Source organism: Ambystoma mexicanum, chromosome 12 (assembly GCF_040938575.1).
Source record: "Ambystoma mexicanum isolate Mex_15411 chromosome 12, UKY_AmexF1_1, whole genome shotgun sequence".
Lineage (NCBI taxonomy): Eukaryota > Metazoa > Chordata > Amphibia > Caudata > Ambystomatidae > Ambystoma > Ambystoma mexicanum.
The window spans coordinates 238,077,940-238,366,297 of NC_090936.1; positions in this window are offsets into that span (position 1 = coordinate 238,077,940).

The following is a 288,358-nucleotide window of genomic DNA, read 5'->3' on the forward strand; positions in this document are numbered from 1 at the left end:
GCCTGCACTAAAGTTTTACAATTCTTCTCATCTAACAGATGATTACATCTACTTAAATTATATAATTTTAAATGAGCCATCTTTACCACAGCTAGAAGTGTTGAGCTGGTAAAACACGCTCAGCCACTACTAAATTCTTTTGTTAGATAAGATGAGTAAAATGATGCCAAAAGTTCATTGAATTGTGCTCGATGATTTAATTTTCATGTGCTCATTCGACACGTGTTTCAACACTTGGGTCGTTCTCAAGGCCTTGAATTTGTATTGCCAATGTTTATGGGTCCCAGTAGTGCTAGACTTCTTCTCTTCTTTTATTTAAAAAGTTCCTTCCTGTTAGTTAAGTTCATGGATATAATATCCTCTAAGCCCATGGCCATCCATAGGGTCTGTTCCAAGGCTCCGCGTATGGAACCTTTACCACAGCCTCCACCCGGGGACAGAAAGAAAGACAGCTACCAAACAGGACACTGACGTTCCTAACTGATTTCACTCCTTTAACCAAAAGATCTGAGCAATGCTGGCCTTTTGAATTGAAAAGATGAGCTAGAAAAATATCCAGTCATCATAACTTCAGTCTTTTCTCCATTAAAGCACAAGCGATTATCTTGCATCCTGTGTTGAACTATCCCAAGACAGTCTTCCACCCTTAAAACATCTGCTGAGTCTCCATTAAGAACCAGAATTTGTGTTTCATCGGCATATATCAGACACTCAATCTGAAAAACATCCCCCACCTGGGCTAATGGGCATATATAACTATTAAACAGGAGAGGGGATAACCATGGACCTTGTGGAACACTGCAGGGTGTCAAATCACTGAGTGAGATGAAATCGCCCATCTTCGCACTCTGATATTTATCCTTCAAGAAGGAGGCAATAATAAATACCATCTTCCACCGCATCAAATGTTACAGAGAGATCCAATAAGATTAAGGTGGGCGATTTCCCTGAATCAACAAGTTGGAGCAGTTTTTCCAGAGTTAATAGATTAGCAGTTTCAGTGCCCCTTGTCGAGTAGGAAACCTGGCTAGTTATCTGCAAGAAGGTGGTTTATATCTTTATATGCCGATAGTTGGGTTGTGAGCTCACTTTTTAGAATTTTACTAACAAAAGGGAGATTTGAGATAAAACTAAAATTTGCAGGGATCGGGTTATCTAAATTAGTCTTTTCAAAAGAGGAATGACTAAGGCTTCCTTTAATTGGCTTAGGAAAATGCCTTTTTGTGGCGAGAGAGTTACAATGGCATTTAGGTCGTCTGCCAAAGTAAAAATAAGATATTTTATTAATTTAAGAGGATAGAGGTCTAAAGAGAATGAAGAAACTTTTAACACTAGGACCAATGTTATAAATAACAGGTTATTATGCCATGTTCTTTCTGGGCAGGAGCGCCTGCTACCTTTTTTTAAATATTTGCAAGGAACTTGGGGTTGGTCACCCTGAGTTACCTGGGGGCAACCAGACGTGGACTCCCTGCTCACTGTGTTGAGAGAGGCAAAGCTTCACCTCACTGATGAGGCCCAACAAGGCTGAAACACGTGTATGGGGTTGCTTTTGGTACTCTTGTTCAGAGAGGAATTGCCATAGCATTTTGGTGCTGGACTGCCCATGTGGGCGGGACAAAGACTGATATGCAAATGAATATATTTCCCATCTGTGAAAGGTACAGTGAGCAAAAAGCGTGTGCTGCAAACTCTCATCTCAGAACAGTTTATAATGCCATGCTCAGAACAGGTTATCATGCCATGTTCTTTCTGGAGAGGAGCGCCTGCTACCTTTTTTGAAATATTTGCAAGGAACTTGGGGTTGTTCACCCTGAGTTACCTGGGGGCAACCAGACGTGGACTCCCTGCTCACTGTGCTCATAGAGGCAAAGCTTCACCTCATTGATGAGGCCCAACATGGCTGAAACACGTGTATGAGGTTGCTTTTGGTACTCTTGTTCAGAGAGGAATTGCCATGGTATTTCGGTGCTGGACTGCCCATGTGGCCGGGACAAAGACCAGTATTCCTATGCTTGTATTTTGTATAGCGTGGCTAGTTGTACCACTGCATTGAGTGCAGAAAGGTAAAGCTACAGGTGATCCAGAACATGTGTCCGCGAGTATCACCCAGCATACCAAGACACAAACAAATCTCTGCCGCCAGGAAAAATGTCCACTGGTTCCCTATCAGAGAGCACATTATCTTCAATACTCTATCCATCATGCACCGATGCCTATCCAACACTGCCCCCCAACCTACCAGACCCAGAAATACATCTGACATCAGTCCAACAGACCCAGCAGAGCTACCCAGAATAACAAAATACTGCAACCAAAATACAAACAAGTTAAAGCTGGTGGTGGCAGCATTTCAACTTTTGCAGCAAAGCAGTGGAACTTGCCCCCATGCCCTGTTCCCTGAGAGTGAAAAACTCTTACTGGGCCTTCAGGAAAGCTCTAAAAACGTGGCTATTTGCATAACCACACATGATGGCTGCATAATTGCCCCTTGATTTTTTTCATCCTGATGATTGTTTTTGTCCTGTGAGTGTAACTGGTTTTGTAACAGCACATAGATGCCCTCCGGCTTAGAGCGCTTTATAAATGAAATAAATTAATACATAAATGTGAGTTCTTATACTAATGAGTGGCCACCTTCGCCTTGCCAACATCATGTAATTTCTGCCCAATCGCAAAGGCGGCCTCAATGAAGGTATTTTACCTTAACACACACTGACATGCAATAAAAACATTATTGACAGCTGCAAGATGGCGATTGGCTTGGACGATGACAAATAGCATCAGGTGACTTCATTCATTTATTACTACTCTTTACCCACATATCCAGGAATGTCATGAGTAGAGAAAAAGAAAACAAATTCAAAGGCATGATAAATCTGAGCAGGTGTAGCCTCTATTCTTCCCCTCCTGTGTGACTATCTGTCTATACAGTGTTTATACAGCTGGCACACAGAATATGTTATTGTATGGACAAGAGTTATACATTATATTTCAGTTTTTAGTAATGTATTAACCAATATGTTTAGAAAAATAGTTATGCAACTAAGAAACCCCCTTTACATTCATATATATGATACATTATGAAATTATAGTTTCTCTACTGCAATGCTTATATTGACACCATGTGCTTACTACTTATTTTTTCTTCTGTTTGGAAATTAGTTTTTAAACAGAATGTTAATTTCATTTCTGGCGGAGGCACCTCAAAATCGTTTCTGGAATAGGTATATTGGCAGTAGACCCCTTTACCAAGTCAATCCACCAATTTAAGATTATTTTAAGTGTTCGTCTCAATCAATTACAAACATGCCTGTTAAGGTTATTCATGCTGATACCCTTCAGCGGCAGACAGATCGTGCAATACATTGCACCCAAATGGCTTGGATCGCTTTTCAAAAGTTTATTGATCTAAGAACAAAGGAATCTGAGCTCATGACAAGATTGCGACATGAGGTAGCCGATATGCGTGAAAAAGTCCTTCAATCAGAGTGCGAAACAGGGTGAGATTTGTGTGCAGTTACAGGCCAAGTATGATAATGCAAACGTGCACTTGGCACAGAGTGAAAGACAGCTGGCTGAGAGTGAAGGAGTGGTTGCGCATTTGAAAACTATTTTGGAGTGTGTTTGAAAGAATGGAGACCTTTCCTCATCAGAAATGCAGGCACTCTCCAGATGTGGTAGTCAGTCCTCTAGAGAATTACAGGCACTGGAGGAGGAGATTTTTAAATTAATGTCAGAGAATGATAGAAAGCTGGAAGCAATTGACCATTTTAAAATGCAAATTACCGAAATTAATGAGATAATGGCCAAGCTATGAAAAGAAAATGCTGCACTCTATAGTGAAACAGAGAGACTCCATGCACAGTGGCGCAAATGAGGTGACAGTAGCAGAGCATTACTTTCACTGAAGCTAGGTCCAGCCACAGTCTTGGAACTCTGGCAGCTGATGTTCATGCTGAAAGAGCTGGCTACACTCCAATGCTCAAGGCCAAGCCTGCTTACCCAGAGCAGAGAAAGGGGGGGTCAAAATCATGAAGAATATAAAGAATTTGATCAAACCGTTCAAAAAAGATTCAGGTATAAGTATTGAGGAATACCTTGAATCAGTTATTGAGCTATTTGAAACATTGGGCATCCCAAGGATCAGTTTGCCAGATTCTTTCACCTCACTATGGACCCCAGTTCTGCTAACTTCTTACAGAGTTTGAATGAACAGGGGAATTTACCATGGGGTGACTTTGAAAGAGAAATTAGAAAACAATTCTCACCATCTCACTCCCTCTCAGATGCCAAAAAAGCAGCATATAGCATGATAGCTAATGTAGATGATTTGCCACGCCAGCTCTTGCAAAATCTGAAAAGAGCCTTTTCATGTTTTAATGTGGCCTGGGACATACATTCAGCAGAGTTCAAAACCACTATTTTTAACGGATTGCAATAAGCGATACTCTTCCAACTCGCATGTGAGTTCACGAGAGACTGAAGCTTAGAGTGGATTCTCGAGCAGGTAACTACAATCTATGTAGTAATCTTTCATGACAAAAATGAGGGTAGGAATAAAGAATCAAAGCAAAAAGCTAAATAATCTACCCCTACAAAGTTAGAGATACAATCTGGCAAAACGCCTTTGGAGACTGCTCAAATACAGAATAGCACACCACATAGCCTTAGGGGTGAAGCCATGCAAGGGAAGGCAGCTCCATCCCAGGTAAATGTGTTTCAATCCACTGAGCCCAGCAACAGAAGCTCATACATTAGTTCTAGGTATCGTGGAAAATTGCCAAAAGGTGGGGTTTAGCTATGATATGATTGGGCCAAATAACTCCCAGAAACAGATGTATAATGGGCCATACCAGGCACTGGGGGCCCAGAGTAGGTTTGACCCTGCCACAATGGTATATGGCAATCACGCAAGTTCAAGGTATGTAGATCCATTAACAATGGAAGTCAACAAAGGGAACACTATCAGTCAAATTAAAGGCAGAATGCAACCCATGTCCTGCGCCCTTATGGTCAGTCCTCTCCACAGGTAGACCATGGACAGAGAGCGGTCACCCCATGTTCCCTGCCCCATCTGTCCTGGGATTTAGGGGAAACACAAACAGAAATCAGTCTCCAGAAAGGAGACAAAACAGGCTTGATTAATTTTAATTTATCCAGTACTGGCCCAGTAGACATAGGGATGTGTTTACAGATTTGGAAAGATTCCAGTGCTTAGAGACACAAGTAAAAATGTTGTCTGAACAGATAGGAAAACTGTGTGCAGTGCAGATGAGCAAGACTGCATAATGTCACAAGAGTGACATTGTACAGAATAGCAACACGTGACTACTCAGTCAGGTTTCCCACAATAAAAGCACAAACAGCAATGATCCACCATCAAATCATCAAACTGAGTTGCCTAGCGATTTTAAACCAAGAAAATAAGTGAATAATAATGTTTTTGGAAATGAAAACACACACAAGAAGGGAGTTGAACTAAACCATTCATGTGTGTGAAGATGAGAAAGAGAAGAAGAGAAATACACAGGAAGAACACAAAGAGAAAAGGGTCAGAAGACAATTTAAAAAGAACATGCAACATGAAATGAATGAACTAGTAGGTGAAAATAGAAAAACAAATTAAAGTTTAAAATAAAAAAATGTATAAAGCGCACAAAGCAGCCTCGGGCATTGTGGCGCTGTTACAGTAGTGCCTGCTTAGTTACACAGAGAGAAACAAAAACATAAACACCTGTCTGTGGTCCTTGGTTACATTGAAATTGTTGCCAGGTGGGTGACAGATTGACAAAAAACAGCAAGTAAAATGACAAAGTACGTCATGTAAGGGATTTTAATCAGGCACACACCCAAGTCTCGCCCAGCATGTAGTGCACAAAGGAAACCCTTATTTATTTTTGTCTATAAGTTCAATATTCTGAATGATATACCACTCAAATTACACCCTTCTCAAAATACCCCCCTGGTCAGATTGAACCAGTAATCAGGCTAGTTTGTAACAGTAAATGTTTATTTATGGATTGAGAATTTAAAACACAATATATTTTTAAAAGGTAACAACAATCACCAATAAGTGACAAGGAAAATGAATCATATATATTTAATGCACTGGGAATTAGGTAATGCACACAAAAAGAATGCAGCAAATAAAAGAATACTTTAATTGGTTTGGAACAGATAGCACTGTGGTTAGAGGTTCCCCCTGCGACACCCCTCGACCCACCAATAGGCAATTTAAATAGATGTGAGGAGAGAGCAGGTACTCAGGAATAATACAGACCAAACAGAATATCACCCCCATACTCCCCCCTTAAACACAAGAGAAAAACGGATTTGACTTTTCAACTGTCAGATGGCTTTGAAACTGGCTGAGCGAAAACACTAAATGTGGTCAAAAATGCTTAAATTATTATAAATTCAATGGGAGCCGCTTTGAACAGATGCAAGCAATCAAAAGCAACGATTTAATCAAAAGGAAACAATTGGAATCTCAAAGGCAAAGTGGGAAATAATTTAAAGACAATTCACACGTGTAAAATGACAATGAAAAATTCCTCCTAAAAACTTTGTCACTCACCCACAAATCCCTCAACAATGCCGCCCCCCATTTACCTGGTCGACAGATTCCATAAACAGATCCCCCTGAGACCATCTAGAACAGTTTACAAAGATCACCTCTCCATTCCTAGTTCCAATCGTTCTACAATCGGAGGCAACAGCTTCCTGGTGAAAGCAGCCAAACTATGGAACTCCCTATCTCCCACACTGAGAACTGACCAACCTTACCAAAATTTAAGGACCAACACTATCCTGTGGCTGAAATCGAATGATCATTAAATGTAGCTAGCAGCGGAGATTTACTGCTGTTAGTAGTCACAACTACCCCCCTACCAAACGTACACTTGTACTCCACAAACTACTATACCTGCATATACTGTTGATGTAAGCTGAATGTATCATTTGTATATTTGCTCCTGTACCACCCACCTGTAAATAGGTACCATTTGTATATACCATATGTATTTTAATACATGTATGTACATTTTGACTCTATTGTAACTAAGCTTTGCATATGCATGTAACTGCTGCGCCTTGTTACCTTAGGGTATGTTGCGCATTATAAATAATAAAACAAAACAAACAAACAAACAAAACTTTTGCAAAATGTACATTCGTGGCAAACGTTTACTACGTGATTTTTGATAAAAACGGGTCAACTACACTGTTTCGCAATCCGGTTTTGGGTTGTGGATGTTGCTAAGGATGTTAGGTATCAGTGGGAGTTGACATTGCATTTCTATTTTTAAAACTGAAGGAGTTATGGAGGTTTTAGTGGGATGTGTTTTTCAAAATAAAGACACAAATTTGGACAAAAACTTCAGTTTAAAACCAGAAATTATGGATTATGCTTTTACTCAAGACTAGAGCATGCAGGCTAGACAACCAGGTTGGGACAAAGTAAGCTATGAGACTGATTCATGACTTCAGTGACATATCCCCAAAGCCAGTCCAAACACTCAAAGAGGGATTTTTGGATCAGAGTTACATAAATAAAAATGATTATGAAAATTACGCTTTAGCAAATAGACAAAATAAGATAACACTAAAGATTTTTACACTGTCACTGGTTATGAAAGTAAGGATAGTTCAGATATTAGGGTGGAACAAGATAAGGCAAGGTATACAATAGTTCTCTAGCATCCTGTTAATACTCACAATCCACTGGGATTTAAAATGTTTGGCCTGTCAAGATTCTGGTTAATGGATTGGGTATATCAGAGAAGGGCAGCACATCAGCTAGGATCAGCTAGGTCGGTCACCAGAACTGCACAGGATCTGCCCTTCTTGTTTCTGGATATTCCAGATCAGCAGGATGGCGAGTTCATCAGGCAAGCATTATGGTAGCAAGCCAGCGCTTCACTGGGTTGTAAGGATTAGTTCAGGATTAATTGAGGATTGAGGCCTAGCCAAAAATGGTTCAGCTACTTCCAGATCCAGATGCCAAAGGCTGGATGTTGAATGCTGGATCAGAGTGCTTTGCTAGAATCAGAAGAGAGAGTGTATATGTGTTGTCAGATGTCTCTATTTATCTTTTCAAATGACATCACAAAAATGGGTGTATGGGCCGGCTTAACTAAACTTGCCCCTGTGAACTGGGATTGGATCAGAGCCTCATCTCCACCTTGCATCCGAGTGATTGGATCAAGGACAGATGATGACAAGTTTATGGTTCAGTTTTTACAATCCTTAGAAACCTCCCCTAGCCACTAATATCAAAATCGAATTTTGTCCTAAATACATATTTATACATTTGTAACCTTTAAGAAAATCACATACAAGGATTACATATTTTATGGAGTATCTTTTTATCAAAATACCACAGCTGTGAGACCTTGTTTCGCCTTTTTGCAGCATTTTGTCCATTTTGCCACGAACATATTTTCCAAACTTTCTCCAAAATTTCCACAAATATGCGTGTTGTTTACCATAGGAATGTGTGTGCAAAGTTTAACAATTCTAGCATAAATACAGTTCCCATAAAACCACATATATTGCCATTCCTGTTCAGAATATGCTACACAGTTCCACCACGTTTTGAAATATAGGGCTAAAAATTTGATTAACAAATCTGCCCTTTTTATATTTTTCACCATTTCTGATAGCAGTTTATAAGTCTCTAAAAAATGTTAATTACATATTCTTAGCAGCAAATGGTTAGCCTTTTGTCTGTCTATGGAGGCAAGGAGCAGCCCCCACCTTTGGGATTTCCTTCTGCAAGCCTAGTTTACAACCTCTTCACACGTCCATTTCCTGCCTGGAGACTTTGCCTTTGTTCGGTCCTTGGTAGCAGACAAAAGCGTGGCCTACCCCACAATTATCATGTGTCAGTGAGCATCTGCTGAGATCAATGTCCTCCCCTTGGGTGGAAACCTTTTTTTCAACCTCTTGCAGGCCCAGCCGGCCTATGTTAATTTTTAATTTCTTGACTTGAAATCCAGCATAAAACAAACTTGTTGCATCAGATGACATACATAAATTACATTCTTAGGTTTAAACCTGTGGGGCCAAAACAACTGAGATCCGTGTTCCTTTCAGCAACAGTCCTTTTATAGTTGCTAATCCGGCAGATCTTTAGTTTTAGACAACTTTAAAGTTTAATCAAGAGAGCCCATTTGACAGGGGCTGTCACTCACAGATAGCCCAGTGTGGCTGCACACAGATGTTTTACAGGAATTGTCATTCACAGGCAATCCAGTTTTGCTGATAAAATGTTTTGCTCGTAACATTTCAGGACTTTGTAAATTCGCAGTGCTTCATTAGATTAACTGAATTTTAGCACCAAGCAAGATTTTGAGTGTTGAAAAGTATTATGTACAGCCATTTCGAAGTTTCAGCAGCAAAGTAAATGTCATTTACAGGCACATTTTGGAATTTCACTTGCAAAGCGCTGCTTCTACCTCTGTACTCCATGTTTACTTGTCAAGGAGCCTATTGGCAATTTTTCTGCAGCGTGTGTTCTGTTCCACCACACATGCACCATGGGTGGCAAGTTGTGCAGCCATCTTTTTGTGTGTTGAAAAAATGCGGTTTTGGAGGTTTTGGAGCGCACAAGGGTTTTGCCGCCATTTTGCTGTTTCTCGCACCATAGATAGCAGAGTGAGGCCACATAGTATAGCAGAGTGGGTCAATACATCCCACAGGCAAGACGTGCTGATATATGGGCAGTGGGATTGTGGTAACATACAGAGAACTAGCAAGGATAGGGGGCCCCCTAATGGATGCAGCGAGAGTGACTAAGCTACGTCTCGCAGAGGCGGCAGCCACCAGTACCACCAGTATGGGCTGAGAGTGCTGGGGGTGTTGGTCTAGGGTGAGCTAGTTGAATAGTCCAGTTTTTAGTGATTTGCGGAATGCCATGTAGGATGTCTAATTTCGAAGGGTTGTTGGGAGGGCGTTCCAATTCTTGGGAACAAGGAACATGAAGCAAGCCCCTCCTGCTTTGGCCCTTTTGAAGGTTGGGATTTTTAGCTGGTTGGTGTGGAGTGACCCTATGGGTCTGGATGATGTTGCTCTGGTGATTTCTTTCTGTCAGATAGGGTTGGGCTGTGAGTGAGAGGCATTTGTGAGTTAAAGACAAGGGGCCTCATTACAGGTCGGGTGGTCCGGAAATAACAGTGGCGGTAAACCCGCCGCCACTGTTAATTCTGGACCGCCCGATCCTGACTCCTGCAAGTGGGAGGTGATGTTCCTGCCAGGTCTGACCTGGCGGGTTTAACACCGCCCGCCTGCAGGCGGACGTGGAAACACCAGCACCATCACGAGATGGTGCCAGTTTTTCCACTTCCCCATTCCTATGGGACTCAATGGGAATGGGGATTTACCGAATTCCGCCTCCGGAATTCCTGGGACACCAGGGTCGTAATGCCCTGGTATTTCCGGGAGTCATGGAGGCGGAATGGTAATACGAGTCCGGCGGTAACCAAGCAGTTTTACTGCGTTGGTTACCGCTGGACTCGTAATGAGGCTCAAGGTCTTGCAGAGTATCCTTTCTTTGACTGGCAACCAGTGTGCTTTTTGTCTGGCGCCAGCAATGTGATCTCTTTTGGGAATGTTGAAGGCAGCCCTCAAAGCATTATTTTGAATCACTTGGAGACGGTTCAGGTTTTTGGAAGAAGTGCCATCAAATAAGACGTTACAATAGTCGAATTTAGCTCCAATCATGGCTCTGGCAATGGAGAGGCAATTTGGCGTGGATAAGTATGGATTGACTGCATTTATTAGTTTGGTAGTGGAAGCTGACTTGGCAAGTCATTGAGAGCATGGAAACCCAAGGGTTTTGACTGCTACCAAAAGCGGGATTATGGAATTGTCAATGCTGAAGGACTTGTGCTGTTTGTCCAGCTTGTTGAGCGTTTCCTTGGGGCCAACTATGAGGAGCTTGGTTTTATCGCCATTGAGTGAGGCAAAATTCATTGGCTGCCATCCAGGCTTGAATGGTGGTGTATATTTTGCATAGTGCATATCTGTTTCATAAGAGCCTGTGAGGGGAAGGAGCACTTGGGTATCGTTGGCATAGTTTTTGTATGCAATGCCGAGATTGTCCAAGCCTTTGAAGAGCGTTAGAGTAAAGAGATTGTACAGGGAGATGTGCATGAGCCTTGTGGGACTCCACAATGAATGGTGGTAGGATCCGCAGAGGCCTGCTCTGAAAATACCTTCATGGCTCTCCCTTCAAGGAAGGAGGTAACCCATGCCGTAGCCTCCTGGGAGAATTGTGCTGAATTGCTGAGTTGTCTGCAGAGTGTGGGGTGGTCCACCAAGAAGTCAAATGCTGCAGACATGTCGAGCAGGAGGAGAAGCGCAGGCTTTCCTTCCTCCATTATTTTACCTAGTTGGTTCTTAAGGTCCAAAAGGGCAGTTTCGGTCTTGTGACAGGGCAGAACCCTGATTGCCTCTTATTCAAGGATATTCTTACATTCAAGGAAGTGTTGGATCTGATTTTTACACAGCTTTGTCCAGGATTTTCAATAGAAAGGGAACAGTGGTGATGGGTCTGTAGTTGTTTGGTGATGCTGGGTCTAAGGAGGGTTTCTTAAGGAGGTGGCGGACCCACGCTTCCTTGAGGCATGAGGGACTTCATTCCCTGACTTGATTGCCTGACAATTCTAACAGTGATCATATCTTCACAGAAATGAAAAATGTGCAAAGGACAAATATGAATGAGTCACCTGAGGAGTATTTCAAGCCACAGATGTTCTATGAGACAGTGCTGACAGGTATGGTGCCAGAATTAGGTAAGCATCACACACAAGATGCTAATGTTCTGCCACACAATGCTAATGGGGACACAAAACAGTTGTACTCTAGAGTGGAGGTAAGTGAAAGAAATCCATGGGGAAAAAGCAGAAGAGGAATGGGGTGACAATACTTGTGGCCCTGAGAAAGAAGGGGGAAATCCGTGGAATATATCCAAATGAATTCTCAGGATAGAAAAATAATCAGAGAAACTGAAAAAGAAATTAGCAAAAAGGGGAGTAGGATGTCATTTCATATGCCCCTTTGCTTAGCAAGAAGCAAGGCAGGCCTAAATAAAATAAGTCCAGAGATTAGCATTAATTCACACTTCCTTTGTATACTTGAAGAATGTGAGGACAGGCATTATGCTCCTGTTACCATTGAAGAGATATGAAATGATTTTGCAATGGTGGACACAGGCGCGCAGGCAACCGTGATGTCAATCAAACTATTGGACAGCCTAAATGTAGGGAGACCCCTACAGGATATGCTGGGACTGAGACAGATTGAAGGCCCTGTGTACAATTTGAATGGAGAAGAAATACGTGTGGAAGGTGCCAATGAAGTTGACATCAAGGTAGGGAAGCACAGACTGAGATAGGAGGTGGTGGTGGTGGTCGCACCCACTGAAGAGACCCCATTTCCTCTAGGAACACACTGCCTTAAGAGACTGTCACCACTCGTTGATGGTGTAAATGGGGTGTTGTGGCATTTGGCTGAAAAGCCCTTAAGACTAAAGAAAGGGACAAGCCAAAATAGCAATGTAAAAGAATGCAACACTATTGCTAGATCAGAGAAAGCATTGGAAGTGTATCTTCAGAATGGCTGTGTACCTAGTGTCACTGTCAATCTTTTGTGGCAATATGGAAAGGCAGTCATTAGAGATTCACTTGGACCCCAAGAAAAACTGGTAGACACTGATCAATGAAGACACATTGTATTTTTATCTAAGAAATGAGGATTGTGAACAAAATACTGTTGCAGAGTCAGATCAGGAAAAATATATTTCAACAGTTGCAGAAATACACATGAAGGAAAGTAAGGCCTGGATACCGGTGCAAGTGAATGAATGTCCAGAAATGATTGTGGTGGGTTTGGCCTAGGAACAGGAAAGACGTTTTATTAATGCGAATGTGTTCAAACAAATGCTTGACAGAGAAGAGATACCAAGTTTTAAAATAAAAAAAAACAACACATGTTTCCTTAGATGCCCCTGATTTGGGACAATGAATTGTAGGGAGATGCATGTTGAAAATCACAGTAGGTTACAAACGCATTCATCACAACGTATGGCTTGTAAGTGGAACCAAAGCTAAATTCTCTTTGGGAAATGACATCATGCATGTACATGTGTATGGTTTTAGATTTGTTGAATCAAAAGGTTTGGTCTACGCTGGGTGGAGCAGCACCTGCATTTGAGAACAGAAGGCAAGCTTACCATTGTGCACAAATAATTCCATATCCAATTGGGCTACATGTAATGAAGGATGCTTTCATTCCTGCTTTTACAAGGCAATTCGCAAAAGCATTAAATTACATAAATGGACAAAAGTTAAAAGGACCAATTGCATTTGTGTGTCTCAATGAATTCATGAGGCAGCAGGGGCTAGAATGCAAATATACCCCTACGGTGGAAGTTGGAGATGGTCCCATTTGGATTCTGGTGAGTAACACAATATGTCAGGATGTTCATTTGGAAGAAGGAAAACATTTGGGATGGCCATGCAAGAATCACACTATACTGCAGATTTGAACAACCCAGTTATTGGTAATATTCCTGGAAGTTTTGTCACCTCACATGCCTGAGTCTTTAAATTCAGAAAGTATACCTGTATGAATGTATGTGATTTGTTGTCATGAGGATGATCGCATCCTATTTCAATTGAATGAACATAAGGACGAAGAACAGCAAATTGAAATAGAGGCTGAAATGCCTAAACACTTGAGAATGGCATCTCTAAAAAGGGATACTGTCACGCATTTAGTTGAAAGTACTGAAGTTCCTCCGTTAGATGATTTCCCAGAGTTCTCTAAGATGGTAGACGAGGTAATTCAAGCTGCAGATGCATTAATGAAGAGGAGAAAGATTAGTTGAGAAAAATATTCATGGAATTCTAAGAGGTATTTGCCAACAATGCCTACGATTGGGGTGCATTAATTTGCATGTTGCTTCACTGCCAGAAGGGTATTGGAGAGATACTGTATTTGCATGACAATATAGCCTGCCCATGGCCTGTTTAAAGTCCCTGGCAGAAATAATTAATAATTTAGAGTCCAGAGGAATCATTAGACCTATCCACAGTACCACAAACACCCCTATATTAGGTGTGCTAAAGCCCAATGGCCAATGACATTTGTGTTTAGACTTGAGAAAACTAAATAACAGGGTACCTGTGTCAAGGTGGCCTCTTCCATTTATTGATCAGAACCTTGCGCAGATTCAAGGATCAAAGGTATTTACCAGTTTGGATCTTAAAGCAGGCTATTGCTGTGTGCCCCTGGCCAAAGATAAACAAAATCTGGTTCCCTTTTCTTTTGGTCAACTACAATATGCATGGAATTGTACTCCTTTCGGGTATATCAATAGTGTGAGTGAGTTTGGGATATTTCTGAACAAAGCACTCCCAGACGCAGCTGAGAGAGGAACTGTGATCTATGTGGATGATGTCCTAATAAAAAAATTAAGGCAAAAAAAAACACTTCAATGAAATTATACACAAGTGCTCAGCCGGTTGCAAAAGGCTGGGGCAAAGGTGTCATTGCAGAAAGCGTAGTGGGGTAGAAAAAGGGTACACTTCCTGGCACATGAAGTGACAGAACAAGGGTTAAATCAACAAAAGAAAAAGGCTGAAGCTATCGAAAAATTAAAAGATCCAACACATCTGAGAGGCCTGAATGGTTTATTAAAAATGACAAGTTACAACAGGAAATGTATTGAAATTATGCAGGAATCACACAACCATTGACTAAATTACTGAGGAAGGGAGTGCCCTGGAAATAGCGAAAGGAAAAATGTGATGCAGTAGCCAAGTTGAAAGATTGTCTAATAAAAGCCCCATGTTTAGCTTATCCAAGGAAGAACCAAGATTTCTTTATAGAGATAGGATTCAAAGATCAGTGTATGTTAGCACTCTTATATCAAAAAACATGAATCAAATAATAAAACCATTGCATATGCCAACAAAGCATTGTCACAGGTAGAAACAAAATTTAGTGAATGTGAAAAGCCACTGTTGACCACAGTCTGGGCACTGCAACATTTCCACCCCATTATTCTAGGGCAGCGGGTAATTGTTGAAACAAATTACCAGGCCCTGCAATTTTTGCAGAGTAAAAGAATATGATCTAGGAACTTTGCTGCTCAGTCAAGAATCACATCATGGACATTGGCATTGCAGGGATTCCCAGTGGAAGTGAGATATGGACTGAACAAAGAGGGTTCAGATGCTCAAGGGCTGGCAGACTTACATGATTGCACAGCTGTGAGTGCCACATATGATGCAGAATTAGAAACTCAATTGGTGAATTTGAACAGTCCACATACAAGGCATTTAATGAAAAGGCATGTAGGGATCTCCCAACCATGAATGTGGATGGATGGGCATACCACATGGGAGGTGATTCTGAAATAGAATTGGTGGCAGGAATGGGGAATGTGCGGGTCAAACGTAATGGTATCCCAATAGTAAGCATGAGGTTAGGTTCCAAAAGCAGTCAAGTTGCAGAATATGCTGCCATCTATAAGGCAATATCCACAGCATTAGAAAATAAATGTGATTAAATAGTTTAAGTTACTTGTTCTGATTATGCCTAAAACAGTTTTGTGGGATATTTACAGGGGTGGAAATTGAGAGGAATCGTCACATGTAACAAAATGCCACTCAAACATGGAAAACTGATTCAAGCCATCGATAATCTCGTCTCTGAGAATATATGCTCATTCACTGGAGAAAGATACAAGGCCTTTTAAAAAAAACAGCAGAAGACAAAGAGGGAAATGACGAAGCAAAGCAGTGATGGGGGAATTACTTCCCATTGAGCATCTGCTCAGTGAAATCCAGGTAGATGTGATAACATGCTCCACATCTCAGCGAACTATTGATCAGCCTGCGGTGCAGTGGAGTTTTGATACACCTGGCCAGGATTTAATCAAGGCCCACAAAGAAGACCCCATTTTAGGTCTGCTGTACAATCATTTGTTAGATGCATAGCAAAATCCTTTAACAGGGGAGGACTGCAAAGGGAGAGAGGAATTGAGGGTGTTGTTAAAGAAAAAAAAGAGAATTCAATTACAAGATGGACTTATAGTTTCAAAGTCCATATCAGACCAAATCCAGTGGGTGGTCCCTTTGTCATTTTGGGGGTTAACGTTACATCATGCCAATGATGCAATAACCGGGGGACACAGAAATTCACCAAAAACATTGGAAATATTGAACGAATATGCTTATTGGCCACACATGTCTCAGGATGTAGAGTTGTATACTCAGGGATGTTTGGTGTGTGCACAGTTGCAGCCTGCCTACCCAACACATAGGGCAGTGCTTAGGAAGAGAGGTCTGACACTACCATGATCAGATTTGCAAATGCATTTCATTGGCCCAGTCCAAAGATCAGCACAGGGAAATAGACATATGCTGACAATGACAGGTTTACTGCTGAAATGGTTGGAGTGCATTCGAGCACCTGACTGCAGAGTGCAAACAACAGCCACATTGCTAGTGAGTCATATTGTCTCTAGGTTTGGTTTGCCCCAAAGAATAGAGTCAGACCGTGGAAGTCATTTTACTAGTGCAGTAATGACTAAGAGTATATTTGGGAGTGGAATGGAAAGTGCATATTTTCTATTGCCCATCTTCTTCTTGTGGTGTGGAATGTTGTAATAGATCAATCATTGACATTGTGAAAAATTTGTGGCTGAAGCAGGGTCCATTTGGGATTTGCAACTTTGTTTGGTCCTGATGGACATTAGGGTGACACCTGTCACGACCCACACTCTGAAGACCCCCTGGCCAACCTGTGGGCCAGGGAGAGTCTTGATTCCAGTCCCCACTAAACCCAAGAAATTGCAGCTTAGGACTTCTTGGGGCCAGTCCTGGCGCCTTTGGTGCCAGGCTCATGTTTGAATATGGACTTGTGCTTGGGAACTACTTTTCATTAATGCCAGTCATGTGGAGGCATCCTCATAACCTTGCTCCTTGAAACCAGGCATGCAGTGTAGTGTTTTTGGGTGTGGTACCATGTGGACTATTTTACCTGGACTTCTTTCTTGAAGCTATTTAAACCATACCCGAATAGACTGACACTCTTCGCGTTAGTTTGCATTTCTGCAACGTAACGCTCACCGTGTTCAGCTTCAGCCACGAACCTCGGATGACAGCACCTGCAAAGGAAAGGAGAAGACATTGTGAGAAAAGTCAACAGCTTACCTGAACTTCATCGCCAATGGTCTGCAGCTCTCCTGACCATCATCCTGGAACCAGCGCTCCTTTGGATCGACGGACCTGTAAAAGAGAAGAAACAAGGCATTAGACTTTGTACAATTAACAAACTGTGCCGAAAAGCTTACCTCGCCAGCCGCTCCTCAATCAGCATCACTACTGAATTCCAACTCCGGCCGAGTACCGCGACCTTTGGAGAGGAAAAGATAGCAGGTTAGCAAAGGCAATGCATCTTAAGCGCAGCGCATAGAGCCTACTCACTGCATCAAGGCGCTCCAAAAACCCCCATACTTACCGGCGAAACACAGATTCCGCCTTGCCACATAATGGACTTCCGCATACCTAGGAAGAAAAAGACATTGTTTAAAAGGCATGCAAGAACAGCAATATTCACAGCAATAAGACCTACCTGAAAGACTCAAGACAGGCCAGCATCAGTGAAGCAACTCGATCGCCATTGCCCACCAAGCACAACGCGCCCCTGCCAAGACAGCAGGACGGAGAACCCGCCAACATCTAAAACAAGGCAGAACTCTTCCGCTGGCCACATCTGGGCATCGCAAGGAGGGACATCGGAACCCCAACTGCTGGGTGGCGCCCCCGGGGAACCAGGTGAGCGTAACAACACCATCAAAATCCAGAAGCCTCAGCCCACACAAAATTATGACAGAAAGGAAAATTGTTTTACCACATCACTTATAGTACAGGACTAATGAACTTGTCACAGTAAATGCATCCACAATTCATGAATAAGCAGATTTTAGAAAGCACTGGCAGCATGCATTTGAATTTGCACAGCAGAATTTGGAAAAAAAGCAGACGAGAGCGCAAAATCACACTATGACAAGAAAACATCTTTGAGGGAATATGTAGTGAGCGACCAAGTGTTCAAATTCAATTTTGCAAAAGGCAAAAATAAGAATGCCAAATTTCTAGCATCCTGCCATGGCCTGTACAAAATTGTGGACATGGTTTCACCTATTGTTTACAGGATCATGGTGAAGGAAGGAGATCTGGCTGTGGAAGAATTTGTCCATGTGAATCAGATAAAGCTGCAAACTGAAACATCAGGTTAAAAGGCTGGACCAGACTAGAGAAACCAGTAGGGAGTGAAAGGTGCAGTTGTTCGATGAGAATCAAGGTGAGTAGAGCAATAAGTAAGTAGTTCCTGCAAGCTAGCATTTTTATTGTGAAGGGGTTCATCAGAGCAGCTAAGTAGCTGTGCATGAAAGTATGATTGTAAATTTAGGGGGATGTAAAAAAAAAGAATAAATAGTAAATGTTGTACTGAGATGTTGTATAGTACAAATATTTGTTTCCAGGTAGTGCCAAAGAGAGATGCGGTTGTAAATATTGTATATTTATATGCTGTATAATGCACATATTTGTTTCCCGGTGGTGGCAAAGGGAGATGTTGTAAATGTATTTGCATGTTGTTTAATGCACATATTTGTCCACCTATAAATGAATATGTCACATTCCATTATATTTTGTGTCATCTGATATCACTCATCAAATGATGACACGATCACACATAGAGACGCGAAAATAATCCAAGAGAAGATTGCATTTGAAATGGAGAGTGCAATTCCATTACATGTAGATGTAGAAAGAATGGAGATAGGCTTTCTGTTGTGTATCCCATATATCACTCCAGAGTGGATTTATCAAACTAAATTGGTACACAATGACTGTTTCTGGCAGGGGGACAAACATATACAAATTATGACTCCTAAAATGGTGGCTTTTCAAACTTGCGAACCCGACTTTTATTTAGTCCCAAAATTGGATGTTTGTGTGACATTTAAGGAGCAGAACTACATATGTCCCTGGAAGCCGTTTGTACATGATGCAGCAAGCGCAATTTGTGGGTTGCGGGTAGATCATGGTATTGCTGAAGGATGTGAAGTGTGCATTAGTAACCCAAAACATGATGAGTTGGCATTTGCCAAGTTAATTTAGCACAGGTGGTTGGCCAGTACTTGCGCATCAAATTTGACAGTGTCCCACTTCAATCATGGTTAATTTCTTGTCAAGTCATTGCGATAGTGCTGACGTGAGGAATGATTTGGGAGTCAGCTCAGCACAGAGTAGTGTAAGGTTAAACAAAGCTAATATGACTAAGTACTAATACATTAGCATCTAACCTTAACAAAATTAATTAGACTGGGGTTTGCTTAGGCCACAGCCCAGTTGCAGGCTGGGGGTGCATGACCTCACACTGCAATGTTGGTTTTGAAAATCACAAATAAAACATTGTTCTGCAGTGTCATGAATGAGAAGCCGAGCACAACGAGACAGCAGAATGCATTTGCAAGAACAGCCCTTTGCTCATAGAGGAAGCACAGAGGATGAAATGTTGCAGATTCGTCCAGGCTGCAGAAAGAGTGTGGTATAAAGGTTACTGTTTGTAAGTAGAAAGGGTTTTGGAAAGTTTCTCTGGGATTGGCTAGGAAGGAGAGGTGATGATTTAATAATAGCATGGGAGTGGCATCCGAGAATAGAGGCTGAAAGAAGTAAAGAACCCATACGGGATATTGGAGAAGGGGGAAGTGAACAGAAGGAGGCTTGTAAGCTAGAGAAGGAGGAGTGTCTGGGGTGGGTCAGAAAAAGATTCAATGGGAGAAGAAAGAACAAAAAAAGGAAAGATTGCACACGATTGGGCTGGATGACTGTGGCTGGTAGGTGCAGTCTGTGTGGGGAGCGGTAGCTGAGCCAGTGACAGTGCACGAAGGAGGGAGATGGTCCAGTGCTGGCATTGGAGACTGGGAGAGAGATGGGCTGTTTTACAGAAGACATTTCTCTGCTGCCAGCCATGCAGACAAAGGACCTCCTGCTGTGTTTCCCGGTCCGTTCCAGAAATAAGGGTGCCGGTAACCCTTGTTTCCACACCAGCAAAGTACGGGTTTTCCTGCTGGAGCCGCTGTGCCCGACACGCCTGACCCTACCAGGCAGAGCAGACACAGAAGGCAAAGCCATCATGGACGCACCGGCACCATTAACTCTATAGGTAGCACCGGCGGGGTTACTGCTGGAACCGCAATGAGGCCCAAAGTGTTGCTGAAATCTTGGTAAGCATAAGTGACAAATAAAAGAGAAATATCTATTTAGAGGTATTATTATTCACTCATTAGTGATGAGATTTGTGATGCCATCTTTGATGTCCTGGGTGTTAGTCTTAGCAGTGCATGGTGGTGGCGCGAGTTAGGGTTGCTTAGCTTACCATAACTTGCAAATTCCAGTTTTTTTCCGGTTTTACTTGTAACCATAATGTCCCTGTAACAACATGTGTCCATTGAATTGTATAGGTTTTTGCTAGTGCAACTTAGCCATAATGTTCCTTTAACAATGTTTTTTTCCAGTGAATTTTATTGGTTTTTAGCAGGGTATGCTTATTTTGTAAAGAAGAACTCTCCAACATAGTGAACCTGCCAGCAGCATGGTAACGCAGACAGCAGTCGCAAACTCTGCGGCTGGTTGCACACATTGGGTGGCATGCAACCTGCTCAGGAAGGCACCTGCTCTCTAACATAATGGTGTCAATCACCAAACACAAACAATATATGAAAACAGCAGCATGGCAAAAAATGGCAAGACAAAATGGAGTAGGTGTTGAAAATGTGTACGTACAAAGCAAACCAGAGAAAGACATTGGGAGAACAGCATAAGGGAATGCATCAACAACAGAATTAACGTCTCCCTTGACCAAGCGAACCGCACTGCTACTGTACATGGCAACAAAGAAGTAAGGGGCAGAGTAACGACTGGCAAGAGCTTACAGCAAAACGTCAGTACAATGTAGTAAAGAAGAAGAACGGTCTCTAATGATTGCACAGTTGTTGCAGTACGCAATAGTACATATGTGTAACGTGTGTTTTTGAAACGTGGCAATGCCAAGCACCTGCGAGTTGCAGGAAAGAAATGTCCCTCATAACAGAATGACTTTGTACAGTAACCCCATTGGTACGCACCTTAGTTTGAAGCGGACATTATGTACTATATATTCCTACATGTACACCAAGCACATTCCGTTTTCCATAAGAAAACATATTGGAAAGGAAAGCAGGGGAAAGCAAGGCAGTGGAATCTGCAATCCTTCTGGACCTGAAAATCCAACTAGACACTATCAGAGACTCAGGCAAATTAGCCAACCTACTGTTGCTGGACCTATCAGCAGCATTCGACGTGGTAGACCATGACAAACTATGTGACACTCTAAAAAAAGACTTTAATTTCTCAAACAACGCCACTCATTGGATCAAATCCTTTTAAACGGGCCATACATCCAGAGTTGCCATCGGAAACTATGCAGCTGACCCTATAGCAGTACCCATAGGAGTTCCCCAGGGATCCTGCCTCTCCCCTACCCTCTACAATGAATATACTAAAATCCTATTCTCGGTCCTTGACGACATGGGTGTCATTTACACAAATTTCGCAGATGACACCCAGATCCTCATCCCCACTACAGGTGACTACACCCAAGACACCTACACCATCAATAGAGTATACTCTATAATTCAAAATTGGATGGCCCTAAACAGCCTTTTCCTTAATGACGTGAAAATGGAGGTTCTTATCGTAGGCTCCCAAAAAAGAATAAGCACCCTCCATCCTGACTACTCTCACATCAACATTGACGGTACACAGATCCCAGTACTCAAACAAGTCAAAACTCTTGGAGTATATTTAGATGCCAACCTCACTATGCACAAACAAATAGCAGCCCTCTCCTCGTCTACAGCCTACACAGCTAAACTTATTGCACTCAGCCGCCAATTTCTTACTCCCACAAATTGTTTTACTTTGGTCACAGCGCTGATCTTAACGAAAATGGACTATTGTAACATCCTCTATCTAGGAACCTCCCGAACTAACTTAAATAAAATTCAATTACTACAGAACAAAGCCCTTAGAGCGGCTCTAGGTATAAAGAAATCTGAACACATATCCAGCATCAGGAGAGAAAACCACTGGCTGCCAATTGTAGCTAGAATAATTTTCAAAACACTTAGCATCATCCATAAATGCATCACAAACAAAGCGCCTATCTACCTCAACAACACCATCAAGAAAAAAATCTCCTGCAGGACACTTAGATCAAATAAACTGGCCCTCTTGGAAGTACCTCAATACAAATATAGTAGAGCAGGAGGAAGTTGCTTCAAAGTCCTAGCCCCGTCGCACTGGAACGCACTACCTCTCAGCATCAAAAATGAGGACTCGCTACACAGATTGAAAAAAGCGCTGAAAACTTGGTTATTCAACAAATATTAACCTCAACTAGTCCCATTCCACTTCAGTACTAGAACGTTCTGGCTAACCTCTTTTTCTTTGAACCGAAACACTAAATGCAGTTCCCATGGCCCACATGTATGTCCAGTGGTCACCTTTAGACCTGCAACTAGTGTTTTAAACGAACTGTGATTCACTACCTTGACCGATTGTGACATAGTATAAGAAATCTGATTATATGACTTTAATTGTAACATAGTATAAAATGTGTTTTATATGACTGCAACTGTAACACTGTATAAAAATGTGATAATTCGCCTGTAATTTCGCCGTGATACCTTCGGGTCTGGGCGAGTAACAAAATGTAATAAATAAACAATATTTGCACATAGCAAAGGAAAGAAACTGTGCAAATATCAAAAAGAAGAGGCTGGAAGGCAAAGTAAAAAAAATGGGGAACAATTGTGCCCCCTTACAAGGTGCGCAACTGAAAAGTGAACAGGTGAAATCAACTAGCCCTTTCTGAATCCGCTCAATTACAGGCCAACAGGTATGGCGCTTACTCTGTCTCAAACCACTTAAAATAGAAAGCATGGCTTCACCAAATGTTTTGCATGTCGCATATATTATTCATGAAGCAGTACAAAAATAGTTAAGAACAATAGTTTGCCTTCATAGGTTTAGCACTGTAATTTAATGTCATATAAGCACTTAGTGCAATCTGTGAGGTTAGTACATGACAAATCTGCTGTTCATGTACAAATAGTATCTGCTTTTTTATAAGTTATTCAAATATAAAGCCTTAAGATAAGTTGCAAAGGTTTTGGACAAAATTAAATGGATGTGGCACACCTGGACGTAAACTCCTTCCCTATGTCGCAGGCCACCATCCCCTCAAAACTCGTGTCATGGGAGACGTGAGGGTGACACAGCAATCTCTTCCTTCCCTAACAACCAAGTTCTAGAAATCCACATTTCCCCACAGTAAGATGGAATCGGGCTACCCCTTCCGTTCCCTAATGGGTTGTAGGAATGTGCAAAAGTGAACATTAATAAGGATAGTGTTGCTAAATGTTTGGGTGATATACTTTTTTCCTGAAATTGCACTCATACTCAGCAGCACACAGTCCTCCTTGCAATGCTTGCAATTAAGCTAAACTTAAGTGTCCTACGGAATATCCACAATCACAATGGACGCATCTGCACGAAGGCAGCAGGCTCTGCATGGCTGCATGTTCTCCACCACCCAGCATTGCGTGTGGGAATGAACGCTTGTGCATACTGCAAGTTCAGGCATGTGTATGTGTGCCTCTGTGTCCTGCTAACATCAGCACTCTGCAGCATATGCGAAGAAATGTTAATGTGGTCGGGGCATGCTCCCACATCCTACAGATAGGTATGCAAATAAGCATCCAAGCTGGTGCACCCTACAAGTAGCCAGCATCTTCTCAAAATGGTCGGCGCACGTGTTGCGCACTTTTAGTGTGTAGAAAATTGGCAACAGTGTGCATAGTGCCCCCAGGCACATGCACACAATGCAGTGCACTCAAAACGCGTCTAGCGGACAGTCGTCCAAAATAATACATGCCAACAATCTGTGCCCAAAAATATGTTGGGATGTTAACATTTCAACAATCATACCTACCATTTTGATGACATAAACGGAAATGATGCACATCAACTTCACAAAATAAAATGACAGTACATAGCATCACAGGAAATAATTTCACATTACTTTTACCTTATGACATCACAGGAAATGACCTAACAGGAAATGACCTCAGTTAGCATATGGCCTTCAAGAGATCACAGGAGCGAGTGCCTGGTGGGCTCCATCCCATATCCTCTGACTCATTGTGATAAAGAGAATTACCAAATGAGTGACTTGTACATAGTGTCAACAGTTTCTTCCTTAGCACAACACAATTTCCTCTTGGATATAATTCATCTTTCACTTTTGATTTTTAGAACTCGATGAAACCTAGTGAATACTGTATGCGATCAAGACACATGTGCTACTTCTGCTCCTCCTCCTGTACGTACTGAACATCAACACTTCTCGTACAGTTCTACAGGATTGTATGCAATATTGCATGCAAAGCGGCAAACAATGCCAATGGAGGGCACAAAAAATCAATTTCCTTGCACCCAGTGCAGATCTTGCTCCTTAATGCTGTCATAGTTGGTGCTGAACATCCCAGCACTGCACACATGCTTCTGTTTATCAAACACCTCTCGACCTGTAGCTGTTGGCAAATTACAGCCTAATATGCAGCACGTGCTATTACATACAGCATGTGCCTGCGAACGCATAGCACCTCACTGTGGTTGTTCCACCAACAGTGAAATGCACTCCACACCCATTAATCAATGGTCACCATCCTCCAAGACAAACAGAGGCAACTGTACATGGCTGCAGTATGGTAGGCTGGCTGTCATCAAGAGATAGTCTCTTGGGTGCATAACCAACAGCATTCAGCCCTTGCCCATGTACCCAATACTGTAGGCCTTACCTACACCCAGCACAACATAGTGGCCTCATGAAACAGAACATTGCCCACATACCACAATTCAGAAACATAACATATGACTGGTGATGCTAAAGGCAACTGATATCAACCTCAAGTAGCGCCATGTAGCTCCCTAAGGCGCATTTCAGGTCACTTGTGCTGTTCAACCACGTCTGCCAGGTCCTGCACAACCATTTTTTTCAACGTCGCCACAAGCGGAGACATGCATACTTAACAGAGCATGTCAGCGTTATGGTGGCACACTGTTGCACAAGCCTAGTCTCTTCGGAGACTACCCTACGCGCTACAGGCTTTTTGGCATACACCCAACAGTGCTGCCCTTGTCCACACCCAGCTCACCATAACAGATTTATGCAGGTGAACAAGTGGCCAGGTAAATGCATGTCACCCCTAGCAACTTCTAAGCATCCAGTACTTCAACAATTCTCCGACAGGACACACTGGAGGAGTCGGCACTCCATCAGGTCCAAGCATATGTTACTCAGTGTAATAATTGCAACCACTCCGCACAACCATAAAAGCAACATTTTATGCAATGATCACAATGCGCACATCGAGGACAGGATTGTAAAACCAACTGCGCCCCACATCACTTTTTTGCCAGTGCAATGTGGCCACTCATGCATGGACGGGTCTACAAGCTTAGCACATGCAACACACTGTATTGCAGTGTAGGTTCCACGTTTCATGTGTTCTCCAGGTTTTCCCCTTCTGCCATTTCTGTACCATCATTGACTGCTGTGCCTCACCACACACTGAACATCCTAGTGCAACCTATGTTTTACTTCGTATTCCATGTGTAATGTAGGTCCGATCTGCAAATGGGCCTGCCAACTTTCACCGCGCCCACATCTGTACATACGTTGCTCAATTACATTGTGTTGCCAGTGCATAGCGGTATGTCAGTGGCTGTGAACATTATGCAATTCGCAACTTTCTGATGACTTCCTTTTGTGGTGCAACGTGGTAAAAGGCTTTGTCAAGGAAGGGTCTTTTAAGGGCCTACCCATAGCAAATGCAGATGGTGAGATGTGGCTCCCTATAGTGCAATAGGGGCAATCATATGTACCGTATTGTAATGTACGCATAGCAGCTCACTTCTGCTGTTTCACCAGGTGCACAGTGTCCTGCGCAACCCTTTTGTGCTATTCGCCAACTCCAAATGCATGCACAGTAAAAAAAAGTGCATTGCTGCGTTATATTGTGCAGGCTGTAATGAAGGCATAGCAGCTCCCTTCTGCTGTTCCACCAAGCGCACAATGTCCTCCGCGTCCATTGTGTGCTACTCACCAACTCCAGAAGCATGCAGAGTAACAGCTGCATTCCTGTATTATATTGTGGAGGCTGTGATGGAGGCCACAGATGCCACATCATAACAGAGCCATACAGGTGACCAGTTACGCATGTGCCAAATATCACAAAGCCAACGTACGCATCAGCACTTCCATAAAGCAGAGACGCAACAACACGTGTTCCACTTACAATCATGCAGCAACATACCAGTGTGTTCTGCACTGCTACATACTTCCAATCAGAAACCATTACAAGCATGCCAACCAAACAAGTCAACCTTCACAACTTTCAGCCTGCTCCCACCATTCTAGTACATGCATAGAAGCAATGGTACATACTGCGTAGCAGCAGTTACTAATCTGCGCAATGGACACTACAAAATCATAGACATAGACAAGAAACATTTGCACCGGAACCTCTTACATGCGTACACTATTCCGTTAATACACCCAGTGGACACACTGCGTAACTACTCACTGCACCATCTCTACCCATACAGCAACAACTGTAGGTTGGTGTACCCATCACCACATACATGCAACTAACATTATGTGCACTGCAGCCAAATGAGACACAATAAGCAACAATGTGGCACCTACTTTGATTTTAAAATCCTTTTGCTGCTGCATTGTCTTCCGATAGAACAGGCCACCGGCATGGAACACTGTTCACATATCCTGTCAACAACAACAGTTTGGCAACTATCCACCTCCACCACTGCCCCCTTTTTTAGGCAGAGGAGGGCTAGGAGCACCATACTGGCAGCAACCATGTTTCCCCCGTATGTCCCGCTGTGACGCCAATCGCGGGGCAGGAGACGCCGGACCCAATGAGCCAGAACGAACAAAAAATTCCAATTTTCTATTTAGCGAAGTTCGATCTGACATCTTCACAAATTTAGGTGCTAACCAAAGAACTATCATTTGTACCTACACAAAACACAGACTGGTTTGAAACCGAAATTGAAATCTGTCGTTTTTTCAAAACTGTTCATTTGAAAGCATTCTTTGAGGATGTTCTAGAAGCAAATTTAGAAACAGACACAGACTTACATATCTCGTCGACCTTTAGACCACAAGACAATGAAGTCCCCAAAGAAATTATTACCTTTGAGAAATGCATCTTAATGGAACTTGGAAATCAGAGGAACATTTTTTCAAACATAACCTCTCCAGAGATTAACAGAATGCTCTGGATGAACTCTCAAAAAACCCAAGAATCGTGATCAAACCTGCAGACTAAGGCAGAGACATAGTTATCATGACTAATGATCACAATCTCACTACGATGAATGACCTACTATAAGATCAGGAGAGTTACAAAAAACTCAAAAAAGACCCCGTCGGCGAAATTTGATCTGAAATATAAAGTGTGGTTAACTATGCTCACGACCGAGAATGGATTAGTGATAAGGAATCCAAATTTCGAACCATGAGTCAAGGCAATACACCTTCACTGTACGCATCATCCAAGATACACAAGAACTTAGAGAATCCCCCAGGGAAACCAATTGTCTCAGGATGCGGGTCCATCCTTGAGCCATTGTGCAAATTTATTGACACATTTCTAAAACCCTTAAGTTTCAAACTGAAACATATCTACGGGACACCACACACAATCCAAATAATTGAGAATCACCTCTTCAATCCCAACGCCCACAAATTGGTGACAATGGACATAAAGTCACTTTATACTAGCATACCACAAGATCAAGCCATTGAATGTGTGCACCAATTACTTACCAATTTGACCAACAAGATTGGGTTCCACACACATTTATTTTAGAATTAATGACATTGGCCCTATGCAAAAACTTTTTTGAATTCAATGGCCAATTTTACTTACAGACTAAGGGGACCGCAATGGGTGCTACATTTGCCCCAAGCCTTGCGATTCTCTATATGTCCAATTTTGAATCTCAAAACATTCTATGTGACAATAACCCCTACAAGAATTGCATTATAAATTGGAGACGATACATAGATGACATCATCTTCATATGGAATGGTTCTGAACATGAACTGGTTTTATTCCTGGCTTGGCTCAACAACATTGATAGGAACGTTCAATTCACGATGGAACAAAGCAATGATGAAATTGCATACTTAGACCTTAAAATTAAACATGAGGAGGGAAGGCTGAAATGCTGCCTCCACAAGAATCAAAGATTTCAAAATTGGAACCAGAACTTGGGTCCTGAAGTCTCTCACTAATTGCAAAACCAAACAAGTTAGTTATCTACTGCATTGAATGTGCATGTAGACAACGATATGTAGGGCAGACCAGCCGGACAGTTAACATCAGAATTTCCAAGCATCGCTCACGGATCAGGTGCAAAACTGTATCGGCACTCTTCGTAAATCATTTTATTGAAGCACACCACACCCCAAATTATATTAAAGGGTGGATTTTAAATGTGGTTAAGGAATCCTCAAATACCTCTATTTGGCTCCAGCAAAAAGAGGCCAGGTGGATTGATAGATTATAGAGCCACACTCATGGCCTTAATGAAGAATGCTAGCCTTTAACGTGATCATACAACAAGACCAGCAATCTTTCCTCACGTCTTTTGTATTGTGCCTATCACAGATCAGTCAATTCATCTTTATGGTAACTCTTGAAGCGCAGTGCCAACTAAGTCCAGCATTTTTCTCCTCATCCATGTGATCACAAACAAGATCAGCACCCTTGCCATAGATCGCTCAAACCTGTTCTGCATTTCTAACAACTTTCTCAATCTTATGGCATCCCAAAAGTGCATTACCACACAGTTTTAGCATTGCACAATGAGGAGGTTTTTTTTTTTCCCGTGTCTGTACCATGCTGACTCGGCAGCTTGCCCACAATATGCACACACATTAGTCCCTGTGAACTTTAAACTTCTTTGGTCTTAGTAAGTTGCCAAGATCCCAGTAAATACCCCACTCGGATTACTTTGAATATCCAGTACAGGCATTCTAGCCACACCCACCTGTGAAAGCAGATATTTTTTTTTAAAAACTGCTGGTGCACCAGAAAATATGCAGTATGGCAGGTGTACTTAAAGAAATCAATGCCAAGATGACTGCCTGGGAATATATACATTATCTGCTTCTGTGACTAAGAGCTCGCTCGCAACTCAGGCTGCCACTTGTTTATGGGACGATGAGGCTCGTCTCTGTGTGAGTTTTCTAAACATTGACATGCATGGTTGGTTTGACGGCAAGCACGAAAAGATGCTGCCGGTTTTTTGTCCAATGAACTGTGAGGCCTTGGGCTTCCGGGTACATGGTCATTTGGCCTATTGAGGCACACACAGCCAGCACACCGCCGTCAGGCAACCAGTCCCAACGTGCTGCCTTTCGAGTTATTTGACACTACCATGACTCAGGGTTTTTAGAGACGGTTCGCCATTAGTGCGTTACTGTTCATGGTAGGGCCGCTGCGTTAATCGACACAAGCTGTACTTTTGCCATTTGTGTGCAAGCGAGTTTGCAAGGTGAGTAAATGCGTATTTTAAATTTCGAATTATCACACCTCAGCAGCAAGTCGCCTCTGCACAAGCACACGTGTTTGTGTACATAGCCACACATTTTTGGAAATATTTTTTGCAAACCCTCGAATATGAAATTCATAGGACATCGATCGTTTATCTATCCACTAGGAAACGCATAAATTAGATGACCTTGTGATTTGTATGGGAACTGTGAGACTGGAGCCATTATCAAATACGCCCATCTTTACAGTTCTACAACTTCGCCATCTAAGCTCTCCGCTTAAGGTACTGTTCCCTTTGGTCCTTATGCTGATTTATGGGCCTTCTTTCTTTTCAAACTTTTTTGAGTACAGGATATGAAACACTAATTTACTTCGGTTTCTCAATGTACCATATGGCTTTGTTTAATTTAAACGTAATAATATGGAACACCAGACCGACCAATGGTTAATTACCATTTCTGACTTACATCGCGGCTCTTGCGAGACTTGAGCCTGTTTGTCCTCTTGCCCGTGGCGTGTGCCTCGAACCACAGAGACCATAGCCAGTTTCCAGTGAACACGTATATTATCCTTGTTCTCCACTAGGATAAGAATTTTCCTTTACGGTTATTGGACTGCAATCTTAAAAGATTTATTCACATCCTGCCCAAAAAGACTCTGAAAACAATCACCTAAAATCTTTTTTTAATGTGTCTGCCTCCACACAGGGTCCAGCTCCTTTTTTTTGCCCTGATGAAGGCTACTATCAGACTGTTTTGCCCAGCAGGTTGCAGTCTCACCGAAACGTGATTTGGATGTTGTCCTAAATACCTTTTGAAGTTAATTTGGACTCTTTTTGGACATCTAACCATCCAGTCCTTGGATGTTATACTTGAACATTGCCGTAGTCCAGTTCAATTGAACTTTTTCTGACACTAGCACGTCGGTAGACCTGCATTTGATATACAATAATTTGTCTAACCAAATAAGTGGATATATGAGTGGCACCCTAAGTATTATTATATATGCCACCCATCTTTACTTTTTTCAATTCAAAACAATTTCATGTTTTATACTTTGGATTGATTCATGTTTACTTCTTTCTTAACTTTTTTCGACTTAAAAACAAGTTTATGTTTTGCACTTTGGATTGATTCGTGTTTACTTTTTTCTTTCCGTTTTGCTGATTGAAATTGACAATTGGACTATTTACTTTCTCTCTTTAGAAAAATGTTGTATTTTTATTTCATGTTTAAAAACTGTTTTCCTTGGCTAATTTTAAATGTGATGTTTTTTGCTGATTTCAAACATAATTAAAATATGGTCAACTAAATTACTTTTTGGATTGTTTTCAGTATCTATACAGGCTCGAATTAATTATGATATCCGTTTTGGATACATAATCTAAAATCAATTTAAACTAATTTTTAAACAAAAATTTCCAGCTCAGTGGATACCAATAGTTGGTTTTTCTCCCTTTATGTCCCAATCCACTGGTGCATTAAGGGATTCTTCCTAATTTCTATTGTATGAAGCACACATCCTGTCACCACACACAGCATTGCAAGCATACTTTCCCGGGCGCTGCGCCCAGGGAAATAGGACGGCAGAGTGGTTCCACATATGACTATTGTGAGAATGCACATTGCTACGTACAAAAGGCCCAGCCATGCACACAGTACTGTAGACCCTTGCCACACACACCACAACACTGTCCTCCGATACACCATGGCAGCGTTTCCCAAAAACTTTGATGCACAGCACGCTTCCCTCCAGCCAACCACCAGCTGTGTCCAGTGTTCGACGACAGCACGACGTACCGCATGGGCAATGAGACATCGGTCCGCTGAGCGAACAGGGAAATGGGACGCCGAGCGGACCCAGATGCCACACATTTTTTCGGACATACATTTCAGTGTTTTCCACAAAGAATACCAGTCTGATTGCAACCAAACACACAAAAGCATGCTTTCTGGGCCAATCCCCCGCTCCTGGTGCAAATTCGGTGAAAATAGATCCAGCCATATGTGCTGCAGCCGTCTGCAAAGTTTTTCCCCATTGAGCCTGGAGAAAAAAAATGTGGGACCCCCCTAAAACTTCCCCCCCACACGAAACTTCGCCCAACTTGGCAAAAAAATTCAGAGCGCCCCATATAGTTTTTATGCAAATTTTGGTGAGGATTCGTCCAGGGGGAGTTAAGTAAGCTGCCGAAAAAGTGCTCTTCCTATGAGTTTAGCAAATTAACCATAACTACACGGTCGCTACAGCGGGCCACGTAATAAGGGGATTCAGTAAGGGGTTGCAGGGGTTTTGGATTGGGTGGAGGGTTTTGGGGGTTTTCCCCTGCATATTTGTCCTAATTGATCTTTTAAATTAGGTCAATTCTCCCGAGGTCAATTCTCCAGAGGTCAATTGTGAAAAGGTCAATTAGTATACATTTTTCTTCTGAATCGCATCCACTTTTTTCTATTGTGGGTTTAATCCATGCTCTGTCACTTCAAGGCCTAGGAAGTTTACTCTTTTTCTGCACCACTGTGCTATTTGTAAAGATACTTTTGCCCAAGCCTCCTGTAGCTGACTGAGTAAATGTCTAATCACATTGAAATGGCTTTTCAAATCTTTATTTTTGATTAGCACATCATCCACATAAACTGTTGTTCCCCTTTCAGCTGCATCCGGTAGTGCCTTGCTCAGGAATATCCCAAAAGTCAATCCCACTATTGACATACCCAAAAGGGGTTCAGGACCATGCATATTGTAATTTGTCAAATGAAAATGCAAATAAATGTTGATTGTCTTCAGCTAAGGGAACACACCAGTATCTATCTGTGAGATCTAAGGTGGTAAGTACCGTTGACACATGAACCTGTGCAAGGCCCTGATCAATAATTGCAAGGGGCCACCTTGAAACAGGTTCCTTTTTGTTCAATCAATGGGTTTTAGCACACTTATTATAGGAGTACTTGATGTACTATGAATAGGGCTAATGAGTCCTCTAGTTTTTACATTTTTGATTATTTCCGCTCGTTATTCCAAACATGCCAGGGGAACCTATATTGACGCACATATACTGGCTCCCTACCATCTCCTTCTGGTAGTGTGGCCACATGCAAATCGATCAGCCCACAGTCATAGGCATCTTTGGCAAAACCTATTTGAACTCCATGAATATTTTCCTCAATTGGTCCTTTTCATCTTCATCTGATGAAGCATCTGCAGCTTGAATCTGCTCCTCGACCATTTTAGAAAACTCTGGGAAATCCTCCAAAGGAGGAACCTCTGTACTTTCCCTCTAACCGTGTGCCAGTGTCTCTTTGCAGAGTCGCTATCCTCAAATATTTTGGAATACTGATCTCCACTTCCATATGCTGCTTCTATCTTTTAGATTCACCTAATTTGAATAGGATACAATCATCATGATGACAGCATACCATTTCATTTGGCTCATAAGGGTACACAAATTGAACTTTCAAGATTCCTTTGAGCTTAGACTCCAATGATTCTGATAATTCACGCTGTGACGTAATATAGCTTTCAGGGATGTTCACGGTCACTGGGTTACTGAAATCAGCAGTGTAATAAGACTTCTGTACTGCCATTCCTAATGTTGTATCCTCTTCCAAATTAATGTCTTCACACCCTTTATTGTCCACCAGGTTTTGAATGGGCCCATCCCCAATTTCTAAAAGTTGCATATATTCCAATTCTAACTCTTGTTGTTTTATGGATTCATACAAATGCATCAGCATCTGTTGTCCCTTCCTGTAATTTAAGGTTACTGTAAATTGTCAGGTAAATGCGGGAATGGTAACATCCTTTTTCAACTGAAGCTCAGTTGCATATGGTGTTATTTGGGCACAATGATAAGCTTGTCTTTTGTCTTCAAATTCAGGTGCAGCTCCACTCAACCTGGACCAGACTTTTTGATTTAGAAAGTCGAATAGCATACACATTCTTTGCATGATGTCATTTCCCAAATATAATTTACTCTGTGTCCCGCTCACGATCCACACATTGTGATAAATGCTCTTAGGGCCAATTGTAATCTTTAAGATGCATCTTCCTACAATTCTTTGTCCCAACTCGGGCTCATCTAGACCAAAGATATGTTGGTTATTTATTTTAAACTTTGGGATCTCCTCTCTGTCAAATATTTGCCAGAGTACCTTTTCACTAAGGAAACTCCTTTCATGCTCAAGCGCCAAAGTGGCTTCGATAATTTCTGAATGCCCATTCACATGGATAGGGATCCATGGCTGCCCTTCTCCGATGTGTATTTCTGGGATTGTTCAAGTGTGCTTTTTCTGATTTAACTCTGGAATAATAAATGGTTTGCATTTTTCTTCAGTTAGATAAAAATGCAATATGTTTTCATCTATTTCTGTTTGCCAGTTTTTCTTAGGGTCCAAATAAATCTCCAAAGACTGCTTCTCTTTTTCTCCTTGCATTTGATCTTGACACATGAGAATGAGAATGACAGTGACACATTCTGAAGATATACTTCCATTGCACTCTCTGATTTAGCAACGGTGTTGCCTTCTTTTACACTGTTGCTTTGGATCATTATTTTCTTAGGTCTCAATGGCTTTTTAGCTAAGGACCACAATACCCCATGTACCCCATCAATGAGGGGGGATAACCTCCTCAGGCAATTTGACCCTATGAGGGATGGTATTTCATTAATCGGTGTGATCTACACTTCCTGTCTCATCCGATGCTTCCCTATCTTTATATGAACTTCAGTGACACCTTCAATCGGTATCTTGTCCCCTTTGAAATTGTGCACAGGGCCTTTATTTTGTCTCAACTTTACATGAATTTGTCGGGATCTCCCTTCATTGATACTTTCCACCAGTTCTTTTGACATTATTGTTGTTTGGGTACCTGTGTCAATCATTGCAAATGCATTACATTTTTCTTCAATACTGATAGGAACATAGTACCTATCCTCAACCTCTTCTAGTACTGTGGGATATATTTACCCACTCAGCAGTTCTCCCATCCATAACAAGCTGCACTTCCGCTGAAGCAGCAAAATGGCTGCGCTGGCTCCTGTGAGCACCACTGCCTCACGGCAAAACTGCATTTTGCAACTAGAAAAAGAGGGCTGCACCATCTTGCCAGGCACATATTGGGCAGGATAAAACAACGGTGCACACTGAGAAAGTTTGCCAGTGTGTTCTTACTTGAACAAAAGAAGGGGAGTGAAAAAGCCACGCTGCTTTGTTGCAAGCCTAAAGTTCCTGTTGAAAAGGGGAAATATTTACATATAAAAATGATGCCGCTCTGATGCTTTTTTCCTCTATTCCTCATTACAATACTGTTATTAATGAGACCCTGCTCTGCCCATCCACGTTCACATTGTGCTTCAGCAGACAAGAACAGTATCGCTGAATGACAGGCTGTTATACAGCTCTGAAAAGATCAAAAGAAGCCTTACTACAGCTACACTGGAAACGCTTTACTTTTGGGGCTATAAAATGACAAGGATCAATGCGTCAAAAAGGCCCTGGCTCTCTGGGCCTATGTCCAATTCAGTGCATCTATAGTTAAACAAAGTGCTGCATACAAGAAACTAACTATGGCTACAAAACAATGTGGGAATTCAGAGGGAAGAGGAAAAATAAAAGTACAATTAGACAGGCAGTGGCTGCTGACATTTTCCTTGCAAATTTGTTATTATTATTATTATTATTATTTATGTGCTTGTAGCGCGCCGGTAGCCCGTAGGCATCAGGGCCTGTAAAACATGAAACATGAGACAGACATACAGGAGAATGGTATAAGCAAGAGTTAACAGAAAATTCTGGATAACTGCAATTTTTGCAATGAAAGGAAATACTTGTTTAAAAGTGTATGTTGGATAAGGCCCTGCCCTTATCTAGCAATGGGAAGGGGTTTTGTGCAGCGAAACATAAATGGGATATCTTAGTCAACAGGCTTTATTCTGATTTATAACAAAAATAAATAAAATAAGGAATTACATTGCATTGGCTACATGGGGGGAAAATCAGCCCCAAACAGGTTTCTGCTTGGGGTTGCCAGCAACAGAAGGCCCCTCACAGTAGATGCTAGAACACACAAGTGTTAATTGCCACCTTGGCAGACTTTCGTCTGGGCTGACACCTCTTACAATGGAACTTCTGGGATACGCTCCTGTGAAGTGGAAGGGGCCATAAACATTCAATCAAACTGGGAAATCCCCTCCCCACACTGGGCTGAATTGACAGTTGGTGGTAGCTGAAGAGAATAAAATGGTTCCAGTGAAGGACAAAATATGCCCATTTGTTTCAAAAGACTATTTTATTAAGAAACTTTTAAAGACGGTTATTTTTGCAACAGAAATTTGCAGGAATGTAAAAAGGTGACAGTTTTAATGTAATTGTTTGGGTTTTAATTTGAGAAGTTGTAGCCTTCACTGCCACCTTGGGAACAGAAATGGCAGAGAATTGGGTATTCTGAGGAAAGTGTACTTGATGCCAATGTTAAATTCAATACTGACATGCCTGATGATAATCCATAGACACGTGTAAAGTTATAGAATTTTAGGCCGAATATCTCACAGTAAAAATGACTAAAAATTATTAGAACGGGGAAACAATGTCTTACAAATTGTAGAGTTGGACTGAAATGTTCTGCATAAAATATGTAACCTGCTTATGTAATTTGTTAAAAGGCCCAAACTGTACAAATGTGCCATTTATGGCAAAACTGGATTTTAGCTAAAGTAACTGTGGGAGGTTCTGGACATTGTAAAACTCACATCATAAATCTGACATCATGCCCTAGAAACCCAACCAGCTGAGAGGAAGGCAGTAACTATCACCCTGACCAATCCATTTGTTTAGAGGCGTGCTTAGCTAAGCCTGCCATACCATATAATTCTGTGATGTCAATCAGCTTTATAAAAAGGGTGGCTGACAGAACTCTGGACACTCTTTCCTGAATTTCCTGTACCTGCATGCCTGATCTTCTACATTCATCTTGCCAGATTCCAGATCCCACTGCAAAGCCAAAGCATAGCTGATTGCAGATTCCACTGCAAAGGCAAAGCATAGCTTATCCTATCAACAGCAAGGCCAAAGCACTGCTGACCATCCCAGCAAGGCCTCAATCCAGAAATCCCACTAAAAATCCCAATAACCAAAGGGAAAAGCTGTGGTATTCTTTTGGGAAGCATCCTGAGACCAGCCTGGCTTTTTGCCCACTAACTGCAAGCCCGCTGCAACCCTGCCATCCAGCTGTCCTTGTATCCGGTGATCAGACAGGCCCAGCTGTTATTCTGCTAGGAGAGTCTGCCGCTACTTGGTGAACCAGCCCTGGTGTCCAGAACACGGTTGACTGTTCCTAATCCCAAATCTAAGAGCGGACTGTGAGTATTTCCCATCCCATAACACATAGTCTACCCCATCTTGACTTTTGTCATTGTGCCACTCTCTAGGCAACCCTATCCATACTCTCATAACTTGTATAGACTGTTCCAATTTTCTGTGCACCCTGTTATTGTTTCTTAGTGTTAGCACAATTCTTTCCTTCATCTCATCTTGTAACTTATTAGTAATGCCGGTCAAGTGGCACAGCGAGTAGAGCGCCCACTTTGACACCCGTGCAGAGCCTGTTAACGCAGGTTCGAATCCCGGCGGGGCCAAACTCAGCCTTTCATCCTTCCGAGGTCGATAAATGAGCACCACACACCGTGGGTAATAATAAGCAGCGCTCAGATACCTGAGGGTTTGTAGCGCTATATAAAAGCCTAATTATTATTATTATTATTATTAGTAATATTTGGAGTAATTTAAATTAATTCCCAAATAGATCAGAACACGGCGGGAAAAGGTTGACGGCGTGAATCATTCTTTGAACGTACCATGGCTTTCTTTAACAATATATTCTAAATAAGTTTGTTTAGGTAAAATGTGCCTTTTCTTTTTAAAACCGATGTTCTCTTTTGAACTGATCTATTTTCCTAAAAACAAACCTCATTCTACCTTCCAAATCTCTCTCAATTCACCAGCTATAGCCCTCTTTTCACTTCTGTATTGTCCCTGTGCAGTGCACCTATCACCCTGCCCAAAAACCGCATTTCGAATCAGTGTTTTTCAGACATTTTTGAAAACAACGTGTTGGCATTTAAAACTGCAAACTAGAAAAAATTCAACTTTTCCATGTGTGAATTCCGCTGCACTGGGTTTTCATTTTCAATCGGTTTTGTGAACTGTATGCTTTTGTGATACCTTAAATTATGGTTGATAGTGAGATAACATCCCTAATACTGTGATGAAAGATATCTATATCATTATTTAAACACACATATAACTAATTATTTGTCAAGGTCTGAGTGTCATTTCAGGCCTTTGCAAAGGGTTTAAAATTGTGAGGGAAGGTCGGATTTTGATGCTGTTTGATGCCTTGTATCCCTGACTACCTGCTGCATGTTTCTATTCACTCAGAATTCGATTATGTGTGGGTTGAGGGAACATTGAAGGGGGAAACCTTACCTTGGGTGCTATGTATCCTAGTTCAAAAAGTGCTCCTATTCATTTGTGCTTTTGATATGTTCTACTAGAAAGTTAACCAAGTGCCTTGCTTCCATTTCCATTATCATTATCACCCCATTGGCGATTTCTGCCCAATATTAAAATGTGTGTGATTTTTGTGAATTTCAAAAATAAATAAATATTATATTTTCCCCAACCGCCTGGTTCATGGTCCATTGCGACCCAGGGTATTTGTAAAAGGCGGTGTGAAATGGGTCGGGTACTGGCTCAATTTGAATTTGTTGACATTAAAAAAAGCATTCCTATTGAGCACCACATCCCAGGCTAAGACCAAGTGTCCTGGTCCAGTGGGTGACGCCCGATTGGAATCCTTAACAGTATGCATAAAAAATATGACTTTTTACAAATTTCATGACTTACTTTTCTTAACTCGTTTTTACTTTTTGTTAAGCAAATGTGCATATGAAATGACATTTTACCCACCTCTTTGCCCACTTCCTTTTGAATTTCTTTGTCTATTCTCCTGGGCCCACAACCCATTTGGAGTGTAGCCACTGACTGCCCCTCTGACTTGGGACCACTAGTGTTTACACCCCAATTTCTCATTGTACCTTTCCCATTGCATGGGCTTTGTATTTTCACAAGTGTCACGTGACATCGTTTCCGTTTTTGGTGTGGAACACTTATCTGCATTTTATACAGCGCCTGCCAATTCTGTCCACTGAAACATCTGTGGCACAAAATACTCTTCAGGTGACTGACCCGCAGCGCCTTTTGTGCAATTGTTTCCTCTGTGTGGGTATTAACAGTATTTTGATTATCAAAGTAAGGATAATCTGTTTATCCTAATCCTTCATTTTGTGTTTCATTTTCACATTGGATATTCGTTTTAAATCTGCTTCTCTGTTCTTTGAGTTTTTTTTGTTCATTTTCCCTATTTTTGTTCTACATCTTCACACAACTGCATGGTCTGATTCAACTCTAAACTGAACCACACTCCCTTTCTGTGTGTGCTATAGTTCCCTGTCTAACTTTCATTTGTTTGTTTTCTAATTTTTAAATCAGCAAGCAATTCCGTATTTTTATTCAAAGGCGATTCATGGGCATCTCTGTTTTCTTCTGGACAGAGGTGATTAGCTAGTCACTTGTCTCTGTGCAGAAAATCACTCCTATGACTTTCTGCACCTTAACTTGGCAGTTGTTTTGAACTGCACATAATTTTCCTATCTGTTCAGCCAACATTTTGACTTGGGCCTCTAGGCATTGAAACCTGTCCATGTCTCTGAATTGCCTCTTTGTGGTCTGGGTCGGTAATGATTAAACTCACCCTGATTAGGTCTGTTCTGATATCTTTCAGGAGATTGATTTCTATTTGTGTCACCTCTGAATTCATGCAACACAGGAGGAGGAGAACATGGCGGGACTATACTTTGTCCATGGTAGACCAGTGGTGGAGACTAATTATATTGGTGAGGTACATCATTTATATTTGTTCTTACATTTGGTGGGAACTGCTCCCTATCTGGGTTTCATTTTCAATGAATCTATTCACATATCTTGGTGGCCATGTATCATTGTATTAGGGTCAAATCTACTCTGAGTCCCTAGTGTCTGGTATGGGCCATTGTACATTTGGTTTTGATTGTTATTGCATATATGACAAAATTCCACTCTGGTAGAACTACCAAGATTTCTAGGACTAATGTAGACCTTCTATCGCCAAGAGACTGGAACATAGGATTTTCGGGTGATGTCCTCTGTGAAGGCACGCCCCTTTGATTAGGTGTCATGTTGTTCTTTGCCAGAGTTTGGGCTGATTCTAGCTGCATCTTTACAGACTTTACCTCCAAAATAGCTGGTGTGGATTCCTTAGACTTTGGTTTTGTCTCTTTATTTTTAGGCCCCTCCTCTTTCTGACCAAATATCACTTCTTACAGTTTGGTCCTCTGTTCTATTATCCATTCTATTGGTTTTTCCCTATCAAATTCACTGATTAATTTGGAGACAATTTCTTTTTGGAGACTATAAACGTATGCAGTTTTAAATTCTACTGAGTTAAGGTTAAAGGTCACATCAAAACATGAAAAAGCTCTTTTTAAGTTTTGAACCAAACTGGTGAGGAGACTTGTTTTGCTTTGCCGTCGTAGTATAAGTGGCTTTCTTGGCATCCTGTATAGAGGTGAGAATTGGTGTCTAATCTTCTTCTCAAAGTCTGCACATTACAATGTTCCTGTTTATTAAGAACACAAATGATACTAGCAGATTCTGCATCTAGAGTGAGATGAAAGTACCGCCTACATTGTTCCCTAGGAATCTGAAATGCTTGGAATATATTGTGAACGTCCTCTAAATGGTCTTCCATACAACAAACCCCTCCCCTTTTGAATCGTTTAATCAAACTTTTGATAGATTTCATCATTTTTAAAGGACTACACGGTGCATTCCTGTATGCATCATTTTGTCGCCCATTCCTGTTCTCTTGTGGGTGAGGATGTGTGTGAATATTTGCAGGTGATTCAGACCCTAACATTGGGTTATAACCAGGTCTTGTCGTGTGGACAGCGTCTGCTATGTTTCTTTGGCTAGGGCTGTGATTGAGTTCAGCTCCAGTGAATGTGGTACCCTGTCACTTTTTATGAGACTTGAGATTAAATATTTGCTGTTCCAGGTTCTTGCACTGTCCACAAAGCTGTTCTGCTTCATGACAGAGAGTAGAATTCTCATTCCTGACCTTATTGATTGCTTCTTGCAATTCATTGATCTGTGTCTAACAATGATCAAGTTTTTGGGCTTTTTTTCATTTTCATCCAGGAATTTAAATATCTCCTGTTCCATAGAATGGGATTTGTTATCTTTCTCACTGTTAACTTCTCTAAGGGTTTGCATTTCGAAAACTGCAACATCTTTACATTGCTTTATATCATACAATATTGTTTTTAAAAGGGTTAAATCTTGCTCACTCATAAAGTTGTTTTTCTCTCTCTCTCTCAGCCAATTGAGTAGCAAAGTCACTACATTTGGCTTGCAGTTCTGTGTCTAGCTCCCTCTGCTTTAATTCTGCTTTCAATTGCTGCACCGGATCGCATTGATTGTCTAAACTGCACTATAATTTGCTGATGACTTCATTGTCTTTCCCTTGCATCTTTATGGATCTGTATAGCAGAAAACAAAGTTTTGTGCACAGTCAGATGATGCAATTCTTCTCCTCCATGTGTGCTGGTGCTCAGAATAGTCTAAGGAGACACACCTGCACAATACTTCCTTCACCAAAAATACCTTCAAGGGCCTCTTTTTCTACTTCTGTACTAATCCTACTTTTCCATGTTGTCAGATTTTCTGAGGACCAGTTTGCAGTGACATAAAGCATCACCGCGAGGTAATCTGACAATTCAGATAATTCATTCTGAATCTGGGACATGGTGGTACTATAGACACTATAAGAGTCAAGTGAACACATAGTACTGCGCTACCTCACAGCTCGAATTCAGAGAATGAATACACAATATGGTTATGCTTTATGATGCAAGGCCACGTCCAGTAATTATTTCACCTTTTATCGGCAAAAGCACCAAAATGTTGAAGACCTTTTTGGACTATATTTTTAGTATCTTGTGTTATTTTGTGGTATTTCTTTAGCTCTTGGTAACATATTGTGGTACATTAATTGGGGTATCTTTTTAGTGGTGAGGCTAACTTCAGAACAGTGCTTAATAATTATTTTACCAGATTCACTAACGGTAAACAAATACTGAACTTAGTAAACTCTGAATATTTCACTCATCTGGGTGCCCCCTCCTGTGGTATCCTATCTACAATACCACATTATGCCCTTGTGGCTTGCATTCCAGAATACATTGATCATGTAAATGAACATGAAATATTCATTTAGAACCTCTCAGAGTAAAACAATTTATAGTGACTAACTTTACTTTGATATTTTTTACTGCACGTTCTGCATCTCGCTGCATGCCAGCCCAATAACTCTGAGTGCAGAATAAATACACTGATGCTAAATCACCTTTTCAAATTGTTATTCTTTATGAGAAACTGGAAATATGCAATTTACACACAATGGCCCTCATTACAACCTTGACGGAGGACCATGGCGCTATTAGCACCATGGTCCATGCCGCTAAGGTTACGATTCCGCCATGGTGGATGGCGGAATTACTGCCCCATTACAAGGTGAGTGGGGCGGTAATTCCCCATTCACCAATGGCCCCTTCCCCATTCCCATTTTTGCCCCATAGGGCATAATGGGAATGGGGAAGGCGATAATTACGGCACCGTAAATTACGGTTGCCGTAATTATCGCCAAGGTCCCTTAGCGGGTTGGTTTTTAACGCCTGCAAAAAGCAGGCGTTAAAGTCACCATCCCGCTAAGGGACCTTGTAATCAGGCGGTAAGTGTTTAACGGCGCTGACGCTCTTTACGGCGCCGTAAAACACTTACCGCCTGGGTTGTAATGAGGGCCAATGACATGTGCATCCACATTGTAATTCAAACATAAGCAAAGTCTTTCCTGCAATGGGTTTCAACACGCTATCTGCGATAGTGCCTGTCATTGGCCTTAAACTTCACAACAAATTTGCAGAGTACAGATCTGACACTCTCAGCTTTATCGTAGCAAACTTGGAGAAATAGGAACACGATTTTACATGCAGGTATAAAATGTTATTATTCAGTGCCTTAAAATGAAATGACTTATTTAACCCTTACGCTAAACACCTACTTTAACACGCTCCTCAATTACAGCATTATTACCTGGATTCAGCTGGCGATATTCCCTGATTCAGCCCTTCTGGTTGCCGTGCCCAGGGTCAACCACAGATACGGGTGCTCGAGACTGCAGCTCTTCTGATGACTGCCAACCCAGGAAAGAGACAGACAGCCCACAAGACAGTCAGCCTGCAGCACTGCCGGCAAGAACACAGGAGACTTAGCTCTTTCTGCTTCAAGGCTTTATTTCAAAAACCTCATGTGTCATTCAAAACACCTCCCTTTTTGTCAGTCAGCAAATCCAAGAATGTTCTGACCGTGTTGAGAGCGCTTAGGAGCGGAAATAATGGCTTCATCTCATCATCAGGATGCCGGTGCCATTAACCCCCTACCGCCGCATTCCGAGGTCCCTTAGCGGGTCCCACTAAGGCCGGCTGTTTTTTCCAGCCACCCTTAGCGGGACTCACTAAGGGACCATGGAGCTAATAACGGGCCCGTTATTAGCTCCTTCCCCATTCCCATAGAGCCCTATAGGGGCTCAAATGGGAATGGGGAATGGTTTTCAGAATGGGGACTTACCGGGTCCTCCAAGGTTGGAATGACCTGGTAAGTCCCCATTCTGACTACCCGGACTCGGACACGGGTTTGGAGGCAGCCATGGTGCTAATTGCTAATAGCACCATGGCTGCCTCCAACCTCGTAATGAGACCCAATGTCTTCAGCAGAAAAGATCTCACATTCCACACTTTAAGACACAGTTCAGCTTTACGCCTGCACATTTAGTTTATTTCAGTTCCTGACCACCATCCATTTCCATCAATCTGCACCGAGTTTATATGATCGACTGGTTTGCACTAAATGTTAGTATGGGAATCTGTTATATGTTAAATGGGTAAGGTAAATTAGTTAGTTTCATGTTAGTCATATGTTTTAATGCAGCTCACCCCACAACTGTGGCATCATGGAGCAAAGTGATTATTTTCTAGCATTTGTTCTGTTCATTCCCAACATTGGCATCTATTTAGATTTGGCCTGAGTCTCAACCCTTGAATCATACATATGAGTCTCACAACCTCGGCCCTAGTTAAAATTCAGACCTTTAATAACATGTGGATGACTAAATGTGGAGCTACCTTGTTGAAATTCAGAATAGGGAAAGTATTTCGCTACACCCCACAACACCTCTTTGCACACATGACCCTGCAGCACATTGATGCAAAGTATACCTTACAGCACCCCAATGCAGACATGACTCTGCAGACTCTAACTGCACCCATGGTATACGCAGCATGTGCACTGCATCCTGCACAGGACAAACACAAAACAATGAATGGCCCATCTTTAAACCTCCCACCCTAATCCTAAGCAAGACCAAGAGCCCAGGGGTAGGAATGAGTCCAACAAGTCCAGTACCTGAAAATAAAAATGGTAAAGCATAATAATATCCATCATTGTACCAATTATGCACCCATAGTATGCACCAGAACAGACCCTGCAGCCCATGAGTTCTAAACCCACACCCTGAAGTCCAAGAGCCTTCAGGTCCCCAAAACCCAGAAGCAAAACCCTGCACCCTCATGTCCAAGAAACCCAGGAGTAGGGCAGCCACCCCAAAAAACATGTCCCAAGGAAAGCTCAAAACAAATGTGAGGTAAAGCAATATTACTAACGTGAGGCCACAACACCAAATGTTGAAATCAGAACACGCACACATGCAAGAAAAATACAGGCCTCAAAACCAAAACCTAGACATGAAACCCCTCCTTTCCCGGAAAGTCCAAATAACCCCTAAACCCCAAAGACCACACACACACAACAGGACAATAAAACAATAAAGATGCAAAAACACAAGTCTCCAACAAACAAACATCTAAATAACCCCATGTCCTCACTCCTTTTGTCCTCCAGTGTACATTTCCTTAAACATCCTCCTAAATTCAAGCTCCCACAAGCTGAAACTCACCAAAATAGTCCAAACACGTCTCACACAGGTAATCACCACTGTAATAATGTAACTTCAGGGGTCTTCTTGGGCTTCACACCCCCTTCCTTTCCAATGACGCACAACCACACAACATTCACCAACAAGCATTTCACAACACACCTCCTTCCTTTCCCACACCACACCAACTAACACATCACAACACATCCCTTTCCTTTTTACAACCACCACTGGCCTGGGAAACACAACACAATACAGGGCACTCATACAGGACATCCACAACATGCATCTTTTTATAGATCTATAGAGAGATGCAGCTCTAAAGAAAATATCTCAGGGACGCTATCCCCATATTGTTGCGGGACGCTATCCCTACACTGTTCAGGAACTTTATCCCTACTCTGATGCGGGATGCTATCCCTATACTGGTGCGGGGCGCTACCCCTACTCTGATGAGGGACACTATCCCCACTCTACTTAGGGACGCTATCCCTATACCGGTCCGGGGCGCTACCCCTACTCTGATAAGGGACGCTATCCCTTTTCTGATGTGGGACGCTATCCCTAATCTGACGTGGGACGCTATCCCTAATCTGCTGCAGGATGCTATCCCTACTCTGACATGGGACGCTATCCCTAATCTGCTGCGGGACGCTAATCCTACTCTGCTGCAGGACGCTATCCCTACTCTGCTGCGGGGCACTATGCCTACTCTGCTGCAGGACGCTATCCCTACTCTGCTGTGGGACGCTATCCCTACACTGCTGCGGTACGCTATCCCTAATCATCACTTTACTTCATGTTGAAAGGGATGCTATCCCTACACTTCACTTCAGGTTGAAAGGGAAAGTATGCGTACACTTCACTTTTCATAGAAGGCGCTACCTTCCTATATTGGGAATGCTATCCCTACAATTCACTTAGGATTGGGGCGCTACCTTCCTATATTGGGAACGCTATCCCTATACTTCACTGCTGATTGGAGGCAATACCCTCCTCCATTGGGGACGCTATCCCTACTCTTCACTTCACACTTCACTAAAAAGGGAAAACGCTACCTTCCTCTATTGGGAACGTTATCCCTACACTTTACTTCAACTATCACACTTCTGGTATATTTGCACTTCATACCAACCTTCAACAATGGTGACCCACTTCTAAAATAGGACATTTTGAATTTCAATATCTTATTACAGTAAAATCTGCAAATCTATGAATCTCTAAAAGTCCATGCCACCTTCATGCAGCCTACTTTTGCTTTATATGCATACCTCTAAACTTCTATAACCATGTTGCACTAGATAACATAACCCTGAAATGCCTCAAAAGGTTACTTCTAGCCCACTCAAGCGCTCTTTCTTGCAACTCCAGGCATGCATCATGCACCACCAACTTTCTCACTTAAGACAATAACTGTACTCTATAAAGTACATGAAAGTCTATTTATAGCTGAAAACCCTCAAAAGGTTAGGCATGGGGCTCGCCACATCACGTCACGATGTGACACGTATTTAACGTACTATTTCACGTACATCACGTTTCGGGTGCTCAAGTTTTGTCCAATTCATTTTGGCCCACATATGCAGCTGTCCAGCAGCGTCAATACATCTTATGCAATAGGCTTGCTAGGCTATCTTATTGTTTAAATGCATCTTCATAATCAATAAAATAACCAGCAGGCGCTTCTGGGTGTCCTTTTCAATGTATTCATCTATCCCAATATTCATATAAGAGGTCAATTCCCCAAATGTACACCCAAGGAGTGATACCAGTGCTAAACAAAGGCATGTTTGTGGAGTTATAGAAAGACCACAGTCTGTTCTTGTATCTCTAGAGTGGGTATTCAGTGAATGCATAGCGTAACTCATATCAAAAGATGGCTACCCATAACTGCCATTTTACTGTCGCCATCACGTTTAAGGGAGTATCTTAAGGAATAGGAACATTAAACTGTGATTACTGCTTCAGGCAGTCCTGCACGTGCATTTCCTGGGCCTTCATAAGTGAAAGGGCTGGAAGAAGATACCAGTCTTACATATGACTTCCTGTGCCAATGTATTGTTTCCTCTTAACTGTCATTCTCTCGCTGTCACCAGGGAATCTGCGTCCACACCTTGTCCTTCTGTAGAGAGCCATTGCCCCTTACCGCTCCACAGATGCCCCTCTTGAACAATCTTCTTCTCTTCCAACTTACTGTCTCCTCTCCAGAACCTTCTTCTGACCTCGTGCAGGGGCACACCAACCCCCATCAACCACACTCTCTGCCTTGTTAATCTCCATCCACTCTGGTATTTTCTTCAAAATAGAATGTACTTCAGCAGCTCTATATGTTGGTTATGTTTGTATTGCAGGTTACAGGCATTCCAGAAACCTAGGATGGGCTGGTATCATTTGGATATGTTGAGTTGCCTTTCCAGCGCCATTTGTGGCACACCTGCCATCCTCCTGGGCTTTATTTTAAGGACTCACTTAATAGCATGTCTCCTTGGAGGGTTGTGGGGGTGATTATGATGATATCCCTTTGGTGTCTTTGTTAATCTCCAGTTAATCTTCAGACCCACTTGCTATGATCACCCAACATGTTCTCCACAGCATTGCACATCAAATGAAGCTGCTTTTGAAAATCAAAAACAGGTGTGCACATGTCGTGCTTCTTCTGCACACACAATGCTTAAAACAGCAAACATGATTTTGTGTAATAAACTGTTATTTTACGCTTACAAATAAAGTTGATATCTTAGTTCCCAGTAAGACATTACTTTAGCAACATCAGGCATGTTTTCATATTGCACCTAAAGAAACCACCAACTTTCTTCTACATTGTGTCAATGCCACCATCATTTATTGGTCCCCCCCTGGAACTTTAGAACATGCCCTCTGCATTAGAAAAACATGTATTAAGGACCACATTATGAGTGAGGTAGCAATGGTAAAGAAACACGTGTGGTAGGATGAATACCACATGTTTGTACAGAGGCACCTCATTGTATGTTGGGATGGACTGGGATACTTACCACACTGGGACCATGGAAAGTATTGCCTAGGCTATTTACCCCTTGAGGTACTTTCTATGTACCACGGGCAGTACATATTCCAAGCAATCCCAACGCATAATTAGATTGTATATAAAAAAGATATAATGCTTTTGAGAGTATGTTTTTACTGTTACCACAACACTTATAATACAGCCCTAGGTGTGCATTCTCTACTATTCTTGTTCCGCATCCGCAAGAACTTAAAATCACATCATCAGTCATGGCCAAGGGATCAAAAGACAACTTGAATTCAAGATATAAGGTTACACTCTTTTAATTTTAACCAACCGATAAATAAGGGATTAGGTTTGAAACGAATTGAAACACATTTGGTTCCCACTTCAGGTGTACACAGAATAGCTTATGAGCATGTCACGATGACAGTACCTCACTCTGAAAGGTAATGGAGAGAAGCACCTGGACTGGACTTCTCTGTCTATACACAAAGGCATTAACGAGAAAACAATACTCACAAGACCAAAGCCTGTATGGGTCCAGCTTGAAGAAAATAGTGACTATTTTATGAAATAGGAAACATCACATCAGTAACACATGTGCCACAATGAACAATGCAGGATGAGGTCAAAGGACTAGGTTGCAGGATTGCCTGCTGCAAACGCAGCAGCCAACCTCTGGCCAAAAGACTTACCTAAGCCTATGTGATAACCAGAACAATAACAAAAAATTCATAGGAAATATCCAGGGAAAGAACAGAAGGTCTAAACAAATGCAGCTTAAGAAAGAAAAAATGGCAAGAAGAACATAAACGAGAGAACTGCAGTCCAAGAATAATGGCACATAGGACTCAAACTGCGGCCTAGCAACTGTGGACTGGAATCGAGGAACTATGAATTGAACTACAATCTGGAAAGAAGGAAACTACAAACTTAAACTTTGCAATGGAGTCAAGGAAAGCATGGACAGAAACTCTGACCAAGAATCACAGAAACCACAGAATGAGGGCAGGAGACTGTATGAAAGGAACAAGGGAACTGTAGGGGGACAGCAGTAGGCTGCAGATATAAATCATAAGGACCCCCCGCCAGGTGTCTGTCAACAACTGGATATTTTTATTAAATGTTTTCTTGAATACTCAAGGCACAACTTCTTCACAAATAGTACGATGTCTGAGACCCACAAGAAAGGTGATGGACTGGGGAGCCTCCCTAGTGCCATTCCTTAGCCTCCATTATGGCAATTCCTTACTCCTCCCTGTTGGCAAACATATACTAGAGGATGTTCAGTACATCTCTTCTTCCTTGTGGGGGTTGTTCTCTTTTCTTGAGCTTGCCAGCAGAGTCTTCGTTTTCCCACAGTTTATAACCTGAGAGCAAAAGGCTGGCATCATGTGAAGAGTTAAATATTTGTAACCAACATGTGAAGCCTATCTTTCAATGCATTTTTGTTAAGCCAGTGTGATCAGTTAAAATGTCTCCGACCCATATTCAAGGCTGCCCGCAGATTCATAAAGTCAATCTATTTATCTCTTCTCTAAATTTGATTCATATGAAACAGAGCAGTGTGAGTCACTCGGAGCAATAATATTGATGGGAGCATTCTGCACATGCATCTCTTAATATTTCATGAGAGTGCACCAGCCCTGGGAATACAGACATCTTTGCCAGTGTCACAAAATAAACCCTCCACTATAACAAAGTCTCCGCCGGGAGACTTTATTCTGAAATAAAGCCTCCCAGGAAAAATGAATTCTGAAAAGGAATCTCTACGTGTGAAATAAATTCACCCCCATGACAAGAAATTAATTTCCTCTAATTTTGAACCCTTCACCATGCTGCATTTTTTTTAATTGCGTCTCTACTGTTCTAGGGAGGGTTTTGGAAAAGAATACTCAGATTAGGGAAGTCTCTGTTATGAAATATTGTTGAGCCTTCACCTAGATGGGGAGACACTCTGTAGCATAATAACTTCCCCCCCTTGAAAGGGGGGACTCTGTAGCAGAGTAAACACTCCCCCTTGATGGGGGAGACTCTGTATCAGAATAAACGTTCCCCCTTGAAGGGGGAAACTCTGTATCAGAATATACTCTCCCCCTTTTAGGGGACACTCTACAGCTGAAAAACTCTCCCCTTTGAAGGGGGAGACTCTGTAACAAACCGACTCTACCCTTTAAAGGGATAGTCCAGTAAAAAAAAGTTATTTAAAAAATTGATAGGCAATATAAAAAAAATAATACTAGCACTATTTTTTTTTAAACTTCCTATGGAAATTTTTGAGCTATTCAAGCTCACAATTCGCAAAAGCAAGCACATGGGCGCATCCATTTTGTGAAATGGATGCCCGCCTGTGCTGGCTTTTGCTTTTGCGGCACTAATGTAGGAAAAGCCAGCCAGCTCTAGTAAACAAAAGCTACCGCTGGGTGGCTTTTCCTTCATTGGTGCCAGGACTCGGAGGACGCGGACCGGAGACCAGAACAGGAAAGCTGCAGCTGAATCTTGGTAAGTGCCATTTATTTAAAAAAAAAATAAGCACTAGCTGCGTTTTTTTTTCTAAGTTTTCCGGGCGGAGGAGCCCGGAAAACTTAGAAATAAAACCGCAGCTTTAAAAACGTTGTATTTATGTTTGCGGTCACTTTTGAAGCAACCGCGAACATAAATACAACGTTGTATTTGAAAACGCTGCGGTTTTTCTTTCCAAGTATCTCAGGCTCCTCCGGCTCGGAGGAGCCTGAGAAACTCGGAAAGAAAAACCACAGCGTTTTCAAACACAACCGCGTTGTGTTTATGCCTGCTGTGGCTATCACTTTGGGTCTCCGGTTATCCCCCAGGGGAGCACCGGAGACCCAAAGTGAAAGCCAAGGCAGGCAGAAACACAACACGGTTGTGTTTCTGCCTAAATCTGCTTCCCCATTTCGGGCTCTCGGGCTCCCCACCGGGGGCCAGAGAGACCCAAATGGGAAGGCAGATTTAGGCAGAAACAATGCAGCATTAAGCATTTCCCATTTGGGGCTCTCAGGCCCCCCGTGGGGAGCCCGAGAGCCCCAAATGGGAAATCAGCTGTAGGGAGAAACACTGCGGCATGTAAACACAACCGTGTTGTGTTTCTGCCTGCCTTGGCTTTCACTTTGGGTCTCCCAAAGTGACCCAAAGTGATAGCCACAGCAGGCAGAAACACAACACGGTTGTGTTTGAAAACGCTGCGGTTTTTCTTTCCGAGTTTCTCAGGCTCCTCCGAGCCGGAGGAGCCTGAGAAACTCGGAAAGAAAAACCGCAGCGTTTTCAAACACAACGTTGTATTTATGTTTGCGGTCGCTTCAAAAGCGACCGCAAACATAAATACAACGTTTTTAAAGCGGCGGTTTTATTTCTAAGTTTTCCGGGCTCCTCCAGCCTGGAAAACTTAGAAAAAAACCCACAGCTAGTGCTTATTTTATTTTTTAAATAAATAGCACTTACCGAGATTCAGCTGCAGCTTTCCTGCTCTGGTCTCCGGTCCGCGTCCTCCGAGTCCCGCCACCAATGAAGGAAAAGCCACCCAGCGGTAGCTTTTGTTTACTACAGCTGGCTGGCTTTTCCTTCATTAGTGCCACAAAAGCAAAAGCCAGTACAGGCGGGCATCCATTTCACAAAATGGATGCGCCCATGTGCTTGCTTTTGGGAATTTTGAGCTTGAATAGCTCAAAATTTTCCATAGGAAGTTTAAAAAAAAATAGTGCTAGTATTATTTTTTTTATTTTGCCTACCTATTTTTTAAATGCAATTTTTTACTGGACTATCCCTTTAATGGAACACTCTGTTTCAGAATACAATCCCCCCTTGAGGGGTAATTCTGTAGCAGAATAACATTCCTTGTTGGGGGGATAGTCTACATCAGAATAAACTCTCCTCCTTGAAGGGGAGACTCTGTATCAGAATGAACGCTCCCCCTTGAATGGGAGACTCTGTCATAGAATAAACTCTCCTCCTTGATGGGGAGATGCTGTATCAGAACAAACGCTCCCCCTTGTGGGGTGAGACTATAGCTGAATACATTCTCCTGTTTGATGGGGGAGAATCTGCATCAGAGTACACTCTCCCCCTTGTAGGGGAGTCTATATAGCTGAATACACTCTCCCCCTTTGAAGGGGACACCTTGTAGCAGAATAAACTCTCCCCACTGATGAGGGACACTACAGCTGAAAAACTCTCCCCCTTGAAGGGGGAGACTCTGTAACAGAACCGACTCTACCCTTTATTGGAACACTCTGTTTCAGAATACAATCCCCCCCCCTTGAAGGGGAAATTCTGTAGCAGAATAACACCCCTTGTTGGGGGGAGAGTCTACATCAGAAAAAACTCTCCTCCTTGAAGGGGAGACGCTGTATCAGAATACACTCTCCCCCTTGATGAGGGAGGGACTCTGTATCAGAAAATACCCCCCGCCCATTGTAGGGGGACTCTGTAGCTGCATAAACTCGCCCCCTTGAATGGGGAGGCTCTGTTGCAGAATATATGTTCCATTTTGAAGGGGCAGGCTCTGTATCAGAATCAACTCTACCCCTTTAAGGGCAAACTCTTTAGCAGAATACACTCTCCACCTTAATGGGGGAGAGTTTGTCTCATAATAAACTCTCCTTGAAGTGTGAGACTCTGTACCAGAATCAAGCCTACCCTTTAAGGGGAGACCCATCATCATAATACATGCTCCCCCTTGCATGGGAGACGCTATAGCTGAATAGACTCTCCCCCTTTAAGGGGGAGAGTCTGTATCAGAATAAACTCTCCCCCTTAGAAGGTAAACTCTGTCGCAGAAAAAAACCTCTCCCTCAATGGAGGAGGCTCTGTATCAGAATAAACCCTCCCCCTTGAATGGGAGACTCCATAGCAGGATAAACTGAACCCCTTAAATGGGAGACTCTGTAGAAAAATAAACTCTCCCTCTTGTGGGGGGAAACCCTGTATCAGAAGAAACTCTCCCCATCTGAAGGGGAGACTTTGTATAAGTATACACTCTCACCCTTGAATGGGAGACTCTAGCATAATACACTCTCGCCCTTGTAGGGGAGACTCCATAGATGAATAAACTCCCCCCTTGAAGAGGGAGACTCTGTATCGGAATAAACTCTCCCCCTTGAAATGGAGACTCTGTATCAGAATAAACTCTCCCCCATTGCAGGGGGGGACTCTAGAGCTGAATAAACTCTCCCCCCATTGAAGGGGAGACTCTGTAACAGAATGAACTCTACCTCTTTAAGAGAAGACTCTGTATCAGAATACACTATCCCCTTAGTGGGGGAGAGTCTGTATCAGAATACACTCTCCCCTTTGAATGAGAGACTCCCCAACAGACTACTGTCTCCCCTTTGAAGGGTAGGGTCTATAGCAGAATACAATCTCTCCCTTGAAGTGGAAAATATGTCTCTGAATAATCTCCCATTTGTTAAAACCCATGTTGCAAGGCTTTTTTCTTGTTACCGAGGCAAGCACATTGCCCCTGAGCTATCGGCTATGATATTCTCACTACTTCACAAGTGGTATAATAGTTTTAAGTTTTCCATTTGCCCTAATTTTGTGTTGTCTGCAGACAATTTGGCACAATTTTATTTGAGCTATGCAGTATATTAAAGTGAACTCAATTATACTCTGTATGGTTTATTTTGTGTACTTATCATAATAAGGTGTTGCCCACACAGAGAGTGATCTATTCTGATTTAAACTGCTGGATATGATTGCTTTGTTCCATTGTGCACAGTGATTATACTTTCTCTGGGGCTACCGAGCTGACAAGAGAACATCTTAAATTTCATTTAGTAACAAGGCCAGTGACATGTAATGACTAGGTTTGCAAGATCCTCATGGAGGCAGTGCTAGTTCCAGACACCTCAATCTATTCAATAATGTGGTTGTTTAACTGCCCGTTCCTTCCAGTTTTCTAGGCAATTGGTGACAACCTTTCAAGATGTCCTCAGAATCCTTCTTCAGCTTTTGTTTGGTGGCCCTTGTGTTGCCAATGCATTCTTTTCAGTTAAATATTAGATAGTGAATTCTTTCAGATGTTCTTTCTTTTGAGATATCAATCTAAGCAACAATACAAAGAATCAGATTTGGTACCTGCGAAGGTCACAAAGAAAATGGGACTATGTACTGCCATGAAAACTATTGAAGCTATATTGCAAAAGTAAAACATGGTTTATGCAGTCATAGTACGCTACTCGCCCAGAGTCTGTAGAGGTATGTCTTTTCCTTGAGCATGCACCCTGCAAGTAATGTCTAGCCCAGTTTACGAAAATGTGAAAAGCAGCTATCTTTCCCTTTGATGCTTTGACATCTTTAATCCAACCAGAAGGATATTCATTGTTTATATTCTTTATGCAGCAACTTCTAGCTGTGCTTGAACTTTAGCATTGCTAGCAACACATTGTAAGTTCCCACTGTGTGAAATCTAGTTGCATTCTGAGTGTATCCATAGCATTGAATCTCACTGTAGCCACAGGCTTGATTGTAGGGGACCCTCGAACTCTGTCTCCTTCTCTAATCTAGATTTCTTTGAGTGCACTGATAGTTTGCCAGGCCCCTCTATTGACCAATGTAGCCACCAGAGCAGACACAATAGCCTATCCATCATACCAACCAACTCCCAGATCAGAAGGGCACTTTGGTGCACCAGAAACACTGCCAACCTCCTTGCCTACCTCCTCCTTCCCTCACAACCTCCACACATCCAGCGTCAGGGTACAAGGTAAGCCCTCCCCCCTCGGGCACCACACTCAGCCAACCACAGACCTTGCCCGTAACATTCCCACACCAACCTATCCTACCCTTGTGCCCACCTTCCCTCCCAACCCCATTCTGCCTCAGTCTTTACCTCCTTAGGTGCCGCTCTGACTTCAGTTGCCAACACCCCTTCCTTGACTGCCCCGCCAACTCTCACACACACGCTACAGGCACCCAAGATTCCCCTCAAACACTGAAACTACAACATCCGGAGCCTCGTATCTCTGCACCCTTCTTCCCTATATCCCTACTTGCCCACCTCACTCACACTATTACTTCCCCCACCTCTCCAGACCCAGTGAAATTTTGCTTCAACACTACCTTCAACATCCCTGGCACTAACCACCACCACCCCCTGCACCCCAGCACTCTCAACACTCTCATGGAAGTCAGCAACCCAGCGCCATCTCCAACCTTACACCCTTCCTTTCTTTCCACCTCCATTCATCATCAACCCCTCTTGGCTACCCTAGTGAACGTCCTGCACCTTCTCTGGTCTCCCCTTCCCTCCCCTGACTCCACACCTGCAATTCCCTTTTTCACATTCCCTCTGCTCCCACCACTACTGCAGTCCTCCCCCTATGAACCATACATCACAAGCACTCTTTTCAGACACTCAAAGAACACCTAGGGGCTCCCAAACCCACCATAACATCAGAGTCACTGCCTCCTCCCTACTTTCCCTTCACACTCCCCTCTCAAGCCCTCCTTCAACACACTCACTGGCCCTCCACTGCTCCCCTCTACAGGGGCCACCAACCCCCACCCTCCATCCTACTCTCATGCATCCTCATTAATGCCAGATTTGTCACCAAAAAACCGACACAACAAATACAACTGTATTTCCTCGGAAAGCCCAGATGTCCTTTTCATCACAGAAACCTGGTTCTCTGATGGCTTCTGGCCCATCGAACATGAGGCATTCCCCCAGGCTACACACTCATCACTCACAACAGAACTAGCAGAGCAGACGGGATCACCATCCCCCACAAATCACACCCAATCTCACAATCCGAGGAACAAGCCTGCAACTCAAACTGCAAATCCCTCCTAATGAAATTTCTCATCAATCCATGCTAGGAGAGCTCAACATATGGTTCCATGCCTGGCACAACCCCATGTCACAACCACTCCTAGACACCCTAGAATCCCTCAACATGTCTCAACTGGTATCAGGCACGACACACACTGCAGTAACATACCTCAAAAGCAATATTGCATTATCTCCATGCTCCGCCCAAGCACTCATATGGACGCATCTTGCAGCCATCTTCTCCTTGCTTTTGATTCCGATCCTTCCTAGTCGCTTGACTAACACCGGACCATCCACCCGCTTCCCACTATGGAATAAGATCATAATCACTCTGAACTTGGCAGACTCCCTGCTTTTCACCCTTGCAAATCTACCAGTCCAGGGAGCTCTGCCCTCTACCAGCCTTTTAGACCAATGGCTTTCCAATGCCCTCAAACCTCTTACCCTTCCAGATTAGCCTCCTAAAAACAAGGCCCTTCCCTAGATGTTCCACCAAATCCATGTCTACAAGGCAGAAATCTGGAAGGCCAAAAAATCCTTCAACTGAAACATAAACTCCAATGCCAGTAATAGCAGCAAGGAACTCCACAAAATCATCTCAGAATTCAAGGCCCTGTATTCATCCCCCCTCCCAACTCCCAAGCACTCTGTGATGCCCTCTCAGGCCATTTTAACAACATTTTGGTAGAAAGAAACAGCACCATGGATCTGAATCTACCATATATAAGAAATCCACCGTAGGTTAATTGGCATGCATCAGAGTGGTAAAGTGTTTTTATTTTATCACTAAGCATTGGCAAAGTCAACAGTTACGCTGGTGCTAAATAATGGTACTCCGCCAGTTGCACAGGCCTCCTCCCAGGTCCCAGACAAAGCAACCGAGAGGTGGTGGACATTGCAGAATGAACACTGGCACAGGAGAGGAGTTTATCATGCAGCCTCTGAATGTGAACTGCCTGCTGATTGTCACAAACTATATACATTTAATAATAATCTTAGTGTCCTCTAATTGATGCTGAAGAGACACTCACTAATGTCATTGCCACATTGGCACTACTGGTCAAATTAATGTTTACACTAAATGACACCCTGTGAGCCAAAACTGTTCAGCCTCTCTATGTGGAGCTAACATGCCACATATGAACCAAAACAAATGATGTTGTCAAAGAGTTTACTGTTATCCAAAATTATGCAGCCTCACTAAGTGATGCTGAAGTGGCACCCACTACTCAAATCTACTAGGGGTGCCAAGGTGCCAAACAGGAGCCAAAATTAATAATGCTAAAAAAGCAGCACCTAAGCCAAAACTAATGTTGGAACTACAGTGTCACATTTGAGTCAAAACTGATTCTGTTTCTAAACCACCATCTAGGAGGAACACCTAATTGTGGTGCTTTACTGATGTGGAAGTATGACTACATAGCCCGGCAGTTAATTGGTTAAACTGAGCATGGACAATGCTCCTGAATGGTTCGAGCTGTCTCCCAGAGAAAAGGCAGACGTGGCTGGTTGGATCCTGTCCTATCTCCCAGAATTAAGCTACTTGTCTGGATTGGATGCTGCGTGCTCAGGTGGTCTTGAGCATACATCTAGACAGCTATTTCGAGCATTGTGGTTTCCTTTTAGATAGGCAGCACGCCAGGAGCCGACTAGGGTTATGGTCCCAGACAGGTAGGGATAGATAGAAACGTCTCTATCCCCTTTACTCTCTGTCCTAAATAGCTGTTTAGATGTATGCTGAAGACAACCTCAGCACGCGGCATCCAATCCAGATACCAAGCTTAATTCTGGGAGATAGGACAGGGTCCAACCAGCAACATCTGCCTTCTCTCTCCTAGGAGACAAATCATTCAGGAGCTGTATATATGCTCAGCTGAACCAATTAACTACCAGGGTATGTAGCCCTACTTCCTATGTCATGTTGCAAAATATTGCCCAGACACAACCCTCACTTAACAACTGTTAACCAATTCCACCCCTCCTTTGTTTTTCTCAGTGCTTTACTGACGGGCCAACCGAACAGTGCCAGTAAAGCTCCGCCTGTGCTGCACGACATGATGGTGGAAAAGTGCCATCTATGGGCCAAAACGTATGATGGCACTCATGAGCCAAAACAAACAGTGTCCCGAAGTGCCACCTGAGCCAGAACTAAGCAGCGTACATACACCTGAACATGTGTTTCTGTCTTCTCAATGCTATCTCTCCCTATGCTCGCTAGGGCAATATAATTGCTTCAACAGCCGAAACAAAAGCACAGCCGTCCAGTCAACATTTGAACTATGTTAAAGTACATGTGGTGATTTAGTTTTAAATTTAGTGTGTTTCAGTTAAATTACAAACTTTTCACACAATAATATTAGAATACAATACTTAGAATTTCATATTACAATGTTGATATGAAAAAAGGCGTTTCTTTTACTATTACAATTATATTGCAAAAAAATGTTGTATTAATGAATGACTCGTAATCTCTTCCATATAAAAACATCTTTAAATCTATTTCCCACTTAAATACCTAATGGCTTTTGAAAAAAACGAACCGTACTTTACAGTCACATATTATTTGTATGAGTAGTACATTCATTTTGAAATTAATCATAAACACCACGGGAAAAGTAGATGTTTTGACCACTTAATAGCCATCGATATTAAGAATTCCCTTGCAGCCATTACCACCCTCTGATCTTAATAGCATTGTTATTCAAAGAAAGCTCCATTGGACTAAATGATGATGTTATTCACAGCTAGTAGGGCCTGTGTTTTGTAACAGCTCATCAATCTTATGCCAGAGCGTCACAATTGTAAGGGTCAGCGAACTGCTAGAACCAGACAGACACCAATGCCATCACCTGATGTATACCCTAAACCATGAACGTATTTACCCTTGTACACCATATACACAGTTACCATTGATCGATAGGAGGTTAGCACATGCCGGTTAGTTTCTAAACCATCCTGGCAATTTCAAAGCCTACAGATAGAGCTGGTTCTGCTCTCCCTCTTCCATGAGCCCTTTCCTTCTAGGGTGGGAAATTTCCCCATTCTGAGAAGCATAAATGTGCCTCTAAACTTAGGTGAAGGAAACTGCAATAAGTACTGCTGCGTCTTAATAAAAGTGTGCTCCCGTCTCGTGAATTGTGTCTATGTTTTTTAGGTCAGCTAGATGTTGGCAGCTTCTCAGTCAATCGTATATATTTATTGGCTTTGAGAGTAAATTCCCGGTTAAGAAGATGTGTTTCAATCCCCCAGTCTAGGGTCCAATCGATTTCTTCGAAATATGTTGTATTGAGGTCACAAATGACCACTGTGTCTCCTAATAGCACTTCCCATTATGTTCAACAATGAGCATGCATCCTTGTCAGCATTTCTTATTAACAATAATCCCCTTCTAATACAAACATGCGTGTGTAGAAATGAATCCCAATTCTAGCCGTAATGTTTGGACTGGGATGCATTGTGCTACGCCCAATATACGTCTCCAGATGTTACCCTCAATAGAATGTGCCCACCTCAACGATAACTAGTAGCAGGCTTCAAGGCCGTACAATGTAATTGAGATAAACATTGCTTATAGGCCTAAGTGATACCTTTCAGACTGTATGCTGTCGTCTTGATGGCAACGTATTTTAATATACTCATGAGATTATTTGCCTTCCTGCAGTTAGAGTCAATAAGCTGTTTACACCCTTTTTTGGTAGAAATTTCAATACCCAAGTACGTATCATGACTAACTCGTTCTATGTTTCCCCCTTTTGTGAAAATGTGCTGTTAGTCTTTAACTAAACCAATTCGCATTATTTAATTTTTCTTGGCGCGCACCGGAGCAAAGTCCCGGTCAAGTCCCGCTTACCCGCAGCTCCCTGCTGATTGCTCTGGACTTCCCTTGATGAACTTTCTAATTTTGGACGGCGTATGCTACAACGCCCAGAAGGTGAATAAATGCTGAACCTATCATCTTGAACACGAGCATATACGAGCATATTTTGGACTTTAATTAACACGCCTTTCCTTTTTTAGGCTTTGTTTCTCTTTGTGTGGGCGGTGCTATAAAGCACGTTGAGCGCGCGCACCGCGCGCGCGCACCGGAACAAAGTCCCAGTCAAGTCCCGCTTACCCGCTTTGCCGCGCTTGTCATAGCGTCTGGCGAAATTATTTAACTTGATTATTTGGGTGAGGATTATTTATTTTGTTTAGCACTGTTACTTTGGAATTAAAATGAAACGCAGCATTGCTTCCTTAAAAGCAGGTATGCCCCCAGCATCAGTCTCACATTTCTCAAATGATGAAAACCCTGCTGAAAAACTGTCAGCCGCAAAATCCAAGAAACCAGGTTTGAGTTCCACTCCTCGTGTGAGTAACCTGAGTTCAAAATTTAAAACAAAAGCGGAAATATTGGCAGGCATGGACATTCGCCCCTTCTGTTGTGACTCAACTCTTCCGACCCCGTTACTACATGTTAAAGCTAACAACGAACCCCCATTACCCGACCCCATGTCTGTTCTGTCGCTGGATCATAAAATGGACTCAGTGGCACCTGGAATCAAGATGGTAGTGGAAGAAGGCACAACAAAAAAGGCGGTGGAAGCCGCCTTTGTTGCAGTTGGCTCTGTGACCTTTGCCAAAGAAAACGTGTCCCTCACAGATAGCATTTTGTTAAAAAATGTGTTGACAGGCACCATTGCTCCACCTGTTGAAACATCTGAGCCTGCTATTTTGTCCATAAGTGATTCTTCGAAGTCAAAAATATTTCATAGTCCAAATTCCACTCCAAATACCGGGGCTGTGCCTGTCATTGATTTGGACTATAATGCTACAGCTTTTTCTTCTTACACCCGTTCAGAAAATTTGTCCAAATCTCCTATTTTGTTTACAAATGTCAGTGTGGCTCAGTCGGTTGCTAATCTGTCCTTTATAGCCCCTACCCCGCGCAAAATTCCCACCCAGAACATCAAAGAAGCAGGGCTGATTGATCCTCCTAGTGTAAACACAGGAATTGCCCTCATGTCTATGAACACAGCCATCTTAGCCCTAGCTAAGTTGTTTGAGGCTCTAGTAACAAAGGCAGATTTGCATTCCACTCAATTGAATCAACTACTGGCAGAGCATCTCACACTTGCCAACAAATTGGAAAACGTGTCGAAAGCCGATACTCTTTCAAATAGCAGAAGGTCAATAGCATCCCAGACCTATTTTCCAGCTCCTGCTTCTTCACACGTTTACCAGACTATTCCTTGTTTCTTCAATCCCATAATTGATCATTCGTGTGGCCCAATTGACACTGCTGTGGAACACCCTCAAAAAGCTATATATCCCTTGTTTGATTCAAATCCAAACCCCGTTGATAACAGCAAATTAGGATTCAAAAAGCCTCCTTCTTTAAAAAAATCTAAAAACATCAAAGCTATTGCCAAACGTCCCTCTCAAACTAAACTCTTTGTTAAAAACATTTCCATTCCGGCTGTTAACTCTGTAGTTGCGGCTAAAGCGATTGCTAAAAAATATTCTTCTCAATCGCAAAGCCGGAAAGCTAGCGCCCTCCCAGTATCGGCAACTCCAGCTCCTGATCATAGTCCATTAAATGACTTGATTCGTGTTGCTTCTGACATGTCTAAAAATGCTCAACAAAAACAGGTTTCCAACACATCTCCATTTAATGCGGCACTATCAATGCCTTGCGTGAACAAAGAAACACGACTCATGGAATTGAGGCATGCCATTGATGAGTATGTGGCACTTAAACCAGCCCCTAGAAGCTTAGCTTTTAGCACAAATGACATAACAACAGCTCCAAAAACTGCTACATCTGATGTATATCGATCGCAAACAGTTTCACAGAATGCCTCGAACACTGTATCTGGAAAACCTGACCCCCAAGTGCCCGCACAAGTGCCTTCTCTAACCATTCCAACTACATCCCCTTGTGAATCTGTTGTTGCGGGAGACATGGATTTGCTGATTCAGTCTTCTTTGGTTGAGAACTTCGGCTTTTCCCAAACTAAAGCTTGTCCAGAAAATCAACAAAACCCTAAATCTTTGCCACCAACAGGAAATAAGAAGAAAACATCCGTAGGATTTAAGCGTCCAGGGGTTCATCCCTTGACACTTACCTGTTTGCCCGCACCAGCAAAACAATACAATCTTAATCGAGGCTCTGTCCTCGCTATCTTTGGGGAAATTACAGAGTTAGATGACATTGGAACGATTGACATTGAACTTGTTGAATTTGTTAATCAATCAAACCGCACATCTGCCAATCATTGGTTTAATTCGAGGATAGTGGTAAACACCATATGGGCTGTGAAAACTCAATTGTTTGAGTTGGGCTTTAAGCTCCAGACCATGGCGGACCCCACAGACTCAACCAAATTGTACCCAGAGTTTTAGTTAAATTCATACTTCAAAACAAAACCAACTATTAACTCCTAAAACATGTAAGTGTAATGCCAAAACAAATCAATGTTAGAATAAGGTTTTGGGAAAATCGGCTGTGTCTTGCATTAGTTGGAATTCTAGAGGTCATAGTCACTTGTTAAATAATAAGAATGTGTGTTTGATCGATCACGATGTCATCATGTTGCAAGAAACATGGTTCACTGATGTGCCCTCATGGAACAATTTTGATGTTCTTTTAATTCCAGCAGTAAAAGGTCCGAGGGGTCGGCCCACATCGGGTTTGTTGACAGCGGTTAAGCAGTCCTCAGCATTAAAAATTGAACCATGGTATTCTCCTAATCCGTTCTTACAAATGACAAGAATTTGTGGGGGAATGTTCTCATGTGCCATTATAAATGTTTATTGGAACCCCGCTGGTATCTTGGATGACTGCTTCTTGGATTGTATGGATAAGGCCCTTGATACTGTCACAATTGAAGGACTCACGGAACAAATACTTGTAGCTGGTGACCTAAATCTTCATTGTTTGGGTCCTCCACGCAAATCTGAAAGGGTTCGACTTGATAAATGGTCTTCCTTTGTGAAGTCAAGGAGTTTGCTTATGCTGAATGGAGTTCTGCCACAGGATGTTCCTCCGAGGCCAACTTGGCATCGAAACGGGTCCATGGGAATCATAGACTTTATGTATGCCACTGCTCGCATGCTAAATAATGTTACAGCCTTTCAAGTCATTCAAACAGAAGTAAGTGATCATAACATTCTACATATGATTTGGACTTCAACTTTTGATACAAATCAGTCTACTTCTGTATTCTTTCCGGGCTTCTGTAATGTAAATTCTACTCGGAATAGATCGACATGGACTGAGTCTTCCCTGGCAACTTTTAGAAATCATTATCAATCCGAGTTGAGAACTAGAAATGGGGGCTTTCGCCATGATAATCTAATCTATTATGATCTAATGCAACTTTTTCAACCTGGGTCAACTGCACATAAGCACAGGCAGACTCCTCACTTTCACACTTATGACCATGAAATAAGAACGAGAAAAGCCAAATTCCGGGCTGACAAAAGAATTATTGCCAAGCTGCCACCATCTTTGTGCACCCTTGCCGTAACTAACATTAAAACCAAATACACAAATTGGATAAGAGGTTTAAGAGCCAAGCTTTACCAAATTGATGGGAACAACATGCTGAAAGCCTTGGCTACTATGAACTCTGCGCAAGCATGGAACATCATAAATTAAGCCACAATAGGACATCAAGTGGCTTTTCAGATGAATGATGTAACGGAGGACAGGTGGATTCAATACTATTCTGCCTCATTCCCTGCTCCGCCCGATCGGTTGGATATAGCTAGCCCTGGTCCTTTACTACCTTTTCACATTGCATTTGATAGAGATGACATCCTCCTATGTATATCGGAAGCAAGTAAGTCGGGAGCCCCTGGCCCGGACGGTCTTTCGAACAAACATCTTAAATGTTTCCCGGACATTTGGGCAGACATTCTTTTCATCATATTTGAAACCATTAATGTCACACAGAAGATACCTTTGTCCTGGAAACAGTCGATTGTTGTTCCCATCTACAAAAAGGGTGAGCGAGCTAATCCAGCAAGCTATCGCCCCATCTCACTCCTTGACGTGCCTGGGAAGATTTACTCTCGAATAATATTAAAGAAGTTGAAAGATTGGGCACTCCGAGACTCCAAAGTAGATGCCCTGCAATCAGGCTTTGTCAGTGGCTTAGACATCCTCCCCAACATCATAACACTAAATATGCTTAAGTCTAAATATGCTATCAGGAATCAAGTTTTATACTTTGCCTTTATTGATTTCCGTTCAGCGTTTGACTCCATAAATCGTCACTTATTATTTCTTAAGTTAAAGATTCTTGGTTGTCCCTCTTCCTTGTTGGCAATTATTATCCAGGTACACACTGAGACCTCTATGCGTGTAAGACTCTCTATTGAGGGTCTTCTCTCTGCAGCATTTACTACCTTTCTCGGATTAAAACAGAGTTGTATCTTGGCATCGTTTCTGTTTAATTTGTTTATTTTTGATATGGGTTTTTCTTTCCTTCAAATACTTTCAGATGCCCCTGAAATAGGTGGTCAACGTATTCCGTGGTTGCTTTACGCTGACGACTTGGTATTAATTTCTCAAACCCCTATGGGCCTGCAGAATTTGTTATCTGCTTTATCCAAATATGCCTTGGAGAATCATTTAACTATAAACACTGAGAAGTCGCAAATTATGGTCTGTAGGCCCCCGGGGAGAGCCAAATTACAAAATGCTGTATGGCACCTGCAACAAAAACCGATGGACATAGTCTCAGAATACAAGTATTTGGGTTTGTTCATCCAAAATAGTGCGGGTGATTCATGTTACCCAAACAAACTGCGAATAAAACTTATGTCTCTCACATCTCAGGCCAAAATTCTAGTTTACAAGTACGGCAAATTTTCTCTAAATCATTTGCTCCTTTTTTACGAGCAAAAAGTCATTCCCATACTTACGTATGGTGCTGAATCAAAATTATACATTAATGATCAGATGTGGGACAAGCTAGAGGCGACTTTTTGGAGAAAGGTGCTCCACTTGCCAAACTGTGTGCCCATGCCGCTCCTACGTCTCGAACTGGGCATTAAACCTTTATCCAGCAGAGTCAAATGGAGTATGTTTGCATTCTTTCGTAAGTGTCTGCTTGGGGTCACCAATAACAACATATTAAGCACGGTTGCCAGCTATCTGATCTCCTCCAATCTGTACTTTCCCGTCAAATGGCGTAGTTCAGTTTTGAACACTCTATTAGAAGCTGATATTTCTCTACAGTATTTAATAGAGAATCCAGCTAGAGCCAAAATTAAATACTATCAATGGGCGTGGATCCACAACTATGAAAATTGTGCAAAGTACAGAGACTTCAATATAAAGATCTTTGGCACTAATCGTCTGGGGCAAATGGCCGGCTATCTTGTAAAGTGTCCTTCGGCAAAAAATAGGAATCAGTTCTTACGCGTAAGATTGAATTTATGGCCCACGAGGGAAGTCCTGGTGAGGCGAAAAATTATACCCGCTGATCAAAATTACTGTCGATTTTGTGAATCTGCCACTGTCATAGAAACACTGCAGCATTTGATAGTAACATGTCCTTATTTAAATGCCTTAATCTTCAAACAATTCACTAAGCTAACAAATTTGCATTTGGCACGGGATGAAGGTGAGACATGGAGTATTTTAGTAAATAGTCCTAGATTCTCGATCTTAAAGTCCATGGTACACTTCTTGGAAACCATTTTACCAACGGAAATTCATTTTTAAAATGTGTTATTGTTATATTACAAGTCCATATATGTATGTTTGTTTCCCACTTGGTATGTGCTTTTATTTAACATTTTTATTTAACATGGATGAATCGTTTTTTGGTTTCCCCTGAAAAGATTTTATATGCACATGTGTTTTTGTGTATCTTACGCATATATGTAATTTTACGTTGCTCTCATGTCCCTCTTTGTCCTTCAACATTGTTGGTCCCAATGTGAAGCTAGAATTGTTTATTGAAGTTTGAATTGTTTATTGATTTATTTTGTATTAACATGTAAGTTTGAAAAGTTGATTGATTTCAGCTAAATCAAATAAATAAAAAAAAAAGATTTTTCTTGATATTTATTTGAAGTCTGTTTAATTCAGACTACTCGCAGCGTCTCCTGATGCTTTGTTTAATGTAGACCAAAGTATGGTCTAGCAACACCACGTCGTCTGCGTAAGTCATTAATGGGAAGTGTCTCTCACCGATTTTGGGGGGAAACGATTGGCATCTGTCATAAATGCCAAGTACCGGTTAAATAGTACTGAAGCTAATACGCACCCTTGTCTTAAACCTTTATGGGTCTGTATCTCTCCTGACATATTACCCAAACTGTTCATCCTGACAGTATGTAACTGTTCTATTATTGCAAATAGACCTTTGGGGAGCCCCATCTTCCTCATTCAGGCCTCATTACAACTTTGCCGGTCCAGAATTAACATGCCGGCACAGGTTTGCCGATGTGGTGGCTTAATTTATAATTATAATCATTCTTTTATAACACACTTAATACCTGGCACCAGTTTCTAATCGCAAGCCCGGGATTCAAACCTGTACTGCTATGCATTGTCTTGCTTCCAAGACAAATGTGTTGCCCCTGAGCTATCCTCTCAGTCAACACCTGGAGGTAACTCTGTCACCCCACTGGCAAAAACAGCCAGTATTACTATGGACTCTACGGAATGGGAATTTACATTCTATTGCCAGCACCTGTAATATGCCAGTAATTCCAGCATATCACGGTACATGCGTTTGCTGGTATCCCACCTGAATTACGGGCAGCATACTGGAAAACTTATAATGAGGGCCTTTGCCTTATAACGGTGTCAAATGCAGAAGAACAATCCATGTGGAGAATATATAAAGGTGGCAGTGTCTTTGTTCTCACATTTAGAGTGAGCATCTTCGATATCAGTATATTATGAGTAGTAGCAGATCCCCTCTGATCTCAATTTGGTAATCGCTTAAGACTCCTTTGATTTGAATCCAATTTGCCAGCACCTTCTCTATGGTAAACGCAAAGGTTTTGCTAGGGACGTCAAGAAGGGCTACTTATATATCATTTCTGGAATCCTCACAATCACCCTTTTTAAAAACCACGATCAGAAGGGCCTTCTTCCAAGACTCGGGTGTACAATATGTATTCATGACCTTATTAAATATCAGGTGAAATAAAGTCACCCAAAATGCCGGGTTTCATTTTATTACAATGTTTGCAGGCCATCTGGGCACGTGAAGTTTTCAATTTGGAGATTAGTTATCTTATGGAATTTGGCTCTATTTGCAACCCAGACAAGGGAACAGATAATAAGCCTGTCAAACCCGCCATATTGCCATCTAATTTGAGGGATATATGCCTTTTCCAGTCTTCCTGGCTTGTGGGATTGCACATATGATAGCGTTTTGTATTTCTAGCTCATTCAAGTTACTCTTAAACCTCAGACTGTCACCTGTTCTAAGTGTATGGTACATATTCTGCCATAAGTGCATGGTACATATTAAGCCGGTCAAGTGGCACAACGTCGCTTTGACATCCGTGCAGAGCCTGCTAACGCAGGTTCGAATCCCGGAAGGGCCAAACTCAGCCTTTCATCCTTCCAAGCTCGATAAATGAGCACCACACACCGTGGGTAATAATAAGCAGCGCTCAGATACCTGAGGGTTCGTAGCACTATATAAATGCCACATTATTATTATGAGGCATTCAATGTGTTAAATTGATAGCGCTTTACCCAATTGTTATATGCATTTTACGCTGAAATGATCTTCTTCCTGGCTGTCTCCGGAGAATGTCCTGCGTTTATGAAGTTTTTTGTATTCTGTCTCATTTGGTGCTTGGCAACTCTAATGATGGGATCAAATGTTTTCCAATTCGTTTTATGAATCTGAATATTGGGTCCACTATTCGGCAATAATGTGCCTGTCATGGATGATATCCACGCTGATGTAGCCACAATGGAACTAGTAGAAAGTATTTTCCAGTTACTCACGGCTGCTGCGTTACGCTCAGTCCACTCTATACATTAGCATCTTGATTAATTTGAACATCACCAACCTTACTTAGCCCAGTGCAATGTGACCTATCTAGCTAAGAGTTTTTGTATTCAGTACAATAACAACAGTGCCATCAAAAGTCATTTATAGCTATGCTTGCTAGTTAACTGTTTCTCATTCTACCCCACATGTCGGCAGTGACGGTGGACTAGTGTTCATCCAATCGCCAGCTACCGGACGGTAGGGCAAGAGTGTGACTGTCTTCAGAAGCAGAGCAGAGCATTATTGCTTTGTACAATTTTAAGACGATCTGATAACAACCTGTTCCCTTGTTCCTGAGATGCATTAGTCCTTCACTGCATCAAACATTTTTTTTGTATCTAAAATTCTTTTTGTGCATTGGAACTCTGGATGTGTGACACAACATCACCTCACAGTCCCTATTCCTCGTCCCAGTACTTGCTCATGAGGGTGAGACATCTTGCAACAGAGAACATTCCCCAAAATCCTACGATTTATGTATTCTTTTAAATTTCCTTCTCACCCACATCTGGGTATCGCACATATAACCTAAGGCAGAATGCTCATGCTTTATTTGCAGTCTTCCAGAAAGAAAATACATGAGGAGCACTGCCGGCAGACCTTCTTGGCATTTCAAATGTTGATCTTGTTGTTGGGATTTTTGAGTCTCATTTCACTGAATAAACATTTCCTTTCTTCTGGTTAGGGATCTGATGACCCTGCTAAGAGGGGATGAAGATCACCCTCAACCTAGGGCAGGAGGCTTACAGGGTTTTTACCAGAGCCAGTCCTGCCCCAGATGTAGGATGCAGGAGTTGGGGGGGGGGGTGCTGGTGTCTGTCAGTGTACCTGTGCTTGACTGCAAATGTCAAGAACCACCGTCGGTCACCCCATGCCTGTTGTGCACAATGCTATCCAGTCTTTGTCGCTTTCTCATGTAGAACTACAGCTACCAGGAGGCAAAGTGGTGAATACACAACTTCAGCACTCTCTAAGGAGAGAGGCAGAAGAGAGCAAAGAAGCAAATGAAAGCTACTCCAGTCAAACTTGCAGTTTGAATGCTCCATCAAACGTGGACATGAACAACAATTGCAAAGAGATGGTGGACCCATTTATCAAAAGGGTTGAAGATAAAAAACAGTTTTTTACTTTTGGACACTTTTTAAGAAGATCACAGTGTGCCCGGAGAACAAGCTGGAGTAGAGAGAAGATCAGTAGGGAATGGGGAGGATAAAAGAGAGCAAAGAGGAGTGGTCATTTTGAGTTTTTCAGGTAAAGTCATGGGAGGAGAAGGTAGACCAAGAGACCAAGTGAAGGAGGGACTGTGCAGCACAACGTGGAGGAGACTTGGAGACATAGTGTGCGAGGTGAGGTATTTGTTGGTGAGAGAAAGTGGTATTTGGGTGTAAGAGTGCATGTAACATGGGTGAGTGGGACTGTGTGATTGGGACTTAGTGAGAGCATACGGAAGTGAGCGGAAAAGGTGGAGTGAGTGAAAGGGGGAAGAAGGTGTGGGTGAAGTGCAGTGTATTTGAGAGTAGTGGGTAGTGGAGAGTAGCAAGAGGAGAGCAGTGTGAGGAAAGCAGCACAGAGTAGTGAGAGGAAAGAGTAGTCAGAAGAAAGATTAGCAAAGAGTAGTGGGAGGAGAGAGTAGTGGAGTGGGAGGAGAGAGTACTAGAGTTTAGTGAGAGGGAAGGCAGTGGATGGCAGTGAGAGGAAAGAGCAGTAGAGTGTATTTGCAGTAGAGAAGAGAGGAGGGTAGTGAGAGGACAGAGTGCTAGAGAATATATCAGAGGATAGAGGTAAGAAATAGTGAAAGTGGGACAAAGGAGAGAGAGAGTGAGAGAGAGAGAGAGAGAGAGAGAGAGAGAGAGAGAGATTCCCGCTACCAGGAATCATTGTGATAAATACCCAACCTCAGCACCCAATGGGGAGAGGGGAACTTTGGTGCAAACCGGGAAAAAAGTCAGAAGAGAGCGAGGAAGCAACAGAAAGCAGCGCCAGTCAAAAGAGCAATTTGAAAGCTCCTTCCAATGCGGACATGAACTCTAATAGTCCATTCGTTCATAGCCGATCACCATTGCAAAGAGCAGGTGGATGCCTATACCAAAAGAGGGTAGGGTTTAAAGCCTGTTTAGTACTCTTTGACACATGTCACTCAGCCAAGCTGGAGAATGAAAGCAACAGGGAACGGGAACTAGCTGACGTAGATCACCAATCAGGAGGGAAGGGGGGAGAGTAGAGAGAACCGGTCAATATGGGTTATTCGATTGAGTCCAATAGAGGAGAAGGCAGCCCAAGAGACCAGGAAAGTGCAGCAGTGCATGGAGGAGACTTGGAGAGATCAGGTACATGGTGGGTTATTGCTTGGTGAGAGAAAGTGGTACTTGGCTGTGAGAGTGCATGTAAAGCAGGGAAGTCATTTCACCAAAATGCGAGGGGTAGCGGAAGTGACATCACACGACCTTTGACCCCCTGATGACATCAGAGGAAGTGATGTCATTTGACCCCACCCCAAAGTGATATCACAGGAAGCTATGCAACACAACCTTTCACTCGTTGACAAAACAGGAAGTGGCATCACATAGCATTGTACACTAAAATATGGTTATAATATCACCATAATGCGATGTACATTTCATACAAGAATGGATTGCCATATGTATCGTTAAAATCAGTGTGTATAGGCCCATATTACTGTGAATGCAAGGAGACGTCCATGACCAAATGATAATGATGTGTTATTATATGGCACTTACGCTTAAGTGCTTTACATAGAAAAAATATACACCCAATATCACCTAACATGTGTTGGTACTCATTTATCGACCTCAGAAGGATGAAAGGCTGAGTTGAGGGGTTTAAGAGCAGACTAAAGCAGTGACTCACCCCATGAAGTGTGCCTGAAATAAACCTTTAATGAGTCTAGCAATTATTGTATAGAATTCCAGAAAGACACATTATTTGGTTTTCATATTCTTTCTTAATTAGGGTCAGTGCTGAAAGTGTTAGACTTGTGGCACGACTGTTCTTATTTTTCTTCTTTTTTTTTTAAAGGGGCCTTAACAAGAAAGCCAGCCACTCCAGAAGTAAAGAGCCTCATGGTGCTGGACACAGCACAGGAGCTTGCATTAAAAAAAACTTTTTTTTAAAAAAAAAAAGAGGTTGCAATGGAAACCTCAGAGATCACAGTTGCGACCTCTAGGGCCCCCTAAATGATGTCCCTGATGTAAAGTTTGAAAGTGAGACTTCTTGAGAGTGTTTGAGAGTAAGTAAGTCAGTAGCATGGCTGGGGAAGAAGGTGGTAGTGTAGTAGAAATTAGAAGAGAATGTAGTTTATAGCAGTGAGAGGAGAATCGTGTAGAGTAGTCTGTGAAGAGTAGGCAAGAGTAATAGGAGGAGAGTAGTGGAGTGGGAAGAGGGAGTAGTAGTGCACAGTGGGAGGGGGAAGTAATAGAGTGTAGTGTGGGAAGAGAGGAGGCCAGTGAGAGGAGAGAGTAGTACAGAATAGATTCGCAGGGTAGAGGAAAAAGGGACACAGAGAGGATCACCAGAGGGACAGAAAGAGGGAAGGAGAATGAGGGAGAAGGGACATATGGTGGGAGAAAGAACTGGGAGAGGAATAGGAGGAAGAGAGACAAAGAGAAGATCAGAGTGAGGAATACAAGGAATTAGAAACACTTGTGTACATGCACGTTTTAAATGTCATATCATACAATTGCATGAGAGGGAAGGACGAGTGGATTAGATTATTGCTGTTTTGTGGGAACCCTGGAAAATATCCAGCCAGGAATTCCCTGAAAGCGATGACTAGAAGAGGCGTTTGCCTTTAGGCCATCACAATTTGCAAGTCTGCTGAAGATAGGCGTTACCAATCTCTAGTGACTGTCTAGTGACCAGTCTGCCGAACCTGGATGCCATTCCTTCTGCCTTCTAGGCACTGCAAGACTTCAGCGTCTCTGATCAGGAATAATGATTCCCAAACCGCCACAATGCCATCCCCACGCACCCTCTCCCAAACAACCCCCCCGCCTCTCATGCTCTGAAAGCTCCCACCGCTCCCAACGCCCCCAATGCTACTGCCGCACCCAAACTACTAGCATCCACCCTCATAAACATGAGCTCCATCAGTGCCCACGCACTAGAAATTCACAACCTCCTACTGAAAAACGACCTTGACTTGCTTGCCATCACTGAAATCTGGCTGCACAAGGCATCCAGCCCCAGCCTAGCTCTCTCCCTCCCCACAGGTTATTCCATTCTCTGTTCTGACAGTGATGGAAAACAAGGTAGAGCCATCATCTCTAAAACCTCCCTTGCATTCAGACTCTACCCAGTCACCCCCATACCAGGACACAAAATTCTCCTTGCCAAACTCAAGTTGAACCCACAAACCACCACTAACATTATGCTCATCTAGCTCCAACCTAACAGCATCGGCTCCCCTGATGTCAACCTAACCCCCTCGGTGCCCCCCTCCTGAAACCCAAATCCAAATTCCTGCTACTGGGAAATGTTAAACTCGGTTTCAATGACCCCACAGATCAAAAGGCCTCCCCCCTCGCCACCACTCTCCTGGAAATGAACTTCACACAAATCATCTAAACCCCTACCCATGCCAAAGGGTGGACCCGTGACGGGATCCTCGCCTTCAATGTCCCTACACAAATTTCCTCCACCTGCCTTGTACCCTGGACAGATCACTTTGTGATTCTCTTCTCCATTTCCTCTGTACCCCTCCGCAACAAAAAAAAGAACCATCTCCTAGCTCCAATCATTGCAAGACATACCAAAAAGCTAACCAAAGAAATACTAGAGCCAACTATCTGGGCCTCCCTCGAGTCCCTTCCTGACAACAACAACCCTGAAAACATTCTAACAGCCTACAACTACTCACTCCTCTGTGCCCTGGATCTTCACCGTACTTACAAAACAACTGCCCACAAAAAGGCCACCACCACAACTGGCTCACGGAGGAGCTTACTGCCCTTTGTAAAATAAAATGCGCCATAGAAAACATCTGGAGAAAAGCTCCTTCCCCTGACAACAAAGATACCTTTAGCCTCAATGCTACCATGTATAAAACAGCGATCATTAACACCAAAGCCAGCATCTGCAACTCGAGACCACTGATCCATCTGCCACAGCATTTCCCAAAGACAAAAACCTGGTGCACCCTATTATAATCCACTGTATGATATGATATGGCATTTGTAACGCGCCTATACACAAGTGTTTCAAGGCGCGACGAGGCAGGGAGGGGGGAACAAGGGGAGACAGAGAACGTTCCTACTAGGCCAGGTGTCATTCAGATCGCGCAAGTGCATGGGTAGGGGGGACGGGAAAAGTGCAAGGGGGAAAGGGAGAGGGGAAAAGTGCAGTACAGGGTTAGTAATGAACAAGATGAATAATAAGGGCCAGCTGGTGGCAAGTGCAAGATAAGTGCAGACAAGTGCTGGGAAGGGGGGCTGTAGGGATACAGAGACAGTCCCGCAGTGCAGGGGTTGCCAGGAAGGCAGTGCAGGGGAGAGTGGCTGGGCCATGGACCGAGATTGGTGAGTGGCCCAGTTGCTGATTCAGTACAGTTTCAGTGATTAGCAGGGGAGAGGGAGAGAGAAAGCAGAAGCAAAGAGGAAGGTTTTGAGGTGCTTCCAGAACCGGAGATGGTTCTCCTCAAGTTTCAGGGAGGCAGGAAGGCTGTTCCAGAGGGAGGCCCATGCTGTGGAGAGAGATCTCCCCCCAACTCGTTGCTTGGAGAAGCGGCTGACCCTGAGGGAGTTGGAGGCGGAAGAGCGAAGTGCTCGAGAAGGAAGATATTTAGGAAGGGAGAGTTGAAGGTAATTTGGCCCCAGGCCCCAGAAGGCCTTGTGGACAATGCAGAGGGTTTTGAACTTAATCCTCGCAGCCACAGGGAGCCAGTGTAACGATTTCAGTCCTGGAGAGATACGGTCCCTGGGCTTGAGGCCAAGGACAAGTCTCGCAGTCCTGTTCTGGATGAGTTGCAGAGGGCGGAGAGTAGAGGCAGGCAGATTTAGATAGAGGCTGTTACAGCAGTCCAGCTTCGAGAGAACCAGGGCTCTGGAGACAGTGAGATTCTGGGGGAAGGAGAGGAAAGGAAGGATACCTCTGAGGAGGTGCAGGTGGTAGTGTGACTTCTTAGAAACGTCAGAAATGTGAGAAGAGAAGGAGAGTGTGGAGTCGAAGATGACCCAAGGTTTTTTGCCTTGCAGGTGGGAGCAGGAAGAGGGCCAAGAGAGGCCGGCCAGAGAGCTGCAGGGAAGGAGGGAGAGGGTGTGCCGATTGAGTAGAATCTCGGTCTTACTGGCATTAAGGCAGAGGTCTTTGGCGACACACCATTCCTGGATAGCAGAAAGACAGTCAGAGATGAGGGAAGGAGAATTAAATTAAACCGTAGAGAATTAAATCCTGACCCTCTGTGACAAAACCATTTGCAAGAAATCGCAGCTCACATGCACCCACCCTGATAGTCCCACGGCTGCAACAACCAGCTCTCCCCCTTTCCAATTCACCCTTGTCTCTCTGGCCGACACACTCTCCATCATCCAATGACTCAAAGCCTCCAACTGCACAGACGACATCTGCCCTTCCAACATCATCAAGCTTGGGGCAGAACCCCTGGCCCCTGACCATTAGCATATTCATCAATGCCTCCGTCAGCGCCTGCACCGTGCCAAACACTTTAAAAGAAGCCTGGGTCACACCTCTACTAAAAATCGCTCGCTCAACCCCACCCTACCCACCAACTACTGCCCTATCACAACAGTACCATTCCTTCTGAAAATTCTTGAGTGCACTGCATACTTACAACTGTAAACCCACCTAGAAACAAACAACCTTCTCGGTATGCGGCAGTCTGATTGCAGACCCAGACATAGGACATAATCAGCCCTCCTGGAACTAAAGATCCAACTTGACCACATCGTGATAGAGGTGGCCTTGCCATCCTCCTAATGCTAGACCTCTCGGTGGCCTTCAACCTGATTCACCATGACATCCTCTGCCACTGCCTTGCCACCTCCTTCAACCTCTCCCACGAAGCAACTCCTTAGGTTAAATCCTTCCTTAGCTCTATATTTCTCATATATTGCCTCAATTAATTCCGATGTTAGAGTTTTGCAAGGAACTTTTAGTGCATCTCTACATTTATTCTTACCTTGATACACTACGTTGTGCCTTTTAATTGTTAACTCAACTTAAATTTATATCTTGGACTATTGGTTAGCAAGTATTATAATGGTTAATTGTTGATGATTGTATCCTGTATTTATCCATACTGTTAGCCATCCACACAAGGAGATTCTGGCAGCCATGCAAGGAGCTATTATTAAGAGGTGATACAGCCGTCTATACCATCCACAAACCCACAAAAATTGGTCAAAGGAGAAGATCCAGCTGCCTTCTTAATGAAATTTGGGAGAGTGCCTGAAACCACAGGTTGTCATTGAGGTGGCTGCACCCAACACATTTGCCTGCTTTTAACCAGAACATCTAAGCAGGTCTTTCAAGCCCTGAACCCTGATGGGAGAACCTCATATGAAGGCTTGAAGCAAGGCATCCTGGAAATCGTGGGGCAAGATTGGGAGCGCTATAGAATACAACTATGATGTCTTTGCTTATGACAAGAGGAAACACCCCACCAGATGTCATACAGAAGAAAGGTCCTGATAAATAAGTGATTAAACAACAAAACCTTTGAGGAAGTCAAAGAGATGTTGGTCCTGGAAGAGTTCCTCGATTCCCTTCCCCCATATCTTCAAAAAGGTGTTTGGCAGCTACAAAAGCCCACCTTGAAAGAAGCAATCAAAATTCCAAAGCTCAAAGGAGAGCCATGTGCTCACAGTAGCTGGTCATGGACCATGTCAAAATCAGCAACACAAAACCCAGCCCTGATGATGCCAAGCCCCAGCCAACCATTACCAACAGACTGGAGAAAACCCTGTTCAATCCTCATCCCAATGTAGTACGTTTTTATGCCTGCGGGAAACCAGGACGTATTGCTAAATTATGCCCTGAGAAACCCAAACAGGGACCCCTGTAGATAAGGCTTCTGAACCCAAGATTCCAAACACGACACAAAGAAAAAACACCAGACCGGAAGAAGACTGACCCAACACCAAAGCTCTTCCCGATCTCTTCCCAGATGAGGTTGGAGTGTTGGAATCCCCCACATGGGAGACTGATTGGAAGTTCTATAAACCAGTATAGATCCAGGGGATAATGGATAAAGCTCTATTGGACACTGGAAGTAAGCAGACTGTTATAAGGGCTGATATGATCTCCTCAGGGGAACTGCAGCCAGAGTCCATGTCTCAGATTATCTGCGAACACGAAGTCACAGATCTATATCCACAGGCCACCATTAACATCAAGGTGCTACAGAGAGAACTTTCCATGCCAATGAGAGTATGCCTGGACTCCGAGAAGAGGTTCTCTTGGGTACTGATTTTCCCCTTTTTGATCTATGGATGCCTATAAAAAATAGGACAGGGTTTTACAGCCTATAGGAGAAAGAAGTAGAGAGGAGAGAGTAGTGAATAGTAGTGAGGGAAGCGAGTAGTTGAGAGTAATTTGTGAAGAGAGAAATGGAGTGCTGTGAGAAAAGTAGAGCATAGAAGGAGGAGGGAGTAGTAGAATGCAGTGTGAGGAGAGAGGAGAAAGTAGTAGAGGATAGGTTGAAAGGTAGAGGAAGAAGTGAGAGAGAGGGAACATCTGAGGGACAGAAAAGAGAGGGAGACTGAGAGAGAAGGGAGAGGCAGTGGGAATTAGAACCGGATAAAGAGTAGGAGGAAGAAACAGGGACAGAGAGAGAATCAGGGTGAGGAATAGAGGGCTTGAGAGGGAAGGGTGAGTGCAGCCTCGGCAGTTGGTAGGCACTTATTCTAATTGTAAAGATTATTTTCGTTTTGTGGGAACCTTTGTTGGATCAGGAGAGGGAAACAGCTAGATAAGGTGTTTGCCATTAGGACATTACAATTAGCCAGTCACCTGTAGAACGTGGCAGTTGCTGATTTATAGTGACTACCTTAGTAGATAAGGATGTCTGGGCTAGGAAGGGAAAAGTCCACAGTAGTCGAGAGAGGGAATATCCTTGGTGAGCCCCTTCTGAAAATTCATACTAGAAACCCTTAAATATTTATTTTTATTTTTGAGGCCATCTGTGACACTTGTTAAGCTACCAAATGAAGAACATATATATTCTGGTTTTGGACCTTGAATTGTACCCATTGTGACTTTTTTTCACTCACATTTTGGTTCCGTCTTGGTTGGTAGTCTGTCCTTTCTCAGTACGATCACTACAGTCTCTAAACAAGGAACCTACTGGCAGAGATGTAATGAAAGACTATTGTACGACCCAGGTCTTTATTTTGAGGAATGGGGTGGATCAGAAGAAGGACACAAGCACTTTGAGGGACAATTATTCTGTGTGTTTATTAACAAAAAAGAAGGCCTATCTTTTCCTATCACTAAGGGGCAGTCCCTACTTAGATTACTAAGGTGCTCATCAGTCATGAATCAGTATCAAAAAGAATCAGTCCGCTGTCCAAAACTAACTTAACTGACCTACCACTATTATTATCAACTAAGATCAGAGAATGACTACCTTCTCATGGTGGCTGCCAATATACTATCCGTAACTAGTTTCTTGTTATCCTCTGTATTAAGTTGTGTAACTCCCTTAGGGTATTGGGTATTGGTAATCTTGCTCTCCTCTTTTATGAAATGTTACTTGCTCTTGCAGGTCTCTGTCTCTCTCTTTTAGAAGATTCTAAATATGTTTGTATAAGATACATCCTAGGGACCCCTTGGGGCTTTATTTTACATTTGTCTCTCTACGTTATGTTCCACTCTTTGTTTCTTGGCTGTTGGGTGCCTTGCCCCTTTTCCCAGGATAATTAATCTCCGAATTCTACGCCTCTCACTCTCGTGATTTGTGTGCATCTTTTTATCACATTAACACAGTTTGAAGTTATTAGCTTGCTTTCCACTACTTTGTTCTGGATACTGGGACATGTTTCTCTGAGGCTAAAACAATTCCCTTTTAGCTTCCTGGAATTTGTCCCTTCTCGCCAAGGGGGAGTCCTCCTATGTGAGGCTAGGGAGGTGAGCCTACTCCTCAAACACGCTCCCTAGGGGTCGAGGAAACCTGGTCCCCACTGGGAAAGACTCCCCATTAGGGGACAAGGACTCCCTTTCCCATGAGGAACTCCCTAAAGCTGTACTCACTGTGGCCTACGTGGCATTCCCCACAATACAAGATACCTTTAAACACCACGACATGGACAAAGAAAATCCTAATTAAGGCCAATATCATATAGAAAAGGTACATGTCCCTTTAAAGCCAAACACCCAATACACTGGGAATTATGTTAAATAATGTGCACTTGACGAACGACAATGAGAGAAGAGAGACAGAAAGAGTTGCAAACGCAGGCACAGGAAGGGTCCACACTGCGTAACACCTGGAGGAGGCTGAGCAAGTACAAACCAGAAAGTTTGAAACTCACCCGATACTGCAGAATGGTAATCCAGAGCCATGGCTCAGCCACAGCATTACAAACCAGCAGAGAAGTAGTCTGAAGGAAGAGTCTGGGATGCCAGAGTCACTGTGCAACCCCAGCATGAGAAACCAGCAGAGCAGCAGCCCGAAGGAAGAGACTTGGACTCCGGAGCCACAGCACTACACCAACACCAGAAACCAGTAGGGCAGGAGCCCAGAGGAAGGTGGTGGCGAGACCACAGAAGTACTGTGGTTGTACAGCTAGACCTACAACCATCGTTGATAGCATCGCTCATAGAATTCAGCAAAGTGTCGACTCCTCATCAGAAGACTGGGACACCTGAGGGAGGAGAGAGACTGCATGGAGAAACACACAGATGAAAGAAAAGCGACAACAGTCCAAGACACCGAGAGAAGGTCACAGAGGAACAAGGCTCCCCAAGGCATTCTACTTCACACTAGAAAGTAACAGGGATAACGGGCATAACAGGGTCCGAGAAAGGATCATTATATTCTGTAAACCAGTAGTCTCAGTAGAAGTCATGAGATAAAGTTACCCTTGAATCAAATAAACCTAAACTGGTGAGTTACAAGAGAGAGACGTAATATTAATAGAAAAGAACAGTGGACAACAATACCCTGGGAAAATGGATATGCCACTAGATGTTTTGTACAAGAAGATGATAATATAAAAAGGAGAGGAGAGTTTGAGCAAGCGTTCAGAGGAACTAGACAATTGAACCTAGTAAAGAATCAAGTAGGCCAAAGCAAGATGAGTTATAATTGGCCAGGAGAGAAATACTATCCAAATAATACTGTCTTCCCAAGATATGCTGGAGACAGCAACCAGGAATCTATAGCTTGTAAAAGATCCCCAAAAGGGACCAACAAGGAAAAGAGAACACTTCAGACCACATTTCCAGAGTTACAAAGATTGATCCAAGAAATCAGGAGAAACTACTAGAGGATTACATATTGGTAAACAAATCCTACAACATTAGTAATAGAAATACCCTCAGGAGAAGGGAGTCATTCTCCAGAAATAAGTTAGTTTTCACAGTGGCAGGGTCAGTTAGGGTAGATTTGGACAGAACCCTTTTTCCTTTCCGACATTCACGACCAACTGAAAAGCACCTTAGTCAGAAGCATAGACAGGGACCACCCATAGAGATAGGGCATGTTAGGTCTTATATTTTGTTTTTATTAAAAACTCATGAACCATGTCCACAAAGTGTCTGTGTTCTCCTTCTGACTCACCACACAGTCCACTTGATGGTGAGAGTCTCCAGTACTACAGTACCCTAGGATTGTTCTTTGGGAAAAGGTTTTTGCTTTTATGTAGCACAGGATGTTTGACATTGTCATGTTCTTGTGACAGTACGGCACATCGACCATCTTAGAAGTATCTTTTTGCAACAAAAAGTCTCCATTGCACAGAACATTTTCCAGACCCATCAAAACTTGCTTAATCCCGTTTATCCCAAAGTAGCTTTTGTGGTTGGCCATTTTTGAGTTTGTCAGATTAGTGGCTAAAGTGGAATAATTAGGTATGAACCGTTTATCATATCTAGTCAGCCCTAGAAAGGCAGTTCTCTGTTGGTCTTGGGGATGTGAGTTAGTTGAACGGCCTTCACTTTTTCATTCTGCAGTTGTATCAGCTCATTCCCTACAAACAATCTGAGGTATTTCACAGCAGATTCTGTGAGATGACACTTTCGTAGGTTGGCATTGAATCTGTCCTTTCTCAGGGCCCTAGTGATTTCATATAGATGATTGACATGTTCAGGCCAACTATCACTATGGATCACAATATCGTCCAAAAGGCTGAGAAGGATTTTAATAGTTAATCCATTAGCCTCTGAAAAATGGCTGGAGCCCCATGAAGACTAAAAGGTAGAACTTTAAATGTGAACAGGCCGTGTGATGTTGAAAAGGCAGTTTTAGTCACTTGGATTCACCGGGACCTGCCATTACCCTTTGGTTAGATGTAAGGTTGAGATAGGGACTCTATATGGTTTTAAATGAATGGGCTTCCCTGCTGGAGTGCTAATAAAATTAAAGAAATTAACCACTGAAAGGTAGCCCAACTTACAGGGGTAACACTTTAAATATAATGTGGCAATCACGCTCACACCAGAATGAATGCACCCCTCTAGGGAATTAAAGCCAAGAGTCTTTATCTTGCAAGGATAACAAACTTCATTTCTTTACAGAAAATGAGGATAGGAGCAAAGAACTCTGCTCCTCAACGGTCTGTTCTGTCCCCCCAACCGCTGCAAGCTCCTGCAGACTGATGCCAAGCAGGGGCCTCATATACTGTTCAACTTGGTTACTGGATACTGGCATAGCTCATCCAAACCTGTCCTCCTTCCTTGAAAGGGATGTTGCAGTCTTCTTTCTGGCATGGCCAGGGTTCAGTTTGGGACAGGCTACTTTACATAATGCTAGCCTATGCAAAAATACATTGTTGCTTCATTTTTCATAATTTTGCTATATTATGAACATTTATATATAAACACACCTTCCCGCCATAATCTCCATACTTCACCCATATTCTCATATTATTGTCTGATCCAGTAATCCCCCTGAAAACCTTGTTTTAACATTGTGTTACATTTTATATGTGAGCCCCAGCCTGCATGAGTGTTTTGATGGGACAGGGAACAGCTGCTCAGCCACTTCGTGTGCTCTGCCAGAGCTTCGCTGGGCCCCAAGCAATGCTTATAGTCTGTTTTTAGCACAGGCTGCATTTACTGTGCTTTGAGAAAGACTAACTATGATTTAACTTTTTTACAAATGTATTCAGCTAAATAGTTATTTGCACCTTATATTTAAATACTAACTATTTTCATTTAGTGCCTGGCCATGCATGTGTGTGATTATTTTTGCATGAAAAAGCTTTCTCAGTGCTATAGTGCTTTAGAAACAGTCAAAAGAAGTCTTTCCTAATTGTAAAGCGTTTGGGAATGAAGAAAGGCACTACCTCCTTCCCAACATTCCCCCCTTTCGTTACTTCTACTTCTACAGTAACAAACTCATCCCCACTCGACATATATATATAACCCCAGAAATATTAGTTTGAATTTTTATTGTATGTCAAGGTGTTTTAGATCCGCCAATTGATACCATCATCTTTGCACTATTAGAGATGATATGAACACAACATCAGAGTCCCAATTGGCACATGCAGAAGAGAACCAAGAAGAACATGATCACAGGGACCAGTATTTTTACTGCTGCCCCCAGCCATGACAAGACCCAATCAAAGGCAAGTGATAGCCAATCTGTGTTCTGAACTCCACCTTCTTTTTTCATTTGAACACCTCGATTGTGCACCGCCTTGATGATGTGGGCTAGTGACCCATTCTCAGCATCCTCTGGAAGTATAAAAGTGCAGCAGCTGCTTGTACCCCAGGAGCCAAAAAAGATGAAAAAGAAAGTATCTGCTGAGCTAAAAGGCCGTTACTCGTCAGGTATTCCTCTGAGCAGTACAGAACAGTCTTTTGAGACAGTTTGAGCTCTTCTTTCTTTCCCACTGTTGACAGCATACCAAATTCTTGTGTGGTCTGCAAGTCTCTTTCTGCTTCTTTAGGTGCTAGAGTGGCTGTTACCACAATGACAGGCATTTCTTCTCCCTTCAGATGATCTTCCAGGATTACTAGTAGCACTGAGTGCAGGGTGGCTAGTGAATGCTTGCCCCCCCATAAAAGTGGGAGGTGCAAGTAGGCTTGTTGGCCACAAACCCAGTAGTAATCCATCACTGCTGCTGTACCTTTGGTCATATCAGGGATCACAAGAGTGTGGTTGCACTGTGTGTTTGTGCCACCAGGAACTGTTCCTTCATTGAGTCTACGGCTCTATGTATTCACACTGGCTTCTTCATTGTTGTAATCCATGTCAGCCTTGTGATGTGTTGGGACCATATTTGCACACACATAGTCTCTATTTGGGATATTGCTTCTCCACAGTACTCAATCAGTCTGTCTACCGGGCACGTCACTTTGGTGCCCTGCCATTTGTTGTTGCCATTTGAATAACCTCTCAAGGAGAAATATGGTCCTTGTAGACACTGACAGTATTTTGTGTAGCCATTGCATAACGCTAGGTATAGATCAATGCTCCTCAACTGCATGCTGTCTGCCTGAAATGTGCCCTTTATCCCTGATAGTGCAAGATGTACCAGGCATTGTGCCTCTGTAATTGGGACTGGATGTGGAACTAAAACATTTGTAGCCCCTGATGTGTGCGGGATAAGTGCACACACGTAAGAGCTTTCATTGATTATATTCCTTCCTGCAATGCGCATATCAGAGTACCAACTATTCAATGTTTCTAAAGGCTGGATGTCAGAAATAGTGTCAAAGCCCAACCCCTTATATAAATCATATGTCATTCATACTTCCCGCCTCATTCGTCTAAGAAAACCTGTAGGGGTGGCCAGCAAAAAGTGAGCCAATTTGTAGTTCCTTTTCATAGACATATTAATTTAATCATTTTTTCCCAACCATCCACCCCCTGTGCCCCCCTTTATATGGCCACCCCATATAAAAGACTTACCTTCATCCACTCCAACAGCCGCGACCAGTCTCACACAAAACATTTATACTACTACATTTCTATAATACATAACATATTTCTTATCATTATCCCTATATAACAGAGAGGTCTGTCAGCCATCTTTGCTTATTCCTGGAGAGGGGAAAAAAGTTTATCAACATAGAGAAAAAAAGAGAGGGAGAGAGAGAGAGAAAGAGAAAGAAAGAGAGTGAGAAAAAGAAAAAGAGGAATACAAAGAGAGAGAGGGAGAGAGAAAGAAAGAGAGAGAGAAAGAAAGAGAGGGAGGAGAGGGGGAAGAGAAGGGAGAGGGAGAGGGGGAGGGGGATGGAAGGAGAGCGACCCTTTTTCCACCAGGGCTGACCGGGTTCTGGACCTTCAAAAAATTGAAAAATCCCCAAAAATTGAAAAAAGATATAAAAGAAAACACAATAAAAAAATGAAAAAATGAAAAAAGAAAGAAAAATGAAAAATCTGGCGTGTGCCACTGCACATCACTCTGGCATGGATCCTCACAAATGTCTCTTCGTTGGCTATGCCCTTACTAAACTTTGCCTTGTCTCAGGTGCTCTTCGGACATCCGAGAGATGCACCCATTAGCTAACTCCTTCATACGGACGGCGAGAGGAGTACAGAATACCACCTCGTATAGACCTTTAAACCTGGGGCTGATTAGTTCCCCAGATAATATTGATCCAGTTGTAATATGGGCAATGCTGTGTATGGAACTGTGGTCACACTTTCTATAGGGGTGGTCACTATTTCTCCCCCCTCAACTGTGCCCCATTACCGCCCCTGTGTTCCTCCATCCTGTCCCCTGGTCAATTATTTATGTCCCATCAACATATTGTATATCTCCTTCCGTCAATGCATGAGCCATTCATCAGAGTAGGAAAATAACTAAAACTCATGCATATAATCCAGAGTTGCTAAAACAGGGGCCGTGCAAATAGCTTAAGTCCTCAAATTGTCTAGTTATTTTGTCAGTCCATTCAAATGTACTTTTAAGTCCTCTGTCCTTCCCTGAGACTTTGTAACAGTGGCCTTGTGTAGACTGCATAGTCTGGGATCCATGCCCTACAATAATTACATAAGCCCAAAAAACTGCTACATTTCCTTCACAGTACTGAGCCTAGGGGCGGTGCGTACTTCTGCCACCCTATCTGGTAATATTTTTTCCCCCATTACAAAAATGAGTTCTGCCAAGTATACTACCTTCTGTTGGCTGTATTATAGCTTCTTTTTATCTGCCTTGTACCCTTTGTGAGCCAACAATTTCAATAATGCAACAGAACCCCTCCTGCACTGATGTTCCTTTTCACCTGACTTCAATGTAATCTGTACAGGGGTCACATCTTTCAGTAATCCATCATCATGTGGATTAACAGTCCCTACTTGTGCTGGCACATATCACATGTCCTCCTTAAAAAATAAAAACAACTAGGTCCCCACTGCCATCAGGGGGCACTGTAGCTCCCTGTACTGCACCATGATACCACAGGGTACCACAGGGTATGCAGATTTCCAAAATAATCTCCCCATTTTGTTCACTGTCCTCAAATAACTCCTCATCAGTAATTTTCTTTAATTACATTGTCGGGTCTATACATAATATTGTGTGCCACTCGCACCCAACATGGTCTGTTCCAATCAGGACTACTCTTTTGTCTGATACTTCTAGTCCTTATAAATCTAATGACACCATGGGTTGGAATTTAAAATCTGTAGGTACTTGCCAACATGTTGCAATTTGAGGCACTGCATTTACTAATAGCTTAATACCATAAAAATAAATATATCTAAGACCACAGGAACCCCATTGACTACTGACTCCCTTGCTATTGCATTAATTATTACCATTGCTCGAGTTACACACATCCCTGGAGTGGAGCACACTACCCATTGATCTGTGAATGATATAGTTACATTTAGTTCACTGAGCAGATCCCTACACAACAAGTTCACAGGGCAGGGGAACACTCTGAATATAACAAAGGGGCTAGTACCACCTCCCCACCCACATTTATATCCAGCTCCTCAGTGTATGGAGCTGTAGAAATAGCCCCAGAGAGTCCCTCTGTGTAAAATGTTTTACTTGATAATGGAAAGTTCCCCTCCATAATGCATGATTTAGTTGCACCTGAATCTACCATACTTATAAATTGCCTATTTCCTATTTCCTCCTCCACCAAGGGCTCCTCTTCAGGGTGTGCAGTTATCAATAGTATTGGACATGCGAGTGCTCTCTCTGGGCTGTCCTAATCAGAATATGTATTTGTTCCGGGGACTAAAAAGGGCCGCCCCGTCATTGCAACTCCTTGGAATGGGGCACCCGTTCCCCCGGCCATCCTGTGAAACTGTGTTCCCTCACCCTGCTGTAGTTGTTGCCCACGTTGCCCTTGCCTGTCAGTCCCATAAGGGAACTTATTTTTGTCCCCTCACCGAAATTGCTGTTGTGCCATTCCTTGAGGCCCTTGGAATGCCTCCCCTGGTGGTGATGCCCCATAATTAAATCTCATCCCAGGCCTGTTCCTGCATTCCCTTGCGAAATGCCCCCATTTCCCGCAATACCAGCACTGTGATGTTCCCAATCCTCCCTGGGGCCCTATCCTCCCAAAGCCTCCTGCTCTTGCTCCTCGAAATCCTCCTCTTCCCCTTGGTGCTCCTTCATACTGCCACTGTGGGTTGGGGTACTGTCGCCCACTATCCCCATTGTCCCAGTCCTCCATCGTCCCATAGTGCAGCAATTGTGGCATTTCCAATTTGTTAAGTGTCTCCTATTCTTTCCTCCTGAACCGGTGCCATCACTGTTGCTTGGATGACAACTTTATTTAGTTTCTTTTCCACTAGTTTTGCCTCATCCGTTTGCCACTTCTGGGCTCTCCCTATCCCGTTCCTTGATTCTCTTACAATTGTGGACTATTATACTTTGTATCTCTGCCCACCCTTTGGCTTCAATTCCCACAATTTTATCTAGTGCCTTCTGGACCTCTTTTGGAAGTCCCCTCTTTACAATAAAATAGAAAAATGGTACTGTCTCAACTCTCCACTTTTCCTGTAATTTGAGAATAAACCTAACTGGGTCCTCAACATCACCCATTGTACACTACATTAAAGAATGTAAGTCAGGGGTATATGGGTACATCCTTCATAGGGCATCCCATACCCTTTCCTTTACCTCATTAAAGGCTGCTCCATCATGTCCATTTTCTGCAAGACTTATCCCAGAGTACCCCACCCTTGCCCATATGTCCCCAGCCTGGTCCCCAACAATGGAGACCAGTAGACTCTTAAAATCTCCTAGTGCTAAGGCTACCCCTACTGTTTATTTTTCCTATTCATAGATCCATGTAATAGCTCTGGCTATGAGCTGGGGGAGAGCTTTAATCAAATTATTTTTGTCCATTTGAGGCCATGGCACATATTGTGTTATCCCTACTCCTTAATGTATAAGAGGCATCTGCATATCTATTTTGTCTTCTACCCCTTTTTTCTTCTGATCTTGTAATACCGCCATTTAATCTGGTCTATTTCTTCGTCTTTCCCTCCTCACTGCCTCTTGTGGCAGAGACGGGTTTCTCACCTTCTCCTCTCCTTGATCTCTTTCTTGCCATGCCTCTTCATTATTTCTACCACCTTGATCTTCCCCTCCATTAGCCCTTGCTTTATTCTACTTCTTGTCCTAGGACTGTCCATAACCTCTGCCCATCATCCTTTTCAACACAAACATTTCTTATTGCCCCAGGGTTAAACCTAAACAAAAAATCTCCTGACTTCCAATCCCCTGTTTTCTAGACTGGTACTGTTATTTCTGGTGATACTTCTTCAGGTTCTTGTAGGTTACCAGACATTTGGTCGAAAAAAATTGGTCGACCAGACAAATGGTCGAACCAACTTGGTCGAAAACCAAATGGTCGAATTTTTGTTTATTTTTATTTTGACCCTTTTTTTGGGGGGGGAGTCTCCCCCAACCCCCTTTTATTTCTAAAAAACCCTTTTTTTTAAAAGCGAAAACCCGAAAAATAAATATATAATGAAAAAAAAAATTCGACCATTTGGTTTTCGACCAAATTGCGTCGACCAAATGTCATTCGACCAGTTTTCAGTCGACCAAATGACTGGACACCGTTCTTGTAACCTGACTAACCTTTCCTGCAATGCTCTTAACTCATTGTCTATGTCTACTTGTGGACCCTCTGGGTACACCAATGCTACAGGCAAATCAGCGCTTGTGGATGGGTTATATGGAGGTGTAAAAGCTCTTGAGTTCCCCCCCTAGTTGCTAACCCTGTTGTTGACACGCTCTCTACTACTGGAGGCTTATAGACTAGATTTGTATATCCTACTGCAGATTTAGGTGTTACAGGGCATTTCTCCTTATATTGGATCTCTTTTTCACTTTCCTGCTCTTCCATATCCTCAACTAATTGCCAGAGATCTAGAATCTCTTTTATTTTTTGGGACTTGTTCACTTTATATTTTGCTGCTACAAAAATGGACATTTTTTGTAGCATGTTTCTGTTATGGGAGCCCTGCTCTGGTCAGGAGCAGGACGTCCCCCCTTCCTTTGTTTCTACTATCCATTGTTTATATATTCTGCCACAATACACTGGCAGAACCCTATACATGTGTTTTATTGGAGTTTCTTCCTCCATAATGTTGCACACATCCCTAATAATTCACTTAGACCCTACTGCTATGCTGCACACGCAGCTATTGTTTACACAAAAATACAGATCAACCCACTTTTTTCCCTCACCCCCCCTTGCTTTTTCCCTCTTTGATTTCACACACACACACCATGACTCATCCACCTTCCTTCCTTTTTGCCCACAAAAGACAGCAAGAGAAAATATACAAAAAGAATTGACTAAAATCCAGGCCCATTCTTTATACCGAGCCACTACTGTTTTTCCTTATATCCTTTGTAATACCACTTATTGCTTTTATCGTCATAAAAGAACAAGGTGTGATACTACCTTCTCAACCTGTTATGGCTGAGGATCCCTTACCTCGTAATCCTTATAAGCTGGAGCTACCTTTCATTTTAGTCTTTTATATGTTGAGGATCCCTTTCATCTCAGTCTTTAATACGCTGAGGATCCCTTTCATCTCAGTCTTTAATACGCTGAGGTTCCCTTTCATCTCAGTCTTTTATATGTGGAGGTTCCCTTTTCCATTATAAAATGTAGAAAAATAGAAATATGTGATAATTTCAATACATAACCCACCTCCTATCCAATCTACTCCTTAACACATCACCTGAAATCCTATTCCATCATACATCACCAAAAGTCCTATTCCCTAGTACATCATCAAAAGTCCTATTCCCTAGTACATCATCAAAAGTCCTTTTCTATCTATTCCATTGACCTTGTACATCATTCACATCACCATAGTATCATTCACATATCATATATACATGTTCCCATATTGTTATCACTTGCAAGTGTATACTCACGTGTGTATGCTTCACTTGAGTTTCCCTCCATTACGAAGTCCCATGCTGGCCTGTCTTTCTGGAGCCACACCCTGCTTCAGTGAATAGGCAGGATTTCTTTTAAAATGGCTTCTACTAAAACCGCTCAGGAAACACGTGTTTAAAAAAAAATATTTGGAACCGGTCACTATAGTTGGGGCATTACTGACTGGCCTAGGCTTCGCAAAGTACGGGGGCAAGAAACTAAGATTGCGTTGGGGTCACCACTGAAAGGTAGCTCAACTTACAGGGGTACCCCCTTAAATATATTGGGGTACCCCTAATCACGCTTACACCCAAATGAATGCACCCCTCTAGGGAATTAAGGCAGAGTCTTTATCTTGCAAGGATAACACACTTTAAACTTTGCAGAAAATGAGGATAGGAGCAAAGAACTCTGCTCCTCAACGGTCTGGTCTGTCCCCCCAAACCGCTGCAAGCTCCTGCAGACTGATGCCAAGCAGGGGCCTTTATATTTTTCAACTTGGTTACTGGATACTGGCATAGCTCATCCAAAACTGTCCTTCTTCCTTAAAAGGGACGCTGCGGTCTTCCTTCTGGCATGGCCCGGGTTCCATTTGGGACAGGATACTTAACATAATGCTAGCCTATGCAAAAATACATTGTCGCTTTATTTTTCATCATTTTGCTATATTATGAGCATTTATATATATAAACACACCTTCCCGCCATAATCTCCACACTTGGGTATGAAGAAAGGCGCTAGCTCTTTCCCAAAACCACTGTGCCTAGTTGATCTGAAAATACCACAGGAAACTGGTCCAGTAAATTCCTAATGCCAGTCGGCTGAGAAGGTGATAGGTCGGAAGGAACTAATGTGTGTTCCCTATCAGAGTCAGTAAGGAGAGTGGCCACGGTAACAGTGGTATTTTGGCACAGGGTCTATTCTCCACACTTTAAGCAAGTGGACATGATAGACTTGGGTTTTCTGACATCTATCTGATTGGGAGATAAGATAATTCAAGGGGCCTTTCTTTTCCAAGATGTTAAATAGACCATACCATTTGGAATTCATCTTGTTTTCAGCGGTAGGTAGAAGAACCAAGACTGACTGTCAAACTGAGAAGGTGCGTGATTTGGTACCCTAATTATATTCAGTTTGCTGTTGTGCTTATTCCAAGTGTTTTTTTACTATTTCTCGTACTGCTGCCATATGATCTTTTAGTTTTTGTGCAATCTGAAAGATGGGTAAAATAGCTTCCTCTCTTTCCTCCAAGATTTATTAGCATGTCTAGCACATCTCGTGGCTCCCTCCCATAGAGTAGTTCAAATGGGGAATATCCCAGGGAAGCTTGGGGATTCTTCCTGACTGCAAAAAAATCCCAGAGCTTTGTTTGCAGGGCCCAGGGCTTTGTTTGAACTGGGATCATCGGATCACAGTTTTTCTCTTCAGTTTCATCCAACTTTCGCAGTATTCTCTTTAAGGTTTGATTGAAACGCTCTACCAAATCCTTGGTTTGGGCATGATACACCACTGTTTTTAATGTTTTGTTACTGAGCATTTCATTTTAACTCCTGCATCAATCGAGACATAAAGGTGTTACCATGGTCTATAAGGATTTCCTTTGGAAACCCTACTCTATAGAGGAATGGCAATAAATGTTTCATTATTCATTGTGTTGTGTTATTACATAGGTTAAAAGCCTCTGGTTAGCGAGTGGCATAGTCCATCATTACCAGGATGTAGCCATTCCATAGCTTAGATGTCTCTAATGGGCCCACTATGTCATTCGCTATTTTTGAAAACGGGAATTCAATAATGGGTAAAGGTTATAATGCGCAGGTGGAACTGGAGCGGTTGCTGTTTTCTGACCGATCTCACAAGTCAATACAGAATTCTTCAAATAAGGAAAGGCTCCTGGACATTAAAACCTGAGTGTTATCTGGCTTTGAGTCTTTCCTATTCCCTGGTGGCTGGGAGTGTGCCAACTCTAGAACAATTTTCCTATGACTTTGTGATACAAGTTGTTTATGCCAAACTCTCTCAGTGGTGACAGTGCCCTGATAAAGTACCCTTTTTTTTAGAAAAAAGAAGGCACTAACCTGACCCTGCCCCTTTTCTTCAGTGGTGACCTTACTAAAGGCCTCCGTGAGGATGGGGCCATTACTTTGGTTGAAGATAAGGTCAGTTATGGGGGCTACCTCTTCTAATTCTTCAGGAATATTCTCTTTCTGTGAAGGCCTGCCTCTCGGAAACCTTAGGTTTCCTGTTCTGGCTCTGTTTGCTACTACTACTTCTTGGGGTGCTGGGAATAAGGTATTTTCCAGGATTTCTTGGGCCCCCTTCTTCCCTTCTTTATGGAATATGTGTTATTTTCATGATTGTGTAGGAGGACTTTGATATCTTTAATGAAGTTCTGATCAATGACTCCTGCCATAACATCCAATCCATATCTTCAGGCTAAACCGGATTTGGATGCTAGTTTAATATAGGTTCCTTTGGGAGGTGCTAAGGTCAGTCCATGGGGAATTAGGTGTCTCTAGCCTGGTGGTATTACAACCTCCTCAGTACTCAAATCCTATGGACTCAGCTCTGGCTACCGCAGGTAATTTGGTCTTTGAATTCAATTTAGTGGATAATACAGGTCCCCAACCTTTACCAGTTGGGATACATCCCACTCTTGCCACCATATGCGTTGGATCAGGGGAAGGACACAGACATTTTGACTGTTTATCACAACAAAAGTAGGGCTATCCTTCCCCATCACTATGGAGTGTTTGCTACCTAGAACACTAAGTGAACTGTGCATCTAACAATATCACCTCAGTGCAACGTTGCATACACATTCAAAAGCAAGACCAACCTACTCAGAAGAAACACATACAAAAAGTTGTAATTACTCTATATTCCTTCCTCTAACATTAGAGTTTGCTTTAGCTATTTGACTTGTAAGAAATATCAGTATTGTTTTCTTTATACAGAAATGGCAAGAACCCTGAAGTGGTTAGAAGAAAAAGTTTCCCATGATGAAATGAGTGAAGGAAATAACTCTAATGGTACGGAATACAATTTTTCAACTTTAAAAATTAATGTACATTGCTTCACATGTCACTAAAACATGGTTTTCTGTTTAACAGTACATAGTGCAAATGAAGAAAGTGCCCCCAAATTACCACTAAATGAGGAAGAAGATGGCCCCAACCAGCCCCAAACTCAAAATACTGTAAATTAACTATTACGTCTGTCAGCAAAAATGGATGAACTGAATACTAATTTTGAACAGTTCATGACATTTGTCAAAAGTCATATTACAGACAATATTAGATACCACTGCCCCACTTGTACCTGTTCCCGTTCCGCCAATCATCCCGCCAAATTCCTGCAATCAATGACGCTATGATGAAACCTCAATCACTTCCTCCCCTCACAAAGGTGGTGGCATTGCCATCATCCATAAAAATGCTCTTAACTTCCACCTCTCCTCTGTGCATCACTTTTCCTCTATGCAAGCACTGACAGCCAAACTAGCCATCACTCCTAACCACTCTATCACCTTCCATCTACTTTACCGGCCACCTGGCCCGCTATCCACCTTCGCTGAGGATCTCTCTAACATCATCACTCATAACACCAAAACCAAATCCCAAGCCTCGATATTAGGGCACTTTAATCTTGGCCTTACTGATCCCAATGACACTGCTGCCACGACTATTGATAATATGCTAATGAATGCAGGATTCATACAGCTTATCAACCAACCTACCCACGCTAAGGGCAGAACCCTTGACAGGCTAGCCTCCCACAATTGTTCTATCCATATCATCTCTAACCAACAGTATGCATGGACTGACCACAACTTAATTACGTTTAACATTCAGTCCAAACCTACCAGTCTTTCTCCTATCATTGCACCAGCTACTGCCACCCGCAACAAACGTGACATCACCTGCAACAGACTCCTCCCCCTCATCCTTCCTGCTCTCAATGACCAGATTCGCTCATGCTCCGACGCCACGGCTTTGGTTGACTCCTTCAACCTCGCTATGCAAAAAGCCTCAGACATCATCGCCCCATCCAAACTGAGAAAACCCGAACCTCAAGCCCACCTGAACTCTTGGTTCACAACCCAGTTCAGAACCCTGCGCAAAGAAAAACGAATTGCGGAATCCCATTGGAAAAGCAACCAGACCGCAGCCAACAAATCGCGTCTCCTCTTGGCCACCCTTAACTACAAGGAAGCCATATTCCAGGCTAAAAAAGACACTTACAATAAACGTATCGAAAAAGCCAAATCCAACAGCAAAGAATTGTTTAGAATCCTAAAAGAACTTGAAACTCCTGTCACTGCATCAGACACCTGCATCAAAGATAGCACTTGGTGCACCAAAATCCAAGAGGCTCTCCTCGGCAAGATTGCCACCCTCCAAATTAAAATCAATAACAAACAAACAAGCCTACAATCCAACCCACAACCTAACCCCATCCCCACCCTAAACCACTCCATCCCGGATTCTCTGACTCCTTTCAACTTCTCTCCACTTTCCATTTCCGAAGTGGAAAAGATCATCACCAGCCTTAAACCGTCCAATTGCCAAGGCGACCTCTGCCCGGCGCCTATTATCAAGGAAGCAGCTCATGACCTAGCGCCATTCTTCACTACGTTCATCAACTCTTCCTTTAGCTCCGGGATTGTACCTGACAATCTAAAAGATGCGTGGGTCATCCCCCTATTGAAGAAACCAACCCTGGACACTAGCATACCCACAAACTACAGGCCAATCACCACGGTCCCATTTTTACTAAAAATCCTCGACCGTGCAGCATATCTGCAAATTCAAGATTACCTTGAATCTAACATACTTCTGGGACTTAGGCAATCTGGGTTTCGGCCACGTCACGGCACAGAAACTGCCCTCATAGATTTAAAAACACAGATCGAAGACCTAAAAGACAAAGGCAAACTTGCTCTCTTACCCCTCTTGGACCTCTCGGCGGCCTTTGATCTCGTCAATCATGAAATTCTTTGCCACCACCTTAAATCAGCTGCACACTTCTCCGATAAAGCTACAACTTGGATTAGCTCATTTTTAGACAGTAGATCAATGCGTGTGTTCTCTCCACTAGCAGCCGCCCCACCTGCACCTGTCTCCTGTGGCGTGCCACAAGGATCTTGTGTTTCACCCACGTTGTATAACGTGTTCACCAAACCCCTCTTCGATATCTTGGACTACCTGAGTGTCACTTACACCAACTACGCTGACGACACCCAGATACTAATCACTATCTCAGGTGACTACACTGCTGACTCCCTCGCTATCAATGTCATTTACCAGGTCATCCAAGCGTGGATGGCACAACACAGACTCTTTCTCAATGATGAAAAGACAGAGCTCCTTATTCTTGGTTCGCCACAAAAACTTACCAAACTCGACCCTGCGTTTAAGTCCTTCATCATCGATGGGAATACTATCCCTATCGCCAAGGACACAAAAACCCTAGGGATCTACATTGACTCGACTCTATCCCTGACCAGACAAACCAACACAGTCTCTTCCACAGCGGCATATACCTGCAAGCTTATTACAGCCTGTCGCCCTTTCCTCTCCGCAACCAATTGTGTCACCCTGGCTAGGACTCTTGTATTATCCAAGATTGATTACTGCAATGCACTGTACCTAGGCATCAATTGCTGCAACGTAAACAAGTAACAAATTATCCAAAACAATGCGATTAGAGCTGCCCTCAACATTCCCAGGCGCCAACACATATCCGACACCAGACGCAATATTCGCTGGCTTTCAATCCCACACCGAATCTCCTTGAAAACCCTGGCTCTTACCCACCAATGCCTTCATAACCAAGCTCCCTATTACCTGGCCAACCGATTTGCCCTACACAACTCCATTAGACCCTGCAGAACGGCTCATTTAAACTGCCTTGCTGTCCCACGTTTCAATCTCCAAATATCAGGTGGAACTAGCTTCCCTGTCATGGCAGCTAAACTATGGAACACGCTTCCTAATGAGCTTAGAGCAGAACCCTCATTCCCGAAATTCAAACACGTTACTAAAACCTGGTTGGCTGCCCAGGACATCTAGCTCTGGGTTCTCTGCTTAATTTGTACATAGCTGTACCCATGTATATACAATCTGCTTGTCCTCTCATAGCTATCATTATACCTGTAAATTCTGTATTATACTTGTCAACTTTGTAATTATGGTTCTGTCTGTTTTTCTTATGTTGTAACTAAGTGATGCGCCCGGTTGCCCCTGGGCCTGGTGCGCTATACAAATAAAATACATACAAATAAATAAATACAAATACAAATGAACAATCTGTAGAAAACCCCAATTCCCCCATGTATGTTTCCCATTCTGCTACCCCTTCTCTTTCCTAATTGAGTGTATTTCTGGGTCTTAATAAATATCTATGTGTGTACTGTTGGTGTGTGTGTGTGTTTTAAAAGAAAAAATTAAAAGCCCTGTTTGGGGTCCGCGGACAGCACGACTGTCCGGGCTGTCCACAATCAAAATGGAGATGCCCCCGTATAGCGTGCCTGTCCGGACATGTCCGCAAAGTCATGATGGACCTTTATATGGTTCGGGGGTCCAACCCCTGTCCTGCAGACACCTGGACACATGCACATCTGATCTCCTGTACCCTCCGAACACTGCACCTGTCCGGAGTTGTCCGCAGAGCCGTGACACACTATAAATTGGTTCGGGAGTCCCACCCCTGTCCTACGGACAACCGTGCACATTGGCATCTGATCCCCTGTCTCCTCCGAACACTGGGCCTGTCCAGAGATGTCCACAAAGTCGTGACACACTTTTCATTAATTCGGAGGTCCCACCCCTGTTATACCGACTTCTGGGTGCATGCGCATCTGATTCCCTGTGCCCTCCGAACAACAGTGCCTGTCCGGAACTGTCTGCTGCACGTGTTGCCCTTTTAATTAGTTTGGGCTGCCCGCCCCTGTCCTGTGGACACCTGGGCACATGCTCATACCACATCCCGCACAATAGGTGTCCTACGGACAGCCATCCTATCCACGGATGCCTGGGGATGTCATCATGTGACTGCACCCGGACACTGTCCTTACCCCTGGACAGTTAAAAAGTGCAATTATGGGCAATTCAGGGTGTTGTAAGCTGAATCTCCACCCTTGCAGATGTCCCAGTCTATGTCCTGGTTGATCTAGTGACTTTCTATAACTTTTTAAGCCCCACCTGAGGCCCAAAGTCTCTACGGACAATCGCGCAGTCTGCAGAGGGCACCCGTATAAAATGCCATACCCTACTGCTGCTCCTGATTGTGTTTCTGGCTGCCCAGTACTGAGCACCTGCTGCAGATTGCTGTTTCTGGTTTTGTACTGTTAGTACAGAATGGCATCATTGGCTGCTGCATCTGCCTCATCACCACCCCCCACCTAGAGTGCCGGGAGAGGGGAACAGGAGTGGTGATGCAGAGGGGGATCAAGAGGATGATGTATTGGAAATCCCTGTCACCAGCTGCCAGCGTGAGTCTTGGGTGTGGAGGATTTTTACCACTGTTGGGGGGGTATCCACGACGCATGTGGCCAAGGTTCGATGCACTGAGTGCAACATTGTACTCAGTCGTGAAAAGCCTGTGCTGTTTAGCTACGGGACCACCTCCATATGGCGACACCTAAGGTCGAACCACCAGGCAGCAGTACGGAGGGTCGTACCTTTCGAAGGGGTGCGCAGGTTGACCTCCACTGTCACATCCTCACCATCCGCTCCTGCCACAACAAGAGGCACTTACCTTTTGAGGGTGACCGTGCTCTGTATGCACTGCGACACACCACGCTGCAGGGGGGAGCAGTTTTGAAGTATTTTTGAGGCTGAGGTGCGGGAGCATGAGAAACAGTGCCCCCTACCTAAGTAAGGCCCTCCACCTGCCCCTTCTTCCCTGTGGTTGGTGTCCCTACCCTACCCTCCCTTGTGTGTCTTGTGTAAATAAGCCCAAAAAATCATAAAACACAAACAATACAAAAGAAACAGTTCTTTTCAGAGCCACCTTTCACAGTTCAAAACTAGAAGTACCAAGAAAAGATGCACACCCATACGCAGCCTGCGAAGTCTGCAGACATCTTAAAAATGTGGGTGCTGGTGCCATCAAAAACATTGCACTCTATTTCCTGGTAAAGTGGTGGCTCTGAAAATAATATTTTTTTTTCTTGTTTTTAAAAGTGTTTTTCAAGTTTTAAAGTAAAATAAGCAACACCTACTGCAAAACACTTGCTATATTTGCAAAAAGGGCTGCAAAGCATTTAGGATATTCTGCAAAAAAAGCTGATAACGAGCATCAGTAAGATGTACTCCATCTCTGTGAAAAATATTGGTGCTGTGAAATATAATGTTTTCATTATCGAAAGATGCCATGCCAACATCTCTCAAAAATACACAAACAGGATTGTTGACATTGCGCCTCACTTTCTCCATTTGCAGACCAAATGAAGTGGAGCCCAGCCATATCTGTCTCTGGGCAATGCAAGAAAAAATTAGTCGGGAGTTCGGGAACATGTCAATTTTCCAAAATGTCTCCTTCATTGTAATCTGCAGTGAAATTCCAGCTACATGGCCTAAACTGTTCCTTCCACAATGAACAATGACAATGTCTGGTTGTTGGAACGTGACCAAATTGACACAAAATGGGAGCAAGCCAACACACTTCATGATGCACACTCCATACCACTGCACATCAACATGATGAAATCCAAGATGTTCAGCCACTTCACACTTCTCTGCATATAACTGCAATCAATGGATCCACTAGTCCCATAAAATCCACACACTCTGCCGCCTGAAAGACACAGACATAGCTGCAGCCATCTGCACTCCTCTCAGCAAACAGACCTTCTACCACACTTTCTACTTGCATACCACACCCACAAAACCTTATTGGCCAATCCCCTAGGCTCCACAGTCCAATTTCCATGTCTGCCATCCTTAAAATCCCTGGATATGGCATGTGCTCTCTGTGGACTACCGCAATGTCCACATACAGGTCGTCCAATTCAAGGGGTTGGCGAGAGAAATTTAACCCAGGGTAGGGGAGGGTATTTTCTCTTTAGTGGTGAAAAGAGTCTTTTTTAAGGGGCTTCGAAACAAACAACATTTTAAATCATTTTTTGTGCTTTTCTCTTGTTTTTTTCCTTCAGGCTTACATGAAATCCTTCAAAGCATTCCTCACATTATAAAGGAAAATGGCATTTCAAATACTTGAAAATGCCATCTGCAGCAAAAAAATTCACACTGTGAGAATAAATGTTCTCATTCTCAAAAGAGTACATCCCAACACTACACAAAAAATAAGATATACTTCTGTTCACAAGACACCTACCTACATCTTGCTGAGGACATAAGACATTGGGGTAGTTCCATAGTGCTCTAGGTGGTATGTGAGAAAATAGCACCTTTGCACAAGGAAAAAACAGAATTACTGTCTTTAGCAAGTTATTCAGTATACTCTGCAAAGTTACTGCACTAATGTACTCTAAATACAGTCCTCCACCATGTACCACTAGAACATCGGGAGTATTAAAAGTGGCCATATCTTGACAGAGTGCAAGCACACTTTGCAAATTGCGGCCAGGCACACCACACCACAAAACCTCCACTCCCTCAAATCCAAGGTTGACAGAAATGCCACTTATCTCTGCATACCTCTGCAGATCACTCACAAAGCAATCTCCCACCATCTACAGACTGACTCTCCCCATCTCTGCAACCACAGCCATCTTCACTACACACAGCAATGAAAAAAGTATTACCCTCTCTTCCAATAAAGCACAACCTGAACACCTGATTGGCTAATCCCCAAAGTCCCATTTCCATGCCAGTCATCCTGAGAAGACCCGGATGTAGCATGCTCTGTCCATGGACTAGTGTGGTGTCCATGAATCCCGTAACACAGAACAGCCCTTCTCCCCTTTCCACTTCACACTTTGCAGTACTTCCTCATTGGCTACTGTTAAGCAGTCACACACCCATCCACCAATCACATCCAAGAACTCTATATCTAACTCTGTCATCTCAGTTCAACACTTCAGATGTACTGTTCAACACTCAGAGAACAGGACTCCTGTTATTCCAAAGCACCTGCATCAGAAACTACTATAAAAATCGGCAGGATTTAGATTTGCAGATTCAACCACATCTGCATCCACCAACACAAAGTACAGGTATGGGGGCGCTGTTGCGCAGCAAGGAGATGGCTGCCTGACTGTGAGGCTCTGTCTCGGCTACATCCTGAACAAATAAATATCCTTAATGGAGCTACTTTTCAACACAAAAAATAAGAAAAATCAATGTCGGAAGGCTTGATGCAGGCATTGTCTTGCTCTTAGCTCCCCTCGATCTGTGGCAACTGAGGATTCCTGGTTGGTAGGCAGCTGTGGTAAACAGGGATCTTGGCCCACACCAGACTACCATGCAGCAAGACGCCCTAGTGAGGGAAAGAGCGCGGCTCCATGAATCGATGTGTGGGAGGAGATAACAGCGGCATACTACAGTGAAGATTGGACTCACCCTCCTCACTACCGTACCGCCGAGGTTGCTGGCACCAGCGAGGCTTGGAGAGGTTGGAGGAGAAGACTGGGCCCCCTCTGACGGAGATACACACATCAGTTCCCCTCTAAGAGGGGTTTGTACCCGACCGTGGCTGTGGGTCGCCCCTGCCCTCCCCACTGAAGACCATGGCTCATGCAGTGTGCAACACGGCCCCTGCAATGTGACCAGGGTGGGGGGCCCTGCATTACCCATGTGAGTGCCCACTGACATTGGAGGTAGGGGTGGAGGACCAATACTGTGACCATACCCGCTGCAAGGGAAGCACAACACATCTGCAAACCGGGCTGCAGCTGTGGGTGCTGCCCGTTGCTGCCTCGTAGTGCCCATCAGATCCTGCACAGTTGTTCGGTATCTTTGGAAGCCCGATGGGGGTCGGGTGGAAACACAGTTAGATACTGCTCAATTTGAGGCAGAGCCCGCTGTGGGATAGCACTCCTGAGCAACCAACTAACTGATCCATGGGAACCATAGCCGGAGCCTTTACGATAGTGGCGCCAAAAACAAGGCCGAGTGGGGCAGATGAGATTGATGATCTTGCTGGAGGCTCCCAGCAAACAGAGCTGAGATCTAATACGCGGGAGGCTACAGTCCATTCTATTTCCTATGGAGTGAAGAAAATGGGACACGTGCGAGTTGGGACAACGCTGGACCTCCGCATTGGGCTGAGGGTGCAGTGGTGTTCCAATACATATTCAATATATACATATCTGTTCAGCCGAACTCACTCCCATTAAAGAGAAGTCACAGTATCTGCATAGCTGTATACACCTGCGGGGAACCGTGGACTACCCACCACGGCTCTCAAAATCCTAATATTGTGGTAAACCCAGACAGGTCACCCTGCGTGGGCCTTCAGTCCAGGGGAGGCTACAATCTATCCTGATCCTCACTGTGTTCACAGAGAAAGGCAAACACGACAAAGATTGGCGCTGGGGGGCAAGCTACCATAATATTTACGTCATTCTTTAGTCCTGAGGCCTCATTCAACAGCAGGCGATGTACTGCCCTAAGTGAAGGGTGGGAGAGCCAGATCCTTATCTGGCCACAGGATTTTGAATCACAGACGAGATGAAAATATAAACAACGGCTGCAACATGATCACCAACAAGTCAAGAACGGGTGTCTCCCCAGTATTAATACCCTATAGGAAGGGGCTGAGCAGGCCAGCCGCAAGACTGTACACAGGCTACATCCTTTGGGGAACTGTAGAGAGGATATGACTGGTCTGAGTGTATCATCCTCTTTACAACCTACTGACAATGACAAAGAGTGCAGGCGGCAAGAAGAAAAGGCCCCTTGGATTCTTTCACCAACTCCCAGACCCCGGGGGCGAGCCTGCGACACCCCCTCCTGGCAATCCTCCATCAACATCAACTATTAATCCTAAAGAAGACCATTAACTAATAACTGTGCAATCAGGCTTTTTGTCCGTGAATGTCAAATTTGATGACATAGTGGCAACAAATGGATCGCTCAAGGCAAAACTGGAGAAGGAGAGCACTCGAATTACAGAAACGGGAGCCAGCATAAGTGTGACTGAGGACAAGGTAGATCAACATGACCAATACATAACACAGCCCTTAAGTGCCAGGCTATTATGTAAGTCTATGCAAAAAGGACAAGCATACTCGTCCTTGGCACTTAAGAGGGGGAGTTGTCCAAGCTAAACGGCAAATGTGAGGATTTGGAGTTGAGATCCAGGAGGAACAATGTACGAATTGTCGGAGTTCCAGAATCCACATGCAAAGGCCAAATGGATATTTTAGTGGAGGCACTTCTGAAGTCCCATCGCACCCTGACCCCGACACCCAAACCAGGTCCTCCCACCCGCACCATTATAGTGAAGCTGCTGAATTACAGAGACAGACTCTGGGCCTCATTATGAGTGTTGCGGTCAGTTAGCCTACCGGCACCGTTGTTACTCGACTAGCTCATTTTGAGATTGCGGGCAGCTGCTGTCCTGCCTGCCAGCTCTGACCTGGCGGGCAGGACGGCAGCCGCCCACCGACTTTGCGGGAAGCACCAGCACCGTTATCAATGGTGCCAGTGTTTCCGTCATCCCCATTCCCATTGAGCCCAATGGGACTTAAATGGGAATGGGGATTAACATTTTTTTGGCTCCTGACTTCCAGCAACACCCGGGTCATAATCCCCCAGTGTTTCCGTGGAGCCAGATGCCGTAAAAATGCATGAGCCCGGCAGCAGCAAGCCGCTTTCACCGGCACTTAATCCTTAGAATCTCCAGAGAACTGGGGACGTTGAGGTATGAAGAAAGCAACATTCCCATATATCCAGACTTTGCTGTGGGGGTACAGGCCTAGAGTAGGTCATATGATCTGGTGAAGACACAACTTAGACTGCGCTGGATTCTGTATGCTTTGATCTTCCCGGTGAAATGAGGATTCAGCATGGTGGCAGGGTACATTTTTTTGAAACTCCTGCTGAAGCTATGAACTATGTTGAATCTTCTATTCTGATTACACCTTGGAACCGAGATGTTGACCAGTAACAAAGGCCTGACGATGAAAGGAGAGATCCTGCAGATTGAGCCATGTAAACTGTTATATCCTTTGTGCTTTGCAACAATATATTTGAGTTATATTTGCCTGATCAGTGGTGTGTGATAGTGGCGGGCATGGTTGCTGCAGCATATGCACTTCGAGAAAGTTCCAAGAGTTACAGGGGGTACATCATCTAGTTGGGGTTGATGGTGCGGTTGGTGGGATGGGTCCAGACATACCCAGTCTGAAATGAAACCTGAATCAGAAGCTGATTCGTCTGGGTTGGTAATCGGGGGTTGTGGCGTGAACAGCTTCCCCAGTAAGGAAGTCGATATGTTTTGGGGGTGGGAAGGGAAAAGGGAAAAGACGGGGTGGTTTGGAAAAGTTAAACGTTTTAAAAATAATTATCATGTTGCAAAGAAATGTGTCAACAATAAGTGTGCACACATTGCATTGGTTGGCAGAGTTTATCATAAATGGCAACTTAAGATCGCAGAGGCAAAGGCCTGCAAATCAGGCTGATGACCTGGAATGTCCGGGGACTTAACAACCCGGGTAAGACAAGGAAAGTCAGAGCATATGTGTCAAGACTCGACCCACAGATCCTGATGTTGCAGGAGACACATGCGCTGCAGAAAGTAAACACCTCCTTTGCCCACATTTGGGGCCCTTTGAAATATTACACAGAATACTCTAGGCAGGCTAGGGGTGTCCTTGCTCTTATCCATCCCTCTGTGGGTTTCCGGTTTACAAGTAGCAAGGCTGACCCTCTGGGAAGATATGTACTTGTGTGGGGTGAGATTGTTGGACACCTAACTGTATTGGTCAATACTTACGGACCTAATCTGGATAAACCAGAATTTTACCAGACAATCATTGACATTCTTATCCCACTAGATGAGACCTGGATAATTTAAAGGGGGGGGGGGGATTAGGGGGATTTTAATACAATTCTTAACATAAAGTTGGATTGGTCCTCTGATGCCCCACGGGTGCTCACATTACATCAAACTCAATTGCAGCTATCCCTCACAGATCTATGGAGAACACTTCATCTGCATAGTAAGGAGTTCAATTACTATTCAACGGTTCATGATTCGGAGTCCCGAATAGATTATTGGTTATTGACCACCTCGATTGCCAATAGGGTACAGAGTTGCGATATCTTTCCATGTACACTGTCCAATCACTACGCTGTCTATCTGCCTCTTGAACTGCATGACTCACCATCACAAGCACCACGATGGAGGATGCCTTCTGCAATCATGAGAGACCCCTGTGTATCCAAGGCCTTAAATGTTGAAGTAGCAGAATTTGTTGCCATTAATGTTGAATCCGTTCGCACCCATATGGTGCTTTAGGGTATTATTATAACAAAAACCTCTGGATCACTCAAAAGTATTAGAAGAGAATTAGGCCAAATTGAAACTCAGCTCAGGAAACACGAGAACAAATATGTTACAACACATAAAGAAGAGACTCTAGCACGGATTCAGGAGCTATTAGGTGAATTCCACAAGTTAGCAGACAGAGAGGTATTGTATGTGGCCACCACAGTAAGTGCTTGCAGATATGGAGAAGGGCATAAAGCTGGTAGATCACTCGCTAACCTGTTAAAAGCTGAGAATTATCGCAACTCCATTGTGGGGATTCAAAATGCAAATGGTTCAATCATGACACATGACAAAGACATTAATGATGCATTCACATATTTCTATTCTGCGCTATACTCCAACTGGGCTGAGGTCACAGAAGACGAATTCTCTAGATACTTAATGGCATTGGAACTCCCCACGATCTCACCAAAAGCCAAACCCACTCCCGACCAACCCATAATACAAGATGAGATTGCTAGTGCCATTCAATCGCTGGCATCTGGGAGGGCGCCAGTGTCATATGGTCTGGGGATCTAATTATATAGGGAATTCCACCAGGAGCTGGCTCCTAGCCTACTAGGAGTGTTTGAGGAATCTATGGAACAGGGCTGGCTCTCGCAGTCGATACGTGAAGCCGGTCAGCTAGCACAGTGAGTAGAGTCCTCGCTTTGACATTTGTGTAGAGCCTGCAGTTGCAGGTTCGAATCCTGGCAGGAGCAAACTCAGCCTTTCATCCTTCTGAGGTCGATAAATGAGCACCACACACCGTGGGTAATAAGCAGCGATCAGATACCTGAGGGTTCGTAGCGCTATATAAATGCAAATTATTATTATTATTAATATTATTATTGCAGTGTTACTTAAACCTCATCGAGCCCCACACAATATGGCCTCATATAGACCTCTGTCATTGATCAATGCGGATGCTAAAATATTAGTGCAAATCCGGGCCTCTAGGCTTCTCCCAAGTATGCCTCATTTGGTGCATCCGGACAAATCAGGCTTTATACCTGCAAGGTCTACTGCATTGAATCTCTGTTGCTTGTTTGGGGTGGTGGCACAAGTGAGTCCTGGTGCAACAGCCGTAGTGGCCGCCCTAGACACCAAAAAGGCATTTGAATCTGTGTCGTGGTGCTATGCTTACTTCCTGAGCTGTGTACGACTCCTGTATACCGACCCGGGTGTTAAAGTCCTAACAAACCGAACACTGTCAACATTATTTTCTCTGGGAGTGGCACCAGGCAGGGCTGCTCCTTCTCCCCAATACTCTTTGCCCTTATCATCGAACACATGGCTGCTTTTGTGAGATGGGTGCATGGACACAGGGGGATCAGAATAAGTGGTTCAGTATATATAAAATATCGTTATACTCCGATGATACCCTCCTATATGTCCGCGAACACAACTTCAAACCCATAATGAAGTACAGCCATATATTTTCTCACTATTCTGGCTATAGAATACATTATTCCAAATCAGAATTGTTTCCTATCACACCCATCACCACGCAGCCAGGTGGGTTTAAATTGGCACTGATGCATTTCCGGTACTTGGGTATTATGGTGTCATGTGACCGACAATCATTGTATGCAGACAACTATGAAACCTACTTGCAACAACTATCTACAAAGCTACTGTTATGGGCAAAACTCCCAATTTCACTTTATGGGCGAGTGGCGCTCTTCAAAATGGTAATCCTCCCGAAATGTTACATTTCTTTTGTAATATCCCCTTAAGGCCATGACACGCCTTCTCCACCAAGCTTAAATCAGTAGCTACTACATTTGTCTGGGGGCCTGGGGTGGCAAGAATGAAGTGGCAAACTAGCTGAACCTTATGTAAGTGGTAGTCTAGCAGCACCTGATTTTGAACTTTACGACTTGGCATCACAAGCCCGATTTGCGAGATATTGGCGCAACCCTGAAGACACAGTTACACACATACCATTGGTGAGATATACTGCATCTCCCACTGACCTTAGTTCAGTTATATTTAGAGTAAGACATAGGGACTCCTGTGTATTTGACCCTGTTAGCACCACTGTCAGTGTATGGTCGAAGATTTTTGGGAAAATTGGTGTGGAGGTGCCCTATGACCGAGGAGCTCCATTATGGTGCTTTTCATGAATCTCCCCCACCTTCGATGAGATGCTACAAAGGCCTTGGGACCACGCCAAGCAATTGAAAATAGGCAATATGTACCATGAGGGGGAGTATGTCACTCAAAGAGAATTTGTGACTATTATTGGGGGTGGGCAGTTGTAAATGCTGCAATACCACCGTATGAGATCTGCATTCCTTAAGAGATGGCCACCATTCCCAAAGGAACCAAATTTGCACGAATGCATAAGAGACATCGGCCCTCATTACAACACCGGCGGTAACCAATGGCGCTATTAGCACCATGGTTGCTTCCGGTATTGTAACGAGTCCGCCATGGTGCAATGGGGAATTACCACCCCATTCCAAGGTTGGCGGAGCGGTAATTCCCCATCCACCATTGGCCCTTCCCCATTCCCATTTTTGCCCCAGAGGGCTCAATGGGAATGGGGAAGACGGTAATTACGGTACTGCAAATTGCGGTACCGTAATTACTTTCAAGGTCCCTTTGCGGGTCCCTACTTTAACAGCTGATCCAGACCAGCCGTTATGGTCGGGAGCCGCAAAGGGACCTCGTAATTAGGCGCTAAGTGGTTAACGGCGCTGCAGCCTTTTACGGCGCCGTTAACCCCTTAGCGCCAGGGTCGTAATGAGGCCCATCATGTCCAATGATGGTATGAAAAACGGTGTGTCCAGGTTATAGGGCTTAATACAATCTCATATTCCTCCCCAAAACTCCATTAAAACAGCATGGGAGCCAAGTGTGGGTGCCATGATTGGGGATGACAAATGGCACAAATGGTATCAATAAACAAAATCGATATCTTTGAATGCAGGGCTGCGTCTGATTCAGTTTAAGATCCTGGACCAATTACACTATATTGCCGCTAGAATGGCTAAGTTCATGACAGAATGTACTGGTGAATGTTTTAAATGTGGTAGCCTGCAGGCTGATGCCTTCCATATGTATTGGTCATGCCCCCTGATTGCATCATTCTGGGGTAGAGTTGCTGAGGCCATAGAAGACATAGTACACATTCCATCCTCTCTGGCTCCTCCTACCTGTTTGGCGATATTGGCAAATCCTTTGAAACTACTAGAAGGCTGTTTAATGTTGCATGTGCTGTGGCTAAGAAATGCATATTAAAGTTAGGAAGTCTAAACATGCACCCAACTTAAACGACTGGCTTCGCAAGTTAAATTTATGTTAATTTATGTGAAGCGCAATTTGCTCTCTTTGTACCTACGACATGCCATCCTACGGGTATTTGTGTGCCGTTCACTATGTATCTGTGTGAGATGGACTCTGACAGTGACAGCTCTTGAACCCACTCTGATATACATTTGGAAATATTTCATCTGTTGATTACTGACAAAATGTTGCACACTGTAAGTATATAACTCTGTATCGTGTTGCGTGTACCGTAACCATTGAATAAACAACATGTTTTTAAAAAAAGTACAGGTATGCATATTTTTTGTAAAATAAATTTCCAACTCTTTTACAAATGCATGGAAACAGGGTTCCTACCGCTTACCCTGCATAACCTACTCAATAATCGTACTCTCATTTGTCCCATCTCCTGACATCAAGTGGCAGTTACTTACAATGCTGTGTGCTTAGAAAGTTTTCTTTTAATGAGCATTTTCATAAAAGTTGCAAAACACATAGTTGCAATTTCAGCAGCACTCTCTGTGATTTCTTTGTAAAACAAATGAAAACCACATTTGAAACATTTTCACAGCATGTTTAACTGCCAGATCCTGTGTGAAACTTCAATATATTAGCAAGACATGCATGCTTGCCCATATCACCCATTCTAATGTGCAAACTGTTATTTGCTTCATCCATTCTGTCACTTTTAAAACCACTTCTCCCACTAACAAAGCTGCACTAAAACTCCCACAATGCACACTCAAAACAAAAACTGGATGTATGTTACTAAAGCATGGCATGTACATGGATTGAAAAATGCCAAAATCCAATGCATTTAAAACTATTAATTTCAGCACCATTTTAAGGAAACCAAATCAATGCATGTGTACATTTACAGCAGTGCTGTGTGTAATGGTTAATAAATAAATGAAACAAAATGAAAACGATTTCTCCAACATATTGCAACAACAGCATGCATGTGTGGGAAATGTATTGAAATTGCACACACTAACATTCTCCTTTCAATCTGTATATGCTTCTTGGCTTCTCCATTTTTCTTTGCATACTAGGACTTGCAGTGCTTCATTTGTAATACAAATAGCGCAACAACAACTCTCAAACTTTCAAAACTCCAGCCCTGTAAACGCATACTTATCACAGGACCACCGGCCCCATTACCAACGCTGCTGGTGCTCCCATGTCCCTATTCCCATATGGTGCTTTGCAAATGCACACAAATACGGACTAACATTTTCCACCACCTGAACTTCCAAGCCAACATGACCTGTAATATCCTAGTGATACTGGGAACCTAGCTGGAAAACAATTATTAGGAATCTGGTGGCAACCCATCTGCAGCAACAGCAGTGTTACAACCATACTTGTATTCACGTGCAATATTGCTAACTCTTCTTCCCAACAACTCCTCCTACAGTGTAAAATAATGTCTTCTTTTACGACAATTACTTTGCCACTTCCAAACATACCCACTACTGTTCTTCTTTCCCAATTGCTGTCAAGAACAACCTCTTGGAAGACAGCAACATCTCTCCTAGAAGATAAAAAACAGAAGAAAACTACTCTTCACATCCTACAAAGTAAGTGCACTAGTGTACTAGTATTCTTTCTGTCACACATACAGTGCAGTGTAGCCATATAGTAGCCTACAAAAATATTTCCAAACCAACAGCATTTACTTCCCTCTTAGTCATTGCACCTCAGCAGGTACACTCTTTGTATTCTTATCTGAACACCAGTATTGTAACACCCACTAGTATTGTGAAAACATTGTAATGTCCTTACTTATTCATGCATAGTACACTATCTTTTGCACTGAACCAAGCCCTTCACACATCCACACACACAGCTACTCTTACAACCTTCCCAAACAGAACAGCCCATTGCACAATCACACATCCCATATTTATGCCTGCCCTGATATTTACACACACATTCACAATACACGCAAATACATTGCACAACTTTCAAACCCACACTTTCCTTTTTCTCCAACAGACAGAACAGAATGCCTACTAAAAAGCAACTCCATAGAAAACAATGAAAAAATAGAGTAGATAAAACTAAAAGCATGCAAAATACTCATCCACCTCTAGCAGAATGTATAGCAAATGTTCAAACAAAACAGCTAATAGAGTCAATCAACAAAGCTGAACCAGGTAGCATTAAAAAAATGAAGGCCCCACTACATCTACCAATGTTAATGTAGCCACAGTTAAGCATTCCCAAAAATTAATTTTACTAAAAAAAGTTCCACCGTAGAGTGTAAAAACAGCAGAAAAGTCACGCTCAACCCTTAAAAATGACCACAAAGACTAATCCTGGAAGCTCTCATTGACAGTGCAATGCTCCTCAAAAGAAAATTGTTTATATTAATTTTAAACAGAATGAAACCACTAACAAAATTGATCAGTAAACAACAAAAAGTACTTCTAAACATGTGCAATGTCAACATAGATGCCTTTGCAAACTTCTTTGCAGGTGACTGGATTCACACAAGCAGCATATGACCATATTTCAATGAACAGGCATATAAAAAAGAGCAGTAAAACCCAAATGCCATACATAGCAATGGCTGAGGGTATGAAGTGGTGGACAACGTCATTATGGCACAAGAAACCCTCAGTGAAAAAATGTCCCCAACAAACTTACAATCAACACTTCATTCCACCGAACCAATACGTCCAGTCTACAAATGGCCCTGCACCTCAATGTTTAACATACGGAAATGATCCTTCAAATCTTTACAGCAATTTCTCAATTATTGTGTGAAATTAAAAGAGAAAATTAGAATGAAAACTTTGCAAACCATGGACTACTGTACAGTCCGCAATTACACTGGACTGGGAGGACATTCATTACACTGCATTTCAGTATCTGCCTGCAGAAACACCGTCTTCTACATCAAAATGTTAACACACCACTCCACTATATGGAAACTTGTCCAGAGACTGTACTATGCAAAAAGTCCTGCTTTAGAACTGCAGCATTTTAATAACATTCTCCTACATGGCACAGCCAAAGAACTTCTTCAACAAATAGACCACATCCAAAGTAATTATTTTGGAAGTGAAGATCACTTAGAAAATCCAGTAACTTTAGAGAAGAGTAGCAAAAACCTTACAAACGCCAATCTTTTAATAAACACGTACAAAAAAGAAATAGCAACGTTTAAAAGCACATCTGCTGAAGTACCAAACCAAGTATGTGTGTGTTGTCGCAGAACCTTTTACAAAAAGAGCACCAAAACTGTAGATACAAAATACAAAATAGAAGACAATGAAGAATCACAATGGTTCAAATTAGCTCTTTTTCTTATAGCAAAAAACAAATACAAAATTACTAACCCCTCAATACTTTGCACATACTGCAATACAAAGCTTGATAATAACTAAATGCCTTCACGGGCTATCACTAATAACTTGGAAACATTCCCTCTTCCAAGGCCTCTCCAACAGCTTCATTTGTGGAAGAGCATTATAATCCAAACAGTACACCCTTTTCAAGCTATAATACGCCTTCAAGCCCAAAACAGACAAATTGCCTCCTTCTAAATTACTAAAAGGTATTTGCAGCAAAGTAGTTCATTTTCCATTAGATTTTAAAGAAAATGTAGACACTCTAGGAGTGCAATGGCCGATAGAACAATCTTTGATTATCCCAGTGAATGGTGTACCAACAAAAGATAAAATAATTCGGCAACAACCAGCACATGCTGCCTCTGGGCTGCATGTGTGCTATACAAATGTAAAAAATAAAATAAAAATAAATAGACGTAAACAAAGTTAGAGAAGCTTTACAATATCTGAAAGAGAACAATGAGTACTACAAAGAAATATACATTGAACAAAACTTAAGCGAAACCACCAAAATAATTCAGGCTTCCTCACCAACTGGCCAATTTGTACTTTTAGATCCTATTATGGCATCCGATATTTTAGACCAGTATACAATTCACCCATTACACTCCAAAGACACCATAGACAATGCACTAGAAACATATCAAATGCATCAAGCCAAAGGTTCTCCAATCAGCATATGGGAAAAAAGTGTAGAAGCACGGTCCTTCCCTCTTCTTTTTCCTACAAGAAAAGGAGGAAGAATAGATGAAAGATGCACACAAATATCAGCATAAGAATACTGCTCTTTAGGAATGAATACTGAAGACCCACAAATTCAGAAAAAAACGTTGAATACATATTCCACCTCCTGTTTGAAAGTGAACTAGCAACTCTATGTTATAGAGTAGCACACACATTGAAAACGGGTTCCTATTTTTAAACATGTCTGCTACCCAACTACTTCAAAAGATGAAAGAAGTTCTGCAGTCAAGTATCACAAATCTCTTGCCAAACATGTGTGGTACAAAAAAATACTGGTTCCGGCGTCACTTTTGATGTACAGTGTATGCTACAGAACCTTGGCCCACCCACATGGTTTGTCACTTTGAGTTGTGCAGAATATGCATGGGGGGACTTGCATGACTTTCTAAGCATAGCAAACCAAAACAAAGAAGGGATAGACATAAAAACAGCAGTACACTGCTCTCTTGACCCTGTAAATGTATCAAGATACTTTCACCACTGCTTTATTGCCATGCTACACTTCATCTGTAATAAAACAATTCTTCCCCCAGAGAAGTGGAACATTTATTTTGGAGAAAAGAATATCAATCCAGAGGAGCAGCACACATCCACATGTTTTTCGAAAAACATAAATGTGGCAATTATTGCAGACGCAGATATAAAAACAAAGACAAATACTATACCAAATGCTGCTTTGATTTCCCTAGACCAGTTTTAGCAAAAGGACAAGTAAACAGCTTCATGTCTTCTGTTAGACACAGTGTGAAAGGCAAATTGCCTAAAACACATACTGCATTAAAAGAAGCAAAGCTTCAAAGTACATCAATGATTACAATGACATCATTGCCCTCTTGTGGAATGCAAACGTAGATATACAATACATTGGAGACAATTCCACTGCTGTTGCAAGGTATGTCACAGCATACCTAACCAAAGCTAGGATGACATATCAACTGACAAAACAATGTCACAAAATTGTACAGCTTCACCATAAAAATGCTCTCCCATAGAGAATGTGGATGCTACGAAGCTGCAGACTGTTTAACAGGTACAGCTTTATATGGCAAATCTGACACATAGTCTGGCTAAGCCTTAGTCCTGCTTCAATCAGAAAAAGAGTGCTGAAATCGTACCAAGACATAGAAACAATAGCTGAAAATGATCCCAACAGCCAGGACATTTTGAAAAACAGTGTATTAGATACATACTACCCAAACAAAAGTACTGCTTTGGAAAACATGTGCCTACACCACATAGTACAACATTTCTCCTACAAGAATAATATTAAACCAGATGAAAAAAAATGGAAAATACATAGTCAAAACTTGTGAAGGTAGCCTCATTAAACTTAAAAAAAACAAGCCTAATTAATCATATAAAATTATAATTTAAAAATCCTCAACATAGATAACTTTACTACATGTCCCTACTCCAACTTTTAAAACCATGGAGAAAAGAAGAAGATATATTGGGCATCCATGCCTCATTTGAAGCTGCTTTCAATGCAAATGAAAGCAGTATAACAAATGTCAATTTCAAGCAGTCAAAAAAGATTTGGACAATGAATGCCAGCAAGAGGAAGAAGTTCAAGAACAACTAAATGAAGACACTCCTGAGGGCAGTCAACCTTCTGTTACAGGAAGCCAAGAACCACTTGAAGAGCCACTTACAGTAAATTAAGCAAAATTAGGCATGGCTGAAGTAGAAAACACCATATATCAATATGAGTAATCAGAGGAAAACCTGGCACTGCTGAAATCACAACTCAATGATGAGCAACGTAGCATTTTCCTAGAAGTGACTAAAGAAATTGAACATGGTTTGCAGCATGAAAGTTAAACTTGTAGCTGTCAAAATTATATACCTGTACTCCTCTATTTAAGTGGTGAAGCTGGTTCAGGCAAAATGTTCTTAATAAAAATCATCAGCAAATTCCTCCAAAAGTTAACAAACAACACGCGTTCAGCTGTTGTAACAGCCCCCTTAGGTTTAGCTGCCTACAACATAGGAGGTGTTACTTTACACCGACTACTGCTCCTTCCAGTAGAACAGCAAAACAAATTAGAGTACTACAAACCATCAACAGAAGCTACTACTGAACTATGCATAATTCTAAAACAAATTAAAATGCTCCTGATAGATGAGGTGAGCATGGTCTCCAACCTAATGTTGTCTTTAATTCACCTCAGATTACAAGAAGTCCTTAAAACAGAATACGAAGAACTCTTTGGAGGAAAACATTATTGTTTTTGGAGTAGTCCTACAATTAACACCAGTGAAAGGTGAACCTATTTTTAAAACCTTAGGACACAAACAATGCTACAACACACTTGGCAGCCTAGGAAATGTAAATCTCTGGCAACATTTCTGAAATACAAAGAACTAACTCAAAACATGCGTCAGTCTGCAGACCTCACCTATGCTAACATTTTAAAAAGCATGAGGATTGGTCTTCTTTCTAAAGATGCACAATCTATCTTAAATAGTAGACTCATCCATCAGCTATATGGACATGACACATCTGCTCCTGATGTCATGAAACAATGTCATGGAAAAATTAGCAAACAAAAATGTAAAATGTATGTCCTTAATGGCAACCCTAGCAGGCTGTACGCAATACAATGAGACAATGTTAAAAAAAAGAAATGCAACCAATAGTGCATAGTGCATATTAACTCCACAGACAAACTGGAAGTGCACAACATGACACTCCCTATGTGTCAACAAGCAACAGGACAACTGAATATCTTAGAAAAATGTATCTCCAACAATGCTGGTTTGGAGAAAATGTTAACGCTGTATTTAAACTGCAGAGTAAATCTTAAACGTAACCTTGATGTGGAGCAAGGTATAGTTAATGGAGCAATTGGAACAGTTGTTGGCTTCCAGACGTATCCACATGACAACAGCATTCAGTCTGTCAACATCCACTTTGACAAACTCTCAGAAGTTAAAAGGATGGGATGCTCAATAGCACGATTCCTTCATTTCAAAGACATGTATGTACGTGTTACGCTCACCTGGTTCCACGGGGACACCACCCAGCAGTTGGGACTCAGGTATCCTTCTCTGCAGTTCCCAGGTGTGACCAGTGGGAAGGTTCTGCCTGGAATACAGGTGGGCAATGTTCAAGACTTGGCAACTGGGGTAAACAGTCCCCACAACCCTGTATACCCGCGGCCTCACTAGACCACTCCTCACCTTGTTTTTAATGCAGGTGTGCTCTCCGTCCTGCCTTCTTGGCAGGGGCGCGTTAGGCTTGGTGAGCGTTTGTGGTCGAGTTACTTCACTGATGCCGGCCCGCTTTAATTCTTTCAGGTAGGTCTTATTGCTGTGCTATATTACTGTCCTTGCAAGCCTTTTTGGTTTAAATAATGTCTTTTATCTTCCTTAGGTGCGCGGAAGTCCAATATGTGGCATAGACTGAATTGGGTCTCGCCGGTAAGTAATGGCGTTTTTAGAGCGCCTTGATGTGGTGAGTAGGCGCTACACACAGCGCTATGATGCCTTGCCCCTTGTTAACCTGTTGCCTTGTCTTCCCACAGGTCACAGTGCCTGCCCGGTGCATGGAACTCCTAATGCGACGCTGGTCGAGGAGTAGCTTGCGAGGTAAGCTTTTGGGCACCGTTCATTAAATAGTAAAAATGTCTAATGCCTTGTTTCTCCCTTTTTGCAGATCCATCGGTTTGGGAGGAGTGCTGGTTCCAGGATGCTGATCTCAAGAGCTGTGGACAGCTAACGATGAAATTACAGGTAAGCTGCTGCTACTAACAATGTCTTTTTTCTCCTTTACAGATGCTGTTCTTCCGAGGTTCGCAGGTGCAGCTGAACACGGTGAGTGTCACGTTCCAGAATTGCAAAGTAACGCGAAGCGTGTTATCCCAGTCGGGTGTGGTTTAAATAGCTTCAAGAAAGTAGTCCAGGTAAAATAGTTCCTATGGTACCACACCCAAAAATACTATACCGCATAGCTTGGTTCCAAGGAGCCAAGCTATGTGGATGCCTCCATGTTGATTGACACTGAAATAAAGTAGTTCCCAATACAAGTCCTTTATCAAGTATGAGCCTGGTGCCAAAGGCGCCAGGAATGTCCCCAAGAAGGCCTAGGCCAAGGATGCCTGGTTTTAGTGGAGACCCTTCCTGGCCCATGGGGTTGCCAGGGGGTCTTCTGGATGGGGGTTGTGACAGTACGCAGAGAACAATTCTCTCTGTCTCTTGCATTTGCAGTCACTATTCACAAATCGCAAGGTTTAAACCTTAATCAGGCATAGATTGACATTGGCAGCACAGTCTTTAAAGAAGGTATGAGTTATGTAGCACTATCACATCTATGTACACTCGAAGGACTATTTCTAGTCAATTTTGATGCAAACAAAGTCAAGGCTGACATTCCTTGCATCGAGGAGTACAACAGACTACATGCACTCTACAAACCCCATCTCGATATGTGCCCTGTTCCTCACAAAGATAAACTTGTTAAAAGAAAAGTATGCAAACAGAACTTATAAGAGATCTCCCAACAGTACCACCAAAGAAACTAAAAACAACTGCTATTCGATCAACTAGCACAACCTCAAAACTATCTAGTGCAAACGCAAGTGCACATCCAACAGCACAAACAGAGAGAAATATGTCTTCTAAAAAAACAAGTGGAGGTCCAGGAAATGACACAGAGACAGAACTCTTCGGTCCATTTACATTTTCCAACACTGCTGTTGTAAATTGCTGTGCAAATGTGACAATCAATCGTCTGTTCCAATTGCCACCAAATGTTCAAAACATTTACTTGAATGGCTCAGACCGTTGTGTTTGCAAATGCTCGTCCTTCATAGAAATCCAACAAATAATCCTGACAACACTTACAGTGTCTGAGGAATAAAGCAAGAATTGGACTACTGGTAGGATTCACCATACACACACAGGGAGATGCACAAGAATGTCTAATGTACTTACTGCAAGTACTAAAAAGCAAAAATATACCTATAAATGAAATCTTCCAGATTTCATACACGTGGAAGCATACACGCAGTCTCTCCAACCATGCTGCATGGGAGCAGGTCCCTAATGAACAATTTGTGTATGTATCTATACCTAATTGTGAATCCATTCCATCAGCTAGTGTGAAATGCAAATTATGACATATTATGCAGTGTTTGCAATTCAGACAATCGTTCAACCATACACATAAACTCACATAGCCAACATGTAATAGTAATGCTTTTAACATAGATGGTGCCAAAAACAATTGCAAGCTTACTAGCTTCACAAACAGTCAAGTATCTCTTGGCAAGAAAACCTTCACAACAGTAGACATAATCTACCAAAGTGGTGCCACAACCACTGCAGGTCATTATACTGCATACATTAAAAAAACTGTGTAGTTGGTTTGAATGCAATGACACTTCCATTACTCTAAAACATAGATTACCAGCAAATCTAACAAATGCCTACTTAATATTCCTTAAACCTAAATGTAGTCACTGACCTGTAAAACAATCATAAGTTAGTGCACGATAGAAACCAACAGGTATCTATGTGCTTCAAACAATACCCTTCTGGACTCTAAATCTATAAACAGTTAGCATACACCAACTTGTATCTAGCTAAATTCATAGTGCTATAATGCTGTTTGTGAAATGGAAAACAGTTTCAATATGCCAACAGATTTACATGTCGTACATTTTCGATAATGCTAAACAGTCTTTTCCCCAATGATTATACAAACAGAAACAACTGTGCAAAACACACACTAATGTTCTTTTACCCAAAGTACTTCAAATGTACTGATTATGAGGGTCTACAAACTTTAGCCACTAACCTGTAAAACTATCAACAGTTATAATACGCCAACTGGTAACGAACTGCACCCATAATACTGCAATATTAGTTTCCAATAGTAAAATACCTAGAATCCACCAACAGGAATCAAACTGCATCAATGCATACTCTTCAAATCTGAAAAACTATAAACAGTTGGAGTATGTCAACTGGTATGTAACAGCAGCCATACCACCAGCACTTTCGAAAAGCAAAACATGTACACCATTACAATTCTTCCTACTGCAATACTGCTTGTAATGACAAATACATTCATTTGTGCACCATAAACATTCCTTTAAGTACTGCACACTTCAAACAAACGTAGTGTGACACGTAACGTCAAATAAATGTACTATTTTTTTTAAAATCCTACATGGATTTTATTTCTCACAGACCCAATGACTATGCAACCAAACAGAGCAACTGTGCAAAACGCACAGTAATGTTGTTTGAAGCATAGTACTTGCAAAATTATGAGGGTCTAAAAAGCACATGAATATGTGAGATCTTGCGCAATGCGACATTGTGAAGTACCTTACCTAACATATTCTGCTATGTTTTTTTTCACAGAGAAAGAAGCAAAGATTTCTCCTTCATTACCATGTACAACAAAGTCAACCTGTACCACAAATGTTACATCAATGAAAGGGAGCATTTACACCTCAATGATATTTTGTCGCTATGTTCCAATAATGATACACTGCCTATACAGTTTGTATAATGAATAAGCACATATTATTGAAATGGTTCTTTCCAGTGGCCGAATTCCATTTCTGCACACATATTATTACAATATTTGTAACCAGTGGCCAGATTCTTGTGTGCATGGCCGTATTATGCTGTGGTGGTTGTGGCCAGAGCCTAGATTCTTGCCTACAGCATAATACGGCCATGCACCCAAGAATCTGGCCACTGGCCACAACCAACACACCACTATTTGGCCTTAACTTCCCAATTCAAATACCATCTGCAGACATCAAAATAGACAGCTAACACTTTTTTTCACCAATGGCAATATCCCCATATCATCTAGATTCCACTCCTTTACTCTAACAAGCCTTCTTGTAGTCACCAAATAACCCCAAACGTGTTTCTACAACTGGTCACCAAACACTTACTACTAGAATGGATGTGGCCAAATTCGTGGTTGCGTGGCCATATTTGACTGTGATAGTTGTGCCGTGCCTAGATTCTCTGGTGCATGGCCTATTTTTAACCTATACAAATTGTCAGCGGACAGCCGCGGATATCCGTGGATAGAACATGGCGGGTATTTCAGAAAAATATGACCCACATCACGCTTTTCACCAACCAATCAACAGGAGCTTTGAGTGTCCGCGCACATCCCACTGCACTCCGGACCAATCCGGACCAATCGGAGTCCTGTCCTGTCTGGATCTAATTTTGCCTGTTTTAAAGATAACTATTATATGGATTTGCACTTTTTGGGTGGCTTATAACTTCGCTCCTCCTGGACAAATCCACACCAAACTTTGCAAAAAAAGTATATGGCCCACTCTGAATTGTTTTCCAAAGTTTGGCGAGGTTTGGTCCAGGGGGGGCAAAGTTATAGGGGGAGTCCCAACATTTATTTTTTTCCCATAGACTGAATGGGGAAAAAACTTTGTGCACGCCTACAGCCCAAACCGCTGGACGGATTTTCACCAAATTTGCGGCAGGAACAGCGGCATGGTCCCGAAAGCATGCTTTTGTAAATTTGGTGAAAATCTGTCTGGTAGTTTTTTTAAAACGACCAAAAAGTAGGTCACAAAAAATTAGTGATATCTATCCCTGTTCGCTCTGCGGGCAGGACACCAACTGGCTAATTGGCTCACGTCATGTCCACGGACATGCAATGTGTCCCCTGATTGGATGGTGAAGAGTGTGAAGATTTTTGGAAACGCCCGACATCTTGGGTCCGTGGTTGGTGTCCGCTGACATCACGGTATAAACTTATTGAAAAACACACCATTGCACTTGTCAAACTTATCAAATAATCTCTGGGGATTTGAGGGGTGATGAGGATGCAATGGGATATGGCTGCAAGAAGCAAAAAACTGGTGTTTTTTTGTTGCGAAAGTGCAAACAGTTAGGATGTTCGTGAACAGTCCTGTGGAGGACCGGAAGAAGTGGTTGATTGACTTACAATCTATGTTTACAAGTCCACCATTTACGTTTCTGCCTCACCATCTGTGTTGTCACTGAAATAATGCAATTAACTTGAAAATTAATGAAGGTTGCAGGCTAAAAGCACTGTGCAGAGAAGTGATACAGTACCCACTGCTAAGGGGTAAGGAAACTTTGCAATGACGCTTGATGTTTATAAATTGATGTTGTTGTGCTACATCCAGAGTGCAGCAAAGAAAGGGCTATTCATGTCTGTGTTAAAATGTAATTAAAGTAATAATGGAGTCAGACTGGTACTCCCTACAGTCGGCACCTCAGAAAGCCACCTGCACTGCCTGATGCAAAGACCGCCCTGCACGTGCATGAGAATTATAGTTCTCATGGATGCGGTGTGGCAAGTTGTTGCAAATTAAGAATGTATTTTGATTCTTAGTGAAATTCACCAGCTTTGAATTTTTGTTTGCAAGCTCAGGAAGCCCACGCATCGGACACACAGTATAAGGTTCAATTGTTTTTTGACCTTGAGAGAAAGGGACAATTCAGAAAGGAATTGAATGAAGTTTATGAAAAATAGTAGGTGCGAACGGAGTCTGCCTTACGGTCTGAGTTACGCCTAGAGAATGGAAATGGTGAATGCAATGTAAGTTTAATTTTGGATGATTTTCTACTCGAACGAGCATCAACTTATCCATTATCTGAGCATTATTTGTGGGTTACATTGTAGTCGTTTGTTCTGTGTGGCATATTACAATGAAACGCAAGTATAACCTTTGTGTGTAATGTTCTTTTTACGGTCCAAATGGGCAGGCCAGCATTGATATGCATGTAGACCACTACTCAGTTCTCGCAGGTTCAACGCTAATATTTAATTAAAATGCCATGTATGAGCACATAGAATTGTAGCATCAGCTTTCGTATCCCGTTTAGAGTTGATCGTACTACATAGCAATGTTCTTGGAAGCAAATTGTAATAAAGATCGGCTAGTGAGACATATTTCTATTATGTTTCCGAAACAGGTACATTTTGCCATTTTGCGATTGTCATAGATTCCAAATGCCAACTGATGGATTTTTTAATCGGCAGCTCTAGCTACTTGTGAACAACTGGATGTGTTTAACAGTTTTTTGGGACGATTGTCAAGGACAGATATGCCCTTACACAGTACTAGCAATGAGGAGCAACATAACATCCTTTACGGCGGTCTAGACTCAAGTTGATGCACAAGCCCTGGAATTCAATGTGCGACCCAAGCGCTTCTTTTATCCAAAACGAACACCTTGTGTACGCAAAAAGAACAACGCGTGACTCACAATAAACATTTTGGATCGTGAGCGAAGAAAGACATTTCAAATTTGATTGAATATGGCACTAGTCGGATGTTGTCAGAGCGTTTATTGTGAAATAAAAGTACTTTACAAATTGTACAGTCTTGTTGTTTTTTTTTAAAGTACGGTTTAGTATTTCAAATTGTGCTGCGCTGTGTTGTGAGAAGCTGTTTGTTGATATTTGGGTTCTGCGTCACGTCGGTGATGACTGGGCGCGTTTGGGTACGCTGCTCAGAAACGTCACAGAGAAAGGAGGACAATATCACAAGGTTTGGTGATGTGAGGCTCAGGGGCAGGGAATATGATTTAGTGCTGTTAGGGCAGTTCATCTTAGGCCAGTGGTCTTCAAATTTTTTGGGCCGGGGCCCCCCTGAGCAAGATTTGGGCAGGTCAGGACCCCCTAGAAATGCCAAATGGACAGTATATATTGCGCTACGTTACCTGCTCCCATCGCAGTCGCCGGGCTCCCTCATCCCACTCCTACCCAGTCCCTGGTCTCTCCACACCCCATCACACACCCTGGGCTCTCCCCACTCTGCTCCCACCACTATCCCATGGATCCCGCCCATTGTGCTCCCACCATAGTACGTGGGTTCCCCCCATCCTGTTTCCAACACAGTCTGAGGACCAGTGACGGCTGGTGATTTTTTTAAGTGGAGGGGCATAACTATTTCCCCCAAAAATGCCATTGCGACCGAGCATAGTGAGGGAGCCAGAACCAATAAAAGGGGTTTCAAGGGGGTTTCCCCCTGTGAAGGTTTTTCAAATAATGGGTTAACATGTTGCATTGTAGAGCATACTTTTAACAAAAAAATGGGTAAATAGCCAAACAGTTTGCAATTGGTGCTGGGGGTCCAGGGGGTAGGCATGACATTTTTTTACTGGACATCTATAATAGATGTCCAGTTAAAAGATACCATCCCTGTACCCTGGGCCCCACTGGGCCTAACACAATCAACATGATTACGTGTGTATGCAAGGCGCTGCACATTTATACAGCAATCACTCTATCATTGACACGAGAATTCATCACCATACATTCACTCATAACATAAGCATACACGCATCCATAGACATGTTTAAATAAAAACAATGAACATAAACGTACCTTCTGTATTGGCCTGCGTGTGGGTGCTGAAATGCCCTGCTCCAGGCTGCTCTGTCCGTATGTGCGAGGAGGCGCAGGAGCTCCTCCTTGTACATACAGACATGCAGTGCCCCAGCCAGCATTTTCAATGAGCTATGCAATGCTGGCGAAGCAAAACGCCCCAGCACTTATATGGCTCAGTGAGCATGTGCAGCTGGGGAACTAAACTGAATTGTCAAAGGGATACAGCTTTCCCTTTGACATTTCAGCCAGCCCAGGAGCACTCCATCAGCTGGAAAAAGCAGCTGAGGAAGTGCTCACTGTTTCACTGGGCTGGCTCCTTAGCTCCTCCATTATGGATGAGTCGGCAGGCTCGGACTGGGCTATAGGGCAATGCCTGTACCAAAAATGTAAAATGCTAGTGTGGGTCAGTCAAAATGGGCCACCATTTTGGCCAATGTGGACCAGTTTGATGCGGTACTTAACTATGCAGTTAGTAATTTTGACCATTGTTGCTGAATATATCACAATTTACTTACATTTTAACACAAAGCACCCCCTTGGGTAATATTGAAATAGTGGGCCTCATTACAACCCTGGCGATAGCTGTGCCGTTTAGACCGGCTCGGCTGCCACTGGAGTTGCATCCGGGTCTGGCACCCACGAATGGGCAATTACCGGGTCATGCCGAGTTAGGCGGACCTGATAATTGCCCTTTCGTGGGTGCTGGTACCGGTAGATTCCCATTCCCATTTGAGCCCCATAGGGCTCAATGGGAATGGGGTGCTCAGATGCACCGGCACCGTTAATAACGGTGCCGGTGCCTCTGACGAGCTGTGCTTGCGGATGCCACACGGCCTGCCAGGTCAGACCTGGCAGGCTGGCAGGCACCCGCGAGCACAACTTTTACTATGGCGGTACTGTAGCAACGGTGCCGGTAGCTTACCGGCACCATTGTTACCGTACCGTCATAGTTGTAATGAGGCCCAGTCTGTGACTAAAGGAATGAATATCCATTTACAACTGCGGTCCACTTTTTCATTGTTGCCTGAGACAGTTTCATGCTTCAGCCCGACCATGTGAGCCACTCTGCCCATTACTTCCAATCTAAAAAAAAAGATTTCACGCTGTGCTCTCAGTGCCCCCCAGTGATGCACCCACAGGCCCCTGGGGGGTTGTGCCCCACAGTTTGAATACCGCTGCCTTAGGCCGATGCAGCAACAGGTAAGATTAGCACAAGATGGCCGCGCCCTGTTGTTAAGACGGATTTCTGAACTCTGTCCTGGAGGTGCAGAGGTTCAGAAGGCCAACCTACTTTCTTGGAACAGGGTCACCTCTGGACAAGCCAGACCAATCAGGGTAGCGATCGCGGCGGTCAAGACTAGGTCTCAAGAGGGGTGATATGATATGGTATTTGTATTTGTAACGCGCCTATACACAAGTGTTTCAAGGCGCGACGAGGCAGGGAGGGAGGGAAACAAGGGGAAGACAGACAAACGATCCTACTAGGCCAGGTGTCATTCAGATCACGCAAGTGCAGAGGTAAGGGGAAAAGGAGGAAGTGCAGGGGGAGGAGATGGGGGGGAAAGTGCAGTACAAGGTAAGTAGCGTAAGAAATAATAATTAATAAATAATAAATAAAAAGGGCCAGCTGGTGGCAAGTGCGAGGTAAGTGCAGAGCAAGTGCTGGGAAGGGGGCTGTAGGGTACAGTGACAGTCCCACAGTGCAAGGGGAGCCAGGGAGGCAGTGCAAGTGGAGAGTGGCTGGGCCCTGGACCGAGGTTGCTGAGAGTGGCCCAGATGCAGGTTTAGTGCTGAATTTAGTGGGGGGTTAAGCAGGTTTAGCAGGGGAGAGGGAGAGAGAAGGCAGAAGCGAAGAAGAAGGTTTTGAGGTGCTTCCGGAACCGGAGATGGTTCTCCTCAAGTTTCAGGGAGGCAGGAAGGCTGTTCCAGAGGGAGGCCCCTGCTGCGGAGAGAGATCTACCCCCAGCTCGTTGCTTCGAGAAGCGGCTGACCATGAGGGAGTTGGAGACGGATGAGCGAAGGGCTCGTGAAGGAAGATATTTAGGAAGAGAGAGTTGAAGGTATTTAGGTCCCTGGCCCCAGAAGGCCTTGTGGACAATGCAGAGGGTTTTGAACTTAATCCTCGCAGCCACTGGGAGCCAGTGAAGGGATTTCAGTCCTGGAGAGATACGGTCCCTGGGCTTGAGGCCAAGGACAAGTCTCGCAGTTCTGTTCTGGATAAGTTGCAGAGGGCGGAGAGTGGAGGCAGGCAGATTAAGATAGAGGCTGTTACAGTAGTCCAGCCTTGAGAGAACCAGGGCTCGGGAGACAGTGAGCTTCTGGGGGAAGGAGAGGAAGGGAAGAATACCTCTGAGGAGGTGCAGCTGGTAGTGTGACTTCTTAGAGACGTCAGATATATGAGGAGAGAAGGAGAGTGTGGAGTCGAAGATGACCCCGAGGTTTTTAGCCTGAGGGTGAGGGTGACTGAAAGCCCGTAATGAGCACACAAAGCAAGGACACTTACAAATTACTCCAAACAGGTGTTATATTAAAAATATATACACATTTATTACAAGGCCTTTGTAATATTGACCGTAGCGAGAAATCACAATAAAACTCAAGTAAACCAACACATACCAAACCAATACAATATATATACAAATACAAACGAGTCTAACGAGTTAGACGCACAAAATGTGTAGTCCACCTAGATGGGGAGGAAAACAGGCAGTGCGAATAATAATTAGACCCAGTCCGCCTTCAGAGGCACTTAACTAAAAGGAAGTCCAAGCCCTACGAAGAGTGGAGCCTTGTGCTCAAAAGTACCTGCACACGCTGGTGCCAACGGGCAAAAAGTGGAGTCTCTTCGAGGGAATCAGGCAGTTTAGTTCGGTGAACAAATGAAGATGAACAGAGCTCCGCGACTCAAGCGCAGCCTCCACTGTGGGCAGAAGCAGAGCGCGAGTACGGAAAGGCGTGCTGTTTGACACAGCGGGGAAAAGATATGGGCTCCTGCAGGAGGGCGACCAGTTCCTAGCTATGCTACTCACTGATCCCCGATGCAAGCAAACCCAGGCTTCTCCACGTCTGTTTCGGTGCTGGCAGATTCAGATAGGAGCAGGGGACATCTCGTCGTCGTGTAGATTCCGCAGCAGCAGAAGTTGAGTTGAGGACGTCCCAAACGCAGTGAACCCACACAGTCTGTTACCACAGCAGGGCAACGGAGCGGCCGTGTGTATTTCAGCCAAATGTACACTACTCACTTCAGACCTGGGAATGCCAAGTGTACGAATCGTGTGAGAGTGACAAGGACTCGTAATGCAACACAACCAGATGGCGGTTACAGAGCAAGGCTCCTGGGTAGTCTGGTCAGTCTGCTGGATGGCCCAGAGACACTTCCGAAGGCTTACGTGCAGGAGATGGTGAAGATGCCGAGAATAGTTGTTCCCACTATTCCAAGGGTCGAAGTACCAGTACAGGCCTTCTCGTTCGATCCGAGGTAGAAAGGGTTTCACAAAGCGACAGCAGTGCAGAGGAGCAGTCCTTCAGCGGGTCACCAGCGATTCCTCGGTTCAGCCTCGTGGTTGCAGGATACTTGGCTCCTGTATTCCTTTGGCCGTGAGAATTCAGGAGATCGACATGGTAGTGGTGTTTCCAGCCTCCTCTTATCCACGGTTCCCTTCGTGCCAAAACGGAGAGGACCCAATGGGAGATCTGCTCACAAAACACTCACACCATACGTGGACCTATCACGGACCAGGGTGGTCCCAGGCATTCATACCACACTAGACTCTCTGGCACCCAGGATGTGTATTGGGACCAGACATCCCAGCCCACATCCTGGAGGCACACACAAGGCCTGTAGAAGCCCGCAAAAGCATCTGTGTTTTGCGGGAAAGTACATGCCCAAATAAGGAAGGTCCCGGGTCGGCTCGATCTGGGGAAGGTGAAGGGGGCAAGACGGTCAGCGGACAGGACAAAGAGCCTCGTGGTCTGGCCATTTTGGGAGCCAGGTCACCATTTTGGGCTAAGCGCGAGAAACACGCTTAAAACGCCAAAAGGAGCTCAAAAACACAAGAAACGATCGGTGCCACCAGTCCCGTCCGTGATTCACTTGCACCGATCATTACAATCCAAAAAGAGTATCTAGGGCCTATAGAAGACTAGAGACCCAAGAGAGCAGTAACTTAGCTTACAGTGCCCTCTTGTGCCATGTTGCGCGAAAGCTGCAACATGATAAAGAAACTACGGAAAACAACGTTTCCCGGTACTGACTGTCTTAAGGGCATGTCAGTTTCCACGTAAGAATGGAGCGAAAGCCCAGAGGAGTGCGGCAGAAGGCTGCACTTCTCTGGCAAAGTCTAGATCCTGGTGAAAACAACAGCAAAAAGTTTAGGGGTTGCCGCATGGAAGGAAAATTACCCACAATTAAGAAATCTTTCCTAACACCTGTTGCCAGATTTCGCATGTGTACAAAAGAGGAAAACTAAGGTAAGGGGCATTGGAAATGTTTGTGCGATCGATCAACGTATGTATAAAACTACATGCCTGAACCCTCGGAACAATAATATTTTCTGAACATTGCTCTTGTCAAACTTATCAAATAATCTCTAAGGTGGTGAGGGGTGATGAGGATGGGATGGTATATTTGTGACGTGATTGCGAATGAGTTTACAAAGTTCGGTGGGATTCTGTCATGAAGGGGGAAAATTAGAAGGGGGTCCCAAAATAATGTAATGGCTTATAAATGAGGTGACATTTGATGAATCTACACTTATTTTGGCAAAATGATAATCAATCTAGATACGAATGTTTTTGCGAAGTTTGGTGGGATTTTGTCAAGAGGCGGCAAAATTAGAGGCGGGGTACCAAAATAATGTAAAGGCTTATAAATGTGGTGCCATTTGACAAATCTACACAAAGGTTTGCAAAACGATTATAGATCCATATATAAATGTTTTCGTACTGAATGGATTTTGTCAAGTGGGGGCTAGGTTATATGACGATTGTTTGTGCATTCATTTGACTCTTTTGAAAACATAAAACACGGGTGGATTGGTAGCAAACTTGAGCAAGGACCTACAAGCATAGTTTTGCCAATGTGCCAGTATTTTATTATTTGCCAAGTGTCATAATGAAGCTATACAAAATAGCGGTATACCTTTAGAATGAGGGGTAGCCTGGGGGAATGGGAAGTGGCCAGATTGTCTGGTTCATGGAATAAGGTCACGATCCAGACAATCTGGCTACTGGCTATGACCACAAGGGAGAAAACATAGGATTAAAGTGGCCATGTCCACCTGGGACTGGCTTTGTGGTAAAGTTATTCGAAATTAGGATAGATCTGAAAGGGAAGAAAACTGTGCTCATGGTAATATGGTCATAGGGTTCTCTTTTTGCCTTCTGCAGGCTGCCATGGAAAGCGAAGAGGGCCCTGTATGGAACCCTCACCTTCCTTTTCCATGTTGGCCATCTTGGAAAAGTATTTTCCTTCCTATACTGGGACGCCACAGGCGTCCCGGTGTAGGAAGCAAAATCCTTTTTTTTAGCACCCCGGGTTCCGCTTTGGGAACCTAGGTTGCTAATGGTTTTCATCCCCCATTTCAGCGTCGGTCCGCGGACATACGCACAGTCCGCGGATATCAAATACATTAGCTGGGGGTTCAGCATGTTCGATGTTACATGTATATAAAGTAAGGGAATCCTGGTAAACATACATCAAATTCACAATATGTATATGTATATTCAGTAAAAAAACTTAGTTATAGGGACGTTATGGTTAAATTGCGCTACCAAAAACCTATGTATATTCAGTAAAAAAAACTTTGTTAAAGGGCTGTTATGGTTCAAAGTAAAACCGGAAAAAAAAACGAAATTCGCTAGTTAAGGTAAGGTAAGCAACCATAACTCGCGCCACCACTGTGCACTGCTAAGACTAACACCCAGGACATCAAAGATGACATCACAAATGTCATTGATGAAATCACTGATGACATCACATGTGCATTTACCTTTCATGAAAATTCTGTACAAGGGATTCTTATTGTAATGTTAATAACAAAAGTGTCAAGGATCATTGGAATAAATATCATGAGGTACGTAGTGCATTAAGCAATGCATTTATCCAAATAGCATTGCATTATCAAGTTTTTCCAATACACCAAGGTACACATGTAGTAACATAGGCATAGTGTGCAGCGGACATGATGGAGATGCAATATTAATAATCTTGCCATGTTAAAAACTACAATTATAAATGCTTTCTTGTTAGAGTTTTGCATACTGTAAAACATTTAATAAGTACCGAATAAAACCCACTTACTACATTATTGCATTACTGCACACAAAACACAAACAGACAACAACACATACAAATATGAGCATATACAGGGAAAGTGAAGTAACCTAACTGAATATCTTCATGCACAGAAATGATTGCTCTGTTTCAAAGCTACTACTTCCCTATGAATAACTATCACATATTGTGACCAGGCCCTAAGGAAAGTAGTGTAAATGCAATGTGTACAAATATGAGCATACCCAGGGAAAGTACAGCAATAAAAAAACAACAGAACTATAAGACAGTGTTGATAACCGTACTAATCATCTTCATACATAGATAGCATTGCTGTCTTCCAAGTCTGTGTTAACCCCTTTGTATATGTTTCAAATGCTGTGAGTGGACCCTAAGTGAATTACTGTAAGAACATATTTCAAGTATAAGTGTACAAATATAGTAATTTTTGAATTTTTTGTTCTTGACTGTTACTGGCCTAGATATATCAGTAAAGGAAAAGAGTGAGCCAGGCATCTGATGTCATCAGTTTTGTCATCAATGACATTTGTGATGTCATCTTTGATGTCCTGGGTGTTAGTCTTAGTAGTGCACCGTGGTGGAGTGAGTTATGGTTGCTTACCTTTCCATAATTTCAGGGGTTTTTCGGTTTTACTTTGAACCATAACGTCCCTTTAACAAAGTTTTTTTACTGAATATATATATATATATATATATATATATATATATATATATATATATATATATATAGTCAGGGAAAGATCTTGAGCAATACATTGGGTCTCATTACAAGGTTGGAGGTAGCCTTGCCAGGGTAAAACCGGCAACGTTACGTCCAAACTTTCAAGAAAGTCTGGCACCCGCAAATGGGCAATTACTGTGGTATTCAGCCCCCCCCCCCCGGACCGGGTAATTGCCCTTTTGTGGGTGCCGGAATCGGGTGATCCCCATTCCCATTCGAGCTCCATAGGGCTCAATGAGAATGGGGATGCCTGTAGCACTGGGACGGTTCATTACGTGCCAGTGCTACAGGCAAGCTGCCGGTCCGGATACAACGGTATCGGTAAGATTACCGGTACTGTTGTATCTGGAACGGCAAACTCGTAATGAGGCCCATTGTAACAAAGCATTTCAAATTCAGGGAAAAAAAACTTTAGTTGCAAGGACGTCGAGGGGAAAAAGTAATGCAACAAAATCCCTGAAATTCAGCAGAGAATTCAGGCAAAGCCACCTTAACTTTGTGCACCCTGATGCGCAGCCTATGACCACAATGATGACATTAGCAACTGCATCACTGATGACATCATTGATGATATCACTAATTTTCTCTACATCACATTGATCATGTTGATTGTGTTAAGAGTGTGCATTTGTTTGTAATATTTCTTTTTGTATTTAATAGTGATCAATAAAAACTTTTTGTATGTTGAAATAACAATGCATGACGATTTAATGATAAACATGTATACTGAGCCAGTTGCAGTAAATACTAAAGATTGATCTGCCATTTGGGTCTACAATACATAACCTATGGAATACTAGTGTGCTTATGATATCACCAATTACACCGTATATGACATCACTGACAGAATCATTGATGAAAGATTGAAAGAAAGATTGTGTTACAATTTATTGCTCACCTTATCGTACCTACAACTAAAGTTTTTTTCATTGAATTTGAAGGGTTTTCTATACCATAGTTTTGTACGGGCCACTAGCCATGGCATTCTGCTCTGTCCATGGTACATGTTCCACTGATATGTTCCTTTTGGACTGTATTGGAGGATAGGTCCAAGGGACCCCTCCGTCCCCTGCAGTCCCCCCTCGTCGGGGGTCCCCCCTGCCACCAGGGCCCAGGTGGCGGGTGGGCCACTGGCTGACACATTGACCAAACATGCTGTATTAAGCTAGGCCCTGGAAACCATTTTGTGAAACCAGAATGACATGCGCCGCAGCGCGGCCCCCACCCTTGGAGAGTTCTCACTTGTCCCTGCGGCCGCAGTTCCCTGGCAGATCCGCTGAGAGCCCGTTCCCACGAACAGACGGACATGAGCTAGTGTTAGAAACAAACACTGTAACATTCACCTTCCGCGGTGTATCACTGTCCTCAGTATAACCCAGCCTGCAGGGCTGGGGTGGAAAAGAACTGTAAAATAGTCCCCCGACAAAAGTAGAGACCCCAAATACTAATATGCAAACTGCCTGTGATGAAACTCTTCTCTCCATGACCTTTTTGATAAAATATGTAAACTGCATGAAGATGGCAAAATGTGTGTTCATGTGGCATTCTGGTTGAAATACCCATATCCCCGTAGCTATGCGCAAATGGTAGAAGTGTCCTGGGTTTTATGTTATATGTTTCTCCCAGAAGAATGTACTCCAAGGCCCTATTCCATAACTGAACTTAATGCTGCTAGAGTGCAACGGAAAACAAGTGCAACCGCATTGGGAGCTCATGTAAATTGTGTAAGAAAACGCATAGAATGTATTCGAATGTTCAAGCTCACCATGTGTCACTGCCATCAGTCTCAGTGGCCAGTTGTTCCTGCATGCTCCACCAACCTTAATACTACCTCGCTTATCGTGCATGCATAGAGTGTAATAAAATGTTGTGGTTGTTAAATGCTTAACATATAGGTAACAATAGCAACATTGGTATAGGTAACACATTTGAAATGGCCACGTAAAGGCACTAACAATGTAGACATGTAAGCTGTGAAGAAAAAGCTCAATGAGTATTGTACAGTATATGAATTATTATGTCTTTTTGTATAACCTGCAAACACACGAGGAAAATACCATTGTGGGCATATCCAAGGCCACTTCCCCTCCCTCCCCAGTGAAGCATGCCAGATAAAAGACAGAGGCCCGGGCTGCTCTGCCTCACCTCCCCCAATTCGGCTGGAGCCGCTTGAAGCATTCACGTTCCCCCGCTGCTCCCATGGCCGCAACCAGCCACCTGAATTATTTACAACCCAGCAGTAAACCCCGGCCATAAACACAGGCCAAAAGGTGCCCTTTCTTAGGCTCCACGACCCACCAGCTCACCCCAGGTTAATGGCCCCTGTAAAATTAGGACACCCAATATTATAGCAACACTGTAGGAACCCATTCATAATGACTTCTAACGAGACACGAAAACTTGGACAGCTCACCCCTTGCCCTGAGACCCAACCTCGTGACCTATGATACCGGGCCAACAGGATGATGGTAACCATGTATTGATATATCACCAAAGGACCCCACTCTACGTGCATTCCTCCTGTGTTGCATTAACCTGTAGAATAAACTATTGTAGGATTTACAGGGGAAGATAATATTGCGGTATTGAATGAATGCGGTATGCGTGGCCTTAGGGCAGAAAGCCAAGGAAGACATTCATCAATGACACTGGCCACGCCTGGCACAACAGCACCACCTGGATGAGCCCAGCTGACCTGCCCGGCCCACGTTGGCAACCAGCGACGTCCACCAACCACGGCGCACCACATCACAGCTGCACCTATAGTTAGTCATCGCCACCCAATCCCCACGAACATGTGCCCCCTATGGTGTGTAGGTTCTTGTGACGCATTTTGTAAATATATACGCCTGTCTTTGCTAATGTCAGCCAGAGCGCTCTCGGAGTTTGCAGAGTCCTTTGCATGCCCTATTTTTGACTTAGATAAACTCCCATTTAGCTCACCCGCACTTTGTCTTAGCCTTATTCCCATCTTGGGAGAGTCCATCATTGTCTCTCATGATGGGGAGGATCGTGCTATCTGGGGACGCTCGCCTTCAGGACCCAATAGGTGGCCACTGTCTTCACCTGTGACAACAAAAATATCTTCCGGGCCCTCTAGCCAGGGCCTTCGGCCCTAGGTAGTGCCCACCGCCTTCAGCCATGCCCACTGTATATTTTATAATACTACCAGGCCACTAGCCATGGCCTTCAGCCATAGTCAATGGTCACAGCCTTTGGCAGTGTCCTCTGTACATGTTTCCCCAATATGTTTCTTTTGGACCCACTAGGTGGCCATGGCCTTTGGCCGTGACCACTATGCATGTCTTTCAGGCACACTAGCCAGGTCCATCGGCCCTGGCCACTGAGCACAGCCTTTGTTAGTGTCTTTAGCGATACAACTAACAGTGTCATATATGATGCAGTTGGTGATGTCACCAGTGATGTATCATTGATGGCATCCGTGATATAATCTCTGATGTTATCATTGTGGTCATACGCTGTAAAACAGGTGGCACAAAGTTAAGGTGGCTTTGCCTGAATCCTCTGCTGAATTTCAGTGGTTTTGTTGCATTACATTTTTACCTTAACGTCCCTGCAACTAAAGTTTTTTCCCCAGGAAATTCAAGTTTTTTTTTTACAATTTATTGCTCACTTTAATGTCCCTAAACATTGTTTTTTCATTGAATGTCAATGTTTTTTTTTATACCATAGTTTTATTTACAGGCCACTAGCCATGTACTTTGGCTGTGACCACATTATATCTATTTCAGCCGCACTAACTAGAGCCTTGTCTGTTTTGCGCTCAACCAAAAATTGTCCTTTTTCCTCTATGGGAAAATGAATGGGGAATAAGTCAATACTGTGTTTTTTGTTTTCTTAATAACTTCTTTATTCTTTTACAAATCACTCCTGAAATGTCCAGTAGGGGCGGGGGAGGGTGGGGCTAAGGAGGGGAGGGGGAGGGTGGGGCTAAGGAGGAGGGGGTTACTACCGTTTTGTTGGCAACATTTCAGCTAAATCCGTGATACTAGTCAAAAGTTATTAGCAATACATTTTTTTGATTTCCTGTGCATCTCGATACTTACCTTAACTACAGTGCAGCGACTGCCACACTATAATATCTTTTTTAATGCTTTTTAAATTCTGTAGGAAGAAGAAAGTGCTTTACAGAGGCCTGGCAGCAACATGTGACTACAGACATGTGACACCATATTGAAATCCACACTGTATTATGTATTGTGTATTGGGTGCAGTGTAACAACCATATAGATCTCTTCTGGGTGGTCACCTGATATAAAAAAAAGAAACAACAATTATAGTGTTAGTCAAATGCCAAGAATAGATAACGTTGTGAAAAGTGATGTGTGTGTGTGTGTAAGATTACAGTGGGCCTCATTATAAGTTTGCTGGTCCAGTAACAACGGTACTGGTAAGCCTGCTGGTACCGTTGTTACCGGACCGGCAAACTACGAGTTCTGCTCGCGGGTGTCTTTTCGCCTGCCTGGTCTGACCTTGCGGGGGGACCGGCACCCGCAAACAGATCTTGTCAGATGCATTGGCACCATTCCTGAATGGTGCAGGTGCATCCAGCTTCCCCATACCCATTGAGCCCTATGGGGTCGGTGGGGCCGTAATGACCCGGTTATTGCCCATTCCTGGGTGCCGGAAAAAAAATGATTCTTACCGCAGGTTTCATAATGAGGCCCAGTGTCTATCATACCCAATAATTGGATAATACAAGAATTCAGGCTCCAATGCCCAGTTAACTGTTGGCCTTTCTTATGCGATAGACAAGGGTGTCAGAACACTGCAATTAAAGCTAAACCTCCCCTCCTACTAAACTCTGGTTTTGTCCCATATGAATATATCAAAAGAGGAACGCTGCGAAGTGCAGGTGTCCTATTAATGAGATGTATTGCCTGCGTTTTATGTGTTGTCCTGATGGCCATGTATTGATGTATAGAACGTTGTTAAATTCAGCGTGAATGCGCTGCTCATAAGAACCTTTGGTGCTGTGCCAGCTGAATCTGGGCTGTGAAGGCATGAGAAAGGGCAGTGGGTGTCTTCGGGTGCAATATCACCGTTAGAGGAGCTGGAACTGATATAAATAAAGCAACATGACCTTTGCACCTGAGGCTCAGCATGATCTGTCCTGGGAACATGCTTTGCAAAGTGCAACATGTTTGCCAAGCTCAAAAGCAGACACAAGTGTGCTGCAGGGAGGGAATAAGTAAGAAGAAAAAGACACCCACCCCCCTACAAACAAGTAAATACCCCAGGCGCCAGGAGAGCTACTGTTCTGGGAAATGCTTAGGAAAGTGGAAGCTGCTTTGAGACAGGGCGGCTGCCACAGCAGGGAGACTGTCATAGCAGGGAGGCTGACACAGCAGGGAGGCTGGCACAGCAGGCAGGTTGCCACACCATGGAGGGTACCACAGCAGGGAGGCTTCCATAGCAGGGAGACTGCCACAGCAGGGAGGCTGCCATAGCAAGGAGGCTTCCATAGCAGGGAGGCTGCCACAGCAGGCTTTGCACATGTTTTTCAGGGACCAAAGGACAATTGGATCAGGCAGCCACTGCAGGGTTCTCATTTAAATTATTGGTTTAAATGAAACCTTACACATATTAACGATTAAATCATCAAAATGAACAATAAATAAGACACAATTAAATCCATTAAAAGATTCAGTCATCTAAAGGGGGTGCTGTTGCACACGAGGAGAGATGGCCGCTCCTGTGTAAGCTCTGCAGATATCGTGGGCTGCAATGCTGATATAATTGTCAAAAAGGACCGGTTTAGCCTAAAAATCAGCAACAGTGTCTTGCTGCCCAAGAAGACCGTACCCACGAAGTTTGAGCTTGATTACTGGCAGTGTTCCGGAGATATATTGTAAAGAAGCTCCTACACGGCAGACGGAAGAACACAGCCGACACACACTGCAGAGCGAGAGGAGGAGCCCAGCAGCGTGACAACTCGAGGGCCGGAAGGCTGGGCTGCGGGGCCGGCTGCCACACGGAAAGTCGTGGGCACTCCGGTCTCCGTTGAGCGCCCGCTGACTCAGGGAACACGGCCCCCCAGGTGGTGGCATAGTGGAGCGTGAGGGCCATGAAACTCGCCTGGTGATTGGTAAGGGGAGAGGGGCCTGCACCATCGAATTCGCCCCATAGCGGCATGACCCCTAGGGTGGAAGCCTCTTAACCCTGCCACACAGAAGGGGCTATGGAGGAGAGCGGGGGAGCACGATCACTATCCTGGCCAGTGGGGGTCCCAGCCCTCGATCTCTGGCACTAAAGACTCTGGCACGTACAACGCGAGGGTGCACCCCGTGACTATCAGGGTAGGCCGCCCCATCCCTACCGCGGTGTGAGAATTCTGGAGGAGGAGCGGATACCCCTAGTCAGTAAGCCATCTAGCGTGGGATGGTGGCTCTGCACAGCCTGCGCTCAGCGGTACTCGGGGCATAGGCGCCAACCACGCCAGGGCCCCTCCACCTGCAGCTTTCACTGTGGGCTGCCTTCACCAATTGGCAACCCCAACACCACTGCAAAACAGCCCCCGGCGCACAATACAACAGTTCACCCCAACAGAGGGGGAGTAGCACAATATTTGTTATAAACACAATTAATGCATCCCCCACAACCCCCAGATAAATGTGGGCAAGTTTACGTCAGGTGCTATCAGAGGCAGAGAAACCCGCTCACTTCAAGGAAGAGAAACCCCAGAACTAGACACATGAAGCTTGCAATAGATGGATAATAAAAAGGAAAAACCCATTCAGTATTACCCAAGGGCAGTCTACACCTACAACCGAGGACTGCTGATCACAGCACAGAGGACACATAAGCCCCCCTCGGGGCTGGGCCTGTAGGCGGTAGTCATAGGCTGGGCCTGTAGGTGGTAGTCATATTCAAAAACAACTACAGGGTAGGATGAAGGGGATACCCACCTCCTGCTGCTCTGGAAGCGACCATCGCCAGTGCCCATAGATAGTGTTCAAGTCAAGAAGGATCCGACGCCCTCTCTGAGTCATACCGACTCTGCACACTGCGCCCGGGCGTGGGTAGTTAAATTTTCGGAACAGATCACAGGTGTGTGGACAAGGAAGACCCCGGAGCACAGCTCACCATCGTGATAACTTCAGGATACAACAAGCCCATGCTGTCATCGAGCCAGCCTTACACTGTCTGCGAAACCTGGGAGGAAAGTGGAGAGGGCACACGCAAGGTTTAACTCCCCACAGCACTGGCAACCAGCCACCCGCTGACCATATCACATAGGGGACATCAACAAATCCACTAGGGAAACAACAGACGGTGGCAGCAAACAGCCCAGCTGGAGCACAAAGCGGAACAGATACAAGAAGAAGCCACGTCAGAAGGGTCGAAGACATTTAACCCCTACACGACACAAGACCTGTATTGAGCACCACGTCCCTGGTGCAAGGTATACAATTTTTGCAAAAGCAGGTACTCACTGTGTCCAATCCCGAAGGAGCTAAAAAACGATGCCCAAGGGCTTCGGTCCCAAGAAAGGGAAAGGGGCCATTGAAAAGTACATGACAAGTTCAAGATAAGAAACAGAACCAACGATGTCTAAGGAAACAACGCCACAAGAGCAGCCAGACACCCCAGTACCAATGATGGACCCACAGGCGGTCTTCCTGGCCATGCAGCAAGAATTCTCTGCTCTTAATGAAAGATTAGATTGGATAACAGCAAATGTCACTTCCATTAAAACGCAACTGGACAAAACTACAACGCGTATCACGGAAGCCGAAACACGAATCTCCGGCACAGAAGATGCATTGGAAGCTGTAAAGTCCACAGTGTCTACAATGGCAATAGAACTGGGAATGATAAAAACGAAGTGCGAAGATTTAGAAGCCAGATCCTGACGGAACAACATTCGCATAATCGGTGTGCCGTAAGAAGTTTTGAAAGGACCCATGGAGCAGGAGGTGGAAAATCTCCTATGTAGTCTCCTAGGAGATCCCGGATGGTCAGCAATGTTCATTGTGGAGCGCACACACAGATCACTTGCACCATAACCAAAACCAGGTGCATACCCGAGACCCATCATAGCATGTTACATGAACTATAGAGACAGAGACTTAGTGCTGATGAAAACTGCCAGAGGAAAACAGGAACTGAGATGGGAAGCCAACACTATACGCATTTTTCCAGATTTCACATTGGCGATGCAACAATAAAGATGTCTCTTCACTGGGGTCAAGAAACTTTTGCAAGAACGACATGTTCCCTACGCCATGCTATACCCAGTGAGGCTAAAGATACAGCATCAAAACAAAACCTACTTCTTCACATTCCCCGAGCAGGCGGCAAACTTTGTGGAAACCCACATCCCAGCTCTGACCCAACATCCAAACATTGAGCAGGATTCTTGAGATGCCGGGATCACACAACAGCAAACACACAAGAATAAGGAACAATAGATTGGGGGAAAATAGAGGCCCCCTTCGGGCGGCCCATAAAAGGGGCAAATCTAAGTTGGCCTATATATCATGATAATGAGACTACCCCCCCTTTTACTGTTTAAATGAGTGAGAGTAACAGCATAAGAAACCGGCCATACTGTAAGAGAACATAACATCAGTGGCCCAGGATGTCGCTACCGACCCCCTGTAGCAGGTGCACAATAAGTTAATGGGTGGGGGAAGGAAGGACAGGCCGGCATAGTTGAAGTTCAGGGAACTATGAGGGAGGAGGAGGGTTACAGGGAAAGTTTGTTGGGGCATAGTTACAAAGAGAAGGGTATTATATCAAAAAGCACACGGGCAATGGGCACTAACAATGATAAGTTCATAACAGAAATGGAACGCATTGCACATAATTACATCCATTTCCGAAATGATGGCTAATGCAGGTAACAGAGACATAAAAATGTTCAGCTGGAATGTTCGTGGCCTGGGATCCCAGATCAAGAAAAGGAAAATATTAGCGTATATTAATAGACAAGGCCCCAAGATAGTTTTCCTACAAGAAACTCATTTAGGACGTTAACAAGCTGGGCAACTGGCCCTGAGTTGGGGACACAATAGTATTACACGACATACTCCAGTCAAGCGAGGGGGACAGCGACCCTTATACATAAAACTTTGTTGTTCACTTGTCTCAACTCCGAGTGTGACCCTGATGGAGGATACATTCTGGTCCATGGCACCCTCCACGACAGGGAGATAGTACTACTTAACATATATGGTCCAAATATAGATGACCCTGATTTCTATTCCACTCTATTTGAAAAACTGGCAAGATTCCCCACGGCCTACTTGATATGTGGTGGTGACTTCAACACCATTCTAGACATACACTTAGACCGCACCTCACCTCAACCAAGAGCGTTGACAAAATCAGGACAAAAGATACTCACCCACATGGCTGACTTAAACCTAAGGGACGCATGGCGGTCATTATATACCACTAAAAGGGAATACACGTACTACTCCACTGTGCATGATATGCACTCTAGAATAGACTTATGGTTGGTTGCCAGTGATGCATTGAGCTGGGTGACGGACGCTCACATCTACCCTAGGACATACTCAGACCACTCACCAATACAGCTAACGGTATGAATCCCTGAGATTAAAATAAACAGGCAACCATGGAGATTTGTCCAGTCCATGTCCAGTCAGGCAGTACTATGGCAGGCATTTAAGGTCTGAGTTAGAGGCAACGCAATGTCCACTGAATTCAGAGTTCTCAAAGATATCCGCAGAAATTTGGTGTGCCAAGAAACAGACATTGCTACTTTACAATCACAATACGCACAATCTCCATCCCCACAGCTAAACTTAGAGATTTAGAAATTAAAACTAAACTAGACGAATACAAAGAAGCAGCGGATCGCGAGATCCGTTATTTCGATAAACCTGCGGCAGCACGACGATACGGGGAGAGTGAGCATCTGGGAAGACTGTTGGCCAGAACAGTACGGGGCGAGAGAGGCTCGACCATTATCCCATGCATAAAATTGTCAAATGGCACAGTGACCACGGAAAATACAAAGGTTAAAGGGGCGTTCTATGACTTCTACAAGCAGCTATACTCCCTTCAGTGCAATGCGACTGTTGAGGAGATAGATCAATATCTCTCCCACATACCAACAACATTACTAGCCGACGCCGCCAGAGAAACTTTCGAAAACTCAATCACTGAGGCCGAGATAGCAGAAGCAATAAAAACGCTTCCTAATGGGAAAGCGTCAGGCACAGATGGAATTTTATAAAGAATTCAGTCAACCTTTAGTACCCGAGCTTTACGCAGTATGGACAGAGGCCTTAGATAAAGGGGAATTGCCCGAAACCACCTCATCACGCTATTGCTTAAACCCGGGAACCCCCGGAAGAATGCGGCTCTTATAGACCGCTATCATTAATAAACACAGATGCTAAGATCTTTGCAAAAATATTGACAATCCGGCTAACCCCACTGATGCCCTATATGGTCCATGAAGACCAAGCCGGATTCTTCGTAGGTAGGTCCACGGCAACTAACATTAGACGATGTCACAAAATTCTGGTGACAATACCCGAAGAGACTCAGCAGGTAGCAGTTTCTCTTGACATGCAAAAAGCATTCGATACGGTATACTGGCCCTTCCTATTTAGGATACTACAGAATTATGGATTTGGTCCTAACTTCATTAAATGGATCAAAATACTATATGCACGACCTTCCGCCAAGATAAGCGTCAATGGCACCCTAAGGAACACACTGGAACTACGCGGAGGCACCCGGCAAGCCTGTCCACTGTCGCCACTCCTATTTGCCCTGGTGATAGAGCCCTCAGCAGACATACTTAGAACCCGCTACAGCACACATGGATTGTGGATAGAGGGTACACTACAAATTATCACATTATACGCGGATGATATTCTTTTGTATCTAAAGAATCCAGATCGTGCACTGGGCAAGGTACTAGTGGAAGTTAAGAGATTCTGCTACTTCTCTGGCCTAAAGCTCAATGCAAACAAATCTGAAATTTTCCCACTCACAAAAACCAGAGTAGCACCCCAAAACTTTCATGGACTCACTTGGAGCCCGATACATATTCATTACCTGGGAACATACGTGGTTAGGACTGCCCAATTGTCCTGCGCTTTAAATTACAATACCTTGGCCGATGCTCTGTGTGCGAAGATGACGCGCTGGAGCGCCCTACTATCTCAATGATGGGAAGAATTGCTCTTATCAAAATGATAATACTCCCAAAACTCTTCTACCTATTCAATACAGTACCGGTGTGGCCAGGTCATGCACTGTTCACAAAAATGAAAAGCGCCTGCATCACATTCACATGGGGAGGACACTCCAGACTGAACTGGACGACGTTAACGGACCCATACCCACAAGGCGGCCTAGCTGCACCTGATCTGAAACTCTATTATTTAGCAGCACAGGCACATTACGGTACCCAATGGGCCACGACTTCCTCAACCCGGTAAGCACACCTAATGAACAACACATGCCGGACCCCACCATAACACTTCACAATATGACAAGGTCACGCCCCAAATGCCACAACTCAATTGACCCTACACAGGTAACGATCACGGCTTGGGCCAGAATTGCCGACATATACGACACAGATATGTTATACCACCCGAGTATGCAGATTTGGACGACCCCCATATACCATTTACACTTGACAAGGAGGCAGCTACATATTGGGTTGCCAAGGGTATTGTCCAATGTGGACAACTATTCCCTGACAAACACGCAGTGACCTTGGAAAATCTTTAAAAAATAGTAGGAAATGCGGGCAAACACAAATTGCACTACATGCGCATAAAAGCATCTAATAAGAACTTGTGGCCCACTTTTCCAGAAGAACCAGTGATAAACCCAGGGCTGGGATATATGTTCACAGGGGGAACAGGGAAAATCATGGCTTCCACACTGTACAAGACTATTGTTCAAACTTGCCCAACAGGGAAACACAACACCAGAATAAAGTGGGAACAAGATCTGGGGCATCAAATAGAGGACCACCAATGGCTACAGATATGCTCTCTGACCAAACACATATCCTGTAACGCCAGATACAAACTAATACACTATAAAATAGTCCACAGGACACACTATACCCCTGCTAAACTCAAGTGCATCTATCCCACAGAAGCAAGTACATGCCCAAGATGTCATTCCGAAGATTGAATATATAGAACAGAACAAACGGCTCAATTACCCATCTCCTAGTCTACCCTTAGGAATGGTCAGGGGAAAAGTGGGTTAGGATAAATTATCTCTTTCACATATCCAAAATTATATATGGACCTCAATATTTATGCCAACGAAGTGAACAAAGTGAAAACATATTTTAATCAAATTGTTCAATACATAACCATGTAGTTGGTGCTTTCCGCAAGGCAACGCATACATACAAATCCATATTTAAAATTAGGAAAAGAAAAACAAGTCCAGAGTTATCACGTTTTTGTATCAGTGGTGACTGTGATTAGTAAGTGACATTCATGATTTTATCACAATGACAAAGTATTTTCAGAATGTTTATCGTATTTCATTTTGGGGAAATACACTATAAATGCACACCAAAAGAAAACATTCTTTTGCAAAAAAGACAACGTTTTTCAAATGTCTGCGGGATGTCTACATATGTTTCGGCTAAACAAGTTGCATCAACACCGTCCCTGGTGTTCTGCTGGTTTTAGTGTAGCCCTCTTCAGGACAATACATTGCTTTGACAGGTTGACATATAGTTCAAAACAAATCCCCAGTTTGTCACACTTTTGTCGGATGCTGTAGGATGAAAATAAATGTGAAATATATTTTAGTGACTCGTCTGGAAAGGGTCAAAAGAGGCGGAGACAGAGACCTAGCACTCCGTAAATGTGAACAAAAATTGATTTTTGATTTAGATACTGTAAAAAATGGCCTAAATGCAGCCGTCGAATGGGGTATTTTCTTCTGAACAAAAACCTTTGTGCCAGAAGATGGATGGTTATAAACAAAGTCTAACACCTGAGATTATTCTGAGATCAACCATATATCAACATCACAGGCAAGAAAAGCAGCTGTCCATGTAACCGGCCATCTGCTAAACCAATGATGCAGATTGACAAGATTCACCTCCTAAGAAAGATGTCAAACAGATGCCATAAAAAGAGTGGAACTGGCACTAAAATCGATCATCACGATCATGTAGATCCTTACTCCCAGTAAAATTTAAAACAACAAATTCTGACACTGATACTTCGGGCCCAAATACGGGGTGGATGTATCAACAAAAGTTTACTGATTGTATGGAACCGTGCAGTGGAAATATTCAGTTTCCACTCACTCAATATGGCCGACGGAAGACAACGATTACCATCACACAAGAAGCTCTAGTGCTCCACAACGTAATCACGTGGGATCACGCCAAAAAGGAAACAATAACAATCATTGACTTCAAACGCAGTAATCGCTGCAGATCAAAGACCAGCGAGCGACGATTCCACGAGGACGCCATACACTACTACAACGCGATAAGAAGGTAAAGACATCTCCCCATGTTTTAAATTGTGTTTAGCCACTGACATTCTTTATGTAGCTAACATAGAGACACTGTCAACAACGAATTGAGCGTTACGTGGTTTAGAAATTAAAAGAAACAAAATACTTTGCCGCGAAACCAGGTAAGATTTTGACTGTCTTCCTTTTGCCTTGCAGCGTAGGGATAAGATGGACGGCATAATCAAAATAAATGAATGAACCTTGCGCAAAGAAAAATCTCCTGCGCCCGCGCCCTACAGCAGTATAACAGCGCCACAACCAGTGTGAAGTGATTAAAACACACACAGGTTAGTGCATAAGCAAGCTCATTTCTGTAAATATTACGAATGGAAAGAGAGTAAAACTCTAGAATTGTAGAATTTGATGCAGGGTCTTTTACAAACAGGTCCCGCCCTACGAAAAACTAAAAGCATGAACCAAGATATCAGAAAGCCAGAATATCTGAATCATGGCACCTAAAGATAAAAAAGAAAAGCAATTTACTCTGCAAATCAATCATACTTGAAGTGAGAAGCAGAACCCAAAAAAAGTTTTATTGCATAACGCAATCCACAGAAAGGGAGAAATCTCCTGTCCTGAAAATCACAACGCTCTAGTCTAACCACAATAAGACTAAAAAAGGACAGTGGAAAGTTTTTCTACAGGACAATAAAAATAGCCCTACTACATATGAACTTTGCCAAAAAAAGTGTTGAACACTTGCAATATTTTAACTGTGGTATAAGAAATTGACCTTTTCCAGATGAGTCACTAAAATATATTTCACATTTATTTTCATCCGACAAAAGTGTGACAAACTTGGGATTTGTTTTGAACTATATGTCAACCTGTCAAACCAATGTATTGTCCTGAAGAGGGCTACACTAAAACCAGCAGAACACCAGGGACGGTGTTGATGCAACTTGTTTAGCCGAAACATATATAGACATCTCACAGACATTTGAAAAACTTTGTCTTTTTTGCAAAAGAATATTTTCTTTTGGTGTACATTTATAGTGTATTTCACCAAAATGCAATACGATAAACATTCTGAAAATACTTTGTCATTGTGATTAAATCATGAATGTGACTTACTAATCACAGTCATCACTGATACTAAAAACGTGATAACTCTGGACTTGTTTTTCTTTTCCTAATTTTAAATATTGATTTGTATGTATGCGGTGCCTTGCGGAAAGCACCAACTACATGGTTATGTATGGAACAATTTGATTAAAACATGTTTTTACTTTGTTCACTTCGTTGGCATAAATATTGAGGTCCATATGTAATTTTGGATATATGAAAGAGATAATTTATCCTAACCCACTTCTGCCCTGACCATTCCTAAGGGTAGACTAGGAGAGGGGTAATTGAGCAATTTGTTCTGTTCTATATATTGCACAAGCGGTCCCTAGACCGCTCAATCCCCCTTAAACAAATAATTCGGGACTCACCCATTATTTTTCCTATTCCGAAGATGCAGACATCTTCCACATGCTGTGGAAATGTATAAAATTAAAAGATTACTGGGCAGAGATTTGCAAAGCACTAGATGAAATGACTGATCAGCCCATTGGATGGTCACCCCAGTTATGTCTTCTAGGGGCGGTGGGAAGGATGAACCCAACATGGCGGAAACTTTTGAACCTGAGTTTATTGATAGCCAAGAGGGCAATATTATTGAGGTGGAAAGGCAATATACTGCCAACCAAGGCAGACTGGGACCAAGATATGTTATGGACAAATGATACAGAGGAACTATATATAGATTCAGTACTACCCACTTCCAGACCCAGAAACATATGGGCCAGATATAAACAGTACCTGTCGGACAAAGCCGAAGCTGAAGACCCTGACTGATATGGAATGTAATTGAATATGATGTAATGTTGGATATCCTTAACAAATGTGTATATGCTCTGTTTATGTGCAATTATAAATAAAATTTTTAAAAAAAGATTCAGTCATCTATACATATCATGAGTTACAGAAAAAAGAGAATTTACTACACTCACTTGATAATCTAATACAATATAACACAATTACATTACCATCTTAGAGCTATTAAATTTATTCCAAGTACACATTTGATAACTGGAATCGACAGAGCTTTTTCATTACCCGACAACATACTGTACCAGAAATGTATCTTTATCATGTGAAAATCTCGAATACAAAACACTTCTCAAACTACTTAGCGATGGGCATTTTAACAATAGGCGATGATGAGATTCACGTGCACCTTCTTTTTTTACTATAAGAACAGGGCCCTAATGTTAAAATTGCTTTACTACGAATTTCCTCCATAGGCAATAAATTCAACATGAAGCACAAACATTGCAATCTCCAATGGGCGCTCAGGAAAAGTTGTAAGTACCGCGGTAAGGGGCCCACGCTTTTTCCCCTAAGATACAGTTTTTTAGCAGTTTATCTGCTATGATTTAGGGGAGTTTTAGGCACCCTAGTAGTGATGGCTTGCAATCATAAACAGGTGAGTTGTTCCAGGATACCAAAGTGCCACCAGCACATTTGTAAATTAAATGGAGATGTCGCTTCTAATATGGTTTGTCACTACATAGTCTTTTGCTCGGAACCTCAGCTAATTGCACCCTGTTTTAAGTGCTAATGCTGTGAATTAAGGAGGTGAGTGCACTACTTCGTCAGTTTATGCCAGAACTGAAGGATAATATTTGTCCAGTGTCCTAGGCGTCTGACTGTGGATTGTAGTTGGTTGTTGTGCAGCAAATCCTTAGAAGGAGCAGGGTTTGGAATTAGACCAAATTTCCGAGCACCCAGTGGCACTGATCTATGGTGGTTGGTGGTTGGTGGTTGAAGTCACCCAGCTGTGTGATTGTTTGGAAAGGTATTCCCTCCATATTTTCCTATGGAACCCCATTCTTTTTGCTCGGCTTTTGATCCTGTCCTAACCTTTTGAAGGGCAGTAAAGCCATCAGCTTCTCTTCCCTTGCCTTTTGCTTGCTTGCTATGTGGATAGTGATCAGGCCTTCAGACTTTCAGCACTGGGGAACTTTGCCTTTTGGATTGTTACATTTTTAACATTGCACAGTGCACCTTACAGTGCAGTGCCATGGGGATACCTTTCTATCCATCTAGCTTTTTACACATGGGATTTTTGGGTACTTTTATGTGTGCCTAAAGACAAGCTGGTGCCAGCAGTTACAGTATTACCATTTTTGCAGTCTTTTTGGTGTGCACATTCACGTTTACCACGTATGGCTACCTAATGTGGATAGCGCCCTAATCTGGCTGTGCCACAAGATGCTCACTTTTTCTTTAGAGATATTGTAGTTTTGCCTTCTTCCTGCCTTCTCATGTGATGAAGCCCTTATAAGGTCAGGCACTTTCTCAGGAAAGCTGATGCTTTCAGGGGCTAGTGAGCCTGTGTGTGTGGACCAGAAAGGGGGTGTGGACTGTCTAGTTCAAGTCCATATCACTGGTGCCAGAAGGTCTGCTACTGGGGTGGATGTGAAACAGGAGTTGTCCCCAATTGGGTAACTACTGGCTGTTTGAATGGACTCTCTTTACCACTGATTCTGGATAGGAGGTCTTCAGATCTATGTTGGGGCCAAGAGCTCCTCGAAGAAGAGCAGACAGTTGATGTCCGAAGATGAATCCTGGTGACCCTGCATCCCAGAGACATCTTTATAGAAGGGCAAACGGGGCAACAAATTGGCGGGGATGGAAGGGGAGACAAATACCTGCCATACTCCATTGCAAAATGTAGTTGTGTCGTTTGTTTACCCACTATCTTTTACGAAATAGCACAGTTCCTCTATCATTATGAGGCTGCAGGCAGTACGCATTAACTGATGAATGGGAATTTGCTTGATGTGGCTGACTGACGGGACCTGGTTTATGGACTTAACTTCTGCAAGCATTAGCTTGGCTTGCACTGCAGTTTGTAAGAATGAACAGAACATAGATCTCCATGATTAGCTGGTTTGTCTTTCTTTTCATCACTTCAGGCTTAGGGCCTGAGCACTTATTGGGTGCCCATACTTTGCACAATCAGTTTATGAGATGGTATTTTGCAGCACGTAAAAAAAAGTACAAAATCAAATAGGATTATGTGTAATTAGATCACTAAGGATATCTACATGTTGTTGGAAACTGAGTCCCCAATCAATGGCAATATATGCATGTGCCATTTATTAACTCTGAAACCTATTTGTCGATAAGGTAGCTCAGCAGATTTAGCACTTGCTTCAGCGATCAGTCTGTGATCTGAACATCACAATTTCAAATCCTGGCAAGGCCAATTCAGCCTTTATCCTTCCGAAATTGATAAATAAAAACCAGCCTCGGGTGGGTGATATTGTATGTAAATATGCTCTATGTAAAAATGTAAATACAAATAAAATCCCCCTATTTCCTGTAGCCACCCAAACCCCCATACACACAGGAAAGATGCCAGGGGACAAAGGGAAGGGGAAGGTACCAGAAGTGCAGGCCTGCATGCCCAAATTCAGTGAGGGAGAGATGCAGGTGTTAGCAAAGGAGATTGGTGGGCAGCAATGGAAGACTTCCATACAAAGGAAGAGCACCACCTGGAATGGCATCAGGCACAATGTGGCGGCAGTGGGCACAGTGCAGCATCATGCTGAAGAGTGCAGGAATTGCTGAATGACTTGAAGGCACTTGTGCAGAAACTGCATGCCAACTTCCGCTGTGAGACAGCCGGCACAGAAGGAAGAACTGTGGAGCCATTACACATCACACCCTGGGAGGAGAAAGTGACCAGCATTATAGACATGGCTGGCATTGAGGACGGTGGCACCGCAGAGGCTGCAGTCCGTAATCAAATTGACCAAGGTAAGTACAAATGAGGATGCAGGCACATATGAGAACAAAATGCATGAGTGCCATGTGTGCAGCTGCAGGCCACACAGCAGGTAAAACAATGTGGTCCCCTAATGCGCAGGGGTGGGAGGAAAAGGCAGGACATTCAGCACCACGAGGAATATGCCCACAAGAATAACATGATGCAAGCACACCACAGAAGTCTCTGGTATACCCCTAACTGCAATGTAGAAATCCTGCCAAAACACAGGGCCCCAGATCCCAAGGTAGTGCAATGGCCCCCTAACTGGGGAGAAACAGGGATATGCCACTACCCTGATGTCAGAGAATATGGGCCCATTTTGAGTGGCAGTCATACAACCAATTATGTCATACTTATCACAGTAAAATAAGAGTATTACTGTTAAAAATGGAAAGGTGCGTTTGATGAATCCAGGGTATTTGAACCTTCTCCCCCAGGGGGAACCTCACCCTTTGAGATGCGGGAGGTAAGCCCACTACTCAAGAACATAACTAGGGTATGGGCAAGCGGAATCTTGGTGGGACTGACTCACCTGTAGGGGAGAAGGACTCCCAATATTTACCAAGATCTTCCTGAAATCATGTCTTGTCTGCTTATATGGGGGTAAAAGAGGCTGTTGAATTAATAAAGCTTTTGCCTTTGCCCCTCTCCCTCATCCCTCCTACTCTCCTCCTTCTCACCCATAGCACCGGATGAGGTCAACAAGACTGTTTGCTCTATGAAAGTCTCCTCCAAACAGGTGCTTCCCCGCTCCTCTAAAACTATCAAGGACAATATTGCTGCCCTCGCTCCCGCTTTGGCTGAGTTCTGCAATCACTCTTTTGCCACTGGCTCCCTGGCTCCTTCCCATTACCTCTCAAGCACTCCCTTGTGCACCCACTCCTAAAAAGCCACCAGCAAACCCTTCCTGCGCAGCTAACTATGGCCCTATCTCCACTACCCCCTTCTTGGGAAAACCTTTGGAGAAGTTGGTCATCTCCCAACTAATTCACCACACTCAATCTGTTGGCTGTCTCCATGGACACCAGTCTGGATTGAGAGCAGCCAGAGGCATGGAGGCAGCTCTCCTGAACACCTGTGAAGACTTGGTCTAAATCCTCAACTCCAACTCTTCTTCTGTTCTCATCCTCCTTAATCTGTCCTCTGCCTTTGACACTGTCAATCATGCCACCCTCCTAAATCGACTCTACGATGGAGTGGGCACTGGCTTGGTAGACCTCTTTCCTTTCGAATCGGCCCTCCCAAGTACAACTGGACCCTTTTCTCTCCTCTATTTCACTCTCTACTTGCGGCACTGTGGATCTGTGGGCATCACACCTAATTCCAGAACTGACAGAACCGTTTCTCCAGATGAAGAGCTGCTCCTTCTCTTGATCTGCAGGATGGTAACCCAGAGTATGAGGTTGCGCAAATATGCAATTCATGATACTAGCGGGGCTGTTTACAGTATCTCATTGACTGTAAGGGATATGACACCTACGACTGTCCCTGGGAACCACCCTCTCAAGTGCATCCCCTGCAGCTGGTCTGGCGGTTTCATCTTCAACATCCCTAGAAGCCAGATCCCTCTCAACTGGGGAGGGGGGTATGCTGTCATGTGACCTTGGTGATCCTCCAGGCACTGGTCCCTATGGAACAGATAGCGCTTGTCAGCACGTTGTGGCGCAGGACTGTATTTCCGTCACAAACCCATTTCAACATAGCAGTCAAGGCATGCAAGTATGCCAAGCTGTTTGATGGGGTTCCACACCAACAGCAAGATGGTGGCCAGCACTGCGACTCCATGCACATAGGGACACTGGCTACATAACGGTCGGAGAGCATCTTCTAGAGGGGTTCCCCCCTACTCTGTTCCTCCCACTAAGTTCTTGTTCCTCCATCTCCTTCCTGGATCCTTCCTCTCTTTGCCTCCTGCATGGTCCTCCCATTCCTTCCATTTCACTCTGTGTCAATCACCAGGGTTTGAATGCAGCACTGAAGTCCTTATCCTGAAATTTAGGTAACCTGACTTCCCCAGAGTTTTTTTTTTTTTACCTGTGAGGGTTTTCCTTTGGCTACCGCTTTTGGGCTCACTCACTCTCCAGTCATCAACCCTTCGGAGACATTGTGGCTTTCAGCAGAGACAGGCCATAAGTCTCGAAGAATTGGCGCCAAGCTGAGCATCCAATCTCTGACAACCTCTTTACATGACCCACCCTCAATTGCAGAAGTCCAGCAAAGCTAAGCAAATGCAGGGTTGAAGCTGTCCTGTCCTATGACGGCTATTATACGTGGACTTTTAAATGTTTACAATGAAAATCACAGCCACCAGTTGTCTTTCGAATATTCATCAAGCTCCCAGCGTGTACCTCACTGTACATAGTCAGTTCAACCAAAACTCGATTACAACATGTTCTGGGGGCATAGGATAGAAGATTTGCATTAGTGAATTAGATTGCGGCCTCACTTTGCTTCTGTGTGTGTGTGTGCAGAGAAGTGAAGAGGTAAGGCCGGCCCTGTTCCGTAGCCACCTTGCCATCTGAGTATGACAACAGGATCCAAGGAGGCCAACAGTGGAGAGGTCCTTCAAGAGGAGAAAAACCCCAATTGGGGAAAGACAACTAGATAGCTCAGGTAGACTGAAGGAATGACATTAGGAGTCTAGGAGAGCCACCCAAGCTGGCGACAGGATGGAAGAACGACTCCGGTGACAAGAAGGAGAACAGCAGAACAAGTAGGCAGGAACAAAGAGGAGCAAGAAGGAGGGTCCAGGAAGGAAGGAAAACACAGGGACAGGAAATAAAGAAACGAGTGTCGTTAGTGGGAACACGCTACGTTGTAGGCGCAGCAGTCCCAGCTCCAGTAGCTAATGAGCAACCTTGAAGAAGCACTGCCTGGGCCGTGAAAAACGCTAGACTGCTGAAGCACGTCTACCTCAGCATGACAGCCCTGCGCTGCCTCTCGAACCACCATAGGTTCCAAAGCAGCGGGGTTCGGACAGAGTGGAAGTTCGATTAGCACTGGTCAACACATTTCCCCGCTACAACACATGTGTTATTTCAGGGCTTATTTTAAGCAACAGAGCAATTTGTGCCCTAGTGCTTATTGCAATGTTTCTGTAATAAGGCCACTGATATTGCAAGAAGCAGACAGAAGCTACAGTGCCAAGCTGCCGTGTGACAGCTGTGAACTGTGAGCCCCGTTAAAGCCTCTATGCCATTGTACATCTTTCAGCATTAAGCACACACTTCATTAAACAGAGGTCAGTATTCCTTCTTATTGACCTACACCTTCAGTAGGGAATGTATTGTTGGAAATATTACAGCACGTCTTACATGCTAGAAAGAAGAGGGCCATTCCTAAGTCCCAGTTTGCATTCAGTAGATCTTACACCTACTCATATGCCAAGTATCTCATAGAACAACATAGGTTTCAACATTTAAATCAGGCTTTTATTAGAAAAGATGTTCAGACATCTTATTCTGCCTCCTGTAGCTCAATTTTGATATTTTTGATTTGATATTTTATTTCTATCGCGCTCGTACAAAAAGCAAAAAGCGTGTGCTGCAAACTCTCATCTCAGAACAGGTTATCATGCCATGTTCTTTCTGGAGAGGAGCGCCTGCTACCTTTTTTGAAATATATGCAAGGTACTTGGGGTTGGTCACCCTGAGCTACCTGGGGGCAACCAGACGTGGACTCCCTGCTCACTGTGCTCAGAGAGGCACAGCTTCACCTCACTGATGAGGCCCAACAAGGCTGAACCACGTGCATGGGGTTGCTGTTGGTACTCTTGTTCAGAGAGGAATTGCCATAGCATTTTGGTGCTGGGCTGCCCATGTGGGAGGGACAAAGACTGATATGCAAATGGATATTTCCCATCTGTGAAAGGTACAGTGAGCAAAAAGCGTGTGCTGCAAACTCTCATCTGAGAGCAGGTTATCATGACATGTTCTTTCCGGAGAGGAGCGCCAGCTACCTTTTATGAATAATATTGCGCTGGTACACATGTGTTTCAGAGCGCGACAAGGCAAGGGAGGGGAACAGGGAAGAACAAAACAGCGATCTTACTAGGCCCAGTGACATTGAGAACGTGCAAGTGCATGGGAGAGGGAGAGAGAAAAAGTGCATGGAAGGGGGAAGAAGTGGAAAGTGCGGAGCAAAGGAGAAACAGATAAATAATAATAAATAAATAAATAATAAATGCAGTTCCTTGCACTGTTATCTCGACCACCGTTTTATCAGGCTCTACTATCCTTGTCGCGGTTCATGTTGCTTCCCCTTGCGTCATTTGGTCTTATATCCACATCTTCACCCCCATTGTTAAGGACACTGCTCCTCCGCTCGAAACAGCTTGAAATAAGGAGCTAACACAATGCCACTGAGCCAAGCCATTTGCAGCGATTGGTCCCTTACACGCTGCACTGAAGGCCACTAATTAAATGTATCAAACATGAATATTATAATTTGAAAAGCAAACGCGACAATGTATTTCTTGTTCCCTTTGAAATTGGCATGACTCATCCACTTGTACGGCAGGTTTATGAAAGCTACACTGTCCAAGCATCAATGGCAACCCACAGTCAAAGGAAAATCTTTAGTGTAGCTGAACTGTAATTTCCTTTCCTTTCAAAAGCCTCCCACGGGTCCACAGAAATGCCTCATGTTGTCATGAAAGCGGTTACCGTGACCCCTGCAGTTGCCAAGCCCACCCAAGCACATCTGCTGGAGAGAGGTACAGGAATTGTAGAGACCCTTTCATTCACAACAGTAACTTCCACAGCACTGCAGCTCTGTAGATAGCATTGTGTGTGGGGTTTTAAAGATAGCTTTGCGTGTAGAGGTAACCAGAGCTGCTAACTGGGGACCGGGAGGGGGTGAAGTTTTGGAAATTCGCCTCCATGCACTTTGTGACGTTTACTGTGAACCTTGTAAACTTCCCAAAGTTGCAAAGGTTTGGGTCTGCACCATTACATGACTGCAAATCAGTTTTGCACATATGCACTACATATATGTATTACCCACAGAGACTTTTTTATGGGAGGGCAAAAGGAACACTTGCCCAGGGACCCCATCTTGGAAGGGGACCCACAAGGCTGCCTGATCTAAAGAAGTAAGATTCCTTTGTTCACCAAACCTAAATAGCACACATCAGGATATTTGATGGCATGGTGCTGAGGCTCTAAACCTGCTGCATGTCTGTTTTAGCAAGTACATTCTTCATCAATCAATTCATCATGTAATTCTTTCTGTGTTCACTGTGGTATATTGGGAATTATGTTGACCATGTGCAATAGCCAATTTTGAAATGCATATTGGTAGATTGTGTGCCACAGAAGTTAGCTCAGTGTGTTAAGCACTCATTGCAGAGATTTGTGTTCCTATGCAAGATCAGAATGGCCCATTCCTGCAAGGCTGGCTGAGCCTTTCCTATGTCTGAAGTTTATAAACCTGCCTGCATATCTACTTGGTCTTGCAGCACAACAGGTGCTATAATCAGCAATGTACCTGCACCTGATAGGGGTGGCTATAAAAACAAACATGTCATCCTTATGGTGAAGGTCTAGAAATTGACTTGTTCAGATGGGGTGTTGTAAAAACTAGGTAATCACCTCCAACGGTGAGTATAAACTGTTAGTCCAATAGATGAATAAGTGTCAACATTTGGAACCAAAGCATTCATGCTGGTATCCTGGCTTTGCCAGCAGACAATACAGTGATCCTGGTCAAATAATCTAATATCTTGTACATTACTGAACTGTCTTCTGTGTGGCTTGCCTCCCCGCACACTGGTAGCATTGTTTAGCCCATTACTTGATCTTTCTTCTTATGTAGCCCACTTGAGTGGAAGGAGTGGTAAACAGAAGGGAGCGGACCAGATGGTGCAGGACTCGGGTAAGCATTTTTTAAAGTCTGCTGCTTTGACACAAAATTAAACGCTTTCCATTTATTTTATAAATGACAATTTCACAAGCCAGTGTTTTGGAAGTATGTAAAGCTTTAAAATGCAAAACACCAACTCAGATTAAATCTGGTAAATCACACTGATTGGTATGCTGCTACTTATATATTTCTTTTGATGATGGAGGGAATGAATCTAGAATCATTCTGTGTTAAACCATTCTATAATATTTTGTTTTTAAAAATTGTCATGTTTGGTAATGTGATTTGTGCACTTTCCAAGTCAGTTTTATAACATTGTATTATTTTAGTTCATGGTAAGAACTGGTAATGACTGTGTTCAAATGCAGAAATTGCAGAGTTGGCACCAATCCCAGATTCACCCTTTAACCAGTGTGTGTAATGCTGGGCATCTAATTTAATCTTCTATTGCCTAGCCTCTCGAAATTGCGAATCCCTAAACTTTTCAACATTGTCAGCCCTTTAGAGAGATTTCCTTCCCAGGGTATGATCTTCAAAGCAGCCTCTTTCTTGGTTTCACTGGCTATAGTGTTGCTTCCACTATAATAGTGAGCATTGATATATTGCACACCACAGGCACGTTATTATTGTGGTCTCCAATGGCAATACTGTTCGTTCTGTTTGGATACAGACACCTTCCTGGTAGCTTCTAATCTGCATCCACTATCCATGCTATTATATGTGTAGCTTCCTCCTACCTACCAATTGGTCTCCTCTATCCATGCTTGAGCATGTTTGTGTTCTGTGAGGCAGGAAATGTGAGTTCTCTTTCTATTCTGGGTTGCATGTACCTTTTACATACAGTGCTGGATCAATACTGCAGGCTGCATACCTTCATGGATGATAGTGATAAAAAGTCTCCTGTATCTATGCTAGAATGGTATTACCCAAATTGATCGGGGAGAATTGACCGTTTGGAAAATTGACTGAATTTCAATGGTCCTAATTGACCTTTTGCACAATTGTACGTTTATATAAATATATTTATTGGGTTGGTGTTTGTTAATTAAATTATTTAAAGTGAATGGGTGGGTGTTGCAGGGGTTTTTGGTTTGGGTGGGAGGTTGCAGGGGGTTGCCCCCCGCATATATGTCCAAATTGACCTTTGAAATTCAGTCAATTCTCCCGTGAGCAATTCTCCCATGAGCAATACTCATTCTGTCAATTCGCATACAACCGCTAGAACAGAAGTAACCGCTAGACTGATAACGTTAGCCTTCAAATGGTACTTATTTATTATTGTGATTAGAGCAAGAATGAAGAGCGTAAGGGGACTTAAAAAGAGTAAACATCCTTATTTTTAATACTGTGAGACAGCATATCAACCTATGGGTTGTGACTGCGGCAGGGGGGGAGCGGGGTAGATATTCTTGATCACTTAATTTCTTTGGTTTGGTGAAGCGGGCCCCAAAGATGTCCATGCTCAGGGCCCCAATATTGCCTAAAATGGCCCTGATTACGCATCGAACACAGGAAGCAGTTGTGGGAACGTTTTCTGGGCACATTTTTACATAAAACACAATTTGTTGAAATTCATTCTCACAAATCAAATACATTTAGGTGATAAAATATAATGGAGACATGTATGCCCAGGCATTGCAGGAAGCAAGCAGGCTAGAGTATACACCGCTTCCACTTCCTGTTGTTCTCTTGTGGTTGCCCGGGGAGTGAGATTGACTACATTCTTGTGACTGGAAGAATCTGGAAGCATCATTTGGCTACTGTGTTATCCTTGGATTGGATGTTGTGGAAGAACACTGTTTGTTTTATGTTTGAAAGCATTCATAGTGTGCATATCCCTAAGGATCCCTAAGGATCCGGACTGGCAGACCTGGCAAACCTGTATCTGAGGGCAGGTGTAAACCAGAGTCGAAGGAAAAGCATAACAATTAAACAAAGGTAAAAAAAAAAGTTTACATTCTTTTCCAAAATGCCACTAGGGTGTCTGCCATGTGTTTCTCAGTGGAGAGCTTTTTCCACAATAAGGGTCCAGTTATGGAGAAGCGTCTATCTCCTCAAGAGCAACAACGGGACCGCGGAACAACCAGCAAATCGCTGTGCGCCGTCCTGAGACATCTGCCTGGCTGGTACCATTTTAGAAGGGATGTTAAATATGGAGAAGTAATGTCTTGCTTACATTTAAAAGCCCACCAAAGGGTTTTAAATGTGATCCTTTTGTCGACCAGGATCTAGTGATGTGGACGCCGATAGGGTGCAATTGAAGAGAATTTGGGGAGGCACACCACCATGTTTTGTATCTTTGGTATCCTTTGTAATTGGTACATCAGCAATCCTGCAAGCAAGACTTTACCATAGTCAATATAGGAGTTAAGGAGGGCGCCAGTCACGTGAGGCCGATCCTCTTTAGGAATGAAGGGAATAACTTCTTTCAACAGCCAAAGGCAAATAAAAGACGCACTAGAGCAAGGGTGCACAATGTATGGCCCACGGTCCAGATGCCGCCCTCCACATCATGATTTCATGGCCCTTCAGGACAGATGAGTTCAAGGTGCAGCCATTTTGTGATAATTTCCTCTCTAAACGTTAGAGGGCAAACACAGCAACAGAGAAATAAGAGTCTGACACCTTCGTTGTCATTTATTTGTATACATCTAAGAGAACAAATCTACCAAAGCAAGTGAAACAAAAAGACTGCAGGCATTTCTTAATTTGTACCATTGAAAAGCCATTTCATCCTGTGGCATGACATTTTAACTGGGCATCTATGATACAGCATAATAAATCTTCAGTATAAAATGTCATTCCACAGTAAGAATTTTCTAGGCCCGTTACACCAATATGCCAATCTAGGTTCGTAATAACACTTATCATGCTTGCTTTAAAAGCATGATAAGTGTTATTACATGGCTAGTCCAGCATTTTCATGCAATCAGTCTAGCCATTTCTTATTGTGGCATGCCATTCTTTATTGGGCATGCCACAGTAAGAAATGGCTATACTTACTACACCAAACTGCCAGTATCTGCACTTAATGCTTAATATACTTGCTTTAAAAGTTTGATAAAGTAAGCATGATAAGTGTTATGCGGCTAGACTGGCATTTCGATGCAATCAGTTCAGCCATCTCTTAATGTGGGATGGCATTTTTTACTGGGCATCTATGATAAAGCAAGCATTATAAGCATTATTACATGGCTAGACTGGCGTTCTGGTGCAGTCAGTTTAACTTGAAGACCTGAATCACAGAAGCATTTTATAATGGCGCAATCCCATAGGAAAAAGCTCTGTGAATTAGGCCCATAATCTCTTACTGTGGCGTGGCATTTTATTTACTGGGTATGTATGATGAAACAAACATGATAAGTGTTATTATGTGCCTGGATTGGCCTGCATTGGAGATGCCAGTTTGACCATGTTTTCTTATGGTGGCCTGGAATTTTAATAGCAAAGTCTACAGGAGAATGTTCTTATGTGCGGGTACTGGCATATCTTGGCAGAGACAGTTTAGACATGTTTTCCAATGGTGTCATTACTGGTATTATAAGCAAAACAAACATGAATATGCTCTTATATGAGAATGTTGGCATATAGCAGACAACATGGAAATATATGGGCACAGCCAGTGTGAACATGTTTTTTATACTGGTATACTAGCATACATTATGCGTAAGGTATCATGAAAATGCCTTGGGAAATATTCCTGTGCACTGTTGATGACTGAATGAATTTCCCTACAAACCATTGCAAACTTTGTAGCTTTTTACCCAAATGTTCACAGAAAGTGTGCTGTACAATGCACCATTTTAACCTATTGTTCAAAAGATTTTCTCAAGGAGAGAATCCCCAGACTCTCCTTGGATGGTTTGGGCTCCCTTGCTACTCTCAGTCGCTCTTGCAAATTAATTTTAAAAGTTCACCGGTCGCCAGCAAATCATCTTGGTTGATGTGGTATAGTCATTGGATGATGGGCAAGAACTAGCCAAAAGCAAGAAGATCCAGCTGTGATTACAGACAAAGCAATCCCTAATGAAGATCGTGGTAAATGTGAGAAATAGGCAAAGTGCAGTCACTCTCAACATTTTCCATTTCAGGTAATAGTGATGACGCTATTGATCCACTATGGTCTCCTGCATGCTCTAGTAATAGGCAGATGGAAGAATTGTAGACAGACTCTAGTGCTGATGATGATAACAACACTGTTGTTAGTCCTTGACAGGAAAATAAAAGTGAAACTGAGACGCAATAGTAGAACAGCAGAAAGCAAACAGCCCCACATCAGTGCCTTACATTTGCCCAAGAAACATGAATTAAGCCAAGTCTGACTTGGCCTCCAATGGCAGCAAAAGGCAGTGGTTTAGCAACCTCAGGGGACTAGGTTCTTCTATCTTGTCCACTACTTAATCTGCCATCACCACCACCAAAACAGAAAGCTATGTCACTGTGAATAACAGTGAGACAAAAGACAATGTCAAGGGATATTGTCATTACTGATAAGAACAATGACCACACTACTGTCTGCACACTTTGAAAAAAACGGTGGATTGTGGGAAGCCAGGGACACACTGTGGCACCAGAGAACTCTGAGGGCACTTGCAAAATAATCATTGATTGGAAATTCAATTTCAGCAAAAGTGGGTTGTATGCTGGAATATGCCTTTGAAGGGACAGCGCTTATGGGCAGGGCACATAATGATGGTACTGATAATCATAAGAGGATTGCGGTAAATGAGCTATCAGAACCATCCTTTAGATGTGAGCAGGGCATCAAGCCAAAGGCCCTGATACCCAGCTTCAGCCAGCAGAGAGATGTAACCTCCTGCTCATTCGCCGGCATCATTTGGTGAGCTAGGCAGCCCTGATTGCAACTCTTAAAACACAATTACCTGCCTCAAGACTGCTTTAAATAAATCAGAAACTATCTCTTTGCTTGTGTTTACATCAGCAATCTGGCCAAAAACGTTACCAGCTCAATTTCAGCTCTGTTTCTTGGTGAACAATACACAATTCCAGGAATTTGGTGAAGCTATTTGTCCCACATATCACATGCCCAGCAGCTCATATTCTCTGGCAGTTGTGGTGCCTGGAGCCAGATTAACAAAGCTTTGCACTTGTGTAAAAAAGCAGACCAAACGAATTTAGCACCAATTTTACTGTTTAGATAATACGGAATGGAGCAAACAGGTTTAGCTCTAATCTGTATTATCAAATGCATATTTTATCCATGGCAAAATTGAAGCGGGCTGCTTTATTTACTACGTTTGCTGCATAACATGGAAGGAAAAGTAATAACACCTTTAATTTTATGTAATGCAGCAAACATAGTACCAAAAAGAGTCAGATTCATGTTTGCCCTCGTGTAAGCGTGTCTAGATAATATGGATTTGGGACGAAACAGGTTTGCTCCATTTTGTATTGTTAAAATATTACCCCTTTGTTTGCAGTAGTGCAAATGTTAGATAATCTGGGCCCAGATCTTCACAGAACACTTGTCAGCAATTCGAAAGGCCTTGATGGGTCTGACATGCACACCTTTCATATGGCAATGGACGTGTGATCCAGTGGACCGGCAAATGTCCACACGTTCATCGGTGAAAAAAAGAAAAACGCCCCTGTTAGGGAACCCACGTGCCCGGCACACTGTATATGGCTTAAAAAAGCCACATATTTAAAGATGGTTAATCTGGGTACCAAATAAAAGGTACTGATTTAACCACTTCACATATTAATACCAGCATTAAGTTCAAAAATGTAAATCTTTTTGACAATCAATGGTTTGTAGAAAACAATCCATTAAGTAATTCGAATGACCATTCAGTATTTTAAAAAAAATATACAGAAATGTATTATACAAGTGGCCCAATGCGTTTCGATTACAACTGTTCATTGTGGGTTAAGATTTCGCAATTATATCTACAAAAAAGTGAAAATAAAACTTGATAAGTCTAATGTTAATACCAGTACAACACCAATTGCTTATATATATGAACATTGTTGCTTAAAAAACATTTCTCATTAAGATACATGAAAAATCCCAAACTGTACTTCTTGAAGTTTAATAAATTCCTAAATCATCTATAGAATTTTAACCAACAACGGTGTTTAAATGTACTCCATTGATGTCTCAAGAATACCCCATGACAGCTTTTCCTGGTCTGTAGGATGCATGCTAATTCAAACCTATATTCACTCATTAATGCTTGACATAATAAGGTTTAAAACACACAGTTCTTTTGAAAAATAAGATAAATGGTGACCTTCAATGTTATCCACATAGTGACGTAGCCTGAGAGAAATTATTTTTGTAGTTAAAAATTCCAATTGTGTCGTACTATCTGGCCTAAGCCCCGCCCACCTGGTGCCTTCCTTCACCATCACCGTCTTTTGGCCAATGCTGGATTTGACTTTTATGGACTTCATTCATTCACGGTGCGTCACTCTTTCTCAACTCTCATGCTGGACTTCCTTTGCATCTTGTACTCATGGTGACCCTGAATCATGCTGTTCCCATCTTCATCTTGTATCGTGGCTTGCAACATTATGTGTTACTACTGACTTCTGCAATTGTATTTGCTCTCCCCTCTTGCTTCTCCACTCTTTTTGACTGCTTACTCTCTTTTCTCTCCTCCTTTCCCTTCTCCCTTTTCCTATCTCCTCCCCTTACTTTCTTCTATGCACTTACTCTATCAGAATTGTCCCTGGACCTAATATAACAACCTCGTCTGTTTCCTCCACCCTCCCATTACTGTTTTTTTCCTCCCCACCACCCCTCCAGCACTATCTGAAATGTTGTCAGGCCTAGTATGATAGTCGCTTGTTTTGTTCCTCCCCTCCCTTTCTGCACCCCTCTCCCTCACCTTTTGTTTTTCTCTGGCTCTACCAGAAATGTTGTCAGGCCTAGTACGGTAGTTGCCTGTCTATTTCCATTTCCTTCCCACTCTCCCCCACCCTTCCTTATCTATGTCTTAGCTCTTGCACTATCTGAAATGTCATCAGGCCGAGTACGATAGTTAATTTCACATCCTTACTGTTCATGGCCTGTAAGAATGTGGTTGTATTTTCCCTTGTTCCCTCCATTGCCTTGAAGCGCTTTGAAACACATTGTGTATAGGCGCTATATAAATAAACAATCATATCATATCATATCTTGAACTAAGTTCACACTCATCTGAAAAACAATGTTATGACTTCAATCACTTAATTCAAAACTGACCATGGCATCTTTGTTAAATGCCCTGTCCAAAAAGGCCTGTGATCACTTGTGTCTGTCTTTACTGTTGCCACCATGAGTTCCTTACACAACCCAATCTCGTCCCCCTTCCCTTCCTCCAATGTGTATGTGCTATCTATTTGGAGGAGATTGAAATATAGAGAGAGCAAGAGTGGCAGGGTGAAAATGGTATCTGTTCACAGAGGCCGGTGGTAAGACTGGGGGTAGATGGGAGAGAGAGATGGGGTTAAGCAAGTAGAAGTAGGAAGGAAAGAGCTTTGAAAACCATTACCAGATAACTGATTTTCTAACAACTCCATGTGGATTCTCTGACCTAAATGTTGTGCTCTAAACAATAATGATATATTTATGTAAGGCTGCACTTTACTGCGTAGCGTTTTTAGATGAGGCAACCTATTCCTTAAAGAAGGGGTGGACCGAATAGCATAAGTAGTACTTGGCTGAAGCCAGTTGTTTTCTTTAAATAAACATCTTTTAAACTTGAAAAGTACACTTTAAAAAATAAATAAAACCAATATTTCACCCAAAGCCTACACGCTCTAAGAAGGCACTTGCCTGTTGGGCAGTCTCGAAATACCACTGATCGTAGTATACATCCGCTTACCCTGCATCCTTCTCACCACACTAGCGGATGTAAAGCTCTGTGGCTTTCTACATACCTATCAATCTTCATCCCTCCATCGCACAACACAACACCAGCAAATACAGTGCTCTCTCTCACCATGTCCTCTCTCACTCATTTACGGCTGCAACAGACTAGCCAATAATATTATTCAAGAGATTTCGCAATAAGCTAGTTATCCCAAGATACCAATATGGATTGGGAAAGGTGGACACAAGTTTGCATTGCCTGACATTTCACTGACTCATTATGCAATCTTGCTGTTCAGAGGTCTTTTTGATTTCCTGACATCATCCCCTCCTACCATTTTCACCAACAAAGCACAGCTTCTTGACCATAACAACGTCCTCACACCTATCTCTATACTTCCATTGGTAGATTGGACCACATGGGAACTGGAGAGATTTCCTAACAACCATTTCCACAGAGACCTCTTATTGATATTTATTTGTATCGCGCTCGTACACAAGTCTTTCAGAGCGCAACAAGGCAAGGGAGGGGAACAAGGGAGAACAAAAACAAAGATCTTACTAGGCCTAGAGAACACACAAGTGCATGGCAGAGGGAAAGGGAAAGTGCTTGGGGGTGGGGGGAGAGAAATGGAAAGTGCTGAGCAAAGGAATATAGATAATAAAAAGTAAAGAAATAAAAAAGCAACGAACAGTAGTAGTGCAGCAAGCAAGTGGCAAGTGCTTGGTTTAAGGCAACAGGCAGGGTGTGTCTGATAAGTGCAGAAAAAGAGGGGGGGCTGTATGGTTACAGAAACAGACCCCAGTGCAAAGGATTGCCAGGAGGCTGTGCGGTTGAGTGGAAGGGTGAGCAGGTACCTGGACCCAAAAGATAGAGGGTAAACGAGGTGCATGGTGCCAGGAAAGAGCAAATCAGCGGGGGAAAGGAGGTGCAAAGGCAGCAGCAAGGAGGAAGGTCTTGTGGTCCTTCAGGAAACGGAGATGGTTCTCCTCAAGTTTCAGAGTGGCAGGGAGGCTGTGCCAAAGGGAGGCCCCAGCCAAAGACAGAGATCTCCACCAGCTTGTTTCTTTGAAAAACAACTGACCCTGAGGAAGTTGGACGTGGAGGAGCAAAGAGCTTGGGAGGGAAGGTATTTATGGAGGGAAAACTGAAGGTATTTTGGACCCAGGCACCAGAAAACTTTGTGGACAATGCAAAGGGTTTTGAATTTAATCCTTGCAGCCAGTGGGAGCCAGTGGAGAGATTTCAGGGCTGGAGAGATATGATCCCTCTTGCAGTCCGTCCTGTTCTGGATAAGTTGCAAAAGGGGCGGAGAGTAAAAGCAGGTAGATTTAGAAAGAGGTTGTTACAATAGTCCAACCTAGAGAGAACCAGGGCTCAAGAGACAGTGAGCTTCTGAGGGAAAGAAAGGAAAGGCAGAATACTTCTAAGGGGGTGCAGTAGGAAGTTTGACTTTTTGGAGACATCAGAGATGTGGGCAGAGAAGGAAAGCGTGGAGTCAAAGATGACCCTGAGGTTCTTAGCTTCAAAGGTGGTGGTAGGAGGAGGGTCAAGGGAGGCCAGCTAGAGAGTGATAGGAAATTAGGATGAAGGTGTGCCGATGAGGAGGATCTCAGTCTTGCTGGCATCCAGGCAGAGATGATTGGCGGCACACCAATCCTGAATGGCCTAAAGGCAATCAGAGAGGAGAGGAGTTGACTGAGTGAAGCTTGAAAATGAGTTGAATGTCGTCAGCACTGCACTGAAAATTGGAGAAGAAAATGGCGATGTGGTGGGGCGAGAGTTGCCAGGTATTGATTGTAGAGCCAGGGTGAGAGGTTAGACCCCTGGGGAACACCACAGGTAGAAAGGGAAAGGGGAAATAGATGAAATGAAGGTCCCAAGTTGTACCTGGGAGGGCCGATCATCGAAGAAAGAGGTCAGCCAGGCCAGAGTCTGATCAATGATACCCAGGTTGTCACGGAGACGCTTGAGCAGGATGGAATGGTTGACCGTGTCAAAGGTAGAAGAGGGATCAAGTAGGTTGAGGACAGAGAGGATGTTAGAGTCAAGGTTGGAGAGCAGATCATCACGGATGTTCAGGAGATCAGTTTATGTGCTTCTGGCTGCTCTAAGGACAGACTGATAGTCGTAGAGGCAACCAAGCAAATCAGAGTGAAGGTTAAGCTGTGATGGCCCGCGTTTACAGAAGTTTGCCCAGAAAAGGAGTGATGGAGATTGGGGGATAGTTAGCCGGGCAAGAAGGGTCAGCTGTATGTTTTTTGAGAAGAGGGTGCACAAGAGAGTTCTTCAGAGGGGCGGGAAAGGTTCCTGAGGCGAAGGAGAGGTTGCAAAAATCAGCCAGGGCAGGAGCAAGGGTGTCAATGTGGTCCTTGATGGTTTTGGAAGAACAAGGGGGAACCTGTTTTGACGAGACTTTCATAGATTGGACTTGTCTAGAAACCTTGTCAGGGAAGGAAAGTGGAAAGGATGAGAAAGAGGGTGCAGAGGGCCGGGGTTCACAGAAGAAGGGGGACTTGGAGGGAGGAGAAGAGAGGGTGGTAAGGATGTCCTAGGTTTTAGAGATGAATTGAAAGGCAAGGGCTGTGCAAAGGGCCTGGGAAGTGACAGGAGAGGAAGAGACTGCAGCAGGGTTGGCCAGCTCCTTGCAGATTTTAAAGAGTTCGGACCAGTCGTTAGCCCTTGCTGCAGCGACAAGGGCTTGGATGTGGACTCTCTATTTAGTGTAGAAAGAGAATCGGTATTCCCTTTGGAGCAGGTGACTGGCCAGTTTGTCAGAGGATGAGCAAGAAGTCCTGCATTTCCGCTCAGCCACCCTACACTTAGGTGGGGCATGTCACTCCACTTGACATATAACTTACTACATCAGTCCTACCGGTCTTCACTCCCTCTTATGAATTCAAGTTTCTCCATAGGAATTTCACATAGGAAAAATAACAGGCTCAGCTCTCACTAATCCTCACCACTCACAAATGTTTAATGACAATGGGCCTCATCAACAGTGTGGCTGTATCCCAGCCGTAATACCACCAGGATACTGGCAGGGAAAATAACATTACCACGACTCTGTTTCTGGTAGGGCCAGCCGTTACATGGGCCATGTGGTTGGCACAAATCAGTTCTCCACACGCTCTTGGCATTAAGGCCCAAATTGCACCGGGCCAGAAGAGGCTATGAAACCCAATAGCTCCCAGCCCAAATTTATTCCACAGTAGCGGCTGAGGCAGTCCAATAGGGGATTTAGATCCGGATAATCTGGTTCTGGATTCAATGTTAGGTGTTCACAACTATCAGGTTGTCCTGGGTCCTGTGGGTGGTCGTATTCAGTTCTTTCTTAGAAAATGGTTTTGCTTATCCAAAAATCCTTGGGTTTTGAGATTGTACAATGGTTTTGGCTAGACTTTGTTATGCTCCCAGTACAAGAACAAAGGCCACACTTGTTTCTAATGTCAAGAGAACGATCTCAAGCAATTGGTGTAGAGATCCAGCAGTTTTCTGAGAAAGGGGAAATTCAGAAGTAGATAGAGATACCAGGGAATTTCTTTAGCAAGATATTTCAGGTCAAAAGGAGAGACAAAGTGAACAGGCCCATTTACAACCTGATATTTGTAAACCAGTTTACCAGTTTGTATGATACAGGCCCTTCAAGAAGGAGACGCTTGCTCTGTTAAAAAATGTGTTGAGGCCAAGAGTGTGATGAATTGCCATCTGGCAAGGGTGTGAAAGTCCTAGCTTTTTTTATTTGTATAAATTAATAAAATGATGCAGGTAATTCAATCTCTGAAAGAGAAATCTGCTAATCAGATTCACCCTTTCATAAGCTCCATATCAAAAGCATTGTGTGTACGTGTGCCTTGCTGAATCAGTATCCTGATTCACAGCACCTGCTCTACCAGTGGCAAAGAGCAGGTACAAAGGCCACAGGTGCCCTCTTGACAGCTAGCGCAGGGGCTCCATTTAAAATATGCACCCATTTTTCCAAAAACTACATAACTCTGAAGATATTGTCCTGGCAGAACATAAAACGGTAAATATAAGCCATACCTGAGTTAGGGTATGGTGGCCAGCATCTCTCAGAGTTATCCCACCCACATTAAATTGATATTGCAAATGTGTCAGCCCTGTGGGCCCAGTTCATCTGTGGATGGGCTATCTGTATTCCCCCAGACAGGCTGCACCCTGTCCTACTAGCAGGAAGGTAACCTTTGTTCCTTTGAAAGGGCATGTAACACCCTTCTCCCTAAGACAGCCACTACACAGGATGCTGGCCTGGGAGCAGAACCCCACAGGTACACCCATTCATTGAAAGCAAGGCCTCACACCAGGTTGCTGCATTTCTAAAGGCCTTTTATCCTATTGAGAAGGGGAGGGTGCAGAGCTACATAACCAGACAGGGATCTGTACAGTTTTTGGGAAGGTTCTGTCATCTTGATTCTCTCTGCCTCTCTCGTTCCTGTCCCCTCCACATTTTCTGGAGCATATCACTCATAAAGGCAAAGTCCACACATTTCCAGAGCAGGGATTTGACCCCTAAATCAGGATAGCTTTAGTCCAGTCACCTGGGGACATTTGCATATAAAAGAAGGGGTCTCCTACCAGTTCATTGAATCATCTTGGGAATCATCTTGAAGAACCTTTGGATCATCACATGAGAGGTTTTCACCAAACCGTGCTGAGAGAGCAGTCCTTTCTTAAGTCCTCCAGTTGTGACGTGAAGGCCGAGTTCCAAAAGCAGAGACCAGCTCTGTCCCCTAACCATCCCCAGGGACCATTTGGGTTGATCTTCTGCTCAAACAGGACCTTCCGTGCTAGCTACAATGGTATCCATGCCCCCCCTTGTTGGAGGACCGCTGCAGTTGTGTGCCAACCTCCCCATGTTTAGGAGCACATGAAAAGGACTAATCTTGTCCCTGATCCTCTCGATTAGGACTTCCAGCATTCTGACAGCCAAGATGGGCAGAAGCGTAGTGTGTTTTACCATTGACATGCTTGGAACGTGTTTCAAGAATTATTCAGCATATTTGGACTAACAGGACCGTCCATTGCTGCCTTTTGCGCTCTCCTGATCTTCCCACAGCGCCGAGAAGACTGCCGAACCAGCAAGAACTGGAAAGAAGGTACTATTGACTTCTTACTGCCCCGTTGGTCCATTTCTGGACCCTAGAGACTCTTTAGATCACTTTGAACCCTTTTGCTTACAAGTACATATCTTCTTTCAAGAACAGTGTTGCTTTTGCTTGCCTTTCACCCCTGATTCATTACCCAGAATGCTGCAGCAACTGTCTTCGCTTATTCTGTGTTCTTTCCTTAGGGGCGGGCTTTGTATAGTGTTTATCTAGTTATTTATTATTGTACATGGTATGTTTAATTAAAGTGTTTATATTTTGATAGGACCTTGACTGGACATTCCGTTATTTTTAACTGTAATACTTCACTGTTTGGGTTACTATTGAACCTCATTCACACCACTCGCAAGAGTATAGCCTTCCCTCAGATCACGTTACCACAAAATGCGAAGGAGATCTACCTCTTGACAGTACCTGTTTTACCTTTATGATGGTGTTGGCTCTTGGTTTGTAGAGTAGAAGTGTGAGGGCTGAGTGAGCGTTGTAGCCCCCACTCATCCTTGTACTCCTAGAGGGCAGAAGTAGATTTGTCAGAACAAGATTGGTTAATTCACCCGGATCTCAAGGATGACTTTTTAAAATCTGCAATAGCTTGGGAATTCAGGAGGTTTCAGTCATTCTTTTGGTGCTGTCAATTCTTTCAGTTTAGTTAATTGGCCTTTGGTCTCCTCATATCCACTGAGTAACTCGCACACACAAATTGAATACTCCTTTTAAGAGGCAACAAAGAAATAAATGCTACACATCTGCAATCAACTTACATATCACAGTTGCGGCCAATGCATCAACATAACAAACAACACTTTCTGGAATTGTCCCTCACTCCACACTAACCAAACCCACCCCCTTCAAATCTTTCAGAGCACCTAGAGAGCCTACAAATTACAGAGGTGAATGATATACATCCTAATAATCTAAACTAACACACTGGCTATCGTCCAACTCCTGCTGTGGTGCAGGCATCACCACTGTGTACGTGTAGGGGTTTCAGATGGTCCATCCTAACCCACTCTTGCTACAGTGCACCACTATACTTTTGTGAGAGGGCCCAATCAGCTATCTTGTCCATTTCTCTGCTTTTATAAAAGCATCATTTCGTTTCTGTCTCTTGCTGCAGTGCAGGAGACATGACTACACTAGAGTAGTGGAACTACAATGACTCGCAGATGTGACGTACCAATTTCATGCTCCCGTTTATATACAATCCAACCCCACTTTTCATGGCAAGGAACAGACAGTGAGGTAGTCGCAATCAAAATGTATTTAAAATGTGCGGAAGCTTTAACCAAGTCAGTCTCCAGCTTTATCCTGAAGATACATATATTCAAGGCAATCCTCAATACATACACCATTCTACCTGCTTTTATAAATCTCACTTGTATAAGTCCAAAAAGACATTCACAGGCCGATTCATGGAATTAATGTGCGCTGAAAATTTCAGCTGAAGCGTGCGAAAGTGTGCGATTCGCAGCTAACGCGTGCGAATCGCAGTGCCAGTGTGAAAAACACAGCGAAACCCACGCACAGCGATTCATGGAAGTCCGTGCACGTGGAAATCCATGGATGTGCGCTGAAATCCTGTACAGCGCACGCTGGCGCACATGCCTTCAAACAGCGTGCGCTAAGCGCACAGCGAAAGCGCACATAGCGCGGTGCAAAGTAGGCATAACACAGGGAGTGACACGCGGAATGGGGAACAACGCCTGGAAATGTGGGCATCACGGGGGAAGTACAGGAGGCAAGTGCGCAGAACGCCCACACGCTCACCTACAACACGTATTCATGGAATCGAATAGGGCAAACCAGTGCACGGGCAAAGACGCACACAGGCCTAACACGTCCGCCACATGAAGGCAGGCGGTAGCGTCCCTGCGCATGAAAAAAATGTGCGCTAACAAAAAGCATGTACATACAGCTATGATGAATGTCCCATACTGTGTCCCTCTAGGACAAATGACGTGCAAAGGGGTACGCGACAAACACGGACACCCGCTGTGTGAAAAATAGCATGTGCATGTATTTTGGAGGTGCGCGGGAAGTTTCACACGCGATAGGGCTTGGGCAAGCGGGGTACTTGTATAACTGGGGTTCGCGTGAAGTGTCACACGCGATTGGATCCGGGTACGTGTATTTCTGGGGTTCGCGTGAAGTTTCACACGCGATTGGCCATGTGCAAGTGGGGAACGTGTATTTCTGGGGTTCGCGTGAAGTTTCACACGCGATAGGCCTTGGGCGAGCGGGGTACTTGTATAACTGGGGTTCGCGTGAAGTCTCACATGTGATTGGATCCGGGTACATGTATTTCGGGGGTGCGCAGGAAGTTTCACACGCGAAAGGGCCTGTGCGAGTGGGGTACGTGTATTCCTGGGGTTCGCGGGAAGTCTCACACGTTATTTCAGCAGGGTATGTGTATTTCGGGGGTGCCGGGGAGTCCTACAAGTGAATCAGCAGTGTGGGTCCTCCCAGGTGTTCCCTCTACACCCTCCACGGGCCCTGCAGGCAGCCCACACCACAGGGGACTACCCTGCACCCCTGGTCATGTCCCGCAGGCAGCCCATCCACCATGGGCATGCCCCCCAGCCAAGCCACATGTCAGCTTGCACTACGGATCACCAACGCATGGCCCCTTGCACCCCCACCCCCCAGCAGTCAGGGGCACCTGCCAGCAGGCCCCCACACATGTCCCCCAGCACCCCCACCCCCCAGCAGTGCAGGGCACCTGCCAGCAGGCCCCCACACATGTCCCCCTGCACCCCCACCCCCCAGCAGTGCAGAGCACCTGCCAGCAGGCCCCCACACATGTCCCCCAGCACCCCCACCCCCGAGCAGTGCAGGGCACCTGCCAGCAGGCCCCCACTCATGTCCCCCTGCACCCCCACCCCCCAGCAGTGCAGGACACCTGCCAGCAGGCCCCCACTCATGTCCCACTCATGTCCCCCTGCACCCTCACACCCCAGCAGTGCAGGGCACCTGCCAGCAGGCCCCCACTCATGTCCCCCTGCACCCCCACCCCCCAGCAGTCAGGGGCACCTGCCAGCAGGCCCCCACTCATGTCCCCCTGCACCCCCACCCTCCAGCAGTGCAGGGCACCTGCCAGCAGGCCCCCACTCATGTCCCCCAGCACCCCTACCCCCCAGCAGTGCAGGGCCCTGCCAGCAGGCCCCCACTCATGTCCCACTCATGTCCCCCTGCAGCCCCACACCCCAGCAGTGCAGGGCACCTGCCAGCAGGCCCCCACTCATGTCCCCCTGCACCCCCACCCCCCAGCAGTGCAGGGCACCTGCCAGGGCCCCCACTCATGTCCCACTCATGTCCCACTCATGTCCCCCAGCACCCCCACCCCCCAGCAGTGCAGGGCACCTGCCAGCAGGCCCCCACTCATGCCCCACTCATGTCCCCCTGCACCCCCACCCCCCAGCAGGCCCCCACACATGTCGCCCAGCACCCCCACACCCCAGCAGTGCAGGGCACCTGCCAGCAGGTCCCCACTCATGTCCCCCTGCACCCCCACCCCCCAGAAGTGCAGGGCACCAGCCAGCAGGCCCCCACACATGTCCCCCAGCACCCCCACCCCCCAGCAGTGCAGGGCACCTGCCAGCAGGCCCCCACTCATGTCCCACTCATGTCCGCCAGAACCTCCACCCCCCAGCAGTGCAGGGCACCTGCCAGCAGGCCCCCACACATGTCCCCCAGCACCCCCACCCCCCCAGCAGTGCAGGGCACCTGCCAGCAGGCCCCCACTCATGTCCCTCTGCACCCCCACCCCTCAGCAGTGAAATGCCGATCTCATGACACAAACCGAATGTCAACTATGTACATCAACACATGTCCTTCACACACATACACTGGTTGGCATTGCTTGTGTAAACCCACATTTTCACATGCATCAACCCAATGAGCAAATCCCACACATGGAACTAAAAAATTAAAATGTATTATGTACATAAAATCAAAAATGAAATGAAAGCATACCAAAATATGAAACATGAAATGAAAAGCATGTGAAAAAGATGATTGAATGAAAATGATAACCAATCCAAAAACATTATAAAGAAAAACAGTCCAAAGTCACCCTCCAACAATGCAAATACAAAGGAAATGTAAAAAAAAATCTCCATTGCTTCATGTTCATAATAAAAAAAAAACAGAAATCAATCCATAGTCCAACTATTTACAATCCATTGTCCGGAAAAAATAAATCCATTGCTCCATGGGTGTCCATACATTTGGTCGACCTAAAACTGGTCGAATGACATTTGGTCGACGCAATTTGGTCGAAAACCAAATGGTCGAATTTTTTTTTTTAATTATATATTTATTTTTCGGGTTTTCGTTTTTTACAAAAATGGGTTTTTAGAAAAAAAGGGGGTTGGGGGGAGGGGGAGGACCCCCACAAAAAAAAAAAAAAAGGTGAAAATTAAAAAATTAAAAAATTTCGACCATTTGGTTTTCGACCAAATTGGTTCGACCATTTGTCTGGTCGACCAATTTTTTTCGACCAAATGTCTGGTAACCGCTCCATGTCCATAATGCAAAAAAAAATGAAAAATGAATACATGATGAAACTATATACAATCCATTGTCCAAGGATGTAAAGGGTCCATGATCCCAACCAAACAAATGAAACCTACCTAACAAACTACCTAAAAATATTACTATATACAAATTTGTGTGGCATTGTCCATTGACCAAAAATAAAAGGAAAACGAAAAGGAAACCTAACTCTAAAAACTATTTACAAGGGCAGCGGGCTAGTCCGACGGCTCACTTTTGGATGTACCGGGCCAGGGCATCATCGAACTCCTGCTCAATGTCCTGGAGGCGGTCCTCTTCTATGGCCCCGAGGGTTCGCAGGGACAACGACATGTTCTCCTCCAACTCCCTGCGAATTTCCTCGAGGCACTCGGCCCGCCTAAGGGCCCTCCGCATGGAGTTCTTCGCCCTGACCATCGTGAGCCGTGCCTCTTCTGCCCGCTGCCGCTCCGCATCTATAGCATGGCCTAACCGCTGCCACATGGAAGACACTTCCAGTCCTGGGTCCTCCTGCCCTCTGGCCGTTGCCTGCCCCTCCGATGTCGAAGGCCCCGAGCCATGATGGCTCCCACCTTGTTGCTGCTGCTGCTGTGCCTCTGCCTGTGCCCTGGCTCTTGCTGCCTGGACATCGTGCACCGGCTGGGGTACAGTTGTTGAGGTGGCCACCCCTGCTGGACATCCGACTCCCGACTGTGGCAGGGATGTGTCCTCCACCAGCCTGGCCGCAGGGTCAGAGGCAGCACCACAGGGTACCCAGGTGATACATGGGTGGGAAGATGGCATGGAGGATGACTGGGGCATAGGGGGTTCAGTTGAGGAGGGGGTCGGAACAAGGTCCAGAAAACGGAGGAATCCGGCCCTGGTGAGCTGTCCCAGTAGGTCAACGCGGTCAACGAGCCAATCGAGAAGACGTGCAGTCTCCTCATGAAAAGACTGTAGGTCACTTCGCATGGCCCGTTGACTTCACGCCACCCCACCCAGGACAGGCTCAACCCGGTCCCGGATAGCCACGTCGGCAGGGAGAGGAAGGCCAGTTGTTGTAAGCGGATCCCCTCCCTGAAAACGGGTCTGGACGTAGGCATCCCTGCTGGTGCGGGATGATGCAGTCACAGGATCGGGGACAGGATTACACACAGGCACCTCCACGGAGGCCTGTGCTGCCTCCTATCCCTGCCCCTGCACTGCACCACTAGCACCAGTGGAATCCCCACCTCCAGACCCTGTGTCTGTCCCTTGCACGGCCTCCTCCTCCACCAAACCCCCCACCAACCTGGATGACTCTGTGCCATCTTCCTCCATCGCACCCTGTGGGGTCTCAGCTGTCCCTTCTGCTGCCGAGGAGTCCAACTCCGACCTCCGCCTCTTGGACCTTCAATTGGCAGCTGCGGCCTGGGACGCGGCACCGGACTCCTCACTCCCCGACAAGATGACAACCTAGAGGGGAGCCGGGCCTTGCGTCTCCGGCCGGCGGGACGATCCCTGCCGCTATGCTCCACAGCACCCTCTCCACCCTCTTCTTCAGTTGACGCTGCAGACAGGGAGAGATAAAACACAGGCATCAGGGCACTGTACAATGGACTGATACACACATGACAGTTGCACATGAGTGGCATTGTTTAACTACAGACACGGCATCACACTCCACGACACACATGTCATTTTAACTCACACACATGAACATTTCAACAGCAATATTGCACAAGGCAGCACCATCCATATACATACAACAGCATGAACAGCCAAAGGTGAGCCTGACATCACATGAAACACAAGGAGTGCACTAGACATGCACACATGCCACCACACTTACATGCATGTCTACATCTCCTCCAACTGTTACAGTGATGAGATCTCCATACATGTCACATCTGCCATTCATCCTTCTACATATCAGCATCACGTGCATCCATGTTGCATCACAGTTGCACACTTGTCAGATACACATACATGCACATGTACACAGTGCAGATACATGCAGCTGGAACCAACATCCATGTGTGACACCACAACCTTGACAACTTACATACACAGTCCTTCAAACATGTGTGCTCACACATCTGCATTTGGCCTGCATGCTTACCCACACATACTCCATCCATGTATCTCACACATGAGAGAACTCGCATGTGTCAGCCTCATGGCCCTGTACATACACATCCATACATGGCCCTACAAAACCACATGTGCAACCTGCACACTACTGGCACACCACCACACGCACAGCTTACAATCAGTATGCATGTACACTTACTGCTCGACTCCAGACGGGTCTGCCTCTCAAGGACCTGGACGTGGAGCGCTGGGCATACATGTTCCAGGACCCTCATTTGGTCTTCCGACAGGTGGCCCCGGCGCCCATTAGCATCCGCTGCCTTCAGGAGGCGCGGGCCTTGTTGAGGGTCCTGGACCTGAAGTCCTCCCAGTGCTTCTTGACATGTTGTAAGTCACGGACTGCCACCCCCTCCGCGTTGATGGCAGTCACGATGTCCGTCCAGATCCTGGTCCGTCCTTCCTTGTCGGCGCACGAACTTCCGAAGAGGGCATCATACTGCCCCAGGACTTGCTGCACCAGGACACCAACTTCGGTGGCAGTGAAGCTCGTGGCCCTCTGCCTCTCTGGCTGGGGGTTGCCAGTGCTGCCAGATGGTGGTGTTCCCGACATGGCAACCCCAGAGGCAGGTGTGGGTGGGCTACTGGGTCCTGGGGCTGGGCTGTGGAGTGATGGTATCCCAGTCGGGAGTCTTTGGTTCCAGCAGGGGTGGTCACAGCAACTGCATCCCTGGCTGATGTGCAGGCAGCAAATGGCAGGGCATGTGGGCAGCAGGCAGTCAGGCAGCAGCAGATGGAAGGTGGGAGCATGTTCGGGGCTCTGGGGGGCAGTAATTCGGCCTTCTGGGCAGGAGCCTGGTCTTCCGTGTGTGTACGCGTGGCCATCTTGATACAGAGTGATTTGGCACGTGAAACTCTTGCACGTCAGCGTGTAATTCGAGGAAAGGCCCTTAGCACGTCAGCACACGTACACGATTTCATTGGACCAAAGACCCTTAGCGCGTAAGTGCGTCTGTGACGTGACGCACGTGGGTGTTTCCCTCATAGCACGTGATGACAGAGCACACGTGGAAAAACTGCACGTCCGAGTGTCATCGCGTGTAATTGGAGGAAAGGGCGCGTACACGCGTAAGTAAAGTGTACGTGTGGGCCGGTTTAAAAGGTATGTGTAGGAAGCCATTTTCTTGTATGTGCTTTTCGTGGAGAGCGAGTGGGTGAAATCTGTACTTCTTGTCGGTTCACACGCGATAGGCCTTGGGCGAGTGGGGTACGTGTATTTTTGGGGTGCGCGGGAAGTTTTACACGCGATTGGGCCTGGGCAAGCGGGGTACCACTCGCCGTCTGCCATGCATGTAGAAGAACGTGTAGCCAACACCCACCTGCTGTGAAGTAATAGCGTTTGAACCCCAACGCCTGGAAAACACACGCACCGCCCCCCACGAAAAGCACATACAGAGCAATGGAAATCCACGTATGATCTTCAAGCCCTGCCAGGGCAATGCCCGTGCGCGATACGTCACAGACGCGCTTACGCGCTAAGGGCCTTTGGTCCAATGAAATCGTGTATGCGTGCTGACGGGTTTACGCACTTTCCTCGAATTACACGCTGACGTGCACTTTTTCGTGTGCCAAATCACTCCGTATCAAGCTGGCCACGCGAAAACACAAGGAAGACCACGCTCCTGCCCTGAAAGCCATTTTCCTGCCCCCCAGAGCCCCGAGCATGCTCCAACCTGCCATCTGCTGCTGCCTCACTGCCTGCTGCCCACGTGCCCTGCTATTTGGTGCCTGCACACCAGCCATCTGCAGGGGTCCAGTTGCTGTGTCCACCCCTGCTGGAACAGAAGACACCCGACTGGGATACCATCGCTCCACAGCCCAGCCCCAGGACACAGTTGCCTACCCACGCCTGCCTCGGGGGTTGCCATGTCGGGGCAAACACCATCTGAGACCACTGGCGACCCCCAGCCAGAGGGGCAGAGGGCCACCAGCTTCAGTCAGAAGGAAGTTGGTGTCCTGGTGAAGCACGTCCTGGGGCATTATGATGCCCTCTTCAGAACATCACGCGCCAACAAGGAAGGACGGGAAAGGATCTGGGACGACTTTGTGGTTGCCATCAACGCGGAGGGGGTGGCAACCCGCAACATCAAGCAAGTCAAGAAGTGCTGGGAGGACTTGAGGTCCAGGACTCTCATAAAGGCCCGGCGCCTCGTGGAGAGGGCCGGGGCAGCATGAGTACCGTCCAGATGAGGGTCCTGGAAAGCGTAGGCCCAGCGCTCTACGCCCAGATCCTTCGGAGGCACACCCGTCTGGAGTTGAGCGGTAAGTGGCCAAGCATTGCTGTGTGAGACAGGGCATGTTGCAGGGTGCTGGTTGTCTGATACTTGCCTGTATGTGTGACATAGGCCATGTACGTATGTGTGTGCAAGGACATCATGGTCATGCATGTGAGACCAGTAATGTGTGAACCACATGGTTGGTGCATGTGTTACAATGCAACATGCAGAGCAGCATGCAGAATGCACACATTATTGCATGCCTGTCTCTGTTATTGGACATGGATGGGGTGTGAGAGATGGGTGCTGCTGTCATGGACATATATGGTGTCCATGTCTGTGTGTCTGACTTGCGTGTCTGTGACTTGTAAATGCCATGGATGCATAACACATGTCTGTGACAATGTTCAGATTCACTGATGCAGTCTACTCATCCTTGTATCCACTGTGTCTAGGGTGTACGAGGCCAGATGGATGAAACTACGGTGAAGTGTGTGCATGTGATAGGCATGACCCATGATGCATGTGAGTTTCAAACCAGCATTGTATGTTTCAAGAGTCCCTTGGACATGTATGCTAATGTTCATAGCATGTGCCATGCCTGTTACTGCATGTGTTTTGCCTGCACTGACCCATGTGTTTTGGAGGGACATGATGGAAGTGATGTTTGACAGTGCCACTCATCTGCTATTGCTTCCTGTCTAGGGGACCATTGTACAGTACCCTGATGCTTGTGTTCTATGTCTCCCTCTACACATCGGCAAGTGATGAAGAGGGCGCAGACAGCGCTGTGGAGCAAAGCGGCAGGGATGCCCCCACCGGCCGGGGACACAAGGCCCAGTCACCCTCCCAGAAATTTAGATTGTCCGGGAGTGAGGGGACTGGTGCTGCGTCTGCCACTACGGCTGCAGCGGAAGGGGTGGGTGAGCCCCCACAGGGGCCTGCAACGGCGGAAGACGGTGTGGAGCCATCCAGGTTGGTGGTTTCCACAGAGGAGGAGGAGGCCGCTACTGAGCCACACGTGGGTCCTGTTGGGGGTGGTACCACTGGTGCAAGTGGTGCAGTCCAGGGGCAGGAGGCAGCACAGGTCGCCGTGAAGGGGCCTGTGCATGTCACTGTCCCTGACACTGTGACTGCCCCACCATGCACCAGCAGGGATGCACCATCGCAGGCCCGTCCACAGGTAGGGGGGGTGTCCATGTCATCTGACACTCCTCTACCTGCGGACGAGGGGACCCCTGACCGTATGGAGAAGGTCCTGATTGGTGTTGCGTTGTCCACGTGTGACATTCGTGATGACGTGCGTGCTTCCCGGGGGATTTTGTACATGTGTCTGCCACTCTGGCGCCCCTCTCCTCCTCTGTGGAGACTATGCACCAGTCGTTCTCCATGCCGTCTTCTGGCCCAGATGCCACCAGGGCCCCCTGTGGGCCTGCCCTGACCAACGGAGCCAGCTCGGTGGGGATCCCATCCCTGCCACAGTCGGGAGTCGGAGGTCCAGCAGGGGTGGACACCCCAGCAACTGGACCCCAGCAGATGGAGGATGTGCCGGCATCATCGGGCAGGGCACATGCATGACGGCGTCTGTGGATTCCATCAGCCTGGATGCCGTCGTGCTGGCAGAGGCAGTTGCGTCAGTGGCAGCGGCAGGCTCAATGTGGGAGGCATCATGGCTCAGGGCCATCTACATCAGAGGGGCAGGCATCAGCTGGAGGGCAGGAGGACCCTGGAATGGGAGTGTCTTCCGTGTGGCAGCGGTTGGGCCAGCAGATAGGTGCAGAGCGGCGGCGGGCGGAGGAGGCACGGCTCTGTTAATGACTCCAATCAAGCGTTCCCACTAAGTCAGTGCCTTGTCTGGGATTGCTCAAGGGAAGCCCTTATTTATATATTTTTATGTCCAGTTCGTGTACTCTGGATGACAACCCTTATATAACACCCCTCTCTTAGAATCCCCCTGACCCCACTGAGCCAAGAAGTAAGTTTGTTTTGCAAATTAAAAGGTTTATTTGAAAATTAAACAATATATATATATCACACTTTTATAATAAATTAATATTTGATATCACACTTGAGAATATGATGTTGATCAACAATGGATAATGTTATAGTGGTACACTCTTTTTAATGGCTTAGAAGTTGATATAGAGACAATAAAGTAGCTGAGAATGCTCATATGGCTTCAAAGACAATGCAATGATGATTGAAATGCAGTACAGAAAACAAACTTGATATGATTTCAACCAAAACAATGTAATCACTTTTCCCCCTGGTCTGGTAGCAATTCACCCCCCTTCATGCAATGTAAAGAGATGGAAGGAAAGCACACAGTTCTCAGGAATGCAATCAAATATAATTCAGTTCCCCCCTAGCAAGCTTAGAGGAAAACAGGTAGAAGTTTTAAACACAGGCCCAAAATGCTTTGAATGTGATGACAATGAAGTGAGAAATGTGCTAAAATTGTTTTTAATTCCCTATAGGAGGTCCAGGGTAGGTGATAGATACTTTGAATGAGTTCAGGTCCGCGCTACAATGATTAATGAGGGATTATTAGGTTGGAAACGGATTTCAGGGATGGAAGAAAAGACAAATATTTTTACACGTGGCTAAAATGAAGCAAAATGTCAAATTGCGGCAAATTTTCCGAGTGCGTCAGGCGCGATTACGGAGGCACTATAAGGGGTAGTAAGTCGGTTTTAGGCTTCTTGGAAAGCTTAGAATCTTAGCTTTAAGATGACAGTTAAAACTCGCTCCTAGCACAAACGGTTCCGGAGATACGGACGATTTTGTGAAGGTAGTTTTTCAGAAATGAAATCACAGTTTCAGAATGACAGTTTTCAGCTTTAAAGATGACAGAATGACACGATTCTAGGAGGCAGTTCTAATAGGTTAAAATAGTTTGGATTAGATTATTTTAAACTAAGAGATTGGTTTTGGCACAGTGCTAGCTGGGTACTCACACTAGATTTTGGACAGGAATGCGACTTTGTCACGGATCGGGTCAACCGGTTGGACTGGACTCCTGGAGGTTCTGCTCATAGCGTCTGGTCTCTGATTCTTGCAAAAGTTCTTGGCAAAGAATTCAAACAGCTTGCCCGGCTGTTGAATAGTTTGGTTCGGTTGCTAGGTTCTGAAGGCCTGCTGTTAGGAGTTCAGCTGTTGGGTTCTAGAGTTCTTGGAGTTTTGTTCTGGAGTCAGGAGCCTCTGGATGTGAAGTCTGAAGTCTGGATGTGGAGTTGTCTGTCAAAATGCTCCACAGAAAGTGAAAAAGAAAAGTCCTATCTGGCTTCCAGTGGCTCTTTTTATGTGTTTAGAAAGTGGATGGGTCGGCTAATTCTGCATGCCCAACCCTCTCAAGATTTGATAGGCCAATTTGAGAAAGGATAGTGTGTCAGAGTGATGTCAGCCATTTACGATCTATTGAAGAAACGCCCCTTTGCTTTTACCTTAGAAATCATTTTTCATAACTACACATATTTCCCAGATACACAGTTGTTTGACATTACATGTACATATTACAGATTACTTAAGGTACATTCTGGCCCAACTCTGATCTTCCTGGGGGCTTGCATTAAAAAATGACAACTTATTTTCGTTTTTAGTTGATTTACCAATATCCGACGTTTACCAAAAATGGCACACATGTACATCGCCTTTCTACCCACGTTCTATTAATTTACTAGGTCTCTAGCATAAACACAGTGTCTGTAGTATCAATAAATAGCAGGGTTTTGCCTCAGAACATGGTACAAAGTTGAATCAAGGCTTTAATTGTGGGTACATTTCTTAGATTAAGGATCTCCAAATTGCACATTTTTGTAAGCTTAATACAATATTTTAGAAGCATTTAACTTAAACATATATGTGCTGCAATATGATTCCACAAAAGTGTCTGAGCCCACCCCCAGAAACTGGGTAAGTCAGGAAACACATGTCTCACCTTCCAGGCAGGGCTCTGTTTACAGTCCACACTGAAAATCAACATACCCCATTCAATTGCAAGGGTCTATTGTGTTGGGTCCAGCAGGCTGAGGTCAGCAGGCCAGGGGACCACTCTGCATTTGGTTAGCATGTCCATGTGATCTCCTGGCTTCTTGTGTGTAGTTCTGCGGTAAGAAGGTTTCACAGCCTCTTGCAATCTTAATTGAATCAGCCTGTCTTCAGGGAACAGCAGGTGTTTAAATTCTTAATTAACCAAAAAGGCTTTGAAGTTTCCAGCTGTCTCAGGAGGCTGGCAACTCCTGAAGTAAAGTTCTACTGTCAGAGTTTAGACCGCTAGCGCCGGCTTGTGTCCAATGCTGGTACTGCAGCTATTATTTTAGGAGTTGAATTTGTTTTGTTCTGGGATAGAATGATGGGCGGCGACGGCTCATCCCCACATCTACCCAGTCTAATAATTCAACATGGGTCAAAACCCTTGACAGCTCATAATGGTCAGGGCGGAGAACTCCATGCGCAGGGCGCTGAGGCGGGCTGAGTGCCTCGAGGGAATTCGCAGGGAGTTGGAGGTGGACATGGCGTTATCCCTGCGACACCTCGGGGCCAGTGAACAGGCCGGCCTCCAAGACATTGAACAGGAGTTCGATGATGCCCTGGCCCATGAAATCAACAAGTGAGCCGTTGGACTTGCCCGCCGCCATTGTTTATAGTTCATTAGTGTTAAGTTTCATTTCTTTTTTCTTTCATTTGGGGCGCATGGACTATGCCCCACATTTTTGTATATAGTTAGTAATTAGGTAGGTTTCATTGTAGGTTTCACTTATGTCGTTGGGCTCATGGACCCTGGATTTGCTATTTGTACATAGTTTTACAGTGGATTTTTCTCCTTCATCTTTTTTTTTTCACCATGGAGCAATGGATATTACGCTTTTCTTTCCTTTTGGATTTGCTTTGTTGGATGGTGACTTTGGACACATTTTCATTTGGATTAATTTGGATTCTCATTTTATTTATTTATCATTTTTTGGGACATGCTGCATTTTGATTATTATTGGCATTATTGTGTGTTTTGATTTCATTCCCTTCATTTTCACTTGAATACATTTTTGTTTCTTACTTCAATGTGTGGTCTTCTCTCATTGGTTTCATGCATGTCACAATGTGGGTTTTCTCAGTCATGTGTTGCCATTGTGTGGGTCTGACCGACTTGTACTCATGCGCATACTGCTTATTTGTGATCTATCATGTAATGGGGATTTCAATTTGGAGTGGATGTAAAGCTTGGTTGGGTGTTTGGACTGGGGTGGCGCGGGGTGGGATTTGGGTGGCCATAAGAGCCAGGGATCTGGATTGTGATGACGTGTTGGCTGGGGGACATGTGTCGGGGCCTGCTGGCAGGTGCCTGTCAATGATGGGGGGTGGAGGGGCAGGGGGACATGAGTGGGGGCCTGCTGTCAGGTGCCCTGCACTGCTGGGGGGTGGGGGTGCAGGGGGACATTAGTGGGGGCCTGCTGGCAGGTGCCCTGCACTGCTGGGGGGCGGGGGTGCTGGGGGACATGAGTGGGGGCCTGCTGGCAGGTGCCCATCAATGCTGGGGGGTGGGGGTGCTGGGGGACATGTGTCGGGGCTTGCTGGCAGGTGCCTGTCAATGATGGGGGGGTGGGGGGGCTGGGGGACATGAGTGGGGGCCTGCTGGTAGGTGCCCCTCACTGCTGGGGGGTGGGGGTGCTGGGTGACATGAGTGGGGGCCTGCTGGCAGGTGCCCCTCACTGCATGGGGGTGGGGGTGCAGGGGGACATGAGTGGGACATGAGTGGGGGCCTGCTGGCAGGTGCCCCTCACTGCTGGGGGGGTGGGGGTGCTGGGGGACATGAGTGGGGGCCTGCTGGCAGGTGCCCCTCACTGCTGGGGGGTGGGGTGCTGGGGGACATGGGCCAGGGCCTGCTGGCAGGTGCCTGTAAATGATGGGGGTATGGGGGGGCTGGGGGACATGAGTGGGGGCCTGCTGGCAGGTGCCCCTCGCTGCTGGGGGGTGGGGGTGCAGGGGTCATGAGTGGGGGCCTGCTGGCAGGTGCCCCTCACTGCTGGGGGTGGGGGTTCAGGGGGACATTAGTGGGACATGAGTGGGGGCCTGCTGGCAGGTGCCCCTCACTGCTGGGCGGTGGGGGTGCTGGGGGACATGAGTGGGGGCCTGCTGGCAGGTGCACCTCACTGCTGGGGGGTGGGGGTGCTGGGGGACATGTGCCGGGCCTGCTGGCAGGTGCCTGTCAATGATGGGTGGTGGGGGGGCTGGGGGACATGAGTGGGGGCCTGCGGGCAGGTGCCCTGCACTGCTGGGGGGTGCCCTGCACTGCCAGCAGTGAGGGGCACCCCCCTTCTCAATTTGCATATTTAAGTAACTTTTGGGTCTCACCCTAAGTTACTAGGGGAATCCAGACGTGGACCCCTTGCTCACTATTCTTAGAGAGGCACAGCTCCTCCCCACTGATGAGGTCCAACCAGACCTAAACACGTGTCTGGGGATGCTGTTGGTACTCTTGTTCAGAGGAGCATTGCCTAGCATTTCGGTGCTGGACTACCCCAGGGCAGGACAAAGACTGATATGTTTGGGATATTTCTTCTCTGTGAAAGATAGTGAGCTAAACACTCTGGGTAAGTCTCTCGTAACCTGGACTAATGTCTGGCAGAGAGACTCCCAGGACCCCCCTTGCCAATTTGCATATTTAAGTAACTTTGGGTCTCACCCTAAGTTACTAGGGGAATCCAGACGTGGACCCCTTGCTCACTATTCTTAGAGATGCACAGCTCCTCCCTACTGATGAGGTCCAACCAGACCGAAACACATGTCTGGGGATGCTGTTGGTACTCTTGTTCAGAGGAGCATTTCGGTGCTAGACTGCCCCAGGGCAGGACAAAGACTGATATGTTTGGGATATTTCTTCTCTGTGAATGATAGTGAGCTAAAGACTCTGGGTAAGTCTCTCGTAACCAGGACTAATGTCTGGCAGAGAGACTCCCAGGACCCCCCTTGTCAATTTGCAGGGGGACATGAGTGGGGGCCTGCTGGCAGGTGCCCTGCACTGCTGGGGGTTGGGGGTGCAGGGGGACATGAGTGGGGGCCTGCTGGCAGGTGCCCTGCACTGCTGGGGGGTGGGGGTGCAGGGGGACATGAGTGGGACATGAGTGGGGGCCTGCTGGCAGGTGCCCTGCACTGCTGGGGGGTGGGGGTGCAAGGGGACATGTGTGGGACATGAGTGGGGGCCTGCTGGCAGGTGCCCCACACTGCTGGGGGGTGGGGGTGCTGGGGGACATGTGTCGGGGCCTGCTGGCAGGTGCCTGTCAATGCAGGGGGCGTGGGGGACATTAGTGGGGGCCTGCTGGCAGGTGCCCCTCACTGTTGGGGGTGGGGGGCTGGGGGACATGAGTGGGGGCCTGCTGACAGGTGCCCCTCACTGCTGGGGGGTGGGGGTGCAGGGGGACATGAGTGGGGGCCTGCTGGCAGGTGCCCCTCACTGCTGGGGGGTGGGGGTGCTGGGGGACATGAGTGGGGGCCTGCTGGCAGGTGCCTCTCACTGCTGGGGGGTGGGGGTGCTGGGAGACATGAGTTAGTGATCATATTGCAACGTGACATGTGGCTTGGCTGGGGGGCATGCCCATGGAGAATGGGCTGCATGCGGGACATGACCAGGGGTGTTGGGTAGTCCCCTGTGGTGTGGGCTGCCTGCAGGGGCCGTGGAGGGGGTAGAGGGGACACCTGGGAGGACCCACACTGCCAATTCACGTGTAGGACTCCCAGCACACCCCCGAAATACGCATTCCCCGCTCTGACAGCAAAATCGTATGTGAAACTTCATGCGCAGCCCAGTAATACACGTACCCTGCTCCAATCACGTGTGAAACTTCCCACGCACCCCTGAAATACACATACCCAGGCCAATCGCGTGTGAAACTTCCCGCGCACCCCTGAAATACACGTTCCCAGCCCAATCACGTGTGAAACTTCCCGCGCACCTCTGAAATACACGTACCTAGCACAATCGCGTGTGAAACTTACCGCGCACCCCTGAAATACACATACCCAGGCCAATCGCGTGTGAAACTTACCGCGCACCCCTGAAATACACATACCCAGGCTAATCGCGTGTGAAACTTCCTGCGCACCCCTGAAATACACGTACCCAGGCCAATCGCGTGTGAAACATCCAGCTCACCCCTGAAATACACGTATCCAGGCCAATCGCATGTGAAACTTCCCACGCACCCCTAAAATACACGTACCCAGGCCAATCGCGTGTGAAACTTCCCGCGCACCCCCGTAATACACGTACCCCACTCGCACAGTCCCTTTTGCGTGTGAAAGTTCCCGCGAATCCCATAATACACGTACCCTGCTCCAATCCCGTGTGAAACTTCACACAAACCCCAGTAATACACGTTCCCCACTTGGCGTTTGCTGTTTGGCAGTCCTGTAAACTGGTCCAGGGTTAGCGCAGCCCTTTGTGCTGGATTGGGGATTTTGATGGCTTTTCCGTGTGCGGGGGTGTTCTTGGGGCCGTAACTGGTGCTGCTGCAGGGTCGCTGCGCCACGGCTGGTTTTGGAGGCTAAAATCCATAAATACGCTGTGCGCGGAAATCGATTTTAGGGCACGCGGCTGCGCAGACATTGGCACGCGCACACTGTGCGCCAGCCGTGTGCGCCACTTTTGTGCGATTTTCTATGAATTACCCTGTCAATTTCAATCATAAGAAACTTCATATTAATATGCTGTATTCTAAGAGACACTCTGCATTCTAAAACATTTCTACTCTGCATCGGTTCCCCTAAACTACATAACTTAACTCATGCCTTGTCAACATGAGACAAACATATGCAACTACATAGGGCCTGATACATGGAACATTTTCCTATGGGATTGCACCATTATAAAACACTTCCATGAATCAAGCCCTTGATGATTTCAAACTTATTTTCAGAATACTCATTTTTCCCTGGTAACATAACAATTGCATCAATTAACATTTCAAGTACATACATGCACCAACTCTCCTGTGCAGGTGCAAATTAGTGAATATATTAACTATGTGGAGGCCACTTGACATATAGACAACAACCGGCTAGCATAGTACTATGAGTTCAGCCAATAACATGCAAAAGGTGACTTGTTTATGTGGGCTCATATAAGTTTGAATTAAAAGGTAATGATCTCAGGAATCAATATGCTGTGTTCTGAACCCACATGTATCCTATGTTTTCAGAATAAGTGGGTGCAGTTCTCTATAGACATGTGTATTAGACTTTCATTACAGCTGGAATTGTCCTTTCATGTGTCAGTGTGTAGGTGTGTGTATTGCTTCCATTGCAGATCAATTTGTATTCCTTTCTATCCAGAATCATGCACAGTTTTAAAATGGGCTGCTCGTAATGCTTTCAGTCTCTTTAGACTTCTGGGCTGGGTATGCACTATTCTCCAGTAAAAGATGAATATTTGAAAATCCTCTTCCCTCCCACAATACACTGGACTATGCCTGAGCATTGAAAGACAGGCAAATGCAGAAAATGTCACTATGCACAGTTCTTCATGAATAGAGTTAATTATTTCAGCATACATTTCCTTGCACAACATCCAGTGATATTATGTATCTCCCCCGCTTCATAAAATGCATATTCTCTCTCTCGGTGATGGTACTTGCAATGATATCATGGCCCAAAAGACTCCCACCGGCTTAAACCACTACCTATATTCAAAATGAATACTTAACTTTACAAAGGCAATCCCACTTTAAAGTGGAAGCCAAAATGCTTTTAGATTTGAATTTCGTTTTGTACTGAAAAGTGGACCTGTCCTTAAAGGAATCACATCTCACTTTGTATGGGATATATAGAAGGAACAGAGGGCATTCGATCACTAGCACCAGTTTCTCTATTTTCAAATGGCACCTCCATGGTTTCCCAGTCCTGTTACCTTCCCAGACTATTCCCTCATCAAGTTGGACAATTTAAGTATTTAAGAATTGATAGGGGTTTCTTTTAATTACATTTTTAATATAAAGCTTCTGATTTTGGGAGGATGAGCAAGGGACACAGTCCGGCAGGCATGATTCCATCAGCAAATCCTCAATACAGCTTATTTGGAAGTCAATTCCCCCTCACAGAATAGTCCTCCCTTTTGGAGGTGTGGGCTGTTCTCCTCTCTGCATGGATCAATGGTCAAGTCTTCCCTCTGGTAATTCCATCCTTTTGTTCTCCAAACTCCAGTTTGTACCCCTTCTCAATCTACATCTGCAAATCCATTCTTCTCTCTCTGTCCCATGTGTGTGCCAGTATATTCACCTTTAATCTCAACCCTGGTTCATCAGAGGTGTGGTTTTTGAACCACTCGACTACAAATGTGGGAGAATTGCTGTATACTTTCTGAAGAAATATTAATGTTGTTTTTAATACTCTAATTCTGGTCTCATGGGTGCTACCTTTGCGATTTGGGGCAAACATTTGAGATGATTAACAAATATTGGGCAACGACATTTGGCAATTTTACAGGTTTTTACCATCTACGAAAATTTTTAAAATGAGGGCCCCCAATTTACTTTACATAAACTGATTTTATTTATTTTATTCAGATTTGTAGAGCGAACATCAGCCCCTGGGCATCGTGGCGCTTGTTCCATACATATCTTAGTTACATACATATCTTAGTTACATATACATAATGAGCATAAAGTTACAGTAGATCTGATATTTTTACATATTTACATAAGATGTTTACATATTTACAGATGCGGTTATAATTTACTGCGCAAGGAGTTGGGTCTTGAGTTTTCTACGAAAAGCCAGGAGTGAGTTTTCTGCTCTAATGTCTGTGGGTAGTGCATTCCATAGTTTGGCAGCAATACATGGGAAGCCCAACCCACCGGCTTTGGCTTTGTTAATACGTGGGACGTGGAGTTGGTTGGAGTATTGTGTCCTGGTGGGGCGTGTGGAAGAAGGTTTGGAGATAGTCTCAGATAGGTATGAAGGTGCGGATAGTGTGAGGCATTTGTGTGTGAGGGTGAGTATTTTGAAAGTGATGTGTTTTTTGACCGGGAGCCAGTGAGCTGAATGTCTAGCCTGGGAGATGTGTTCCCTTCTTGGGTTGCTTAGGGCAGCATGGAGAGCATTGTTGTGAGTGACTTGAAGCCTGTTTAAGTTTTTATCGGATGTGCCTGCCAGAAGGGCATTACAATAGTCTAGTTTAGCACCAATGGTTGCTCTGGCTATTGATAGGCAATTGATTTTGGATAGGTGTGATTTTATGGCGTTTATTAGTTTAGTGGGGTGTGCAGAAGAGGAGGTGATGGCGCTAACCTGTCTGGTCATGGTTAGTGAGGAGTCTAAGTATACCCCCAGTGTCTTGACTGCTGTAGATAAAGGGATCGTGGAGTTATCAAGTTGGCATTTTGTTTGTCAAGCTTGGTTAGTGTGTTTTTATGGCCTACTATCAGGATCTACGTCTTTTCCCCATTTAGGCAGAGGCCATTTACTGCCATCCAAGCCTGGATGGTGGTGTAGATCAAGTGTAGGGCATTGGCTTCTTTGTGGTATGAACCAGAGAGGGGAAGAAGTACTTGAGTATAGTCAGCGTAATTAGCATACGCGATACCAAGAGAGTCAAGCTTGTCGAAGAGGGGCTTTGTGAACAAGTTGTATAATGTGGGCGCTGTGCAGGATCTTTGAGGGACTCAGCAGTGGATTGTGGTAGGTTAAGCGTTTGCTATATCTGAGAAAACCTTCATGGCTCTTCCTTCGAGGAATGAGGTGACCCAGAGAGCTGCTTCTTTGGAGAAGTTAGCTGAGTGTGTGAGGTGTGAAGTGAGAGTCTTGTGGTCAACCAGATCGAATGCGGCTGAGAGATCTAGGAGCAGCAGCAAGGCAGGCTTGCCTTTGGCCATGATTTGGGTGATCTGGTTCTTTAGAGCCACCAGGGCTGTATCAGTGCCATGTCCTTTTCGGAAACCCGATTGTCTGGTTCCTAAAATGGAGTGGGTTTCCAGAAAGTGTTGGATTTGGCAGTGGGCAGCTTTGTCAAGTAGTTTCAGGAGGAATGGCACTGTGGTTATTGGTCTGTAGTTATAAGGTTGAAGAGGGTCGAGGGTTGGTTTTTTAAGGAGTGGGCGGACCCAAGCCTCTATGAGACTGGCTGGGATAATGCCTGTTTTGAAAGACGCATTGATGAAGGCCGTGAATAGTGGGGCGAGGCGGTCAGCGCAGTCCTTGATGAGCTTAGGTGGGCATATGTCTCCTTTGCAGGCAGAGGGTTTGAGATTTTTTAGGAGGTCTAGAACTTCTTGTTCGGTGATATCCCTGAATGAGAATACAGGTCTAGTGGAGTTGGTTGAGTCGGGAGTTCAGATGGTCGATTTCGTCTCTGTGGTGGTAGAGCTTTGCAGTGGTCTTCAATTTTCTTTTGGAGGAGGTGTATTTTGTGTAACATGGCATATTGGATGCTTGTACACCATGCTTCATCTTTGGCTATTTCGTCGGGTGAGTTGGGAGGGGAGATAAGCTCATTGAAGATGGAGAAGATCTCTCTGGAGTGCGATTTAGCATTGGAGATGCGTGTGTTGAAAGCGTTAGCTTTGGCTGAGGTGATGGCTGCTTTGTATTTGTGGGAGATTCAGTTTTACTCATTTTTGGCGTTGACACTAGGATTGGTTTGACAATTTTTCAGAGCTACTCTTTTGCAAGTGCGCAGTGACTGGAGTTCTTCAGTGAACCATGAATTTGTGTGTAATGATTTCTTCTCCTTTTTGGTATCGAGGGGTGCTATCTCGTTAATTGCTTTGGTGATAACGTCCTTATAGATGTTGGCTAGGGTGATGGGGTCTGTGGCGAAGGGGGGTGCTAGTTGAGGGATGTTTAGGTAAGGGCGCAGGTTGTCCTCAGTAAGTTCTTTAGAGCTTCTCACTTGCGCTGAGGTAGCAGGGGTGACAGTTTTAGTACTTGTGGTAATGGGTATAGTGAATTCGATACAGTTGTGATCGTTCCAGGGCAGGGTGGTGTTGGCAGTGATGCTTGAGAGGCATTTATGGTCTGCGATCCAATCTAAAATGGGGCCTTTAGTGTGAGTGGTATTTAATACCTTTTGGGTGAAGCCCAGGTCATTTAGTTCTTTAGGGAGTGTATCAGCATTTTTGTCTTTCTTATCATTAAATCCTAGATTGAGGTCTCCTAATAGGAGGGTCTTGGTGGAGCTTTTGATGTTGTTACTGAGTATGTGGTTGAGGTGTTTCTGAGAGTCAGTGGGCCCTGGGGGACAGGGGGGTGGGACAATACGTGCATGTTGATGGTGCTGTTGGGGGACAGAGTGAGTTTAGCAGATAGCAGGTCAGAGTTACAGGTCCATGGGTGACTTATAGTTTGAAGGTGGAGGCTCTCTTTGTATATGATGGGTACTGAGGTCGTGGATTTCAGTAGCATGTGCTGGCAGGGAGCGTACATTAATGAGCGTGCATTTGATGTGAGTGGGTGTGTGAGATTTTTTAGTGGTGGGGTAGGTGAGGTCTGGTGCATTGTGTGTAGTGTCAGAGTGGGGCCTGTTTTGGATGGCCGATGACTGTTTGCTGGTGTTTGAGTGTTCCTGATGAGTGTGTTTGTGTGTGGTGCGAGACTCTAGTCTGAAGTTTCTGACTGCTGTGGGAGTGGGGTGAGTGCTGAGTTCTGGAATCAGTGTGCGTGCTCTGAGTCTTTCAAGTCTGCACATTGTCGTGGTGCAGGGTAGAGTAGAGCGTATGTTTGCAGGGGAACAATATGTTTCCGTTGGGGTATGTTGAGTGGGTGTAGTGGCAGAGCTGTGTGGTGTTCATTTGGGGTGTATGGGTGTAGTGAAGAGTGAGAGAACGGTTAGTGTGATAATAAGGGTGAGCAGTGTGGTGTGCTGGGCAGTGAGTTTGCTGGAGGGTGTGGGCATTGTAGTATATGCAGGGATGGTGGAGATACAGCAGTAGGCTAATTCGATTTTCAACAGCAGGCCTAAAAACCCAGAATATAGAGAAATATTTCAACAGTGGGACCTAGAAAGTAGCAGTAGACTAATTTGATTTTCAACAGCAGGCCTAAAAACACAGTATATGGAAAAATATTTCAACAGTGGGACCTAGAAAGTAGCGGTAGGCTAATTCGATTTTCAACAGCAGGTCTAAAAAAAACAATATATAGAAAAATATTTCAACAGTGGGACCTAGAAAGTAGCGGTAGGCTAATTCGATTTTCAACAGCAGGTCTAAAAAACCCAGTATATAGAATAATACAATGGGGCCTGGTGATACAATAGGTAGAGTAGGATATCTGCATCGGGACTAAAAAGCATCAGTAGGCTGATACTGATTTAGCATTTGTAACATTGACCATTGAGGGTTTGAGCAGTACAGTGGGATGAACTCAGGGCGGAAACAGTGTTAGCTGGTGTTCAGCGCTAAGCGTGTTTAAGATAGCGTGTTGCTTGATGTTATGACCACTACTGAGATAAGTGGCAGTTGTGCACTGTATTCACCAATAAGTGACAGGTCAGTCGCTCATTTAAAGAGAACGGGTATGAAACAGTAGTACATGTCGTACAGAAACGATACAGGCGTAGTAGAATGGTGGCTAGAGGCGAGGCATGTGAATAACGTTTAAGCAAGGAATGACATAGGATGCAATGCGCTAGGTCACTTAACAAAACTGTGATACGCAGAACACAAATCGGGTAATAGCAGTGGAGGAGCATGCCGGCAGCGCTAATAACTATACAGATGACTAAAGGTGGGGGACTTTTTGGTTGACACCTTCTGCGGTAATACCTCGAAACCTTGTTGTGTGTGTGTTGCTAAGAACTTTAGAGATCTTGATTGTAGGAGCCACGTATTAGCTTTTGGTCGCAACAATGTAAGCGTCTCCGGAGACATAGAGGCCCTCAACTCCGTTGTTCAGAATTTCAATGGTAGGGTGAGCTTACACATTTAGTGCACCCCATAAATAGTATCATATCAGTCATGCACAGAACCGAGGATTCTCAACAGAAAAGAGAAATCCTGAGGAATATTTGGAATTGCTTTATTTGCAAATTACTATAGCCTTTAGTGGATGACACGTGTTTCGGCAAAAAATGACTTGCCTTTTTCAAATCCAGGTCTTGCTCACTTGCGGGCATAGAAGCATAATGCAGGTTAGTGGTAAGTCATGGGCTCAATCCCACCTCATGCGGATGTGTCCTCAGCTTGCTGAGTAGTAACTATACAGTCAAGTGGCAACAGGAGGAGGTGGGCGTAACACTGATGTGTTATGCTTAATAAGGGAGGTGTACGGAAGTCGGGAGACAGTTAGGATCAGGATATATTATAGACGTGGGGATGGTCTGTGAGGGCACGTGGAGAGCGGGTATTATAGTGGGAGCAGGTCGCTAAAACACAGTGGACCTAACAGCAGTTAAGCAGAGATTATCGAGACTAGAGCACATAACAGGATGTAAAAATGGGAATTTAGGACGTTGTTTGGTGGAACAATGTCAACACAGGTAAAAAAGCATGTCGTTAGCATTTGTCTTTACGTTTGAGAACGGTAAATTGCTGAATGTGTACCTTTGATGCACATGTTCCGAAGGACATGTTGAATCAGCCAGGGGGTCTGGCGGACGGCGTAGGTGGCTAGTGACAGACTTGGACAGGCGGTGGGCCTTAATAGATGTCCTTATTACATAGGCCGGCTCGCACCATCCGGTGTCGCTGCCGAGATGATGTTGGGGTAGCGGACCAATCGACGTGCAGGGCTTGCACGCTCTGTTGCTAGGCAACAGTAAGCATCATATGGCAGCAGCCATTTTGTGAGCTCCTCGTGTCGGGGATTGTACGCGCTGATAGGTAGTCCTCTTATCGACAAACTGTCCAGATTTCATATCAACCAGAGCTTGAGTTGCGGTGCACCACTTAATTTCATTTGTACACATTTGAACTATTATTCTCTACATTTTAAATGCATTTACTTCTTTGGTGTGCAATTGAAATTGTTCTCCACCAGAGTAGATCCGGCTAAATATTCCCTCTCCATTTATCCTATTGAACGCAATTTTTATTTAGCTGTGCATAGTTTCAAGGACCTCTCACCTTGACAAATCTATGGCAGATGTCTGCTTGCAGTGCTTCTGAATGTCACTTACCTCTTTTGTTGACATCTCCTTGACCCCTTGACATTGATGGATGATGAACTGGGTTACAAATTCTCTCTTGAAATTGAAGCGTTGTGTTCATTAATGGGAGCTTGAAGTACATTTATGGAGCTTATCTGCTTTGAAACCTGTCTTGCATTTCAAGGTTGTCTAACAACCACCTGGCCTGACCATACCATATAATGATCTTCTGATCTGTGTCAACTGGTCTGGATGCCTTGAGCTCTTCAGCTCACAGTTCAGTGAAAATTGAAACTTGCAATTTTGATTCTGTTCTTTCATTTCAGTCCGTTTATGTTAATATTGAATCTATATAAATTTTATTGGTGCAATTACACAATATTAGGCCTTCCTTATTCTTATAAACGTTTGTTTCACTCAAATAAACACAGTTATTTAAAACAAATGCATTTTGTCTCTGCTAAAAGCTGCACTCCAAATGTATAATATCCTGTGATTGATATTTTGGTCTCAGGAATGAATACACAATGGAGATGTGCTTTGCAAAGAAGCCTTGTGTACTCCACAAAAAATATTCAAGATTCAATGATGGTAATACATATCTGAGACATTCTTGTCAAACACCTGATATGGTGCTGGGATTTCCACTATACCCATGTACTAGAGACCCACAGACTGTCAAACCTTTGATGCAGTATGGGTGCCCTCAATGGAATAGTGTTGTAGAGTCACGTGACCATCATGCCAAACCCGTGCTGCAGTGCAGGGGTCAGGTTATACCAGTGTAGTAGAAACTTGTGGGGCATCATGTTGTATGACTGTTGCAGTACATGGATCTCCGTGATACCATTGTAGTAGCGCCTCATGGACCATTCCAATAAAATCCTGCTTCAGTTCCTGAATCACTGCTGTACTCGTGTAGTAGAGTCATACAGGCTTACATGAACAACATCTACTACACTAGAGGGCTCGCCGTTGTACTGGTGTAAGAGAACCCAGAGACAATCACATCCAAATGTCCACTGTAGTATGTTAGTAGGGCCATATAGATTATATTGTCAAACTGTTTCTGATATGCACAGGTCACACTGTACTATTGTAGTTGGATACACATTTCTGAAAACGTATGGATCACTGTGCTGTTGTTAAGGCTGAAACATCACATGAAGGGATGGTCCATACACACTGTAATAGTTTTGCATTTTTGGTAGAAGTTGGGGTGGGACTTTCTTTTATCACAAATTGGGTTTACTGTGATGTTCACTAGGCGTCACCTCAATCCTCCGTTGTAGGAAGTAAATACTCCAGAGATATGGCTGCAGTTTAATCTCACCCTGGATTCTCATATTGGAGCCACTACAGAGGGGATATATCTATACATTATGAGATGTTAAACAAGCATTGCTGCGCTGCCACTGCTGGAGATCAAGCATCAGTAGATTGAGGGATGACTGACTATAACATTGATAACTGTAATAGCTTTTAGGCAGTCCCAGGGCTAGACAGATACAGCATCTCTGAGTGATTCACAATGATTTATTTTTCCACAATAAATAGAAGAATCAATTGGACAATGCTGGAACCTCCCTGTTTCTCGGTGGTTAAGCTGTGACTTAATTCATAAAAGCTTCTATTAGAATGTCCCGCAAATGTGCCAATATAAGCTATCACTTTATCTAACATTTATATATCTTTTCTCATTACAGAAGGAATTCTTACCCCCTTCTAGCTTTGCTGGCCTTGTTATGGAAATGCTACATTTCTAATAAACTTTAAAGCACTTCCTGTTTGATATATCAGATTGTAGCTTTTCACTTAATTTACAGTCTGTTTATCAGAGACTCCAGGATTTTGCAGCATTAAATTAACATTTTTTTGACATAACAAAAGCAAATGTTGTGACACAAGATAAAAAAAATTGCAGCATTTTTCTGACATATATATATTTACAGGCAAGTGTGAGATAACAAGGGTACAATGACGCGGCAGTGAGTACAAGGCTGCAGAAGTGCAAGGTTGATAATATTTCCTGTTGACTCTTGCATGGATGTCAAGGAGCACCTCATGGACTCATCCTCACCACTTCCACTCCAACCACAAATGGCACTGAAAAAGGTTCACTAGCGTGGTCAGGGCGAAAGGGATGGGGATAGTGTAGTATGAAAGGCTGCACCCTGTGGTGTCCCTGAAAAGAAGAGGAGGAATGATTAAATGTGTCCTACGCTTCCCCAAACTAGCGCACGATAGCTTGTCCCGGGATGAGTTTACTCGCTGTAGTGTGAAGTTGGCAATGGAAGATGCACCTTGAACCAGTTGTCACTGTTTCAACAGCCCAGACCTGCTGCGGCTGGCTTCTCCTTGCCTTAGTTTCGATAATGTCCAAGTAAGGTATACTGCGTTATGGTCCTTGATCCACTAGAAAGTTACTAGTTTTTGATGATGCAGTCTTGTATGGAAACCTGAGTGCTAAACTGAGTTGCAATGTTCCAATGCCAAAGTCTAATGTGTCTCTTTCTTCCCTTAACAGATCTGAGACATGCCGTGATCGAGCCTGTGGTGAAAACAGCGATGTCCGATGTTCCGGACCCCCGTGATCACGAATATCTAGGTAAGTTGTTGAATGATGAGTCTCTATAAATCTGCAAGGGTATCTGTATTAACCAAGTTTTTTTCTTCTTTTGCAGATCACTGCAAGAAGCTAACCACAAGAGTCTCAGCGACAGGATAGGCCCGGATGCATAGTCCAGAAAGAGCATTGAGGCCCACAGCTGCAGTTGCAGCATTCGTGGCAAGAATGCTAGACACGTGTTCTTGGATGGGCAGAGCTTAAATAGTCCTGCCATCCAAAATGGAGCCCGTGAGTTGGGGACATCTCACAGAATTTCAGCTCTTCTCTTCCTTGCTGTTCTTGGTGGTGACCATCTTTACTTGGAGTATCCATTGCCACCCTAGCACTAGGCTAGTGCATCCGTTAGTGTGGTGCAATTATGAGTGCCCCTTGTGCAGGCCGGTTATGATGTGTGGGATATGGTTGTGTACTGGCCATGTCTGAGGGAACCTGGGGGACTCAATCATGACAGTTTCCACCTGCCGTACATTGTCGTTGATGTCAATTTAATGGAAAGAGTCCCAGATGTGCCAGGCTTGACAGACATGTGTGTTTTTGCTCTACCTTTTCTTTTTACATGTATGTTCATGTAACATTAATACATGTACTAATTGTTACCATTTGTAAGGGTGAAAATATGACCCTTCTATGTACGTCTAATCCCCTAATTTCTACATTTTCAACTGAAATTATCACTTCCATACCTCTCACTTGGCCAGTCGTGTGTGTACTCACTAGCACTGTCAAACTGCCAATTAACAACTCACACTCCGAACAGGGATGGCAACTCACGCCTTATTTCTCTGGTTGCTCTTGCACTCTCCAGTTCTTTATTCGCTCTTAGTATTTCTTTGCCCAAGAATCCCATTTGCTTGTTCATATTGCATCTTACGTCCTTTGTCCCATTATATTGAGCTCTCCCTCACATTCTCTCCCCCAATTTGTTGCTTGGTCCTTCTGCCCCAAGTCACACCCTCTATTGTGTGCTCCGTCACTAGTCTCTGGCTTATCAATCCCTCTCGGGTCGACTGTTCCCTCAGTGGTCCATCCTTCCCTCACTAACCACTGGACCACTGGCCCCTCTTTGGCCTCCAATCCCTGCTCTATCTCTGGCCCACTGTTCCATCTTCGGCCCACTGCTCCATCATTCCCTCTTTGGCCATCACTCCAAGACTGGTCCACTGCTCCCTCACTAACGTTCAGCCCACCACTACTTCTCTTTCCCAACACTCCCTCTCTCATCCAATGCTTCCTCTCTGACCCAATGCTCTCTCTCTCTCTCTCTCTCTCTCTCTCTTTTTCTCTCTCTCTCTCCATCTCCCCACTCCCACCCTGGCTCCCACTTAACTCAGGCTTTCACGATCATGGCGCTACCACACCTCACCTCGTCTCACCTTACTGGCTGCCCACGGCTACGATATAAATGAAAGAGGGGATCCACACAGAGCCCTACCCTTGACGGGCATATTAGGTGAGCATGAATTTGTTTGAAACAACTCTTCACATGATCACCACAACTCATTGTTCCTGACAACTACATTGCTATTTGTCTCAGGGTGCTAATAGCAATAGGCATCTGTTCTGTAGGCTCAACTGGATCATAACAAGCCACACAAGGCCCACGATTCTCTGGGACATATAACTTGGGCCCCTGGCCGTTACCGCCTAGTTAAACCTCCAGAATAAACATTGTTTGCTATATTATGAATTTTAACACACACAGCAATGTATTCTTTGCCTATACCCTGGCCAATCTCAGTCAACACCATTGAACCTTAAAATACACATTACAGTAAAACTAAATACAATAATATTCTTTTGAGCAGTGTTGCCTCTTTGAATGGATCATTTATTTCTCCAATTAAGTTAAAACAAATATTACAAATATAGTGCACAATTTAAATCTGTACTTTGCAGAAGCCAAATGTGCCTGTACCCAAAGTGGACTGCAGTATATAATGTGGCTCTTGGATGGGAAGCCATTGCATATTGCCCTATAGAGTGTTGTGCTCTCTGCAAAACCAAACATCTTTTTGCCTTGTAATATTCTTATAACAAAAGAGTGGTGGTAATTTAGCCTACATATTATGCCAAATCTGGCTATTAAATATGCATCAGCAGACAGGTACATCCAAAATACATTAAAGCAGTTTTGTGGCCTTCGGGAGTGAGTTAAACAATGATGTTAAAAAGTATGAACAAAACAGACCAGTTACTTAGTATTGCCAGTGTATAACATGGTTATATAGAGGCGGGGGGAATGGTTGACCTAGTAAACATACTGCAAAACTGTATACTATATCAAAGGTATAGCTTCGAACACATTTCAGGTAATTTAGGGGGTAATTCATAGAATTTAGCGCACAAGTAGCGCACGCGGCTGGCGCAAAGTGTGCGCGTGCGAATCTCTGCACCAGCGACCCTGCAGCAGCGCCAGTTACGGCCCCAAGAACGCCCCTCACGCAGGGAAAAGCCATCAAAATCCCCAATCCAGCGCAAAGGGCTGCGCTAACCCTGTACCAGTATACATGGCCGCCACACAGCACACGGCAAGCGGGGAACGTGTATTACTGGGGTGCGCGGGAAGTTTCACACGCGATTGGCCTTGTGCGAGTGGGGTACGTGTATTACTGGGGTTCGCGGGAAGTTTCACACACGAAAGGACCTGTGCGAGTGGGGTACGTGTATTACTGGGGTTTGCGGGAAGTTTCACACGCGAAAGGGCCTGTGCGAGTGGGGTACATGTATTACTGGGGTTTGTGGGAAGTTTCACACGCGATAGGCCCTGTGCGAGTGGGGTACGTGTATTACTGGGGTTCACGGGAAGTTTCACACGCGATTGGCCCTGTGCGAGTGGGGTACGTGTATTACTGGGGTTCGTGGGAAGTTTCACACACGATTGGCCCTGTGCGAGTGGGGTACGTGTATTACTGGGGTTTGCGGGAAGTTTCACACGTGATAGGCCCTGTGCAAGTCGGGTACGTGTATTACTGGGGTTCGCGGGAAGTTTCACACGCGAAAGGGCCTGTGCGTGCGAGTGGGGTACGTGTATTACTGGGGTTTGCGGGAAGTTTCACACGCGATTGGCCCTGTGCGAGCGGGGTACATGTATTACTGGGGTTCGCGGGAAGTTTCACACACGATAGGCCCTGTGCGAGTGGGGTACTTGTTTTACTGGGGTTCGCTGGAAGTTTCACACGCGATTGGCCCTGTGCGAGCGGGGTACGTGTATTACTGGGGCTCGCGGGAAGTTTCACACGCGATTGGCCCTGTGCGAGCGGGGTTCGTGTATTACTGGGGTTTGCGGGAAGTTTCACACGCGATTTTGATGTCAGAGCGGGGTACGTGCATCCAGTGTGGTGCGTGGGGAGTCCTACACGTGAATTGGCAGTGTGGGTCCTCCCAGGTGTCCCCTCTACCCCCTCCACGGCCCCTGCAGGCAACCCACACCACAGGGGACTACCCTGGTCATGTCCCGCAGGCAGCCCATCCACCATGGGCAATTCCCCCCAGCCAAGCCACATGTCACCTTGTAATATGATCACCAACTCATGTCCCCCTCCACCCCCACCCCCCAGCAAGGAGGGGCACCTGCCAGCAGGCCCCCACTCATGTCCCCCTGCACCCCCATCCCCCAGCAGTGAGGGGCACCTGCCAGCAGGCCCCCACTCATGTCCCCCAGCACCCCCACCCCCCAGCAGTGAGGGGCACCTGCCAACAGGCCCCCACTCATGTTCCCCTGCACCCCCACCCCCCAGCAGTGAGGGGCACCTGCCAGCAGGCCCCCACTCATGTCCCCCCGCACCCCCAGCAGTGAGGGGCACCTGCCAGCAGGCCCCCACTCATGTCCCCCTGCACCCCCAGCAGTGAGGGGCACCTGCCAGCAGGCCCCCACTCATGTCCCACACATGTCCCCCAGCACCCCCACCCCCCAGCAGTGAGGGGCACCTGCCAGCAGGCCCCCACTTATGTCCCACTCATGTCCCCCCACCCACTCACCCACCCAGCAGTGACATGCCCATCTCATTACACAAACCAAAAGTCAACTATGTACATCAACACATGCCCATTACACGCACACACACACACACACACAGGTTGCCATTGATTGAGTAAACCCACAAGTCAACATGCATGAACCCAATGAGTGAATCCCACACACTGAAGTAAAAGATCAAAATGTATTAACATGAAAACCAATTGAAAGTACTTAAAGCATAATATAATGGCAAACATGAAATGAAATGCATGTCCAAATAAAAATAAAAAATCCTCAAAAAAACCCAAGTAATCCAAAAGAAAAATGGCCAAAACTCTCTGTCCACCAAACCAAATCCAAATGAAACGCAAAAAGGTAAATCCATTGATCCATGGTGAAATGAAATTAAAATGTCCAAATAAATCCAACGTCCAACTATGTACAATACAATTTTCAAGGGTCCATGAGCTCAACGAAACAAATGAAACCTATCTAATAACCTACCTAACAAAAAAACTATTTACAAAAGTGTGGGGCAAAGTCCAAAAGCCCCAAAATAAAAAAAAGGAAACCTAACACTATAAACTATTTACAATGGCGACGGGCAAGTCCTGTGGCTCACTCATTGATGTTTTCGGCCAGGGCATCATCGAACTCCATGTCTATTTGCTGGAAGCGGGCCTCTGTCCTGGCCCCGAGGCACTCGTGGCCTGTTCCAACTCCCTGCGAGTCGCCTCGAGGCACTCTGCCCGCTTCAACGCCCGACGCACGGAGAACTCCGCCCTGACCATGGTGAGCTGCGTCTCTTCCGCCTGCCGCCGCTCTGCACCTATACGCTGGCCCAACCGCAGCCACACGGAAGACACATCCATTCCAGGGTCCTCCTGCCCTCTGGCCAATGCCTGCCCCCCTGATGTCGATGGCCCCGAGCCATCATTGCTCCCACCTAGAGCCTGCTCCTGCTGCTGCTGCTGTCCATGTGCCCTGTCCGATGATATCTGCACATCCTCCATCAGCTGGTCTCAATTTGTGGTGTCCACCCCTGCTGGACCGCCGACTCCCAACTGTGGTAGGGATGGTATCTCCACCAAGCTGGCTGTGTTGGTCAGGCCAGGTCCACAGAGGGCTCTGGCGGAATCTGGGCCGGAATACGGCAGGGAGAATGACTGGCGCATAGTCTCCACAGAGGAGGAAAGGTCCGCCAGAGTGCGCGTCACGTGTAGGAACCCACCAACCAGGGCCCCTCCCAACAGTGCCACGTCGCGACGCTGCTGTTGTTCGTGATGGCGTGCGTTCTCTGCCCAGGAAGAACGCACGTCATCACGAATGTCACGCATGCGCAACGCGACACCAATCAGGACGGAGCCCATACGTTCATGGGACCCCTCATCCGCAGGTAGTGGAGAGGCAGATGACATGGCACTCTCCCCTACCTGCGGACGGGCCTGGGACAGGGCATCCCTGCTGGTGCATGGTGGTGCAGTCACAGGGTCAAGGACAGGGACATGCACAGGCCCCTCCGCGGTGACCTGTGCTGCCTCCTGACCCTGGCCTGCACCATTTTCACCAGTGGTACTACCCCCACCAGGCCCATGTGCGGCTCAGTAGCGGGCTCCTCCCACTCTGTGGAGACCACCAACCTGGATGTCTCTGTACCGTCTTCTGTCATTGCAAGCCCCTTTGGGGGCTCACCCGGCCCTTCCGCCACAGCCGTAGTGGCAGACACGGCACCAGCCCCCTCGCTCCCGGATGATGGCAAGTCCTGGGAGGGTGGCTGGGCCTTGCGTCGCCGCCCAGTGGAGGCATCCCCGCCGCTTGGCTCCACAGCACGTCTCCGCCCTCTTCTTCACTTGACGCTGCGTCAAGGGAGACATAGAACACAAGCATCAGGGTACAGTACAATATTCCCCTAGACAGGAAGCAATAACAAATGAGTGGCAGTGTCTAACGTCACTTCCATCCTGTCCCTCCACAACACATGGGTGAATGCACGCAACACACATGCATAAACAGGCATGGCGCCTGCAATCAACATCAGCATCCATGTACAAGGGCCTCTATTAATCAAAATGTTGCCTTCAAACTCACATGCATCATGGCTCACACTGATCCCGTGCACACACATCACCGGAGGGTCATGCATCATGCCTTGTACACCACAGACACAGTGGATAGACACAGTGCATACAACGGTGACCGCACTGCATGAGTGAATCTACACATCATCACGGACATGTGTCATGAATCCATGGCGTATCGAAGTCACAGACACACTTCTCAGACACACACACATGTGCACCATACATATAGAGCCCTTCGCTCATCCGCCTCCAACTCCCTCATGGTTAGCCGCTTCTCGAAGCAACGAGCTGGGGGTAGATCTCTCTCCGCGGCAGGGGCCTCCCTCTGGAACAGCCTTCCTGCCTCCCTGAAACTTGAAGAGAACCATCTCTGGTTCCGGAAGCACCTCAAAACCTTCCTCTTTGCTTCTGCTTTCTCTCTCCCTCTCCCCTGCTGAACATCAAATTAATTCTTCACTGAAACTGCACTGATCCTGAAACTGGACCACTCTAAACGGCCTCGGTCCTGGGCCCAGCCACTCTCCACTTACACTGATGCCCTTGAACCCCTCTGCACTGCGGGACTGTCTCTGTATCCCTACAGCCCCCCAACCCCCTTCCCCAGCACTTGTTCTGCACTTATCTTGCACTTGCCACCAGCTGGCCCTATTTATTTATTACTTTTCGCCACTTACCTTGTACTGCACTTCCCCCCCTCCCCTTCCCCTTGCACTTTTCCCCCTCCCCCTCCCCTGCACTTGCGCGATCTGAATGACACCTGGCCTAGTAGGATCGTTGTCTGTCTCCCCTTGTTCCTCCCCTCCCTGCCTCGTCGCGCCTTGAAACACCTGTGTATAGGCGCGTTATAAATACCATATCATATCATATCATGTACATGACAGCAGCACCCATCGCTCACATCCCCACCATGTGCAAGAACAGACACTGGCATGCTTACATGTGTGCATTTGCCATACAGCTCCCCATGTAGCATTGGAACTCATGCACCAACCATGTGGTTAGCACATTACTGCTCTCACATGCATGACCATTATGTCCCTGCACACACACATCCATACATGGCCCATGTCACACATACAGGCAAGTATCAGACTACCAGCACACTGCAACATGCCTTGTCTCACACACCAATGCTTGGCCACTTACCGCTCAACTCCAGACGGGTCTTCCTCCGAAGGATCTGGGCGTGGAGCGCTGGGCATACGTGTTCCAGGACCCTCATCTGGATGTCACTTATGCTGACCCGGTCCCCCTCCGCGAGGCGCCGGGCCTTGTGGAGGGTCCTGGACCTGAAGTCTTCCCAGCGCTTCTTGACTTGCTTGATGTCGCGGGTTGCCACCCCCTCCGCGTTGATGGAAACCACTATGTCGTCCCAGATCCTCTCCCGTCCTTCCTTGTTGGCACGTGAGGTTCCGAAGAAGGCATCATAATGCCCCAGGACATGCTCCACCAGGACACCAACATGGCGACCCCCGAGGCAAGCGTGGGTGGGCAACTGGGTCGTGGGGCTACCTGTGGAGCAATGGTATCCCAGTCGGGAGTCTTCTGTTCCAGCAGGGTGGACACAGCAACTGGAACCCTGGCTGACGTGCAGGCACCAAATAGCAGGGCACGTGGGCAGCAGGCAGTCAGGCAGCAGCAGCAGATTGCAGGTGGGAGCATGCTTGGGGCTCTGGGGGGCAGTAATTTGCGTGGCCAGCTTGATACGGAGAGATTTGTCATGTGAAAAAATTGCACGTCAGCGTGTAATTGGAGGAAAGGCCCTTAGCGCGTAAGTGCGTCAGCACACGTACACGTTTTCATTGGACCAAAGGCCCTTTGCGCGTAAGCGCTTCTCTGACGTTACGCACGCGGGCGTTTCTCTCGTGACGTGGGCATAGTGGTTCAGCGCGAGTGAAAAAACTGCACGTCCGTGTGTGAATGCGTGTAATCCGAGGAAAGGGCCTAAGCGCGTAAGTGACGTGACGTGCGCGGCTGTTTCCCTCAGCACGGGTTAAAGGTGAGCGGGGCCAGCAGTTCGCTGTACGTGCCTTTGTGGAGACCGACATGTGTAGCTGCTTCGTGTTATTTAGCGCGCCATCGCATCGTCACAGCGATCGAGGATGTATCTCTTCTTTTGGCGGGGGTATTGGCTACGCGTGTTTTTCATTATCACGCTAGTCAGACGGTGAGTCGCACACTCTATTTTTCCCACTGCGGGTGCCCCTGTGTATCGCACCCGTTTTCGAGATCATAGTAGCCTGCGTGTCCCACGTGTACACGTTTTTTGTGTTACTGGGTGCCACCGCGTACTGTGGGAGGTTGATTCCACGGACGTAGGCTGCAGGGTTGCGTGCACGGTTTTACTGCAGTTTTGGGGTGCCTGAGCATAGCGTGACCCGTCACTACATCACTGGGGTCACATACAGCCTTGCAGGTGCAGGGGGGCTGTTAACATCTTGCATCCCACTCCCTTCACCCGAATTGCCCAGGTCAATTGTGGTGTACACCTCCCATTGGCACTACTCCATCTGTGCCGGTACTACTCCATCTGTGCCATGGTTGGGAGGCCACCAAAGGTGAGGGGTGCCTTAGCTGGGTGTACTCCTCGTGGCGGGCATGGTCAGGGACGTGGCCGGGGTGACCAGGGAGTCGGGGGACTCCAGGGTGTCCAGGGTGTCCGCAGAGGGGGAAGAGGCAGGGGTGCGCCACTTGAGCATGATGTTGTGCCATGTTTCGGTGCAGTCACCACCACCCCCTGTGGTTCCGGGAGATGCAGCTTCTGCATCTGGCACTGGCGCCCGTGTGACCCAGCAGTCCGTTCCGACTGCCACGGGCCCAAGGGTAGTGGTAGCTGCAGGTGCAGCTGTGGACACCACCACCCAGGCTCAGGGTCTGCCAGCGCATGCTGTGTTGGCGATTGAAGAGCCCTTGGAAGATTTCCAACAGGACCAGAGGGAAACTGTAGGGGCCCGCAGGGCTGCCCTGACCAAGACACGTTTCCCTGGGGCAGTAATGTCATCTGCTGCCCCAAACAGCCAGGTGTTGGCAAGTGCAGGGGCAGATGCAGCCAACAACACCCCGGTTGTGAGTCTGCCAACCAGGACAGTTGCGATCAATGACCCTACCGCAGCGGATGTTGATGCGCAGGGTCCATTAGAGGGCACCCAGCTGCCACTGACACAAGTCAGCCCTTTGGTCGTCCCTCCACCTGCCACTCCCTTGGCTCAATCCACCAGTCCCACTGGCCATACTGATCAGGGCGTCATCAGCCAGCCAGGGTCTGCGCCACAATCCAAGAGGAGGAAGGTTGCACCTGGAGCACAGGCTGGGACCCCACACACAGCCACGACCTCCTGCACATCGAGGAAGAAGCACTGGACTTCCTCGTGGGCTACGTGCGGAAACACAGCCGTGACATGCTAGTGGGTGCTAATTGTCAAGACTACGGCTGCTCACCGTGATACCCACTGGAAGCAAGTTGCGGAACATGTGAGTGCATTCGGCCATGAGGTGCGCACGGCGCAAGAGTGCAAAAAGCGTTGGAATGACCTCAAACGCAGCGCTAAGGCTAAGCGTGCCTCAAATTACAACGTGACTCTGGTGACTGGTGGTGGACCTGCACCGGAGTCACTCGTTGCAGAGTTCATACCATCTGAATTGGTCGAAGGAGTGTGAGAGATGCCGGACTTTGATTGATGCACAGTCCGGTGAGTGTTGATGCGTGTTTGTCGAGGACGTGTGTGTTTTACTTGTGTGATGTGCTGTGCATGACTGCCACTACATGTCACGTGTACATGGTTATGATGTGTGAGTAATACAATGCTTCCCTGATGCATGTCTACTCTGCTGGATGGTGGACATGTGGAGCAAAGGGAAAGTAAAGGGGAAGTCCTGCACTTATATGTTATGTTATGTTATGTTACTTTGCATTTATATAGCGCCTTATATACCATTGGTATGGTCTGAAGGCGCTGGTAGGTTGAACGCCCTTGGGAACCGAAGTTCAAGTCAGTAGAGAGTAGAGAGAGTCAAAGGTGTGTGTGAGCACCGGATATGTGTGCAGCTGGTGTGGCATTCGTGTCATAGCTGCTTCTTAGCGGTAGGTGTGGTGGTTGGGAGGTCAGTAGTATGTGTTTGTTCTGGCAAGAATTATCCAGACCGATCATGGCTGCGTTACGCCTGAGGAGAACGCCTGGCTGGGGTGTGTGTAACCAGCAGTGTTTAGTTAGAGTGATGGGGAGTATGAGGCAGATGTTGGTATGAGAACAGCTATACCGAATGGTGTCATAGTATCGCTGTGTTCTATTTGAGTGGTGGTGTAAAGAAGAGAGTAAGCGTGGAAATGTGAGTATGGTGGTTTACTGTAGGCGCTTGAGATCGCGCCCACTCCAATACTTCCATGAACTTCATCCGTTCCATGTACTCCAACTGTTCCATGCATTACGACCGTTTCAAGCACTCAGACCATTCCTTTCAGTGTTCTTTCAGACATTCCATGCCCTCCAAACCATTTCATGTACGTCCCGCCATTCTGTGCACTCCAACCCGTTCCATGCACTCCCATCCGTTCCATGCACTTCAACCATTTTATGCCCTCCACCATTTTATGCACTACTCCCGTCATTCGTTATAGCCACGTTATCCTTTGTCCATGCATCATCCATACACATAAGTCATCTTCGCACTGATCCTTTCATTCGTTCTACCCATGTTATCCTTACTCCATGCATCATCCATCCACATACGTCATCTTCACACGTTCTATTCACTTAACTATTTGTACCACTTCCTCGTTCCACCCACTCCACTAGTTCCCCCCACTTCGCTGGTTCCAAGCACATCACCCGTTCATTCACCTACTTCATCCGTTCTACCATTTCACCCTTTCCACCTACGTCAGTTCATCGGTTCCATCCACACCCTTCATCTGTTCCATCCACACCCTTCATCCGTTCCATCCCCATGCTTTGCCCATTCCATCCCCATGCTTTGCCCATTCCATCCCCATGCTTCGCCCATTCCATCCCATACTTCACCCCTTCATCCAGGAGACACACCTACGCCCTGCCTCTGAAAACCTCTGGGCAAGGGATTGGGGATGCCACAGGTATTTCACTTCCTTCTCCTCTTGCGCCAGGGGTGGTCACCATATTGATCAATAAAACAACCAACTTCAAGATGTTACTGACCCAGAAAGATTTCGAAGGAAGACCACTACTGGTCCATGGAACTATTGGAGGAAGAAATTATGCTGATCAACTCCTACGGCCAAAATACAGACGGCTCCAACACCTTTGATTGGGTGTTGACACATCTCAAATCCAACAGAGAAGCCACAATCATCTAGGGTGGTGACCTTAACACACCGCTAAACCCCCGTAAAGACAAATCACACAACACAATGACTCCACCCTTTAAGGCGAGTCTACAAATTATTAAAATATGCAAAGCCTACGATCTCAAAGATATTTGGAGAAACAAAATGCGATTCGCAAGAGTACACTTACTACTCCTGGGTTCAAAAATCTAGCTCAAGACTCGACTATATTCTCTTATCCTCACACAGTAGATTCCAATGGGGAGAATGCCAAATCCTGCCCAGGTCACTCTCAGACCAATCAGCAGTCACTCTCAAATGCACCACGTCTCGAAACAGTAGCAATAGACCTCACAGGAGGTTCAAACATGGAGCCCTCCTGGACCAGGTCTTCACTGACGAGCTAAGAACTGAAATAATATCCTTCATCGAAAAAAATCAAGCCTCTGTCCTCTGCGGGCACACTCTGGGAAACACTAAAGTGCTTCGTCAGAGGAGTATGCGTAGCGAAGGAAAACAGGATTCTCAAGATGAGGTGTCATGACCTGGGTGGACACTGTCCTGGCGCCTTTGGCGCCAGGTTAAAACCAAAAAGCTTTTATTATGGACATAGCACTTCAGATGCATTAACCTTGAACATTCCATCCATTATATGCTATTTGGTACAGCCCTACACAGGACCATCATTGTCTGGTGACATTCCCACCCCCCCAAACAGTCCTACAACTCACGCATTTCACTTTCTACTGTTGGAGCTTTCTTGGGCCCCTCCATAGATCCGGCAACCTTCCTATACAAAATCCTACCGCCCACTAATCATTGTTGCAAATTCACTGGACAGAAAAGGCTGTACACGCATGGGGCAAGAAAGCACAGGGATAAAAAATGTGACAACATGCCCTGTCAGCAGCTATACAAACATATACAAAAGCTATACAGCTGCAACAAATTACCCAGCCATGGTATAGCTGGAGCCATGGACCAAAATATGAAGACAAACCTGCTGCGATTCGAGACTAGTGACCGTTTGGTCATAAGAATAACCCTGGCCAGTAGCATGTTGACATAAATTGACGTCCATTACAGCCATGTAAATGAGCATGGTTCAGTTCTCTTCTGTTTCTTTTTTCTCTTATTTTATTCAATCAGTGATGGCGAAGTTTTGTTTTATGTTATGCGATAATTTTATGTTCTATATTGCACATATTATGTCTATATCATGAAATATGGTTTCATTTCAATAATGTAATTTTGATAATTTTTAAATTTTTTAACTAAAAATATTGAAGTTGTATTACAACTATATAAAAAACGACTAGTCCATTCCAGCCTATATTTGAAAATCAAACCCCAAGACGTTACGCCCCGACCATAGCCACACAAAACTCCGCCCAATTGCACACAGCTCCGACAATATTCCAAAAAGCTAAACTGTTGTAGCTGCCACAGAAGTCTGCAGTATTAGAAAACTGTCTATTATAATCTAGCCACCACACAGCTGCCGCCCCTAAAGAAAGCAATTTCCCCATGTTGCAACTTCATTCTTCCAGTTACTTAAACTATTGATTGTGCGATGTGCACAAAACGGCACCAAATGAAACGTCCCTATATATATATATATATATATATATTAAAAAAATACTCCTCTGGCATGTTTGCCCATGTGCAGGTAGGTCTTCTCAGCTGCAGGCAAAAGGCCTTCAACCCATTTGAAAATAGAGCACTCAAACCATTTGGTGCCCGTCTTCCAAAGTTGATTCTGGGACGTATGATGAGTCCAAGAATGCAAAGTTGGCATGTGACCAAGACCATAGCAGGGAAAGGAAACTACAAACATGCAAGCTACAATTTCCAGCCTTCGCAGTTGTAGAAGACTACAATTCCAGCATGAAAAATGAGTTCGATACACCGCTGTCGCCGGAAGGGTGAAAAGCAGTACATGCCATGCGGCAGCAGATCGCCGAAGCGGAAGCCGAATACTGCTGATCTCGAGTGCATATGACTTGGAGCAAGACCAGGAGGGCACCAGCGTGGATGTCCGGGTCTTTACTGGGTCATGCCCATGCATTCACGATTGGCTACCAGAAGTAGTCTTGTGTGGCCAATCGGATGGAGGCCTGGGCGGAGCTGCAGCAACTCTGGGCCTGCGACAGAAAACCTAGGGATTCCACGCTCTTCCCTGGAGAAGAGGGTAAAAATAGGTCTCTGGGATAAACCCAGAAATTAGGCAGATACAGATGACATTAAAGTAGTTGTGTGCCGCCCACCCAGACAATTTCCTCCCAAGAATCATTTCATCCCCTCCTGCAGGAGGGTCCAGAAACCCTACAGCACTCCCTGATTATGGTTCCACATGTTATATCCCCGCAAAAATACCATGATACAAAAGATCCATATTTTTGTGGTGATAGACCCATGGACCCTGTGAGGGACACCCCCACTCCCACAAATTATCCCCCAAGAAACATCGCCTATGGCGAGACAAACTGCCAAATGTACGGCGATATTTTTGGTGGGGACAACTCTTTACTTTAGGGTTTTAGTACTGCCTTGCCTTCAGAGGGGACTGCGCCCCTTAAGCGTGCGTTATTCAGACTTGGCCGGACTTCTACATCACTGTTAAAACAGATTGCTTCAATCCTTAAACCCTGTTTGTCTTACGTTTGCTTGATAAGTTTTCCTAGAAAAGGCCCAAAGCAACCGGGAAACCCTGTGCCAGGCTTTGGGATTAACCGATGTAAGGTTGCAAGATTTTAATTAAGCTTTTACAAGACCCAGACCATGCATCTTCAGTAGTCAACGTTGAAAATTCCCCATTACAGCAAACAGACGCTTCAACAAGAATTGGTGCACAGGCACAGTAGGTTTCTGCATCTGCCTTCCCAACTGTCTGCCTTTCACACAGCCATGTGTAGCAAAAGGCAAACATCGGAAGAAGGGTGTTATATGGGACCACTTTACACATTGCGCAAAAATATTGCCAATAGGTTCAATTTAAAGAGCATGAAAGCATGGAGACACTAGTGCCATTATCCAAGGGGCAGCCTTGGTACCTAGTTGGTAGACAAAAAGTGACCCAAGATTTCACATCTCCAAGCGCTCAGGACAATCCCCACACAATGTCACCATTTAACAGTCTGCTACAGGTCTAAGACTACTGCAAAGTGGTCTTCACAGTTCTCAATGCCAGTTACGTTTGCCTCCCCTACACTGCATACCACCATTTTAAATTAAATACCTCCACGTCCTCAGTGAGTTGGAAAGTAATCATGGTAATTCATGATGTGGAACAGCAGTGACAACTAGGTTTAATCATCGAACGCGAAAGGCGGCTGCAAAATGTCTAGTCAAAACCTCCCACCAAAAAGGTAAATGTAATTCTGTATTAAAATCACGCACATAGGTTAGGCGATAAACACTGAATTCTGTCCAACCCCCTACTGCATAAACAGTTTATTTTGTTAAATGTGCCATCTGACTGAGGTGGCCGTCTGATTAAGGTGGCTGCCCTCACGATCAGGCTCCCTCCCTGCAACCTGCTCTTCTGCACATTGAGGTGCTGAACTAACTATTGCAGAGCAAAACTAAATGCAGGGGGGATTAGCCCAAACTATTTCAGTACTGAAGGAAATTATATGCCGCCCATGTCCCTACCGGCCAAACGCTCCTATTGGCAGAAGGTCATTATACAAGACCACTGTAGATACATTGCAAACAAGGTCAGTGCCAGTAGGCTCAATTTACGGATCAAAACGTGGGAGCCTGGAGCAACAGGAGCCACTGTAGTGCCATTATCCACGAGGCAGCGGTGGTACCTAGTTGGAGACAAAGGTTAGTTAGATTTCACATCCAAGAGATCATAACTATGATCCGACCAGTTAGTCTACTACAGCTCTCCAAGACGCTCTGCAAAGTGTTCACCATTGAGAACCCAGAAGGTTACTTTTGATTCCACTTTAGCTCAAGTCTGAGCCCTACTGCAGCATGCCAACTGAATTGGTGTTTGTTTTAACTTTCCAAATAATTTACACTTAGGTTTAACATTTTTCCAGTTTTGTATACTTTCCTTTATTTTATATTACTATCAATGTACTATTACAATCGATAAATTGTTTAATAGTTTTGCGTTTTCCGTCCACTAAAGTTTGTTTCCATTCATGATCGAGGGCAAATTTTACAATGTCCACATTTGTGCGTCCCTGTGGGTGGCGATACATGCAGCCGCTTTTCTTTAGGGTGCTGGGACTAATCATGGTTTATGGTTGGTGCTTCTGTAAAGATGATTGACAGATCATCCTCTGTGGATGGTGCTAATTCTGCAAAAACTGTTCAATGAAGCAAAAATGTAACTTGTAGAAAGTGTTCAATTTGTCTAAACCAGAGTTCTGAAACTCTGGTCAAGTGGCACAGCCAGTAGAGTGCTCGCTTTGACATCTGTGCAGGGCTTGCTAACGCAGGTTCGAAGCCCGGCAGGGCCAAACTCACCCTTTCATACTTCCGAGGTCAATAAATGAGCACCACACCGTGGGTAATAAGCAGGGTTCGTAGCGCTATATAAGTGTATTGTAAAAACAATTCATGAAGATACTTAATTAGAAACATGTTGCATCAGTGTAAATGATTTGAAAAGTACAGTTTGTGCACCACAATAGGGCTAAGACTTGAGCTAAAAAAAAAGGCAGCTTTATCACAACAGTCACAATAAACTGAGTGCCGACAACAAAAGTACGAATAGAAAAGATTTGCATAGGAACAATACCTTATTATTGACTGGAATCCTCCAAATACTACTTTTGATTCCACTATTGCTCATACAACAATTCAATGTCAAAATGCCTTCAGGTGTAGTGTACTTATATCCAAGGTTGGATCAGTAGAATGGGATGACACTCTTTTAATACATATTCAAATTTTATTCAATAAATTCATCACATGAAAAAATCATCTAAATACCATAAAAAAATGATAAAAACACAATTTCATACCAACAATCATAGCCACATACAAAACTCATTCAGACATTCACACAATAAGAACACCCAAGGTGTTACATGCATCAATAGGTATTGGAAATATAGTATTTCCCTTCATTTAATACATTAAACAATGACCCAGTCCCTAATATTAGGTGTCGTGGTATATCTGATGCCGAATTAATGTCAGATATCTTTCACAGAAAAGCGTCGACACGTCTTTCGGTTGGAGACCTTCTTCAGGACGTAGTGCAAAGAAAACTTCGCCCTGTTCTTAACAAGTATGGGCCCGTAACCAATCTAAAAACAATAACAAAAACAAAGTGTCATCCCTATTTCTTCAAAAAAGTGACTAATAATGTCACAATGTGTACTAAATCTCTTAACACACCAGTCCCTACTCACCCCCAGGTTTCAAGTCGAGGGTAGGTGAACGGGATAATGGACATTAATCCTCCACTGGAAACAGTGTAAGTACTGTGCCTGTGGAACCAACATAAACTCACATTTCAGTGTCCATGCCAATATTAGTATCACTGCAAGTAATACCGTGAAATTTAAAAACATTGAAAAACACTTAGAGGCACCCATGCCTGTACAGGGATTGCGATCATACATCTAATAAATGATGACGTGTTTCAAGGGACTCCAGGCAAGGTGAGCAGCACAGGGGGGTCACAACACAGCAAACCTTCCACCTGGCCAGTTGAACATGCATGCTTAGTAGCAGCACTGGCGGTGAGCTTGGCCAAATATTGGTGTTGAAGCGCACAATACTGCTCAGATGTGTTGGTGGACTGATGGCTAGTTGATGGGAAAGTTGTCTGGGGCACCTGCATGGGCAGTGGCACATACCCTCCGTTCCACCATGGTCCATTGAGGCACTTGTATTAGCCATGGAATGAAGCAGCTCACAGGGACAGACAGCAAGGGACAGACTTGGGTGCAGTGCATTTCATTTCCAAGTAGAATTTGATACATGCACTGGCTACTTTATTTTGGTCATGGTGGTACAGGACTTGTTCTGAAGTCAGACCTTGCTATATGCGTCTGTCTGCTTAGCCAGGGAACATTGCATGTTGTGCGAATTGTGACACATTGGTGTTCCATTTGCCACGCACCCACCGGTGCCTGACTTAATGCATTGACTGTGTATGAACCATCACAGGGGTAATGTTACGTATGGGTATGAAGCATCCACATAAGATTGTCTGTTTGTAGAGTATTTTGTTACTTTGGGGCATATTTGGTGGTGTGTTCGTGTGTTTTGGGCATGCACAGATTATTAACTGTGGCTCTCTTTGCAGCATTGAACTGCTCCTGTTACCGGACTGGAGAGTGCGCAGGCAGGAGGCCAGAACTCACCCCAGAGATAAGTTTCTCTTTGACTTCCATTTGAGTAATTTGCTGCTATGTGCATGTGAGCAAGTTTGGTCTAGTTATGTATGTGTTAATGTGTGTACTACATTTTGGTGCATTCCCTACTTTCCCGTGTCAATCCTACTCCCCTCTCCTGCACCTCATTCCGGTTATCCAGTATGCCAATGCCTGTGTCGACTGCAGATCCCTGATCCTCCTTCCCCACCAGGGTCTCAGAGGCCTGTGTGAGTTAGACCTTGCAGGCACCCAGACCACGGTGGGGGTGGTTGTTTTGTGCCACTCCTGCGCCTGTACACAGGAGCTGTGACAGTAGACATCCGTTCGTGTTGCATCATTCTATGTTATGTACCACACATGGTTCAGATCCTGTTGTGACATTGTTTTACTGTGCTACCTTGGTTGTTAACATCATTGTGGTAGTACTTGGCGTTTGTGGCGTACTGCTACTTGAAGTCATCTACTGGAGGCTTTTCTGGTTTGTTTTATTGCCTACAGGGTATTTGCTTGGCTTCTGTGTTGTCCTGCTTTGAGTTCTCTTGGATTTTGTGCTTTTGCAAATATAGGTTGACTCTGAGGGTGCTGGCAACTTTTTACACACAAGGTGGGAGATGGTGACAAAGGGGAAGGGTGATCATGTGGCCAGGTGGAATTCAAGGATGTCGGATGAATAACCCAGATGCAGTTGTTCAGTGGGTCGTGGTGATTTGTGAGGGAGGGGGGGTGTTTTGTTGTTGATAGTTGCCTTGCCCTGCAGTGTGATGGGCACCCTGAAATTGTAATTATGCTTTACTATCTACATGATGTATTCTGCTCATCAATGCCTGTTCATGTGTTGTGTTTACCTTTCATGAGGTGTGAGGGGATAGTTGTGGTTTGACATGCTGGGGTATACACATGGTGAATGTTCACATGTGATGTGTAGAGGACAGTGATGGTCACTTGATTTCACATGCATATGTTGAGTACATGTCCCTACTGACCCACACATTCGCACTATGATCCACTGCATGTACAACCACCCTTACATGTCCACGTGTACACTCTGTTTGCCTTCTGGTGCCCACTGTGTCCCTGCAGCGAATGTTCTATGACCATTTGTGGATCCTGTACATGCCTAATTTTGTTATTTTATGTAGTTTGTCGCTTAGATGTGATGCTCAGGGTGTGCATCACACACAATGGCTGTTCACTGTGCTGTGCGCTGAGCAGTGTGTTGCAGGAGGTGGACATGGCACACAGTAGCTGCAGTGTTGATTATGCAATGCACATTGTGCATGTGGACAGGCATTCATTGTTATGTTTCAAATACGACTTTTGGAATGCATTTGGGTATGACTTATTTTGGGTGGGAGGTTGTTGGTCAGTCATTTCATCTGATTCCATGTCAGGCATCATTGTCTGATGCCCATTTACATTTTTCACATGGCAATGTGTACCTTATTGGTACTGTGTTGGTGTATGGCTATTGCTTGCCATGTCATGTTGTGGTTTGGGAGCGTTTGAGTGACATACCAGTGATAGTCATGGCCTGTTTTGCAGGTCTGTGTGATTCACACCTTTTGGTCACACAGGATTGCTTGTGTTTAAGTAGCTAGGGATGCACACAATGTGGAAATTCCATGGCAACAATCTTAGGGTGGTAAGGTTGTGACAGTTGACTGTCTCTTTGTCATCATCGATTGTCACCTGGTATGTGCCAGGCCTGTGTGCACTCTGCAGGGTTGGGAGTTTAGGTGAAAAATCTGGCCACAAGCTGGGACCGGGCTTCCTCGCCACGTGCCCTATCCCCTCCCATAGGCAGCGCCTGTGCCTGTGATTGGGGATGTGGGGGGCACCACCATGTCCACCGGTACACCCTGCCGTGTTGCAACATTGTGCAGGACACATGCTGCCACAATGATCCTGCACACTACTGGGGGTGCATAGAGTAGCTGCCCGCCAGAGCGGTCAAGGGAGCGGAAGCGTGACTTGAGCACTCCGAATGTGCGCTCCACTATGGCCCTGGTTGCAATATGTGTGTGAGTGACATGCATGCATGTGCACAGGCATTTGTACTCACCTAGGAGCCATGTGTCGCCATGCCGCCCAGCTTCCAGGGCACGGCTCAGGGCGGACATTCTGTATATGAAACTGTCATGGGTCGAGCCAGGGTAGTTTGCATAGACAGAGGTGATGATTCCCTTTGCATCGCATACCACCTGTACGTTGATGGAATGCCAGTGCTTGTGGTTTCGGTAGATGTGCTCAGTGGCCCTAGGTGGACGTAGGGCCACATGGGTGCAATCTATGGCACCGAGCACTTTGGGGAAGTGTGCCACCCTGTAAAAGTCCTGGACAACGGCCTGCCTTTCTGCGGGTGTTCTTGGCATGTATATGTGCCTGAGGACTGAGGGACGCGCTGTCATGATTGCCAATACCTGGTGTAGGCAGCGTGACTGCGTGGCCTGTGAGACCCCACCCACTATGGCAGTAGTCCGCTGAAAAGACCCAGTGGCCAAAAAATGCAGGATCTTGAGCACCTTTTCCAAGGGGCTCAATGCTTGGGAGCAGAGAGTGGGGTATGTTAGGTCATTTTCCCACTCCCTGACCAGGTCTAGGATGATATGGGGTGAAAACCTATACCTGCCATAGACCTGGTCGTCAGGCATCCCAAAAAGGCTTGTCCGTGGTGAAAAATTGCGTGCCCTGGCTATTCTCCTCCTCCTGCGGTGTCCCACGATCAGTGCTGCGACAAATGGGGCATTCATTGTAGCTGTATATACGTGTTTGTTGTTTGCGCGCACTTTTATGCTGTGCGCGGGGCACTTCCGCCTGCCTTCGTGTGGCAGACGCGTTGACGCCTGTGTGCGTCTTTTGCCGTGCGCGGGTTTCCCGTATTCGAATCCATGAATACGGTTTCTTCGCGTGTGTGTGGGCGTTCCGTGTAGTTCCCTGCAGTACTTCCCCAGTTAAGCCTTCTTTTTCACGCGTTGTTCCCCATTCCGCGTGTTACGCCCACTGTTCCGCCCACTTTTATTGTGTGCGCTGCGCTATGTGCGCTTTTGCTGTGCACGAAGCGCACGCCGTTTGATGACCTCTGTGCCTGCATGCGCCATGCACGGATTTGGCGCACAACCAGTGGCAAAGTAGCACAGCGCCTTCCTTGAATCGCACGCGTGTGCTTGCTTTCTCATGCTTGCACCTCCCTGCGCCTGCTTGCGCCTGCTTGCGCTGGGATTTTCAGCGCACGTTTGTTCCATGAATCGGCCCCTTAATGTTGTCTGGGTGTCGATACACAAAATTGTAGCTGGATACGTAGGAACATCTAAGATATGTTCCATCAATGGCTTACTAAAGACATGTAGTAGAAACAAGAGTGAAGCTCTAGTATTAGGTAATGTCACTCAAACTCCTGAGGTGAAATGGTCCCTATAATTCAGAGTTACCTATTTACAATTGTATGTTGTCTCCCTGTATCCCTTTCCACTTTCTTGTGTACTGAGAGGCATACAGGAACCATAGGCAACTTTGATGATATTCCTGCCCTCCCCTCATTCCTACTCTCCTCCTTTTCCCCCAGAGTGCCAGAAAATATCTTGCCACTGCTACACTCTCTCTCCTTGCTCATGTGGCTTTTTCACCACCACCTTACTTCAAAAGGAAAAAAGAAAAACAGGTCCACTACCACCGTGTCCTCCCTCACTCATATGGCTCCCCCACAACGAAGGAAAACAAAACGGGTCTCCAGCCACCTTGCTCCACCTTCTTCATATTTGCCTCCCCCTACCATCTGTTGTGGACCTAGTTCCTCCCAGCAATTGAACTGTGGGACTCTCAAGATTTAACGGAACACTGAGCTCTATAAAATGCCAGTCCATGCCAGGTGCCCCCAAATGACAAAGCCCAGGTAAGCCATGCTTCTCATCCCAGGCACTTCACATTGGCTAATATTAGGTGCACTGAAACAAACTCAAGCACAAGCAATTATGTGTAAACCTATTCACAGTCATGCAACTCACAGATTAAGTCAAGACAAATAAAACCACAGCTGTGGCTGCACAATCCTTTTCTACAAAAGGCATACACAAATAAAAATAAAACAATAAATATGCTGGCATACAAAAGCCAATCATATATTGGGGCTCATTACAGTTTCCCCTGTCTGGAACAAATGCAGGTAAAATTGCCGGCAATTATGACACTGTCATTTTTACTGGCCCGGGGAAACACAAGTTTGCAAGTGGGGACCACAGACCTATCTCTATGCCTGACCTGCTGGTCCATAAGGCCCACACTGGCAAAAAATTCTGGAATAACCTCCATGGTGTCATGTGGGACTCCATGGAATGGTGAGGTACAGGCATTCCTGTCGCCCGTAATATCCAGCTAATACCAGGATACCAGGTAGTGGGAATGCTAACTCTGTTTTGGTGGCATCCTGCCGGAATTACCGGTGGGATACCACTGAACTCAGAATGAGGGCCATGTTATGTCTAAAATATATTTCATTATAGATTAATGGAAAGTAGCAAGTTGAAATTGAAGAAAAGATTAATTTAGGCAATATAAAGTAATCTGTACCAAATAGTCCGTGCAACTTTTCTGTTATCTCCTTGTACTTCACTATGCACATACCATGTTGATATGATATGATATGATATGATATGGCATTTGTAATGCGCCTATACACAAGTGTTTCAAGGCGCGACGAGGCAGGGAGGGGGGAACAAGGGGAAGACAGACAACGATCTTACTAGGCCAGGTGTCATTCAGACCGCGCAAGTGCAGGGGTAGGGGGAAGGGAAAAGTGCAAGGGGAAGGGGAGGGGGGAAGTGCAGTACAAGTAAGTAGAATAAAGTAAATAAATAGGGCCAGCTGGTGGCAAGTGCAAGGTAAGTGCAGACAAGTGCTGGGAAAGGGGGGGCTGTAGGGATACAGAGACAGTCCCTCAGTGCAGGGGTTGGCAGGGAGGCAGTGCAAGAGGAGAGTGGCTGGGTCCAGGACCGAGGTCGGTGAGAGTGGCCCAGTTGCAGATTCGGTGCAGATTCAGTCGAGAATTTAGCAGGGGAGAGGGAGAGAGAAAGCAGAAGCAAAGAGGAAGGTTTTGAGGTGCTTCCGGAACCGGAGATGGTTCTCCTCAAGTTTCAGAGAGGCAGGAAGGCTGTTCCAGAGGGAGGCCCCTGCCACGGCGAGAGATCTACACCCAGCTCGTTGCTTCAAGAAGCGGCTGACCCTGAGGGAGTTGGAGATGGATGAGCGAAGGGCTCTGGAAGGAAGATATTTAGGAAGAGAGAGTTGAAGGTATTTAGGCCCCAGGCCCCAGAAGGCCTTGTGGACAATGCAGAGGGTTTTGAACTTAATCCTCGCAGCCACTGGGAGCCAGTGTAGAGATTTCAGTCCTGGAGAGATACGGTCCCTGGGCTTGAGGCCAAGGACAAGTCTCGCAGTTCTGTTCTGGATGAGTTGCAGGGGGCAGAGAGTGGAGGCAGGCAGATTAAGATAGAGGCTGTTACAGTAGTCCAGCTTCGAGAGAACCAGGGCTCGGGAGACAGTGAGCTTCTGGGGGAAGGAGAGGAAGGGAAGAATACCTCTGAGGAGGTGCAGCTGGTAGTGTGACTTCTTAGAGACGTCAGATATATGAGGAGAGAAGGAGAGTGTGGAGTCGAAGATGACCCCGAGGTTTTTTGCCTTGCAGGTAGGAGCAGGAGGAGGGCCAAGCGAGGCTGGCCAGAGAGCTACAGGGAAGGAGGGAGTGGGTGTGCCGATGTTGTTGTAAAACTAAGAATTGGACATGCTTCACAATAAAAATGAGACACAATAAACACCATCAAAGGCTCTCATAATTAGGCCCTCAGGCACACATTCGTCAGAGAAAACCTGCAGTATAGAAACATGTGTTACATTTGTGTTGAACGTATGCAAGATACAGGAAAAACACTTTGCATGAAAGGAAAATGAATATGCTGTTGTTTGTGGGTCAGCACCACCTCAGACCCCCCATATAGTACCTTGACTATGTAAGAAAATATATTACAGATCTAGCTTTAATTCCCATTTACCGTTTGCCCATCTAACTAAAGGTTAGGTTAGTCTGAGGTTAGAGATTATGACTTTCTTGCATGAAATAATTATTCCCATAATTAAATGTTTTCCAGGCAGCTTCCTTGATCTCCAGGTACCATGTAGAAAGTGGGAGTTTCCTTTTTAGGTCAGTTATACCTGGCCAAATCAATATTCCCTTGCAGGAAATTCCAATTCTAATTCCTTGTGATCCATATTGATACTCACTTTAAGATTACTTGAGATCCTTTTCGACTTCAGATTCTCCAGCCTGCCTCCAGTTGCAATGCTCAGCACCAGTCAATAGCAGCCTCGGGTCTTTACAGCTCAGGGTCTGAGCTCGCCCTCTTTGTCGTGCTGCCCTTCATACAGATAACAGCGCCTTCAAGGCCAGTGAGGTTTGGCAAAATGCCTTATGTTCAGACGGCACAGCTACAAACGACAACTTGGCTCTCACACACGAGTAAAGCCTTCCAAAATCGCTCTTTTTTAAAGAAATCTCAGAAATTTGAGGCCCTGAGCAGGCTTTGTCAAAAGCCATGCCACAGATTTATGGGGAAAGCCTGGGTCAAAACGCACCATGCAAAAGTTCACTGGCAAATAAACCTGTACAAAGATTCACTGGCCAAAAGCCCTGCCTACCAGCTCTCAGTTCATTATAAGCCTTTCTCAACTCCCAGCCCAGGACCAGATCCTGCAGATTTCTTTCCCCCTCCCAGGTAATGTCACTTCCTGCCTCCAGCCTCTTGTGTCACTAAAAATGTGACAGAGACTTCTGGAATTTTCCAGAATCTTCTACAACCCATCTCATTCCCTCTGGCCTTTGGGAAACTGAACGCCACTTTGACCATCTCTTCTTCCATTCCTTCCTGCAATCGGAAGAAAATGTAGCATGCCATCCTTCCTTCCTGTGTTTGCTTTGTACAAACAATTGACATTTATTTTCAAGGCCCTCTCATTTTGCAAAGACTGGTGTCAGTTTCTCAATTTTGTAATATTTTTAAACTTACCAAAATCAGCCAGCATTTCTGTTTAAGCACCTTCTAGGGTGTCACTGTACACAGAACCTGTGGTCTGCAAATCTAGCCCCCACAATGATTCCTATATTAGCTGTTAGTACAAAATCAACCCTTTCAGTTTCTGATGCACACCTCACACATGTGCTGCAATGTTCGCTTGCTAGAATGTTAGTATTATTATTAAGGCCTAGAGCACAGAGCACATGCTCCAATGTTAATATGTTAATGCCTCCAGAACCCCTACACTCAAAATCACCCCATTGCAATTCATAGAGCTTCAACCACCCCTTTGCGTTATCCTCAATGCTACACATTAGCACTAAAACACTACAGTTGAAACTTGTTCACAACGTCTCGGTTGAACCCAGTGGTACCGTTGAAATGAGTGCACTGTTGAAATTAGTGCATACCAATTTTCCTTACAAATCCAACATTGACAACCGCAGATAAACCTTAGACAATGCCAAAAAATATGATTGCAGGTCTTCAGAATCTATTTAAAAAATGTGCTTTTTCTAAAAACTAATAGTACAAGAGAGAGAAAGGTATGATTACTGTGAAAAAATAGTGAAAGACCAATTTATATTATTTTAGGATTAGTGTTGCATTATTTTGTTTCTCTATCCCTCCCTTATAAGGTGCATAGACATGTGTGTTCCTTAATAAACAAATATTTGATTTCACAGTTTTTTGTTCCTGGAGAAAGAGCACCCAGCGTATAACACGTGTTGGCCGCTTAGCGCTTTTTGTGCATCTTTAGCAAAAGTCAAGTCAATACTGTTAAATTATATGAAAGACTGATGCTTTTAAAATGTTGGATGGAAATAAAAAGAAATATTACAAGTACCATTCAAGTTTTTTTCAAAAGATTCAATGAATATCATTTCTGCAAGTTGATTTTCAAGCTCTCAGGCAAGAGCTTAACACCCACAACTTCATGTTTCATTAACAACCTTGCAGCCCTAGCAGTGGCAGAGACCTGCTGAGCTCAGTAGTTGGCTTCATGGTGTCAGGGCCTGCTTGGCTTGGAGATGCATGGCCTCCTCTTCTTTACTCAGGTCTGAGAGGGCTCCATGGTATGACAAGAATATTTGGTATTCCTTTGCTGCAATGTCTGACCTATGAAGCTGAAGCATGTTTTGAGCTGTTCTGGGGTCTCAGCTAGGCCTTGATTAAAAAGTTTTAAACTTATGGTCAGAAACCTTCATTTTGATGATCTGCGGATTGGAAGCGTGTCAGCCTTTTGCAGCGTTCATTCTAAAGACAATCCATCTGCAAGTATCTCAGCTGTCGATGGGAGCAGGGAGGTCCCATGTAGCAGGAAGAAGGGAGCTGGAAAGCAGAGAGAAAGGAAGGGAGCACAAAAAACAAACGATGGGCGTATTGTGGGTGTCACTGTGTGAAAATGTAAAAAAAATGACCGAGGTCACTGTTGTCCCACTAGACTGTACATGCACCTGGATGACAACAACAGATAACCCAGCACCAAACCGAGAATGGTTCTGTTGAGCGAGTATGGAAGGAGGAACAGCTTTGAGTGCAGCAAACGCCCTAAACACACAGCATTCTGGGGTACCAGGCATGGCTGCTACATGTGAAGGAGAGACACATGTAGCACCACTGGCACCATACCAGGCAACGAAGAAGAGAGGAGTGCAGGTGGCAGCAGAAACACTGTTCACTGAGTCATGTATCACAGGAAGATCACCCATGGTAACATGACCTGATCTCTGTGGCACAACCTGGCACAGATTGGGAGTAATACTACAGCTGAAATACTGTGGTAACTGACATTGAAAAATCTATTTCATGCACACATGTCCATATTGTACCATCTGGAGAAAATGTACCCCACACTTCTTGTTTTTGTGTCCATTTCAAAAGAAGTTTAGAAGGGCTTGGCTCAAAACTATGTCAAGAGGTGGCGGGTAAGACTATTAGAGGGTGCACTTAGTACATCTGGGCATGATAAGGTACACATTATGTTTGCTCCTTCAAATTGTTTGAAAAGAAAATGGGTTCCGCGCAGTACAACACCAATTGGAATCAATTATTTGGGAGGTCAACTAAATGTATTGGGAAGCTTTCTTGATTTTTCAGTGATGTTACCGGTGAGCTTGTATGAGATGATGTACTTTATGGTTTTATGTTATTTTTTAGATAGTAGACCTCATTATGAGTAAGCATACCGGCACCGTTGTTTCCGGGTCAGCACACTACGACTCTGCGTGTGAGTGCCTTTCTCGCTCGCCAGGGTCAGACCTGTTGGGCGGAACAGCATCCACCCGCAGAGTTTCACAGAAGCACCGGCACCGTTACTAACGGTTCCAGTGCTTCTGTGGTCCCCATTCCCATGGAGTCCTATGGGACTCCATGGGAATGGGGACTTACAGAATTACCGGCGCCTGACATTCTGGGCGCCAGGGTCAGAATACCCTGTTTGCAAGTCTTGCAGCAACCTGCTGGTTTTACGAGCACGGTTGCCGCCGGGCTGGTGATGAGGTCCTTTGTCTCTTTTTTATTTCATATATTGTTCATATGTTGCATTGAGAAATGCAATAATGTTGTGATTGGTTTCATAGGCAATGTTCTTATTGTAATAGCAGGCAAATGCTGCTTTAGTAGCAGATATATGTGCAACAAATAAAGTCAGTTTGATTCTATAGCCAGACTCGCTTTCCAGGCACCAATAAAGCTTTATACATTTGTTTTACAAAGGTTATAGCATCGGTGTGGGTTCCCTTTAAATAATCTCCGGTGACAGTCAAAGGGAAGGGAGTCCATAGGCAAGACAGTGGACATGCTGGAGGAAATATGTGTTGGAGGAAGGAGTAAGAGATTGTAAATCATCGTGTTTAATTAGAGTACGGTCAAAGCAGCGATGCCCCGAACAAATCTCTTGCGTAAACAGTGAATGAAGAAAAACAACTCCAGGCAAAATCAATGTCCCCCGATCAATATGCTGAGAGTTTCATGAAACGGAATATCCCAGAGAAAACATTTCATAAGCAGCATCCAAAGCATACAAACTGAGGCAGAAGGGTGGTTCAATGCAAATAAAATATCCTGGAAAGACATTAAGCTTCAAGGCTATTTGGGGCTCCTCTTGGATCAATACTCCCCTCATCAGCAGTCAAGGCAAACTAGGAACAGCAGGTGGAGAAATCAGGCGAGACTTCTGAGAATCAAAGAGTGCTGGAGCAATGAGAAAAACGTGCCAACTCCCTTTAAGAGAGAGAACAACTCTTGCCCTATCTCTGTGGGAGTAGCCAGGCTCACACGTCAATTTCAGGTGATGGTAAACAGAGGTGTTTTATTGACTGGCTTTCAAGTCAAGGAAACACGCATCCTACCTCTAACCCGTACCCACCTAACTGACCTGACCCTCCCTAAAGACCCCGTTACCTTTACAGGTCATTGGTCACCTGACCAGGGAAGGCTTGAAAATGCCACCAGCAGGCGCCCCGCCGAAACAATAGCTATGTATATTGGATTCCAGTGTCCATCCTCAATGTTCATAGGCGGGCATTAAATATGATGACGTACTTCCAGTCAAGCATGACCTGAGGGGAGGGGCAGCCCTCTCCCTACAAAAGTGCTTATGGGCTCCCCATCTCAGATGAGGGGTGTAGGTCCTCCAACCCTGTGACGACTTCGGTTTTCCATCAACCATCAACGGTACTCTGTCCTATACAGTTCATTCAGGATCCACAGACCGGACTGGTGAGAATGGTGAGAGTCATTAACTTCAGCAAGCATAGAGGGGGGGGGGGCTAATAAATGTTCAGTAGAAAAAGAAAGCTAAGGATTATATGGGTGACAGCATAGGGGCGAAGCAAATTTGCCTTATGTCATATCAGTATTCCCAATGGTCGCCCTGCAAAGAAAACCCCTCTCCCAGATACGTATTTATTCATTTATTTATTGCAGCAATATTCTCCCACATCACTGACAATGGAGCCATCATTAAAGCCCTAAGCTTTGTCACATGAAGGGGCGACAAATCACTGGCCCAATCTAGGACCTGAATGGCTTCTTGAAATTCGTAGGGGTCCTGCCAGAATGCAACACGTGATGGCGGGAGAGGGAGGCAGGCCAATACTGTATATTTCCTTTATCCGACAATTAAAGTTGTGCGGTACTAAGTGCTGGAGAAACGTAGTGGGATATTTCGTTCTTCACTGATGTTATGTTTTGTCCATCTGTGTTATGCCCTGTCATGTTACATCATGTCATGTTATATTGCAGCATCACAGCAAGCGTGCATGCTTGCTGGAGAAAAGCAGCTTATCAGATCAGCTGTTTTTGGAAAAGTGCCTTGTGGGGGCTGCAGTGGCGTGTTCGCTGATCTGCACACTTTCGCGTAGTGATCCTTCTTGCCGCACGCTCCGCACGTGGTGCCTTGCGCCGGGCAGTTTCGCCTTCCGTGTCTTTGACCACCACACCACCCACATTCCGTGGGTCCTGGTACTCGAGGTTGCCACCTGTGCTGGGTGTGGTTGCCGCCGCTTTCACCTCTCGTAAATGGTCTGTCGGAGATCTGGGCGACCATCGCTGTTGAGAGTGGCGGCTGCAGTTTCTGTAGTGTCGCTTCCATGTTGGCGGCCCTGGAGTGGGCAAGCTCCCTCTGTCGACCCAGTTCCAGGATGCGTTGTAGAGGGATGCCTTTCTCACTGAGTACGAGACGCCTCAGCTTCTCCGAATGTATGCCATTTATGATTTGTCGTCTGATCTCCCTCTCAGTGTTCGTGAACTCACACGACATGGCCAGTTTCCTCAGCCTCGTGTGGTAGGCGTCTAGAGTCTCATCAGTGGCCTGGATAGTCGTGCAAAAAATGAAAGTCTCATAGTCTGGATTTAGTTGCGGGAGGAAATGTGCCGTTAAGGCGTCCTTCGCACTCAGGTACGCGTCTTGGCCATCATCAACATTCAGGGAGTTGAAGATGTGTAGCACCTCGTCGCCCACACTGAGGAGCAGATGAGCTTTCATCTTTCTGGATGACGTGATGTCCTTGCATTCCATGGCCATCTCGAACTTTTGTAGCCATAACTGCCATCTGGGTCCACTGGACGACGGGTCGGTGAATGGGTCGAACGGTTGAACCAACGTTGATGAACTGCCCAGCGAGCGGGGTGGTGGCGACGCCATCGACAGGTTTGCCGCGATCCTGGACGGCGTGGAAGGTCCAGGAGTTGATGACCCAGCCGCCATGGTGTCATGTACCCTCGGTCTGTTGATTATGCTGTCGTGCTGGCCTGATGTCCTGCCTCATCAGTTCGTCCGCACATTGCATTGAGGAGTGTTCTTTCGCGGTGAATGTGCCCCCTGGCACTTGTGCGCCGACCGATGGGCGCCTTGTAGCATGTGCGCCATGCAGGAGGAAAAGCACACGAAGAGAGAAAAAAATTCTCGGCCCCTTTTGGATAGGGAATGAACAAGAGAAAAACACATTTTTTTTTTTTTTTGGGGTGGGGGTCACGTGGTCTCGGTGGCCCCCCACCGGGTTTCCAAAAATTTGTGCGGGACGTCCGTGTGGCGTCCGCGTGTGAGGTGATGTAGAGCGCGTGGTTGCTCGCTCACTTCCTCGTCGTCATTGTTATGTACCGGTGCTCGGGAGGCCCCGCACGTGGGGCTGGCACCGGTCCAGGAGGCCGCGTGGCCTGGGGCGCGGCATCGGCAGCAGCGCGGACAAAAGGAGACACCCACATGCTGTGCTGGGTTCGCCAGGAACTGCCTCCCACTGTCGGGGGCGGGGCTTTTATTAAGAGGTCCTATGTCACCGCGCTGCGGGACGTAGGGCGGATATAACAGATGCAGGCAGAACCACACTCTTGGAGTCAAGTAGGAGAAATAATGGCTATGAAGGCTGTGTAAGATGTGGGGGCATTCGGCAACAGCAGTGCAGTGGAGTGTCTGATCTGACAAGAAGATGTGAGCTGTGCTATTGTTTGGTGCAGAAGGACAGTGCCTTCACCATACACGGCCTGATAAGCTATGTACATTATCTCAAAATAAACAAGACCTTTACCATAAAAGGACTGATGGGTTACGCACGTTGGGTACGATTCTCCAAAATAGACATGCCGCAGCCAGGTGTGGACTGGGAACCAAACGTGGCCCTGGTAATATCTTTCGAAGCGACCCGCATTACACCGTGTGATCAAACCCAACCCCCTCTAAGTAGGCTGTTGGGGGGGAGGGTTCCTCTGGCAGAAATGGTTGCAAAATAGGAGCAAATTGGTTATTTGAAAGTACATATGTCTCTAAATCGGGTTTACAAAAATGCCTTGAACATTTCTTATGAGTAAGCAATAACAAAGTGTACATTTTATAGCAAATTCTTTACCTAAAAAAAAAGGAGGTGACGGATGAGGAAGGGTAGGAGGAAGGGGCGGCAGGGAATAAAAGGAGCTACACAAATAGGGGTAGCCATACAAAAGAGGACCATGCACCAGAGGCCCACCGGGAAATCTCCTGAGTTCCCTGCAGGCTAGTCCACACCTGACGGCAGGCAAAATGAATTGCACACAAACGATAGAGCGTACCGTTAGATTACCAGTCAATTCACGAGCATTGCTCGCACTACTTCGCCATGGTGTACATGCAATATGGTACACCTGGTATGCATGCACGTAACTCAAACGCACGTCAGACAACCCTGTTCCGAATTCTACATCTTTGGTGTGTCAGCGCACATCAGACACGCACACATATGGAATGTGTGGTTGGTTTCCATAAGTCCCAAGGCCAATGTAAACGGACCCTTCAGTCTAGATGTAATACATGAAATCGCTACAATATCATCCCGTGCCTTACTGCACACACGCGTATGCCCCACTAACTACCACACCTGAGCTGAAGACATGTGGAACGAATGCACAACACAAAAGTGCACCAATATATCATTCGACACACCAATTCCACTACCAGGAGCAGTGGGGTAGCGTGATCATTTTGATAACTGTAAGTGAACAGAACTGTATCTACAATGAGGATGTTGATTAGCCTGTTCTGCATCAAACACAAGGATGCACTACAAGTGCTGCATATCCACAATACCAGACCTGAACAAATGGCCACCTCTGGCAGTCACACACTGACTAGGTGAATGTCTTGGGAGTACACACCTCCAGGGTGCATAAGGTAAAGAAGCAGGGCATACTATGAAAGTCAAGGGGAAGAGGATGAAGACAGCGATCAAGGCAGCAAATGTCTTACCATGGGTTGTATACCGCCAACAACTACCTCTCACTGCTGAAATTGAGGCTATCACAAACCTAGTCCACCCATACACCACAAATGTCCTGAGGATCATGAACACTGCAGCATTCGCATCAGACAAGTGAAGACTATGAAATGTCGACCACACGCCACTCACTTTTCCATTTGTGGGGCATCCAGTCCTGTCATTGCCATCAAAAGTGGGGCCCTCCAAATAAGAATGCAAATACAAATTAGTGCCCGGCGAGGGACAATCAGATTGCTACAAATGATCTGATTGGCCCTCGCCGGGTTCTTACCAGCACTACATGGTTTGGCTCGCTGTCCCGTCCTTACGCTAGTGGCCGCCATGGAATGGGAGAAGGGACTTTCTTTAATCCCCTCTATTATTTCATGGCGACTATCTTCTTTGTTTACTTTTTTTATCTGTTTTAAATGGCCGCCATGAAAAAGGAGAACAGACTCTGGTAACTGTTCCATGGTGGCCATCTTTCTTTCTTTTTTTTTCTTTGTTTGGTTGCAAAACACCAAAGCATCTAGCAAGCGAATAAACACACTATTAGTAACCCAGTCTAACAGGATGTGCCACTAAAACACTACGCCCTTCACCACAGGGGGTATTAACGCATCAGGTATTGCCCTGGGGCCTTCAATAAGGCACTTGCTTCCTTCGGCCCTGTAACTATGGGCCCCAGGGAATTAACTGTTGCAATAATGACCCCCCCGCCTTGGGGCTTATTGCTTAAATAACAGATCCCAGAGACCTAAGGAAAGTCCCAGGCTAGATGGCTACCTCACATGTAGAGCAGTAAATCATCGGAGCCGGAGTAATGCATCACCACACATTCTTGCACCAAACAACAACATGTTCACTGTACCATAACCATTCAACCACACATGTAAATACACACAAATCTCTAGATGCCCAGCAAGCACCCTGGGTGGCCTAGATAAGAGTGGCCCTAACCTCCACCGCTTCATATCTTCTACCGCCAAGGCAGACCTGATAGACCTGCACATGCGCCATAACATGAAATTACATCCCCTCAGCTGGCATTTCACAGCCCCGCTGCTACCTCCATACCTCGCCTCCATGTGGGAGGAGTTTTCCTAACAAACCAGTACCTTCATGACCTTACTCTCCCACCCTCTCTTAAGTAGCTAACACTATTTGCTGCAACTCTCTTCCAGTCAAGTACAATCCTCGCATTCATTCAAGGGGAGCCCATCATTGTCGAGACTCCTCAACAACCCTTGCAATATGGTATGCAGTGATTTGAATGAATGAAAAATAATTAATTGAATTTTTAGGTTTCTTAAAAATTAATTTGTTGTTTTGTGATTTGTTAAAATCACATGTAACCTTGCAATATTTACAAAGCGGCAGAATCTGGGTGGGGAACATCAGTAATTTCAGAATGACTTCCTGTATCCTGTACATTCAAGGCTTTCCTGCGGAGGTCGGATATGGCCATTACTTGAAGAAGAGTCCCCTAGCGCAAGGGTTGGTAGACTTGCATGATTGTGCTCAAGAAAACTGTCTCAAGGACAAAAGTAAAATGACCGACAACAATATGGAGGCGTACCTAACTTTCCCACGCAAGCTCTATGAAGAATACATGTACCAGGGGACACTCACAATTTATGTGGATGGGTGTTCTATCATGTTGCTAACCACGGGGAAAACTAACTATTGGCCAGCATTGAGAATGTCTGGGTGAATGATACCCCGGGACCCTCTGCTGGTTACAATATAGCACCCTGAAATAGTCAGTTTGCAGAGTTGGTGGCTGTTCATCAAGCCATACTCACTGCAGTGCACCGCCCACCAACTCAAAACACTGGTCATAATCAGTAACTCTGATTATGTCAGGAATGGGTTTGTGGAGCACCTGATTACCTGGAAGACTCAAGGCATGCTTTGTGCCAACAACAAACCATTAAAGCATGCCAAACTGATTCAGTCAATTGATAATCTGGTGAACTCCAATGAGATGGCCATCTATTGGAAGAAGAAAAGAGGACATTCCAAAATACAGGGGCCAGATAAAACTGGGATTGGCCTGGCTGACCAGATGGCCAAACCCAGAGCTTTGCAGGGGATTTCATACAAATGGAATCCCTGAAGGGTGAAACCCAAGTTGCCACTGTCACCAGGTCACAAACACGTGCCACCAGTGAACTGTTGACTTCCCAGTGGAGTAAAGATACACCAGATGCAGATTTGATCACTGCACAGAAAGAGGACCCGATTATCAGAAAATTCTATCCGCACATTGAAACCCCCCTTGACATTTCCCCTAACAGAATTGAATTATGCAGGTAAAGAGGATCTCTGGGTGTTGATGAAGTTTTCCAAGATGTTCCAGAGCCAAGATGGTTTGTTGGTACAGAGAGCCATGTATGGATGTGACCAGTGGGTGGTACCTACTGCATTCCGAAGTCTCATGTTGAAACATGCCCATGATGCGGCCACTACCGATGGTAGGATGTTTCCTACAACATTAGAAATCTTGCACATGGTCACACATGGGTAAGGACCTCTACATTTACCTAAAGGGGTGTCATGTGTGTGCTCATTTTGGACCCAGTTCACTCAAACACAGAGCTCCCCTACATAAAAAGAGAATTACACTGCCTTAATCAGATTTGCAAGTTGATTTCGTCAGGCCAGTTATTTACTCCTCTAGGGGAAACAAGTACATGTTGACTGTAGCATGTTTACAAAGTGGATAGAATATCTTCCAGCCCCAAATTGTAAGGCGGAGGCAGGTGCTGCACTAATGATCAACCACATCTTCTCTCGTTTCGGCCTCCCGCAAAGGATTGAGTTGGATATATGTAGTAATTTTACCAGTGAGGTGATGGTGAAGATTTGGGAGATCCTAAGGGTAAAAATAAAACTCCACATTACCTATCACCCAGCCTCGAGCTGGGGGTAGAGAGATACAACAAGACAATTGTGGGCATCTTAAAGAAATTCCTGGCAGACTCTGGACCCAGTTGGGACATCCAATTATCACTTGTGCTGATGGCGATTAGGTCTGCACCATCCGCTGCAACTAAAATGTCTCCATTTGAACTTATGACTGGAAGGACAATGGTGTTACCTCAGCATCTGCACTACAGAACTCAGGAGCAGACACTGATCAATGCATCCACCACTAATGAATACATTGAAAATGTAAGGCAGCACATTCAGCATGCTTTTGCTTATGCTCAGCGCAATTTAGAAATGTCAGCTGAGAGGATGAAAACATATTATGATCTAAAGACCACAAAGAAGGAGTATGAGGTAGGTGACAAGGTTTACCTGTACAGTTTTCATATGTATCAGACCAAGGAGCGGAAATTCCTTCTGCCTTTGGGGGGGGGGGGGTACCTTTGAAATTGTAGATACACTATCACCTGTTTTCTACAAGATCTGCATCCCAAGAGGAGAACAAGCGTAGGAAAAATGGGTCATGTCAATTAGTTGAAAAGCTGTCATCTCAGACTAGCTTTATGACTGATTGTTGAGCCCAATGAAAAACAAGCAGAGGGACCATCCGAGGAGTAAAAGGAAAGGACAAATTCTCCAGATGGAGACTAATTACAAGTGAGTAATTTAATTAAACTTCTTTGGAAATGTTAAGAAACAAATGTGTCATGTTTATGTTCTGAAAAGTTATATCTATTTCTATATAATGTTCTTTTTCTCGAATGCAATTTCCTATGGTCAGGTGAAATATGTTTTGTAAAAAGTACTGAATCTCTCTTTTCTTCCAATTTTGAAATAACCAACTTCCTTTACTTTCAGCCTGGGGGCAGGAGGCGATTCCAGGGACGACTCCAGGGACCCCAGCAAGTAGAAAGGAGGATGTTCCATCACTTACACCCATGAACAACTATGGAAGTGGAGACCGGAGCAGCCACTCCCTAAAAAAGGAAAATTAGCGGGGTGGGCTCCAACAAAAAGAAGACTTCAGAGAAAAGATCCACTCTCCTCTGCTCTTTCCCATGAAAGAATCATGAAAGAATTGGGGGGTTGGCTTGTGGGGTTTGATCACAGCCCTAACAAATATAATTGAAAGGCCAACTGTTGAATTACATGCCAGCCTACAAAAACGTTCACACTGCAAATGGGCCTAGTAATGCACACTGTGTGTATTTCTGCAAGTAACACAAGGAAGAGTTGTGGAAAAATGGAAATGCCACGTGAATGCCCAAGAACTGGAAATGCTGAGGCCTACCTTTTATTACAAAGTAAACAATCAAATGGAAAACACAGCCCTTAAGTCACATTTGCAAGAGAAATTCACAGGCCTCTTCTACATGAAAAGCAGGGTTTTTAAATACTGAAACTAAAACAGCCTTGCATGTGCGTTTTGCAGTTCTAAATTCTGACATAACGACAAATGTTTCTTGCTAAAATAAATATATCAGGGAAATGACTTTGTGTGTGTTGGTGACATTACAATGTATTAAAATATATATGCTTCACATCCAAAATACCTGCAACAGAATTAAAAGGCTATTATTCTTTTAGGGGCAAAATTAAAGGCTTCATTCTCTGGAAAGGTGGGACAACAGTTTCTATTCAGAATTACACCCCCCATTACAAAGCTGCTTTGTTGTTATAGGAAAGTCAATCTCTCTGAGGCTTTTGGATCCCAGGAAAGGGGTGGCTTTGAATTTTGATTCCTGAGCCAGTTGCTAGGCAGAACTGACTCTTGTGTCCAAGAGGCTAAAGGTGAACATGTTGCATGGACAGATAAGGATCACCCTTTCAAACTCTGACTGACAGGATGGGTGAGAATGCTTGGCAATATAGAGAATTCGATCAAAATAGTGGTCAATTTAAGATTACAGGACATAATGGGAGATGCCAGCAAGTGCTCCTGATGTCGGAGACCATCTTGTGCCTGAGAAGAATATCCTCCGCTCAAGAGAAGAAAGGCTGATGGGTTAATTGCAGACTGTGTCAACATTGCAGCCCAACAGACTTTGAACCACTTGGTTTCAAGAGAAATGAAATCTGTATGGAGAAATGGGAACTGTGATGTGAAAATAAATATCATATATGTTAATTATGTGGTCATTGACTTTCATTACAAATGTTATTTTCTCTAATAATGTGGAGACTGAGAGATTCACAGGCTTGAGACATATGTCATTTGAAGGCTAATAACGAGCTGGTGATGTTGATGTAATTTGGATCCACATGTACATTTTCGAAATCATGTTATTACCTGAATTCTGTTTCTAGCTTCCCAGAAAATATTCTGAAATAAAAGTAACTTCTACTGATCTGTCATGAAAAGAGGAAAATTGATATCTATAAATCATGGCATTCATTGGTAAATTACAAAATCTTCCCATACATGGACTTTTTGGGTAAAACCAGACATGACAAAAATGTTGCAATATTTCTGTACTAGACTCCTGAACCAATCCTTAGAGAGGGGTCGGACTTGGGGGGTGGAAAGAAATGTAAATGTCCACTTCTGGTTGCAAGATCATAAATTAGGACTCCCTAATGTTAGTTTTCTATATGAGGGGTTTAAAGAATAAAAGGATTTGCACTATGGGAGAGGAAACAGCTGCTAAAAATCACAAAATGTGATCTGATTAAAAATCTGCTGGGTGGAAATATTGGAAGAGGGCTGGAGACTATCACAGCCTCTGTCTTCTGGTCTCCCCAGCAATGAGATTTACCTGGAGCCATAGAGGCTTGATTGCTGTGAGATTCCATTGATTGAAGTGCTGGCCAGAATCCTGTTTTTCCCCAAAGCGAAGCCCTGCTCAGTCTCTATGAGTGCCAAGACCAAATATTTCCAAAATTATGTAGATGTCCAACCAAATGTCAGTGCAGGGATCTATTTAATTAGCCTATTCCCTTCCATTAGTGAATGGGCTTGGCGAATTGTGTAGACCCTTAGCATATTTAACTGTATATTAACTTAACTCCCAAATAGATTGACACAGGGGGAGCATGAAGTATTTGAAAGTTTAACGCTCAAATAATGTTATAGCCATCTAAATTTATTGGGCTGTCATTAACACAAAATGAAATTGATAATTGCCACTGTTCCCAAAACTTGTTTATAAACAAAAGGTAGACTTATCCTTACCATATAAAGGAAAATCCCAATTGTCACCAATCCTTCAACATTGTATTTAAAATAAAAGGTGTATTTGCCACCACAAAATAACTGTATCCTTTTTACTGTCCAACTTCCCCAAAACAGGCTCTTAAGTGAAGGGAGGTCTGAAAAACATATTTATAACTGTCCACATTCCACAACACATGCCTTTAAGTTACGGGGGTCTGAAAAATGAAATAACTGTCATCATTTTAACCCTGGCATTTCATTTGAACTGACTGTCTGGTTTTGGGTTGGGGGCAGAAAACGTTTTTTCTTAAAGTTACATTGAATAAAGCCTCTGATTAGAAAAGCTCCCTGTATACTAAAAATGGGTTAAAGTAACTACTGTGAAGCATTGCTGTGAGCGCGTGGGCGCCAGTTTAAATTAATTTTTACATGTGATCAAGTTGAACCAAACTGCTAGCCTTTTAAGTGCTGAGAAAAATCAAAAATACACAGCACTGCCTATGTGAATTGATTTTGCTCCTTGACCAGTGTTCATTATTATTCAAAATGTTATCTGCATAAAGTAAAGCATGCAGCTTGCCATGTTGCCAGGTTCTTTGGGCTACATGTCATTAAACAGTGAATCCCAGGCTAAGTGTTTTTGAAGATACAGGTTGAGGGGTTTAAGGATTGCTATTTGTTTTGGGGTGCATCACTGTTTAATGAAAGATTTATTTAACCAATACTTTAAATAAATATACTTTCTTTCTGTACACCGGCCTGGTTCTTTTCTCATTGTTGGCACAGGTGGAGGGATCTGCAGGGCTCTATATGAGTCAGAAGTAGGGCATATTTGGATCCTTAATTAAAGGTACATTGTGGGCTCCCTCAAGTGGAAGGAGGCAACTCCCTATGTGGAGTGTCATCTCCCAATATACCGCTACAAATATCTTATGTCCATAAATGTACGCAAGCATATCCTCCCCTTCGTCCTACTAGAATTTGGCCTATAATCTTGAAACCAACATGTCTTTTAATCAGCACAGAATGATTAATGTAAGCCTGCAGTTCAGACAGAGCAGGAGCCTGGCAGCAACCTTCTAATTAAGCAATAAGACCATGGTGGCTGGCTTGATGGCCAGTAACCGCCCAAGGCCCAGGTTTTAAGCCCCAGCGAATATCATGGATGAGGAAGGAAACTCTGTATTTCTATTGTGAAATGTGACTCAGCCTTCTGTCCTGTCACTTCTAGATCACAGCATGCTTTCATTTTTAAGGCAGAAAGATTCCATGGCATTGCTCTGGGCTGGATTTTTGTAAACATCACTTTATCAACTGTCTCCTCTAGATAATTGATCCTCCACCAATCATTCACTTGCATTAGATTGCTGTGCAGTGGCATTTTAAGAATACCCTTCTTGGAAGTACAGCATTGTCAAGGGGCAATTCGAGTGTTGGTTCTGTAGTCTTCAGGGCTCCTCACTGGTGTGTGACTTGTTGCACTCCCATAGCCTTTTTCTTCTTCCTATCAACATTCGGGTGCTCTCGTTTTTGATGCACCTCATTGGCTGCAGTAATCACCAGAGCTGTTGCCTTTGGTCCCTTGGACAGTCTGTGCACTCCCCCCTCTCTTCCTGCATCATACTATAAGGACTTATATTGATTCCCCTATACCTGACTGATCTACAGAGGGAGAGTGCTATCTCTCCATTATTTATATATTTATAGGTTCTAAATCTCCCACGATGTATCGGTAAAGTAAAACCGGATCAAAGGATGTAGTGGTGGAAGTATGTGGCAATAAGACCTGAGGCGGCGGGCCAATACCGGCCCAAGTAATGCCCCCGGGGCCGTAGTTACTGTTCACGAAGCCCCAGGGGCATTACCGTGGGTGGTATTGGCCCGCCGCCTAGGGTCTTATAGCTATTAGTACCCTGGCCTATTAGACTGGGGTACTAATGGCATTTTTTTCTGTTTTGAAACGCTACTGAGTCCCTGGCGGGGGTCAAAGGTAGCCTCCAGCCATGGGGAGGCTCGGAGCGGGGATTGCCCCGTTTCAAGCCTCCTCATTGCCAACAGGGCTGCCAGGCCCCTCACTGGGAACAGAGTACCCGGCATGCGCAGGACACACTGGCGTACAAGGGAATACTGTTTGGTATGGCTCGCAAAAGAGCCAATCCACACGCTGTATTCCCGGTGTGCAGCGCGTGCCGGGTACTAATGTGGTGAAAATCGTACTAAATTACTGTTTGTATATTTATATGTGTATTTACTTATTTCAGATATGCTTTGAAATTCGTATGAAGAACGCGTACTACTTGTTATTGTTATATATAAATAATTAGTGAATAATCCAAAAGGCACAAACATAATAAGTATCTTTGAAGAGGAAATTAACATTTAAATAAATGTGTATGAATTTAAATAATTGACGTCCATGTATGTTTGCATGGAATAACTGTGAAACCTGGTAAATGTATGTCAGTCAGTCAAACAACTTTATTCGGTCAAAAGAAATGACCATCAAAGTACATCCTACAAAAACATTTCTAGAAATAAAAATGCGATTCTAATACAGCGTTGCAAAAAATCAACCACAGAGAAGACAACAGGGCAGAACGAGCAAACCACCCCCTCCAATGGAGACCATAAGCAGATCTTTAGGTCCAAAATCAGGTCCCACCATCCCCATGCCTCCTCCAACACCCATGGCGCCTCGGGCCTAAGACAGTCAAATTAGCAACTGAAAGGAGGCTGTTACTAGGGAAGACCCCAGTCTTTACTAAGGCAGATCTAGCAGGGGTGACAGGGCTGAGGAAAGGGGGCATACTGATTGAAATCCCACTCTTCGATAATTTGCTAGCCCGACTGCAACCTCCCCAAACCCTGTGTGCCAAACTATGGTCCCAAAAAGTCAATTTAATGCTGTCCAGGGAGTTTTTGTCCATGCTGGAAGTTCTGCTGCACCCCGCCAAAGCCTCTCTACGTACAAACGGGCAGCCTCCAGTGGTATTTAGCCAGAATAGGCATTTGTTAAGTAAAGCGTCCCTTGGCTCTGGCTTGTCTGCTGCCAGTTTGGGCACCCCCTGAAGAAAGACTATTGCATGATTGGGACTTCCTGATTCCAGCAGCTTTAGTTGAGCCCCCGACTTCCATGGACCCTGGGCTTTGGGTTCGATACAATCGGAGACCATGGGGGCAGAGACCTGTGCCTGTATTGGGTCAATGGCAGACCCGTTGGGGGTGGACAAAACCAAAGGGACCTCTACAGGAGGACAAACTAAGGGACTTTCCAGAAGTGGGCACGTGGTCATAGGCTCCTCCACTTGAACAGTTCCATCTCCCTTCTTTTGAGCCTCTAGCAAAGTGTACAACAGATCCTTGATGATGGCCAGTTCCGCCAGTACTTGGGTACACCTGCACCCCCTATGCAAGGGCGCTTCCTCGATGGGTTGGTCAGAGGTCAATTTGGGCTCATGGTAGCTCTCAGCAGGTGTATTGTTTTGGATGGTTACCTCGACCGGCCGAGAAGGGGACACACCAAGGGGGGAGCTACCCCCTAAACTAGTAGATGAAAGAATATCGCTCCACGAACTATTGTGGGAGCTATTGTGGGAACTGAAGGAGGAGTTGCCCCCTTGCGCAGTTTGGGCAGTTAGTATCAGTCTGTCCCCCGCAGCAAAGACAGATGAAAGAGGAGAGTCCAGCCGGGGCCCAGAGGGTAAAACAACCTGACTCCGTGCAGGTAGGGGGAAGGGCTCTGCCCTTGGACTATCCAAAAGATAACGGATCTCATTGAGCAGGAAGTGGGCATCCCCAAGATTTGCGGGTGCTGTGGCCTCATGGGTGGTTCCTAGTGCACAATGTGTTATCGAGGCAGCTAAGGGACCCGCTATCCGAGTCCTCTTTAGCTGTCTGAATTTCCTCTTGGAGGACACAAGGGGTGCAAGGGTTGGGGTCCCCCCCGTGGCTTGAGCAAGGTGGTCCGGCATGAGGGCCCAGAAAATTGTCTCAGAAATAGGGCAAAAAAGGCGCCAATAAGAGATTGACACCTAGGTTACCTAGGTTACCTCCTTTATAGACAGCAAACGGCAGCAGCTTCCATACGGTGAGCAACGGTGAGCAGCGGCTTCAAACTCCAACCTCTCTCTGATCAGTGTTCAGTGTTGGAGTGACATCTCTGCAATCAAACAAGGAGAGCAACGCTTCCCCTCCGCGGTCCGCGAACACCCCTGCGGGACGCAAACACCCCGCGGGCTTCACCCGGCGGGCTTGGAAGTCCGGGCGTTTACAGTGGGGGGGGCGTGGCCAAAGTACAAAGGCCCTCCTGGGCCAAACGAAGTCCCCCTGCGGGACGCAAACACCCCGCGCCCTTTCCCCTATATGTGTATTTACTTATTTCAGATATGCTTTGAAATTCGTATGAAGAACGCGTACTACTTGTTATTGTTATATATAAATAATTAGTGAATAATCCAAAAGGCACAAACATAATAAGTATTTTTGAAGAGGAAATTAACATTTAAAAAAATGTGTATGAATTGAAATAATTGACGTCCATGTATGTTTGCATGGAATAACTGTGAAACCTGGTAAATGTATGTAGTCTAAACAGTATACATGATATGGATCCAAATGGAATCAATCTAAATCGTTTGCTAATATTACTATCCCATGATGCAAGTGTGCAGCGACCAGCTCCAGCATAACCAGATACAGAAACTGCCCAGATTAAGGGATCTATGTGATCACTGCGCCGCCCGCAACTGCGACGCCGAAAATGGCGACAGCAGTTAAGGGGCGGTGCAGTAATCATATGGATCACTGTGCCCGCTTCCCCTAGCCTGCATTACCTCTCCCAACCACCCACCCCACTTACCTTTAGGACGGCACACTTCTGTGCGTGCCGCCCACACTCTGTGATCCCTGCGGTGTCAGCTCTTCCCACTAACGTGGGTTGGAGCTGACGCCGCAGGGTCCTTTTTTTATTTTTTTTTACGTGTCCCTCGCTTTCCGAAATGGGGACACCCCTGCAACCCCGACCCCCGTTACTGCACCCAGGAACAGCGGGGTACACACCCGCAACCCCCACACTGCTTGGGTGCAGTAAATGTCAGCCTCATTTTGTGCGCCTCCAAAGTCACAGTTTCTGTGGGGGCGCACAAATGAGGGTGACATTTTTGTATGATACCCAGACTAAGCAAACGTTGAGATTCAGAAACAGGCTTCCTAAATAATACACCCTAATATAGAAACTGACGATCTACAAAAACTACCTAGGTTCAGAAATTGCCTAGATACAGAAAATTCCTAGTTACAACAATCGCCTAACTACAGAAACTGCCTAGAAATTGAAACTGCCTACAAACAGAAACTGCCCAGATAAAGACAAGGGGCCTCATTATAACCCTGGCGCTCCCGGATTGAAGGGGGCTGTAAGAAGATTCAATCCAGCACTACAGCCAAGTCAATGCCTAGCCTGTGATACTGAATGAAAAACCCTTATTGATATATCTTTATGTCCAGGTTCATATTCTGAATGACAACCCCTGTATAACACCCCTCTCTTAGAATCCCCCTGACCCCACTGAGCCAAGAAGTAAATCTGTTTTACAAGTTTAAAAGGTTTATTTGAAAAAAAATTAAACAATATATATATATCACACTTTTATGATAAATTAATAATTAATATCACACTTCAGAACATGAGCAGTTAACAACAATGGGTAATGTTCTACTAATAAACTGATTTGGTTACTCAGGAGTAGTATAAAGGATGAGGTAGCACGCTTGGGAAGAGGAACAGAAGAATAAGGTGGTAGAGAATGCTTTATCTAGTTTCAGATGGATGCAATGTTGAATGAAAATGCAATACAGAAAATACTCTATATGATTTCAACAAAACAATGTAATCACTTTTCTCTGGCAATCCACTCCCCCCCCCTTATGCAATGTAAGGAAATGAAGAGGAGAGCACACAGTTCTTAGAAATGCAATCAAATGTAATTCAGTTCACCCCAGCAAGCTTAGACTACAGAAGTTTGAAACACAGGCCCAAAATGCTTTTATATGTGCTGGCAATGAAGTGAGGAATATGCTGAAAATGGTTTTAATTCCCTTTAGGAGGTTCAGGGTGAGTGAAATATACTTGGGATGAGTGCAGGCTCCCTTTAACAATGCTCTAGGAGTAACTAGCAGGTTAAACACATTTTTGGCAAAGGAAAGCAAAGAAGCTGCTGTTTTCACACGTGGCTGGATTTTTAACCAAATCGCGAATCGTGGCAAAATTTGCGAATGCGTGAATCACGATTACGCCAAAGGTATAAGGAGTAGCAAGTCGGTTCTAGGTTCATTGAAAAGCGAAGATTCTAAGCTTTCAGAGGAAAGTTAAAGCAAGTTTCTAGCCCAAACGGTTCCAAAGATATGAGCGATTTTGTAAAGGTCGTTTTTCGAATTTAAAGTAACTCAAATTGACAGGTGACAGCTTTTGAAATGACAGGTGACAGCTTTTGAAAATGACAAGTGACAGCTATGCAGCTTCAGAATTGACAAGTGACAGTTAGAAGGCAGTTCTACTTAGGTTAAATAGATTGAATCATATCACTTGAAACTAAGAGATTTGGTTTCACCCCGTCCTAGCTGTACTCACAATGTGTTTTGGAAGGTCTAGGTCTCACGGATCGGGTCAAGATGGCTTCGGTTCTGGTTTCGCCCCGGACGGTCTCTGCGCACAGCGTCTGGTCTCTGCTCTGCTGGTCTGGTCTGACACTGCTCCTGGCCCGGCTCCTGGATCTCTGGGTACAGTGTCTGTGCACAGCTCCTGGATCTTTCTGCACAGCTTTCTCTGGACACAGCGCTGATCTGCACGGCTCCTGGATGCTGCTACCGCTGTTAGGTTTGCTGGATGCTGAGGCCTGCTGAGAAGAGTTCTCAGTTTGTGAGTTTAGGCCCTTGCTTTGAGTTCTGAATCAAGTTCTTTGGAGTTTTAAAGTCTAAGTGTTGGATCTGGTATCTTCTGGATGTTGTGTGGTCCGGCAGAGCGCGTTGCAGCAACTGGATTTGAATCTCTCTACCTGTCCCAGCAGTCTCTTTTTATGTGTTTTGAAAGTGGGTGTGTGCCTGGGCCTAGCTAAGCCTGCCCCTCTCTACCTGTCATTGGCCCAATTCTCCCATCTCCCATGATTGGGGGAAGGAAATGTGAGTCAGAGTGATGCTGTAGGTTTTATGGGTCAGAGGATCCTCCCCTGGTCAGTTTGCCCACAAATCTATATTTGATTCAAATACATATTGCACAGATACACAGTTGTTTAAAACTACATGCACCCATCACATATCACATGAGGTATACTCTGTTCAAACTCTGCTCTTCCTGGGGGCTTGCATTCAGAAATGGCAACATTTTGCACTTTTTAACTGGTTTTGCAATATCGGACATTTACCCAAATGTACACACATGTGCGCAAGGAGTGTGGACATTAATTGATGAAGTGTCAGATTTTTAACATGCAGACGTTTGGAGTGAAACCCTATTTTCCGCTAGCAACCCCCCAGATCATACCACCAGCTCCTAAAACCTCTTAAAATGTGGGCAGAAAAATCGCAAGAATTATGGTATCATTTAGATAATTTTGACAAGTCCGCACCATGAGTTATACATCTTTCTTAAAATCATATTCTGGCCAACAGGGGTGTGTCTTTCCAGGTCACATGGTGGAGAAACCAGTCTATCCTTTTTCTTTAAGGTCAGCCTGTCCTCAGAGGGGCTGCCCCTCCCCGTTTCTGCCAAGAGGAAGCCACTTTACGACCTCCCCCAATATAACTTCTGCCTGAGTCAAGGAAGGGCTTTGGTCAAAAGGAAGCCATTTACGACCACCCTAATAAACCATCTGCCTGGGCCCAGGACAGGCCTTTGTTCAACTCCCTGTAGCTGCTCCACCCCTAATCTAATCATAGAGGTGACAACTCCTTTTGGCAAGGGGAAGAGTGGCTGAGCAGGTTATAACTCCTGTGGGGGTAGATGTCAGGCAGAATTCAGTTTCATTAAGCCAGGTTTCAGCTAAATGTCACTTTTTGTCCTCCAGTTTAGTCTATTATGATTTTTACATACACATTAAATAATTACTTCCTTCAAGTCATTTCAGAATATAGTTTTACATTGTATCCACCTCTTAGCAAGTCTTTCCTTGGTCTGGTTTTGTTTCATTTGTTCAGTTTTACACAAAAGTCTGGTGGTTTTAAAACGCCGGCTTTCTGATAGTGGTGAGTACTGGTAATGCAACCATTTTTGGGATTTAAGAAAATGAATTCCCCACAGTTCTAGGTTGCTTTTGGCAATCAGCATTGCCATTCCCAATGGTTTCAGGCTACTGTGTGGGTAGACCAATGGTGGTTTTAGGCAGTGCCCTCCTGTGCTCACAACCTAGGCAAAAATGGGTGGCAGCCTATTCTTCATGCATTTCCCTGTGCATTTTCTGGGAAGTTCTGGCCATCATGATGTCTTCCATGCCAGTACTGCACAGTTTTCCTATTCTGGCGTACATGTGGGCTTTTTGGCCATCTTGGATTTTCTAAGCCCACAGCACCAAATGTTGCAGCATGATAGCTCAAACGTGGGTCAGGACACCCAACAAAGCCCCCCCACGCGACTGCACTTTGAATTTGAGTCGATGGGGAGTCGGGTGCACAGAAGGTGATGACCCACGCACTGGTATGTCCGCATAATCTTCTTCCAATTCTGCAAATGGCACAGTTCAGCATCTTTTCCTCCATCCGGTACTGATCGATCCGTTCTCCTCGCCGGTTCTGATGGGAATATTGGGCGGTACCCTGGGCCCCTCGGGTCTCGGCTCCCGGTCCCCGGATCATCCTCCTTGGCCAGTCTCCAGGTTTTCTTTCTCCTAGGATGACAAAGGAAAAGCGGCAATACCTATTCATGGACATTTCTCCCCCACCATTGATATAGTGGGGTGGCATATATATTTTAGAACTCAACAGATATGAACATGCACATTTTTTTAAATTAAGAGACAGGAACACATAAACTTGAGAAACACAGAATTTGATAGGCTATATGTAGGATCTTTTAGGGTTGGAATTGAATTACTCTGGAGCGGTACCCTCTGGGATTGCAGAGGACTCCTCCAGTTGCTGCAAAGTGTGCCTGGGATGGCAACACTTCAACTGGTTTATGTGGACCCACTTGTCTTCCCCCTCTGCCAAACCGCCTTTGGGGATGCGGCTCTTGTAGGCCACAGGGGAGATCTTGTCTATAATCTCAAAGGGTCCCTTCCATGTAGGCAAACATTTTCGCTGTCTTGCCTGGTTTCTTTGGAAGTTGTATAAATAGACCCGGTCCCCCACCTGATATTCCTTCCTGGAAGTTTTCAGGTCATAGTGGGTCTTCATACTCTCGGCTGATCTTTCTAGATTCCGCTGAGCATAGGCAAAAGCATGTTGAAGGTGTTTCCTTAAATTCTCCACATACTCATGAGTTGTGGATACATTTATCAACGTTTGCTCTTGGGTTCTGTAGAGTAAATGCTGGGGAAGAACCATCTTGCGTCCAGTCATCAACTCAAATGGTGACATTTTGGTTGCAGATGAAGGGGTAGATCTGATGGCCATCAGGACCAGAGGTAATCGGATATCCCAGCTTGGCCCAGAATCTGCCACAAACTTCTTTAATATGCTCACAATGGTTCGGTTATATCTCTCTACTGCCCCATAAGAAGCTGGCCGGTAAGCAATATGTAACTTCCTTTTGACCCCCAGTATCTCCCACATCTTTGTCATTACTTCACTGGTGAAGTGGCTACCCCTGTCTGACTCAATCCTTTGAGGTAGACCAAAAAGGGAAAAGATGTGGTTAATCATCAGGGCAGCTGCAGTTTCTACCTTGCAGTTTGGGGCTGGGAGACATTCCACCCACTTGGTAAACAAGCATGTCACAGTCAACATGTACTTATTCCCCCTAGTGAAGCGAATCACGGGGCCTACAAAGTCGATTTGTAAATCTGACCATGGGAGTGTCATTCCCCTCTTTTGGAGAGGCGCCCGGTGTATGAGGGATGTTGGCTGAAATTGTGCACACACAAGACAACCCTTAAAATATTGGTTGAGGTCCTGGCCCATGTGTGGCCAGTAGGCAACCTCTCTTAAGATTTCAAGTGTTGTATGAAACCCCCTATGACCGGCGGTAGCCGCATCATGGGCGTGACTTAACATCAGGCTTCGGAAGGAGGTAGGAACCACCCACTGATCATGGCCAGCTTGGGATTTCCTTACCAACAAACCGTCTTGGATCCGGAACATTTTTGGACATTTCATCAGCACTATAAGGTCCTCTTTCCCGTTGTAATCGGTATCCGTCAGGGGAAAGTTCTCAGGGTCCTCAATGTGTTGGTAAAATTTACCAATTATTGGATCCCCCTTCTGAGCGGTAATCAAATCAGCATCAGGGGTCTCCTTACTCCATTGTGCAATTGAAAGATCATTGTGAGCATTTGTCTGGGACCTAGTGATAGCAGTGACCTGGATTTCCCCCAACAGGGACTCAATCTCAATTAGATCCCCTTGGATGGCCCCGGTTTTGGCCAGCTGATCAGCTAAGTCATTTCCAGTTTTGTCTGGTCCCTCTACTTTGGAATGACCCTTGATCTTTTTCCAATAGATGGTCATCTCATTCGAGGTGACCAGATCATCAATGTTTTGGATCAACTTCCCATGTCTCAAGGGTTTGTTGTTAGCACATAACATGCCTCTGGTTTTCCAATTAACCAGGTGCTCCACGAACCCGTTCCGTACATATTCCGAATCGGTGATTATGACCAGTTCGTGGAGTTGATGTTGGACAGCAGTGAGGATGGCCTGATGGACAGCCATCAATTCTGCCACCTGACTACTTCGGAGACCAATTTTGTATCCAGCGGAGGGTTCTGGGAACTCCTTCACCCATGCATTCCCTAAACCAGCCAACAGTTCTTTCTCCTCGTCGTTGTCAACATGGTACGAGCATCCATCCACATAGACAGTGGGCATTCCCTCACACTTGTCTTCTTCAAAGACTTTGTGTGGGGAATTAAGGTATGCCTCCATGTTGTCCTTGATTTTTAGACTTTCGTCTTCGAGACAGTTTTCTCTGGCACAATCATGCAAGTCAGCCAGACCTTGCGTGAGGGGACTCTTCTTGTTTTGGCCATATCTGACCTCCACAGGAAAGCCTTGCATTGACAGAATCCAGGAAGTAATTCGGGAATTACTCACATTTCCGGCCCGGATTCTGTCACTTTGGAGATATTGCAGAGGCTGGTGTGGAGTCTCCACGATGATGTGTTCCCCCTGGATAAACGGGCAGTAATTCTTCAATGCCCACACCGTTGCCAGGAGTGCCTTCTCACAATCGTTGAATTTTTCCTCCACAGAGGATAAAGTTTTGCTCGCATAGGAGATTACTTTATTGACCTGGTCATGCTTTTGGTATAATACTGCCGTCAAGCACGTATTAGAGAACCCTGTCTCCAGGAAGAACTCCTTGTTTCTGACAGGGTAAGCTAGGAAGGGTGCTTGTGAGAGGCTTCTTTTGAGTTGTCTTACTGCCTCGGCTTGTTCTGGACCCCATTCCCACTTGACCCCCCCCTTCAAGAGATGAATCAGGGGTCTAGTGATCTCTGCGTAGCCTTCAATGAACTTCCTGCTGTAATTAGTCAGTCCAAGGAGGCTTCTTAGTTCCCGCAGAGTTGTGGGGTCTTTCAGTTTCTGGAGTGCTTCCACTTTCTTTTCTTGGGCACAGAGACCCTGAGGAGTAATCTCATGCCCCAAGAAATTAACACGGGTTCTACACCACTGTGCTTTCTGAAAGGAAAGTTTTGCTCCGGCGGCCCTCAACGGGGTCAGAACATAACGGATCTCCGCTATGTGTTCCTCCACAGATGAACTTTTGATGAGGACATCATCTACATAAGCCATGTTAACCCTTGCACCCAGGTCGGGCATGGCCTTGTGTAGGAAAATGTTGAATTCATTGCCGGAGTTGAGGTATCCGAAGGGAGTCCACGTCCATGTGTACTGCTGGCCCCCAAAGGTAAAAGCCAGCTTGTATTGGTCCTTCCTACTGACAGGCACGGTCCAGTATCCATTGGTCAGGTCTATTGCAGTGAATACTTGTGACCCTTGAATCTGGGCCAGCCCTTGGTCAATGTAGGGCAGAGGCCATCGGGAAGTATGGACCCGTTTGTTGAGCTCCCTAAGGTCGGCGCAGAGTCTCCACTGGCCGTTTGGCTTCAATATTCCCAGCACCGGATTATTGAAAGTGCTGTGGACTGGACGGATTATTCCCCGGGACTCAAGGTTCTTAATTATTTCAGTAAGGGACTCCATGGATGCGAGAGGCAAACGATATTGCTTCACAAACACTGGAGTCATTCCAGGGTCCGTGGGAATTGTTGTTGTGTGGATGTCGGTGCGACCACAGTCATCTGAGTCTACCACAAAGAGATCTTGGAAATCCAAGAAAACTTGTTTCAACTCTTGCTTTTGTTCCAGAGTCACACAGGCATCAGCTCGGTTGACTCTCTCCTCCACCATCTGCCTGAAGCCTGGAAAGACTTCTGGTTTGGCTATCTCAGCGGCCTCCTCCAGCTGGGTGGAGAAGTCCCTGGTCAGAGTGTCGATTTGGACTGGAGGCCTCAGGTGGGAAAGGCAACCCTCATGGACCTGGAAAATCACCTCATCCCTCCTGACGTCACAAGTCACATCTTCCTTACCATAGGGGCAGGAAGTGTACACCAGGAAGTTCCCCCCATGCCGGGTAAAAATCCTGTCTGGTGTTGTATTGTCATCACTGTCACCGTCAAAACAGTCCTTGGGGATTGGTCCAAACAGTTCATTTCCTAGATCAATGGAAAAATGTCGGTCATCAACCGCCATTCTAATAATGGTGCCTGCGGCTAGAGTAATACTCTTTAAGTCGCTGTTATCCACCTCTATTGGAATGGTGTCATGTTCTATATTGACTAATGGAGTTGGGTTTACCCCCAACCCTTGCTGTTGGAGAGAAGCATTTAGATGTATATAAGCATCAGGGTTTGGCAATTTTTGTCCTCTTTTAACTTTCACTTCCAGGGAGAATTGTCGGGTCCTTTCTGGGATGGTGACTTCCTCTTTGATCTGAATTTCAACTGCATAAGGTAGCAATTGAGCTGACCTAAATGCTTTTTCTGGATCATCAAAGCCCATGGGATTATCCGCTAATCGGGACCAAGCTTCGAAGTTTATTAGGTCCAAACTAATGGCAAAGCGATTGAGAATGTCACTGCCTAAGTAAAAAGCGGCAGTGACGTCTCGCACGACCCAACAATTGTGGACTATGCTCTTGTTGCCAATGGAGATTTTGAGCATACACCTGCTTGGCAGGAGATGTTTGGAATTGGGTGCTTCCAGGGCCATTTCCCATTTGTCTATCAGTTTGAATGTGGGAATGGCTGGATCTTTTGGGAGTTGGCGGAACATGGCTTCGCTGATGAAGCTCTTACCATTGTTCACGCACACTCGAGTGAGAACAGAGTCCTTCCCATCATTTAACTGAACAGGGATGAACAACTGCTCTCCAATTTGCTGAATATCAGCCAGGCTCTGAGCTGATTTCACATCTTTCTGGACTATAGGAGTGGGAGTTTCTGATTGTGGATTAGTAAAGAATTTCAGGGTGTTTCCTTCCAGTGTGGAATACCACCTTAAACTGGAAGGAAGGTTGATTTTCAGAAATAGAGAGGACCCCCCCATCACCAGTCTGTTGTCCTACTGCTATTACTGTCACGTCTGGAATTTGGTTGTTCTGGAAGTGAAATTCTACTTGGTCAGATTTGTGTTCAACCATGTGGCAGGTGCCGTTTAAACTAACATGGTTGACACTCTGTTTTAATTTTATTGATCGGCTAGTCTGGGTCCAGAGGACCTTGTTTACGCAATCTATTAGGGGTGACTTCCTTCTCAGGAGGTCATTCCCTAGTAAACAAGGGGTGCCCTCTGGAGTCACTACTATGACCGGGTGTTTCACCTTGTGTCGCCCAATTTTAATGTCCAAGTCTGCAGTCCCCTCAACTGGAATTTCCTTCCCGTCAAAGTTCTGCAGTTGTCCAGGAAGAGAGGTGAGAGGAATTCGGTAATTCTCCCCCCTTCCTGCATTTAGTTCCTCAAAGGCCCTTTTGGACAGAAGGGTAGCTTGGGATCCAGTGTCCACCAGTGCCAAAATTGTACCCTGCCCCTGTACTTGTACCGGGGCATAGTATCTTCCCTCCTTCTCCTCAAGGGGGCACAGATAATGCACATTTTTGGACAACTGGTGGGCTAACTTTCTAGTTTTGGACATTGCTAGAGAAGGAATTTGGGCAGAATTCTGTGGAGAGTCTTGGGAATCGGAAAGAAAAAGTTGGCAACTGGAGATCAGAGCCATTGTGGGTTCCCCTGGTTCCGGTTCTGGGCCGCCCCCCCCTTTTTGTAGGCAGTCACCAGGATGGGTTTGAACCAGGGGATTCTGGTATTGCCGGTTCTGGGATGAGATGATGGGCGGCGGTAGCTCAGTCTCCACATCTCCCCAGTCTGAATTGGCCTCCCTTGGGACCCATTTTTCCTTGGGAGGAGTTCCCCCATCTCTGAAGGAGAAGATCCTTTTCCCAGGATCTTCTGAGGATCCCTCTCCCTCAAATTGGAAGACCTGTACCTCCTCCACAAAGTGGGTCTGTTTGGGTCCTTTGTTTCTCCTACCCCCCCTCTGCTCCTTGGGAGGCAGGCTTTCAGGGGCAGGAGATTTTGTTTCCAGTTCCTGGTTTTCCAGGGGCTGTTTACAAGTTGGGAAGGAAGCTTCCTCCAAGGCTTTACACCCCCCTTCCCCTTGTGCCTCCTCCCTGGGAACCGGTGTGTTATCGGGGTGCTGCCCCCGTCATTGTTCTGGAGCACCAGGTCCAGAGTTTGGGGCATTCTGCAGTGGCATGCTCATCTGAGGGTTCTGTTGAGCCCTCAGTATGTGACCCAGATCCCGTGCCATATTTTGGACCTGGCGCTCTAATTGTGAAACCCGCTCAGGCTGATACGGGGCTCTATTTTCTCCCCTGGGCTGATCCCGGGAAGGGTAGCTATCCCTTCTCTGGTAGTTCCCCTGGTTGGGAAGATTTTGGTACCCCTCCACCCTTGGCCTCCCCTCTCCCGGATTAGGTTGTCTGGGCTCAGGGAATTTGGGAAAGAAGGATGGATGATTTTGGGGCGGGAAATTGGGTGGATACCTGGGGAAAAAGTTCTGCCCAGGATTTGGAGAATTTCTTCCCTCCTGTGGGAAGTTGGGAGGGAAGTTCCCTGGGTTAGGTGCTTGGCCGGATCCCCCCCCTTGGGCTGGAGGAGTCCACACATAACCCAGGATTGGTCGGTTTCCCTTATAGCGGGGACTTACATAGTCAGGGGAGCGGGGGACCCCATTTGTGGGACTACCTCCTCGACTCCCTGTCTGTGACTGGCCTGAGGGCCTTCTGGGCTGTGAATTATTTGGTGCAGGCAGGTTTTTAGGCCCCCCCATCTCCAAATCTAAAACGGGGGCAACCTTTACCTCTGCCACCTTGGCAGCAGCAGGGGTGCTGTTGGTTTTGGGGTTTTTCGGCGCGTTATTTTTATTTTCGATAGGCTTCTGCACCTCATAGATCCGGGTAGCCTGTTCAATGACCCAGTCTAAAGATCTTTTCTCATGAAAATCTCTCACAAGCTGGGTCATTATGTATTTGGGCAAGGCATGGAAAAATGTATTGACAAATTCTCTGCTGTCTGTGCGCACCCTTCTGGTGGTCTGCGCAAAGGCACGTTTCAGTTCTTGCACGAATTCTTGTGGGGCTGATCCTGCCCACATTGCAAATTGTAGGCTGCCTTGCGAGCCTCTTGGGGATTTCTGTGCACAGAAAAATGTTTCAAGATGGCCGCCCTATAGGTGGACCACCTTGAATGATTTTGGTCCTCCAGCCCCGCAAAAAAACTGGAGTACTCTGGGGAGAATGTCCACTTTACATACTGAATACAGCTTTGGCTGTGCTTCAAATGAAAGGTCTCCATCATTTGCTCATAGAGCTACAAGTGTTCCCAAACAGAATACTTGGCGTTCTTATGATAAGGTGTGATGACACTCCTGATTGCCTTAATCTGTTTCAATTGGTCCTTAAGCAAGGCCCTTTTTGCCTTATTGGCCTTTTTGGTTCGGGTAACCCTGGTCCATTCATCCTCTGACTCAGAGGCACTGCTCCCAGAGGTTCCTGTCTGATCTTCCAGGTTTTCCAGGATTCTGCGAGCCTGGGAATGGCTGGCAGAATGTGGGAACCTGGTCTCCTGTGTCCTGCGCCATTCAGAGGAGTCTTCAGATTCCTCCTTGCTGCCAGGATTTGATGGCTACCCCCCCACTGACCTAACTGGGCAGAAGTTTTCAGGATGCCCTTAATGGGCCTATTCTCCTGGGGTTCCCCACTAAATTGCACTGTGCTTGGGTGCCCATACCCGGATGCCCGCCCATCCATTCCTGGGAGGTACTGGCCTATGAGCCCCATGCTTCTGGCTGGATAGTAATCTGCCATCCCTGTGGCCCGGTGCTCATGTGCGCCAGGGGACATGGGGGTGGCAGAGTCCAGGGACTGAGAGAGATAAAGGCCTCTGGTACTAGGGCTCCTGAGGTTATGCTCAGGAGTTTCCCTCTCCCAGCGAACCTGGTCTCTATCCGCCCCTGCTCCCTGTTGCAATGCAAGAGCCTGCGCCTTCAGTTCCTCAGTTAAGGCCTTACTAGACTCAGTCTCTCCTGTATCCCTACCTGTTGTTGGAGCCTATCGTTGTGCTGGCAGAGAGCCTCATTCTCTCTCTGCGTTTCCTGATTGGTCCTGGAGCACTGGGCCAGTCTTTGCTGCAGGAGGGTTACCTCCTGAGCTGTGTCCCTATTGGCCTGCTCCTGTCTTGCCAGAGCCTCCTCCACCCTCCTGGTGTGCTCTAGCAAGTCCTGGTGTTCTTTTTGGAGGTCACCCAGTCCCTGGTGGGCCAGGTGATTTTCTTCCATTTTTCTTCTTAAGTGGCAGACTTCCTGGCCTAAGGTGTCCCTTTCCTGACCAAGAGCTTGAATTTGTGACGCCAGGTCGTCCCTTTGCCTTTGGAAGGCACCAGCTTTCTGGCGCTCCTGATAAAACTCTGCCTGGGTATCCAGGTCTTTCAGGATCAGTTTATTGCTCTCCTCTTTCTCTCTGTCTAGTTGGATTTGCAGGGTGGCTACCTGCTCTGTGCATGCCCTGTTGAAATTGATCTGTTGCTCCAGCTTTTTCTGGCTCTGCAGTAGGGAGTCCAAACTGTCTTGGCGTTCCTTCTGCAAAGCCAGAATTCTGGTATCCTGGTCTGTCTTTTCCTGTTGCAGTATATCCATGTCCTCTTTTATTTTAATGATATACTGCCTACTATCATTTTCTGACTCCTGGCTCCTCTGCAGCCTCTGCTCAGAAGAGACCAGGTCAGATTGGACCTTCTCTAACGCCAGCAGTTGCCTACTTGCCAGATCTTGGCCTTCAGCACATCTGTCTTGCATGGCTCCCATATTTAGATACAAATATGCCGCTATCCTGGCAATCTTATTGTGTTCATCTTTGGCTTTAGGAGCCATATATAGTTCACTCAGGGCCACATGTAATGGACCCTGATCTCTCCATATGTCTGACCCTGTTTCAGTGACCTGTTGCGCGATGGCCTGCAACCAGACCGTTTGGTCCTGGTGAGTCCACTCACCTCTCACAAATAGCTTATGTAAGAGGTGCTCCCTCGCTATTTTCATGTCTACCAAGGTCGTCATTCTAGAGATTGATCTCTGTCCTGACTTACAGAAATTAGTATTTTATTTTTGCAAAACAGACCTTTTCCTTAGAGTGTCCCTTTGAAGAGTGCTTTACAGCGTAAAACAGCGTGGTGATCCGACCGGATGTATGTATCCCGTCAGTTAGCACACTGTATTAAGCTGCACAAGTGATAGATCTAACCCAGACGTCCGGCTCGAGCCCCCAATTTGTAAGACGATTCAATCCAGCACTACAGCCAAGTCAATGCCTAGCCTGGGATACTGAATGAAAAACCCTTATTGATATATCTTTATGTCCAGGTTCATATTCTGGATGACAACCCCTGTATAACACCCCTCTCTTAGAATCCCCCTGACCCCACTGAGCCAAGAAGTAGATCTGTTTTGCAAGTTAAAAGGTTTATTTGAAAAAAAATTAAACAATATATATATATCACACTTTTATGATAAATTAATAATTAATATCACACTTCAGAACATGAGCAGTTAACAACAATGGGTAATGTTCTACTAATAAACTGATTTGGTTACTCAGGAGTAGTATAAAGGATGAGGTAGCACGCTTGGGAATAGAAACAGAAGAATAAGGTGGTAGAGAATGCTTTATCTAGTTTCAGATGGATGCAATGTTGAATGAAAATGCAATACAGAAAATACTCTATATGATTTCAACAAAACAATGTAATCACTTTTCTCTGGCAATCCACTCCCCCCCCCTTAGGCAATGTAAGGAAATGAAGAGGAGAGCACACAGTTCTTAGAAATGCAATCAAATGTAATGCAGTTCACCCCAGCAAGCTTAGACTACAGAAGTTTGAAACACAGGCCCAAAATGCTTTTATATGTGCTGGCAATGAAGTGAGGAATATGCTGAAAATTGTTTTAATTCCCTTTAGGAGGTTCAGGGTGAGTGAAATATACTTGGGATGAGTGCAGGCTCCCTTTAACAATGCTCTATGAGTAACTAGCAGGTTAAACGAATTTTTGGCAAAGGAAAGCAAGGAAGCTGCTGTTTTCGCACGTGGCTGGATTTTTAACCAAATTGCGAATCGCAGCAAAATTTGCGAATGCGTGAATGACGATTACGGCAAAAGTATAAGGTTCTAGGTTCGTTAAAAAGCTAAGATTCTAAGCTTTCAGAGGAAAGTTTCTAGCCCAAACGGTTCCAAAGATATGAGCGATTTTGTAAAGGTCGTTTTTCGAATTTAAAGTAACTCAAATTGACAGGTGACAGCTTTTGAAATGACAGGTGACAGCTTTTGAAAATGACAAGTGACAGCTATGCAGCCTCAGAATTGACAAGTGACAGTTAGAAGGCAGTTCTCCTTAGGTTAAATAGATTGAATCATATCACTTGAAACTAAGAGATTTGGTTTCACCCCGTCCTAGCTGTACTCACAATGTGTTTTGGAAGGTCTAGGTCTCACGGATCGGGTCAAGATGGCTTCGGTTCTGGTTTCGCCCCGGACGGTCTCTGCGCACAGCGTCTGGTCTCTGCTCTGCTGGTCTGGTCTGACACTGCTCCTGGCCCGGCTCCTGGATCTCTGGGTACAGCGCCTGTGCACAGCTCCTGGATCTTTCTGCACAGCTTTCTCTGGACACAGCGCTGATCTGCACGGCTCCTGGATGCTGCTACCGCTGTTAGGTTTGCTGGATGCTGAGGCCTGCTGAGAAGAGTTCTCAGTTTGTGGGTTTAGGCCCTTGCTTTGAGTTCTGAATCAAGTTCTTTGGAGTTTTAAAGTCTAAGTGTTGGATCTGGTATCTTCTGGATGTTGTGTGGTCCAGCAGAGCGCGTTGCAGCAACTGGATTTGAATCCCTCTACCTGTCCCAGCAGTCTCTTTTTATGTGTTTTGAAAGTGGGTGTGTGCCTGGGCCTAGCTAAGCCTGCCCCTCTCTACCTGTCATTGGCCCAATTCTCACTTCTCCCATGATTGGGGGAAGGAAATGTGAGTCAGAGTGATGCTGTAGGTTTTATGGGTCAGAGGATCCTCCCCTGGTCAGTTTTCCCACAAATCTATATTTGATTCAAATACATATTGCACAGATACACAGTTGTTTAAAACTACATGCACCCATCACATATCACATGAGGTATATTCTGTTCAAACTCTGCTCTTCCTGGGGGCTTGCATTCAGAAATGGCAACATTTTGCACTTTTTAACTGGTTTTGCAATATCGGACATTTACCCAAATTTACACACATGTGCGCAAGGAGTGTGGACATTAATTGATGAAATGTCAGATTTTTAACATGCAGACATTTGGAGTGAAACCCTATTTTCCGCTAGCAACCCCCCAGATCATACCACCAGGTCCTAAAACCTCTTAAAATGTGGGCAGAAAAATCACAGGAATTATGGTATCATTTAGATAATTTTGACAAGTCTGCACCATGAGTTATACATCTTTCTTTAAATCATATTCTGGCCAACAGGGGTGTGTCTTCCCAGGTCACATGGTGGAGAAACCAGTCTATCCACTTTCTTTAAGGTCAGCCTGTCCTCAGAGGGGCTGCCCCTCCCCGTTTCTGCCAAGAGGAAGCCACTTTACGACCTCCCCCAATATAACTTCTGCCTGAGTCAAGGAAGGGCTTTGTTCAAAAGGAAGCCATTTACGACCACCCTAATAAACCATCTGCCTGGGCCCAGGACAGGCCTTTGTTCAACTCCCTGTAGCTGCTCCACCCCTAATCTAATCAGAGAGGTGACAACTCCTTTTGGCAAGGGGAAGAGTGGCTGAGCAGGTTTTAACTCCTGTGGGGGTAGATGTCAGGCAGAATTCAGTTTCATTAAGCCAGGTTTCAGCTAAATGTCACTTTTTGTCCCCCAGTTTAGTCTATTACGATTTTTCATACACATTAAATAATTACTTCCTTCAAGTCATTTCAGAGTATAGTTTTACATTGTATCCACCTCTTAGCAAGTCTTTCCTTGGTCTGGTTTTGTTTCATTTGTTCAGTTTTACACAAAAGTCTGGTGGTTTTAAAAGGCCGGCTTTCTGATAGTGGTGAGTACTGGTAATGCAACCATTTTTGGGATTTAAGAAAATGAATTCCCCACAGTTCTAGGTTGCTTTTGGCAATCAGCATTGCCATTCCCAATGGTTTCAGGCTACTGTGTGGGTAGCCCAATGGTGGTTTTAGGCAGTGCCCTCCTGTGCTCACAACCTAGGCAAAAATGGGTGGCAGCCTATTCTTCATGCATTTCCCTGTGCATTTTCTGGGAAGTTCTGGCCATCATGATGTCTTCCATGCCAGTACTGCACAGTTTTCCTTTTCTGGCGTACATGTGGGCTTTTTGGCCATCTTGGATTTTCTAAGCCCACAGCACCAAATGTTGCAGCATGATAGCTCAAACATGGGTCAGGACACCCAACAGGGCCGGTACAGGACCAGCCCCCTTCAATCCGGGAGCACTGATTACGAGCTTCCCATCGCAGGACCCGGATCGCACGCCTGGTAAAACCAGGCGTGCTTTCCGGGTCCCGTGAGGGAAAGAGGGAGGCAATAACAGGCAAGTTGTACTCTGCCCGTTATTACCTCCGTCCCCATTCCCATTGAGCTCTATGGGGGCTCAAATTGGAATGGGGATGGGTTCCTGCATGGAGGACTTACTGGGTCCTCCTATCTCGGAGTAACCCGGTACGTCCCCATTGTAGGAACCCGGTAATGGCGCACTGAACGGAGGCAGCCATGGAGCTAAGCACTCCAAGGCTACCTCCATTCTCGTAATGAGGCCCAAGGTCTAGGTAGAGTGACTATGCAGATACAGAATCTAGATTCAAAAGTGCCCAGAAAGAGTAAATGCTTATTTTCAGCAAGTGGCCAGCTACTGAAACTAGTTAGCTATTTAGCTATAAAAAGTACCTAGCTACATAAGCTGCCTAGCTACCAAAAAGCTGCAAAGGCAAGAACCTACCCAAAAACTCAAAATGTCTATGTTCTAAAAGTGACCAGATACAGAAATTGCCCAGCTACGAAAACTGCCTTCCTCCAGAAACTGCCCAGGTCCAGAAAATGCCTAAGTACAGCCGTGTGCTACATACATATGTGCAATTACAAAAACTACCTAGCTACAGAAGATTCCTAGGTAGAGCAAGGCACTAGATTCACATGTGCAATTTCAAAAACGACCTAGATTAAGACATTTCCCAGATACAGAAAATGTGTAGACTGTGATTTCCTACCTACAGAAACTGCCTAGAAACAGAAAGTGCACAGAAACAGAATAGAATTAGATAGAGCTACCCTGCAGATACTGAGAATTATTAGATACGAAAACCATCCAGATCCAGAAAATTCCAAGGTACATCAATTGGTTATATACAGAAATTGACTAGGTATAGAAACCACCTTAATATAAAATGTGTCTACATACAGAAACTATTAAAGATTTTTTTTAAGAAAGCCTAGATGCTGAAACTACCTGTATAATGAAGTGCACTCAAGCAGTGCGCCAACAAGTGCTGTTGGCTTTCCACTCATCGCTGTGAGAAGCGAGACGAGACACTAAGTCACTGAACGCTTGCAAATCTCCCGGTAAATAAGTGATCTGCGTTTCACTGAGTTTACTATCTAGGGCCAGTGGAACATGAAGCAGATATTGTATTTAGCAATCTTTCCATTAAACACTTTGCTTCTTTGGTCCTGCGGCAGTCGGAACGGCTTTTCTTCTTTGCCCTGATCGTTGGGGCCTGATTGGGTGGCTCGGTAACAGTCTCCCGTTCGAGAAATAGGAAATCGAGGACAAGAAATGTGCCGAAAAGGCTTGGCCTGTGCAGTGAATCAGCCAAGGCTGGCAAATGCCTCAGCAGCCCACTTAACCGTAAACGACTTCCAAAAGGAGCTCCAAACCCAAAAAAAGGAAATCAACCTACAGTATATAAGTCTCTGGTGCTGCAGCCCAAGATTACAGGGATTTATGAGGCAGTGGGTAAAGTGGCGACCACCTTAGTGGGTAAATCACATGTGCCAGTTCCCAGTGCTGCCCTATCAGAAGCAACGACTGGTGCAGAAGATCCATCGTTAGAGGAACATTCTTTCCAAGCCACTATCAATGCCCGGGAGAGACTTTTAACAACCATTTTACAAGTCCAGTGCCAGAGATAGACAACAATGGTTAATTGCTCAAACTTTGCTTAGAACTAAAATATAAGTCGCAAATTCCTGGCGATACCAATCACGATAACATACCAGAGACAAACGTATCCAGTAGCCAAAGCTTACAAGCCCTGGTCTCCCCTGTCGAGCCTTCAGAAACTGAAATCTCGGCTAATGAATCGGGCTTGACTGCTTTAAATAATGGTTGCGCTCCAGGGCCTGGGCCAATTTATGCCCTGGTGGCCACCCTGTCTTTTTAGGTGGATAAGATATTTAAATTCTGCACCATGATGGCAGACAAACAGCGAGCCTTTAGGGCCACCATGGTGGAAACCATGGTGGGTATATTGGCCTATTATGCTGCTTTACCTCTAAGAGCACAAGGAGCCTCTGGAAGTAGTAAGGAGCCGGAGTCAAGACATTTGATGTGCCTAGGGCTCCACCACGCAAACCTGAAGTGATAAACTAAGAAAATTGCATTATTGCCTTTCCTGGCACTTCGGAGGAGGGTTTATTACCACTGGACTCCTCAACCTGCTTGCTAGACTCAATAAACATTGCCACGTGCAACTTAGATGGTGATCTCGAAGCTCTCTGTAACAAACTGTCCATGATGAAAAGCCCACCTTTGGCAACTGAGATAAAGTTAAGAGTCACAAATCAAGGTCTTGCCTCAATCCAGGCCACTGCCTTTCTGCTGCCTTTGCAACCGACCCAGAAGTGAGTCTCCCGTGTTACAACAAGGATAGACCTCAGTCTCTGGGGTCCAGGATGACAGAACCATGAGGCAAGTGCTACTGAGAGGCCTCCTTGATAAATGGGTTTGCCCTAGACCCTCACTACCCTCGACAGGGGAGCTGCAGGCCATCGCCCAGCGGAAGAAGGAGGTAACGTTTGAAGCTGGACATGTTAAACCAATGAGTGCACTGGGCGCTTGCAAGTCTATGATAGCCCCTGGATGCAGGGGAGTGGTCTGCGACACTGCCCTGATCAATGAGTGTAAAAACCGTGAAAGTGGCCTGTCAGGCTCTACGATCAGCTGGGGAGCAACAGAACCTGATCTGTATCCCAGAGAGCTCTGCCGTTGTAGAGAAGGGGCTGTGGAAGCATACAAGTTTCAGAGTTCAATCCATATGGCAGCACATTTGGGTGCCTTGGTGAAGATAGACCAATTGAACGCCACGACTGCCAGCCCTTTCCTCAACCGCACAACTTTGCTAGAGCTGTGGCAGCATATCCCTCGTCTTCTATGATTGGCAGTACGGACGTGCTAGTCGTTGAATTACACAAATGGGACAGTTCCACAAATTGGGCACTAATTAAATGTGCCTCAACTAAGATAGTATCATTGCTATGTTTGTGTGAGGATCAATTGGCAAAGCTGGAATTTAACTTGTCTGTTAGGTATGAGCAGCCAGTCAAACGGACTAAGGTTTATGTTGACCATGGATATTTAAGCACACATCCTGATTGATTAGCAAGATATCCTAGGGTACTAATGCCTGTCTCTCCTTTGCATGGCATAGCCCTAGAGGAGTCTGAGTCAAAAAGTGCGGGATTGGCCAAGCGACCAATAGGATAATCATTTGATCCGTGAGGTGGGGCCAAATAAAACTATAATACGAGGGGCTTTCGACATTTAACACAGAAGGATCTGCACCACTGCTGGGTACATTTGATGCATTCCTCTTGCAAGAAACCTGGCTCGAATCTGCAATACATTTAGATGGATACCATCTCTACCAGATAAAGTCTAACCGAGGGGGTTTAATAATGGCTGTGAGCCAAGCTATAGAATTTAGTTGTATTGACTTAACCACGAAGAGCAGTACTATAGAAGGAGTTGCCTGAAAATGATAGGTTACTATCCCTCCTGAATGTGACAGGGAAAATCTTCTCGTTTTTGGTCCTAAAAGCCCTGCAGACATGGGTCGAGGAAAATCAGCTGCTGCAATTTACTCCGGCAGGCTTTTACCCTGGTAATGCCACTTTCCACAATCTCAGGGTGGTGGATAAATTGATAAGGTTGGCAGCTGCGAAGGGGGGGGTTGTGTTTATCGACTTCCAGGCAGCTTTCGATGGTGTCCATCGAGAAAAGCTCTGGAGTAATTTGGAAGTTCTGGGATGCCCCTTGTGGTTATTTTCTATTTGGAGAGGCCCTCACTCTAACACGGGGGGGTGGGGGTTGAGCTAGTTTGGATGATGCTCGGTCTACTACAGCATGGATCCAGATTAATAGGGGAGTCAAGCAGGGGTGTGTCTTGGCTCCCCTGTTATTTGATCTGTACCTGGTTTAGCCGCATGCCTATCTAAGGCTGGAGGCTGTTGCCCAAAAAATGGGGGAGTGCCCATACTGTGCATTTTATACTTAGGTGATTTGGTTATGTTCAGTCACACCTATCATGGTGCAAGGGAAATGTTATCTGAACGTAAAGCGTTTGCAGGTGAGAATGAATTGCCAAACAATATGGGGAAAAAACAAGTTATGATGGTAGCCCCAGAGAAGAAATTCTCCACGGGCTTGGGTACCCTGAACTACGTTGATAAATATGTATACCTTGGGATTGAAATGAGCGGCAAGAAGGATTATTCACATATTATCGAGTCCAAAAAAGCAAAGGCCAGTACATTGATGTATATGATTGAAAGATTTGCTTGCAAGACAGCTGCTTACTCGTTAGAGGGGATAATCATGCTGTACAAACAACAATTTTTCCCTTCATTACTATATGGGTTGGAGGCACTGGCTATGGATAACGTAAGCTGGCTAGATAAGCTGGAGGGTACTTTCTAGAGACGGTTATTACAACGTTCACCGGCTATCCCATTGGAATATTTTAGATTAGAACTGGGCCTAGTTTCCCTTAAGGGACATTGTTGATAAAGCAAGGTGAATTATTTTTGAAAGCCAACTCCAGTCCAAATTGTCAGCTATTGCTAGTCGCAGGAGGAGATAGGAGGACTGTAGCAGGAAATGGAGGGGGTGGAGAGTTTACACTCCTAAACAAAGAGTTATATAAGACAATAAAGTGGTTCCCTGACTTCAGCCATGGTACAAGGTATGAAATCCTAAAAGCCATCTTCCCAAGAAAGGTCAAACAATGGTGAATAACTATTCGCACTTATCTACCCTTCGGTCCTATAGGTATACCTCTAATGTTGCGCACCATTGTCTGAAAATCCAAACCTACCTGCGACAGAGCTCCAGCCCAGCAGTACGTAACATAATATTGAGAAGGCGAATAAATCAGCTACCTCTCTGTTTTCATGGGGGGCCTTTTTATCAATACCTTTAGAGTCAAGGGCATGTTGTATGTGCAAGGTTCCAGGCATGATAGAAACCCCTCAGCATGTATTCATAGAATGTAAAACCTTGGGAGCGGTGTATATCCATATATGGAGAAATACGTACATAACCTTCATTCAATTAGGACAGTGGCCTTTTAGAACTGCTGCTTAAACTCGGAGCTGGAGCGTGGACACATTGATCTGTTCTGGCTGCGGAGGCACTTTGTTAAATCATTACTGCAGGAGGTGACGCCAGCCAGTTAACTGGTCACCAGAGGTAAATAGTTCCTTTGGTGCTTGGCCAATGGACAATTAACGTGTAATTATACTTTGTGGTACGTAATGCAGGCGGGGACATGGTGTGGTTCCAATGATAATGTCATTTATTTATAGTGTTTGAACCTTTTTAATGCCTGCATTTTTAAACCTGTGAGTCCCCATTGCCTACAAGTGGCCTGTATGTTATTTTATTTTATTTTTACATGTGTAGAGCGCACTACAGCCCAACGGCATTGAGGCGCTTTTTACATGAAAGTGTACGTAAGCAGGATTACAAGTAAGACATGCGGTTACTTGGTTACATCATATGTGCTAGGATACAAAGTACAGTTGGGAATATTTCATGGTTTGGTTTCAATAGTGTACAGAGTAAGAGCTAGGATTTAACAGTTCAGACAAATAGCCTAGTTTTGATGGCTTTGCGGAACGCTAGGTGAGAGTCGATTCCCCTGATGTGCGTAGGTAGGGCGTTCCAGTGGGTGGCAGCAATGGCTGGGAAGCTGGAGCCCCTGCACGCACTCTACGTGTTTTGGGCTTGGCGATCATGTTGGTATAGGCTAGTCTGGATGGCCTGGTGGATGTTGGCATGGCTATGCGCTGGGCCAGGTAGGGGGTTGCCAGATCATGGAGGCATTTGTGGGTGAGGGAGAGGATTTTGTAAATGATTCTCTGTTTAACGGGAAGCCAGTGGACCTGTCTTCTCAGGTCAGATATGTGAGCCTTTTAAGAAAATCCTGTGGCAGCCCTGAGGGCATTGTTCTGGACAAGTTGAAGTTGGAGTTTGGCAATGTTTTTGCTTGATGTCCCTCCGAGGAGAGCATTGCAGTAATCCATTCTTGAGCCGATAGTAGCTCTTGCAATGGTAAGGCAATTCTGTGCGGTTAGGAAGGGTCTTGCTGCATTGAGCAGTTTTGCATACTATGCCGACGAGGAGGCAATGGCGTTGACCTGCCTGTTCATGGTGAGATTAGATTCTAGATAGACTCCCAGGGTCTTAACTGTATGGGACACAGCAATGAATATATTATCAATGGTGAAAGAGCAATAGTTCTTGTCGAGGTTACCCAAGATGGTTGGTGACCCAATCAGCAGAAGCTCGGTTTTGTGACTGTTGAGGCACAGCCAGTTTTCTGCCATCCAGGCTTGGATAGTGCAATAAATGGAGTTAAGGGTGGTCCTGTCTGTCTCAACTCGTGAGAGGGATGAGCACCTGGGTGTCATCAGCATAGTTGGTGTATGAGATGTCCAGGGTGTCACTTACTGTGTGTATTTTGTATTGGCGGTATATTGCATCTCTACGTAAATGATATTTTAAATTTCGCTTTTTGTAAAGGTTCTTTTAGAACCAAATACAAATAAATAAAGTATAATGAAGCTGCCCTTCACACAGGCAGGCACTGCAATGCAAGATAACGGCCAGCAGGCTATTCTCCTGATCAACACTTAATGGCATGTTGTCTTCATGGGTCCCTAGAAAGGGTCAGTGGACATTCGCCAGGCAATATACAGTGTGAAGACCACGATGACGCTGCACAATCTAGCCGGCTTCACTCTGCACAGAGATTTAGTTTTCCTGCGCTGAATTTTAACAAGTGTGGGCTTCCGAAGGCAGACTCCTTTTTTTCTCAGTAATGTATTCGTCGCACATATTGCAACAATGGCTTGTATATAATATATTCATGAAATAGAGCTTCTATTATCTGTTTTCACGGAAAACTCAAATAACGTATGATTAGAAAGTAACAGGTCAGGGAGCAAAGTGTAATCATATAAAAGCGTACAATACCGGAAATGAGAAGCATAATGCCGAATGAATAGCTTACAGTAACCTGAAGTATGTGTCACCACAACGCCAAGAGGTGAGCAGTGCAAATAAACAGTGATAAAAGACTCGAATTACAATGTACCGTTCTGGGACTTAACAACAAGCAGGAAATAAAGCAATCACACAGCACCACCTGCAGGAAAAAAAAGATAGTTTCTGCGGCAGAATTATTTTTATGACAAATCATATTAAGTCGGTGTACTGTCTCACAATGTTCATTGTGGTTCTATTTTAAGAAACACGGGCCCAAGAAAATCACAGCATCCCATTTGTTTGACTCTTTAACCCTCTCACGCTCTACTTGGAAATTTCTTATGGGCATTATTGAAGACACGTAAGCATTATTTTTTTATGTATTTTAGCAGATGGAGATTGCCATTGACCTCCTCTCAGTCAATCAGAATGTTTAGAGCGCAGTCAATAACTACTGGTATTGACTGCACTCTAATGAAGGTATTGATGAAAAAATAATAACATTTCCAGGTAGCAAGATTTCTTTTAACAAGACACTTCCTCCCTTAGGGTGCAATGTGCAATTGAAATCCCCCCCAACGCCATATCCACAATGCCCCCCGATAAGGAGCCAATCGGGGGTATAAGGACCTAAAAAAGGAGGTGGTGGTGTGATTTGGGGTGTACATATTGATTATGCAGATCTCGCGCTGTTTCAAAAACCTGTGCACGATGATCATCCTGCCCTCATTATCACACTTGGACTCTAGCAGCCTAAAAGGTACAGTGGGGGCTATCCATATAAGTGTGCCCCTAGCGTAAGCCGAAAAGGTGGATCCAAACACATGTCCCCCAACTTCCTGAGGAGTGTGATCTGTCTGGCCTCCGGGAGATGTGTCTCTTGCAGGAGAGCTAAATGTATACCTTTGCCCTTCATATACGTATGTACTCTGTTGCGCTTGATAAAACTATTGAGCCCTCGGACATTCCAGGAGACAATCCTAATGTTCGTCATCCCCATGCAGCAGTCCCCTCCCATTGGAGCATCCCACTCGCCTCTCGGAGCCTCCCTGATCCTCTTCCGCTAATCGCACCCTTACTGGCCCTCTGCCTCCTTCCATCTCAAAAACTCTGAATACGATCCCATCCCGAGTGTGCCCTAGTTTCACCATATAATCCTTTTTTCGTGTACCACCCTGGACTATTGGATCCCTGGGTGTGGAGTCTGAGCCTCGAAAACAAATCTCCAACATCTTACAACCCCCAAACATCCCAAACAGCCGCCCAAACAAAAGTAACTCCTTCAGGCGCAACCACTTCTTGCGCACAGCCAGGTCTCCTCAGCCTGGCTCCCCTGTCTCGCGCGCAGCAGTCAAGTGCCAAGACCAGCACTCAAAAAGAAGAAAGAGAAAGGGTAGGAATAGAAGAGTGCACTATGAACAGCGGGCTGCTCTCTCAGCAGTCACTAATGTCGTGTACCTGCTCCCCCCGCTATACTTCACCACCTTGATGCCTCCTGCTTGTCTGCCAATGAAGGTCCTCACCATCAGCTCCACCAACCAACACTTCTCCGCATCTAGTCACACTGGAAGCGGGGCAATTCCCCACAGTACCCATCCAAGCCTGCGCCTCTTCAGTTTTATAAAAAATGTGGGAAGTTCCATTGTGGACGACTCTTAGTGAGGCCGGCGGGTAGATCAACATGAATTTCAGTCCAGCACCCCGGAGTCATTCCTTCGAAGGTTCAACCACTGCCCTGTGCTCTGCACCTGCAGCATGTATTCTGAGTATATTGATATCTTTGCTGAAATTACACCCCCTCCTCTGGAGAATGACAGAATCATCTCTGTGTCCTTGTAGTTTAGGACATTAGCAATCTGCGGTCCTGGGGGTGCACCAGGCGGGGGTCTACAGGACAAGGACTGGTGAGCCCGCTCCACCATGAATTCCTGTTTCAAGGCACCAGGCCCAACCTCCTGCAATAGCATGTCCTCAACATATGTCATGGTGTTGTTCCCCTCCATCCCCTCAGGCAGGCCCAGCAGACGGACGCTGTTTTGTCATGCTCTCCCATCGGCATCCTCTACCCTGTTTTCCAGTATTGCCACCTTCGCCGGCAGTTCACCCACATCCGCCACGGTACCTGTGATATTCTGTTTGTTTTTGTCCTCCTGAGTCTCCACCATCTGCACTCTGTCGGACAGAGCCTGGCCATCTTGTCATAATAGGCCAACATCTATTATGACATCATCAATCTTCCTCTTTATTGTAGTCAGGAGAACAGCAATGGCTTTCAAGATCTGGCTTACCTCTCTCTTGATGTCTGGGGTGTTAACATTTGCACAGCACCACCTTTCTCCTGTGCTGCACTGTTCCCCTCATCCTTACAGGCAAAGGTGTTCATTCTGGTCTGCCTGAACTTCCCCTTGTGCCGCTTATCCGGCATGTACACAGTGGCGTGCCCAAACGACACAACAACAGTCAATATCTTCTTGCTCCATCCCTCGACCCCCCCCTCAGTCACACCACTCAGAGACTCAGCCCGCCAATATCAACTTCCAACTCAGGTGGCCTTACTCACTGACAATCGGGATGCTCCAGCACTCCCACAAAACCCCCACCGCTGTCCCAGGGAAAAGGGAGAACACACTGTTTAGGCCCTCAGCAGTTAGTGTCAATGTGGTAGCTGGGTCTATCCCTTCCTCTAAAACCTCCAGCCGCAGAATAAGGTCCACTGTGCCCCACCAGCACCACATGGCACCTGTGTTCTCCTCCTGTAGATGACCCGCACTCAGTGCTGCAGTGGTCACTGGTCGGGCAGGGCTTAATGGTGGTGGGCTGCCAGGAAGAAGGTGGTGCACAACTCAGGGCCACAGGCACCACTGAGGCACAGGCCAGTCTCAGTGCACAGCCAAGAGTCCCTTGCCCTGAAGGTGTTTGCGTTCTGCCCTCCAGCAACAGGGCACATTGACGTTAGGTCGCTGATGCAATCTCTGTCTGTGAGTACTGCAAGCCACCCAAAGGTCCTTCCAGGATGCCCTTAGACGGCACCCCCCCCAGCCTTCTGTAAAAGATTTTGTCTTATTGGAGTAAATTCGGGATCTGGCGATATTTTCTTACCGTAAAAATATTGGCAGTAATTTGGCAGTAAACTGGCCTTACATTTAGAGTGGGTTTGGTATCACTCTATTTTAGTGACCATATATTGTTAGCTTATATTGGCTGTAATTTTAGTGGTATCTTACTTTGTGGTATTTTTAGAAATATCTTATTCCTGTGTTATAGTGGTGAGCATGTTTTTTTTTTTTATACTACAAACCCATCATAAACCTTTCCTTTCTATTAGAATGTCTTTTAGTTGCCTGTAAAGAGCCCCCAGATTTATGACACTTGAGAGAACGCACTGAGTTTATTCATAGTGCCACCTATTGCTTGTGGCTGGTATTACTGGCTTATGTACATCCAGTAATCTATATGCCTAATCTGGCACCCCTTACCTTCAGCATGCAAGGAAGGAATCACTCATTACATTGCACACACACAACTTACTACTGACTTTCTCGTGTTTGCTATTTAACTAAAGTGGTAAATAGGTACATGCACTACTGCACTGATATAAACATCCCCTCTGTACTTCACTTACATAAATAAGTCACAGATGCATGAATGACACTAAAGTCTCAGTTGTTTTTATATACACTTTGTATTATATGCCATTTACAAGCCGCAAAATCTTACCACATGTTATTTACAGCATCACCTGCAAGATATAAAGAACAACAGAAACAAGCATGTATTTTGCAAACACAAATTTATGTTCCGTCACTTACGAATGAAGAGAGAGAAATAAACATACAATTTTCCTAACCTCCCTGCACTGCAATAAATCCTAGCAACACACATACGGCAGTTATCTGTTCCTCACTTAGCACTTATCTTAACAAGGCCAGCAAAATCGGAACTTCCTGCATGACCTCGCTGTCTTCGCAGACCCAGATTCAGTGTCAAACTCCCTTGTATGTGGGGAGCTGCCAGCTCTCTATCTCATAGCCAACACTCAATCCACATGGAGTTTGGCAGATAAGGCACCGCCCGTCTCTTGGTCCCAGCACGAACTGCCACCACCCTTCACTTCATTTCTTAGGAAAACTCTCATTCAGCCCCCTGTTGACGTGGCTTGTCTGCCTACAATCCCTACCAATCAGAGTAAAATGAATGTGCATAGAAGATTGCATAGACTGCATTATAATGTTAGAGAAGTTGAAATTAATATTTTAATAATGTTAGTACAAAATTAATCAGTTATGTAATGCAGTTTTCACACATGAAACATCCAATATAAATTGTGCAATTCTTTATTTTAACCTGGCGGCACACTGTGTTTTTCTTTATATATTCTGACAACTTTGCCTGCTGGCTGTTACTGAAATAATGGGCCTCATTACAAATCAGGCGGTCCGGAAATAACGGTAGCGGTAAACCCGCCACCTCCGTTGTTTCCGGACCGCCTGATCCCGACTCCTGCAGGCGGGAGGTGATGTTCCCGCCAGGTTTGACCTGGCGGGTTTAACACCGCCCGCCTGCAGGCGGACGAGGAAACACCGGCAGCATTACGAGATGCTGCCGGTGTTTCCATGATCCCCATTCCCATCGAGTCCCATAGGACTCGATGGGAATGGGGATTAACACCATTCCGCCTCCGTGATTCCCGGAAAACCGGGGTTGTAATGCCCCGGTAATTCCGGGAATCACGGAGGGGGAATGGTAATACAAGTCCGGCGGTAACCAGGCGATTTTACTGCCGCGGTTACCGACGGACTCCTAATGAGGCCCAATGTCTGCAGTTTCAAACTGGGTCTGCTGTGTTTCTTTACTGTATAGTGTATGCTGGCAAAATGCTGTATGTTGTATGCTGGCAAAAATGCTGTATATTGTATGCTGGCAAAAAATGCTATATATTATCTGCTGGCAAAAATCTCATACATGTCCTTAACATCCAATATAAATTGTGCACTTCTTTATTTTAATCTGGCAGCACACGTTTTTTTTTTAATGTATTCTGACAACTTTGCCTGCTGCCTGTTACTGAAATAATGTCTGCAGTTTCAAACTGGGCCTGGCTGCCTTTCCATGCTGCATGTTGTATGCTGGCAAACATGCTGTATATTGTATGCTGGTAAAAATGCTATATATTATATGCTGGAAAAAATCCCATACATGTCCTTACATATTCCCTCCTTTTTCCGACAATTTTGTCCATCAAACCCATAATTGGAGGAAACCTTTTAAAATGTACATCTGTCTTTTTCCACCATATGAATCACAATTGAAATAATAGCAATTTAATAAAATGAACATTTAAACATTTCATAACAAACCACTGCTTAATTATAACAAAAGTAAAAGAGATCCCAAATGGGCCCTTAAGCCCTCATACACATGTGCATGTGCATGTATAACAAAATATTTACACGTCTTTCTTTCCAACCGAAATGTCCACGTATGTTTGAATGTCTTTTCAATCATAGTCTTTATATATGTGAAATCAACATTTCATATATGATAACAAAATAATAAAATAAAATAAATAGATAAAATAAATGACTAATATAACTAACTAAAACAAATAATTAAAATAACAAACATGTGAGTCTCCATCACTCTTATTTTCAGTCACATAGGATAATACAAAAAAGGTAGCAGGCGCCACTCTCTCGAAAGAACACGGCATGATAATCTGTTCAGTGGTTTTTAACCACTTTAAGAGTTTGCAGCCATCTGCATTTTACTCACTGTACCTTTCTCAGATAGGAAAGGTACAGGGCGGGACAAAGACTGATATGCAAATGGATATTTCCCATCTGTGAAAGGTACAGTGAGCAAAAAGCGTGTGCTGCAAACTCTCATGTCAGAACAGGTTATCATGGCATGTTCTTTCTGGAGAGGAGCGCCTGCTACCTTTTTTGAAATATTTGCAAGAAACTTGGGGTTGGTCACCCTGAGATACCTGGGGGCAACCAGATGTCGACTCCCTGCTCACTGTGCTCAGAGAGACACAGCTTCACCTCACTGATGAGGCCCAACAAGGCTGAAACAGGTGTATGGGGTTGCTGTTGGTACTCTTGTTCAGAGAGGGATTGCCATAGCATTTCGGTGCTGGACTGCCCATGTGGGCGGGACAAAGACTGATATTCAAATATATATTTCCCATCTGTGAAAGGTACAGTGAGCAAAAGTGTGTGCTGCAAACTCTCATCTCAGAACAGGTTTTCATGCGATAATACTATGCTTCATCAGGAATGCTGTAGAATTAAATTCAACTCACTACTGTTCCCTTGATGGCATTCACCATCTTTATGATCGCACCTCTGAGACGTCCTGATCACCAAATTTTCATTACATTGTTTGATGGAATTCTTTCATCCTGGCGCTCTTGGGTGTTTTTCCACAGAAATCATCTCTTTTGGCATCCCAGTCTCTTTGTCTTCACCTCCAAACTTTGGTCCGGAGGCTGTACTCCATTATCTCTCGCATTCTCCGTTCCTGCGACCTCTGACCCCAACCAATGTTAGTTATTTTTTCTAAATCAAATAGAAAAGGAACAGATTAAGTACATAGCAAAATACCAATTTTACCCTTTCTACTACTTTGTTGAAAACAAAAATGTGGCGCAACATATTATCCGAATACCTGTAACTAAGCACTTGTTAAAGAGAAAACAACAATATTTACATTTCACATTATTACATATCAAAACAATTTTTATGTCGAACATTTCATCACATTGACCCATAGTAAGTTAACCTGATTCAGCACTTTCTATCAATATATATTACCGCACCTTTCCCAAATGTGGTATTTTCATCTTATTTATCTCCACACTAAATATTATATCCAGTTTTTTATGGCGTGAGACATTATGAAATAGTCACTGCATCTTACTTTTCCATGTAATCAGTACACTTAACCTGTCTCTACCTGCTCAAGTCTCCTGACTTCGTGTTTAGGGTGACAGAGCTTAATTTGGTTAACATGAACAAATTGTTCTGTCACCAATTCACCCTTTGTCTTTAATATCTTATAGACTACCGGTGACACTTTCTCCACTATCTCAAATGGACCTTGCCATGCCGCCAGAAATTTTGAGTTTTTATGTTTACCTTTTCCAAAATGAAACTTATATATCCGATCACCTACTTTATACTCTTTCACAGAAGTCTTTTTTTATCATAGTATGACTTTGCACTATCAGCAGCTCTTTCAAAATTTCACTGCACAAATGCAAATGCATGTTGTAAATGCTTTCTCAGTTCTTCCGCATATTCGTGAAATGTAGATGCACTCACAAGTGTCTGCTCATGTGTCCTGTATAATAAATGTTGTGGCAGTACCATTTTCCTTCCTGTTAACACCTCATGAGGACTGATACCTGTCACTTTAGCAGGAGTCGATTTAATTGCCATCAATATCAGAGGTAATCGTAAATCCCAACTAGAACCTGCCTCCTGTACAAACTTCTTTAATATCTCCACAACAGACCTGTTGCAACGTTCAACATTTCCAGAAGAGGCGGGCCGATATGCGATATGCACTTTCCTTTTTAACCCTAATATCTGCCACACCTTACTCCTTAAGGTGCTTGTGAAATGACTTCCTCTTTCTGACTCTATTCTCTATGGTAATCCAAATCCTGAAAATATATGATTTACCAGCAATGTAGCTGCTGTTTGCGCACTACAATCTGGTGCAGGAATACACTCTATCCATTTCAACATCCAACAAACCATGGTCAAAAGATAACGGTTTCCCCTACTAAACCGCTTTACGGGCCCTACATAGTCAATTTGTAAATCTGACCATGGAAGATTTAAACCTCTTTTCATCAGTGGAGTTCTATGCATTGGTGAAGCAGGTTTAAATTGTGCACATACCAGACACCCCCTGGTATATAATTCCACACCTTGGGACATCGGTGGCCAGTAAGCATAATCTTTTAGTATCTCTAAGGTCTTTTGTGAACCTCTGTGTCCTGCAGTTATTGCATCATGTGCATGGTGTAATATTAGCGCTCTGAATGAAAGAGGTACAACCCATTGTATCTGCCCTGTTATGGATTCCCTGATCATTAGACCATCTTGTAGTCTAATCCATTTTTTTGTTCTTTAATAATACTCTTAACTCTTCTTTTCCTGTACAATCATTTTCAGTTAAAGGATTTTGTTTGGGGTCCATCAAATAATTATAATAGATCCCCAAAACAGAGTCATCTTTTTGTGCCTTAATCAGATCTTGATCTGGTGTATCATAACTCCATTGTACTACTGGTTGTTCTACTTCTTTTGGAGCTTTAGAGCGTGTAACTGCATCTATTTGTATTTCACCAATCAAGTGTTCAATGGGTAACAATTCTCCCATAACAGCCCCAATCTTGGCCAATTCATCTGCTTCATCCTTTCCCTTCTTATCCTCTCCTGGAGTTTTTAAATGTCCACGATGTTTCCTCCAGTATACTGTTAAATCATTCTCTGACACTAATTTGTCTATAGCTTGGATCATTTTCCCATGCTTGAGGGGCTTTTTATTATATGTAAGCATGCCCCTTGCTTTCCAGCCATGCAAATATTCTACAAAACTATTTCATGCATAATCAGAATCAGTCACCAGGACAATTTCATTGAATTTGTTATCAACTGCAGTAGTAATTGCTTTATAAATGGCTGCCAATTCCGCTACCTGGCTACTCATGGCCCCAATTCTCATCCCTATACTAGGAATGTCCTCGCATTTCAACCAGATATGTCCTATCCCTGACAGCAACTGTTTATTGATGCCATTTTCAATGTGAAAAGTGCATCCATCACATATACAATTGGTAAATTCTTGCATGTATTTTCATCAAAAGCTTTGTGTGGTGATTTTTCAAACTCCTGCAAACTGGACTCCACCTCTACTTCATCTGATACACATTCAGCTGCACAGTCATGTAAATCTGCTAACCCTTGAGCAATTGGGCTCTTTTTATTCTGGCCATATCTCACTTCTACAGGGAAGCCTTGCAATGCCAATGTCCATGAAGTAATTCTGGATGGAGCGAGATTGCCTGACCTAATCCTTTTACTCTGTAAAAACTGCAATGGTTGATGATTTGTCTCAATGATTACCTTTTCCCCTTGGACAATAGGACAAAAATATAGATACGCCCACACAGTGGTCAGAAGAGCCTTTTCACAATTACTAAATTTAATTTCAACCTGGGAAAATGCCTTATTTGCATAAGCAATAGTGTTATGGTTCAAATCATGTTTTTGAGATAACACTGCTGACATACAATGCTCAGTGAATCCTATTTTCATAAAGAAATTTATGTTCTTTATGGGATACGCCAAGCATGGTGCCTTTATGAGGCATTCTTTCAATTTAGTAACTGCCTCAGATTGCTCCTTTTGCCGATTCCAGGGCGTATTCAGCTTCAATCGTTTAGTCAATGGTTGAGTGATTTCAGCATAATTTTCAATACATTTCTTGTTATATCACGTCATTCCTAATAAACTTTTTAAACCTTTCACATTTCTAGTATATTTCAATTTCTGTATGGCCTCCGCCGTTTTATTTTGTGGATTTAACCCATGTTCAGTTACTTCATAACCTAGGAAGTTTACCTTTTTCTTGCACCATTGGGCTTTCTGTAAAGATACTTTGGAACAATTGGTCAAATACATGTCTAATTTCATCAAAATGACTTTTTATGTTTTCATTTTTTATCAGGACATCATCTACATAAACTATTGGCCCTCTTTCCGCTGCATCTGGCATAGCTTTTCTCAAAAATATGCCAAATTCACTCCCACTATTGACATACCCAAATGGTGTTCTAGACCAAGCGTATTGCATTTTATCAAATGAAAATGCAAATAAATTCTGAATGTCCTCTGCTAATGGCACGCACCAGTACCCAGATGTGAGATCTAATGTGGTAAATACCTTTGACCCATGCACTTGAGCAAGACCTTGATCAATGAATGGCAGAGGCCATCTAGACACTGGCACTCTTTTATTTAATTCCCTCAGGTCTGCACACAGACGCCATGGACCATTTGGCTTTAATTCACCCAAAATAGGAGTGTTGGAGGTACTATGAATGGGTCTGATAATTCCCTGAGACTTCAAGTTTTTAATTATCTCTGCCAATGACTCTAAGAATGCCAGTGGCAATCGATATTGACGCACAAATACTGGATTTCTACCACACCTCTCTGGTAATGTGGCAGCATGTAAATCAGTTAGGCCGCAATCATATGCGTCTTTGGCAAAAACTTCCTTAAATTCCTTAAATATTTTTCTCAATTCAATTTTATCCTCTTCGCTATGACATGCATCTGGTAACAGAATTTGCTCCTCTACCATTTTTGAAAATTCTGGGAAATCTGCGAGTGTATGAATATCTGTGCTCTCTTCTAACTGTATCTCTCTGCAAAGCAGCCAATTTTAAATATTTTGACACATCAGCCTCTATTTCAATGTGCTGATTTTCTGTTCATTTAATTCAAATACTATACAATTCTCCTGGTGATAGCACACTGTCTCATTGGAATCATAAGGGTACAGAGATTGAATCTTGAACATCCCTTTGGGTTGAGAATCCAGATACTCTGGCAACACACCCTGTGCATCTACATATCTCTCAGGGATGTTTCCAATCACCATGTTGTTGAAATCTGCAGTACAATGTGATCTTTGTATAGCCATTCCTAATAAGGAATTCTCTTCTAGATGAATATCTTGACATCCTTTATTATCCACCATGATTTTGACGGACCCCTCCCCAACATCTATCAATGGAGTATATTCATAATCCAGCCCTTGCTGTTTTATGGATTCATTCAAGCACACAAATGCATCAGAATTCTTAATTTGCTGTCCATTTGTGCGCTTTAATGTTATAGCAACCTGTTTGGTGAATGCAGGAATAGTAACATCCTTCTTCACCTGTAATTCAATTGCATATGGTACCAATTGTGCACAATGATAGGCCTTTCTTTTGTTTTCAAATTCGGCACAGGCCCGCATAGTGAGGACCATATTTTTTGGTTAAGGAAATCTAACACCATGCACTTCCTGTGCATGATATCATTGCCCAGATAAAAATCATTTTGTGTTCCACTCACTATCCACACATTGTGGTAGATGGCTTTTTTGTCCAACATTAATCTTTAGTATGCACCTTCCTGCAATTCGATTTTCAAAATCTGGGATGTCCAAACCAGAGATATATTGCTTTTTAATTCTAAATTCCAGGATCTCCTCCCTTTCCACTATTCTCTGCAGTAGGTTCTCATTGATAAAACTCCTTTCCTGTTCAAGCGCCAAAGTGGATTTTATCATTTTAGAATGGCCATTTATACCAATATGAATCCATGGTTGCTCATCTTCCATATTTATTTCAACAAGAGTGGTGATGTGTTTTTCTGTGTCTGCTTTAGGAATGGTGTTCTGTTTGCATGTCTTCTCTTTTAAATAGAAGTGCAATGTGTGTTCATCTATCTCAGTTTGTCATTTCTTCCTAGGGTCCAAATAAATCTGTACAGATTGTTTTTCTCTTTCATTTTCCATTTTGCCCTCACACATCAAAATAACGGTGAAACTAGGTACACAGCTATTCTAGAAGTACACCTTGACTGTATCATTCGATTTGGCAACAGTATGGCATTCATTTACACTGCTGTTTTGTGATTTTATTTTCTTAGACCTTAATGGTTTTTTGGTTAAAGACCACAGAACCCCATTCACCCCATCAATGAGAGGAGACAATCTTTTCAGGCAATCTGTTCCCATCAAGAAGGGAATTTCACAAATAGATGTGATCAATACTGGTTGCCAGTCAAAGGATCGACAATGAAAGGGTCGACAGGTCAAAGGATCAACACCAAAGGGTCGACAGGACAAAGGATCGAATTTTTTTTTTTTCACATTTTTTTTTTTTTGGGGGGGGTCTCCCCAACCCCCTTTTTTTGCTAAAAATCACTTTTTTTCCCTAAACGAAAACCTAAAAAAAATATATAATAAAAAAAAAATTCGATCCTATGTCCTGTCGACCCTTTGGTGTCGATCCTTTGTCCTGTCGACCCTTTTGATTCGATCCTTTGACTAGACACCATCAATACTTCCTGTTTCATTCTGTGGTATCCTATTCTTATCTCTACTTCAGTGACACCCTCGATAGGCACCTCCTCACCGTTAAAATTATGTACTGGGCCTTCACTCTGTCTCACTTGGACCTGATTCTGTGGAGATCTCCCTTCATTGATACTTTTTACCAATTCCGTGGACATAATTGTGGCCTGTGCGCCTGTGTCAATCATTGCAAATGTATTACACTTCTCTTCAACAGTAATGGGAGAATAATATCTGTCTTCAGCTTCTTCTAATACACACAAAAAGTGTGAATTCTTACTGATTTCAGGATTCACCTTTCTCAGACCCTTCTCACTCTTGGCTAAGCACATTGGTAAATGAAAGGACATCTTTCCCTCCTTTCGATCCATTTCCATTTGAGAAACCATACTCATTTCCCCATATTCAGAGGTCATTTAGAGTGTGGCCACTGTTCGCCCTTCCATTGGGGATCATCAGAGTCCACACTACAACCCTCCAATGGAATGTGCGTATAAACATCACCTGATAAGTTGTCATTTTCTAATTCTGGGCATTTTGACATGATAACAGTCTTTTTAATTTCTTCAAAAATCTGTGGCTCAAAGAACTCTTCAGGTGACTGATCTGTACCCTCCTTTTGAGTACTTATTCTTCCTGTCTGTATTTTATTAGCACCCTGATTGTCTAGGGAGGGTGTTCTAACATCCACATCTACTCCCTGATCAATTATTTTATCCATGCATGAGTTGTCTTTCTTAAATCTGTCTCTTTGTTCCTTTGGAATTTCATGTTCTCCTCGTTTTCCTTTTTCATTTGTATACATTTCCATCGTTTGATTCAACTCTAGGTTAAACCAAACCTCTTTTTTAGATGTATTTGCAATTTCTGCCTCAGTTTCATTTGCAGTTATTTTCGTTTTTAAATCATTAAACAGCTCAGAGTCATTATGCAAAACTGGATCAGGGGAATCTGTCTTTTTATCATTGGATGTGTCATGAATATTTAGTCACTTATTATCAGAGGCCACCAGGTTGCTTCTATGACCTTCTGCCCCTTCATTTGATGACTGTCTTTGAGCTGTACAGAGTTTTCCTATTTGTTCAGCCAACATTTTTACTTGGGCCCCGAGACACTGGAATCTATCCATCTCTCTAGAATCTTCTCTTTGCAGCCTATGCCGATATTATTTATTTTCCCCCTGGTTAAATCTATTCTGGTATCTCTCAGGATAGTGATTCCTATTGGAGTTGTTCCTGAACTCGTGATTCATGTGGGGCGGGGAGCGGGGTGTACCTATTCTTTGATTGTAATCCCCTGGTGGCTGGTGGCGGTGATTGATTGTATTGACGTGGAGCATAATTCATACTCTGCCTCATGTCCTGTCTCTCATTTTGTGAGTATTGTCCCCTATGCTGATTCCCATTTTCAGTAAATCGATCCACATAACGGGTTCTGTCCTGATTACCATATATCATGGTGTTGGGTTCAAATCTGCTCTGTGTCCCCAATGTCTGGTAGGGACTATGACTTCTTTGGTTTTGATTTTGTCTCTGATTATTGTTCATGCCTGACATGTCGGATCAATATCATGCCTGGGGTCTGTATCCTAAGTACCTGGGGCTAATGTAACTCTCCCTATTACTAGGATCATGTGACTGAAACATCGGTGTAGAGGGCGGCAATATCTGTGGAGTACCCGTCTGTTTGGGTGTCATATTATTTTTGCCTGGACTTTGAACGGACTCAAGTGACATTTAGCTGAACTGATCTCCATTTCTGTTGCCGAGGATTCTTTAAATTTTGATCTGGTATCTTTCATTTTATCACTCTCTCTACCCTGACAGTAGAGCACTTCATATAGTTTTGTACTTTGGTGCGCAATTAATTCATGGGACTCCGACAATCAAATTCATGGATAACTGTGATATAATGTCTTTCTGCAAACCATAAAAATAAGCAGTTTTAAACTCATTGGAATTAAGATCAAAAGATACATCAAAACGAGAAAAAGCTCTTTTTAAGTCTTGCAGTAATTGGCGAGGGGACATATTTGGCCCAGCTGTAATCGTGTATGCAACTTTTTTTTGCCTCTTTTAATGAATGGAATGGAGAAAAATGACGTTTAATCTCTTTTTCATATTCTGCCCATGACATGTTCTCCTGTTCATTTAATCCCCTAATGATGCTCGCTGTGGGAGCATCCAAAGTTAAGTGAAAGTATTGTCTGTTTTGTTCCTTGGGTATGAGTAGGGCTTTAAATATATCATGCACTGCTTCTAAGTGGTCCTTTATACAGCACTCCCCTCCTTTTTTGAACGGTCTGATCAGGGCCTTGATTGATTTCATTATCTTGATAGGGCTACTTGGCGCTATATTTGGGATTGCACTATATTGTGGTTCAACCCTTGTCTCAGGTGTATGGGATTGGTGGCGACCCCCAGTGGGTGTGTCAAACCCCCCAAAGGCGATGCAACCACGCTCAGACACTGGCACAGCCACTGGGCCTCTATCTCCCCGTGTAAAGATGGAATTGACCTCAATCCCATTGAATGTGGTGCCCTGTCGCTTGTCCTGGGACCTGAAAGTGCATATCTGCTGTTCTAAATCCTTGCACTTTTTAAGGAGTCGATCTGCCTCCTTACACGCAAGTAATTGTTTTCTTCACCCATCTTATTAATCACATCTTGCATGTCACTCATTTGCATTTGACATTCATTAAACTCTTTGTCTCGCTTGTCCCTTTCTTGAAACATTTTAGCTATCTCTTGTTCAACCGTCTGAAGCTCACCTTCTTTCTCTAAATTCTCTTTTTGTAAAACTTGTATCTCCAAAATAGCCTCGTCTTTATCTTGTCTAATGTGACCTACCAATCCTTTCAAGTGTTTTTCAAGTGGGACAATTGAATGTCGAGTTCTTTACACTTTGACTGCATGTCATTTTGACATACCTCCAGTTCTGCTTTCAACCTTTTCTCCTGTTCACTAACCTCATCTAATTCAACTTTTAGTGTGCTAATCAGCTTGGCATCATTTTCTTGCATTAGCAGAGACCTATTTAAAATAAACCATGTTTTGGCACATAGTCGTATCAGACAATCTTTCTCTGCAGGTTTGTCGGTGGCATTTAATAATCTCAGAAGGCAGACCTGAATTATGCTACCCTCTTCAAAAATGTTGTCCAATGGTTCTTTCTTAACTTCCCCATAGATACGGTCATGCCACTCTGTGGCATTATTTGATGACCATGTTCCATGTGCATACAATTTTGCCTCCAGATATTTCACCAACTCTGGGAATGTGGCATCAATTTGAGACATTCCGAGATTCACTTTCAGTGTCACACTGCTCTCACAAAATGTGTTCCCTTTAATGCACGTATAGTAGTGTGGAATGCACTTGCCACGCCAGGTAGGTGCTCTACAGTCACGTTCCCAGCCAAGGCACCATTACCTGTAAGAGATTTAGTCTTATTGGGGTAAATTTGGGATCTGGTATTTTCTTACCGTAAAAATATTGGTGGTAATTTGACGGTAAACTGGTCTTACATTTAGGGTGGGTTTGGTATCACTCTATTTTAGTGACCATATATTGTTAGCTTATATTGCCAGTAATTTTAGTGGTATCTTACTTTGTGGTATTTTTAGAATTATCTTATTCCTGTGGTATAGTGGTAAAAATTGTTTTTCTTTATGCTACAACGCCATCATAAACCTTTCCTTTCTATTAGAATGTCTTTTAGTCACCTGTAAAGAGCCCCCAGACTTAAGACACTTGAGAGAACCCAATGAGTTTATACACAGCGCCACCTATTGCTTGTGGCTTGTTTTACTGGCTTATGTACATCCAGTAATCTATTTGCCTAATCTGGTACCCCTTCCCTTCAGCATGCATGGAAGAAATCACTCATTACATTGCACACACACAACTTCCTACTTTGTAGATATTTACTACTGACTTTCTCTTGTTTGCTATTTAACTAAAGTGGTAAATTGGTACATGCACTACTGCACATATATAGACATCCCATCTGTACTTCACTTACATAAATAATTCACAGATGCATCAATGACACTAAAGTCTCAGTTGTTTTTATATACACTTTGTATTACATGTCATTTACAAGCCGCAAAATCTTACCACGTGATATTTACAGCATCACCTGAAAGATATAAAGAACAACAGAAACAAGCATGTATTTTGCAAACACGAATCTATGTTCCCACACTTTGAACGTGGAGAGAGAAATAAACATACAATTTTCCTAACCTCCCTGCACTGCAATAAATCCTAGCAACACACATACGGCAGCTATCTGTTCCTCACTTAGCACTTATCTTAACAAGGCCAGCAAAATCTGAACTTCCTGCATGACCTCGCTGTCTTCGCAGACCCAGATTCAGTGTCAAACTCCCTTGTATGTGGGGAGCTGCCAGCTCTCTATCTCATAGCCAACACTCAATCCACATGGAGTTTGGCAGATAAGGCACCGCCCGTCTCTTGGTCCCAGCACGAACTGCCACCACCCTTTACTTCATTTCTTAGGAAAACTCTCATTCAGCCCCCTGTTGACGTGGCTTGTCTGCCTACAATCCCTACCAATCAGAGTAAAAAGAATGTGCCCTGTGCCAGACTTCGTTTCTCAATACAAGGAAGACTTCATTTCCAGAGGAACAGTTTCATTTTCCTGCCTGCATTTTACATATTTTGTGCTCCACAAGATGAAGAAAACACTAGTCTGCATTTCCTCATGGAAAAATGAATTTCAAACAGTGCACCCAAAACATGGACTGTACTTCATTGTGCATTGAAGACTGCATTATAATGTTAGAGAAGTTGAAATTAGTATTTTAATAATGTTAGTACAAAGTTAATCAGTTATGTAATGCAGTTTTCACACATGAAACATTCAATATAAATTGTGCACTTCTTTATTTTAACCTGGCGGCACACTGTGTTTTTTTTTAATGTATTCTGACAACTGCCTGCTGGCTGTTAATGAAATAAAGTCTGCAGTTTCAAACTGGGCCTGGCTGTATTTCTCTACTGTATATTGTATGCTGGCAAAATGCTGTATATTGTATGCTGGCAAAAATGCTGTATATTGTATGCTGGAAAAAATGCTGTATATTATATGCTGGCAAAAATCCCATAGATGTCCTTAACATCCAATATAAATTGTGCACTTCTTTATTTTAATCTGGCAGCACACTGTGTTTTTTTAAAATGTATTCTGACAACTTTGCCTGCTTGCTGTTACTGAAATAATGTCTGCAGTTTCAAACTGGGCCTGGCTGCCTTTCCATGCTGCATGTTGTATGCTGGCAAAAATGTTGTATATTGTATGCTGTTAAAAATGCTGTATATTGTATGCTGGCAAAAATGCTATATATTATATGCTGGCAAAAATCCCATACATGCCCTTACACTTCCCAGGCCACAGGGCTCCAGCGGCCTCCTCCATATGTTCTATCAGGTGCAACCGGCAGGGGGACAAAAGGCAAGGCCCTGTGCCGCTCAAGTTCTCATGGATTGATGAGCCTGTGGACAAGATAAACTCCCCTCTAATCCAAGGCGCTCTGCTCTGGGGTCACGCTGGTGATTAAGGCCCCTCAGCCCAGCTCGATCAGCTAATCCTTCCAGCCCGTAAGAGAGGACCCCAGCTCACCAGCAACCCCAGACTGGTGATGGGCTAAGCGTCTTTAGTCCTCGGTTTTCCAGCAGCTCCTGCTCACTCAGGCTGCTCTGCTGGGCCCTCCAATCAGCGTTTCAGTTCTGCACCTCCCTAAGAATGCTCATCCTCTTTGACTCGGCTCACAACTGGGCTTGCTCCCGTCCTCACGCTGATACGTTCTGTGGCACTCTTTGGTGCTGCAGTGGCTCCTGCTGTGCTAATTGTCGATCCCAGTGCATCTACCTTTTGGTGTATGCCGCCAAGCCAACAGCCCCTTGTATGGCCAGGATACTCCACAACATGACTCTGGTGCCACTGATGCCACTCAGTTTTCCTGGTGTCAGGCCGCAGGCACCATGACAGGCTCCTTGTGCCCTGCGCGCAACTGGCTTTCTCTCTGCCTCTATACAGTGCCGAGCTGTGAGACCTCACCCTGCAGCTCTTGAACAGCTTCGGTCACCAATATCTCTGGAATTCAACATGTAATCTCTCTGCAGGCAAATCATGGATGGATCATGTGGGAGATCATGGGAGACACAACTCTACTCCACGGCTGCTAGCCATGCCCCCCCAAGTTAGTTTATTAATTAATTGACACTGAGATCATCTTCTGTGACACAATGCTGATTGGATGCTGCGTTTTATCATTTGTATCCCCTATAGTTAATAGCTTATTGGTGATTTCAAAAGGAGTATTCGTGAAGTGAGTGACTAAATAGATCTCAGCCAATCCCTGTGTGAGATGTGACTGTGTGACAACAACATGATAATTTTTACATCCTCTTCCCAAAGACATCATCGGTTGGCACAATTTTATGGTTCCTATCATTCCAAGCTGTTCATCGGCTTGTTGGAATCATGATCTGCTTCCCTTCAACACTTAATTTCTCACTTTTCATGCATGACTTCATTGGCCTCTGTATTTGACCTTATGAGCTGGGTGCTTAGGTTTTTACCAACTTCATTCTCTTGCAATTATATGAATATATGTATGTAAAGATGTAGCTGACAATATTTAAAATGTACTCCTAAATAATATCATGCATGCGCTCCTAGGGATGTTCCTAACCTTCCATAAAGGCAATTGATATCTAATTAATTCTGTTCTATATGCAATTATGTTTTGTGTGGTTCTTATCATAATAGTTGGGTTTCTTTTTTTTTCTTCAGAGTGCAGTGTTGCTCTTTGATCATTCCTCCTTAGCATGCTTGCTTCTTTATTGCTCACTGTGTTACCCCTACCAGATTGTGACCTTTATTGTGATACGTTTCGATGTATTGGATGGGAACACAAGTTGTTATATATCCTTTGAACACAGGCTTGAGATCTCAGCTAAACTGGTGTGTCTCAACCAAACCATGTGAAGTATGTGGCCCTTAACTCTAGGGTCTGTTACTTATTTGTTGCTTTTACATGACCTCACTGCTGAAATTTAGGTTTGAGAATGCATTTATCCACCTGCCTTCACCAATCACTGCCCGGCATTCAGTCTTGCTGTGGAAAGTTACATCTTGCTATGTGTGTGCTTCTTCGCAAGGCCTGGCTGATGTTCTCTGTTGAGGGGGTGGGGGTTTTCATGCTTCAGAGATGTCTGAATGTGTTTCAGGTCCTACTTGTGTTATGTTATGTTATGTTATCCTGCATTTATATAGCGCCTATGTACCATTGGTATGGTCTGAAGGCGCTGGTAGGTTGAAAGCCCTTGGAACCGGAGTTCAGGTCAGTAGAGAGAGTAGAGAGAGTCAAAGGTGCGTGTGAGCACCGGATATGTGTGCAGTTGATGTTGCATTCATGTAGTAGCTGCTTCTTAGCGGTATGTGTGGTGGTTGAGAGATCAGGAGTATGTGTTCATTTGGCAGGATTTATCCAGACCGAATGTGGCTGCATTAGGCCTGAGGAGAACGCCTGGCTCGGGGGTGTGTAACCAGCAGTGTTTACTTAGAGTGATGGGGAGTATGCGGCAGAATGTTAGTATGAGACCAGTTATACCGAATGGTGTCATAGTATCTCAGTGTTCTAGTTGAATGGTGGTGTAAAGAAGAGAGTAAGCGTGGTGATGTGATATGATGGGTTACGTGCTCTTTCAAACTTTCCATGCACTCCAAAGCGTTCCATGTCAGTCACGCAATTCTATGCACTCCAGTGCTCTCCATGCACTCCAGTCTGCTCTACGCACTCCAGTCCGCCCCACGCACTCCAGTCCGCCCCACACACTCCAGTCCGCTCCTCGCACTCCAGTCCGCTCCACGCACTCAGTCTGCTCCACACTCCCTGTCCGTTCTCCCAGACCCACACCAATGTGCCCCCATCCCTCCCCCGGACCTACACCAATGTTCCCCATCCCTCCCCCCAGGCCCACATCAATGTGCCCCATCCCTCCCCCCAGGACCACATCAATGTACCCCATCCCTCCACCCAGACCCACACCAATGTGCCCCATCCCTCCAGACTCACACCAGCATGCCCCTATCCGACCATTCAGACCCCACCAAGATGCCCCATAACTCCCTCTAGATCAATACCATAATGCTCCACCCTCCCTACTCATAGCAAGATGCCCCATCCCTCTTGCTGACCCAAACAATAAGCCCATGTGCCAGTCCCGAACCACACACAGATATTCCCAGCCTACCCCCTCCAAAACCACCCATCCCAAACATTAAATTCCCCCATTAGTCCCTTTGATAAGTTAAACACCCCCATCCACTGTCCCTTTTAACCCTCCATACCTTTCACGTTGAATAGATCACATGATTTTAAAGTAAATGTAATGTTCCGCTCCCCCATCTCAAGCTGGTGTTTTGCAGGAACTTGCACAACATTCAGAAGAAAATACAAATTGTAATCTCAGCCACCCAAGAGTACCCAGATTCCTGCTGCTATTGCAGCCTGGCAGCCAGAGCCTTCCCGGATCCCGCCAAGAGCAGCTAGATTCCTGCTGCTATTGCAGCCTGAGCCTTCCAGGTTCCCGCTCACGAAAATCACGATGCGGGACAAGACGAGATAAGACGTTCCATCTGGTGTCTTGCAGAGACTTTACTTTATCCCGCCCACCTTAACCTCAGCAAGCCAGAGCACGCAGATTCCGGTTGCTTTCCAGAAGTTTCCAGTATCCCAAAGAAAACGCCCACCTTAACCCCAGCCAAAAGCATGCAGATTCCGGCTGCGCTTACATGCACCAGAAACCGAAGCCTTCCTGCATCATATTGTTGCTTATCCATTCAATTATTGTAAGGATTCACTGTTATTCGCTATCATTATGAGTGCCGCTACTGGTTTCCATGACTAATGTTAAATACTACTATATTGGTTAAGGATATGTGGCTATACTCGGATTTAAGGCCTGCACCTTTTGACTTAACTGCTTCTCAGAAATACTGCGTATTGAGGTATGGCTACTATGTTATTCTCGGACCTACACAGGGAATTCTCTATGTATGGTGTTGCTTTCTTTATGCTGTGCGCTTCTTCACAGATACTTTTGAAAGGTTGTATTTTCGTGCACGTCTTGGGTGTTTGAGTTACTCCCCAACAATTGTAACCTTGGACCTAGATGCCAGCTACTATCTGAGCTCTGCATGGATATGCATTCCTTTGGATTCAGCCTTTTGAGTTTTCCTGAGGCCATGAGGCCTTTGCTCTTTGAGAAGCATGCTATGGCTTCCATTTTTAGGAAGATGGCTGCCCAGCAACACTCTTGTTTCTGAGTTAACAAGGTACATCCGTGTGTTGTTCATATTGCCTTCACTTTATACATTGGTCTTGTTAGTGTTCTTCATGTCGGTGGGGTTCTGTCATTTCATCAACAGGTGCAATTTCGAGGTTTTTTTTTCGGAGTATGTTTTACCGAAAAACTCATTGAAATTGATTTATTTTTATTTTTGGGGTGTTGTTCACCCCCAAGCCCCATCCCCTATTGTTTTTTATCTATTCCCAACCCACCACCCCTTATATATACTTTTCCACCCCCCCTACATATTTTGATGAGCTTTTTCAGTAAAATTTACTCAGAACAAAACCAGTGAAATGACACCATTGATGAAAGAACGCTATACCGTCTGTGGATGCTATGTTAATATTCTTCATGTCTAAATGCATATATTACCTACGGTATGTGGAGTGCATGTGTGCTTCATGTCTAATGCATGTGCTGTTACTGTTACATCAATAGTTTGAATGCTTTTGTCATCTCCATCTCATATTGTCTCCACATCCTACGTCCTACTGTAACTGCAGGGTATAAGGGCGCAACGGTTGTCTCAGGGAGTATTGTCTCTCATCTTTGTGGTATTGGGGTGGGGAAGGGGCAGAAGCTATGGATGACGTATGCATCTGCCTTCCAACATTCCCCCCTCTGGTCGAGTACTCAACCACACTCATTCTTCTGCTCTCCCACAAATAGGGCTCTTTGGGTACCCATATTTTACTGATCCCCCTCAGGCTACGGCCACATCTCAGATGTTTTTCTGGACTCCAAGGCATGTAGTAACATTCCCCAGTGGAGTTACAATTAACCTAGTACTCTATGTAATTTTTTAGATCTTGAGGATATGTAAACTTTGACCCGGGATGTGTGATAGGGCTTTCCACTGCTGGGGTACGGAGGAAGTCATCAGCATGTGTATGCTCATCCATATGAGCATCCATGTTTATTACTATTTCCATTCCTACTGCATTTTTGGTAGTCTTTTTAGATTGGCTCATTGCTATTCTCAAGACAAAAAAACTAATCGTATTAGTACCTGTAAGACCGCTAATATTTTCAAAGCGTTAGCCACCCAGGTGGGTATTGTGAGAAATGTGAGGGTATTTTCACTCCTACTCCCCTTGGATCCTCTGTACAGGTGGCCAGGGAAAGGCCATCGCTTTTGGGTCCTGGGGGATGAGAAGCGAGAGAGTATCACCTGGGTGGAGGGTCCTTGGGAATTGGGGGTGGGATGCACTCAGGCGAGATATGGTATCTCCCTTTCCCTAGCAATGACCAACCTAACCCTCCTCCGACCTTCATAGGTTATTTTAAATTAACCCCCCCTTCTTTCCCATCTTGGAACACCTGACAGAACTGAGACAAGGAAGAGGCAACTGAGGGTAATTAACACCACACACTCTCACCACTCTAGTACTGAGACAAGGAAATAGCAACTGAAAGTAATGAACACCACACACTTTCACCACTTAGGTACTGGGACGAAGAAGATGCTTGCAAGGTATGAAAGTCAGGCATATACCTTTAATCAGGGTCAGCCAGGGCTAATTAAGAGAGCACACATGTAACCTGTAAATGGGTTGCAGGTGTATAAAAGGAGGAGAGGAAAATAACACAGAGAGCAACAGGGAATCCTGAATCTGGGGTGAGCCTGCAAAGCGAATCGAGACGCTGGAGGGGGAAACCTGCCAGAAGCCGGGAGACCGGAACTGGGAATGCTGAAAGTCCAACAGAGTTTGGTGAAAGAGAAACAGGATCTCTGTGGAGCCGATGCCAGAGGAAGAAAGGTTGCAAGAGAAGGAGCAATTCCTTTAATGAATTCAGAGAATGCCTGTTCTCCTGCAGTGCTGCTGAGGTGCGGGAGTGTCATAGAGGTAGGATAGTAACCCCTGATTGCCAGAAGCCTGATCATTGGTGAGCTGGATCTGAAGAAGCCTACAGGGGAGCTCAGTGAGTGTACTGCAAATCAATCTCCAGTATAACACTAACCACAAGTTTTCCGCTGAGGCTATCCCATTGTTCAACTGGGAAATCCTGAAATACAAAGTAGCAGAGTGGTCGCGTATTTGAATGTGTCACAAGAGATACGTTGTCAAAAAACTCAGGTTCTTAAAAGCAACTTTGGAGTACTGCATTGAATGAAAGAAAGTCAAGTACATGTTCAAGCAGAGAAATACCTTTGTTTTGTGAAGTACTTCAGAAGAGAACTGCCTTTGCTATCTATTTATTTATGTATTTATTTATTTATTGGATATTTATAAGGTGCTTATACAACAAGAGGGTGTTTCAAAGCGCCACAATGCACAAGGGAAGGGAACAAGGGAGCAAAAAAACAATGGAACTGAAAATGAATAAATAGAAACAGACAGTGGTTCAACAAGTCCTTGTAACATTTGGAGCTTGCAAGTGCAGTGAAAGGCTAAGGAGAAAGGGGGAGATGAGCTTGGGGTAAGTGCAATGAGGGTACCCTAGGGGAGGAAGTGCCAGAGTTATGTGCATGTGCAGAGACATCCCAGGCAAAGAGGGAGGTCGACCGCCCAAAAGGTAAGTGCAGAGTGGACCCAAACCACCCAACAGGCAGGCGGGTGGGTGGGGGCCCAGAGGGCAGTGCAGGGAGTGGAGTGCTGGAGGTGATTGGGCAGTAGGCCAGAACCATATTGGACTCTTGAGGGACCAGGCCACCTATTCAGTGACAGAGGATGGTTAGCATGGCAGGGGATAGGGAAGGAGGAGGAGAAGAGAAAGGCCTTGAGTTGTTTGCAGAACTTGAAGTGGACCGGTTCAAGATGGAGAGAGTGAGGGAGGCTGTTCCATAGGAGAGAGCCAGCTGAGGAGAGAGATCTGCCCCCAGCTCTCTGCTTGGAGAAGCGTTTGATCAGCAGAGAGTTGGAGCCAGAAGATCTACTAATGGATCAGGAAGGAGAGTATTAAGTGAGAGAGAATTGCAGGTAGCGTGGTACCAGGACCCATACAGCCTTGTGGATGATGCAAAGGGTCTCGAATTCGATCCTTGCAGCAACCAGGAGCCAGTGGAGAGATTATAGAGCTGGAGTGATACAGTCCCAGGGCATGAGGCCAAGGATAAGTCATGCAGTCCTATTCTGGATTAGTTGAAGAAGAGCTCTAGACACATTGAGCTTCTGGGGGAAGGTGAGGAAAGGGAGAATACACCTAAGGAGCAGAAGTTCAAAGTGGGCCTTCTTGGCAAGGTCCAAGATGTGAGGAGTAAAGGAGAGGGAGGAGTCGAAGATGACCCCAAGGTTTCTTGCCTCAGTGGAAGGAGAGGAATGTGAGCCCATAGACGATGTCCAGAGTGCAGTAAGAAAATGGGGAGAAGGTTTCCGGATGAGAAAGATCTCTGCCTTACTGGCATTTAGACAGAGATCCTTGGAGGTGCACCAAGACTGAATAGCAGAAAAGCAGACAGGGATGATAGAGGAGGAAGAAGGGAGCTTGAAGAAGAGTTGTGTGTCATCTGCATAACACTGGAAATGAAGAGAGAAGACAGGGATCTGGTGAGCAAGAGGTGCAAGGTAGGTGTTGAAAAGCCAAGGCGAGTGAATAGCGCCCTGGGAAACACCACATGTAGAGAGAGTGGTAGAGGAGGAGAAGGAGCCCAGGAGCAACTGGGAAGGGCGGTCAGTGAGGAAGGAGGTCAACCAATCCAGTGCCCAGTCTGAGATACCAAGAGTACCTCAGAACCACTTTATGAGGATAGAATGGTTGATGGTGTCGAAGAGAGATCAAGGAGAATGGGAACAACAGGAGAATTATAGTCAAGATTTGCGAGCAGTTCTTAAGGGTATTCAGGAGAGCAGTTTCATTGCCTCTGGATGCCTGGAATCCAGATTGATGGTCATGTAAACAACCAATGAGCTCAGTGTGTTGGGTCTGTTGGGGATGACCAACTTCTGCAGGAGTTTCACAAGGAAGGGTGTAGTAGTGATAGGGCGGTAGTTGGCTGGACATGAGGGGTCGGCAGAAGGCTTATTTAGGGGGGTGCTCAAGGGAGTGCTTGAGAGAAGAGGGAAAGAGCCAGATGCTAGGGAGTGGTTGCAAAAGTCAGCAAGTGTCGGAGCGAGCGAAGAGATGTTGTCCTTAATGGTTCTGGAAGAACAGGGAGACAGCTGTTTGGATGAGACCTTCATAGAGCTGACCATTGTGATAGGTGAAAAGGTTGAGAGAGTGGGATGGGGTGGAGTAGTGGCCAAGGGAGCCAGGGAGAAAGGGGAAGGAATGGAAGAGGAGTAAGAAGAGAGAGAGGTCAGAATGTCCTGAGCTTTAGAGGTGAAATGGGTAGCCAGTGCAGTACAGATGGCCTGAGAAGGAAGAGGTGAAGTTGAGACTGCAGATGGATTGGCTAGTTCCTCACAGAATTTCAAGAGTTCAACTGGGTTGTTAGAGGCTCCAGAGATATGAACCTGGATGTGAGCCCTCTTCTTGGAGTAGATAGAGAGACGATATTGCCTTTGGAGTAGGCGGCAGGCCAGTTTGTCTGAGGATGAGCCAGAGGTCTGCCACTTTTGTTCAGCAACTCTGCACTTGCATTTCAGAGCGTCTAGATTGGAGATATACCAACTGTTACACATGGAGCCAGGTTTCAGGCAAAATCTCATGACAAGGTCAAGAATGTCAAGAGTGTTAGAGATTGCAAGATGAAGGTTGGCAAGGACATAGTGGGAGAATCAAGCAAATGGCAAGGAAGAGGGATGAAGGTGGAGACAAACGCAGCAGCTGACACTTGTTTTATCGGTCGGATCACAGCAAAGGAGGCGGAAAATGCTGGTGGAGGCTCGGTCAGGGGGTCAAGAGGTCTCATATGAGAAGAGAGAATGAGCAGACCAGGAGAGCGGGGTAGTGAGAGGGTTGGAGAGTGGGAGATTAGCAAGATGAATGCATCAAGAGTGTGTCCAGCAGAGTGGGTAGGACTGGAGAGGAGAATATTGAGGGAGAAAGAGGTACTGTAACATCTCACTACCGGTGTTGGTCTTGGTGGTGCCATGGGAACTGTATGGTACAGCCTTCAAGAAACTCCTTAAGCTTATGTGGGTTACCGTCATACTTCCCGCTGGGCAATGAAGACGGAGGGAGTTCGGGACCTAGTGTAACACGAGCAACCTGTTGCGTGAGATAGGCATTTTCTTGTTTCAAGCCTTGCACCTCGTGGGTCAGGGTCTGCATAGCAGACATCAGTTGCTGCATCTGATCCATGGTGTCTATTTCACGCTGCCTCCACCACAATCATGAGCCACCTGAGTGTTATCCCTCTGTGCTACTCTGAATACGGTGAAGTTTTCTCAATCCCTCAGTTTTCAGCTCTTCCCCCAAACTAGAGAGACGACTGCCATACTGAACTGTTACCAGACCAACTAATTCCTTTTGGTAGGATGTATATGCTCTCACAAAAGGAGAAGGCCGTCCTAAAAGAATATCTACAAACCAACCTATGAAACTGGCTAATCTCTGAATCCACCTCTTCAGCGGGTGCATCCTTATTTTTCATTCCGAAAAACAACACGGATGAATTGTGCCCGTGCATTAACTATCGAGGACTCAACAAGATAACAGTGCCCGACAGATATCCCACGCCATAAATTCCAGATATACTCGGAGCTGTATACTGAGCCACCATTTACAATAAGTTACATCGTAGAGGAGCATACCATTTGATCAGGATCACTGCAGGGGATACATGGAAAACAGCCTTCCTCACCCCATTTAGACATTTTGAATACCATGTGATGCCTTATGGGCTCTCCAGTGCCCCATTAATCTTTCAGATCATCTATTTGCCAACGTGCTACTTCATTTTGTGGTCGTATACTTGGATGATATCCTGGTATTCTCCCCAAATGAAGCTGAACACATTCGCCATGTACGTCTGGTTTTGGATCAACTTCAAACTAACCATCTCTACTGCAAGGCAAAGAAATGCGAGTTCCACCAACCACAGGTTCCCTACTTGGGATATGTGTTATCTACCCAAGGGATTTCGATGAACCCGACGAAAGTCGCTGCAGTGTTGGAATGACCACCCCCTTCCTCAGTTAAAGAGATCCAGCGCTTTGTCCGCTTTGTGAACTTCTGTAGGAAATTCATTCCTCGTTCCTCGGAAATCATTCTTCCCCTCACAAGGCTTCTTAAGAAAGGCACACATTTCGACTGGGACTCCAAGGTACAGGCATTATTAGATCATCTCAAATACCTGTTTTCCTCTGACCCGATTCTGATCACTCTGGACTAAGGAAGGAGGTTTATTCTAGAAACCAACGCCTCCCATCACGCTCTCAGAGCGATTCTGTTACAAGAAACTGATTCTAGAATTGAATCAACCGTGGCCCATATGTCCAAGACATTAAACCCATCAGAGGTGAATTACTCAGTTCTAGAAAAAGAGTTATGGGGCATCAAGAAAGCATTCAAAGAATGGAGGCATCTCTTGTTAGGATCACAATTCACCATTGATGTATGGACTGCTCTAATATGCCCAAACCACAAATAGCCAACAGGCTCGGTGGGCCCACTTCTTCCCCCTCCCCCGTACAACATAGTTTTTACATTTCTACCTGGAAGACAGAATCTTCAAGCCGACGCGCTATCCAGAAAGGATCTTCTGGCAGCTAAGTTCCATTCCAAGTTTTTTTTTCCGAAGGCTGTATTTCTCCATGTCATTACCGATTTCCTACACAAGGTCAAGCAAATTTTCCAGAAACACAAGACCGAACTCATGCAAAGCCACAATCTGACTTCTGAAAGGGGCTATTATTTCTATGGGCACCGAATACTGATCCCTACTACTGATTTTCAAATGGAAGTCATACACATGTGCCATGACTCTCATGCTATCGGCCACAGAGGTGTGTCCAAAACGATACAGCTTATAAAGAGACACTTTTGGTGGCCGTCTCTGGCCTCAGACGTCTATGACTAGGTCACCACTTGTTCTGTTTGCCTGCAGTCTAACTCATCATGTTCACTCCCAATGGGCCTCCTACCTCGTACGCCTATCCCTGCTAGGCCATGGCAAATAATCTTGACATATTTTATAGTGGATGTCCCTCCTTCAGAGAAACACACCGCTATCATGGTCACCATTGATTATTTTACTAAAATGGCTCACTTTGTATCATTGCATGGGATTCCAACAGCAGCTCAGATGGCCCGGATTTTAATCAAAATGATCTTTGCTCGACATGGATTGCCAGATGCTATCATCTCTGACCGGGGGCCACAACATACCTCTCAATATTGGCAAAAGATCTGTTCACTTCTCGACATTCAACATGCTCTGAGTTCAGGAATCCACCCTCAGATGAATGGACAAACTGAGCAACTGAATCAGACCCTTGAGGGATACCTGAGATGCTTCTTATCATCTGCACAAGACAACTGGATAGATCTGCTGCCCTTAGCGGAATTCGCCTATAATAATGCACCCCACTCCGCATTGAAGTCTAGTCCTTTTTTGGCTCGTATGGGTTCCATCCTACCTACTTCCCAACCACGGTACCCTCATCCTCCCGGATCACGGACATAGATGCTCTACTTACGGACATACAACATGGTCATCACTCAGCTTGTACGGCTCTGCAAAAGGCTCAAGACTGTGTCAAGCACCATGCTGATCATAGAACGACACCTGCGCCTGCCCAATCAGTCAGGGACTCGGTCTGGTTGGCCTCTTGCTTTTTACCTCACAACCTCATCCCTGCCAAATTGGCTCCTTGCTATTTTGGTCCATTCAGGATCCTGCAGTTGGTGGGGCTGGCAGCAGTTCATCTACAGCTCCCTCCTTTGTGGTCCTGGATCCACCCAGTCTTTCACATCTCCCAGATCAAACCTGATGTCCCTGATTGTTTTCACTCTGGCGCTACTTCTCGCCCTCCTCCTGTGGCTACTCCTTTGGGGCCTGAATACAAGGTTTCTGGCATTTGCAACTCTCGCTACTTCAGGGGTCGCCACCAATTTATGGTTGACTGGAAAGGTTACTCCCCTGCTGACGGGTCATGGGAGCCTGCCTCAGGTGTTCACGCACGTCATTTGGTTTGTAGGTTTTATCGACTATATCCCAGTAAACTGGGTTGTGTGTCTCTGATAGGGGAGCATACAGTCACATCTCACTACCGGCCCTGATCTTGGTGGCGCCGTGGGAGATCCTGTTATGCTCTATCCCTAGTCCATAACAAGATGGCCTCCAGGGATCTCTGTTCTCCCTTGGCTCTGCACAATCTTCTTACAGACAGGCAGGCTCTGCCCCTGCTATCTCTGGGAATGGTATATCAACAGTTACTGAGTACCTGATTTGCAGCAAGGGATCTAACCCTGTTATTACTGAGTACCTGA